Raw genomic sequence first — 277552 nt, 5'->3', positions numbered from 1 at the left:
TTGCAACAATTTAAAGAAAAAAAATCTGTGCAGACACTATTCCAAATCAGAATAAGGCCATCTATGTAGAGGAAGTTGATGTGCTGAACTGAGTTGCTCATATTTTTTGGACTCCATTTTCCATTATCCTCAGCTATGTATTCCAACAAAGGATTTGGAATGTATAACAGGGATCTTCAAACTTGGCAACTTTAAGACTTGTGGACTTCAACTCCCAGAATTCCTCAGCCAGCCAGGGCTGGCTGAGGAATTTTGGGAGTTGTCGCCCACAAGTCTTAAAGCTGCCAAGTTTCAAGACTCTTGACCTAAAACAAAGAAGGACATCAGATGAACCATTTGTTCTAATTTCTGCTAATAATGAAGTGGTTGATTGCAAAGCCTATGTTCCTATCTGCATAGAGCTACGAAGCAATTGGGGAAGTTGCTTAGTTTAACCTGTCTCACTCTATTGAACGCAGCATTGTGAGGAGCAGAAACATCCCCTTCCTAGGAACTAGTTCCTGAGATATCATTATAATATGTAATATAATTATTAAAAAACTATAGCACAATTCATGCACACATATTCCATTATAAACGCTGCAAATGGGTAGAGTCTCCCGTACGATGTAGGATGTTTTTTTTTCCCCCTCACTTCTACAAGGGATTTACTCGCATCTTAAAAATAACCTTGTGCAACATTACAATGTGATAGAACATAGATCTATAATGGCATATCACCCATGAAAAATGAACAATTCAATTCTGAATTTGTCATGATAGAAATACATACATCAAGCAGGCACAACATTCAGGAACCCTCTGAAGAATGATGACAGAGCCTCTTAAGCTTAAATTGCAGAATAATGAAGAGGCATATTTCAATAGAGATCATTAAAAAATGCCATCTTTGCACAGCACTCCTGTTAAGGTAGGCTGTTCATTATAGTAGAGAAGGGCATTAGAAAAAGCTGAATCTGCATATGTAGTAATTATTTTCTTGGCCAAGGATGATGCACAGTTGAAAAGATGCTGAAGCTCTAACTTAGGACGAGAGTTTCATCACACACATTAACAGGTTTTGACTTTTAAGACTGTTAGATTGCAGAATTAATGCCAAAGTTTGAAAGATAATTAAGAAGCATTATCAGAGCAGAAATGGTGCATTCCAATATCACCACATTAGCAATTGTTCCAGAAAGAAGCCATGAATTCCAGGGTTATAGCAGGGAAAGCAACCAGTATATTGCTTTCCCAGCAATGGACTAAGCCCAGAGGATACATGTGTGAATCTATCTTGCAAAGGAACAACGATCTTGTGTAAGACTTTGTTATATAAAGAATTAAAGACATTTATGTTGATGTTTTTGAACCACTCAGCAGTGCAGTCGTTTTGTTAGATGACATGTAAAAATAAGCAAATTGTAGTTTTCTACAGTTCTCTACAGAACACATCATCACTGTGCACGATGGGGCTTTGCAAAGGAAAATAAGAGAAGAAGATCCGAGTCCCAAGAAACTTAAAATACACTTTTAAAATAAAGTGTATAAATGAAAAAGATGCCTAGATGCGATCTTGTGTAAGACTTTGTTATATAAAGAATTAAAGACATTTATGTTGATGTTTTTGAACCACTCAGCAGTGCAGTCGTTTTGTTAGATGACATGTAAAAATAAGCAAATTGTAGTTTTCTACAGTTCTCTACAGAACACATCATCACTGTGCACGATGGGGCTTTGCAAAGGAAAATAAGAGAAGAAGATCCGAGTCCCAAGAAACTTAAAATACACTTTTAAAATAAAGTGTATAAATGAAAAAGATGCCTAGATGCATAAAAATGTAGAGGTAATTTTGTCCTTTCCCAAAGAGTTGGCATTTATATAAACCATGCACAACATAATGGGGAAGTTGGAGGAAACAACAATATACACCAAGGCATATTAACTTCCCTCTTTCAGTGACTTTTCAGGGATTTTCGTTCTAGAGTCCTCAAAGCACTTCACATCTGCCACCACAAGCCATGACTACATGTCCACCAAATGAAGTTGTAAGAACAGTCATAAAATACCATTTCAAACTCCAACTGGAGATTCACACTTTTCACGTCCCCCTTATATGTAAGCGCCTCGTGCGAAATGAGACCCGGCATAGCATGCAAAAAGTTAGGTGATCTATATATTTTTGTTCTGAAATATTCATGGAGAGATGTTGCCTAAGGTGTTGTCTAGGTTGTGGGGTTCGATAGAGAGTGATCAAAAGCGATATGTCATATTCATAAGATGAAGTAGTGTAGTCCTTTCCACCTGCGAATTCTTTTGTTTCATCCTTCTGCAGATATTCACACAAATCGTCCATATTCATTCTTTCTCGAATCCCATGAGTGCTTCTGTTGCTGGTATTGTCCCTTAACTGGCTTAGTCTGCGATATGTGTTTGTGTGTCTCTCTCTCACAAATACAAGAACAGACAAATGTGCAATCAGAAGGTGCATTCTACGGCATTTTTCAGAAATTTTTGAAACAATCATTTGATATGTGACCGGAAGGACCCTTTGGGTAGAAATGCTGATGTGGATGGAGTTGTATTAAACTGAACTTTTAAGGGGGGAAAAAGGACCCTGGAAGATTGGAAGGCCCAATGAAAAGTAAATAGAGAGGGGGGAAATGCTTTTAGACAAAAGGGATGATTCCTGTTATTGTCTCCCAGAAATCTGTTCTGAAGAAATGGAAGCTCCACACGCCCCAAATCAAAAATACATCCCAGGCTTAAAAGCTTTGATAGCAGGAAGGGCAAAACTTGCCATGAACGGAAACTGTGCGGGTGGGGGAGGACTGTGAGGAGGATTCAAAGAACCAATCCATCACTGATGTAGCTTTTCAGCAGTCATTGTGGAAAAAAATCAGTCATCTCTTTCAGACTACGATCAAAAGGCAGAGACACCGTGGACAGTTTTTGTGGAGCCAAGAGATAGAATTGGGCACCCACCATACATAGACAGGAAACATGAGATTTTGCAGCTAAGAATTCCCCAGGCCAGGATGGGGGAGTTACCTTGACAGGAATTGTTGATGGAATACTCTCAACACTTTTTATTTTAATTCAAGAGGATATTTCTGGGAGACATGCTACAAAAATTTTCCTTTGCAAACTGAAGCCCAGGTCACTTTCAGGAAGCCATGGCGAAGTGCTACAAGCTGTGAAAAGTGATATAAAAACGTTCTGATAAGCCATGGTGGCCTCCAGGCAGTGGTTGCAAAGTGGTTGCCAACAAATGTTCTTGCACGTTCTTTGAGAGCAACAACTTCTGATAAAGGCTCAGAGAAAGAGAGAGTGAGAGATAAGAAACCATTGGCACAGATTCTCGTGAAATAGAGGGAAGTGCAAATCTGAAAACGGTCTGCTGCAGCCACATGGCCGAAGGCAACACTGATATAACTCATCAAACTGAATTAATATATAATGATGCCACAAACATCTGCATATATGAGCATTCACTACGACCAGGAGAAGCTCAGCATTATACAAGCAGACAGAGGCATTTGACTCAGGTCTAGCATGCTGGTGAAGGAGGCTGTAATTTTTTCAGCTATTTTGATCAAGGGTGACTTGAAGCAATCTCAGCTGACTGCTTGTCTTACCCAATATTTCAGAAACACCAAAGTTAAATGGGCTCAAATTTTTGATGAGCCGGTTTTATTAGAAACATGGGAGATAATTTGGGTGAGGAATGTTAAATTCACGCAAGCTCAAAACTTACGGGAAAATTTTTATAAAATGTTTTATAGATGGCACCTTGATCCACAAAAGATGTCTCGTATGTATTCGAATTTGCAACCTCAATGTTGGAGATGTGGTTGTTTGGACGCAACGTATTATCATATTTGGTGGTCATGCAAAAGTATAAAAGCTTTTTGGATAAAGATATGGTGGAATATTCAAAAAAATTTTAAGAGAAGGATAAAATTTACTCCACAATTGTTTTTGTTAGGTATTATTGTTGATTGTAACGATAAAGAAATTATTTTAATGTTAAATCTAATTACAGCGGGAAGGTTGTTGATAGGACAATATTGGAAGCAGGAATTTTTGCCTACTTTGGAGGAATGGTTTTTTAAAGTTTCTTATTTATCTGAAATGGCAAAAATTTCTGCTTATTTGAAAGATCAATCGCAAGAGAAATACCTCTTGGTGTGGAAAAGATGGATAAACTTTATACAGTATAAATATGATATTAAAAGATATTATTTAGCTTTTGAATAATTTATGTTTAAAGTTTAAAGTTTAAGATAATAAGTATTTTTTATTATATATATATATTGGACTTTTTATTATAAATATATATATTGGATTTTTTAATGTAATTTTTGTTTTAGGTTTACTTAAGTTTAAATGTTTTGTATTTTTAGTTCTTGTTTATCCTGTATCTAGCTCTGGGAAGAGGGGGGGAGGGGTTTTTTTGGGGGGAGGGTTGGGAGGTAGTGGGAGAGGGATAGCATTGTAAAATTGTAAAATTTTTAATAAAAGAAAAAAGAAAAGAACACATACAACGATCGGTGCTGATCCACATTCAGCAGACCACCGAATATGTTGCTGAATATTTCAACAACTGGGTACCCTGCATTAGCATTTGAGAGGTAGCAGGAAGGCACCAAGGAAAATCTTAAGCAAGGAATAGCAAGTGTTTGGTGAACAGAATATAAGGAATGTGCATTGTATTGGCCTGCATTGTATTCCCTGAAAATTAATCTACTCCTTTGGGGATGTTGAAGATCATTGTCCCATTGCCCAATTTTGGAATCACTGAGGCAGAAAAGAGTTGAGCCTAGGTCTTGCCCACCTTCACAACAGGTATAAATGTACTTATAAATACACCCTTACAGATTTTTGCAATAACTAACATTTTATCCTCTATATACACAAATAATCAAGAGAAACATTTCTGGTAACTCTGCACAATGTTCAAGAATCCTCTCCCACTGCTGTGTAGTAACCAGAACAGATCAAGCGGGTCTTTGATGAAATGATAAAAAAGATGGCATTGTATCTGAAAAAGCAAGGAATCAAAAACCCAGCTGGCACAGATAGCCAGTGCTCTAGCGCTGTCAATGGTTATATCAGAGCAGGCCAGCTGCTAAGAAATCTTCATTTGAAGTGTTCAACGCAATGTTAATTCGAAATGCCACCGTCTGCTGCTGTAGGAGAAAAGACTACGCTGTTGTTGTTGTTTTTAAGAGCAAATAAGCAAAGGCTTCCATCGAGAGGCTTTCATAATTAAAAGATCTTGGAGGCAAAGATGACAAGCTTAGCTAAAACATATGTAACACAGCTGCAGTGTTTACTTGCAATGAATAGGCAAAGGTTGCACAACTATTCGTTTCAGCAACTATAGGGTGGTATATAACTCTTTGAGAAAGGAGTGCCACAGTAAATATGACTCTTTAATCATCTACTGTGGGGAGGGGAGAGTGATACAGTGCAAATCCTGGAATTACATAGAAAAAAAATTTGATAGGTGATTACAGTTTCTCTATTCTGCTCTTCAAAAAATGGACTGCTAGGTTGATAAATAAGGAAATGGAGGAAATTAACCAGTCCAGAGGTAAAACTGGCAGGCTTTAGTTAGGGTCAAGCTCTGTTCAAGATACCAAAGGTACAAGGACTGGCAATCAACCCAAATGGCCGCAATATTGCAGGTATATGGTAAAAAATAAACAATATGGAGAACCAACACAGGTAAACCTCAATGTACAACAGTTCATTTAGTGACCGTTCAAAGTTACTGAGAAAAGGGGCTTATGACTAATTTTTACACTTACGACCATTGCAAAATCCCCAAGATCACGTGATCAAAATTCGGAAGCTTGACAACCGGTTCATATTTATGACGGTTGCAGCGTCCCCCGGGGTCACGTGATCCCCTTTTGCAACCTTCTGACAAGCAAAGTCAATGGGGAAAGCCAGAGTCACTTAACAGCTGTCTGACTAACTTAACGACTGCAGTGATTCACTTAACAAAGGTGGAAAAGAAAGGTCGTAAAATGGGGCAAAGCTCACTTAACAAATGTCTCACTTAGCAACATAAATTTTGGGCTCAACTGTGGTCATAAATCGAGGGTTACCTGTATAACAGTGAGAAAGAAGATGAGAACTTAGTCTGAAGAGTAAGCTATTAGACCAAGATGTCTAATAGTCAGTTAGACTTAGAACAGGGGTCCCCAACCCCCGGTTCGTGGACCAGTACCGGTCCACAGCATGCCAACAAGCGGGCCACACAAACAAGCAAAGCTCCATCCTTGAGATGCAGGCAGAATTCAAAACCACACCCCCTCTGGTCCTCAGAAAAATCTTTCTCCATTTCACCAGTCACTGGTGCCCGAAAGGTTGGGGACTTCTGACTTAGAGGATAGCAATGATTTTGGGGTTAGCTGGCTGAATATCGAGAGAGAAAGAAACAATAAAAGTAGACACACATTTCTTATAAGGGATACATGCAGGAAAAACCCAGTACGACTACATAAAACCAATCACTGTAAGAAAGGATATGTTAGATTCTAGTTAAAGTGGCAGCTGTAAAGTCTACCCTGTTTTCCACGGTACCCAAGAATTGTTTCACAACAAAGCAATAAACTTCCTCAAATTTTAACTGCAACTTGTTCTCAGACACCATTCTTCTAAATTGGCTCCCACTAAAAGATCATTCAGTACATCTGTCTAAGAGGAAATGGGGCATGTAAATAATTACATAGAACATTCATTGCAGCTACAACTATATCTTTCTCCTGGATCTATATAAAATGGAATCCACACATACTCATTTATTGACTTCACCCGTAAGCAACTGCCAAACTCTGAGCAAATGAAGTAGTATTGGATGAGAATACAGAACTAGGAATTCAAGTCCAGAAACGTAGCAGAGATGAGTGGGACAGTTCACAGAACTGGCTGATCCTTCTCAACTGTGCAGAATCAATGAGCCAATGAAACTGACTTGGAAGCATTCAAGCTGTCACAATGGGCTGAGTTAATCCAGCTGCAGGCCTAATACACATGTCCATATGCAAACAAAACCAGCTTGTTAATGCTTTTAGTGGAGTGTTTGAAACTTCTTTGACGTTAATCTAGAAAGCGGTTTCAAATGAGAAAATGCTAGTTTCGACATAAAATCCAGGCTTTCAGCGCCTGAAAATTGCATAATTTAGACTTCACCTTGCAGTTCTGCTGTCCTGTTTGAATTTTTGGGATGGGGATAAAGGAAGCTAGAATAACTGCAGCAACAAGCAGACCCTTTGCTGCTGCACCTCCAAGAGATGAACAAATTAACCATCCTTAGATATTTCTAAAGGAAGTCAGTAACTTCAGACAGCCTTGCAAATGATGAAGGATGGTCTAAAATATAGTTCAACATCTAGAAGGCAAAATATTCCCTGCTCTCAGTATAAAAGAGCACTTAGCACATGCTCTTCACCCAGAAAACAAGTGCAGGGCAGAGCAGCTATGGGGATATTTTACAGATTTTACAAGTGCTAACTTGAGGGGTCCTTGGTGCTCTCTGAGCTTGCTTGTTTTCTTGCAGACATTTCATTACCCAAACTAGGTAACATCATCAGTGCTAGTCCTATCAATTGCTAACTTGCCTTTTGATTATTTTACTTGTAGTTTAAAGATACATTCATTAGCTACAAAGTTCCACTATCTTATCCAAAACCAAACGGAGAGATGCTGTAAATAACACATGTATTAAAAGCATTTCTGCTTGGTTGAATAGAACTTATTTTTGCTTAGGTATTATTAGAACTGCATATGAACACTTTGCACTCTTATTGATAAATCGCTTTTACTCCACTTGATTGAGATACTTTTGGAGCTACATTTTGAAGAGTTGGCTCTTTAATCATTTGCTCTCCATCATAACAAAAGAACAGTTAAAAAGCAACATACAACATAAGTAACCTTTCTTTCTTTTTCTTTCTATATAAAAGAAAGAACATACACTATTTATATTTGCGGTGAAGTTCCAGTATTTTGTTCAAGCTTTTCTTGTGATGTCAGTCTCTGTCTCTCGTCAAAGAGCAGCTATTTTGTATTTGGAATAAATACATCTGGGACAGTATGGGTATATTAGTAACCGCAATAATCATAGGTCCTAATTTTAGATTTGCATGTTATGATGATGGGAGAAAAGACAAATAATTAAAACAATCCTTCTAAAATTTATTTCAGCAGCTATACATGAAAAGGAGATCATGACTGGATTTAAAAAGCAAAACAAAAGTATTTGTATAAAAGATCATGATAAAATCCCAGAATAGCAAACTAGATTAAGAAATAAAAAAAAACCTAAACCACAGTAGAAAGACAGCTTTAACAACATTGTCAAGAAAAGAACATCATGGATATCAACAGATGAATTCTAATCAAAGACCTTACTTTTAAATATAGAATGAAGGGATATAATAATTCTGAGCCTACTGTCATAATGGGGCTGGATTCTGAAGGAATTTAATCAAAAGCAGGACAGTTGGGAAATTTTAAAAGGCAGTAACTGAAAGAGTAGCTGCCTCTTTTGAATGTCTTAGTATGTTACAAAGTCTAGCAAAATAATTTTATAGGTATTAGGAATTATAGGGAGAAAACATAACATTAAAAGACCAGGAACTACCTTGAATCACAAAGGGGAAAAAACTTTCAAATCACAATTTTGGTAAGTCATATATCAATTATCTTTCCACAATGACTATTGTACAATTTTCAAATATCTTCATATTTTTCTGCCAGGGTAAAGTATGTGTAACTACCAGGTTAGATGATTTCCAGCAAAATCATGAAAATCTTTCAACGGGGAAGTGAAATATTCCTATTCAGCAGTAATAGAAGGGACTCATTCTTCCAGAAGCAAACCTCAGTATAATGAGCATGTGATGGAATATATAAATGCATGATTGTAAATAAAATGAGTATGTGCTACTTTTTAGAGACCTGTATGCCACAAGAAATACTAATGGAAATGCCTAGATTGAAAATCTCCCCTTCAAAGTTAAAGCAATTCAAATTATTTTGTTTTGAATATTGTCTTGAATGCATTAGTAAAAAACCTGACTCTATGAGAGTATTCTTTAAATCAATGAATGAACCCTATTAATCACCAGATTTGAGGTGGAGTACCCACATTGCAAAAATCCTGGAGGTTGCTCAACAGTACTAAATAACAACTAGGTTTTATCTCTTTGTTGTTCATCATACAGTTTAATCTGATCACTCTCATTCTGCCAGCAACACAGTGGATTAAATGAGGTCAAATGAAACAATTATTTCCATTGTAGTTCAGAGGCCTGCCATGGTTCAAACATTGTCTCCCAAGACTTCATAAGGGGGGAGGGCTCAAAATAATTGGTGGGTCCCCAGTTAAGGACTCACATCCCTTGTTTATTATTCATAATGTAGTCTTGTTGCTGGATTAGCAGGTAATCTGGGTGCGTTTCAATTTCATGGTGGCTTCAATTTCAGTTTTCAGATTTGAAGGAAGGAGTGTCCCAGCCAAGCCCAGAGGAATTGAAGGAGATTCTGGAAGGCAGTAAGTGAAAAGCATCTGCAGGGCTGGACTCACCAACACAAACTATAGACTATGGATGTTTTTCTCTCTCTTTTCTTGGGACACCTAGCAACAAGCATAGTATAACACACCCTTTATTATCTTTGTAATTTGTTGTTAGTTGCAAAGTCGTGTCTGACCCATCGCGAGCCCATGGACAACGTTCCTCCAGGTCTTCCTGTCCTCTACCATCTTCTGGAGTCCATTTAAGTTCACACCTACTGCTTCAGTGACTCATCCAGCCACCTCATTCTCTGTCGTCCCCTTCTTCTATCACTCTCAATCTTTCCCAGCATTAGGCCCTTCTCCAGGGAGTCCTTCCTTCTCATTAGGTGGCCAAAGTATTTGAGTTTCAACTTCAGGATCTGGCCTTCTAAAGAGCAGTCGGGGTTGATCTCTTCTAGGACTGATCAGTTTGAACGCCTTGCAGTCCAAGGGACTCGCAGGAGTCTTCTCCTTTGTAATAGGCCTATGGAATGTACAGGGGTTTTTTTATGTGTGTATATATACACACACTATATACACTATATATAGTACACTATATATAAACTATGCTATACACTATATATACCTATATAGTATATATAGGTGTTTGTATAGTAGTGTATATAGTACACATACACACACACACACATGCCTATGAGGATTTTCCTGGGGCTCCATAAACTATGTATATAAAATACGCATATGTGCCTTTATAAATGTACATATTATAGCTGCCCAACTTCAAGAGACTCTGGGCACCAAACCAATCTAGAAGATTTGAGTGTGGGTGTGTTTGTGTGTAGTGTCTGTGTGCGTGAGAGAGAAAAACACCTTCTGGACTTTGTCCCAGGTCTAGAATTAATATATTTGGGTGGGGGGGGGAGTTTGGGGGTGTGTGATCCCGTTTTGTGTTTTGACTGTTTTTATCCATGTTTTGGATTTTAACAGCCACCCAGAATCTGCTGGAGAGGGCGGCCCTGGCAAATTTGAGGAACTGAATAAGTGACTAAATATGCTCTGCCCCGTATCGCGCGTGTTGTAATACATCCTTAAAAGGAAGGGGAAAACTCTTTTATTTTTATTTTTTTTCTTCCCCCCCCCCCAACCTGGTTCATTTCAGGGATTTAACTCCTCGGGGCGGGGGGCGAAAACAACCGCCTCCCCCCCCGCCCCTCTGAGGCGCGCCCTCGCTTCGCGGGCCAGCCGAGAGCGCGCGCGTGCCCCCTCCTTGAGTGCAGGGCCAAGCTCCGCCCCTTCGGGCAAACGTGAAAAGCCCCTCCTCTTTTTTCTCTCCCACCTCTCCTTCCTCGCACCGATTCCCTCCCTTTTCTGTTCAGGCGCCGCCGCCGCCGCCGCCCGCGCTGCATTATGGGACACAAACAAAGTGCTCGGCTCGTCGGCTCGGCGTGATAAGGCGAGGGCGGGGGAGGAGGAGGAGGAAAGCCCGAGCGCCTGGGCCCCGCGCGCGCAGCCCTCCAGCGGCCCCGCGCCGCCACCGTCCTTCTCCTTCCCCGCCCCCCCCCCCGCCTTCGCCCAGGCCGCGAGAGCGCCTGCGTTGCGGCGCGCGGGACTCGTTCTCCTCCTTCGCGGCCCCCCCCTCCTTTCCCTCCGCCCCCCCCCTTAGCAAAAGAAGCCGCGTCGGGGGCGGCCGCCATGGCCCTACGTGGGCCGAGCTGAGGAGCCGGGACGGGGCCCGGAGAGGGAGAAGCTGGGCTTTGCGCTTGTTTACCGACCGGCTTAACCTCCCTCGTCTCTCCCGCTCTCGGCCCGCGGGGACAGGAGGGCCTCGCCAAGAGCAGGTAATGAAGGCTGAGGGGGAGGAGGGAGAGAGAGAGGGGGGGGGAGCGTAGGCCCCGCCCCTCGGCCCCGCCCCTTCTCGGAGCATCCCGGCCTCGGCTCCCCCGTGGCGCTCAGTCCGCCCTGATGCCTGGGGTCCTCCCAGGGCACTGCGGGGATGCCTGTTTCTTAACACCCCCCCCCGCCCTGGGATTGCTCAGGTGCGGCTTTTGCAACATTGTTGCCATTAATTAACCTTTCATTAACCATTGGGGGAGTTCCTCCTATAGGAAGCCCCTCCCAAAGCGAGGAGGGGGGGGGTTCAGGAAGTTTCAAGGCCTCCATGGTGTCTGTGGCTCCCCCCCCCCAAGGCGGAGGTTAAGCTGCCAAAAGTAGGTCTGCCTCCCTGGCCTGGGGAGGTTTTCCCAATGATGCCTTTCAACGTATAATAAGCGATATATTTATTAGTGGTGCATGATATGGAGAGTTGACCATTGCGTCCTTGATTCTAAAGGACCGCCCTTTGGGTCAGAAAGCTGCCCCTTGAAGGTTTATGTCATGGCAGGGTTGCCTTGGTGTGCGCTGGAATTTGTAAAGCAGAGTAATAAAGGTGATGGTTTTGTGTGTGTGTGTGTGTGTCCTTGGGGATCTCTTTCAGACTTGCCCCTTTTTCAGGTGTGTCGTTTGTTTTTGCAGGGAAAATAATGGGTCACTGTACAGGTAGAAGACGCCATTGGTACCATTGGAAAAGAGTCCGTCCTTACATGTTTTGGCTGAATTTGATTTCTCCCTTCCCCAAACCTGTTGTTTTGGTCAGCAAGTAGGTCTTGCTCAGCCCTTCATTTTTGCTCTTCTGTTTACTGGTCAAGAATGTCCATTAATTTGCTTGGTTTTTCTGATGCCACATTTGTGTGTGTGGGGGGGGATTGTTATGGCCCCCTTGGTTGATTTTTGTTATGCTGACATGAGTCACCCTTGCTGGTCCAGAATGCAGGCCTTGTTCATTTTCGGTGATGACGGATCTGTAACCTGCTGAAATTTATGGGGCTCTTAGAATTTTTTAAGTTAAAACAAAACAAGGAGCTACCATCTTCCTCTTTCCAAGAATGATTTGTGGTTCAGAATAGTCTCTGTGTTATTGGAACATAAAAACAGGCACAGTCTAATGCTGTGTTTGAAGATGCACTAACCAGTTTAGTAAACAGTCAAAAATAATGAAGTAATGACTTGTCCCTACAAAAGGCAGCAGTTTACCAGTGCACTTCACTCTAGCCAAGAGGTTTGTCCAATAGTTCTGTTCTAATAGAGTAGACAGGATATAAATTAATATACTTATTTTCATACTAGTGAACAAAACAAGGAAAAAGATTTGTTGTCTCCTGTCATTTTATTTTGTGCCATGGATTCAGAATTCACAATCAGATAACCTGGAGTGGTAGAGCATCAGCAGAGAGAGTACTGTACACATGATTGCTTTAACTTCCCTCCTGATGAAATTTACCATGGGCAGAAATCACCATGACAGGCATTTTGTCAATAGAAAAACCACTTTGGCTGATGTCAAAAACTAAGCAGGGTCAGACTTGATTAGTATTTCAGTGGGAGACTTTCAGGTTCAGGCATTTTCAGCTGGACTGGGAAGATGAGAAAACATTGCTGGAGAGGAGAAGCATTTCTTTATCGTTTCCAAGGAAACTATTTGGGCATATCCATGCAGAATCATGGTTGGTTGTCCTTTTAACACTCTTATGGAAGTTAATTTGTAAGGGCACTCACAACCGTCTGAGTATATGCATCAGCCAAAAATGATATTTTCCCATGTGTTAAGCTAAAGCAGACAAACTATGCCACAACTTATTGCGTAAAAATCAGGCTCATACCCATCATCAGAGCATATCACGCTTTGCTTAAAATCTGACTATACTTTTGTTTTTATTATGATCTCGGAATAATGATTTGTTCCTACGAAGAGGCAACAGGTTACTTGTGCATTTCATTCTAGCAAAAGGCTTTGTCCAGTAGATCTGTTCTAATAGACAGGATATAAATGTACACACTTATTTGCATGCTTGCTGAACAAAACAAGAAAAAAATTGTCTGCTGTACTATTCATGTTTTTTTATATAGGCATTGATTCATCATTCACAGCCATAAGTATAAGGTGTTTTAAATTATTGTTGATTGAGGGTTATTTATTGAATGTGTATTCTGTTGAATCTGTTATACTCATAGTGGCTACAACATTTACAGCAAAAGGATAAAAAATAAACTTGTTTATGCTAAAGAGTCATGGATTTGTTAATCACAGCATATTAATCCTCTGTTGGTGATAGTCCAGGATCACCTGTTGCTTAATGTAATATTACTGTCAAAAAGAATACCCACATTAAAACTGTTCTTTATTTACTTTGTCTTTTTTCAAGGATGTCGTTTTTTTGAAGCAGAAGACAATTAAAGTAAACTGAATATTGTATGAATTGGCTAAAAGGGAGGGAAATTGTTTTCTCTTTAAAAGTACAATCCTTTGTAAGCAAAGACACATTTTAAAGTAATCAAATTAGCTAAGAATTCAGTGGGTGATCGATTCTAACTTCTAGCTGAAAGACCAAGGGCCGCGTGGCTTTAGAAGATAGAATAGTATTAGGCAGGTGAAAGTTTAATTGACTTTAATAGATTCAGAGTTTATATCCCTACTTTTTTGTTCTTGCTCTATGTTTTTAGCTTTACTTTCGAGCTTGCAAAATTTACTCAATATTGTATTTGATAAAAGTAATATGTCAAAATTGACAGGATTTGATTTAGTCTCTTACTCTGTAGATTAGAATAATCTGATATAATGAGTAAATATAGCATGGAATACTTTTGAATATTGGAATAGTTTTCTTTTTATAAATTATTTAATTTATGTATGGTAATGCACCTTGACAAAAAAAATTTGAAAGAGTCTCAATTCGTGTTTGGTTTACTCTGTAAGCTAAATGCTTTTCTTCTATATGAGAGAAGAACACTACTCTTATTCCAAGAAAGAAAAATGCTATATTTTTGTCCTTGCCACTACTTCATGGAATAGATTTGTCTAAAATATAGTTACGAGACAAAATTATGTCTAATCATAATTATTTTAAGGATTTGAATATCTGTCTTCCAGCCAAAATCCTTCTGGTTTAAAAATATGTTAAATGCAAGGAAGAAGAATAGGCAAAGAAATAAATGTGCTAGACAGCATATTGGCTAAAGGCAGGAAGCTGTAAACCAGGAAATTCTTAACTTTTTAAATCTCATTTTTCTTATATTCTCCCTAGGTGGCCTTAAGCAAGCCACACACTCGACCTCAAAATTCTTTCTATAATAGAGGAACTATATTGACTGCCTTTAGAGCAACCTTAGCCTTAAAGGCTTATTATGAGGGCCTGCCATTTCTATGCATGACTACCCCCTTCCAAGACATTAAAATGCAGTTGTTAACAGGGGGCTCCTTGAGAAGTTTTGAGCAGATTTTCTGGCAGCTGCTATGAAAGTACTCTATGGCTGACCATAGAGTTCTTTGAGAATGGTTGCTAAAACAGAATGTACTGTTAGCCTATTTTGAGATGGATTTATCATGGAATCTTAAGGTTTCGGGCATCTTTTTAGCATTTTAACATCAACAGCAGTAAAGAGGTAAAAGTAGACTGGAATAAATGATTAAGCTTCTTTCTCTCCACTCACTTGCCTTCACACCAACATATATAGTCCTTTACATCTGATTGTACAAACTTTACGGTGCGTGTGGGCAACTCTAACACCAGTTGTCCACATTAACTTCGAAGGATTCTTATAAGGGAGACAATTACATCATGCACATTAAGTTATACGGAACTCGTAATACGGAAATATTTAAAAGCATTTTTATCATACTACAAATGAAGTATAAATAACAGTTAAATAGTTGAGTTATTCTGAAGATCTGCCTTGTTCATAGTATATACTTAAAATTATTCTAGATATCCTTAGCAAGAATTCAAAAGATCAATTGTACTCTTTGTTCTTGATGATTAAATTAAATAGGTGGGTAGTTAGATATGCATTAAGTATTTGATTTAATTGGCTTACTGCTGTTAACTAAAATCTGACTTCTAGTGAAATCCAGTAGTAGGTATTTAGTACCCCAGAGTTTTGCATAGTGACAATAAAACTATATTTGCAGAGAGAGAGAATAAATGACAGAATAATACATTCCTATCCATTTCTGCAGAAAGTTTTTGTCCATATATGTACAGTGCAGAAGGTAGAAAGACAAACTGAACTAAACTGAAATAAATAATTACCTCTATCAGATAAGCTTCTTGCTTAGGCCAGGCAATTACTACAGCAAATCATTACTTAATAGTGCAGCTACTGATCTCTGCAAGAAACAATGGACTTTTCCTGAACATTTTTATTTATAATTATGATTTAATATACTGAAGCTATAGCAAATTCCTTGTTACCAATCTTGATATAGCTATGCAGGCTTTCTTGGTAATGTATAACAATTTTCAGTTATTTCTATTTAGATTACTATTGTTGTCTTCAAATAAAAGTAACCCCATTTGACCTTTAAACACCTTAAATATGTCACATTTAAAGTTTAATTTCTGGTGATTATCACTTGTATCTTTTTTCTTTCAATTTCTTCCCCTTCCTAGAGGCCACATACTTAAAGGTTAAAAAAAAAAAATTGGGTTACACAGCAACAGCAATAGGGAATTAGAGAATTTCGGCTTTTTATAAAGTACCAGATTTCTAGGCATTCTGGCCACTAAGAGCAATATCTAGCAAAATAGTCTTGAAGTAGCTACTATGTTTGTTTTATCCTCATAAACATAAACAGTATTCAGAAATTTATTTGTTCACAGATACATCTAAAATGGAAAATTGGTAGTCCCATATATAGAGCTTTATGCTAAATAAAGAAGCTTTCTATGTACTTTGAGGTAGTGTGAACCTAATAAAATTTGTTATGGATATGTGGAAATATATTGTGTTTTGGCATGACTAAGAGTTTCTGTGTTGGTTTTTTTACTGTTTTCATTTTTTTTTACTGTTTGTGATCTTATATTACATAAGATGCGTATACTTATATTGGATAAGATAGGCAGCTATACAAATCTTTTTAAAAATAATTTCATGATATGGGCACTTTGAGGGCTAGGAAGTCTGCTTCCTTCTAACCTTGAAGTTACATATAATTATTGAAAAGTTAGTTATTAATTCACGTAATCCTCTTATTTTCACTGGAATAAAATATGAAGATTTCTGAATCTGAATTACTTTTTATGTTTACAGATTTGACTAGAAAACTCATAAAAAGTATGGGCAGTTATAATTTGATTTCTCTTCAGAGAGATAAGTCAAATTGTTATTACGGTCATAGATTGGCTTAAGAGATGGTTACAGTATAGGATCTATTATTTTAATGGTAAACCATAGTTTGTTGATTGTAATTTTTTGTATCGGTAATAATAGATTGGCTCAAATATAAGCTAACACAAAATTAAACAAAAATTTTACCCATACAGTATATGTGAAGCCCTAAGTAGCTTTGCAGTTTGGGCTGAAATTTGTTAAGATTCTAGTGCAGGCAGAATACAGAATTTTTAGTGCCTGTTTCTAGATGTATGTAAAGTAAAACAGGATGATCTCTGGGCATTAATGAAGTAACCTTTTAAAATTCAGGAATGGCTGTATGTTGTTTTGCACAGCTTTGTGATAAACTCCTTCAGTAAATAGAAGTAGCTTCAGTAAATAAAAATGGTTCATTAGCATAGGGTAGAGCAAAAAAGAAAAAAGATTGGCTACTGCTGTGTGAACATATAAGCACAGCACCTAGATAAATTTGCTTATGTAATCATTATCTTCATGTATTGATCTTATCCCCCAGCAGCAGTTGCATGTTGGTTTTGAATTTAGAGCATTTTCAAAAGAGTTGAATTTATGCTGGCCTAACTGTTAATCCTGAATGGCATTTTTTTTTGTTTGTTTGAGATGAACTAGGGTATCTAAAAACATTTAGTATACAATTCCATTCATACAATTAACTCATTGTAAAGTTAAATCAGTGTAGAAAGGGCGAGAGCAGTACCAAATGCTTGTCTTGTTTAAACTTGAACAGAATTCCTGAAAGTCAGTTCCTTTTACAGAAGTAACTTATGTCAGTAGAAGTTAATGGATTAGCAAAAGCATACACACCTTGAACAATTAAGTTTAGCCAGACTGGGGGATGAGAGATGGATTGGTATGGGTCTTGGGAGAAGTATTGTTTGGGTCAAAAATTTAAAAGGGGCAACATTAATAGTTAGAAAGTTACTTCATGTTATTGCTAATGAAGTAACTTATTTGATGTGTGCTTTTCCTGAAATTCAGTATAATGTACAAATAAATGCAGAATGTTTCATTATTGTTTGACGTGAGTATTGGATGATAGATATACAATATTTGGCAAACTTTGTATTTATTGCAGTATGGACTTTTAAAATGAAAATGCAGTAATTGTTAATTGGAAATCAAGCACTGGGTCCCTGTAAGAAATATGTAGCAAAAATCTGCCTACTGTTATTCTTAATTCTAGTAATCTGACTGGCTGTCTTGGGCCAGTCATGCATTTTCAGTGGAATCTATCTCACCAGAATGTTGTGATGAAAAACAGGAGAAGGAAGGTACAGTTGTGTTATATATATATCACCTTGAGTTCCAAAATGAAAGGCAGGATTATGTAAATAAATATGCCTGGGATTTGCTTGCTAGACTTGCTGTGCTATGTATGTGATTACAACCTGCCTTTTACACTTTACTGTTTACTGTTTTGAGTATCCCAACCATATCTTACTATATTTGTGTATACACAGACATATTAAATTCATCTGACTTCAGTAGACTGTATACTATGCAGACATGTAACATATATAAGCAATCAAGCCCCACCCCAAGACTTTAAAAACATGATCAGTCATGCCTACTCATTGTCTTTCAGATAAGATCATCTTAAGAAAGTGACCTTAAATGCCCACTTTAGTATAAGGAGAAAGTTCTACTATATTTAGAAATGCATAAGTATTACTGAAAGCAGCAGCGGTATCAGATGGAGCAATTACATTCTTAACACTTGAAAATATTATTGACTCACCTCATGTGATTTTATTATGTCAAAAAAATGACTGCAAATACTTTTGACATAGTAATCTTCTGAAATTACTGAAGAGTAATTTTTCTCAGATTTGCACTCAAATTTGACCAATTATTTAATAGACAAGTGAACTCTGACAGGATTAATTATTCTTGAGTCTATGTTAGTTTGAATTCTAATCTACATGATTAATTAAGGATCTGAAGCTGTGGACTTAACAAGGTCTGAGCTTCTTACAATGTATGGTAATAAAAGTCTTTGTTTACCAAAATTGTGCAGAATATTATATATCAGTATTTAACTATTACAACTCAAGTTTCAAATAATTATGTGTTATATTTTTCTAAACTTTCCTGCAAGCACAGTTGTACACTATGAATAATGATTGAATCATAATTATGTTAAAATTCCTATTGCAGTGGAATAACCAGTAATTACCAAGAATAATTTGATTGCAGGAAATGTAAATTTTTATTTCATCTTCCTGTAAAAATCATAAAAGAGGCAAACCATAGGCTGGATTAGATTTGATTACAATATTTGCACTACTTGCAATCTCTTGAAAGTTTACTTACATAAGTTTTACCATTGTTTAAACCAGGGGTCTTCATACTTGGCATGCTGGCTGAGGAATTCTGGGAGTTGAAGTCCACGTCACAAAAGGGCCAAGTTTGAAGACCCCTGGTTTAAACTCACTCCAGTTTGGCCTAGTTTAGAGAGTACATCAAGCATTGACTCTGACATAGCATCAAAGGAAGATGGGGAAGGAGCGTTCACATCTTTAGTTAAGCAGGTTTTTGTTAATAAGGATAATTCATACAGCCTTTATTTTCCATTGACTCAAATACAATAATTCAGTCTTTTATGTCTTGTTTGAAATAATTGACAAACAGCAATATATTTTCACCTAACAAACACAGAAACATTATTTAAATAATGTTTTAAATAAGCACATATTAATGACATGTTATATGATAAATTCCCATATTTTAGCTTTTTTACATAATTACATAACTGAAAAAACTTTTCCCTTTTTTGTCTTTTCTAGGTCCATTTTGAATATTTGTCGCAGCAAGTATACAAGTAAAATGGGCGTCAAAACATTTACCCACAGTTCCCCAGCTCACAGCCAGGAGATGCTTGGAAAGCTGAACATGCTACGTAACGATGGACATTTCTGTGACATCACCATCCGTGTCCAAGATAAAATCTTCAGAGCACACAAGGTAGTCCTGGCAGCGTGCAGTGACTTCTTCCGTTCCAAATTGGTTGGTCAAGCAGAAGATGATGGCCAGAGCGTACTTGACTTGCATCATGTGACAGTGACTGGCTTTTTGCCTCTTCTGGAATACGCCTACACGGCAACATTGTCTATTAACACTGAAAACATTATTGATGTCTTGGCCGCTGCTAGCTATATGCAAATGTTCAGTGTTGCTAGCACCTGTTCTGAGTTTATGAAGTCAAGTATTTTATGGAACACCCCCAGCAGTCAGCAAGAAAAGGTGCTAGACACAGGCCAGGAAAACAGTGCAAACTGCAATTTTACATCACGGGATGGCAGTCTTTCTCCAGTTTCCTCAGAATGCAGTGTGGTAGAAAGAACCATTCCTGTCTGCCGAGAATCGCGTCGGAAGCGTAAAAGCTATATTGTAATGTCCCCAGAAAGTCCACTTAAATGTAACACCCAGACAAACTCCCCACAAGTTTTGACTACTTCAACTTCCTACGCAGAGAGTAGAAGTCATCCTGTGGACTCTTCCTTAGCTTTTCCTTGGACTTTCCCTTTTGGAATTGACCGAAGACTCCAGTCAGAAAAGGTGAAGCAAGTGGAAAATTCTCGGACTCTAGAAGTGCCTGGCCCATCTGAAGCCTCTAGAAGAATTTCTGATTATATGACGTGTGAGAGCACAAAAACCAGCTCACCCCTGGTGATTGAAGAAGATGTGCGTGTAAAAGTGGAAAGGTTGAGTGATGAAGAAGTACATGAGGAAGTATCTCAGCCTGTTAGCGCATCCCAAAGTTCTTTGAGTGATCAGCAGACAGTCCCTGGAAGTGAACAAGTTCAGGAGGACCTTTTGATCAGTCCGCAGTCATCTTCTATAGGTAGAATCACTTAAATCTATGTGTGTTTTCCTTGTTGCGTTAGAGTTTTTAGGTTCATTCTGAGTTTACAAGTGGTTCACAAGAAATACTGTATCTTGTAAAGGTTGTATAAAGATAACCATTTTCACTGTATTTCAGCCAAAATACTTTGTCAAATTCACATAGTCCAGAAGTATTGAATCGCCTTTCTTCCAACTTTAAACTTTATTTGCCATGCACAGAAATAATTACTTTGATTTGTGGTATATTAAACATCTTTCACGAGCTATTTTTAGATACTTGCTGTTGAAAAACAGTTAAAAGTAATAAACCATACTAATCTACACTAGAAGTTCTATTGAGTCAATGGGCCTTATTTCCTGGCAAGTGATTACACTTTGCACAGCAAGAGGAGAAAAGTTATTCCTTCTACTCTGAAACTTCCAAGAAGAAAACACCTAAAACAAAGAAGTTCAATTTCATTGCTGCTTTGAGGAAGCAGGAAATAGTTGTAGTAGCAATGCCTCAGTATAATTATATTGCTATTTTTTTACATCATATTTTGAGTAGCTGTTATGTTAACAATGGATATTGGCCACATTTCAGTTCAAATTAAATTGTTTTGCCTATTTTTTTTTTTTTTTTTTTGAGTGAGCAGTTGTGAATTTTTGAATAGAAGAACAACAAAGGTGAACGGTTTTTACTGTATTATTAGATACCATATATCTAAACTGCCAGAAATGTGAAAGTGCAGTTTGTCAATTAATAAGAAAGGCAAAATTTATTTTCCTGCAGCCCTTGGAAGAAAGCTAGTTTACCAGGCTAATGTAATCCAATCCATGCTGTTCAGCACATGGAAAGGGAGTTCAGGAAATAAATTTCCAGTGACATGTGGTTAGTCATACAGATTCATTATTGGAGCAGAATAACATAGACTTAATTGTGTGAAATAAGGACAAGGCTTTTTTAATGACTTGTCAAGGAAACAAATGGCTAAAATCAATTGCTAAGAGGGAAGGTGTGATTTTTAAGTTTAAGAAAACCTCCTCTTATAGAGTCTCCTGGAAAGCTATACAAGTGCCCTAGATACACATCAAGGATAAGGACATGTTGTGACAATGAAACTTGTGTTTGCCCTGCACACATTTCCCATTTTGCCCTGCAAGAATTGTTTATGTGCATGTGTTTTAATTGTGCTTCTTTTTAATCACTTGTCTTCCTTGGTTGTGGTATTTTTCTTCCTATTATAGCTGAATGAGAAGGAGTCGAATTAAATTATCATATGAAGAAAATACCTTCCAATTCTGATTCAGGTTGTCCTATGAATGTTCCAAAGAAACCTCAATGATCTGGAGCATAATTTAGTATTCAATTCTTTGCTATATTTTTCATACTCATTCAATTTCATGATGGTTTTCTTAGGAACTACTCTTATCACCAAGTCTATTTTGGAAGTTTTGAACATGAAGTGCTAGATTCTATAAATTGCCCTGCCTGAGGCAATTTCCCTAGAGCACCAATTATGCCCTCTCGTTGCCCTGCCTGATATTTTGCTTTAAAGGAATATTTTAATTAAAAAATGGAACACTAAGGTTTCTAAGCAAAAGGGCCAGTCTTGGCTTCATTTTTAATTTCTACAGGTGTCTGTGGTCTTGGAATGGACTTCTTAAACAATTATAGAAAACAAAATGATAGGTATTTGCTGCCCAGTTTGTATAGGTGCCTGTCTGGAAGGATGACAGATATAAAATGGAGTCTTGACTGGGTAGATCTGTTACCAGAGCATCTACAGCATTTCTCAAAATATCAAATGAACTTACCAGGCCAGAAATGTTGAGGACCACGTCTTGTATAATGATTATTTACATCGCTGCATCCTCATTCAGAGGTATATTGCAGTAATTTTTTAAGTATGATAGTCATTTCTAGAGTTGAAAAGGTGAGAAGATGCAAATAGAAATCCATTAAAGAGCAAATTTCTTTTGTTTCTGATTAAAACACTGATTTCCATCGTTGCTTTGTGATTTACAGTAAATCAGAAAGTGTTTGCCAAATAATTAAAACAATTTATATAAAATATAATGCACAATATTTTAATGCAGCACGTTTATAAAACCAAAACAATTTTGATGATTTCCATTTTGCTTTATTTATACATAATACGGGTAATACTTATAAATAATATTCTGATTTATTAAGTAAGTGATCTTTTATTCAGTAAATGATCCTTTAAAATCAGCACTTGGCATCACATTTTTTTTAAAAAAAAAAGTTGGCATATTAAGTAGAATTTCTTGTTGGGTGATTAAAAACATAATAGCCAGCTCCTTGAAGTTTTTTTCTCTTAAACCTCAGTGCCTTAATAAACTACAAGGGAGGAAATGATTGCAGAAGTGCATCTATGTGGCTCAATGTTCTATCATATCTTTTTAAAAGAAGTTAATTTGTTAAGCAAAGGTTTGGAACTATGTTCTCACAGTAAACAAAAACTTGCCAAAATGCTATTTATCAACAGAAACATTTTTAATTTCTAAGCAGTCAAGGATTATTTAATACACTGCTATTGTTGAATATATAATTTATATAATATCATAAAATTAATATGGTGTGCCAAAGTAAGGAAATCAGGCATATATTTCAAATGTATTTGCCCAAATATCTTTCCTTATCAAAACAGACCATCTCACTAAACATCTCAGACCCGCTATGTTTGTTACTATTTTTTTAAAAAATCCTCCATACGGTGAATGAACCATCATTAAAAATCCAAGACACTTGGCATTTTTATATTATATAGGTAGGGCAGTGAACAAAATGTTACTGTGCATCTTTCTTGATCAATTTGGCTGAATGTGCACAAAAAGAATGAAGGCTTTGGCCATACATAAGGATGCCAACTGAATTTTCTCATTTGCATGAAGTTCAAAGAGAGAGCAATGAGATTCCAGCTGCAAAGTTATCAGTACAGACCTGGGACAAACAAAATGTTTAATTTTCATGTTCCTTTGTTCATAATAATTCTGTATTATTTTGTCTGAAGATGCAGGAATTTAAAAGCGGTATGAGTTCCACTGTTGACAGTTTCCTGGGATATCCAATAGTTTTACACAAATTACTGGTTGCATTAAAAAAAGATCATTGATGAAAAGGACTCCTTTGCCAGCAGTATTTTATAGCTGCAGTAAGAATCTAGCATCCCAAGTTTACTTTTCCCCCACTTCTGATCCATTTAGGGATGCTCCACCATAAGGATTGGTTTATTTCTAATTTTTGTAGGACATCTGATGCAAAACAAATGTTTCAAATACTACACTTATTAGAGAGGAAAAGAGTGATTGGGTTTATTTTGCTCTACTACATAGATGCATGAACAGAAAAAAAAAATCACTCATCAGCTTGTCACTCAATGCATTGGGAATTTTAGCCACCACTAGGGTGCACTTTATCTTCATTATATTACATGAAATAGAATGCCTTTACCAGCATAACTACTAGATTGTCATTTGTTCAGATGTTTTAATTTGTCCGCCAGCATTTAGGACAGTGGTTCTCAACCTTTTTAATGCCGCGACCCTCCAACCGGTTGTAAGTCGAGGACTACTCAACCGGTCGTAAGTCGAGGACTACTCAACTGGTGCAGCACCATTTGCAGAATGGGGCTTTTGGCGGGCTCAATTCCTATTGGCTTTTGAAAGCCAATAGAATTAGACTCTATTCAAGAGAGTCTATTCTATTAGCTTTAAAAAGCCAATAGAATAAAAGGGAGTAGCACAGCTAAGGAAAAGGGGGAAAAGATGGTGGACTGCGTTGTTTGGCGACCCCCGTGAAATGGTCGTTCGACCCCAAATGGGGTCCCGACCCACAGGTTGAGAACCACTGATTTAGGAGAAGGTTAGACCTGTTGACTATATAGTCCCTTCCAACTCAAGTTTTATGATTTGAAAATATAACTCCATCTACATTCTCTTGCAGCATATTATGCTGGCATCTCATATACACATAATTAAAAATCATATGATAATGTCTGCTAAGACTTTATAAATACTGTTTTGAGTGCAACTGGAGATCTACCCATACTGTCTAGTCATCTTCAAGCATCTTTGACAGCAACCTTAATGTTTAAAATATAATACGCCAACATATGCCTTATGCTATAAGGTTTTTGATTCATGTAGCAACATCTAAGTGAACTTCAGAAAAGCTAAGCAAAGACAAAGTCCATGAATTGAGCCACCAGAAAATTCAAGATCCAAGGTTAGACTGAGAGGTTAAAAAAATCATGGAGGAGAGTATTGTTGGTAACAAATTAAATGGTCTTGACTATGTAGTGATCAGGATTCAAGTTTGGCTCAAGGAAGCCTTTTCTTTTTAAAAAATCTAATATGGTCTGCTGTAACCAGCAGTAGCTTCCCAGGGTCTGGCACAAGGATCCTTCCAATTGTGTGCTTTTGAGAATCCTTTAAATGAAGGCGCCTGAAACTGGAACCCACAATCATGTTTAGGAGACATTTGTCTCATTACTAAACAATGGGCCTTTCTTTCCCTCACTGTTTTCTAAAGCAGTAAGATATTGATGGAGAACAACAGCATATTACAGTTAAACAGAAGTCAGTGCCTTAAACTGATGCGAGTTTCTTTTTATAGATGTCAAACATTAAAACAATCTTACCAGCCCTAATGGTTTTTCATATTCAGGTCACAACAGCTTTCAATTTTTAAACACAAGTTATTTTAGCAATTCCAGACAATATAAGTAGCCTAATACTGATCGTGATCATAGTGACTCAGAAATAAATTCCAGTGAATTATGTGGGACTTATAGTTCTGTTTGTAGCCATGAGTTAATAACAAATCACTCAAGTCCTGATTCCTTACAAATAGCAGCAGAGCTGTCTCTCCTAGACAGGGTTAAGATATCATACACTCAGAATCCAAAATAATAATCTGCTTTGGAATATGGTTTCCAGTAAAGGACATGACAGTAAAAGGCCTCCTATGCTGTACTATATTGAGGGAGTCTTGAAGAGCTTACATTTTCTCTAATAATCTTAACCACATTTAACAAATCTTCCTCCTGCATCTTTTCACCGTTCCCGATGATAACAGTTTTGAAATGGCTTCAGTACAGATGAGTGGAAACACAATATTAATGAATGCTGCAGATCTTAACTGACAACAAATCCTTGTGTTTTCCATTATTTTTGCTTTAGACAGACTCTGCTTCAGTTAGGGCTCTTTGGGGTGTACTGAGATATAAGCAACACAAATCTGGCATCAATACTGGGGAAACGATATGAGGAGGAACATGAGCTTTACAGTTATTTGTTTCTGCTTCTGTGCATTGTAGTGTTTAGCCTGTTTTACGTCCTTCCCGGGCCATTATTTAAACAATAAACTAGCTTTGCAATCACAGTCCTGCCTCCACTTAATGTGTATCTAAGCCTGTTTCCAATTGAAAAATCTCCTGAATCCAAAGAGGCCAAATTTATTAAAATTTGCTCTTTATAATTTATGCAGATTGGTTTACATCATTATCCTATTAGGTGATAACAGAATTCTTAAATATGGCAGCGAGATATCTTGTGGTCCGTGAAAGAGTTGTGAGGACGATGTGAAAAGACATTGCTATAGTTCTAATTAAACTGTAACTTAATGTGTATGGTTTGTTTAACTGCCCCTAGGTTCAATAGATGAAGGTGTCACTGAAGGATTACCATCACTCCAGAGTACTTCTGGTGGGAATATTCATGTGGAAGATGATGACCGGTACGTATAAATATAGTACACAAAACATTCTGCAGAACCACCTTCTTCATTTTGTCTCTGTTAGGGTTCCTAGAATTTCAAGCCAGTAGAGTAGTTGGCCATACTACCAAGAGTTGCAATCCCATGACATAGGGACAGTGTGTCAGGCTGGAGGAAAGTGATGTATAATACCTGAACTAGATCTTTGTAGATAGATTGCTGTATTGAGTCATCTAAGATGGTGACAAACATGAGATCAAAGATATGAGGTTCATGAACACACTTCCAATGTTCAGTATCCACACCGCCTGTCACCAGGCTATTTTTTTTACATTTTAAATTCCTAAGCAGAACAAGGAATTTTCAAGCTGTGATACTATTTAGACAGAGTTTCCTAGGTCACTTTGAGTCAGTCACTGTTTCTGACAACCTAACTTCCAACAGAAAAGAATATTTGTGGGGTTGAACTGTCGGGTCTTTGATGGTCTCTGATTTTGTTGTTTTCTTGCAGGCATCGAAGAAAACAACTAAGTTCAGAGAGCATCAAGTACCCCATAACCTAACTTCCTTTTCATGTTCGTTTTTTACGCATACACCATGTGGATACGTTGGCTGGCAATAGAACAAATATATAGTTGCAGAGTGATTAAAGTGGGGATTTGCAGAACAGAATAAATCTGGGCATTTATGTGGTCCACATTAGGGAGATACTTTCAATCAAGTAGATACCTACGTTTTAAAAATAGGAGCGAATATCTACCAAAAAGATTCACAGGTGGAAGAAGTTTAACATATTAAAAACTTTGATGTGGCCAATAAGTGGCTTTAAAAAAAAGCAAAATTAAAAGCCTAACACACTTATGCAGCACCTGGATTGTTTAAAAAGCATTTCCTGGAATAGGTATGACTATATAACATTATGTGCCCAGAAAAGATTTCTGACTTTTCCAAATGTACACCAGTTTAATATCATTCTAGTATCAGCTGTTGAAATTATTATTATAACCAGTATTTTATACCAGGTTCATTGTGATGGTATTTTAATTGCAACTCTTTTATTTTCATAACCTGGTCCATCTCTTTCCTCAAGACTTTGTTTAAAATTACCTTTTTCAGTCATTCGGAATTCAGTCATTTAATATAGTTTAGTAGACTTAGTTTTTGTTGTATTGTTACCTCTTCACAACAAGGAGAAGTCACAACTGCCAGTTCTTTAATTGATGTTGGCTTCAAACACATTAAGTTTTTCCCAAGAACCTAGGATGTCATATGTATCGGTGTAGTATGTGGGTCCAAGCAGTGTTGCCTTTTGCAACTGATGGATGGAAAATTTGTCAATGCTCAGATTTTCTAAGTGCCATCCAAGATTTCATGGTACGGCATCCAGTGTACCAGTAACCCCTGGAACCGCCACTGCCACCATAATCTTTCAGCTGCATTTTTCAGATCTTGATACTTTGTGATCTCCAATTCTTTGTCTTTGATCCTAACATCATCATCATTGTCTTTTTGAAATGCATTTTGTTGTATTTTGTACATTGACCTTTTTCCTCTTGATCTGCTACTAAAAGAGTTACTATTTGCTTCTTCAGACTGGAGAATGTCCAATACCCTTACCAGCTCTATATTGCTCCTACAACCAGTAGCACAGAGAGACCTAGTCCAAATGGTCCTGACAGACCTTTTCAATGTCCAACTTGTGGGGTTCGATTCACCCGCATTCAGAACTTAAAACAGCACATGCTCATCCACTCAGGTAAGGATATCTGGTCGGTCCACTTCCCAAAGGTTTAATTTGAACAAGAGCCTATAGAGCAGGCATGTCAAACTCACGTGACGTCGCGCAACATCATGTGACTTTTCCCCCATTGCCGGCAATGGGGTGGGTGCTGTTTCGGCGTGACGCATCAGGCCCGCAGGCCAGCAGGTTGACATGCCTGCTACAGAGGGAGTCCTCATTTAGCAACTGCCTTGTTCAGCGACAGTTCACAGGTATAGCTTCACAGTTCTGTAAAGTCAGATTGTAAGTAGAGTTGCACTTTCACTTAGAGATCACTTTGCTTAACAACCAGGTTGCTGGTCCCAGTTGTGGTTGCTAAACGAAGACGACCTGAATGTTTTGAAGTAACCTATGGCTGTTAATAGCTCCTATTGCAAGAATGCAATTAAATGGAAGGAGACATCCGCTTTGATTTCTGGAAGTCTGAGAATTTAGACTGGAAAGCAGAATGTTTCACATGAGTTTTGTTCTAGAAATAAAAACATGGTAACAAATACATCAGACTTGGTTTTAGTCTTTATGTATCTCTCTTATTCTATTGAATCCTGGTTTCCTGCAATATAAGTATCAAAGCAAGAATATTCAATATTAGCATGTTCAATAAACATGCTTGGAAGTTCTTTGAAGTGTTTCATTAGTTGGAACCATGACATCAAGAAAGATGTAAGATTTTCTCCTTTTTAAAAAATATAACGGAGGATATGTTTTTAACCCAGAAAAGTTAATAATGTTGCAGATATATATACCATATCTCCCCTAGCAGGCCTTTGTATGTTCCTCAGATTTATATTACATCCTTTTATTAATAACCTTTTAGTGTATTTCTTGACTTTGCTTGATACGTCGCTCCATTTATGACAACTCTGAGTGGTTTACACCCCTGACCCAAGCTGGAATAAAATTAATAAAATCCATTAAACCAGAAATTACAACCAATATGATGCACCACTGCTGGGCATAATATGTTTTCATTTGTTCTTGTGCTGAACAGATGTGGTTTCACAGCTCTTCAGAAATGTAATAAGGGAACGGTCTTATTATCTTACTCAATATTCAGTTCAAAGATTTAAATACTTAGTCTTGGGGAAAAGGCATCCAATGCTCGAATATTTTGACCGAATTATCCTCTTGTTTTTAGACGTTTACACAGCCTCGGTGTAAATAGGCCGACGCGTTGCCATTAGGAGGGGCTGGAATTTTATTCCCGATGCTATTCCGTGGTGAAGATTTTCCGCTTATTCTTTCCCCAGGCATTAAACCATTTCAGTGCGACCGCTGTGGGAAAAAGTTCACCCGGGCTTACTCGCTTAAGATGCATCGCCTGAAGCACGAAGGTAAACGCTGTTTCCGGTGCCAGATATGTAGTGCCACTTTCACTTCCTTCGGGGAATATAAACACCACATGCGGGTTTCCCGGCACATTATCCGCAAGCCTCGGATTTACGAGTGCAAAACATGTGGCGCCATGTTCACCAACTCTGGAAATTTAATCGTTCATCTGAGGAGTCTGAACCATGAAGCGTCAGAGCTAGCAAACTACTTCCAGAGCAGGTGAGGTGCACCAAAAGAAAAAGAAACTGTTAGGGCAACTTTATTTTTTCCTAACCCCTCTTTTATATGAGTAGTCCTCGGCTTACGACCATTCGTTTCGCGACCAGTTACAACAGCATTGATAAAAGTGACTTACAATTGGTCCTCGTACTTAGGACCGTTGCAGCATCCCCAGGGCTACATGTCAAAATTTGGGCGCTTGACATTCAGCATGTATTTACAAGGGTCCTGGGGTCACGTGACCAACATTTGCAACCTTCCCAATTGACTTCTGACCCGCAAAGTCAAAGGGGAAAGCCAGATTTGCTTAATGACCGTGTGAATCAATTAATAGCTGCAATGATTTGCTTAACAAACCTGAAAAAGAGTCATAAAATCTGGTGTGACTTGCTTAGCAAAGAAAATTCTGGGCCCAAATATGATTGTAAGTCAAGGACTACCTGTTCTATTTCATGGCAACCTGTAGTATCTTTTTCTGTCAGGTCGCCAGGTTTATCACGGTCCCAGGCGGTACTCAAGTCTTGTCCAGCATGGCACCTTCAAGATGTGCTGGATTCCATTTTGTACAATCTACAGCCAACTTGGGTTAAGGCCAATTGGTCGGAAACTTAAGGAGCCCAGCACATTTAGAGAATACCATGTTGCAGTCGTGGCCCTGCCTTGTGTCAGTGTTTTGAAATATAACATTTATCTGTCAGTATAGATACGGATTTCGAGTAATCAAAAAAGTAAGCTGCTTTTCAATTGCTTTGCATTAATACTTAATTTTCTTGTCCAAGGTGAAAAAAATATATAGCTTTCCTGGCAATAATCTTCTTCCCTTGCTTTTCTTTTCACAATTGCGGTATAACTACATTCAAAAGCAATGAAGCAGCCAGAGTACGGCATGAAAAGCCTTACTTATCCTTAAATCCTTCTTGGTGGAGGAGAATGAGAGGCAACTAAGCTGAAACAGGTAGTTAGACCAGTTTTAGAAAGAAAGAGCCCAACCAACATTGACCTTCGTAGATGTTGGGTCCTTTGAAAGCAAAACCTCAAAACTGCTTCATTTTACCTGGACTGGGCTCAGTAGAACTGAAAGACCTGCCAATCGTAGAAAAGTTCCCTGCAGACACTTTTCTTTGCCTGCTTTAAATTTTACCAGCTTTGTGTTCAGTTGCCACCCTACCTTAAATTTATTCTTTTGTGACGGAGGCTTTTGGTTGGCTGGCCCAGAAGCTTTAAAGTCATTCATATATCCACCGTGTAAATCGAACAGGCATCAAATTGTTAGATTGTGTTTCTGTTTAGCTCAGGCAGTTCTCATTTCTCGGCAAAGTAGATACCCTTCGCTTAGCTGTAATGCTGCAGTTAGCGTCAACCTGTGTCTTGCTGACCAAATAACCTCTTCCTAACCTTTCGCCCCCTTTCCAGTGACTTCCTAGTACCAGACTACTTAAACCAAGAACATGAAGAGACTCTTGGCCAGTACGAGCTAGGAGAGCATGGATTTGAAAGCAGCTCTTCGGTCCAAATGCCGGTTATTTCGCAGGTCTCGTCGACCCAGAATTGTGAAAGCACTTTCCCATTGGGGCCTCTGGGTGGGCTGCTAGAAAAGGAGGAAGACCTGCCGGAGCAACCGAAAACCCTCTCAAGCGCCGAGGCCAGCCAAGAGGAGCTCCCGAAAGCCGCCGGGCTCTCGTCTATCACTATCGAATAAGTCAAAAAGTTTGGTTTCATTGGTTTTTTTTTTTTTTTTTTGTCTTCTTGGAAAGTGCCTGTGTTTTGGTCTTGTACATTTTAATTTAATTTTCAGGAAGGGTGGAGTGAATGTACCCCTTTCCACTTGATAAGCTATGCTGTTGGAAGCTCTAAACTGCAACAAGCATCACACTATTCTTCACACCTTCAATGGTCCCTTATACGGGAAGCATTTTAAAATGCAGAGGAAAGGGTCGGTCAGAATAAGACGGTTAAATTCAAAGAGCAGCCAAGCACACACCAAGTCTAAAATGAGGCCTAATAACTTTTGACGTTGGTTTGCCCATCCTAATTTTGCGGCACCTCTCGTTAAGGAAAACTGTATTGATGGGTGTTGAAGATTTGTTTGGACTACAGTTTCCAGTTAAATAACTAGTGTCGTAGATCAGGGGTCCTCAATCTTGGCAACTTTAAGACTTGTGGACTTCAACTCCCAGGCTGAGGAATTCTGGGAGTTGAAATCCACAAGTCTTAAAAAGTTGCCAAGGTTGAGGACCCTTGTCGTAGATGTTTGATTTTTTTTTTGTTCTTGCTGTTGTTATAAGGAATCACTTTTTAATCTTTCAGTTCTTTTGCATGCACATTTTTAAAACCGGATGATTCATTGGCTTTTGGCAAAACAGGTGGGGTGGGAGCTGTGCAGTTAGGCTCACCTGTGCTGGCCGTCTTCTCATGCAAATGGCCTTATCCAAAAACTTCATTTTCAGAAGTCGAGCCGTCAAGAAATCCTGATTCACATTTAGCAAGTTGGGATGCTAGAAAAGTAGAGTGAGAAATGAGTTTACAAAAGTCAAAAAACACCTTTGGCGCGTTAATGTGCTCTTTTCAAGTTAACGCCTGAATGTGTGCTATTTACTGCATTTTTATTAGCCTGGGGTTTTGTTTTGTTTTTTAGTAAAGCAAGCCATTTATTTTCCCTTAGAGGCAGAGTTTCAAATCAGTGAGAGTTGTTTACAAAAGACCTGTTTGCAATGATAAAATGTTCCTATTCTAAATTGTTTATATACCCTTGCCAAGCTGGTTTCATAAAAGCCATTATTCTGACTTCAAGCACAGGTCCAGCAAACAATCACCAAATTATTATTTTCCCCTAAAAGGATTCTAAAGGCAACAAAGGGCATTTACAGGCCAGCAATTTTGCTTTTGTTGCCAGCATCTTATTAGTTAAGTCTAAAAACGATATGTAATTTTTTATTCCCCTCTATTTGGGTTTGTTTAATCCATCTTTATTTTTTTAAGGATGAGATTTATGAGGGGAACGTAAATAATTTGAATTTCATGTTATCAGACTAAGAATATAATAGAATACAATAAATGGGACTGATACTTAACGCAGTGGTGAATGAGGTTTGTGGGAAGCTTTGGAAATAATAGTTTCAAAGAAATTTGTTTTTTTTTAATTAGCAAATCCACCAAATCCAAGGAGACTTACTTCCTGCACTTCTCTGCAACTTCTTAAAGGGCTTGATATAATTATTAACAAAGATTAAATTTAAAGTATTTTATGAGATAGGCGTAGATTTTTCTTCCAATGAATTTTAATAAAAAGATTAAGTCATTCTTCCAAATTGGTAAATAAAAAGTTTTTAGTAAGGGATATTTTCAGGATGGAATGTTTCAGAATATTTATTAAGTAAATTAAAACTCATATCAGGAAAGAAGACATTGGCTACACTATACATGCCGTGATTTTACTCACCTAGTAATTATTAAACTATTTCTTCCATATATGCAGCATAAATCTATTTAGTCACACATTTCATTGAGAGAGTTTTCTTAACATCTAAATTAAAATACACAGCTTTTTGAAGAGTGGGGGAATCACACTGACATATTAAATGGGTTCCAAGCAAAATAGATGAAACTAAAATAAATACAATAAATAATAAGAAAGAGGCTCTGAGGGTTGCAAATTGGTTACCTCAGATCTAAACAGAATAGGAAACAAATCCGTTTAATATAAGAGACTTTACAGTCAGTCTAGCAAGAATTGTGAGGTTATCTAACTTAGATCCACAGAGACCTTTTGTGACCTACACAGCACATTTTACCTTCTATAAGATCAGTAATGGAGAGCAATTTGCTAGTGTAGATTGTATATTTGGTATATGCTCAGGCACATGATGTATATTTAAAATATATTTCAAAAATCAACTGCTTTTTGAAAAATAACACCAAAGCAAGGTTGGCTTTCTGAAATGTCAAAAGTACATTTTACCTTACACAAAGGTAAACATTTATGTAATTCCTGTCCTACCAAGTTATATTATAGCACAAAAAAAATATGCATCCTGATACATTTTCAGGATTTTATAAAGCTTCGATCCAACTGGGGGTTAGTTCACTTTTCTCTCACCCTCAAAGAGAAACCTTTCCTTACATAAGTATTTCTGATCTGCAGAGCTACCTGTTGGTAAGCAAAGCCATTTTTTAAGTTTCTCCTCTTTGACTCAACATGTGAAGGTAGCCAGGATGACAGACATACTTTAGTTAGCAACGGTCAAAGGGAAGCACGCAACAAGGAAAGTATTCAGAGTCTAAAAGCAGAGGCGTATCAAGTCTTCAGCAACAACGCACACGTTTAACTTGAAAATGTAAACCCTGCTCTCTGCACAGCCTATTTTAAGTAAGCAAACTATTCCCAACTCACGGAGGACCCACGGGAGTGTTGAAGCCCTGAGTGTTTGGATGCTGGCCAGCCGTGGCAGCAAATTGTGTTCCTCTCCTTAGCAACACACTCGTAATCAATTTATTATGGGTGGTTTTCCCTTTCCTATTCCAATCTGAATTTTCAGGTAGAACCTTTGCATCCCATCTAGATACTGCTACTGTCTTCCTTGTAGAGAACATTTTATACAACAGCTTCCAAATGGCTGAGTAGTGAACTTAAGAAGCTGTCTGAATTTTCATGGAATAGAACTTGTCTTGATTTAAGCTTTTTTTCCCCAAGACACTAGTTTTTTTTTTCCTATTTGTGGACAGTGCCTATTAGTAACAAGTGATTACTAATAAAACAGGATCCATAATTTAGGCGACATGTTCCTTTAAAGTTGCTAAGGTATGTGCTTGTCTATTGTCTATAGTGTGGTGTTCCCAAAGTGAAAATATGCAATTCAAGTTTTTGTACCAATGAATTGGGAGAAAGATTTATATCCCCATGGAAAGCATCTGTTCCCAAATTTGGAAAGGGATTTATATTATTTAGTCCTATTTCTGACTTCTCCCATGGAACAAAAAGAGAATAGAAAAGAATGTGCTTATGGCAGACAATTCCATATTTTCTTCAAGCTGTTATAAAATATCCATTTTTGGATTGCAAATATTCTATCACCAGCTTCTTATAACTATGTTTTTTTTAAAAAAAAAATCAGTTAATCTCTTTCCTCAGAGTGACCAATCTTACGCTCCCAGTTCTAATGCAAATACAACAGTTAATGTCTTTAAGAATAGTTCCAGTTTGGGCACTTATCATTTGTCTGGAAAGTGTAAATGTGAATCTTTTTTTTTTTAAGTAACCAGTGCTGGTGTAGCAAAATATATAAATATATATATTATATTTTATAAAACTATAGTCCCTAGGCCCCAGGTCCCCAAAGAGATTAAAATTGTATTTTTTTAATAATGCAAAATTTTGAATAAGGGCGTTGGCCTGTTTGTTTGCTTTTCTTTTGTGGGGAGAGGGTTACTGATTTTTTTTTTCTCACCAGCCTGAAGATGGCAGAGGGCTAAATCTGAATCCTGGCATCTTAAAGTCTATAGAACATGGCCACCAGGAGTATTTGAATGGCATTAAAGGCAAACAAGCTTTTTCTTTTCTTGCTTGCTGATTTTCTGCTGAGGACAAGCCTTACTTTTCGGATTCTAATAAAGGCAAAATGAAATATTGTTCAGTCACTAATCTCCAGACCACGTTTTTTAAAAATCCTGCTTAGGTCCTAACCATACTTTGCAAGTTATCATTGGCTGGCAAGTAGGCAGGCTGATCAAAGAATACAATTGGTATGTTAAAAGATGCAATTATTTTTAAAAATGCAAAATGCATTCTTTTAAAAGTTGGCTCTTTTTCTTTGAATTCTCCATATTTGTATCAGTGTATTCCAGCTGCTTTTTCTGGAGTGTTTGGGGACCTCTGAAATGGATGGCACTGTTGTTTGATTTGCTCTATAATGCTGCATGTTGCTGGTTTTCTGACTATAGCCCAGTGGTTCTCAACCTTTTTAATGCCGCGACCCCCAACCGGTCGTAAGTCAAGGACTACTCAACTGGTGCAGCACCGTTTGCAGAATGGGACTTTTGGCGGGCTCAGGAGGGCAGAGACAGCCTGGACAATTCCTATTGGCTTTTGAAAGCCAATAGAATTAGACTCTATTCAAGAGAGTCTATTCTATTGGCTTTCAAAAGCCAATAGAATAAAAGGGAGTAGCACAGCTAAGGAAAAGGGGGGGGGGAAATGGCGGACTGCATTGTTTGGCGACCCCCGTGAAATGGTCGTTCGACCCCAAATGGGTCCCGACCCACAGGTTGATAACCACTGCCCTAGAGAGTGTATTTCCTGGCCCAACATCTGCAGGTCTGTCTTGTCTCTGGGCTGTTACAAAAACTGTAAAGGGGGGGAGATAAAGCTGTCGTTAGAAGACTGGATCAATTCCTAAAGGGCCATTCTAGCATGAGACTTTGCCTACCTTCCCCTTTAACTGTGCCAGTCCTTGGTCACCAGCCACATCTCATTCAGAAAAGTCCCCCCTCCCCGCTGACCGCAGCTAAGCTTCTTAGCATGTTGATTGACTTAATGGGAAGACAAATGTTTTGGTTTTTTTTTTAAATGTTGAAATACACTTTACATTTTATATACTATATCCGGCTATTAGTATTTTTAAGGAACCCATAGTTCTTGGTGGCTATATATATATATATAATATATATATTTTTGTGACTTTTTGTAAACTAAAGTGCCGTTTCACTGTTACAATCATTTTTAGAGTTCTTGTAATCAATGTGAATATCATGGTTTTTTCAAGATTTGTTCTGAGCCTGTAGTGTTTGCTTTTGTGATTCTCTGTGTAATGTATATATTATGTATAGTTACCTTGTACTGAAATATTAGCTTGTTTGATATAAGATGAATATGTATTGGGTACCTTTTTTTGCTAGCCTGGTTGTTTAAACTTTAAAAAAAAAGCCTTCAAAAATTTTTAAAAAGCGATTGGTCCCATTATAAGACAAAATTGAGCAGGAAGAAAAACTAGTTTTGAGTGATAGAAACACAATGCTAAGATTTTTCATTAAAACATTAATGTTTTACGGAGTAAGTATTTCTGTCCTGCAGTATTATTTCTTCGTCATGTCACAGCTGATTTTCAGGAACAAAAAAAGGAGTACTTACTTTAATTCTTGTATTTGCAAGGAGATTTATGGCATTAAAGCCAGCCCTTCATTGTGCTAAGTCAGTGTTTCTCAACCTTGGCAACTTTAAGATGTGCGGATTTCATCTCCCAGAATTCCCCAGCCAGCATATTGTTGCCAAGGTTGAGAAACACTGAACTGCTGGCTGGGCAAGTTTTCAGGGTGAATAGGAAGTGAAATTACATATCTAAGATAGACCTAAAAAAGCAAAATATGTGTTCTGCTTCCTCTACAGGTGGCTTGAAAACCTTCAATAGAGTTCTTGAGCCAAGGGCTCCATTTGAATTGTCAGATTATCCAAATTATCATCTCTATATGGTACTTAGTCCCCTAAGAGCCACAAAGAGCCACTTTGATGTAGTGGCTGAAGTATCAGAGACTAGAAACACAGAGACTTTGAGTTTTAGTCCCAGCTTTGTCACGAAGCCACCTGGGTGACTTTGGACCAATCACCAGGAGACAGTGAGTTCTAGTCCCATCTTGGGTATGAAAGCTGGCTGGGTGACCGCCCAACCTATCTCACAAGTGGTGTTTATTGTGGGGAAAATAGGAGGAGAGAGACATATTAGGCATGTTTGTCACCTTGAGTTTATTTCTAAACACTAATAAAGGTGAGATGAAAGTCAAGCAAACAAATCTACATTTAGCCTTTCTAAGTGAACTCATCATGGCAATACTGTCAAAATGGGGCCTTTCACCCCGTCCCAAAGTGTGAGAGCTCCAATCAGTGACCCTTGGTCTCATTTAATTAGTCCAGATTTTAAACACACAGAAAGCCGAATTTGGAAAGGCCCTTCTGCAAACTGGTTGATTCCCAGCCAGACCCTTTTGCTGCTGCTGCTGCTGCTTTCGTGAGCTGCTCTGGACAAGAGATGAGCTTGTTCTGTTCTGAGATTCCAGAGCTGCCTGTAAATCATCCCTGGGATACCTTTCTCCCCCTGGGCCTCTCTCCCCCGCCACCCCAAGATTTAATAACAGTCCAGTATTCTGTGAGCCCATCGAAAGCACATGCCCTCCACATGCAGCCAAGATGCTTGAAAGCTTGTCAACAAGAACAATCATCAGACTTAAGCAGCTGATTTAGACAAGCACAAAAGCACAGCCCGGCCACGAAGTGCTTTTAATGCCGCGCAGACACACACACACCTTCCAATAACTTGGCAAACCTTCCCCAGCATCACCTTCATCTAAACGTTTGCCTTTTATAGTCTTGGAGGAGACTCTTCTTGTCTCTCTCTCTCTCTCCCTCCTCACTTTCCCCTCCTATCCCAAAATGCAGGAGCTGACTGCCATCCAACTGATTCCTTGTCCTTAGCTATTCGCAGTTGAGAAGAGTCGACCTGGAAAACATGCCTGTCTCCTCAGCTGTAGAGAACAGCTGATGCAGCACACATACAAACACACACACACACACCCTTCCTGGTTCATGATTAGACTTGGAAAGAGAAACCTACTTGGCAAATTCAGGAAATTAAATGCTGCCACCTGGATATTTATAAATATTTTACAGGCCTTCGCCTTAGGTAAAAGATGTAAAAGTCTTCCTGAAACTCAAGGATCTTGTCAAGAAGTCTTTGGCTGTAACTCATGTGCCATGCTGTGCCTTCTCTTTCCATTCATTTCCCCCATGGCGGATGCCAAGAGTTGGTCAACATGGCCTTTTGTTGAGACCAGATATTGGGAAAGTTATTTTTAATATGAGACCTTGCAATTCTGCTTTGGTCATTGTGGTCCTAATATCAGCAGTTTGGGGCATTGATCAGAGCACTACAGAACATGGATCTTGCTCATCTCCAAGCCTGCTTAGAAAAACCAAGCCCAATGGAGAAACAGCTGGGGGGGGAGAAACCTGGGATAAGATGTTTACCTCATCTGGGTAATTTGCACTAGACCCCAGGAGCTAATTTTGAGACTGTTCGCTCACTGAAGGATCACTGAAAATGGCAAGTATCCTACATTTCTGATCCGGTGCCAAATGGAGAGCTGATCTCTTCTTTGCAAGGCCACTTCACCTTATGCTAAGGGTTTGAGCTGGATGACTAACTGTTTATAAAGCAGCAATCATGCTAATGGGCGATGCCAAAGGAGTGCAGAATTGTACGCAGTTGCAAAGAGAGGCTCATGGCTGAACATCCCCACACCGGCACGCGCACGCACAGCTTTCCGACTTGCACACATTCTCCCACACGCTCTCTCTCTCACACACAAGCTTCTCAATTTATTATTGCTGTCCAAGTGGAAAAAACAGCTGGTCTGGTTTACTCCTATACAGCAGAAGATTTAAAGAGAAAACCTGGAAGACGCTTTCTGGCTGCAGTTAGGCAGGAGGGAAAGTCTTTTGAACATGATGGTCCTAAATCTCCGAGCCAGATCTGCTCTTGGCCATGATAAAGACGATAAACATCAGCCCAGGAGATGCTGAGCAGAGTGTTCAGCCCTCCAGCCTGTTCTGGGTTAAAAAAAGATGCACTTCATTCCAGAAGTGTTGACATGTCACAAACATACACACTGACCTCAGAGTGCGGCCATGTCAGCCAAGGTCTATTAGCTTTTTTATTTCATTTAGCAACTAAATTATGGTGCTACTCAAATCCCCACTTCCACGTTACTGCAACAGGCTGAGCTTCTGCTGTGCTATTCCTGTGCACAGCCAGCTCTGCCACTTAGGAAAAATGGGGCAGTTCTCTCAAGGAGATGCTCTGTGATGGGGAAGGAGCAGGAGAAGAAACACTTCTGGTCCTTTCCCTGTTTTCCCTGAACTTCAGGTAGTGTCAGAATCCAATTATATTTCATCTCCCAATTCTGCCTTCTCTGGATTCTATCATACGATGAAGGGAAGGGGGTGAACAAAGGGGCTTTATGGCCCTCACTTCCTTCGGTACGCTTCAAAGGAACTGGATGCGTATATCACCAAAAGGACTAACCATAAGGATGGGGCTATTACCTTTCATGTAGTTCTTTCTGAAGACTCCATCCAGCCGCCAGTAAGGAAAAGGGGGTGGGAGCGTAATGCCTGAGGCTGTCGCTGGAAGAAGGGGGTGATTGGGTGGGGCTACTGGGGAACCCCTTAAAACCTCGAATGGGAGAGCTTGGACCCCCAAGTCCTGTCTAGAATGCCTGCAACCATTTCCTCTTAATAAAGGATGCCTGTTGGAAGAACTATTCCAAGAGTTCTGTCTTCTTAAGATGCAAAGTGGGGTGGGTCCTTACAGGTAGTCTGCCTTGCATCTTTAAAAAGGAAGATGCTGAGAAGGATTAAAGTAAGATTAAAGTAACAAGGAGAAGGACCAGGGATGCCGTGATAGCAGCCTTCCAATATTTGAGAGTCTCTCCCGAAGGTGCTTTTTCAAAAGGCAACTGGACTTTTGTTTTTCCTGGAAGACATTTTGCTTCTCATCCAAGACGCTTCTTCAGTTCTGAACTGTCAGAACTGAAGACGCTTCTTGGATGAGAAGCAAAATATCTTCAAGAAAAAACACGTCCAGTTGCTTTTTGAAAAAGCACCTTTGGGACAACTATGACTTGGATGACTGAGAATCTCCATAAACATTTGAAAATCTGTCACAAAGCAAAAGGGACAACCTGTTCTCCAAAGCAGCTGAGGTCAAGACAAGAAGAAATGGATGGAAGCTAATCGAAGAGAGAACCAACCTAGAACTAAGAAGAATTTTTTCTGATGATGAGAAGAATTAATCAGCAGAATGGCTTGCTTCAGAAGTTAAGAAGAGATTGGGCTGTCATTTGCCTGGAATGGTATAAGATCCTCTGCTTGAGAACAAGGGTTGGACTAGAAAAAGACCTCAAAGGTACGCTCCAACTCTTGTTATTCTGTATTTCCTTACCTCCGGCAGCAAAATCCAAATGACTCCATCATTTGAATGGTCTCATTTGGCAACTTCCATACCTGCAGAGTCTTTGCTGCTCTCTGGGCTTGGTTATTTTCTTGCAGACGTTTCATTATCCAACTAGGTAACATCATCAGTGTGCAGCACTGGTGGTATTACCTAGCTGGGAAATGAAATATCTGCCAGAAAACAACCAAGCCCAGAGAGAACCAGGGACCCCACAATTCAACCCTGAGCTACAAATCTTCTCTTCTATTGGACCTTCTATATCAAAGAACCCAACTGGACTTCATGTCAGTGAGAGCCCCTCTACCCATCCAAAGGTAAATCCCACAGATAAATATATATTTAAAAAGAAGACAGAAAAAGAACAGTCCATGCAGCAGTGTACCTTATTCTAAGGCAAGTGTCTATAGGACACAGAGCCCTCTGAGTCAATATTTCTCTTTGTTGCATACCATTTTGTGTTCTTTTTGGAGGGGCAGCCAAAGAATCACGAGAAGTTTCCTTCTCCAGTTCCAAGTGGAGATTGGCTAAATAATGGCTGAAAATTCTGAGATTTCTGCTTCTTAGCACAATAACAGAGTTGGAAGGGACCTTGGAGGTCTTCTAGTCCAACCCCCTGCTCAAGCAGGACACCCAATACCATTTCAGGCAAATGGCTGTCCAGTCTCTTTTTAAAAACCTCCATCAAAGTCTGGCCCTTGCCGTAGTGATGGTAAATCAAAACACCTGATTGGGATAAGACTGGTCCTAATTAAAACCAACTGTACATTTCAGATTTAGGTCTAGCCTTTGGCTTATTAGGACTCTTTTCTGATGCACTATATCCACCTGCATGCATCTCAAACAAACAAACAAAAAATGTTGACTGTATTTTTGAAGGAAGCTTCCCCTAAAACCTCTGTACATTTTATGGGGGTGGAGGGACTGGTGGAGGGGAAAGAGGGTAATAGAAAGAGAAATCTCAATGCAAGGTGAATGAATGAAGCACTTAAAGAAAAATGTCCTAGGTTTGTTACCTCAACCGAACACACACAAATTGGACCCCCACCTCCCCTTGTTATTATGTTCTCTCCCGGGTTTTCACCCACCACCACTCCCTTCTCTCAAATTACAGGGTGGGCTGCTTTGTCTGTGATTTTTGAGTTCTGCTTCCTTGTCAGCAGATGCTTACTGGCAGACGGGTGCCAAAACAGCCTCCCCGTGGCTATTAAAACCATCTGCTCATTCCAGATGTTCTGTCCTCTCACAGTTTGTTAAAATCTCCAGAAAGTGGTCTCTGTTCTGGATGGGTTGGATACTTGTTGACTGAAGCCACGGCCTGGGAAAAAGAGAAACGGAGGAAGAAAGGGTCTGATCCACGACTCAAAGTTGAAAAATGGCTGTAGCAAGGACTAGAGAAAAATGGAGAGCATATAAATGGAGCAAAGCTCTCCCTTCCTATTTACCTCTGCAGCTTTGCTTCTAACAAGTATTTTGGCAGAAACCCATCAGTTTTCCTGAATGTCTTGGCTTGAATGCAAGACTCAACAGATGAGATGCCCAACAACTCAATCCTCAACAAGGCACTGGGTGCTTGAATCTAAAGAAACCCCGTCTAGATTAAGATCCTTAATCTAAGATCCATGGTATAGATCCATAGATAAATTTCAGGCAGTCCATGAATTTGGGTAGAAAAAATTATGATTATGTTTTCCCTCATCTCCACCTGAAATGTAGCTTTTCATTCACTAATGAAGGTATGCAACCAAGTAATTTATGATGTCTAGATTCCAAAAATGTTAAATTCAATAAATCCTGCTGATAAATCACATTCTCTAAAACAGAAAAACCAGAATATATTTGGTTTTGCGAAAGACTTCCCCCCCCCCCAAACACATAATCAATAATGGTCAACCCAGTTTGCATTTCAATAATGCAATAATGGTCAACCCAGTTTGCATTTCATAATCAATAATGGTCAACCCAGTTTGCATTTTTGTACCTAAGTATCCATGCGTGCTGCTAATCTTACAATTCTCAAAATGTTAGTGGCTAAAATATAATGGATATTATATTACATTTTGGTTATGTTTAATGTTTTAATAACTGTATTAGAACCTAAATGATTTCCTTTGTAACACAGTCTGCATCTCTGTGTTTTATCTGATTCATTTAAATACATTTTTCTATGAAAGGGAGGAGAAGATGACATTAAAAGGTTAAAAACCCTGCTGTAGAGCATGGAAGTACAATTGTAATATTGTTCATAAGCATACTTATTCCACTGTAGGGATCCAAGTCCAGGGTCAGCTCTTGCATCATAGATTGTCCTCTTATATAAGTCACGTTCACTGAAATTGCTAAAAATATATATCTTATCTCCTAATAATTAGTCCAGATTACCCTTTTTCATAGGATAACTTGCGTAGAAAAGAAAGCTTTAGCATGTATGCTGAATAATCTGGGAAAAGAGAGAGGGGATAGAAAAGCAAACAGAAATTACTAAATTTGTAACTTCCAAAAATACAGAATACGGAGCGAGAATGGAAAACCTGAACAATTAAGGGATGGGAGACTGCAGAAAATGTAATGTTATCTAGGATAGTCACTTCTTGGTCCAACTGAGAAGACAGTTCTAAAGAGCTGCAGAAGCAGAAGTCATATCCACCTAGAGTTAAGAATTCAATTCTTTCAGTTGAAATGGGATTGCCTTCAAATGTCTCCACATTTACTCCCCCAAATCACTCAGACTAGAAAGATTTGAAAACCAATGAATAAAGAATATGCTATTGGACACAGCATAGTAACTTGTTTTGGGTGGTCTTTGACAGGAGGAGAGAGTACTTAGCAAGAGAAAGGAAAGGAATGAAATAAATGTGTCTTTGCTTTTACGGAGCTTAGAATGACCAAGCTTGCAAACTGATTCCCTTTTAGCTTTGCTGGCTAGGGATCACATGAGACAATGTCCCAGACATCTGAAGGTCCCCTCCAGGCGAAGGGAAGGTTGGAGTCCATCACCAAGCTGTCCACTGTCTCACATCCAACTTCCAGCCCAGCAGCCCAGCCTCCTTCAAAATGTGATTATGAGGATCATTTAGGCTTTACACAGCTTGGTTCGGATTTGCCACAGCATTCCTGTGAACAAACATCCAGGGAGAGCATCTGACCATTGGCTGCCATTTGGTGGTTTATTCCTGTTGGAAGTCAGCTGCCCAACAGCCGAGTTGGCAGTGAGGTGGCAAGTCCCAAGGAGCACACAAGGATCTCTCCTTTTCCACACACCCATCTCTGGACTAGTCCTTTGTCAAACCCACCAAATTAAACTAGACTGAGAAGAGGCCGAGGCATTTTCAGTGTAAGCATGAGCATGTGGATGTCATTGTCTATTGTGGGAGGTCAGCCCCCCAGAGAAGGAAATATTAAAAGGGCAGAAAAATATATTTCCTCAAAGGATCTTAAAGAGGCAGGAAAGCATGCCCAGTTTTCTTAATAGCCCCAGGTCTCCCTTCCCCAAACAGAAACCAGCTCTATAGAAATGCAGATGCAAATCATTCAGGAAAGTTGGAGCTAGAAGCTTAGGAAGACAAAAGACACCTAAAATCTACATACCCCACCTAAAGTCTAAGACAGGACATAATAGGATTAACTCACAGGTGCCAAAGGGACACAAGTCAAAATACATGACACAGGAAATATAAAGCCTCAAACAGGAACAGGAAATAAGCTTCAAACAAAAGGCTCCAGAGGGTATAAAAACCCACTCCCTACATGTGTTCACCCCTTTTTTTCTGCCAGAGCCATCTTTCTGTCTGGCTCTCCTCTTCAATAAATTGCAACCTTCTTTCTAAAGTAGTCGCCATGTTGTTTATCCCTGGTTTGGACTGAACCATGATGAAGACTTTTCTTTCAACACTTTTATGAGGTTGTGATTCTGCTTTGCAGACCTTTCCTCACAAAAAACAACCAGCAGATAGAGTGTGGTCCAACGGGGAAATGTGACCAGGAATCTTAGCTATATGCATGTCCCATACTGAATGAAATTTCTTTTTCTAGGGGGGGAAACAACAACAACACAACAATAAGGTCTATGGAGATTCTCAATCATCCAGGTCATGGTTGTCCCAAAGGGGTTGTTTTCAAAAGGCATCTGGATCTCCTTGGTTTCCCTGCTCATCTAAGTTCTGAACTGAAGAAGCTTCTTGAATGAGGAACGAAATGTTTTCAAAGAAAACAAAACCAGAAAAATCCAGTTGCCTTTTGGAAAAAGCACCTTTGGGACAACAGTGTCAGCAAGGCTTTCAAGAGTTCTGCAAGGCACCATGCCAAGCAAGGGAAACCATGAACTGAAGCAAACTGCGGCTGTCTATAAGTTCACATGCCCAGAAAATGCCCCCTCAGTTAGACAGTTCAATTACAATACTGTTGAGTCTCAACCAGCTAAGGGGATTAAAATATTACTTCCCCCTTTTCTTTTCTCTTTCAGCGAAGAGAGAGAAAGCTGTAATGCAAATCTCTCTCACACTGCAATCCATCCATTTAGTCTGTTTCCCACATTTTAACCATTACATCACTACCCCAGGAGGCTTTGGTTTCAAGCTGAGAGTACTGCAGAGAGACCATCTGGGAAACCTCACAGTCAGTAACAATGGCTAGTTTCTAAGCAGGTCTTCCTGACCTTTTTGGATGTCTGGCCCCCTTAGGGATCTTGAGAACCTGCTGCAAAATGGAGGCTAAAGTGGAGTTCCCGTTCAGCGAATGGCTGCCCTAGGGAAGAGAGGCAATTGGGATAATAATGGATTGTTTCCTGTTGTGGGGTCTTTGGTGCTTTCCGAGCTTAGTGGGTTTTTTTTTTTTTTTGCAGATCTTTCATTACCCAAATGAGGTAACATCATCCGTTAGCACTGATCAGCCAGCAACTAGCACTAGCTAAAGAATTCTGGGAGTTGAAGACCAGAGGTATTAAAGTTGCCAAGGTTGGACACCACTACCTTATACCAACACACTAGCCCAATCCAGACGCTTTCCAGACATGATAATTTTAGGCCATCCTAGCTGGGGATGATGGGAAGTTTTAGCCCAGTTCTGGGGCGCTCCTTTCCCCAAGTCAAGCCATTCTTTCAGCACTCCTCCAACTCACCCTGTTGCCTACACACTTCCAAAACACCACACATCTTCCACTTTTCTGTTACTGCATGTTTAGCCTTTCCTGAAGTGTCAGCAACTGATCACCTCTCCCAGCGTCAAGTTCATGAAAGGGAGGGGCTGGTTTTGTTCCCCCAACCCACCCCCATCATTTTTAAAGTGTTAAAAAATCCTAGCAACTAAAATTGATTTAAAATGTGCAAAATGAAACAGCCCACCATCAGCTTCCTGACAGGCACAAAGCCAGAAAAATTTGCCAGAGTCCACATGGGTTTGAAAATTAATGTCTTCTGCATACTAGACTCAAAAACCTTTTCTTTCTTTCTTCCTTCCTTCCTTCCTTCCTACCATCCTATCTTTCTTTCTTTCCTTGTGGCAGGACACATGCCAACCATGATTTCATTGCCAGGGCAGGCTGTGTCAAACTGGCGGAATTAAAACATACAGGAAATCAACTTTGCAATTCAGTCAAAAAGAGAGAGAGAGAGAGAGAGAGAATGCAGCAGTACAAAACCAAGATTCAATTGCAATGGAGAAAGACGGATCTTTAGAACTTCAGGGGTTAGATGACCACCTTTGAAACAATCACATTTGCCTATGTCTCAGGTAACACCCTTTCAGTCCCTACTGTTCTGTGTGATACTGAAAGCAATTTAATCCTTGTTTTTCTGGATCCGTTCCAGTGAAAACTATTTGCTTGCAACTGGACATACTTCTTGTCTTTATTTCTCTTGGCAAGATGATGCCTCCATGCTCAAAGCCAACAGGACATCTGACTTATAGCTTGCAATATGTATGCCACTCCTTTCTACTCCATAAGGACCCTTGAAAACATACAATTTTGATGGATTCTTTCTACGTGAAAAAGAAAATACCCTTTCTTGTTTCTTTCCATACAGTACAATGCCATTCTGGCAAACATCTCTAAAGCATCTAATGCAGCTTTTTCCAAGTTGGTGCCTACCCCAATGTATCAGATACTAAGTTCCAGAATTCTCAACCAGAAAGGAAATTAATTTCCAGCCCAGGTTGGGAAGGATTGATCTAAATCAGTGGTTCTCAACCTGTGGGTCAGGACCCCATTTGGGGTCGAAAGACCATTTCATGGGGGTCGCCAAACAACGCAGTCCGCCATTTTTTCCCCCTTTTCCTTAGCTGTGCTACTCCCTTTTATTCTATTGGCTTTTGAAAGCCAATAGAATAGACTCTCTTGAATAGAGTCTAATTCTATTGGCTTTCAAAAGCCAATAGGAATTGTCCAGGCTGTCTCTGCCCTGCTGAGCCCGCCAAAAGTCCCATTCTGCAAACAGTGCTGCACCAGTTGAGTAGTCCTCGACTTACGACCGGTTGGGGGTCGCGGCATTAAAAAGGTTGAGAACCACTGATTCTAAATTCACCAGCACTACTCAATTTACCTTCTGTAAAGCTATTAACTTTGCTGTCTAAATTTACCTAACCGAACCAATTCATGTAACTAAACACTCAAAAATAAAGAGTCTTAACATAGATAAATAATCCCACCTCACATTCACCTGCTAGAATGAAACTAATAAGGCATCTTGGTAAATCAAGACCTTTTTAATCAAAGTGTTTGGAAGAAGAATTTCTCCTTTTTTGTTTCCTTCCTTGTAAATCACTCTCAGCTACTCTGGAAGGAAAAGTACTATATAGCCATACAGTAAATAAACCATATAAACTAAATTAATATAGACACTATTTGATATAGACCAGTATAAACTAAATTGATATAAACCAGTATAAACTAAATTGATATAGACAGTATTTGATATAGACCAGTATAAACTAAATTAATATAAACCAGTATAAACTAAATTGATATAGCCAGTATAGACAGTAAATAAACCAGTATAAACTAAATTGATGTAGACAGTAAGGTTCCTGCTTTAATTTATTACATTGCCTGCTAAAAGGATCAGCTATCTGATGGATAGGAAGGACCCTGAAAAAGGATATTTTTTCAAAATTTCCCCCAAACCTAGTGTTAATCACAATATGGATGAACCAGATAAATTAGGCAACTAGATTGAGAAGGATATTTTTTTAATTAAAGTGAATTCTGTCACTTCCTAAGTTATTTTTACTTTGCAGGTCTTAAAGTTTGACTTTGCCTGGTCCTATTAGCTATGTTTTATTTGCTAATTCCAGAAAAGAGGTATATTTTTTTAAAAAATTTCCTCCCAGACAAAATCAGTTGGCTAATTCATATATGTACAAACCAAGATCTTCCATGCTCTTTTATTTATGGTATAAAAGTGTGGAATAACAATTCCCATGAGGACATCATGAAATTCAAATAGAAAGCCTAAGCCCTAAGGGTAAGCAATTCTACCAGAAACAATTAAGTGAAGGAGACAAAATAAAGCTGAAACAGGTTCTGAAAAATTAGAATCATATGAAATGACGCACCTAGTCCAACAAAAATTCGGAGCCCTTCCAAGCTGCTAAAATATTGCTTTAAAGCCTTAAAAGAAGTTATTTTAAATTATCACAGTACATAAGTTCAATTCAGGCTCCATCAAAAGAACACTGGTCTGGATGGAGATTAAAAATTAATCTCACAACCCTCTTGATCAGTGGTTCTCAACCTTTTTAATGCCGCGACCCCCAACCAGTTGTAAGTCGAGGACTACTCAACCGGTCGTAAGTCGAGGACTACTCAACTGGTGCAGCACCGTTTGCAGAATGGGACTTTTGGCGGGCTCAGCAGGGCAGAGACAGCCTGGACAATTCCTATTGGCTTTTGAAAGCCAATAGAATTAGACTCTGTTCAAGAGAGTCTATTCTATTGGCTTTCAAAAGCCAATAGAATAAAAGGGAGTAGCACAGCTAAGGAAAAGGGAGGAAAAAATGGTGGACTGCGTTGTTTGGCGACCCCGTGAAATGGTCGTTCGACCCCAAATGGGGTCCCGACCCACAGGTTGAGAACCACTGCTCTTGATCATCAGGGGGTCTTCAAACTTGCCCCTTTTATAACTTGTGGACTTCAACTCCCAGAATTCCTCATCCAACTTTGCTTTGGGGAGATGGCACAGAACTGAAACAACTTGGGTGCTTCCAGAAGTAGACGTCCTTTCATTTTGATTCCTCTCCAACCATTGCTGGCTCTCTTTTTTGACTGTAATTGCTAAGGAGATGTCCATTTGGAAGCACCTTTGGAAAATGCAAAATGTTATTACTGTTTCAATAATATTTTAGTAGTTGCCTCCTGTTCATCCCCAAATGGTAATACACTCAAGATGCTGAGAGTTTTTATTATTTATTTAGTTCAAATCATAGGGCTCTCTATCTCAGATTCATGATTCTGGGCAGCTAACAGCAGTTTAAAATGCCTACAACACAAACCATAAAAATTAATCAGTGGAACGGCTTGCCTCCAGAAGTTGTGGGTGCTCTGACACTGGAAGTTTTTAAGAAGAGATTGGACAACCATCTGTCTGAAATGGTATACTGTTTCCTACTTGAGCAGGGACCTTGGAGCTCATCTAATCCAACCCCCTGCTCAAGCAGAAGACCCTATATCCATTCCAGACAAATGGCTGTCCAGTCTTTTCTTTAAAACCTCCAGTGTTGGAACACCCATAACATCTGAAGGCAAGTCGTTCCACTAATTAATTATTCTCACTGTCAGAAAATTTCTCCTGAATTCCAGGTTGCTTCTCTCCTTGATTAGTTTCCATCCATTGCTTCTTGTCCTGCCTTCAGATGCTTTGGAGAATAGGTTGACCCCCTATAAATATATATATTTACACATACATATACATACGTACATACATACATACATACATACATACATACATACGTCCATTTTCTTCTTTGAGAAACCCTAATTGGAGGCATCTAAAAATGAATCAAGGGAACAGCACCAGAAAGAGAGTTGGCCTGAGTTCTCCACTTAACTAGTACAATGTGAATTTTGACATCCACATATTTGCAGCAAATTCTTTAGTTACATCATTAAAAGCTCTGCAACATGCATCCAAAAATTTGGTGATAATAGCAGCTGCGAAGAACAGCCAAACAATAGGCAGAACCAGCTGTTTTTGCTTCCCAGACATTGGGTCAGAAGTTAGGGCCATGAATTAAGAAAACGTTGCCAATAGTACAACAAAAACTCAGAAGTCCTCAGTAGTCTCAAGCTACTTCCAAGATTATGATGAAGAAGAAGAAGAAAAAGAAAAAAAAAAACAAACAGGATATAGGACACCAGGAAGCCACTGCATATTTCAGTGATGAGAAAGCAGCGCAGAGAGGGAGCCTTAAAGTTTGTGGAATTGCATAAAAAGAGTTTGTCCAGATCAGATTCATTCACTGGTAAAGGTGAAAACTAAGGTCTCCATCAGAAGATAGATAGAGATGACAAGCAAGCACGCATGAAGACAAACTGAAAGCAAACTAGATAATCAAAGTCCAAACTAGCTTGAAAGCATGAATGAGTGAAAAGAAATCAATGGGATAAGGAAAGTGAATACTTACAGAAGCTATCTTGCCATATTTAGAACTCCGAATAACAGATTGGAAATGACTTTGGAGGTCTTCTAGTTCAACTTCCTGATAAAGCAGGAGACCTTATACCAGTGGTGGCGAACCTGTGGCACGGGTGCCAGAGGTGGCACTCAGAGCGCTCTCTGTGGGCACATGTGCCATCGCCCCAGTCCTAGGCCTTCATCTGGGTTTTATAAAACCTTTTTGCTTTATGCCTCTGCTGCCGTGTGCAAAGAAAAAAAAAGGTTCAATCAATCAGTCAGTTTCAACTTCTTGTAGGAAAAAAAAAGATCTTGCAAAGTTGGAATTGATTGATTAAACTTTTTAGTCCCAACCAATCTGCTGTTACCATCGCAGCCACGCCCATCCAATGGGTCACACCCAACCAATGGGCCACACCCACCCGGCACCCGACAATGCATAAGTGGGTTTTGGGTTGCAGTTTGGGCACTCGGTCTCTAAAAGGTTCGCCATCACTGCCTTATACCATTTCAGACAAACGGTTGTCCAATCTTTTCTTAAAAACCTCCAGTGATGGAGCATCCACAACTTCTGAAGGCAAGCTGTTCCACGGGTTAATTGTTCTCACTGCCAAGAATTTTCTCCTTAGTTCTAGGTTGCTTCTCTCCTTGACTCCCTCTTCTTTGGGGCAGCCCCTCAAATATTGGGACACTGCTATCATGTCACCCCCTAGTCCTTCTTTTTGTTGAACTAGACATATCCGGTTCTTGCAACTTCATATGTTTTCACCTCCAGCCCCTTAATCATCTTTGTTGCTCTTCTCTGCATTCTTTCTAGAGTCTCAACATCTTTTTTATACCATGGTGACCAAAACTGGATGCAGTGTGGTCTCAGAAAGGTCTTATAAAGCGGTACTAACACTTCTCATGAACTTGGTTCTATCCCTCTGTTAAATGGAGCCTAGGATTGCATTTATCTAAATTGTTCAACAAGAGTTGCCAGCATGCAGACACACATAACTCCAATAACAGGTGAAGAGTAATTCCAGGATGAACGATAGAATGAGAGAGAAATTGGGATTTAAATATAAGAAAACTTTGGGAAAGAAAATCGAATGTGTGATTTTTGTTGCAAGAAGAGGGAGTCGAGAAGAACTTGTTTGGAGATTCTAGCACAAGTGCACAACTATTGTGTACTCTTGACCAAAAACAGTACATGCGTCTTATTGGAATGGTTGTCCTCTTCTTCCAAGCATTGAGCTTTCAGAATAATGGAGTTGGAAGGGACATCAGAGGTCTTCTAGTTCACCTCCCTGCTCAAGAAGGAGACCCTACACAATTCCAGACAAGTGTCTGTCCAGTCTCTTCTTAAAAGAATCCTTCTTCTTAGAAGGATGTGCATGGAATGATGAGTTAGCAAGGGAGATCATCTAACCAGCCACATCAGCCAAATCAATCTTGACAATGACAGATGTGACAGCCAGATTGCACCCCCAACTAGTCATACCTCACAAAGAAGTACAATTTTCACTCTAGTGTTGACTGCAGCCATGCTGGATGGCCCTTAAGAAATGACTTATTGTTTATTAATGAAAGATGGTGGGAGAAAGAAGAAGGCATGCAAAGAATTTAACAAGCTCTGGCTAAGCACATTTGCTCAAAGCCAAGAGTGATGTTATTTCATGGGTATCCATCCACTTTACAACAGGATAGTCTCCCAGGGAGGACTGCAAATGTTTGGTCGAGGTTTTAAGCCAACAAAGCCCTCCCCCTTCATCTACTTGTTTCCCCTATTTTATTCCTACAGTGAAACAGATGCATATCTATTCCAAAAAGAGGCACATGCATGTAGAAATAAATATTAATGTATGAAAGCATTAACTATTCACCTGAGGCTCAGTCAGTTGTCTTTGATTAAATTCATAATATTGCCTTTTTATTTATTATATGAGTGCCAGTGATGGTCTAGAGGAGGATTTAACAGGTGGAAAGTTGCAACTGTCCCATGTCAATTCCAGCAATTGCTTTAATTAAACCATTCCTGAGATTGTCCCAAAAGTGCTCTTTCAAAAGGCAACTTGAAGACTTTTCGCTCCTTGTCCAAGAAGCTTCTTCAGTTTTGCTTCTTGGATGAGAAGCAAAACATCTTCAAGGAAAACCAAAGTCCAGTTGCCTTTGGAGAAAGCACCTTTGGGACAACCATGACCTGGATGATGGAGAATCTCCGTAGGCATTCCTGAGGCTGGTTCCTTTATTTTTTGCTTCTTGTTTGATCACCTTCTCAATGTACCTGATGATTAGTCAGACTCATTGGGTTTGCTGGGAACTGATGGTCATAGGTCCTTCTTCTTTGCCTAATTCTTCCATCTCAGTCTTTAATCTAATAGCTAATAATATACCACATTCCCATTGTCTGCATACAGCTATATGAGTGAGCCCCCCTTTCCATGTCACAAAGCAAACATGAAGCATGGAGACCAGCTGGCTATTTTACATCTCAAGGCACTCCTGATATTTTACTAGAACATCCAACAACTTAGCATCCCTTTTGACAGTCAAAGAGGAAGCTCAAGACTGCCAAGTTATCACCAAGAGACACGTAATCTTGAAACTTGAAGTTCTCACTTACAAAGGAAATAAACCTCATGAAATGAAGCAAATTCTTCTGGTAGTTTTTTTGTAGCTTGGAAACTAGCATATATTTTTCTGCAGGAGAAGTCTTCAAGGACCATAGAGGGCAGTGATGGCGAACCTTTAAGAGACCGAGTGCCCAAACTGCAACCCCAACCCCATTTATGCATCGTCGAGTGGGTGTGGCCCATTGGGTGGGTGTGGCCCATTGGGTGGGCGTGGCTGCAGCGGTAACAGCAGACTGGGTGGGACTAAAAAGTTCAATCAATCAATTCCAACCTTGCAAGATCTTTTTTTCCCCGCAAGGTTGAAATTGACTGATTGAACTTTTTTTTTTTTTTTGTACACGGCGCTGGAAGCCTAAAGTGAAAAGGTTTTATAAAACCCAGCTGAAGGCCTAGGACTGGGGCGACGGCGCGCGTGCCCACAGAGAGGGCTCTGAGTGCCACCTCTGGCACCCGTGCCATCGGTTCGCCACCACTGATCTAGGGATAGCAATTAGTTACAGGAGAAGGTAGAACTGGGATTGTTTTAATGGTTCTTTATTTGTAGGAGTTCACATTAAAACAAAAAACTCAGCAAGGGTGTGCAGTTAGCCTTGAGGGTATAGCCATCCAAAGGAGGAGAAATAAATATGCTTTGCTACTAAACATTTTGTAATGTGATCCTGAGATGAAGGAGACATATGCAATTCAACAGCTAATTCAATTTATTTATTTATTTATTTACTTACTTATTTATTATTATTATTTTGCAGGAAGTGTGAACTCATAACTTGGGCCCCTCCCTAAATTTCAGAGCAGGTGAAGTTTGGAGCTGTTTTCCAGCTCATCCCTCAATCAACCTTGCACAGCAGGTCCTCATCCTGCTGTATTGATCAGGACGATGAGATTGCATTTAAAAAATTCTTTATATTCCTGATTTTTGCAGCTGCCTCTTTTCCATCCCAAAGCATCTGCTGTTTATCATTTATAAGCCCTGTTATTGATCCTCTGGCTTGCATGGAGCAAGTCCTAATGTCATGGAAATTCAAGTTGGAAAAGACTATGGAGATGGAAAAGGCCAAGGTCCTGTGTTGTTAAAATGTGCACCCTCCTCCCACGCCACAGATTTGTTCCTTCCTTTTAGATTTTCCTGTACTTCATCCAAGATTAATTTAATTATGCCCCAAAGCTTTTACCTTTTCCTTCAAAAGGCAATTTCCACACACAGTCAGAACTTCCCTGTGGAACAGCCAACTCCACAGCAACTAACACAGTCCTAGAATGTTCCGTTTTTAAAGTATCTCTACAGCATGAAGATATATGGGTAGGGGAGAATTATAGCTTGTACCTTCCATTTTTGTTTAAAAGTGATCCAGAAAAACACTATAGCATTTTAAGTGCAGCCGCATTCAAAAAGCAGAAACTTCAGCATATCTCACATTGCCACCTTAACATGTTCAAATAAGCAAATAGCTGATTCCTCAGAGGGGAAGTTATGAAGCTTCATAATTCTCTTTCACAGCTTCCTTAAACCTAGAAACCTGGGTTAAAACAGCCCTCTCCTCCCCACAAAATATTCCTAAGAGATGATTGGGTTCTACTGGAACCTCTTCAGCAAAAGAAACTTCACAACACTCAACGTTAACTTCTGCTCCATTCCCAAATGGCTGATACGGTTAAGATGTGAGCATCGTTGAAGAAACCCTGTTACTTCCTAATCAACTACAGAAGACATGCCAAATTTGCGACGTCACGTGACATCGCGCAACGTATCAGGACTGTTTTGCCATTGCTGGCAATGGGATGGACATGGCTTCTGCCTGACACATCCGGCCCGCAGCTTGGCAGTTTGACACCCCTGATCTACAGGTAGATCCAGAGTTGAAGTCACAATGGACCTTTCCAGGCCTACTTATGACCCGGATTTGAAGTTCTGATGGATGACCACCCCAACTAAATATTGGGCTCTTGGCAACCAGTCCACTTTTATGGCCATGCACAGTGCCCAAGTCACATGATCATTATTTATGATGGGGGGGTTGTCAGAAACCAGCATTCACTTCCTGTTTCTAGCCAAAAAACATCCTTAGAGGGCAACGGATTCACTTAGAGACTGCAGCTTCACTTAACAATCATGGCATTTGCTTTACAACTTCAATGATTTAATAACCACTGCAAAAAAAAAGTTGTAATATTGGGCATGGCCACACATGGCTTAACAACTGGCATAATTCTGGGCTCAGTTACGGTCTAAGACTGCCTATATACACCCCAGTATCCCTTCTCATTAGCTACACAGCCTGCAATAAGTAGGAACTACATTGAATAATCCCAAAGGTGTTTTTTTTCCCCAAAAGGCAACTGGACTTCCTTTGTTTTTCCTTGAAGATGTTTTGCTTGTCATCCAAGAAGCTTCATCAGTTCTGTCACGTTTGGGACAACCATGACCTGGATGACTGAGAATCTCCATAGACATTTACACTGAAGAGTGAAGTCTATTTACGTTCAGGTGAATCAGCTTTTAACCCAGGTCAAAGACAGGGATGAAGAACTGAGACGATTCCAAGTTGTGGCCATTTCTCCCCAAGGAAACAATAATCTTGGCACAAAGAAACATTTGGGCTGTTGAACCTCTCCTGCCCTTGTTGGTCTGTGCCAGGAAAGAGTGTAAAGGCAAATCATTTGAGATCTTTTAATATACTAGGTTGTTTCACTGAGAGAGAAAAAATAATAATGGCATAGCCAATGTACAGGAACAAAGGGTCTCCTTCCATCAATTATCAGGAATGGAGAAATAGAATAAAACTTTTCCTTCTGGTCTACGCTCCCTCCCATAGAAAGCTGAACCTAATGCGGATGGATCAACTGTTCCTTAAAATAAGTGTCTCCATTTCCACAAAACCAAATGAGTCAAGTTCTCAAACTCCCCTCCAGGAATGTTTGATAGCATAATTTTCACAGCTGTAATCACAAATTTGGCAGAAGCCCCTTGCATTTGGGGACTGTGTCATCTGCCAGAGCTTTACACACTGACGTCTTTTGAGTATATCTTGATGCGCCTGATAGCTTCTCTTCTCCAGAGGGAGAAACGCTATGCTTATGATGAAATATTCCTCTTCCTTACTAACGGCACGTATTTTAGCTTCTTTGGGAGGTTTTTTTTCCCCACCATCTTGAGCATTAACAATAATGCTCCGGCTGACTTTATCTGGTTCCTAAGAAGAAGCCTGTAGAAATATGGCAACTTTCTTTGGAAATTCTCCGTTGAACTTTGGCTCTGCCACATGTCCAAAGTTACACTTAAGAGTGAGACTTACCAGGAAGTATCTAGTCCAGTGGTTCTCAACCTGTGGGTCGGGACCCCATTTGGGGTTGAACGACCATTTCACGGGGGTCGCCAAACAACGCGGTCCGCCATTTTTTCCCCCTTTTCCTTAGCTGTGCTACTCCCTTTTATTCTATTGGCTTTTGAAAGCCAATAGAATAGACTCTCTTGAATAGAGTCTAATTCTATTGGCTTTCAAAAGCCAATAGGAATTGTCCAGGCTGTCTCTGCCCTGCTGAGCCCGCCAAAAGTCCCATTCTGCAAACGGTGCTGCACCAGTTGAGTAGTCCTCGACTTACGACCGGTTGAGTAGTCCTTGACTTACGACCGGTTGGGGGTCATGGCATTAAAAAGGTTGAGAACCACTGATCTAGTCAAGGTCAAACAGATGAAGAGAAAATTTAGACTACTAAAGTCTTATAAAGTCAAACTTTTCCTTTCCTAGTGATTCCCATCTATCTTTCCTGATGCCCTCCAGATCTATTGGAGCAACTCTGCAACTCTTTGTCAGCATGGACAATAACCATACGTTACTTGTATGTGTGTGTTTGTATGGTTGCGCATGCATGCGCGCATGTCTACATGCACACTCATATGCACAGCCCATCTTCAGGATTATTCATTGATTTGATTTATTTAATGAATTTAAACCCTGCCTTTTGCTTGGAAGGTTGAGTTAAAAAGATGTATCTGGAACTTTTTCTGGGCAAGGAAATTACTGGAGTCAGTTTCTGCAATCAAGTGAGCACTTTGTCAACAGCATCTGCCTCTTTGCCCCATTTTGTTTCCGTTTGTACCTTTGTTATAGCCCTTAGGGGGATTAGTTACATTTACAGGTAGTCCTTGACTTATAACCATTTGTTTAGTGATCATTTGAAATAACAACGGCACTGAGAAAAAGTGACTAATGGCCATTTTTCACACTCAAGACGAGCATCCCCGGGGTCACGTGACCAAAATTCAAACATTTGGCAACTGGCATGTATTTATGACAGTTGCATCATTCTGGGGTCACGTGGCCTTTAATCCAGCAGAGTCAATGGGGAAGTCAGATTCACTTAACAATTGCAGTGATTACTAACTCATCAACTGCAGTGATTCACTTAACAACTGTGACAAGAAAGGTCATAAAATGAGGCAAAACTCACTTAACAACTGTCTTGTTTAGCAACGGAAATGTGGGGCTCAGTTGTGGTCCTAAGTCAAGGACTATCTGTATACTGTCCAGCAAATGGTTCTAGTTGATAGCGTCCTGCTTTGGGCAGCAACTTCTTTGAGCAAAATCCCTGACAGTCCAAACAAGGTTAGATCTACCTTGGCAGAATCTATATCAGATCACACACACTGATTCATTAGCAGAGAGTGGGACCCATCGCCAGTCCTTTCACTTGGAGATACAAGGCATTCAGTCAAGACAACCTGCGTCGAAAATGTGTACAGATCAACTGAGAAAAAGCTGGAAGGCGGATGAGTAATGTGTTCATCAGGAGCTTGTAAAGATTCTCAAACTTGGCTCTAAAACCTTCCCATTGTAGATTTAATTGGAAGCTTTTGGAAGACCCTCAGCAGAAAATGAGATATTTGAGAGATCTTCAAATATCATGATTGTGGAAAGATTTTTGTGAAAAGACAAAACAACATTTAGACCATATCCTCTTCTTGTCCAACACATCCTTTAATCTGTCTTTCATTCCCAAGCAACGATAGGAGATGACCAGGCTCTTGTGTTATTCTTGAACTATGAAACATTCTCTCCAGAATTGCACCCAACACAGACATTTTTGATCTGGACAAAGGTAAAACACCAAGTTTTTTGAGCTTTGATTTTTAAAATTAATCTATTGTTGTTGATGCTTCCATGTGGCTGTTTCTATTTTTTTAATGACAATGACTATTTTATCTTTGATTTGTTGAATACTACCTTACCGAGGTAGAAACCCAAACCAAAATAAAGGATGCTTTTTGCACACTGCAGCTGCTCAGATTTATTTTGGACCGTTGATATATTATAAGACCCATTGTAGGGGAGTGTATTTTTAACTAAACATAGACAACCTATTTTCAGTTGTACATGTTTATTATTACTCTAGAATTTAGGAGTTAGCCTTTAATTTGATGCCTTCATCCCCAACACCATGAATAACGTTGTTGGGGGAGACGATATTTCAGAATCCAGGCACATCATGAACTTCACAGAAACATGTTAACCTTTTTTTAAATTTTCTTAAAGCAGCACAAGTTCTAGTACCACTTTATAAAGTGGTACTTAGTAAGACCACACCTAGAATACTGTATCCAATTCTGGTCACCACAATCCAAAAAAGATGTTGAGACTCTGGAAAGAGTGCAGAGAAGAGCAACAGAAATGAGTAGGGGACCGGAGGCTAAAAGATATGAAGAACGGTTACAAGAATTGGGTATGTCTAATCCACAGGTCGGCAACTTGCAGCTCCAGAGCCACATGTGGCTCTTTGAGCCTTCCCCTGTGGCTCCCAGCCTCCTCTGCCATTTGCAGAGAGAGACAGAGACAGAGAGAGGCACTTGCGCTTCCCTGCTTCTCTCTCTGTCTCTCTCCGTGTTTGTGTTTGTTTGTGTGTGTAAAAAAGAGAGTGGACTCACGGTGTTCTCCAAGGAGCTGAAAAGCTTACTGGGCGAGGTTCCTCCCTTTGCTGCGTCTCTGCAGGAAGCAGGAAACAAGAAGCAGGAAGGATAGGAGAGAACTGGCTAGCCCAGCTGTGCTGACTCAGGAATTCTGGGAGTTGAAGTCCATGAGTCATAAAAGAGCCGAGGTTGCCTACCCCTGAGCTTGCTGGAGAACAGCTTGAAGCCAGCTTGCCTGGTGAGCAGAAGATAGGAGAGAGGGAGAGAGGGGGTGGGGAAGAGAGAGACAGGAAAGAAAGAGAGAAAGAAAGAGTGGGGAAGAGGACTGGCAGACCAAGGGCAGAAAGAGAGGCAAGACTAGAAACAGTGGTTGGAAACTAACCAAGGAGAGAAGCAATCTAGAACAAGGGAGAAACTTCCTAACGGTGGGAGCAATTATTCATTGGAACAACTTCCCTTCAGCAGTTGTGGGTGCTCCATCACTGAAGGCTTTCAAAAAGAGATTGGCCAACCATTTGGCTGAAATGATGTTCAATAGGGTCTCCTGCTCCAGAAGGGGGTTGGACTAGAAGACCTTCAAGATCCCTTCCAACTCTATTATTCTATGCTCTATGTTCTTGAGAAAAATATCACCCCACACAAAGTCACAGAGAGAGGGGGGGAGGAAGGGAAAGATTTCTGAGCTCTAACATGCAGTAAACCAAGCAGAAATGAAATACCACGCTTCTATCTGAACATTTGGAAACATTTTTCACAGAACTCAGAGGTGGACTTGGCGCTAAGCTAAAATAGACAAGAACTTGGATTCTTGGATTTTCTGTTTCCTAGATGAACTCAGAATCCAATTGCCTAGAATTCCCACCCACTGCTTTGGAAAATGCAGAGATGCCCTTTTGATGAAACAGGCTGATCATCCTCATAAACCTTCCATCATAATAGATGTGCTAATTGTTGCCACCAAATAATAAATGCCGTGAAAACTTTTGCTTTGGAAAGCACCTTAATTTCTTTAGTTCCTCTTGGAGTTGTTATGTTTTGTTGTGTTTCGGTCTCAAAGACACAAACCAGAAACAAAAGATTAGTTTTTAGCTGTCCAGTCCCCTCACTTCTAACTATGTTTAACATGTACTGAGTCCTGACAGCCTAGAAATTAGATTTACTTCCATTTCAGCTTGATAATAAGTTATTGGCAAGGATATTTGATGTCTTGTATGGAATGATACCTAACCAAGTTGTGGGAATATGGTCCAATCTCTTGAATAACCTTGTATCTTAAAGGAAAATCTGACACAGAAGTTCATTCACAGGGTGAACCATTTTTAGATTACAATTTAAGACACGAAATCATATCACACCCAACATTTAGATTACACACCGTCTTAAGATTTCTTAAATTATAAGCTTTCGAAGAAGTATTAGGTCTTCTCAAGAACCTGAAAATCATTGTGGAACTCTGAGCAGTTGAAGCATAAAACGAGACGTATTTAAGCTACAATAAATTCTACCTGTATCACTACAAGCAGGGCTTTTTTTTCTCATAGAATGCCCAGAACGGAGTTCCAGCACCTTTTTTGGATGGAACCTTGTAGGGTAGGCAAGGCAGGTTGTATGATGTGTGTGAGTTCCGGCACCTTTTTTTTTTTTTAGAAAAAAAGCACTGAATAGAAGAATGGGTAGAAGTTATTGTAGTTTACTATCTCATTTCAGGATTCAATTCCTCAGAGTTCCATAATGATTTCCAGGCTCTTAAGAAGACACAATATATTCAGTTATGTATAATCAATGAATTATATTCTGAAAGGTTTATAATTCCTATGGTACTTGTAAATCCTTTTTCCACTTCTTCAGCATCTTCCTACCTTCTACGGCAATGGCCCCCAACCTTTGGGGCACCAGGGACTGGTTCTGTAGACAGAGGTTTTTCCATGGACTGGAAGGGGCATGGTTTTGCATGCTACCTGCATCCCACGGATGAGGCATCCCACGGATGCACAGACCAGACCACGAGTTGGGGACCTGTGTTCTACGGAGTTTTTTTTATACTTTCTCCTCAGATTCTACTCTAGATAGCCATAGTCTATGTAAGACCCAACAGGATAAGGAATGAACTAATTAGCTCTTTTCTTGTGGTTTTTTCCACCGAACACAAGTATTCCTTTATCTTTGGGTACATCGTGCAGCTCAGAAGGGCTTGGTAGAATTTCCAGATGTCTTACCAACTTGCTGTCAGGATGTACTAAAGATAATCTCAGCACTGCCTCTTCCTCCGATTCCAACAGTTTTGGTAGCAGTGAAGAGTCTTCCAATCACAACCTTTCCAGAATAATGGATCCGAAAAGTTCAGCCAATTGCTCTGAAACAGCCAACCAATCTGAAAAGGTCTGAAACCATTCCCAGCATGAGCTCCTTGGAATAGAGTGGCTTTGAAGATTGCTCTAGATTTGTCCTTCCCTTGGCTGAATGACCTAGCATTTCAGAATCTTCTCCAGCCAATTCCTTATTGCTCAGGACGGCCATGCAGCATCAGAAGTGAAGACAACCAATTAAATCCATCTAAGCCAGCATTTTTTTGTAGAACTATTTGTTCTTGGTCTGGACTGCTATCTGACAATAATATTTAAATGACAGTTATGTGGAATGAAGATGGACTGTTTCAGCCAACAAACCTTCCTACCTATTTGGCCTCTATCCATTCAGTTGTGTCAGAATGTTGTGTGCCTCACAAAAATAAAGGCCTCCTTCAAAATTTTGAACGTGGAAGGGACTGTAAAATCTGTTCTGAATTTCTTCTTCATGAAGGGTGCTTGTTGACGCATTAAGATGGAGATGAAGAAGAATGGCCTGCTGCTTGAAATCGATGGGAGCTGGAGTCCAGCATTACCTGGAGGGCACCAAACCTGAGCCAACTCTCGCACTCCAGATGTTTAGCATCTGGCAGGCAGAAGGCCAAAACTCCTGTGATAACCTATAAAATAGTGACATCTAGTGGATGGAAGAAGGTGTCACTAGATTCTGTGGAAGCCTGGTGAACAAAAAAAACCCATACGCAAACGTGAGTTTAATGATTGTATTGCTAACACTGAGAACATTCACTAGAGCACGGGTCTTCAAACTTGGCCCTTTTATGACGTGGACTTCAACTCCCAGAATTCCTCAGCCAGGCACACGTGCCTGGCTGAGGAATTCTGGGAGTTGAAGTCCACAAGTCATAAAAGAGCCAAGTTTGAAGACCCCTGCACTAGAGTGATAGGGAATGGGAGAAGATTTAATATGGCCAATGATTACATTTATGTAAAAGACAAAGTTTGGTAATGAGCTGCAGGGTTGTTTGGATTTCCTAACTTTTCTTGGAACACAATACTGCGGCTCCTCAGAGAAGAAAGAATGATCTGAACTTGCTCAGAAGAACTGTTTATTTATCTAGAGTCTTTCTTTCATCTTTGTTCCTCTAAACGAAGGGAAAGGGCAACGCTGTTATGATGGTGCGTTTCAAGGAAGAAAGCCATAGATAGAACTTCAAGCCATAAAAGGCAATTGAGTCACATTTAACCTGACCCGTGCAACATCTCGGTTCACGTCCTGTGTGAAATTGTGGATTACATAACGATGACTTATTGAATAAACCATCATTGCCTGGATTGCATAACAGGTTAAGGAAAAAACAAAAAACAAACTAGCTCTGTCAAAAAAAAACCCTGATATCTAACTTTTATGTTCTTAATGCCCCAAATTCATATTCGGAGGTTGCTTGTTTTGATGGCTTGATTATAAATCTTAGCTGTATCCAGCAATCAATGATCCCTTAGGGAGGTAACAGGAATAAAAATGGTTTTTGAACAGGGTTTGCAACGGGTGAATGAGGGGGGAAAAAATCCGAATCTCAGCTGAGTATTAACTCAGGAAAGGGAAAAGCAAAAAGAAAAAGAAAACAGATGGGCAGATGGATATTAGGCACTTAGAATAGAGAATAACAGAGCTGAAAGGGACCTTAAAGGTCTTCTAGTCTAACTCCCTGCTGAAGAAGACCTTATACCAGAGGTCAGCAACCTCTTGGGCACCAGGGACTGGTTCCGTGGAGAGAGGTTTTCTGTTGACTGGAGGTTGCGTGGTTTTGTGTGCTGTCTGCACCCCGCAGATGGGGCTTTGCTTGTTTGTGCGGACCGGTTGCTGGCATGGCGTGGCTCGGTACTGATCCACAGACTGGGGGTTGGGGATCCCTGCCTTATGCCATTCCAGACAATTGGTTGTCTAGTCTCTTCTTGAAAACCTCCCGAGATGAAACTTCTGAAAGCAAACTGTTCTACATTAATTGTTCTCACTGCCAGGAAATTTCTCCTGAGTTCTAGATTGGATTTCTCATCCATGACTTTCCATCTGTTATTTTTTTTATCCTGCCGTCAGGTACTTTGGAGAATAGATTGACCTCCTCCTTTCTATGACCTCCCCCCCAGATATTGGAAGACTGCTATCATATCACCCCTAGTCCTTCTCTTCGTTAGACCAGACATTCCCAGTTAAAGACTGTAGTTTATTGTCACCCCTTTCTGGCCTACTGTGCAAAAGAGGGGTGGGGAACGATATTTCTTACAGAATGATTTGCAGCATCAGAGCATGCAATGATCATGCACAGACCTGGCCTGTTTGACCAACACCCCAGCGGAGAGCTCTACCTGTAATCTCCTGGCTGTCCAGAGGCAGAACTAATCTCTTTAGATTTAATACTTTAATTCCACTCTTGGTCCCAAGAGCCTCTCTCCCTTCCCTAGCATGTTTGCCTGGGTGCTGGCAGACAGATCAATGAGCAAGATGGATCTGCAGAGGGAGAGATTTGATCTGCAGCCTAAGCAACAGATCTGGATTTTCAGCTTTGTCAACCAGAGAACTTGGATTTGTTGTGTGTGGAAAGAATGCAGAGAAAGAAATATTTGGGGGAATATTAAAAAGGCAGGATATATTTCCCCAAAGGAATAATGCAGAAGATCTTAAAAAAGAAACCAGCCTCAGCCTCTCTCTCCCAAGCAGAAACTAGGCAGAGGGCAGCTTTTAGAAATGCAGATGTAATAATCCATTCAGAAAGATTGGAGCCAGGAAGCTATTAGGAAGACAAAGACACCTAAAATCTACATACCCCCACCCAAATTCTAAGGACAAGAGACGTAATAGGATTAACCCACCAATACCAAAAGGGCACACTTAGACTCAGGTCAAAGTGCATGACACAGGAAATAAAAAGCCTCAAACGGGAGCAGGAAACTACCTCAAGAACCCCAGAAGGTATAAAAACGCACCACTCCCTGCTCCAAGTTTTTCCAGAGCCATCTTTCTGTCTGGCTCTCCTCTTCAATAAACTACAACCTTCTTTCTAAAGCAGTCTCCATTTTGATTATTCCCGGCTTGGACTGGACCCTGGTGAAGATTTTTCCTTCAACAATTGCGTTGCCTCAAAGCAACATATTTCTCCCCTCCCCTCCCCACCCAAGGTTCATGTCTTCAGCCGTATTGCACAGCTTAGTTGTCTGTGCCCAGGCAACACACTTCCCATGGACTTGCAGATGGTGCACAGGATTCGGGGAACCCCCCCCCCAAAATGAATTTGGGGTTTGCTCAGAGCACTGACTGACAGATAGTCCCATTTTTTGTGCATCCCTTCTTCCGTTCCTCAAAGTTTGCCATTTAAAATTCGATCTGGTGCTAATGCAAAATACGGAGAACAGAATAATAGAGTTGGAAGGGACCTTGGAGGTCTTCTAGTCCAATCCCCTGCTCAAGCAGGAGATCCTATACCATTTCAGACAAGTGGCTGCCAAATTTCTTCTTGAACCTCTCCAGCAATGGAGTATCCACAATTTCTGAAGGCAAGCCAATTGCACTGGTTAATTGTTCTCACTGTTAGGAAATTTCTTCTTAGTTTCTAGGTTGCTTCTCTCCTTGATTAGTTTCTATCATTTCTTATCTTGCCTTCTGGTGATTTGGAAAATAGGTTGACCCCCTCTTCTTTGTGGTAGCCCCTCAAATATTGGAAGAGTAAAGGACAACATAGAGAATAAGAATGAAAAAAAAAACAGAGTGTTTTGGAAAGAACAGAACAGAATAAAATAGAATAGAATAGAATATATGGTTATGAAATAATAGAATAGAATAGAATAGAATAGAATACCTTTGATTTACAACAACACATTCATTTAGTGACTGTTAGAAGTTATAACAGCACTGGAAAAAGTTACTTATGGCCATTTTTCACACTTACAACCATTATAACATCCCCATGGTCATGTGATCAAAATTCAGCCACTTGGCAACTGACTCATATTTATGCCAGTTGCATAAAGGTGGTCATGTGATCAGGCAAGCAAAGTCAATGGGGAAGCCAGTTTCACTTAACCACCATGTTACTAACTTAACTGCAATGATTCACTTAACAGTTGTGGCCAGAAAGGTCATAAAAACAGGGCAAAATCCACTTAACAAATGTCTCGCTTAGCAACATAAATCTGGAGTTCAATTGTGGTCGTAGGTTGAGGACTGCCTGTACGACGATTGTGAGCGATCATCCAAGGGAGTGAAAAGTCTAGCATGAAATGGCTGTTTCTGGTCTCCATCGGAAGTCAAAACATGTCGTTCTTTTGGTCTGAGCCTTTTAGCCTTACCCACTTCCTTTCTCAAAGTCCCGTTTTGGGTTCCTGCTAAGCAGGTAATAACATCTAGGCTGGGATCCAAAGCGAATCTGGACTGGGCTCTGGTTTGGATTTGGAAACAGCAGAACCCTCAAGGGCTGTAGGCACGACTAGGAAGTCAGGGAACATCCCGAAAGGTCAATTCACCGGTGAATCTTTTTGCAGGGAAATTCATCTCACAACCTGGAACGTTTTTCTTCTCATTTCAAACACACCAACACCAACTGTGGCCTATTTTACGCTTGAATAGTCTGTTGCCGGACAGTTATTTTGCTCCTCTGACTTTAACTGGTTTTTCAATCAGTGCGAGGTCTCTGCATGGTTACTTCCTTGGCTACTTCCAGCGGCTCTCTTATTCTGCAGCTCAGCAGGAGGAGAGGAAGCCGAGTGTAAAATGAACACACTGAACATTTCTGCACTAGCAATTTATAGCCTTGCCCGGCCAGCTTTGTGGCAGCACAAAACTAATCTTCCTTAATGATATATATATGCACAGCAAAAGCTGGAAGACAGTATACATTATTAGTGTGGAAATACTCATTAAAAAGCAAACAACCATAAATATATACAGCCCCAGCTTCAGTCCTCTGAACCTGCCAGGGTTTTGAGCAAAATTGAAACACTTGTGTTATTTATCCCAATGCCCCAAGTGCAAAAACACAGCAGAGGGCATAGTGAACAACAGAAGATACACATCTTGAGTTTTTTTGTCCACAACTTGAAAGAGATTCCCTTTGGTGTTCTTATAATCATGCTAATCTGTTAAAAAATGGAACAGAATATCTATCTAACCATGTATGCATGCATCTTTATTTATCATCTATCAATTTATATCTATCTATCCATCCATCCAACTATCCGTCTATTTTCTATTTATCCATCCATCCATTTTCTATCCATCCATTTTCTGTCTAAATCTACCTATATCAATATCTATTATCTATCTACCAACTGTCCATCTATTTTACAGCCATCCATCCATCAATTTTCCATCTATCCATCCATTCATCTCCATACATACAAATACACACATGGTATCTGAGCTTTTAATATGCACTCTGATCTAAAGAATCCACCACATGAATTGAACAAAGATTAATCAAGTTCTCTTTCTTGTTCCAAAAATGTATCTATGTTTATGTATTCCAGGACACATCAGACTAGAAAAACTTCAGGAATGTTCTTGTAAATCTGAAAGTTGATCTGGAGGACGCCAAATACACGGGAAAGATATATAACCCATTATTTGGAATGGGTATGGAGGAAATATACCGGCTTCAGAAGAGCTGGACCCACACACAGCCGAAGCATCCATTGCTCCAGACCCTTCATCATCCTTGTTGTTCTTCTCTGCACAATTCCCAGGGCCTCAGCATCATCTTTGTATTGTAGTGACCAAAATTGTACGCAGTATTCCACGTGGCTTCACTAGTACGGTATAAAGTGGCATTACAGATAGTCCCCAACTTACAATATTTCTTTTAATAACTGAAGTTACAACATTACTGAAAAAAGTGCCTTATGATCACTTTTCACACTTATGTCCGTTGCAGCATCCCTGGGGTCACGTGATCAAAATTCACACGCTTGGCAACAGATTCATATTTATGACAGTTGCAGTCAATGGGGAAGCCATTGACTCACTTGAATGTGTTACAAACAACTGCAGTGATTCACTTAACAACTTTGGCAAGAAATATGGTAAAATGGAGCAAAATTCACTTAACAACTGTCTCACTTTACAACAAAAATTGGGGGCTCAGTTGGGATCATAAATCAATGACTTCCTGCATCAATTCTTGTGATCTTGATGCTATCCCTCTGTTTTGAGGTCCTTGTTGCTTATACTACTCAGGCCAGCTTTTCATCCAAAAGAAAATATTTCAACCCCACAGAACATGACTAATTAAAATGAAACATCCATTAAAAAACAAGTTTAATAACAGATTAAGAATCATCGGACATTTCCACTTCATTTGGTTTTTGAATAAAAAATAAAAAGGGGGGTAGAAATATTGGTAGGAATTATGTTTGGTATAGTTTTTTCTTGTATTTAGGCTATTTACAGCATTTTTTTTAAAAAAAGATATAATCTTTATATATATACAAACACAGTAAGAAGTAAAATTGAGCTGATTAACTTCAAACAATTTTGAAAAGCTTTCTTTTAACATGAAATAAAACAGTTAAATCTGCATTGGTCCTTTTCTATAGCTTTGTGCTTTAAAGAACAGGACACAGTCCTATTTCCCAGATCGTTAAATAGCCCTTTCTATTCAAATATCCTAAAACAAACAACAACAAAAAAGACCTCTTCCCACTTTTGTCCTGTGTCTGAGGAACAACTTCTTCAAGAACATATGTCATTTTCCCTGGTCTACATTTTGGACCAACAGAGGTGCAGAACAACACTAAGTTTTACACTAAGAACAGAACAACACTAAGTAAAGAACTCATTACTTGTCCATCAGTTGTAAAAGCAACAGTTGTAAAAAATAACAGATCACACAGTGAAATACAACAGTTTTGTCCATTGGCTTGCAGAAAATTTTTTCCTCCATCCATCTAACTCTACTTAGTAGTGTTTATTTTCTAAATAATCTCACGGTCATCTTTCTTTCACTCAAAGGCTTACACAGAGGCACTTAGTCTACTCAAAGAAGGCTCACAGTCTGTTGATGCAATCAGCAACACCAAAGCAAACCAGCATTTGACACCACAGGATAGAAGCCTGGACTACAACCAGCTTGGCTAATAGCTAGGAAGAAGAAGAGGAATGTGAATACAAGACTTTCACAGGACCCCCAGTTTGGAAAACAAGCATTACCTTTAACCATCAACCTATACAGAATCTCAGGGGTCCTAAGAAGAAAGAAATGTTGTAGAGTACCACAGATTAAACAAGGCTGTACATTAAGGCACATTGTGGTAATGCCAATCTGCCCCAAAACGGGGCAGAAAAACGAAACCATCCACCCATACAAACACACATATACACATTCACACATGCACACACAATTATTTTCTCTAGATCTCTCTACATCTATCTCATTCTAATGAGGTAAAAAGGTGCAGAGGAACTGGATTAAAAGTGCAGTATCTCAGACATATCTGCTCCGTTATCAACATTTTTTCCAAGATGGGCTTTTTAATGGGCATTGACGACTAGGCATTGCAATTCCCAGCCAGCTTATTGTGGTGTCCAAGAAATCTGAGGGGCACTAAGTGGGGAAAGGGGTCCTAAAACCTTCTGGGCAAGACAGGATTTGGGGAAGGTGACTTGGAGCAAGAACTGCAAGGGTCTGCAAATCTCAGAACGTCTTCCAAGAAGTTCAGGAGACCAAGTCTCCAGAACATCTGAAACTTGCAGCCTTTTACAAGAACCAAGAAGTGCTTCTAAGAGATAAGGTCTTGTGGAAGGATGGCTCGGGAGATGAAGTGGCACTTAGATACAAGGCACGGGCTTTTCAAAACTCAGGCAAACAAGATAGGTGGAATCCAACACACTTGTTGAAGTTCTCCCCTCATTCTTGGTCCATCTACCATATTCCACCCCTGATGGAAAGAATCGTAATTTTCACTGTTGGAAAAGTCCAGAATCCACTGTTTTGTTTTTATGAAAGGAAGAGGCTAGTGGATTGCAAGTCCCAAATATTTCAACTGGATTTTTACACGCAGACACAGAAGAACAAAAGGCAACTCCCCAATTGTCGCTTTTTGTCCTCAAAGGTATTTGAGAGATTTGCAGAACAACCTAATAGTCCACAGAACCGTTGTAGAGCTTGTTTCTCCCTACAAAGGAAGCTAAAGTCAGAACTTTTATCCCAGTGACTCAAATGAACAGAAATATGGTTTCAAAAAATATCAAGGAGGGAATCTCAATCTAAATTATGCTAGCGTGTGAGATGTAAGAAACAAATGAGGATGGGAAAGAAAAAAATCAGAGGGGGGGGGATTTCCTGGCTGTCCCGCCTCCTGTTTTTCTTCCCAAGGTCTTTGCATCTTTGATTAGCGTCTTATAAAAAGGAGGTGAAGTCAGAGACGGGAAATATTCCCGTAAAAAACAGCAAGGATGATGCTTCTTACGTTGCAGACCCAATATGATTTTCAGTGCTTACCTCGTCAGTTTGACAAGGTTGTATTTTATAGACAATTCTGCACCGATATTGTGAAGTTCACTCAGGGGGATAGGGGGGGAAAAAAGAAGAAGTTATTGAATCAAAGAAACCGCTGCCTTACCTCTGCTGAAAATAAATATTCAGAATATCACTGGCCAGGAGCAAAAGATAGCTTTTTGTATCTCTCTGCTCCCTTCTAGTGGTCAACAAAGTTTTGCAGCGATATTATAGCCCCCTAAATCAATCCAGGTAGCAAATCTGGAAATTGTCATAATTCCCTTTCCTTAAGAGTTCCAGGGCTTTGCACATGTGATAGCAAAGATAGCAACCTTTAGGGGAAACGTTATAGGCCGTAGGATAATCGCAGCTGGCATTGTGTTGGACACAACACAGAAAACAACAGGGCACCAAGCCCAGAGACCTGCAATTTGTTTTCTAAACAGGCAGCTTAGTCTTCTGTTCCTCCCAGTGCCATCTGTTTGGCGCTTGGGAAAAGAGGAGCCGGTATAATCCTATCTCAAATTGGTTCCAACCTTCCCTTGCACACCTGTGCCGAAGTCAGATCTGTGATGGAGCTCCAGGCCGGTCAAAAATCAGTTCATATTTAAATGAAGACACTGCGGTGATCTCGGGAGACAGAAGCAAGGCAAGAAGCAATTGAAGGGCTCCTAGTTGAAGGGCAACGGTCCACATACAATTAATCCAGATGGGTCAAACCAACCTTCCCCATCCAGACCCAGAAGAACGAGAACAAAAGGAGAGAAGGAGTGAATGTTCTAAGACAGGGTTCCCTTCACATCATGCGGGAAAGTCTTCTTCAATGGCCAGGTTCACCGACCTGGGCGAGGGGGCAGATGTGTGAACAATCCTAGTGGCAGAAACTACCTACACCCCTGTTTTCTCCTTGATCCATGTTCGTAACTTGGTGACCCGGGTGTAGACACCTGGTTTGCTCCGTCGAGCGCAACCATCTCCCCAGCTGACTACCCCAGCCAGGAACATCCTATTGTTAACTTCCACGCTAACAAGCGGTCCTCCAGAATCTCCCTAAAAGGAAATGAGGAAGCAGTTAATGAAGAACAGATTCTCTGCTGCTCCCTTCCCTCATTTCATACTTCAAGGAGTTTTCTAAGGAGTTGTCAGGATTTGGATCAATCCTTGTATAGGCTGGTCCTTCTAGAGCAGGAGTGTCTTACCTTGCCAACCTTAAGTCTTGTGAACTTCGACTCCCAGAATTCTCAAGCCCGCATGGCTGGCTGGGGAATTCTGGGAGCTGAAGTCCACAGGTCTTAAAGTTGCCAAGGTTGGACACCCCTGTTCTAGAGGGAGATAAAACAATAGAAGAAGAAGGAGCAGAGTGATGTGGGCTGAGTGGCTCCTTTGTTGCCAAGTACCTACAACAGAGGTCCCCAACCTTTTGGGCACCAGGGACCAGTTCCATGGAGGGAGGTTTTTCCACGGACCGGAGGGGGCATGGTTTTGTGTGCTGCCTGCATCCCACAGGTGGGACCTTGTGTGGACTGGTTGCTGGCATGCCATGGCCCGGTAATGATCCACAGACTGGGGGTTGAGGACCCCTGATCCACAATGATGGTGATGCTGCTAAACAACTCTCTGCCATCTGAATGGAGTGACTGGAGCTGCTTACTAATTGCCATTGAGCACCATTTAAAGGTTCTTGAAGTTCTTCACGTCTTTAGAAGAAATTGCAAAGTTTCTCACCTGGCAAGCATCGACTCCTCCACTCAGGACTCCCACGCACATCATTTGTGCAGTGAGTTGATTGGCCAGTAGGGATTCACACATCGTCTGATTGATCACCCGGATTTCTGCTTTCTGCAAAATACTGGAAGGAGAACCTACCAAAACCCAGAATGGTTTATGTGAGATTTAGGGAAGTCACCTAATCCAAATTGGCAAGCTGGCATGTATTTACAACAGTTGCAGCATCACAGGATCAGAGGATCACCATTTGGGCCCTTTTAAGTCAGCTTCTGAGAAGCAAAATCAACGAGGAAAAGCCAACATTCGCTTAACAACCGTAGAAAAAAGGTCATGAACATTGGCACAGTTCATTTAATGACTGCACTGCTTAGCCATGGAAATTCCAAATCCTAACTGTGATTGTAAGTCGAGGACCACCTGTGGCAGGACTCTAGGCATTCGGAGAAACAGTATTATGTGTGACAACAAACGGGTTTTCAACAAGTTTTAGAATGTTGATTTATTTGGCGTAGCCTCCGTTGATACATCTTTGGTCTTTGCTCTTTATGACTGGCTTGCATTGCAATGGATGGAAACTAACCAAGGAGAGAAGTAACCTAGAAGTAAGCAGAAATTTCCTGATGATGAGAACAATGAATCAGTGGAACGGCTGGCTTGCCTTCAGAAGTTGTGGGTGCTCCATCACTGGAGGTTTTCAAGAAGAGATTGGACAACCCTTTATCTAAAGCGGTATAGGGTCTCCTGCCTGAGTAGAGGGTTGGACTAGAAGCCCTCCAAGATCCCTTCCATTATTCTATGTTCTATGCTCATGAATCGAGGAAGAAGCAGATAATATTTTGCAACCTGTGCCAGTAGCACAGCCATGATTACCTTCTGACATTTTAATGATAATGATAATAATAATAACAATAATAATAATGTTGGAAGGGACCTGGGAGGTCATCTAGTCCACCCCCTGCTCAGGCAGGAAACCCTATACCATTTTGGACAAATGGCTGTCCAGTCTCTTCTTAAAAACTTCCCGTGTTGGAGCATTCACAGCTTCTGGAGGCAGGTTGTTCCACTGGTTAATTGTTCTCACTGACAGGTAGTTTCTCCTTAGTTCTAGGTTGCTTCTCTCCTTGATTAGTTTCCACCCGTTGCTTCTTGTCCTGCCTTCAGGCGCTTTGGAGAATAGCTTGACTCCCTCTTTTTTGTGGCAGCCCCTGAGATATTGGAACACTGCTATCATGTCCCCCCTCGTCCTTCTCTTCATTAAACTAGATATACCCAATTCCAGCAATAATAAGACTGACCTTCATTACATGGGATTTCTAGCTTGACCTAAGTTGAAGGGCCGACGACAAACTCTCACCTTCCCATTTCTTGACTCACCCAGTTCTTGAGTCCTTCCCCAACCGGTCACCCAGATGGCTTTTCCTGTAGGGAATTCGTGGGTGGCATCGGGCAAACAGATAGGTATGATCTCTTTGGAAAAAGTGACGGGGCTGGCCAGCTCCATCACAGCAATGTCATAGTCGAAAGAGAAGTCATTGAAGAGCGAATGGCTGATGATTTGCTTGATAGCCCTTTTCTGAACGTGGCTATTTGACCTGGCCTCCTGATTCAGAAGACCCATGAAGGCTGTCCATAGGGAGGGATCACTGTATCTGCAGGCACAGTAATGTATCTTGGTTAGCAAGGGCGAGACTAGCAAGAACGTCTATGGCAGGGGTGGGGAACCTGGGCTCTTTTATGACTTGTGGACTTCAACTCCCAGAATTCCTGAGCCAGCCATGCATGGCTGGCTCAGGAATTCTGGGAGTTGAAGTCCACAAGTCATAAAAGAGCCCAGGTTTCCCACCCCTGGTCTTTGGAGATTCTCCATCATCCAGGTCATGGTTGTCCCAAAGATGCTTCTTCACGAGGCAACTGGACTGCCTTGTTTTTTCTTTGAAGACATTTCGCTTCTCATCCAAGAAGCTTCTTCAGCTCTGATCAGGGGTAGGCAACCTTGGCTCTTTTATGACTCGTGGACTTCAACTCCCAGAATTCCTGAGCCAGCATGGCTCAGCTTGGAAACCTCTCCCTTTCCTCTCAGCATGGCTGGCTCAGGAATTCTGGGAGTTGAAGTCCACGAGTCATAAAAGAGCCAAGGTTGCCTACCCCTGCAGTAGATGATCCTTCCATTCCCCACTATCCAATCAGAGCTGAAGAAGCTTCTTGGATGAAGCGAAATGTCTTCAAAGAAAAAAACAAGAAAGACCGGATGCCTCGTGAAAAAGCATCTTTGCGATGACAGCAAGAACATTTTTCAATACTTTTGACTTACAACCACTTGTTTAGTTTCAAGTTACAACAGCACTGAAAAACCTATGACCTGTTTTCGCATGTACAACCGTTGCAGCATCCCCATGGTCACATGATCTAAACGTGGATGCTTGGCAACTGGCATGAGGACTACCTGCATAAGGTTTGAAAGCTTGGGGCTTGGCTAGTGCATGGATCTTGAGATCATGAGAAATTCAGCAAAGATTGGATGATTCCTGCTTATCTTACCTTAGTGTCTGACTCTGATAAGAAAGCCAATATTGTCTTCTGCTTTCTCATACCAAAATGGGATTCCTGGCATGGGATCAGGATACTTGATCAACCATCCCATCCCAATTCCATTGACCAGCCCCCAACCAGTCAAGCAGACAGGGCATGCTGTCTATCCCATTGGTCAAAAGCAGGGCTCTCCAAACTTGGCAACTTTATGACTTATGGACTTCAACTCCCAGAATTCCCTAGCCAGCATGGTGGGATCTTGGAGAGGGTCTTCTCAGCTGCTATCCACACCCTATGGAACATCTTACTCCAGACAAGGTGAGCCCCCCACTCTTTTGGATCCTGTACTTTAAAAATTCCAAAAATATTTGGAAGAAGTTGGAATGGAAGTAACCCCCAACCCAGGGGTCTTCAAACTTGGCAACTTTAAGACTTCAACTTAAAGTTGGCTGGCTGAGGAATTCTGGGAGTTGAAGTCCACACGTCTTAAAGTTGCCAAGTTTGAAGACCCCTCCCCCAGTCTTTCCACATAAGGCCAAAATAAGTACCTCTGGTTAATAATGACCATTTTGCTCATCAACACTGCTTGTAACATCCCCAAACAGATCAATTTAAAAAAAAAAAATTCTGAAACATGATAAAAATCTCTACCTACCTGATGTAGTTCTTTTCAACAAAGCAATGGGCAGCAGTGACCAGCCACTTGTTGGATATCAAGGAAGCCCCACAGACATGACCCTCGCCCTGGACATGCAGGCTGACCTGCCAGGGCCATTCGCCCAAATCCGAATCCTCTCCACCTACAATCCGGGACTGTTTGCTATACGCACGGAGACCACAGTCTAAAAGGAACAGATTTCAGACACACACCCAAAAAAGCTTCAATCAGTTGGTCTCTTCAGTTAAGGAAGATGCCTGGGCATCATTCAAGACGTTCAACAAGAGTTTCCCACAATCCTTTGCAGGGGGAAAGTATTTCCCAATATTCTGACATCCTTTTTAACCTCATGGCAAGAACTGAACTTCATTTTCATCCATTCTCCTCTGCATTAAGGGTTGTGAAAAATATTTGGAAGATGTTGGAATGGAAGTAACCCCCCAATCTCTCCACATAATGGCCAAATAAGAACCTCTGGCTAACAATGATCATTATGCCCATCAGCACTGCTTGTAATGTCCCCAGACACATCAAGACTAATGCTATAATATTCAGAGTCACGTAGTCTTGACCTCTAGGTAGGACAGAAAGAACAAATATGGCCATCTAGGCCCAAGTAAGTTGTCCTACTTACTCAACTAAAAACCACCAAATGCAAACCATAATAACAACAGCAACAACAACAAGAACAACAACAATAATAACAATAATAATAGTCAATGGTTTCTAAGTTTCCAACCCTTTCACCACAAGCTAACTTAATTTTCCAAGACTGCTACATTTGTGAATTTATTCACTTCTCAGATTATCCACTTTCTCATATCGCTAGGATTAGAACTCACTGCAATTATCTTCATCTGATTTGTCACTGCAGTCTGTCGTCCCATCACATTCTGGATTCCTTTTGCTCACACACTGATTGTTGCGGCATTTGTACGTATATGCTTGACAGGAAACGTTGGCCACTTTGAGTGAAGCAGAGAGAAAGAAAATGTAATGTCAGAAGAGGAGGACACCAGGTGATGATGGAGACCATTGTGTTTGGTCAAAGAGCCCAGGGAGCATCACCCAACGTAAAATGGAGCCCGGAAGTATTTGAATCTTTTCCAGAGCACTTCAATACCATGGAGAACTTGGCTACTTCCTTTCTAGAAAGTAGAACACACCATTTTTCTGACTGCCCTCAGCATGTCTACTTCCATGAGGGTAATTTTTTAAGAAAAATTACACAATACCCTCCAGAACATAGATGTTTTTTTGGGGGAGTCAGGCGGCTCATAAACCTTCCTTGAGAATTCCAAAGAAAAACACACAGTTTTCAAATACAAACTATGCCAGAATCCTATTATTAAAAGTCATTAAAAAGAATTACGCAGTAGGGAAGGGAAACCAAAGCTACAGAAATGAGGTTAATTAAGGGTTCCGTGGCAATTGAACGGCGTTCATATGAAAAGGTCTGAAAGAGTAAAAATGTGTCGGTTTGGTTTGGAAACAGGGATCAAAACGGCAATGGTGTTGAGAAGTTTCAGAGAAAGAGAACAGGCAATGTTGATGTGCTAGCCTTGAAGAACTAATCAATTGCAATGTCCTGGTCAAATTGAGAATGGGCAGTTTTGAAGAGCTTAGATGAGGGGTCTCCAAACTTGGCAACTTTAAGACTTGTGGACTTCAAGTCTTAGAGGCTTTGAGTCTTCAAACATTCTTGGAGATGATCACTTCCTATTGTTTTTTTTGTTTTAATTAACATGTTGAAAGAAAAGTGATGACCCAATGATCAGGGTTGGTGCTTTCACAAAGCTGAAGAAAGCTTATTCAATTTGTTTCCTTCTGCCAATGTCCCACTCCTGAATGTTGGGGAAATTAGGGACAAACCAAGTTTGTAGGGATAACTTATTACTCCCTAGGACTTCATCTTTATATGCCGAAACAGCAAAGAAGGTTAGATGAAAACAATAGCAGGTATGTTAGGGATTAAAATGCCTTCTTGATCCAATGTTGAATGGGTTCAACTGTTTGAACCAGGGGCTAACCACTTCTTCATAAGGAAAGCAGTGGTATGAACACAACCTGTGGACATCAGTTACCCCCATCTCCACTGCTCCCCAAGACCTGACCACAATGGACAAGACAACACTGCTTAGAAGCCACCATTTTCCCGGATTCCCCCTCCCCGGGTCAGACTTTTATCACTTCTCTTACAGCCTTTACCGGAGCTGCACTTTCCCTCGTCGCTGCCATCTTTGCAGTCAGCTTTTCCGTCGCATTTCTTCTGTGCTGGGATGCAATCACCGTTACTGCACTTGAAGCTCTCAGGAGGACATTCTGAGAAGGAAGGGAGAAATTGCAAGTTTCCATTGCTAGAGAAGAAGTCATTCCCACCAGCCACTATCTGTCATGGTAGGTCTGCTTTCACACTGGAGCTGATTTTTTGCAAGACTCCCTCAAAAACTACATCACACCTAAAAGGTCCCAATCATCCTACTAAGAGAAAACAGAATTTGTTGTCGGCCCTTCAAGTTAGGTCAAGCTAGAAATCCCATGTAATGAAGGTCAGTCTTATTATTGCTGGAATTGGGTATGTCTAGTTTAACGAAGAGAAGGATGAGGGGGGACATGATAGCAGTGTCCAATATCTCAGGGGCTGCCCCAAAGAAGAGGGAGTCAAGCTATTCTCCAAAGCACCTGAAGGCAGGACAAGAAGCAACGGGTGGAAACTAATCAAGGAGAGAAGCAACCTAGAACTAAGGAGAAACTTCCTGACAGTGAGAACAATTAATCAGTGGAACAGCCTGCCTCCAGAAGCAGTAAATGCTCCAACACTGGAAGTTTTTAAGAAGAGACTGGACAGCCATTTGTCCGAAATGGTGTAGGGTTTCCTGCCTGAGCAGGGGGTTGGACTAGATGACCTCCAAGATCACTTCCAACTTTACTATTATTGTTGTTGTTGTTGTTGTTGTTATTATTATTATTATTACTATTATTATTATTATTAAGCTGTCGTATTTTATCTGGCAGGTCTGAATGCGTATCCTCCCTCCTTCCCTGGATTTTTGTGAGAACCTGGAAGAGACTTGTCTGAGATGTTTCTGTCCTGGATTATACCTTATTTTACCCGACCATTTCACTTTATTTATATAAAACATTTATATAGCTGCCCATCCTTCAGCCAATTGTGGCAGCTCCCAATCAAAAAATTAAAAGACATATAAAATCATGTTTAAAACTACAAAACACATCCAGTTATAATGTAAAACATTAAAACAAATAAATAATAATAAAATAAAATAATAATAAAATAAAATAAATAAAATGCGTTATAACTTCAGTCCCAACTAAGGTCAAGATAAGACATTAGTTGAGCTTGGAAAATGCGGAGGAGCTCACCCAAGGTGAGAGATGAGTTTAGTTTGTGAGGTTTAAAATCTAATCTTTACATTTTCATGGAGATCCAATTGTCCTTGGAGTTACCATCACCATGGCAACGGTTCTTCCTTCTATCCCTCAAGGCCATTCCATCTTTCCTCCACTCTTTCCAGCTTTAAGCTTTTTAGACTGTATAAACCCAGTTCATGATTTAACACGCTGTGAAAAACTTTAAATTGTGGTTTAGTTTAGAAACCCCGGCTGGACAACTAAGAGGTTTGAACTCCTAGTTCCCATTAAGAGCAGTCAGTTCTTCATGTTCTAAATTTCTTCATCTCATGAAAATGACTCACCGCACTGCAGTTCATCGCTGTTGTCCCCACAGTCATTCACCGTGTCACAAACCCAGTACTTTGGCTTGCACCACTTATTATGGCATCGGAATTGTTTCGCAGTGCAAGCTGAAGAAGAAAAAGAAGAAGACTATCTGCTATGCAGTTATGGAAAGGCCTCCATCAGCTGTGGACCCCGTGGGCGATGCAGCCCACTGAAAAAGTAAACAAGCCTTGTGAGCACCCTCCGCACCCCCAAACAGGGCTAAACAGGGGGAACCTACTGCAGTTTTTCTCATCACTGGCATCTGGGCAGTCAAACCACCCATCACAACGCCTTTCATTGCTGACACAACGGCCACTTTTGCAGGTGAATTGCCCTGGGCAAGCTATAAGTCAACAAAGAGGAGGGGGAAGAGAAAACAAATAAATATATTAATATTGTACGTAGGTGAAAGCATCGAAGTATTCTGTTGCCTCAATGTTCCAAACTTTCCTAACTGAGAAGGTGCCTCGTATCACCATCTATCTCCCTAATTAATCTCACATTTGACATCTCCACTTACGGTCATTGGAGTCAAAGGACAAATACTCTGCCGAAAAGCCACTGTCCACGTGTGACTCATCTGAGTGGAAACGAACTGTAATTTTGTTGGTTTTACTCATTACCACAAATCCCTTGCTGGGCTGACAATACCTAAAGGACCACAAGAAGATAAAAATCAACCACAGGCCATTCATTCATTCATTCATTCATTCATCAATTCATTCATTCATTCATGATGAGATGCATACATAAATCTATGAGATCACTCTCACACATACACATGCATGCACACATACATAATAAAATGACAAGGTCTTCTAATTCTTTCAGTTGTGCAAAATACAAAGCTAGTCAGGTCATCACGTCAATTAAAAAACAGGATCCATGAACACCGGCTGGCAGTAGAATGCCACGATCCCAAATCCTTAATCACTACCCACACCGACACCAAACAACACCAGTTCGATTGGAGCAACACTAAAATCATTGGCCACGTTACCCCCCGCCACGCTCGTGAGTTCATCGAAGCCTGGCAGTCCACAAGCAATTCCATCCACAGACACATCGACCAATAACCAGCCTACGAGCCCCTCAGAATCCAAATCATGAGCCGAGGTGGCGCAGCAGTTAGGGTGCAGTACTGCAGGCCACTTTAGCTGACTGGGTTCAGCAGGTCAGTGGTTCAAATCTCACCGGCTCAAGATTGACTCAGCCTTCCATCCTTCCGGGGTAGGTAAAATGAGGACCCAGATTGTTGGGGGCAATGTAAATATATATACACATTGCTTACTGGTGTACACCGCTTAGAGAGTGCTCGCACTTAAAGCGGTATATAAGTCTCATAAATAAATAAATAAATCAACCACACAGCCAACCAGAGACAACACCAGCCCTCAACCAACCCACACAAGCCCCACTCCCACCAGCAATTCACCTCCCAAGGACCCTGACCGGATGTAACCTCCTCATCACAAGACCCATCACAAGCCTCCCACTGATGACTCACACCTGACCCATCCCAAGACCCATCCCAAGACCCTCAATCGACACACCCACACCTGAAGCCCTCATAAACAGAAAAACGCGGACATCCCCTAAACTCCGCTGAAGATGTTACCTAGCCTGGTAACGAAACGTTTGGAAACCAACCCACAAGCTCGGAGAACGAACCTTCACCCTCATCTGAGAGTGCTAGGGATTTTTTTTTTTTTAATCAGCAAGGACCTTTCATTTATGATATTTCTATCCTAAAAGAGGGCAAGGGAATACCTTAAAGGCCCTAAGTCAGGGGTAGGCAACCTTGGCTCTTTTATGACTCGTGGACTTCAACTCCCAGAATTCCTGAGCCAACATGGCTCAGCTTGGAAACCTCTCCCTTTCCCCTCAGCATGGCTGGCTCAGGAATTCTGGGAGTTGAAGCCCACCAATCATAAAAGAGCCAAGGTTGCCTACCCCTGCCCTAAGTGGATAAGACAGTCACAGCTACAACCACACAAGAACTGGTAATACGGGTTTACAAATGCCTGGCTCTTACCTGACACCGTTGATTTCCACATAATCTTTGGGGCAGGAGTTGGATGAGTCACCAGGATCCTCAAGGTAGAATTCATTGAAGCGTATCTTCACATTTTTGTTATTAGGCACCTGAGAATGAGATTTAAAGTTGGCAGGGGTGGGCAGAGGAAAGAAGGAATACACATTGATTTCACTCCCAAGCTAGTTGCCTTTTCCAACATTTTCTTAAAATATAACTAGGAACATTTTAAATAGCCCTGTTGCCTAACAGAACATACAAAGAAATCTAGCAATCTGGATCACCCTAGATCGCCCTATTCATCATAAAGTACAAACATATGGAATCTAAAAATAGAACTTGAGCTGATTGATATTTCTGTTGGAGAAGAGGAATACTTAATTCATGCAATCATTATGCCACAGAGTCACTGTAGGACAATGATTTAGGGGTTGGACAAGATAGTGGTCAACTCAATAGTAAAAACATAGCATCAAGGCATGCAATACTCATTGTTAACTAACGTTGCATGACTATGAACTGGTCACTACATTGCTTCAAGGTACAATAACAAATTAGGAGATACCATCATCTGAACTATATTAATCTTCAAAAGGAAGAGTGGGTTATAGATGCAGTAAATAAATACAGAGGTTGAATCTGGATCCACACACACAGAACTTAGTTAGGATCACCTGCTACATTAAATCATGGTTTGGTTTAGTCATGTTTGTTGACTAAGCCAGTTGGGATCAGTTCACACGTCATATTAAATCCAAACCCAATGAACCACATTATGGATTAGTGCACCATGAGTGGTTCCCTTGCTTCACTATCACAAATTCTTTTAAAAAGCCATATAAAATCAACTTGAGGGTTAGAAATGCACATTAAAATAGTAACAATAAGAAAGAAAGCTCTGGCTTTCCGCCCCACGCTCCATGGTTGAGTTGACATGACTTTGTCTTTTCAGACGTTTAAGAATAGATCACAGAGAAGCTCTTTTAACTCTTAACACCAGATCTGCCGGTTAGAAGTGCTCTCCCCTTGTCTATGCTCTACGCCCCAAAAGAAAAACAGAGTTAGTGCTTTGAAATTCTTACCTCTATATTCCATACACAATCCAAATCTGGAGGGTAGTGGGCTGGATAATAAGGAGTGGTGAAGTTTCCTGAGATACCCTTCAAAACTCCACCGCAAGCTACAATTTGGGGGGGGGAGGGAGAAAACAACATCTTATGAACCTTGTTTGTGGCTGGAAAAGAGGCATTTGTGCAGAACAGCCATTATTAATAAGAGGATGCCAATTGTTAATGGCCTGATTCAAAAGCATGGATATAACCCAGGAGACCAATTATGGCTACCTGTACACACCTGTCCATCAGCTCAATCCCATGCAATTTCAGCTCATTTCTCATTAGGAAGCATCATTAGAGTATCTGGAAGTGTGTGTGTGGGGGCAGTAGGGTGTTATTTATCACAACATTTATCACAACAACTCCTGAGTGAGGGGAAAAACCGGGCCCATGGTGCCTTATTATCCTCAAGACTTTCTCCCTCTCTAGCCTACTCATTTTTCACTCATCTTTATCTTCGACTAGACTGAATCATTTACTTAATTGGGAGTGGACATTTTTTTTCTGTACGAATGACTTAATAATGAGTACAATGATGGGGAATGCCTGCTATTTCTTGAAGGAAATGTGGCTAAAGTATAGCCAGGGTCAACAGTGGCTAAGATCATCTTTTTTTCTTGGACTTCTGGCCTGTACCTTTCTCATGTCTTCTTCCCTTTCTCTTAAGGAGGAAACTGTCAGGAAAAGGAGCGAATTCATTGTCAGGCCACACATCCTGCCAACCCATGAGCTTCTTTTTATCGCCCCCAAATAGAAAGAATGACTTTTTCTTACATGTCATCTTTGGCATCTGGAAGAATTCTGCTTTGAACCCAGGATATCTTCCGTTTGCATCTGTACTTAGCATCACCAGGAGGACGTTTTGAGAGGAGATGAAAGTTAGGTTGTATGAAAAATCAAAGCTCCCACATAACCTGTAAGAAAGGAAGGGAGAGAGGGAGAAGAGAGAAAGGAGAAGAGAGGGAGGGAGGGAGGGAGAAGAGAGAAGGGAGGGAGAAAAGGGAGAAAGGAGAAGGGAGGGAGGGAGAAGGGAGAAGAGAGAAAGGAAAAGAGAGGGAGGGAGGGAGAAGAGAGAAGGGAGAAAGGAGGGAGGGAGAAGGGAGAAAGGAGAAGGGAGGGAGAAGAGAGAAGGGAGGGAGAAGAGAGAAGGGAGAAAGGAGGGAGGGAGAAGGGAGAAAGGAGAAGGGAGGGAGGGAGAAGGGAGAAAGGAGAAGGGAGGGAGGGAGAAGAGAGAAGGGAGAAAGGAGAAGAGAGGGAGGGAGAAGAGAGAAGGGAGGGAGAAGGAGAAACAATTAGTGACAAAGCAATGCATATTTGGCAATCTCTTTCCCCAGCAATGTAGCTATCAGTGCAACCCAGAAGATGCCATGAAAACCTGAAGTCAAGTCTATCTCAGTTTCCTGCTAACTAGGCCCTCAACAGCCCATCTGTATTTCCTCCCATGAGAGCATGTCATGTTGTAGCCAGTGTACTTACTTCACCAACGCGCGTTCTTCCACTGGGCTCAAGGTGTTATACACCTTGACAAAGTCCTCTCCTTGGTTGCAAGACTCAACGTCAAATGTAGTGAAGGTCAGGCTAATGACCGCGTTGGCATCGGCTCTCAGTGCCCAGATGCAGCGCATGTTGGATGGGTAAGGGCTGTTTGGGAATCCTGGCGTGGTAAAGCTGGTCACTTTCCCTTCTTTGGCATGCAACGCATATTTGCAGCTGTCTAGCCAGGTGAGAGAAACAACATCAGAAGAGAAAGTTCTCAAGAGAATGGCAAGAAAGCATTTCTGATGCAGTAAAAGAATTCAGATGGGCAAATTAAAACTGGAAGGCTCCAAAAGATGTAAGAGATGGACAATAACTCTTAGCAATAGCACTTAGACTTATATACCACTTCATAGTGCTTTACAGCACTCTCTGAGCTGTTTACAGAGTCAGCAGATTTGCCCCCAACAATCTGGGCCCTCATTTTACCGAGCTCAAAAGGATGGAAGGCTGAGTCAACCTTGAGCCGGTCAGGATCAAACTCCAGACTGTGGGCAGAGTTAGCCTGCAATACTGCATTCTAACACTGCGCCAACACGGCTCCAACACATTCTGAATAAATTGTGCTACCAGGTTAAGACAGTTTTAGCTTACCACTCATTTTTTAAAAAAAAAAAACCTGTATCACATGGTTGTAAAATTTTATTTTATTGTGTTACCATTTGCTCTTTATCACCTTACTGTTGCAACACTTCACCTTGTCGAGTCATTACTTTGAATGTTTTAATACAGTCAAATAGCTTTTCAGTGACAGCTTTTAATGAATTTGTACATCACCCCAAATAGTGCAATTACTGAGTAGTTAATGACAAATATGCAAAGCAAGGAATGTGTCTGTCATGGTTCCGACTAATGAAACACTTCAAAGAACTTCCAGGCATCTTATCCTAAAAAGTCTTTTTTATTTGTGTCAAAATGTCCCCACGGTGATCTGAAATTTCCACCCACAGAGCAGTTATTTTTGCTAGCATTTCCCCTCCCTTATTCTGTTGTTATGATTTACGTTCTCCAATTAGTTTGAAGGGCAAAGGTTCTCTTCTGTCCTCTTTCAGCAGACTTTTCCCCTCCTCCCTCATTCTCCTCTGAATTAACTCTAAAAGTACCAGACAGTTCAGCATATTTTGTCAAAGCAAGAATATTCAATATTAGTAGCATTGACAGTGTCCTCTGAGTGATTTTTAAGGCCTGCCTAGGCAAAATTTCATGTTCCTTCGCTTGTTTGGTGAAGAACGATATACTTCTCTGAGAGATTATAATGTCATGTTTAATGAATATGGCTGTCAAATCTTGACAACAGTTTGAGCAACAAAGATCTCACAAAAGGAAGGGCGTACACATTCTCCTAACCTGTTGAGGGCATAGAGGCATATGTTTTGTTTGCTAAGAACCAGGCCAGAAAATGAAAGAAAAGGGAGACCTTTCCTAGAATAAAAGCACTAACATTGCACTTTTTGTTGAACTGCAGATAGCAGAGATGTCTAAGTCTTGATCAAAATTTAATGTAAATACGTTGGAAAACACCATTTCAGAAGCAAAGAGAAAACCGCAATCTGCCTGAAAGTCCCTCATTAGCCATGAGGGCTGGGGTGGGGTGAATGGTCTCAGTCAACATTATCTTGCTTCTAATGTGTCCAGTTTCAAGAAAGTATTTTAAGTCATTCTTCCACCTTATTCCTTTTGCATCAGTCTTGGTTCTAGTCACAATGCTTTCGTTCAGGTTTTGTAATAACTTTTTGAATGCTTGTCTGTTCGGCAGATGGAAACTAATCAAGGAGAAAAGCAACCTAGAACTAAGGAGAAATTTCCTAACGGTGAGAACAATCAGTCAGTGGAACAGCTTGCCTTCAGAAGTTATGGGTGCCCCATGACTGGAGGCTTCAAGAGGAGAGTGGACAGCTACTTGTCTGAAATATATATGGTCTCCTGCTAGAGCAGGGAGTTGGACTAGATCAGTGGTTCTCAACCTGTGGGTCGGGACCCCATTTGGGGTCGAACGACCATTTCACGGGGGTCGCCAAACAACGCAGTCCGCCATTTTTTTCGCCTTTTCCTTAGCTGTGCTACTCCCTTTTATTCTATTGGCTTTTGAAAGCCAATAGAATAGACTCTCTTGAATAGAGTCTAATTCTATTGGCTTTCAAAAGCCAATAGGAATTGTCCAGGCTGTCTCTGCCCTGCTGAGCCCGCCAAAAGTCCCATTCTGCAAACGGTGCTGCACCAGTTGAGTAGTCCTCGACTCACGACCGGTTGGGGGGTCACGGCATTAAAAAGGTTGAGAACCACTGGACTAGATGACCTCCAAGTCCCTTGGGGAGTTGGAAGGGACTTGGAAGTCATCTAACCCAACTCCCTTCCAACTCTGTTGTTCTATGTTCTATGTCCAACTGAATTCAACAGCCTTTATCCCACATAAGTAACGATAGGATTGCAGCTTCAATATGCTTTTTCCTACCAATATCAATATTCCAATTTACCCCAAACAATAACAATCTCCAATTATTCAAATATCCCATAATTTATTATTATTGCAACTAAAAACAACAACAAAATAAAAATCAAATTTTACTTACTGACTCGGGCTGCTTTAATGATATCCTCATCAGTAGCTGCAAGTTAAAACATAATGAGGTATTTAATTTTGCACCTTCAACGTAAGGCAATCGCAGACAACCTGAATTCATAAAAGGGAAACTACCAACACAATTGTTTTGGGTGAAATACAGCCAAAAGCTTTTCACAGAAATGGATGCTCAAAATTGGACTAAGTGCAACCAATATCTTGATTGTGGGACTTTCCTAAAAATCATCCAAGGTTGCTTTCCATTAACAGACACTGATGTCTTTAATAGATGAGATCAATCTAGTAAATGAGCTAGTCAAAAACATTTTGAAAGCCTGAGACAAATTTATATGGTTTCTTTTTCTTTTTATAACTCTTTAATCCCCTTATTCGGGGTGGAGTTGGGGGTGATTGAATGGAGTTGAGCATTTACTGGCTGGATGCCCTTCCTGACACCTACACAGAGTTCACAACAGATATTTTCTCTTTGGTCCCTGGTAGAGAAACATCTGCCACTGCCTAGGACTGAACTCTCAACCTTCCAAGTGGGAAGCAAATATCTTCACCTTTAGGCCGTTGCACCGCTGGACAAATGTATATGATATTGTGTGCAAAATTCATTATTATGGGATGGAACTTTCTGGGGATTGCAAGAACATTCCAAGTTCTTGTGGACTTCTTTTCAACCACGTCAGGCTGGTGCTGTAGAAGGAATGATGGGATTTATACATCTTATAGGAAATCCTTGACTTATAATCATAATGGAGCCTGCCCATCACGGTTGTAATTATGACAGCCATAAAATGGGCCAGTTGTATGACCAACTCCGTTTTATGACTTTTTTTGCAGGAGTCATTAAGTGAACGTCACAGCTGTTAAACGAATCCACAGTTTGCTATGGGTGCGGATATGCCGAAAACCAGAAACAAAACCATGGTAAAAAGAAAAAAACAGACATATGACTTCAGGATGCTACAAATGGTCATAAATGCAGCCTGGTTGCCAAGTGCCAGAAATTCAGTCATGTGGCCTGGGGAGCAACTATCTCAATTTTGAATCTGGGTTGTAAATAGCCACCCGGTAGGTCCATCATAACTGCAAAAGGTCACTAAACAAGCAATCGTAAGTCAAGGGCCTTACGATTAAAAAGCTTGCAATGAGATCTTATCTGCTGCACTGGAAGTTACAAGATTATACTGGAGACAATTAGTAGCGAGTCATGTTGTACACCAGATATGTCAAACACAAGGCCCGGGGGCTGGATGCGGCCCGCGAAGTGGTTTCATGTGGCCCGCGAAGCCTTCCTGGAAACAGTGAGGGAACGGTCCCCACTGCCTTGGCCCTGGCCCAGGCCGGACAACCGGGAGCCAATGTCCAATTTTGTGGTGGCCATCTATGCTGAAACACATTCAGTCTTAGCTCCACAAGGCCGTCTAGAAACAGTGAGGAACCAGCCCCTGCCATGTTGGCTCCGCCCCCTGGGTCATGCTGGGTGTCACCCTTTGTAAGCTATGAAGAAATGGACCATGCCTTGGCACTTGCCCTGGTCCCACCCACTTCTGCCAGAGACCCTCAGATCTGTCCCACTCCTGCCCAGGCCCCCATAGGCATCCTTGATGCGAACAATGTAGAGCTGGCCATGCCCACCCAGTAGGCCACACCCAACCTGGCTAAACCCCCCCGCCCCCCAAGGGCAACCACAATGCTGACGCAGCCCTCAATGAAATTGAGTTTGACACCCCTGTTGTACACGTATCTCTGTTCTTTAGCATCTTTTATGACCTCTGACCATCCCTTGGCAACCCAAAGCAACTGCCTCTCCCTTCCTCATGATGGCGCTGGCTCTTAAGATTAATCTCTCCTTTGCCATGCGTTTGCTGAGCATTCCCCAGCCAGTCAGGCCCAACTCTACTTATGCAAAATAGAAAAAAAATGGTTGAGTTTCAAGTCCTCCAGATTGACATTAGAAATGGGAATATTAGATTAGTTACCACATTCTGGTAGAGAGAAGTTCCCTCAGGATGGGCTCAATCTGAGTCCAAAAGTTTGGAAGACTAAATTTCTGGTCCCAGTGACTGACCCAGACTGGATCCTGCAATATTATCCTGGGACATATCTTCATAAGTATTAGATTTATTCTGCTATTTTTTTCTACTAAGGTTGCCTTTTAAACATTTTCTTTGCTTTGACACACCCCAAAGTTCAACCTTCCCTGGGGTCTAGTGCAAATATTCCACCAAGCTAGACAGATGAGGGAATCTGTGTAGGAAAAGGCAAACAAAAAAAAAAAGAGAGAGAGAGACTTACGAAAAGCAACAAGAGACTCAATTCGAAGTTGCGGCTTGCGCGCTTTTCCCATCCCCTCTAGTTTTAAAATCTGGAAATTTGCCATGGCGTTATCAAGAGTATCGATCTTGTAATGAGGCACACTGAACGTGGACAAGAAGTAAGCAATAACACTGCCTTCACTGTGAGAAGGGGAAAAAAAAACGACAGATAGGTTAGAATCCAGCCTAAATAATTGGGGTTGCCGAAAAAAAATAGTAGCTGTAATACAGTGGTTCTCAACCTTTTTAATGCCGTGACCCCCCAACTGGTCGTAAGTCAAGGACTACTCAACCGGTCGTAAGTCGACGACTACTCAACTGGTGCAGCACCGTTTGCAGAATGGGACTTTTGGCGGGCTCAGCAGGGCAGAGACAGCCTGGACAATTCCTATTGGCTTTTGAAAGCCAATAGAATTAAACTCTGTTCAAGAGAGTCTATTCTATTGGCTTTCAAAAGCCAATAGAATAAAAGGGAATAGCACAGCTAAGGAAAAGGGGGGGAAAAATGGCGGACTGCGTTGTTTGGCGACCCTCGTGAAATGGTCGTTCGACCCCAAACGGGGGCCCGACCCACAGGTTGAGAATCACTGCTGTAATAGAACATTCCACTATGATCAATGGCTTCAAGGTCTAAAAAAAAAATTTTTCAAACTTGGCAACATATGTAATATTCTTTTCTCCTCCTCCTATTTTCCTTTCAACCATCCTATGAGAATGGGTTGGGCTGAGAGAGAGTGACTTTCATGGCTAAGGCAGGACTACAATTCACATCTCCTAGTGAATGACCCAAAGTCACCCAGCTGACCAGCTTTCATGCCTAAAGGCGGGACTAGAACTCACCATCTCCTGATGATTGGCCCCAAATCACCCAAAACCACCCAGCTGGCTTTCATGTCTAAGTAAAACTAAAACTCATGGTCACTCAGCCATCTTTTGTGCCTAAGGTGGGACTAGAACTCACAGCCTCCTGGGGATTGGCCCAAAGTACCCATCCACCTTTCATGCCTAAATAGGGATTACAACTTATTGTTTCCTGGCTTCTAGCCTGATATCATAACCATTAGACCAAAGTGCTCTGATGTTTCATGAGTTACGTACCTGAATGCTTGTATTTTTGACTCTTTGTGGAAAGGACCAACGTCCGAATTATTTGCATAGATGTCCAAGAGCTAAAGATAAAAAATGGCTGCATTGAAAACAAGTACAAGAGTGGATACATTTCTATTAAATTCAGCTTAAAAATCAGTCTAACTATTCCATCCGGGCTCATTTTTCTCACAGCCTGTACCGTTATTTGTCAATGTCTTACTTATTCATCTGTTGGGATTCTAGCTTCTTTGTTTTATTGCAGGATCCTTAATGCCTTTGTTAACAGTCTTTGTTTTCCTGAACAAACGATGGGATTGGACTACAGTCATTCAGAGCTGTGGTGGCGCAGTGGTTAGAATGCAGTATTGCAGGCTAATTCACTGCTCACTGTCAAGAGTTCGATCCTGACTGGCTCAAGGTTGACTCAGCTTTTCATCCTTCCAAAATCGGTAAAATGAGGACCCAGATGATTGGGGGCAATAGGCTGATTCTGTAAACTGCTTAGAGAGGGTTGTAAAGCACTGTGAAGCGATATATAAGTCTAAGTGTTATTGCTATTGCTAAATTGGGATGGCTGGATCCATGTCAACATGCTAAGCCAAAATCCAATAAACCACATTACATGATTTGTGTCATGTATGAACCCCACCAGGTAACTTGAGTGGTTTAGTGTCTGTTGCATGAAATTGGGCCTTACAACCATGTTGCTTAGTTGATGGAGTTCCAGGTCCCAATTATGGTTGGTGAGCAAGGACTGACTGTAATGCCAGCTAGACATCAGCAGAAGACCCCTCCTTGCAGGACAATTGATGAGTTCAACCTTCCTCGCAAGCAAGTAATTTCTTGCGATCAGGAGACTTTAAATAGTGTCCATTTTCTCTTCAGTGTCATCTCAAATAGGCCTGACCTGTAACTTCCAGAATTCCAAAGACTGCACAGCTAAAAATTCTGGGAATTAACATTGCAATACATTTGGAGCCAATAGGTGGTGAGAGAAGCTGCTTTAATCTAAACCCATGACATCCAACACAAAGGATCCGTTGCTGCCGTTGGTCATACTGCTTTTAGTTCTTACCATCTTCTTTGCAGTCTTCGCCATTTTGGCGAATTCAGGAGAACTGGATCTCTCATAAGCATCGATGAACTGAGTGCCTATCAATCTCATGCGGCCGTTGTATGACTTGTGCTCAAGGACGGCCCTGTCTGAAAGCAGCCAAGGGAGGACAGAGGTCAGAATCAGCAAAAAATGTGGGACAGGATACTTTCTGCTAGCAACCCAGAGTGTCTGGAACAAACAAGTTATTTGGAAAGTGTCATCCCCTCCACCCTTTCACCTTGTTCTTCTTGAGTATTGCAACTGAAACCCATCTGGAAGACAAACGTAAAATCTCGCCCTAAATATATGCATCAGGATTAGAATCTCAGTAGTTCTATTTTATAGATGACTAAACCCACAGAGGAAGCCGATTTATTTAGATGTAAAGCTGGTTAAATCGGTCGTAGGATATTAAGTAGTGTATTAGTTGTTCTACCTTAACATATTATCATTCATAACTATTTTTAGTTTGGAGTGCAAGGCGAACCCCGCACAACTTACATTTGAAGTGCCAAACCAGCAGCCCAACCAGCAGAGAAAGGAGCAGGCAGGTGGATACTATGATGACCACCACCACCCAACGTTTTGGACCACGCTTCTCAAGCTTCTTGGAGTTCATGGTGGGGAGGAATTCCACCCCTTCCTCAAGGCCCTTCATGTCCTAGAGTAAGACAAGTTTAGATGATCAGGCTGCATTCCAAGCACATCCAAAATCCCTGTCCCCAAGTACCCCGTGGATATTTTCTCATCCAAATGAATTACAGCAGGGTCAACATTGGACTCTTCTCCCCTGTCAAATGTTGCACGATCCGTTTCTGCTTGAAGTGACCCCAGTTCCAACTGATAGCGGAATATTTCTGCAGACTGATAATAGAACAAGGCCTCAGTGCAAAGCAGCCTCATCTTATTCAGTTTTCTCCAGCTTCTGAGTCCAATTTCTCAAAATTTGTTGTCCAAGACAATTCTCTGAGCTTGACTGCTTCCTTGCAGATGTTTCATTACCCAGCTAGATAACATCGTCGTGCTAGCACTGATGTTGCCTAGCTGGGTAATGAAATGTCTGCAAGAAAACAGCCAAGCTCAGACAGCACCAAGGACCCCATATTGTTCCCCCTCCTCCTCCTCCTCCTCCCCCAAACCTCACACTCTTCTATCACTGATAATGTTACCTGGTTGTGTAATGAAATGTCTGTAAGAAAACAACCAAGCTCAGACAACATCAAGGACCCCATATTGTTCCTCCTCCTCCTCCTCCTTCCCCCCAAATCTCCCTCCCCCCTTCTATCAGTGATAATGTTACTTAGTTGGGTAATGAAATGTCTGTAAGAAAACAACCAAGATCAGAGAGCATCAAGGACCCCACAATCTCTTCTTCCTCCTCCCATTATTCTCCACTCCATAAACCCTTCTAACACTGATGATGTTACCTAGCTGGATAATGAAATGTCTGCAAGAAAACGACCAAGCTCAGAAAGCACCAAGGACCCCACAGTTCGATTCTGAGCTGCAAATGCTCACTTCTGTTGGTACTGAGATCATTCTTTCTGTCTTGGTTTAGGACGGACTCTGCCTACTAAGTTTGCACCAACAAGGCATCCTTTCCATCCATAAAGACTTAGCCCTGCCATCCTTAAGGCAATCAGTCATAGCAGGTAGAGGCACCAGGTGTGAACAATGGCCTAGCCCTAGAAGGACACCATGCTGGATTCAGGACAGGCTGATCTAGTCTAACATTTGGGTCCCTTGATTGTTGAGGCTCTTAAAGCAAGACAAAAACCCAAGCGGGATTCAACAGGGTTCAATGCTTTATTTATTCTCTCTTACTTTCTTCCTTACTCTCAATCTCTTACTTCTAATTAGGTTTTGCTCTGTTGGATTTTGCTCGCTCATATTTTTTTTTTCCCTTTCTCTTTCTTTGCTTTAAGCCCCTGGGATTAATCGACTTGAGTTTAAATTGCTCTGCGCCACACTGCCAACCAGCTCTCAGTCACATTTGTGGCTGTAAAAAGCAAAGCAGGCGAGCAGACAGATGGATAGACACAACACCATTTCTTTCTCTCCACCCCACAGAATGACATGCGACGCTTTTGCACATTTATTTAAGTGCTCAAGGGGAGCAGGACTGGTCAACCCTGGTCAAGAGACACCTCTGCTCCTCAGCCCGTCCACCTGCTCCCCCCCCAAACAAAATCAAGAATTTTCACCACTTGCCAGCAACCCTCTGAATTATAATGCCTACCAACCCTTCTCTCAGCAACAGTACACATGCAAAGGTTATCTCAATATTTGATTCCAACACAGACTGCAGAGGAACATAATTGCTACTGCGCAACAGCTTCTTCTTATTGACATGTTATAAAAATGCAGGAGCAAATAAAAGCCCATGGATTACTGGAAGACTTAAAAAGAGATGCCGGAATAACCTTTTGACACCCATGCAGGAAAATATTGCGCATTTCAGGTCTAAACTCAAAACTTTCCCATCAAAAAAAAAAAAAACAACACACGAAAAAATCACAACTCTGTAGCTCTGTATCTGAAAATGAAAAGCGCAGGGGGAGAACAACAGCTAGCCACGTTACATTCAGGTCAAGTGGCAGAATTTGAACTGGAGACTCGGATTTTTCTTCAACAATCACACTCAATCTGAAGAGACCACAATCCAAACCGCTTAACCAAGAATCAAACACGGAGAAATTCCTTAAAGCCGGCCCTTTGTCAACCTTTTCCAGTTTCTGTGACCTTGGGCCAGTCTGTCTCAGCCCAGGCCACCTCACAAGATTGTTGTTATGGAGTAAAATAGGAGGGAGGGAGAGAGAGGAAGGAAGGAAGATGTGGTGGAAATGTTCACGACCTTTAGTTCTTTGTAAAAATAATAAAGGCAGGACGGAAATAAATAGATAAATAAAAATGTGTTGGACTACAATTACCGTGATGTGGGTTGGGAAATGCTGTTCTAGCACACAGAAACTCTGAATACACAGTTGGAGAACATGCACACTCATTCCCAGAAACTGCAGGGACATTTGAGTATTGCTTGCACACTCACCGAGGAGTTTCAGGAACAGTCTTTTCTCTCTGGCCCAACCCAACACCGCTCTTACATCTGAGAGTCGATCCAGCCAAAACAGGTTGTCTCAACTGGGCCACACCTGTGTTACACTCCTGGCAGCAAGAACTCCAAGGTGATAGAAACCCCGCTATAAAACTTTCTTCAGTCTCAGGAAGGAAAAGGAGAGGCATTTATTTCCTTTTGTTCTCAGGGCACCAACCCACCTTGAACTAACAACCTGCTTCTTCCTGTAACCTTTTGTAGGAGGATAGCATCCCCCCCCTTTGGGAAAGAAATATTTTGGGAATATTAAAAGGCAGAATATTATATTTCCCCAAAGGCTCTTAAAGGCAGAAAAGCAGGCCTCGTTTTCTTAATAGCCCCAGGCAGAGGCCAGGTCTGTAGAAATGCATATTATAATCCTATTCAGAAAAATTGGAGCCAGGAAGCTAGAAGCTGATGAGATTAGAAAGACAAAGACCCCTAAAATCTACATACCCCACCCAAACTCTAAAGACATGACCTTTAGGACATAATAGGATTAACCCCCTACCATCAGAATACCAAAAGAAGATGCTCTGAACCTCAGATCAAAGTACATGACACAGGAAATACAAAACCACAGGAGACAACTCCAAACCCAAAAGGCCAAGAAGGGATAAAAACCCACCACTCCCAGCAATATGTGGTCAGTTTTCCCAGAGCCAAATTTCTGTCTGGAGCTGCTCTTCGCTAAACTACAACCTTCTTTCTAAAGCAGTCTCCATTTTGTTTATTCCCGGCTCGGACTGGACCCTGATGAAGATTTTTCTTTCAATGTTTTCAATAATGGAAACTCTAAGGGGAGTAAACTACCTTCCCAAAGAAAATAGAAATGACAGTGAGGGAAGGGTAGGATGGATCCCAGAAAATACCTCCTTACTTTCCATCTCAGACAGGTGGATGCTACCTTAGAGGCAAACAAACCAGGGATGGGAGATAATTTGTCTCACCAGTTACATTCAACCACCAGTGTCTTTTCTTTTGACCTGATAAAGGTGGGTGGACGTGACTCGTTAACTCTACCTGTCAGGGAAATAATCTAGTAACTGAGGAAGGGGTCAAATCTCCTACTGCATAGCCAGATCACTCCATTTCTCAGTGACTTGAATTTTCTCACAGCTGCTTGAAATCTTCCTCCGAACACACATTTTCCCTGTGTTTTGAGCCCATTAAATTCCACTCCAAACTGCAATCGGTTATAAAAAGTAATTTGTTCACGTTTCATTCATTGCTAACCAATCTCAAACATTCTAGCCACATATGGAGCTATAGAAGACAATAGGAGCTATATTTATTTTTGTTGATTTGTTTACTTGAATCCTGCCTTGATTATTTTTATAAATAACTCAAAGCGGTGAACGTATCCATCACACCTTCCTACTTCTAGTTTCCTGACAACATCAATCCTGTGAGGTGGATTGGGATGAGAATGACTGACCCAAAGTCACCCAGCCATCTTTCGTGGTTAAGGCAAGCCTAGAACTCTCGGCTCCTGGTGAAAGTCTGATTTTCATAGCTAAGGTAGGGCTTAAATATGTGTATATATTCAGGTTTATGTGTATCCATTTCTGGGGGGTTTGTTCTAGATTTCTACTCTCCCCCACTGGTATTATGGTCATTTTCTTCAAAGTCATGGAAGGCAACTGGCCCTTGTTGACCTAATAGTTCTCACAATCTCTACAGAAAGATGGTATAAAAACAACAATTGTAGCCAGATGCTTTTCTAGAGTTTTCATCTCTGACCGCAGCTGACAAAACTAATTATTTAAACAGAAAGTATAGCCAAAGTTGATTATTTTCCTTCAAGCATGATCATGCTCATCACCTTATTGGTTAGAATTATATCCCACTCTTCTTCCATAAACCCCTTCAAGGGAGTAACAACCAAAACAACTACCTTTTAAAGTTGATGAAGCTGAGAGAGAAAGACTGGCCCAAAATTGCCCAGTCAGTCTTCATAACTGAGGATGGAATTGAAGATTTTAACCATTACTTTGCAATAATTCAAGCTCAGGGAATAACTCTGCTTCCTTGCCTCAGTCCAGAATCGAAGATACGTAATTGCCTTGTTATCCTAAAATTGGAAAAATCCTTGTGGCTCCATTACTGGGAGCTACAAAAACAATAAAAAGGAAACCAGTTTGATCCAGTGGTGAAGGTACCAGATTAGAAACCTGCAGAGTGTGAATTCTAGTCCTACCTTAGGCATGTAAGCCAGCCAGCTGGGTGACTTTGGGTCATTCACTAGGAGACTGTGAGTTCTAGTCCCATTTTAGGCATGAAAACCAGGTGACAACTTCGGGCCAATCACTCTTCCTCAGCCCGACCCACCTTACAGGATTTTCATTCTGGGGAAGACAGGAGGAAGGAGGTACCGTATATTCTGGCGTATAAGGCGACCCGGCGTGTAAGACGACCCCCTTCTTTGGCGCTGAGTCACATGCCTAGAAAGTCATCTTATATGCCGGAAACTACTGTTATTTCCGGCATATAAGACGACTCGGCGTATAAGACGACCCCCGACTTCGGTGCCAATTTTAAAGCTTGCGAAAGTCGTCTTATACACCAGAAAGTACAGTATGTTCCCTGCCTTATTTATAAAAATGTAAAAAACAGGATATAGGTAGTCCTTCACATCCAGCTCAGCCGTTAGTGACTTCATGAACATATCCATTTACTGAATCCAAACCACTGAATTGGTTTTCTAATCTCTTCCATTTTTAGAAGTGTTCTTGTATTTCTGATCATCTTCTTTCACAAATAAGATGTCTAATTAGTTTTTATACTCATTAAAAAAATCTAAAAAGAAGCTAGTCTCTAGCAACTTGAAGAGACATAAATGTCCTACTTTGATCTTGGTCATCAGATGGATGCAGGAAACCCAGCCAGAAGACTGTTACTAATCTAACTAAAGAATTAAATTAATATTAGAAATACATTTTACCCTGTACCTTCAAATAAATTCCTATAAATTATAAAATACTGGGACTAATGAATCTTTCCTCCACACTTATTTTAATCTTCATTCATCAGCTAGGTATTCAAGATTCTTTGTTCAAAATATCTTAATTTATTTATACAATGTATAGGCCTCCCATCTTACCTCAAGGTAACTCTGATGAATAAAATCTAATGGAAAAAAAACAACTCAGAATACTGTATGTGCGTTTTTGATCTCCCAAAAAACTAGTAAGATTGGTTTCAGCTACGAGAGAACAGTTTTGCAAAGCTACTCAGGAAACCAACCACTTGTAATCATTTACTGAAGCTGACTTCCTTCTTCAAGACCGAGTCTTGCCACATGGCTGTTGTGTAACTTGCAGTCTGGTTTCATTTGATCAGCTTGGCCATATCTTCATTTGATGACTCAACACTTGATTTAAACACAGTGAAAACATGTGGAAGTTAGACCATATATGGATTAGTTGGTCAGCAAAGCAAAATTGATAGACTTAGAAGGTTTCATCAGGCACTAGATCCTTTTCTTCCTCTTTACTCATCTTCATGAGGATGTCAAGGATAGCTGAGAACATTCAGACACCCACACAAGTTTAAAAATACATAGCTACTACCATCCACCACAGGGGTCCTCAAACTTGGCTCTTTTATGACTTGTGGACTTCTACTCCCAGAATTCCGCAGTCAGCGTGTCTGGCTGAGGAATTCTGTTGAAGTCCACAAGTCATAAAAGGGCCAAGTTTGAAAACCCCTGATCCACCAAAATCTAACCAGAAACACTAAATTGTAGACAATGTGGTTTGAACTCTGCTATAACAGTAAATAAATCCCGGTTTCTAAATAGGATATGAAAAATCACATCAATGATCAGAACAATGTTTTTCAATTTCAACAACTTTAAGCTGTTTGAACTTCAGTCCCAGTATTCTCCAGTCACAATGGCTGGCTGGGGAATTTTGGCAGCTGAAGTCCAAACAACTTAAAATTGCTGAGGTTCAGAGACACTGGTCTAGAAAATATTGGAGAAAGAAAATAATGTTGCAAAACACCTTTACAAACAATTATCCCTTAACTAGAGGATTTCGGCCATGATAATACTAACATGTACTGTATTTTAACGTTTTAACAACAAAGCTGCAATGCATGTTATCACGGTGGACATCCATATACTTAGATTTATGCAGCTGTCCATCATAGAAAAAGCATAACTAAAGAAAGCTGAACAAAATACATGCATGCACATGTGCCAACAGATTTCAGAATATCTTTTCACTGGCAGTCATGGAAAGGTAGAACATATTTGTGGGTTTAACTTAGAATAGATTCTAAAGGAGAAACAGAATACCACTTACAGATTGATCAAAATTCCAGAAATGTATTTATTTTTAAGTGGTGCACTTTCCCCCTTTCACCTGGAAGTGTCAACAGAAATATAGTTTGCAACACCAAGCAAGAATATTAATCACTCAACTCTCCAATAAAGATAAAACCACCATAGTTGGAAAGGTCAACCTTAAGCCACATCTACTTTTCAGGTGAGTTTGCTTCCTGCACTTCCAAATACTTAGCCAACTGTGAATCTTGAAATAGAGAGTAATAATAATGGCAAACACATATAAAGTGAGAAGGTCCTTTTGGGGGAATATAAGGGATGTCCTAGTTTGGGCAACCTTAACTGACCAATCACAAGCTAGCCTCAGAAAAACAATATGCCACATTCACAAAACACATTCTTGGGTCTTATTCAAATGCAGTTGCTTTGCATTTAAACAGGAGAGGAAGGAGGAAGAAACAAAAGCATGCAGGACATTTCAGGCTGACCTGACAGGTGAGAAGCAGGTGAAAAGCAGAAGTTCAAGATTTTACTCCCACAAAAGCCACAGGGGATAATTAGCAAGAAGATCAACCAGGGCAAAAGGAAAACCAACCTTAGGAGAAAGCTAGTTTCAGGTCTAGCCACTGCCCATTCATCCTAAAGAAGTGATGCTTGATGTACGTCATCAACCACTTTGGGCATCCAAGCGTGAGTATTCCTATGAGCTCATCTCAATGGCATGTACTCATTGCAGAAACATAAAATGCCACCCTCCAATAGAAATTCCCAGTTAAGGAAGATACAACCTCAGTTACAATTAATATCCAAACATCCAGGAAGAGAAAAAGAGAAACTGTTATGAGTCTCTAGCAGGAAGACATTTGAAAATCAAACAATTGATCACGGTGTACATTTCCAACGTTAACAGTGTTTGTGTCAAAAATAGGGGGAAGCGCCTACAGAAAAAGACATCAGTGCCCAATTGTCTAATCCACAATTTAAACCTCACAAGGTCACACAACAGACTTTGTCGTTTGCTTTCAGCCTTTCTCTAGCTGCAAATCATGAAAAGTAATTTAGCTGCCATAAAAAAATGACTGTTGGAAGATGATTCTGGTTAATCTTTACCAGGGCTGGTCAAGACACAGAGAAAATATGAGAAAGAGAGATCCGAAACAGGAAATCTTATTTCTGTCATGAATTCCCTTTTAAGTTTTCGCTGTAACTGCACATAAGCCAACTGCGACTTAACTAGCACGGTGGAGGTTTAATTCAGAATAAACCCTGGATAAGTACAAGAGTCCCTCAAACCCTCATTTTAATTTTTCCTCTTTTTAAATAACAGCAGTTATTTATGACTGTTTCCCAAACTCATTTGGTAAGACAGATATTGATTCTGCCAATTACTTCCTATTTTTTTTGTAACCCTATGCAATCCTAGTTTGCATTAACAGAAGGATAAAATCAAGGTCACGTGAAATATTAGTACCACTTTATAAAGCCTTTGTAAGACCAGACTTGGAATACTGCATCCAGTTTTGGCCACCACAATATAAAAAAGATATTGAGACTTTGGGAAAAATGCAGAGAAGAGCAACTAAGATTATTAAAGGCTGGAGACTAAAACATATGAAGAACGGTTGCAGGATTTGGGTTTGGCTGGTCTAGAGAAAAGAAGGACTAGGGGAGACATGATAGCAATCTTCCAATATTTGACGGGCTGCCACAAAGAAGAGGGGGTCAACCTATTTTCCAAAGCACCAGGAGGCAAGACAAGAAACAATGGATGGAAACTAATCAAAGAGAGAACCAACCTAGAATTAAGGAGAAATTTCCCGACCGTGAGAACAATTAATCAGTGGAATGGCTTGCCTTCAAAAGTTGTGGGTGCTCTAACACTGGAGGCTTTTAAGATGAGACTAGACAGCCACTTGTCTGAAATGGTATAGAGTCTCCGGCCTGAGCAAGGGGTTGGACTAGAAGACCTTCAAGGTCCCTTCCAACTCTGTTATTTTTTACATATTGACACAGATGACTATATTATTGACTTGGGGATTGTCAACAGATATAAAACAGCTACAACAACCTGGCAGGTAGAACAAAACCAGTTGATCCAATTACATAGCTGCAATCCTAAATTTATCCCTGAAAATCTTTCAGTAAAGAATCAAAACCCAATTTTTGCTTCCTGGTGAGTGTATCTATGTCATATTCACCTTGTTCAGTGTGGTCTTCAAAAATCTTATGTCTCATTTATTTACAGTAGATTCTGGTCCAACAAGTTCTAATTTCCAGATCTGTATTAGAAGCAATACACAAAGCCCACATCAAATCCCCTTGTCTAATCTTAAAGCAATTTATTTAACAGAGAAATCCCACAGATTTTCAATGGCACTTTATTACCAAGCAAATAAGGAAATTTAAATGCAAGTTCTTTTAAAAAAAAAAGTCTAGGAATACTACACTAAAAACGGGGGAATTTTAAAAATGTGGAAAGTTTACAGGAAATGTTCAAATGAAACATTATGTTCTCTCTCCATTGCCTGATTCAAGAAAGATAAAAAGGGTTTGCTAATACCTTATTCATTCAAATCCAAACCCTCTTTATTTCAAAATTCATTGCTTTATTTAAAATGGTTCTATTTATTCCGGACTGCAACCGACCGAATTTACTTGCAAAGCTTGTAGAGAACACTTTTTATCCATAGATGGTTCCAAAATTCAAACACACAACATTGCAAAGAAGATTAAACTAAGAGTGACAGCTTTTGCATTATCCAGCATCTGAGTAAGAGTTTCATATCCTTCACCAATAGCAACAGGTTCTCTCCTTTTGCAAATAAACTTGCAAAGCCCAATTTTTCTCTGCAATCACAATAACTCAACATTAGACATACAATCTAAAAAATCACAGTTGGTGAGACCCTGAAGCACACCAATTATATGAGCTACTTGTTTATATTCTGGGTGTGCATTTGACAGGGAGCAATTCAGTTTGAGCTACACTCTCTCGGGCTGTCCAGATGAGGTAGATCAAAGAAAATTTAGGTCAAGTTTCTCCTATCTCCAGCTCTCTCAGATGTTGCTCCTAGCTGGAGGCAAGATTTAAAAAAAAACGACTGTGTGTAGATAGCTCAACACCATGACGGATGAGAATTTTGGATCTGAGAGACCTGGATTCAAAGCTCTGTTCCACTCATGGCGCCTATGGTCCAAGTGCTCAGCCTTCCATCCTTCCAAGGTCAGTAAAATGAGGACCCAGATTGTTGGGGGCAAGATGCTGATTCTGTAAACCACTTAGGGAGGGCTGTAAAGCATTGTGAAGCGGTATATAAGTCTAACTGCTACTGGTATTGCCCTCTCAGTCTAATCTTGTCTTTTGCAACTTCAAGTTGCATGGACTTCCTCTCCTAGAATTCCGCCCAGGATTCCCTGGAGAGACAGAATTCTGGGAATGGAAGTCCACTCAATTTAAAATTGCAGAGGTTGAGAAACACTGGTCTAATTTCTAGGAAATTGATGTAGAATTTGAATGTGGAACACCCTTTCATGATCTCTCACTCCTGGCCATGCTGTTTGGGGCTGCAGAGACTTGCTGGTTCAGCAACTAAAAGACTATAGGTCTCCTCTTCCATGAAACAGGAAGACACAATATATAGAAAACCCAAGTGTAAGAACTCATCTTATTTTTAGTAAATACTATATTGGTTAGCTCCCCTCAGTGCCCAAATAGTGCTCCCTTTCCTCTCTTCCTGATCAGTATTTTGATGTTATAAAAAATTCTTTATGCACACACTTAACTGCACAAATCTTCAAAAGTTGGGACCTTTTCATCTATAAGACCACTTTTTCATTAAAAGAGAGAGAGAGAGAAAGATGGAGGGAGGGAGGGAAAGAGAGAGAAAAGAAAGAAAGAAAGAAAGAAAGAAAGAAAGAAAGAAAGAAAGAAAGAAAGAAAGAAAGAAAGAAAGAAAGAAAGAAAGAAAATCATCTGTCTGAAGATGGAGCACTCGGGGTGATTTTGCTTAGGAGGCAAAACAGGTCTCACAAATCCTATCAATAAATATGGAGACATGTTCTTCAGACACCATTAAAATTGAAAAATCCAATCATACATGGCCAGTAAAGAATATTCTATTCTTCTATCCAAATTGCAAGGGTGGAGTTCCACCGACAAAGTATAAGCAGTGTTTTCTAACCCGATTCTTATTTACTGATATTTTGTACTGATTTTTAAAAGTGACAGACTCTTAATCTTGTTCCTCAATTGATTTGCAGATTAAAGTTCTTACCGCAATATATATATATATACATACTCCACTGGATAGCTTGACAGTTTTAGTCAGAAAGAATTCTGAATGGAAATTTGCAAAAATCAAATGCCTAAGGCATCCCTACCAAAGTAGAAAATTAGTTAGACCCTGCTATGAATTAATCTTTCATCTTTCATAAAAAAAATTTTGCAAGATTTCTTTTCCATCTCTGCTCATCATAGCAAGGAGCGTTCTGATTTGGTTTAGTTTTTCAGCATAAGTCAAGCCTCAGATTCAGTTAAGTGAATTGTAAACGTTTTCCCCAAAATAGTGCATTTAAAAACATTTTAACCACAGTAAATCGATTAATGGTTTTCTGGCTTTAGCAACATCTCCATATAAACATGCATCCAATGAATCAGGCTGTACAGATATACAAGCTAATTCCCTTGTTGCATTTGCCAAGATAGACCAAACAAATGATGAAAGCAGTCAGGAATGAAACAGGAACAAAGGAAAGGATCTGTTTAAAGAGAAAGATTTTATATCCTTCTATGAAGAGAGAAAAAAGGCCAGTTCTACATATGATTCTTAGGTCTGAGTCACATACTACATAGAACTCACATTGGACAAAACACGCATAAGTGCAAATCACTTCAATTAAATTTGCTGCTGCAAGCTCCCTTTAAGGAGCGTGGTGCTTATTTGGACAGCAAACAAAAGCTATTGGTAGCAATTCCATATTTATTAGAGAGGAAGGTCTTTCTTGTATTGTAAGAAGGAAGGAAGGGAGGAAAGAAGGAAGGAAGGGAGGAAGGAAGGAAGGAAGGAAGGGAATGGGAAGGAAGGGAGGGAAGGAGGGAGGGAGGGAGGGAAGAGGGAATTAGCATTCGAACTATTGCATAGGAACTTATTGTCACAAGAAAAAGGACTATGTATAATGACTGTATACTATATACAGACTGTGTATAATGTATAGAGATTGTGGATATAGACTATGGATAACTACCTATTATACAAAAATAACTTTTTAGGAAAAAGGTTCTTGCTTTTCCTGTTACTTGTAGAATCAAAATAACATTTTTTATTTACCTTTATTATTGCATGGTATTTTTTAATCTGCCATTATTTCATGACAGCCATGCAGAGAAATGGGCAGAAACTAGAGATGCTGGGATAACTTTCCACGGGATTTCCAGCCTACATAGACAATGGATAATTCATCAAGAACCCACACAATCAGATAGGAATGGCTGATCTAATCTAGGAGTTCCGAGATGGCTTTGTGTATCGATAATACCTAACCAATTTTGCTGGGCTTGGAATCTAAACATGGTTCAAGCAGTTAGTTCTTGCAAGAGAGAACATTAGGAAGTCTCCACACCTTGTCTCTCAGAAGACGACAACGGTAAACCACTTATCTATGCTGCCAAGAAGACTTCATTGTTCACCAGAAACATGTTCTTCCCCACAGAAGAATTTAAGAAGGTACAAAGAAAATGTAGGTCAACGTGAACACCTAGAACATTTAAAAAAAAAAAACCTAAAAACCAACACTTTCTTTTTTTAAGGTCCACTAATGCAGAGATTTGTTTTGCATGCTACATCTCCCAGCCATTTTTAATTGTTAAAAGTTTGAAACTAGATTAGTGTTAATTAAGGAAAACCTACACTTTTCTTCTAAACTTAAGGAAGCCTTTTTGCTAGCCTCACCCACCAAGGCGCAAATGTTCAACTTCCACTCTAGTACTCCAACTGGAAAATCTGCTTACAATGAAACAAGGAACTCTCTGACCTTAACAAAAGGCAATCAGTTCGTTTTTTGAGCAACTTCAGAACAATACCAGAAAGAAAGACAAAAATTCACATCTTGAATTTACAGTCAGCGCACTTCTCAGATCAAGTCTATGTCACATTGAACTCAGCTCCCGGTGCATCCATGTTGTTTTCCTGCAACAAGGAAATGGCTTGCTGTCGCTTCTTCTAGGATGTTCTTCTAGGATGTTCTCAGTTTAGCCTACAGTCTGGGGATTTCAGAGCAACCTCCCATTTGGACAGGAACCTAACTAGATCCTGGTTCGGTTTCTGAGCCCAGACAAGTATTGCCAGTTACTCAGGATGGGGAAAAAGAAGATAAACTTTCCAGTGGCCATCCAATGTCATTCCAGTTTTGACCATGGAGCACGAGGCAACTCTTTGCTTGACTGCATTGGTGAGAAGGGCTCATTACCTTAAGATTAAATCTTTGAGGAAACTCAAAGCTGAGGTTTATCCACCCCACCCAGTACATTGAATTGTCTCTGTTTTGGAACAGGAACAACTTTTTTAAAATCTTTCTCCACCAACGGGTTAAAACAGGAATAAGAAAGTGACCTATTAGAATAGGTTATTTGCATTTGCAGTGGAAGAAGAACAAGGCTATGTATTTCCTAACAGGAACCCTAAATAATCTGTAGCCAACCTTCAATCTCAAAACAATCCCACCATTAAATGAGATAACTCTGGAAATATCCCAGGAGTAGGCATCCTTCAGGCTGCCCATACTGCAATATAACTCTAATTTCCAAAACAAATTCCAGAGCTCAAAATTATTTTCAGTTTCAGGACACCTTTTTTTGCCCTCTGCTGAAGGCTTTAACCACCAACATGTCATCATCCCCATCATCATTGCTCAATTTCAGAGTATTTTAGGTCACTATGAATACTTTCACTTCACTTCTAGATGGAAAACCTTGAGAAACCCGGATGAGCACAGTTCCCACCCCCAAGTTCTGTTTCAGCAGATGTAGGCCACCGCTGTCTCTCCAGAAATCTACCATTCAATGTCCCTGCTGTCAATCCATCGGATGATGGCCTAGGCCCTAGGCCTCAAACCAACCTCAATGAGTATTGGAGTTGTTAGTTAAGAGTGTTTGGTATTATGATAGATTTACTTAGGCATTTATTATTATTTTTATCTTTGTGTGTTATTACTTATCCATCTGCTTTATCTCTCTTTTTGGTTTTTAACACAATCTCGAACCATGGTCGAGCCCAAACTTTCTGTTGCTAAGTGAGATATTATGCCCCATTTTTCGACCCTTTTTGCCACAGTTGTTAAGCAGATCACTGCCGTCGTTCAGTTAGCGACGCTGTTGTTCAGTGAATCTGGCTCCCCCATTGACTTGGCTTGTCAGAAAGTTGCAAAAAAAGGATCACACGCCCTTGAAATCTGCAACCGACATTTTGATGACATGATCAGTTCTGTTCTAACTTTGAACGGTCACTAAATAAACTGTTGTAAGTCGAGGATAGCTGTTATTAACTTTTTTACTCCCCTCTTTCTATGCTGGTTTATCCCAGAGATTTGATCTGCTGTCCTTTCCATTTTCCTACCTTTCTTCTCAAAGAATCTGAGGCCACAATTCACCTTTGCACACCTTTCTGCCCCTGCAGATCAGCTGAACACCTGAGCAGCACAGCTTCCCGGATCTTCCTTCCTTCCTTTCTTTCTTTCTTTCTTTCTTTCTTTCTTTCTTTCTTTCTTTCTTCTTCTTCTTCTTCTTTCTTCTTCTTCTTCCTCTTCTTCTTCTTCCTCTTCCTCTTCTTCTTCTTTTTCTTCTTCTTTCTCTCTCTCTCTCTCTCTCTCTCTCTCTCTCTCTCTCTCTCTCTCTCTTTCTTTCTTTCAACCAAAAGCCTAAATCCCTCTGGAATTCAGTCCCTCCAAACGCCAGATCGACAAAGAAGGACCAGGCCAAGCCTGCCTGAGATCCGCTTAGATTTTTCTTCCGGGCTCGGATCCCTCTTGGGGGCAGGATTGCTTCCCAGCCCCAAAGACCCGCCAGCCCAACAAAGAGACGGCAGAGAAAAACTTGCGGATCAAACTCCGGGTAGGATCCATCCCGGTTTAGCCTTTCGGAGATCGTTCGCTTTCCAACTGTTAAGGAGGGGGGGGGGATCTCTCTCTCTCACATACACACACACACACACACACACACAAAATCCCGATTTTTTTTTTAAAGCCACCCTTCTCAGGACCCCCTCCCTCCCCCCCTGCCAACAAAAGCCACCAGGAAGTAAGCGCTCACCTCCGTCTTGCTGCTGTATTTCAGGCCCGCCTGCGAGACCTTCGTTTTGGCCCCCGAAGGTGGGCGATAAATGTTCATCCTGCCTTGACTTTTAGGGAGCCTTCATGTACCGGTCAATCGCTTTCTCCCTCCTCCCGAGGAGGGCGACGGGAGGGGAGGCGAGGGGGGCGAACGATGCGGGACGGGAATCCAACCGAAAAAGAAAAGGGGGAAAATAAAAATCGACTCCCGACGACCGGCGCCGAGTTTGCCCCCAACTTTGTTCGGCTTCCAGACGCAACTGGAGTTTGCTCTCTACACAGGAAAGGGGAGAAAACCAGACGGGCGTTGATCCAAACACATCCGGTGCTCGCGCTGGGACTCCGAAAAGGAGCTTTGCTTTTTCTTTCTTTCTTTCTTTCTTTCTTTCTTTCTTTCTTTCTTTCTTTCTTTCTTTCTTTCTTTCTTTCTTTCTTTCTTTCTTCTTTCTCTCTCTCTTTCTTTCCTTCTTTCTTTCTTTCTTTCCCTTTCTTTCTTCTTTCTTTCTCTTTCTCTCTCTCTCTAGTTCTTTCTTTCTTTCGGGGGTCTCTTTTTTTTTTCTTCGTCTCTTTCTCTCGCCTGCTTGAACTGGGTCGCGGGCGGGCAGGCTCGCTCTCTGCCTCTCTCGGGGCCTCGCGCGGCTTCCTGGGTCGCCCTTTGCGCGCACAGGTGACTCGGGGCGGGGCGGCTGGAAGCGCTGCTGCTCGCCCGCCCATCCGCCCGCCCGCGCGCGGGAATTACCTGGCGGCCTGGCGCCCCGCCCACTTCTGCTGGCAGGTGAGGGGGCGGGGTGTGTGTGTGAAATGGATCGGAAGAGAGCTGGAAGGGACCTTGGAGGTCTCCAAGTCCAACCCCCTGCTCAAGCAGGAGGGCCTTACAGAATCAAAGAATAAGAAGAGTTGGAATGTCTTCTGGTCCATCTCCCTGCTCAAGGAGAACCTCAATCAATCAGAACAGAGCTGGAAGGGACCTTGGAGGTCTTCTGGTCCATCTCCCTGCTCAAGGAGAACCTCAACCAATCAGAACAGAGCTGGAAGGGACCTTGGAGGTCTTCTGGTCCATCTCCCTGCTCAAGGAGAACCTCAACCAATCAGAACAGAGCTGGAAGGGACCTTGGAGGTCTTCTGGTCCATCTCCCTGCTCAAGGAGAACCTCAATCAATCAGAACAGAGCTGGAAGGGACCTTGGAGGTCTCTGGTCCATCTCCCTGCTCAAGGGACCAATTGAAGGAGGTCTTCTGGTCCATCTCCCTGCTCAAGGAGAACCTCAATCAATCAGAACAGAGCTGGAAGGGACCTTGGAGGTCTTCTGGTCCATCTCCCTGCTCAAGGAGAACCTCAACCAATCAGAACAGAGCTGGAAGGGACCTTGGAGGTCTTCTGGTCCATCTCCCTGCTCAAGGAGAACCTCAATCAATCAGAACAGAGCTGGAAGGGACCTTGGAGGTCTCCAAGTCCAACCCCCTGCTCAAGCAGGAGGGCCTTACAGAATCAAAGAATAAGAAGAGTTGGAATGTCTTCTGGTCCATCTCCCTGCTCAAGGAGAACCTCAATCAATCAGAACAGAGCTGGAAGGGACCTTGGAGGTCTTCTGGTCCATCTCCCTGCTCAAGGAGAACCTCAATCAATCAGAACAGAGCTGGAAGGGACCTTGGAGGTCTTCTGGTCCATCTCCCTGCTCATCAACCAATCAGAACAGAGCTGGAAGGGACCTTGGAGGTCTTCTAGTCCATCTCCCTGCTCAAGGAGAACCTCAATCAATCAGAACAGAGCTGGAAGGGACCTTGGAGGTCTTCTGGTCCATCTCCCTGCTCAAGGAGAACCTCAACCAATCAGAACAGAGCTGGAAGGGACCTTGGAGGTCTTCTGGTCCATCTCCCTGCTCAAGGAGAACCTCAACCAATCAGAACAGAGCTGGAAGGGACCTTGGAGGTCTTCTGGTCCATCTCCCTGCTCAAGGAGAACCTCAATCAATCAGAACAGAGCTGGAAGGGACCTTGGAGGTCTCCAAGTCCAACCCCCTGCTCAAGCAGGAGGGCCTTACAGAATCAAAGAATAAGAAGAGTTGGAATGTCTTCTGGTCCATCTCCCTGCTCAAGAAGAACCTCAATCAATCAGAACAGAGCTGGAAGGGACCTTGGAGGTCTTCTGGTCCATCTCCCTGCTCAAGGAGAACCTCAACCAATCACAACAGAGCTGGAAGGGACCTTGGAGGTCTTCTAGTCCAACCCAGGTTCCTGGCTGAGGAATTCTGGGAGTTGAAGTCCACAAGTCATAAAAGGGCCACGTTTGAAGACCCGTGCCCTCTACCATTCCAGACAAGTGGCTGTCCAGCCTCTTCTTAAAAGCCTCCAGTGATGGAGCCTCCACAACTTCTGAAGGCAAGCCATTCCACTGGTTAATGTTCCTGTTAGGAAGTTTTTCCTTAGTTCTAGGTTGGGTCTCTCCTTGAGTAACAGAAGGCGAGAGCCCCAAGGGATGAAGGGAGGAAGATGACAGGTTGGGGTTCCTGGCAGAAGGGACTTACTGGGCTGCCCAAGAGAGCTGCTCCGGAGTAGCCACTCCTAGACTGAGTCACAAAGTGAATGCAAGTATTTGGAAAAGCAGGTCACTTTAGAAATAAGCTAATAGGATTATGTATCATTGTGATTGAGAGGAATCACACATTTCTAGTAAGGTTACTGATTTATTTGGGTGGCAATGGTTTGCAGGGAGCAACGATCTAAAGCATAGGCTTGTGTACATCCATCCAAAAGTGAACATTCATTCATTGGATTCACACAATGAAATAAACTACCATGGGGTTGGGTTGCGTCTTGGTCGACTTTAACCCTAGACTATTGTATGCCTTGACATACTGTGGGAATCCAGCCAACTGTAGTTTATTTAGTAAACTGGTGAATGAGATCCCTGTTATTATTGGAGTAGGCTAACGCAATGTACTTCCAAAGGGAAATGATAGGAAAATACACGACTGGAGACAACATAGGTGGTTTTAAGCACTGGCCTTAGTAGAGCAAACAGTTGCAACCTTGAACTTTCGTTCAGATAAGAAACACTTTGGATGAGCAGGAAATGGGTGCTTTTTCTGAAACTCGACTGGCCTCCAGAATTGAAGGTATCAATTCCACCCTGGGCATTGAGAACTTGAGAAGTTGCAATCCTAGCATTTCTGCAAGGGACAGTGCCCTTTTGAGCAGACTGTCTAGTGTGAAAAGACCAGAGGAATTAAGTAAATAAGCCAGTAATTAAAAATTTGTCAGGCAGTGCTGACAAATCACAAAGTTGCCTAGAAAACAATCTAAAATATATATAGTATTGCTTCTTTAGAAAAATGAAATTAAAATATTAATTCACATTGCTGAAATTCACTTGCAGATTTGGTTTTAAAAGGTACCTCTTCTTTGTTATCATATGGATTTTAAACATTTTCGGACATTCAACAAGCTGATGTGCTACTTTAAAAGTTTTTGTGCCTGAATTAGATTTGGGCCAGATACTCTCTCAGGTAATTTATATAATAGACTATGGGGGGAAATAGGAGTGTGTGAGTGAATGAAGTTCCTGAATGAAAAGCAAGATATACTAAATATATAAAAAATAATTTCAGCATCATAATTGAGGCATAATTAATGGAAAGTCAGTCACAGGAGTGGATTGTGTTTCCTAGCAATTTTACAGAATCACTGATAGGTGTATTTACTGCAAGCTGTCCAGTGAGTCCATCAGGATGTCTTACATTATCTTTAGATCATCCCAAGAACATAGGAACACATTGCTACCTGGAGGGTTTAAAATCCAATGAGAAAAATATCCAGCCAAGAGAACAGAAGGAAGTGCTGGTTGATGAGCAGAAGAGCAAGCCAGTCAACCAGACAAAAACAGAGGCCTAGAAAAGCTTGAAAAGGAGAAATTATAATGAGAAGTTGACCCTCGTGGCTATCAGGGCAAAACTTCCAGGCAATGTCCTGAAGTCCTGCTTTGCATCTCAAGCAAGAGAAATCCCAACTGCTGCAAATTGGTTTATCTTTTGTGGACGTTAAGATATCCTGATGTGTGTACTGTATGGGGTGTACGTAGGGAATGAGATGGTCCATTAAAGGACAATAGAAGTCCGCTCATCCCTTTGTTTCAAAGTCTGTGCACTCTTTCTGCATTTATTAGAGGTCTTTATGCTCTGAAAATTCTTTCCAAGAAGTGCTTTGGATCTTGTGTGAAAGCAGCTTCTCTCAGCTGCTCATTAAACAATGCATGCACGCCTTTTCTGACTTCAGGGCAAGGATGCTTTAAGAGTTGCCTCAAGCAAATTATGTTAATGATTCATGAAAACAATGGCGTCTTTTTTTCTCCTGGGTCTTGCAAGTGATTGAAGGCAAGCATGCTCACCAGAACTGCTCTGGCCTCCTCTAAGATCCAAAATACCTGTTCTGTGCATTTTACTATATTGTTTGAATTAAAGATACTGAAAATGGCAGATATCTGCCATATTCTACAATTCTCATTATTAGTTATCCAAGTGCCAGTTTCAAAATCCAGTGTATTATGTTTTTCCAACTTTTCTGATGTCAGATCAACTGCACCCCAAAGTAAAAGCTAGTTTCTGTTTCCTATTTATAGCAATAAAGTACAGTAAACTTGATTAACATCTGACTTCAATGTCAGATGATATTATAAAGGCTAGCAACTCTCTGACTTTAAAAAACAAGACAATACAAAACTGTGAGCCTGGCATTCAATAATGATCATGGTTCACAGATGTGGTATTTTTCCTTTACCGTAAATATTCGAGATGAAATAGATATTCATTTCCGTGCTTCGTATCATTTTTGAAGGATGATGTAACAAAAGAAGTTAAGATAATATAGCGGAGCTGATATCAGACGTTTTGTTCATAAAGTCTGGTAATCTTTATTCAAAAAGCAATAAAAATCAACAGGCTCAACCTCCACTAAAGTGAGCAAGTTTAAGTGGTCACCAAGCTCTGGGTTGAGATTGGCTTCCCCTATGATTTCAAGAAGCGATTTTCCTGTCCCATTAAGGCCACCATTTTCAAAATGGGACAGAGGGAACTAAAGAAGAATTTGACTCTCGACTTTATTCACAACTAGCTCATCAATGTTATGAGATTTTTCTTGTGCAACCTGGTGCAGGCGAGATAAGCACCAGAAATGGCCTCAGATCTCAAAGAAACAGTCATAAAATACACAGAACCGACAAAAGCATTGGGAACAAAAAAACAAAAATCCAGACTGCAGAAAGTCCACTCCCGTGTCCAACACTTTCAACATTCCCTTTCTTCTTGTCTGATTCAGGAACCCTTACAGAAACGTACTTTCCCACCAACACAGGCCAATAATTGGAAGGGACTCCTCAGCATCCAAAATTCAAAGGGGATTTCACTAGCCTGCTAACACTAGCTGTGCACGTATCGGCGACTCAGCCTGTTCAGAACCCAAGAGAACATCGGAGCTGCTGCTTCTAGTATATTGGGAACCAACCTGCACATCGCCAAGACAAGGCATCCCTCAGGTGAAAATGGCACAAAAGAACTAGAGTTTGTTGAATATATATATATATCTTTGGTTGTTCGGGTTTTCTTCCGCGTAAAATTGGAAGTGTCTTGGCGACGTTTCGACGAAGTCCCATTCGTCATCTTCAGGCTGGTGTTTTCAGCTTCGTGCTTCGAGGAGATTGCTCCTCGAAGCACGAAGCTGAAAACACCAGCCTGAAGATGACGAATGGGACTTCGTCGAAACGTCACCAAGACACTTCCAACTTTATGCGGGAGAAAACCCGAACAACCAAAGACCTAAACACACACACACACACACACACATTTGTGCTGACACTTTCATGGCTGATCCTGTGTCTGTTTTGGAGATGGGGCTGCTGTGACAACTACGGTGGACACCGCTTTTGTAGAGCCAGAGACGGTTCCTTGCTGGAGATGGGAAGCTGGAACGGTTTGAATCCGCACCTGTGGAGAACAGGACAATGAGATCAGAAATCTCCCCTACACCGCAGAAAATGTCAGTGCTAGTGGGGAAAACTCTGCTCCACCAAATTTCCTACTGAAAGCTTGCCTTACCCATGCCCCTCAAATCCTCAACCTCCGATCGAAGCACTAAGTGCGCAAATAAATGAATCGCACACAAAATAACTTCAACCATCGAGACGATGGTGATCTTTCAAAGCCAAGCCATGAAGACAGCAAATGGGGCTCCTTACCTGGGCAGCCTGGCCTTGTTGCTGCAGCTGCTGCAGCTGCTGGGCAGTCAGGAAGCTCACTGGTTTGTTCCCAGCAATCAGTTTCGTTCCAGCTGGCATCGTGGTAAGGATGATGTTTCGCCCCAAGCCGCTAATGCTGCGGGGGGAGAAAAAGAAGCCATCCAGAAGGCAGGAGGGGATTGGAAGCAGAAAGGGATCAACTCTTTTGCACTAGGCTGGGATTTTCGCCTTGGCTATTGCAGCCTCCAGATTCCCAACAGTTTACAAGAATGTTAGGAAGGATTCAATTTAACAGGAACGTCTCCCAAATTTTACCTAGCGGAAGCTGTTGTTTTACCAAACTAGTAGCATCTCTAGCAGGGAAGGAGCTGGTGTTCATGTGCCTTAGGAAGAAACATCACTTTCACCCTAGTAATGCCTCTACTTTAAAATTTGTGTTTCCAGGATCTCAGCTGAATTTTGCACATTTCACTATGAGAGTCCATTTGGTTGGGGGGGGGAGGGGGGAGGTTAAGCCACCAGGCTAAAAACCAGGAAACTTAAGTATGACAACTGGCTGGGTGGCGTTTGGCCAACCGTTCTTAGCCCACCGCTCAGGCAACAGCCAGTGAGTCAATTCCTGTCACAACCAGTTGATCAAAAAAAGTGTACCTTGCATCTGTGGGAAAAATGCTAGAAAAAAGAATAATTCTGCCCATTTCACTACAAAGGGGACTGCTTTAAGGGGAAATGCAGTTACCATGTGGCTAAAGGGATAGCCAGGAAATCCCCTTTGTACTTTAAAGAGCTTGTGAAAAAATAATAACTGCAGTAATTAATTTTTCACTCTGAAAATGTTATGTTGTGTGGAGCTGAGGATTACATTCCAATAACTACAGGAGCAGGAGAGAAGTTGACAAATTTAAAGGGAAAAAAATGGGGACAGCCAAATAAAGTAAAACATTATGCAACATTCACTATTATTCAGATTTTTTTTTTTTAAAAAAAAAGCACCAAACTGAACGCTACTTAACCCATTCTACAGGCAGAGATTTTTTTCCAGCGGCTAAAAAAATTCAGCACGTTTCAGAACGTTCAATCTTCTTTTTGTGTGTGTTGGATTTCCAGTGGCCTAATTACAGCCCTAAGAAATTCGTTTCTGAAGATTCCCAATTCCTCCTGCATTACTCACTTGGCCCCAAGGCTGCCTTTGAGGAGAGGCGCAGTCACGACGTTCTTGCCTTTCACGGGCTGGCTGATGACCGAGAGGGGCACGGTGATCCGGGCAGGCAGTTTCCCCTAGGCGAATAAATCATAGGCAGAAATGATTTGTGCCATTTCATCTGCCCTAGACACATTCAAAGGAAAGTGATGTCCTCTCCCCCTGAAAGCCCCCTCCCCAAACTGTCTGCAAAAAACAACAACCCCATCAAACCATCGCAATACGTATAACTCTTCCAGGCAGCACTTCTAAACGGTTCCCAATGGCGGAAGACACCAGAACAATGATGAAGTGCATTATCTCCAATGCTGAGACTTTTGCCTCTGAGAGAGTCTCTGGAAAAATCAACCTTACTTACTGGCTGGGAGGCGGATACCACTGTGGTGGTCACGGGGACCTGCCGCACAGTAGAGGTCCCTGCTCCTATAGATATGGGTGTTCCTGCTGCTGACACCACAGCGACCGCCTTGGAGACCGAAGCCGTCATGGTGGGCAAAGAAACAGCCGAGGTGTGCACAGTTCCAGGTATGCTGACCGCAGAAGGCATCTGCTTGGCATGAGTGGCCACTGTAATCGTCTGGCCAGGCTTGGGAGGCATCACCCCCATGCCCTGCACAATCCTTATGGTGGCCGCTGGTTTGGCTTCCGAGGATGCCATCGTGGTCAAGGCTTTGCCCTTCTGGTCTGCCATGGACATGCCTAGAGCAGGCATCAGTCGGAAGGCGGAACCGGCAGACTCCACTGTCTTCAAGTCGGGTGTGACTTTGACCACGGTTGGTCCGGCGGGACTGGCTGAAGCGGAGGTGGGGGTGCTGATCTTGGCGGGAGAGTCCGAGGATTGGATGGGGCTTGACGTCACACGCAAAGTGGCGCAGATGCCCTTCCCTGCAGGGCTGCTTCCAGCAGCAGCAGCCGTGCTGAAGAGGTCTTGAGTCAGCTTGACAGTAGTGACTTGAGATTTGGCCAAGGTGGCCATCATGTCCGGTGTGATGCGGAGAACTGTCTGCCCCTTGGCATCTGTGGTGATGGAGGATGGAGGCAGACGCAGAACATCCTTGCCTTGAATACGGAAGTTGGATGTTGTAAGTGGGAGGCTGCTCCCTGTCTGGCTTTTCATGCCGAGCTGTCCAGTAATAGACACCTGCAAAGCAAAAGAGGTATCGATTGGGACTTCTGTTTAAGAAACATCGGTTATGTATGTGTAGCCATACCAATAGCAACAGCACTTAGACTTATATACCGCTTCACACTGCTTTACAGCCCTCTCTAAGCGGTTTACAGAGTCAGCATATTGCCCCTCAAGAATCTGGGTCCTCATTTTATCAACCTCGGAAGGATGGAAGGCTGAGTCAACCTTGAGCTGGTCAGAATCAAACTGCCGAACTGCAGGCAGTCAGCAGTCAGAAGTAGCCTGCAGTATTGCATTCTAACCACTGCCCCACTACGGCTCTATGCTGGTCATATTGCATGTAGCCATACCAACTAAACAGGGCTGGTAGGCCAAACTGGTCATTAAGAGCTGAAAGAAAGTGAAAGTGTCTTTCAGTGATTAAAACCTTTGCTCAGAGGTCTTTAAAAAAAAACAGGCAAATTAACGAGTAACAGGCCCATCTCTACTGTACAAGGCTGGGAAGTTTCTTGATATCTATTTCCTGGTTTATTAAGCAGCTGCCAGAGGTCTGAATTTCCTCTTCCATCCTACCATCTCCTTCCTTTTGAGCTTTGTCTATGAGAAGGACATGGAGTTATGTGTCTTATTTGCTCGGTATTTGAATCAATTTAAGAACTTAATAAATCAAGCATGGCTGTGAATTTCCCAGGGGCACATGGTTAGCAGTAAAATACCTACAATAATTTCTTTGCAGAGTGCAGCTCCTCACCTGTTTAATGATATTTTGGCCAGCAATGTTCTGGAGGACAGTGGTGGATGAAGAGGAAGACGATAAAGAGGAGGAGGAGGAGGAGGAGGAGGAGGAAGAAGAAGAAGGAGAGAATGGAGTAGTGGAAGGGTTGGATGCTGTAGTGTTTGAAGAACTAGTTGCTGGCTTGGGGGTGGGAATAGGCGTTGCAGGAATTCCTGTCCCAGTGACACTGGCTGCTCCAGTTACAGCAACAGTTGTCCTCTGCACTTGGACTGGGCTGGTCTGAGCTTTGACTGGAACAGTCATGACGGCCTAAGAGGAAGAAGTCATTATCGTAACAATTGTATAGCATCTAAATGTTGTTCCTTTCAGTTTTAGCTTGCTCCACGTGACCAAAAATTTCAAGGTAGCCATCATTCTTATCCGAAATATGGGCATTCTTGTCAGGAGCCCTTTCTAGTCCAATATACACTTGAAACAATTCCTCTGATTCATGACTTACTTGAAAAAACAAGTAGCACATCTAAGAGCTAACTGGAGTCCATGACTCACTTCCATCATTTTTTCCCCCCAATTCAGCTAGTGTAACTGAATTCAGACAGATACACTCACACCGATACTCGGTATTCTTTTTTTAGCACCGCTGATGATGCACTATTGAAAATACAAAATGTTCACATTCTATAAAGGAAGTTATTCCTCATAGTTGTCCCTCTACTTTGGAGGATCCTCTTGCTGGAAACAACATTTAAATTGTTCAGAGGCTGAAGCTCTCCCCTATGGATGATCCTGACCAGTGTTTCTGAAGCTTAGCAACTTTAAGACGGGTGGACTTTGATTCCTAGAATTCCCCAGCCAGTCTCACTGGCTGGCTGGGGAATTCTAAGAATTAAAGTGTACACATCTTAAAATTGCCAGGGTTAAGAATCACAGTCTAGACATTCAAAAAAACCATGTGATTTAAGAATCAGTCCCATTTCTCTACCAAAGGGAATGGAAAGAGAAGTCTATCCGTGAAAAACATAGGTTAAAAAGGCTAAAATGAGATGGGATTCCACCCAACAGAAGTTAAGAACCCTTCTGTCTCCAGAGAACTTGCTAGTCCCAAGCAAAAGTATTTTGCTTTTCTAATCAAGAAGATCCACCAAAGATTTCATGAAAAGGAACGTTGCTATGGTGTCATTTAGGGGCTTAAGTTTTTACACAGGACGCGCCTATATTTGTTCCTCTTTCTGCCGGCACTAGTAAAGGGGTAATTTATTTAGATACCTTACTTTTGATGCATTGAATTATGCTGTGTACAACTGCTACTCAAAGATGTAAAATTACAGAGGTGAATCTATGTTCAATAGTGATCACCTGGGAGGAAGATTACTAACACCTGTGTTCATTCACACGTGTTACTCACCTGAGAGAATACTTTGCTTTGCACAGAAGTGGAAGGAACCCGGATCTGAGGTATGGATGCTAGAGAGAGCTGCTGTTGTGCTACCACCTGGGCGGGCTGAGACAGAGGGGGAAGGCTAGACGGAGCTGTAACTACTCGGACTTGAGGAAGACCTGAGGAAGTAGTGTGGCTAGCTGTCCGTGGGGTAGACAACTGAGTTCCCGGCTGTGCCTGAGTGCTCTGTGGGGTCGAGAGCAACGTACCAAGCTGGGGCATGGTAGGAGAAGATACCAAAAGGATGCTATGCAACAATGAAACAAACAAAAAATCCTGATGAGTATACAAAAAAAAAAGACAACCTTTCTTCTAAAACACAGAGTTTCAACTGGATCAAGTGCTTAAAACAGAGTGGCACAATACAGGTCATTCCTTTCTCAAAAAAACAAAGCAAAAACAATAATTCAAAGAACAGTTTATAACCTGAAAGACTACTCCAAAGACATTTCCGCAGATTGCTCGGAAAGCCTGCCAATATTTCTGCATTCTTTAAACAAACCAAACCACTCAACAACAGTTTCCAAATACTTCCTATTCTTACGCCACCTGCTATGTTCTGGAGAAATCACTTGTGGAAGAGTGTAACCAAGAAATCTGGCACCGTTGGTTATATCCCCCCCCCCCTTTTTTTTTTAACAGGCTGAAACCATTTATCATAATCCCTGCCCCTGCTTTATCTTTATTTTACCTGGGGATATTTCCAATCCACTCCCAACTTTTTATTAAGAGGAACAAGAGAAATTACCTCTGGTTGGATTTTGCTGGCTCTGCTGCAACACAAGACAAAGTCTTGCTAACCACAGAGACAGGAGGGGGCGAAATGGGAATGGCTGGCAAAGGGAGCGAGGCAGGTGTCGCTGGAGTTACAGGGGTTGGCGGCATGCTGGAGTCACTAACGCTCAGCTGGCTGGGCTCTGAAGTGCTGGCGGTCCCCACTTTCGCCGAACTCTCCTTGGTGCTTGATTTCTACAATGTCAACAAAGGACCTTACTTCCATGGAACGAACACACACACACACACACACACACACACACACACACACACACACACTGCATTTACCTCTGACAATCTGGACAAGTTCAGAGTGGGGAAGAAAACAACCCAGACCTTCTAAAAATGGTCTCCATTTCAAGGATACTGCAAACACTTTGTATTCAAAATGCCTGCCGTGCAGTCCCGGATAATTTCAGATGGAATTGAGAAGACCAAGAAAGCTGCTGCTGATCATTATAGGCACAGCTCCACTAGACCAGTGGTTCTCAACCTGTGGGTCGGGACCCCATTTGGGGTCGAACGACCATTTCACGGGGGTCGCCAAACAACGCAGTCCGCCATTTTTTCCCCCTTTTCCTTAGCTGTGCTACTCCCTTTTATTCTATTGGCTTTTGAAAGCCAATAGAATAGACTCTCTTGAATAGAGTCTAATTCTATTGGCTTTCAAAAGCCAATAGGAATTGTCCAGGCTGTCTCTGCCCTGCTGAGCCCGCCAAAAGTCCCATTCTGCAAACGGTGCTGCACCAGTTGAGTAGTCCTCGACTTACGACCGGTTGAGTAGTCCTCGACTTACGACCGGTTGGGGGTCGCGGCATTAAAAAGGTTGAGAACCACTGCGCTAGATGGACCGTTGAGCAGACTCAGTCTTTATGAGCTGCCTAATGCCCAGGTTTAAGAGGAAGAATGAAAAACAAGCAGCAGGTCTCTATGCAGTGGAAAGGCAACAATTCCTGAAAGCAATTGCAACTTTCTATCCTTAGCCTACTGTTTATCATATACAGAATGTTTTTCGCTGGCTGTCTTGCAGATAATATTCAACTGCAATTTACCACATTATTCATGAGAGAATAAGATATAATAATCCTGTTTATGTCCCCACCCATTCATACAAATCTAAAACTTCCATTTTTATTGCCCACCTCTTGTCCTAAGTAGCTCGGGAGTAACTCAGAAAGTCTTGTGTTTACTTTTACTTAAATGCAACTCCTTGGACCAGAAACTGAGGTTGATACTAACTATGATGGGAATGTTCTTCCATGACTTTATCTATGTCTCCAATCAAAGTCCGCAAGGGAACACAGACTCGCTGGAACTCTCTTCTCCTGCAGACTCATTTTCCCGAAATTAGAATTGGTCCAACACAGGTGTCCCCAACCTCTGGTCCACACAAGCAAACAAAGCCCCCCATCTGTGAGATGCAGACAGCACACAAAACCACGTACCCTCTGGTCCACGGAAAAACCTCTCTCCACAGAATCGGTCCCTGGTCCAACACTTTTTAAGAATAGAAACGTATTTGTTTCTCGCCAGAATCAGTACATGATATGGCCAAAGAAACTTCAATCTCTACCCAAGGTAGGGCAGTAAATAATTCTTCTGAAATTCTTTGCGCCAAAAACTACACTAGGCAACTTACTGTCTTTGCAGGAGGCTTCGGCTTCTGCTGAAGTGCTTTCTTGGCCTTTGCTGCAGCTGCCTGGGCCTGATGAATCCGCTCTGGAAGGGAGGAGCAGGAGCAGTTCTCAAAGAGATGCTGAGAGGGAGAGACATGCACACCTAGGCAGCCCTTTCCTTAAAAAATACATGTATGGTTCCAAAAATTCTCCTCTGCTGGGTGACATAATTTGTCAGCCTAGAACAGGTGAGTCGTACATGGAAATTACTAGGGTTCTAAAGACACATTTATGATATCCTCTGAAACCCTGTTCCTGTAGGCAGCTTTAACGCCTTTCACTTTAAATTATGAATATGAGGAAGCAATGGCTATTCAGAGAGAACAAGAGGAATATTGTGGGTATCCTCTCAGTAATGGCAAAATTTATAGTAAAGATTGCAAAACATGTTAGGTAGGTAGGTAGGAACGAGACACTTTCTATATGAAGAGCAGCAGCTAGCTTTTCCTCCCCCCCCCCTTCATTTCTGTAACGCAATGAGTGTTACATAAGAGGACGGTGCAGGCCTGACTTCATGTTTGCAACAAACTGACATTACAATAAACTAAACACAGTTAGGTCCCTCCAGCCAATACTTACCAAACTCCTCTTCACTCCTGTCTCGGTGGAGATATATCCACAGTTTGCGACCAATATCGTATTTTACACAGGGGTCTTTCTCATAGTGCAATCGATCTAAAGCACCACTCACCACAGTGTTAACCTAAGAAAAGGATTCACCATGAAATCAGAGGTGCAAAGGACTTAGTGAATTTAGAAGCCAGCTATAAGAGACTATAGGGAAAGAATGTTTTTGAGGCATGAGAAATATACACCCCCAAGTAGGAACTGGATACCCAAACCATTCCAAGCTGAGAAGCAAGATGGATGAAAAACACATATAAAGCTCTTTGGATATTCAGATCTACAGAAAGATCTGTAGATCTAAAGTTAAGGTCTACATCTTTTATTGCAGCTTTAATTCTAAGATAACCCAGTTGCAGTAGCAGATCCTATCCCTGCACATTATCAGTTTGCGGAGAAATAATCAAAAATTTATAAAAACGTATTTTGTGACTCCATTAGCTAATCTGCAAATCTCTTCACATTCTATTAAATTACGGTCTTAAAAAATGATCGCAATGTGTTGCTACTTTCAGTTGAAATAAACACAGATATTTATGGGGATTCTGAGACACCAGTAATGTGGCTTAAACATTATCCCGCTTACCTGAGCACTGGTGACATCAGGAGCAAGAAACTGGGAGTCCTTCAGAAGCTCGCAAATTTCAGCACGAGTCCCCTCTCCATTTGGAAGACGGGCTGCAGCATCTCGAACTGAGATGATAGCAAAAAAAAAAAGATCAGTCAGGATCCTGATAAGAATCCTCTGCAACTTTGTGAAAGCTATGAAGCTACTCTGCATTGTCAAACGATACATTCACCTTGCTATCTCCTCTGTGTGTGTGGTTTTGTAGCCCAGCTCTTTTATTTGCCAACTTCAAAAATTAAACTTGGAATCATAATGTAGTGAGGATCTTTTTAGCCCACCTTTCAATAAATAATTTTCAAGATGGCTTTATAACATAGTTTAAAACTAAAAACAAATTAAATTCTATCCTGCTATGTTATCAATCGTGTCCTCCTACTGCAAAATTCAATGGAGACATGGAATCTCTCTCTGTGTCTCTCTTTCTCTCTCTCTCTCTCTCTCTCTCACACACGCACACACACACACACCAATAACTTACCAAGAGACAATATGGTGACATATGCAGGTCGATCAGATCGCAACAAAGAATGTTCCCGGGGTTTGTTTAGAGATGTTTCCTTATCAAACACTCCTTTCACAGGACCCACCACTGATTCAAAGCCATGCATACAGAAAGTGAACGCTTTGTGAGGTTGGCTGTATCGATAACGCTCCTGCAGACATAAAAGGATGAAGGACACCCGAATAAGAGATTCCCAGAAGAAGACAGCAGAGCAATATAGGTTAACATGTACGGTTAATGGTAAATATTGATCATATTTAAATACAAATGGAGGCATATGGAGGGAGAAGTCTCTCTGCCACAAAAGCTACGCTCTCAGATGGATTTGCAGAACTTCCAGGTGTAATGTTTACTTGATAAATGTAATGAACAACAGATAAAGAGTGATGGGGGGGGGGAATGAAGTACCATATGAAAGAGAAGAAAGTACTGGCAGTATGACATTTTGCTTCTGAACCCAAAAAATTATACCATCTATTTTATCTGAAGCTCTAACATGAAAATACCTCATTTGTTTTCACTGAAAATTCTAAGACTCGGCTGACAGCAATCCGCAGGATTTAAACATGTGCATTTAGCATTTCCCTACTAGGCAATATGTGCGATGCAAATGATGAACAATAAACATTCAAAATGTTGATCCCATTAACCGGAATAAAATGAACTGAGGCAGAGCAATGGCCCAGGGGTTTTTAAACTGGGGGTAATTTGAGCATATTCCGGAGGTAATGAGCAATTTATAATTGCTGGTTTGTGACTCAAAGACCTGTTTTGGACTGTTGCTATCAAGATGCTTGTGCAAAGCAACAGAGACCAGTTTTACTGTAGGGGTAACAATGTTGTTGGAGACTGGGGGATGGGGTGGAAAGCACTTAAGAACCATTGCAACCGTAGCTGAGGCTGCATCTTTGCTATCCTTACCTGTTCCTGGAAAACACGTTTCTCTTCTCCAGTGCTAGGCCGGACTATATAGTCTGTCCTTCTGAAACAGACAACAGTGTGAGACTCAACGAGTCATAATGACTACAGGTAGTCTAGGATTACAGTTATAAGTCATGCAGGTTGTTAAGCGGGTCACCATCATGCCCAATTTCACAACCTTTATTGTGGCAGTCGTTAAGTGAATCATTGTGGTTATTAAATAAACAAATCCATTGTCCTCGATGGACATTTTTTTTTTTGCAGGAAACGGGAAGTAAACGCAAAAAAAAAATAATTGTAAATCACAATCACATAACTGCAATAGGCCATAAATGTGGGACAGTTGCTGAGTGCCCAAAATGCAATTATATGGCTATTAGGAGGTTGGGGGGAGGCCCTGGAACTTTGCATTTGGGTCATAACTAGATCTTAACTTCAAATGGTCACTAAGCAACTGGTTGTATGTTGAGAATGACCTGTACAGAGAAACTGTAACAATGACAAGGAAGGAAAATATTTTTTTAATCTTTTCTTGGCAGCTGAGCTGGCTACCTGGTTAAAACTAATACGAATCAAAAAAGTTGATGAAAGTCAGAGAAAATAATTGGAAACATATGCGAGCCAATTTTAGGAAAGCTAGAAACCAGTTTTTGAGCATTATGAACACAGGAATGCCTATCGCATTTTTAAGTACCTCTGATAAGAGGGACACGTGACTGATTAATAAATGCAAAGGATATAATTCAAAATTATTCTTAGTGTAATGGACATCTGCATTCCATGTACGCTAGTGAATGAACCTAATTTTAGAAAATCATTAATCATCAAACGGAAAAGATAATCACTAATAATATTGTTCTAGCTCAGTGATGGCAAACCTTTTAGAGTCCAAGTGCCTAAAAACTGGCCCCATCCCCGCTCTGCCCATTCCCTGCCCGCAGGGCCACTCACCGCCTTCAGGGCCCGCTGCAGATCACCCAGGCAGCCCAGCAGCGCTATGGCGGTCACATCCTCTGCCTGCACCCTGCAGCATCAGCTGTGCACAATGGGGCGTGAGGGCAGAGTCTTGTCTATGCTGCCTGGCTGCCATGTCCTTGGCTGCGCTGCTTCACGTGGGCCACGCTTGGGGGCGACTCTCCTCCAAGGGGGCTGCTGGGGAGGAGGAGGTCGCGAGGCGAGGCGAAGCTGGGGCAATGGCATGTGTGCCCACAGAGAGGGCTCCAAGTGCCACCTCTGGCACCCGGCCATAGATTCGCCACCACTGTTCTAGCTCTTTGAATTGTTTAAAATTTATCTTTACTTTTGCATGCAAAATGCAGCTAAGAATTACTCATTAGTAGCAGGATAAGCATGAACCTTCCAGGACTGCATTTAGTGCTGACTACTAAGACTGATTTTAAGGTTTAGGCAAAGTTCAACTTTTTTTAAAAAAAAAAGGCTTCTGAAATCCATAAATACTCACACTCGGGGGACTGGTGTGGTAGCATCTGAACTATCTTCGTTGTCCTGACAAAGAGAAAGAAATACTATGAAACACGATGGATTAGCCAGTGGGACCTGTACCAGTTGAAATAAATATTGGTCTCACCTTGAAGAAAGCTTGGTCTTTCGTCTCCAACCAAAGTTGGAAGAGAGCTGCTAGCTCCTTCTCATGGTCTTGGGAAGAGCCTAGAGAAAAAAAACAAGCCACACAGATTATCATCTACCACTAATACTAACACTACAACAGCCACACTATAGATGCTGAGATACCCCACCCTCCATCACTTGATCCTTCTGCTATAAAGATTGCAAAAGTGTGGAAATAATATTAACATTTATTTACACCACAACAGAAATTAGGAAAGATAAGAAAGTAAATGTATACAGATCTATCTAGGTGACAAGATTTAATAAGAATGGTGGAGAAGACAGCTTAGCAACTTTACCTATCAGTTTCCAATGTTGAGTTTTTTCCTTGAATTCAACAAAAGGAGAAAAGCTGGAAGAAGCATCTGTAACAAAAACATTTTACTAGGTTTTGGCACAACTCTAATGTATTTTTATATCATTCAGACTGTAGCACTGGATTAAAGTTCAATCTACAGAAAAAGCCAAGTTTGATCAATGCTCATTAGTGCTTTTCGATAAACTGTCACACATGCTCTATCCAAAAACTTTGTAACTGAATCTATGGACTTCTATCCCAGTATGAACTGTAGCTAGAAGCATCACTATACTTGGGAAATCTGTATTTTCCACTGCAAAGCAATCCACAAGAAGAATTCTATTTAAAATCTGGCATGAAAATGGTAGTGCAACACAAAATTGCAAACATGTAGCACAACTCTTACAGGCATAAGACTTTTTTTATTTGTGAAAGATTTTCTTTAATAGTTAAAGCCACACAGATTTGACAATATGAAACACCCAGATAAAAAATATTGTTTACTATTTTTTATCATGTGGAATAAAGTTTTTGAAGACATTTCTTTAGGATCAAAAGGTTGTTTTAACTGAATGAATTGGAGAGAAAGACAGATATGATCTCAACAAAGTATTCATTCTGAAAGCTGCTACCCTTTGACATTAAGTGGCTTGTATAAAAAAAAATCCAATAACAAGGACAGATTGGATATAAGCAAATTCCAACCAAAGTGTATAGCTTAAATTTTTGTTGAGTACCAAGTAACTGCTAATTGTCAGCTTTAATGGAATCACTTGTTTTGGATGGTAACCAAAAAAAAAGTGTCTCACCTCTGCTGACTCCAGTGAGATATTGCAAGGCAGGTAAAACCAGTTCTGACCAGTTGGGGGCAAAGGAGAACCAGCTGTTTAATGTGCTGGCAGGAGAAGACTGCCAGTCCATCACTTTATCTTCAAGCTGAAGGAAACAAGATGACAGGTAAAATTTATACTAATTATACAAACTGTGAATGGCCTGACATTCAATGTGAAGCTCAGAGTCATCCATGGCTAACTCAACTGCCAAACAAATAAAACTAGAGAGACCCTGACCTCCACATAGGGATATTTATTATTTATTAATTCAATTTTTGGCAATGCCTGACTCCACTTGGGCAAGTGGAAATCACAGGGCTGAAAACTGTTCATGGGCGAGGAAAAGAGGAAAGGCAACCAACACAAAATGTGTCCCCTGAATTTGGAAGGCTGGTCTTATAGAATTCTAGCCTGAGAAATTCCAATTCCAGAAAGGCATCCTGAGATGCGAAAACAAGCTCTTACCATTGAGAGACTAGCAGGACCCTCTAACAACAGGATCTCGAGAAGTAGAGAAAAGAAGCTGGAAGAGATTTCATTCACTCCAAGACATGGCTTGATGTCTTCAAGAGGCCTTGAAAAGAAGGTAGGTTAACTCAGGTATTATGGCAATCACGCTTGATATATCATTCTGTCGTCAAAGCATTTTCACATACATTATTCCAGATACCCTAATACAAGATATATCAACAATGTAATCTGGGAGAACTGTTAAGAGGTTATCTAATAAATTTGTGACTGACCCAATTATGCATCTGAATAGTCTTCTCTTACTTAACCCTTCTCCCCAGCCTACTAAGGTGCTTTTTCAGTCATAATCTGTAGCTTTAAAACAAGAGAAATGTGTGTTATGCTTCCTCATCTGAATATACAGATGTATTTGCGAATAACTGTCTCCTCTGTTATTGGACTTGTATGTTGTAAACTGACTTAATCTGTCTCTGTGCCTTACCATTATTTATTTGACATGTTTGCAGCTTACAACAGATTAATTGATGCATGGGATATTCAGTATGAAACTTTGCTACTGAGAGCAAAATGTTTTCATGTTGATTAATGTCAATGTGGCTAGAACTAGTTTCATTACAACTATAATTTATCTTACATTTTGGGGAGTTACACATACTTACTCTTCTTTAACAGATGGGAGGGATGGGGGATCCCACAGGGGAGGAATGGGGGAGGGATTTTGAGAAACAGGATGGATTCCTTCTGAGTTGCCAAGAGATTCAGAGAAATCTTCAGCCTCAGATTTAATCACTTTTAGCTTCTTTTTCTTTTTCTCCTCCTTTTCCTTCACCTTCTTTTTGAGGACAGCAAGGTCAAACAAGGCTTTTTTAAACAAGAGCAAAAAAAAGATTTACTTAGTTACAAAACAGTTTTTAAAAACAATCTATAATTTAGAAACATGAGTATTACTACTATGCACCAAGAATTAAAAAAGCCCTTTACATTACTAATATAACTATTTAAATGCTTTATACAGGAAGCAGATTCTTAGTTCAGTGGCACTTATCCCAAAATAAATATGCAAATAGTTGTAGCTGTAATTGTACAGTATACAACAAGTGTGATTGTACACATTTATTTGGTTACAGACATACCGAGATTCTGCTTTTTTGCTTGAAGATAGATAGCCTTTAATTCTCATGGATCTTTTTGCAACAATGCAAAAAGTTTCACTTGAATCACAAGTTTGCTGCATTTGATTCACTGACCTGCCAAAGATCCTTTCCTGCCAGCATTCACACGTGTCATGATGTCATTCAGAGTCAAGTCCCCTGTCATCAAATCAGGGTGATTCTATGCAGAAGAGGAGAGCAAACAAAAATCAAGTTTAACTCAAAAAGAAACCAGCAAGAAGAAAAACACCCTAGCACAGTGATCCTCAACCTTTCTAATGCCGTGACCCCATAATACAGTTCCCCATGTTGTGGGGACCCCCAAGTGGGTGTGGCCACCAATAAGAGGGAGTAGGACAGCTAGGGAAAAGGGAAAAAAATGGCGGACAGCATGGTTTGGCGACCCCCGTGAAATGGTCATTCGACCCCAAATGGGGTCCCGACCCACAGGTTGAGAACCACTGCCCTGGCAGCTTTCGATGGGATAAGACAAATGCCCAACTCTTGTAAGAGCCATACAAAGACCTGGGATCTCCGTTCAGTACTCTACAGAAAAAAGCATAGCCCCTCGAAGTTTTGGTCCTCAAACCAAATTTAGGTTGCAGCCCTCTATATATTTCTGTGCAAATAAACTCACTCAACACAGTTAAGATGTTTGAGTGCATATTAGCATGAGAGAAAGGAAGTCGGGCCTGTTAGAGCCTCCTTTGCTACTTTAAATGGCGCTAATCACTAAGTATTAAAGAGCTACCGTCTCACTGCAATTTAACTTACTGGCTGCCGCTTGCGCTTTTCATGGTGTGTCTTCAGCATCATCTTCAAGCTATTCTCACCGAAATCAAGTTTATCTGGTGGCAAACAAGCCCAATATTATTAAAATGATGATGTGAATATATTTACATAAAATTATATCACAATGAATATAATTTATATATTCTATTCTATTTTCTAATTGTATTCATATTCTATTCTATTTTGTAATTCTATTCTATTCCATTCCATTCCATTCCATATTTTCTATTCTATTCTATTTCTATTTCTACAGGTAGTACTCGACTTACAACCACAATTGAGCCCAAAATTTCTGTTGTTAAGTGAGACCTTTGTAACATGAGTTTTGCCCCGTTTTACAATCTTTTTTGCCACAGTTGTTAAGTGAATCACTGCAGTTGTTAATTTAGTAACAAGGTTGCTAAGGGAATCTGGCTTCCCCATTGACTTTGTTGGTCAGGTGGTCACAAAAAGTGATCACATGACCCTGGGACACTGCGACCGTCATAAATATGAACCAGTTGTCAAGCATCTGAATTTCTATCACATGACCAGGGGAATGCTGCAAAGGTTATAACTGTGAAAAACAGTTATAAGTCACTTTTTTCAGTGCCACTGTAACTTTGAACGGTCACTAAATGAACAATTGTTAAGTGGAGGACTACCTGTATTCTATTCAATGTGTAACATTTACATTATTCTTTTAGACCTCTACCTTCTTTAACCATTCTTCTTCAAAATGACTCATAATTATTGCCTACATCACAGGTCGGCAACCTGCGGCTCCGGAGCCTTCCCTGGTGGCTCCCAGCCTCCTCTGCCTTTGCAGAGAGAGACAGAGACAGAGAGAGGCAATTGCGCGTCCCTGCTTCCCTCTCTCTCTCTCTCTCTCTCTCTCTCTCTGTGTGTGTGTGTGTGTGTGTGTGTGTGTGTGTGTGTAAAAGATTGCACTCACAGTGTTCTCTGAGGAGCTGAAAAGCTTTCTGGACGGAGCTCCTCCCTTTGCTGCGTCTCTGCAGGAAGCAGGAAGGGCAGGAGAGAGCTAGCTAGCCCAGCTAGGCTGACTCAGGAAATCTGGGAGTTGAAGTCCATGAGTCATAAAAGAGACGAGGTTGCTTACCCTCAGCTTGTTGGACAACAGCTTGAAGCTTGCCAGGTGAGCAGCAGATAGGAGAGAGAAAGAGAGAGAGAGGGAGGGAGAGGAAAGAGAGAGAAAAAAAAGAGAGTGGGGGAAGAGGAATGGCAGGCAGACTAAGGGCAGATAGAGAGGGAGGGAGGGAGAGACAGACAGAGAGAGAGAGAGAGAGAGAGAGAGAGAGAGAGAGAGAGATCCTTTTGACATCTAAAATGAAGATAACACTGCATATATCCTTTTTTTACCTGTATGTGTATGTATGTGTATATATATATATATATGTGTGTGTGTGTGTACACATACATACATACACACACACACATATATACACACACACAAACACACACACACACAAACACACACACATCTATAATAAAGGTAAAAAAGGATATATGCAGTGTTATCTTCATTTTAGCTATCAAAAGGATTTTGTGGCTCCCGGTGTTTTGTTTTTGGTGGGAAACGGGTCCAAGTGGCTCTTTGAGTGTTTTGGGTTGCCTACCCCTGGCCTACATATTTGGATTCAATTGTCCATTGTCTCTCACAGGTAAGAAAAGATGCTTTTACAAACCAGCTTTAAAAAAAAAAAAAATCTAGAAAAACTAGTTTTCCCAATAAAAATAAATATCTTGCAAAATTTTATTGTGAAGAAATTTTTCACGATGATTTAAAATACAACACCTGCTGTTTTCATGTCTTGGGTTGATAATGTGGGTATCACTCTGAGAGGAACAGCAGGACTTGAACAATGGGCTGGAGAACCTGGAATCCAGGAACTCAAATCTGAAATACAGAACAGTCATGTTTTTAGAGGGATGCTGGGTGCACAACTGTTTTCCTAACCTGTAGACATAATCCGCTATCTAAGTAACTTGACAATTTCACTTCTTTAATCAGAAAAGCGAGAACCATATAAAAACCTTTAAAAGACCAGAAGGAAACAAGGACTGTTAAGTTAAATCTATTTCTAAACTCTCATTCTAAAGAAACAATGTTATTTTAGGATGTTGATGGCAACAATAGAAAGAGTAACATTCTTCAAAATAAATAATGGTCTGTAATCATAACTTTGGTTGAAAGACACGTTGAGAGAAATAGCCTAGATAATATCTGGGCACATTTCCTAAGCAGAACAGGAAATTTAAGCGGACAGTACTGCGGAGTATAACATATTTAGAACCTTGACCAAAAAGCACTTTCTGTTTTAAACACATGAAAAACATTATATTACACTTCAGCAAACAAACGTCCCTGAATACATCAAACGTTGCTGACTACTCAACTTTAAAATCTTGTTTAACATGGTACAGAGTAATTCTTATCTCAACCTAGAACGTTGCAAATATGCTGTCACTTCAGTTTCCTACTGCTAAGTATACTGGCTCAAATTGTGGGCTCTGAAGTCCAAATACTCTGATTAATTATGTAATAGCATATTACAAATTTCTACTTCCATGTTCTTTTACCAGTCTATATTTTTAGACGATACTATGTTAGCAAGGAGTTTCTAGAACAGTGTTTCTCGCCCATGGAAGCTTTAAGATGGATGGACTTTAACTCCCAGAATTCCCAAGCTAGCCGTGGTGGCTGAGGAATTCTGGGGGTTGAAGTCCCCCTCATCTTAAATTGTCTTAAATTATTCTGTACCTGAAGGTTTCAATTAATCCACCAAATCCACACTAGTACCTTCTTCATCTGAGGATAGGGTGGTGTCCCCACATTCTTCTTTAACTTCCCTGAGGATTTTAAGGTATCGACGATGTGTTCGCCTATCTCGTTCTTCAGCAGCGTAAGCAGCTGCTGAGTATTTTCTCTTCACGGCCAGATCCGATCCCCCCTTCCTAGCGAGTTCTAACAGATGCTGAAACAGACACCGTGAAAAAGGCAATTTCAGATGCTATAGCTCTCTGAAATCTGCAGATCTGGTTTTACTGTTCATGAGATCTAGAGTTCTACAAAGGCAACAGGTGATCAAGACTACCTACAGAGACAGTTTAATATCTACACGATGCCCCACCATTGTGTCTTCCAATACTTACATTCCGGGAGGCAAGAATCTGTTTCAGCAATCGATAAAAATACTGCTGCTGGGAACTGAGATAGCGCTTATACTGGGACTTGAAGCAAAGCTGTCTGTACTTCACCACTTCAGGATTGAAATGTCCATCTGTAAGAAGAACGTTCATGTTATTCCTTTATTTTGCTTAATCCTAGCAACCGGCAGAGGAAGGATTAGGTTACTAAGAACACTGGCAATTGTTAAGGATCCCAAGCATGCTTCGAAATTTCTGTATATGTAAATAAGGATAAAAGTGATTCAAGGTTCCTCCGAATCAGATCTCCCATCCTACAGAAGAGCCAGATTCAATAGCACGGATGTTATTGGAAAGGGCTGGTCTATTTGGGAGACAGTCTTGTTTTCTCGGATTTTAAAGAAAGAGATAGGAACACTCCCATTCTCATCATGAAAATCACACCAAATTTCCAGGAATGTATCAAACAATTCTGTTGCTGAAATTTGGACATTTATTATTATATGTCTGCAATATGACTTTAAGAGATACAAACTGACTGCTCACTGTCAATGTAAGAATCAACATATGGGACTGGGTAGCTCCAAGTCTAAATCCACAACTCTTTCAGCCAACCAGCACAGTCAGGGTATTTATAGTGTACGATAAAAAAAAAAAAAAAAATCAAAATAGCTGCAGTGACAATGTGACTGAAACACCAACTTTTTTTATGTGGGTCACAGAGTGTTTCTAATGGAAATAAAATCAAGTGAGAACTCTCATATAAGCCATCTTGATCTCTCAGTATAAAGGTGAAACACAAATAACAAACAACGTGTATCATCTGGACTTAAGAGTACCTGGGAACACTTTAAACATTAAGTAGTATGTTCAACCTCATGCAACAGTTCATAGAAAGGTTATTATAGGAAACTAGTATTTTCATATTTTAGTTAATAACAACTCATCATCCTGTATCTTCAATGATTCTGAAGCTAGATTTATTTATCTTCTGTATTTATATAGCTGTCCCATATAAGACTGGTTCATAAGCAGGTGTAATTTTAACATGCAGTATAAAACAAGACAAGCCATTAAAGCTAAGAACAAAGTCGAGTTCTAAAAATATATCTGTTAAACTGTCACTGACCTCGGAAGAGTTTTTGGGCAATATGAAGTGGGTTTCCAAATCTGAAGTTCTCTCCATTAAATAGGGACAGGATAAGATTGTTCTGGTATTCGTGATTGTTTTCCGGGAAGCGGGGCAAAAACTTTTTTAAATGTTCTCGCTGTGAATCCACCAACACATCCTGCCAGGTTGAAAGACTGACAACTTCAAAAAAGATCTCAGGCTGCACAAAATATAACAGATAGAATAAAATATCAGAAAAGATTTCTCATTTAAAAAAAAATATAAGCTGCTTATTTCTCTTAGCAGCTCTGGACAGCTTGCAAAGATACAACAAAATGTTCATTAAAACAGGACAAATATAAACTAGAACAGGAGTGGTAGATATAATGGTAAAATACATGGGAAAATCTGTTTTGAACTCATTCCTAAGCAGTAGTTAGGAGAAGCCTGCTTCAGTTACAGTTTGTTCCACTGGAGAAAACAGAATTGGTTTGTCTAACATATCTATGGCAAAACACACAAAGGAGGAGGGGGGAGGAGGTAAGATAGGAGATTTGGTCATTAGGCTGGGCCTCTTAATTTTGGCAGAAAGAAAGGTAGTACTGTATGTAAAATCCAGATTCAAACAATTTCCCCTTCTAAAACCAAGAGGATTTTCTAAAGAACCTTTGGAAGCACAGTTATTCATTTGGTAAAAATAAAAGAAAAAGCTATCACATTACTTTTTTGAATGATCAATTCAACAGCAGTGTATTTGCATTCTGGATGTTATGCACAGGTAACAGGTTTCCATTTTTACTCTATTTTTTTTTAGAGGTATCAAAAGAGTCACTCAAAAGTCAAAGAATTATACTAAATAGACACTTGGCCTCTTTTACTCAAGCAATTATTCTAACGTCTGATCCATTTCCCTGAATTTACAAGTGATTCTAAGAAAAATGAAACACAACTTAGACAAGAAAGTGATACTCGTTCAATAAGTGATCCTGATCCAGTTACTGATACACAAAACTGTTTGAATATTTCCTGACTAAATTACAGAATATGTCCTGATTACTCTTTCTGATTTAATATTTATGAAGATAACGATAATTGTTCAGTTCATATGTTTGTTTTATTACTTGGATGTCTACTCACATCTTCCAAAAGATCTTCAGGAAGGCTAATGCGTATGGATCCCAGCATGCAATCCTCCATAATTTGGGTGCCATGTCCTTCCCCAGTTGGCCCCAGTTCCAATGGATCAGTGAGCATATGATCCAGGGAGTCCATTATTCATACACCAGTGAACCACTTGAAAAAAAGAAACTTATTATAATTCAAAAGTTATTTTTGCAATTCAACCTACCAAAATAGGGGGGGAGATATACTGTGTATTCCTTGCTGCAGTGCATTATATCTGATGAATTCATTATCCATCTCCTATTGCAAAGTTTTTCCTTTTATTCTAAGCCCCCTGGAAAAAGATTGTGTCACAGAAAATGCTATGCTGGCTCTTTAAATGGGCCAGAGATAGAACAATTGTTTTCTTCTATCTTCCCAGCCAGACTAAAAAAAGTTCAGCTATTCCTCATGGCTACCCTGAGATGGAATATCTTAAAAACTGGAACAATTCTTACTCCACTTGTCTGCCAAACAAACAGGAACCCCAAATTAATAGCCAAGGAAAGGACAATCAAATTAACCTGAAGTACAAAATGTTTACTACTTCTTTCTGGACTTAAAGAATTGATCTTCTTCCTTTGCCTTTTCTTGATACTCCCCAATGCTTACAGATCTCTCTATCTCTTTTTAGATGAGATGACTTTCCAAATAAACAAAATAAAAATGTGTTAAATAAGAATGAAAAAGCAAACAATGAGAATGCCTTGAGGGTTTTCCAGTGTCTTTGTTCGCTTTACTCCACTGGTAGGAGAGACAAGCAAGAGAGAAAACAGCAAAATGCCAAGCACCCCACTGATCCAAGATTATATGAACATAATTATTTAAATTGGAATACATCTTCAAAAGTTAATTTTATGCATGTGTCATATATTTAATATCAAAGCTGCAGTGCTTATTTTGAAACAAATATACAAATGACTGAAAACAGATATCTTACCTTGGAATTTTTATTCGACGTACACTACAACCCATGAACATTAGTTAGACAGGGAAGAAAAAGGCTCATAGCTGCCATCTGAAATACATTGATGCTGGGAAAAAAAAATTAGCATTCATTAGCAACATTCTCCTCTAAAGCTTTTTCTTTTATTGCCTGAATCATGTCAATGCAATTCTATTTCAAATGAACATTTCATGTACTTTTTGCAAAAATACTCTTTTGTCAAAACAAGAATTCACTTGATTCTGAAAAACAATTATCAGCCCCTTAAAAATAAGATGTCTGTAACTTCACTCATATTGTAAAAGGAAGAGTTCCATCAATGACCATATATTTCAGTGGGGACAATTTTATGATAAACCATCTTGCGGGAGGAAAAAAAACCCCACTAACGCCTCAAAGAAAGAAAGATTATTCTTTGTATCTTTTTAAATATTTTTCTTCTTCTTCTCTCCTCCTCCTCCTCCTTCTGATCTGTTTTTGCTCTTTCTCTGTTGTTGTTGTTAATTGCGAAGTCATGTCCGACCCATCGCAACCCCATGGACAACGTTCCTCCAGGTCTTCCTGTCCTCTACCATCTTCTGGAGTCCATTTAAGTTCACACCTACTGCTTCAGGGACTCCATCCAGCCACCTCATTCTCTGTCGTCCCCTTCTTCTATTGCCCTCCATCTTTCCCAGCATTAGGCCTTTCTCCATTGGGTCCTTCCTTCTCATTAGGTGGCCAGAGTATTTGAGTTTCAACTTCAGGATCTGGCCTTCTAAAGAGCAGTCGGGGTTGATCTCTTCTAGGACTGATCGGTTTGAACGCCTTGCAGTCCAAGGGACTCACAGGAGTCTTCTCCAGCACCAGAGTTCAAAGGCCTCCATTCTTTGGCACTCAGCCTTTCTTATGGTGCAACTTTCACAGCCATACATTGCAACTGGGAAAACCATGGCCTGGATTATACGCACTTTTGTTGGCAGGATGATGTCTCTGCTTTTTAGTAAGCTGTCTAGATTTGCCATAGCTTTCCTCCCCAGGAGCAAGTGTCCTCTTCCTCTTCTTTTTCCCTTCTTCTCCTTCTTCTTCCTTTCTCCTTCTTCTTCTTGCCTTCTTCCTATTTGCTCCTTCTTCCTGTTCTTGTTCTTCCTCTTCTTACCTTTTTATCCTCCTCTTTTTCCGACCCACCAAAACTCAAGGCGAGGAGGGGGGTCTTCGTGCAGGGACCACCCCCCCAAAACAAATGACTTAAGTCAGGGGTTCTCAACCTTGGCAACTTTAAGACTTGTGGACTTCAACTCCCAGAATTCCTCAGCCACTGGCTGAGGAATTCTGGGAGTTGAAGTCCACAAGTCTTAAAGTTGCCAAGGTTGAGAACCCCTGACTTAAGTACAGTATTTTTCAACCACTGCTGAGGGAAACCTAGACACCCAGGGGACAATGAATGGCGATAATAACAAGAACAACATGAATATCCCAAAGATATTTTTTCACGAGGCCACTGGACTTTCTTGTCTTCCTCGTGAAAAAGCATCTTTTGGGACAACTTATGACCTGGATGACTGAGAATCTCCACAGATAACATGAAGGAGAAATCAGTCAGGGGGGGGGAACTTTTGTACGTGTGAAACCGGGGGGGGGGGGCGCCGAGGGGAAATCTTCGCCCCCCCCTTTCCACACAACTCACCCCACCCTGGTCAACCCCCCCCCCCCAAATCCCACCTCTCCTCCCGCTACCCTGGTTACCTCAGCAGCCCTCCGGCGGCCGCGCGACCTTCCTCCGCCGCATTCCGCTTCCAGGTCGCCGCGGCAGAGACGGCGGCAGCGTCCACGCGCGGAAGGCGTGGACAGAGGGCGGGATGCGCATGCGCGCTCGAGGCCCGGAGGCCTTCCAGCCGCAGTCGCCTTCCCCGCTGCGGAAACGCCTCTCTTCTTCGAGAGGACCGGCATGCGCGCATGCGCGACCTGCTGACTGCTCGGGTTGGCTTCCGCCCGCGCGCGCCTGCGTGCGTCTCCCCTGCGCAGGCGCGGGCGCGGCTTTCTCGCGCTGGGCTTTGCGGAGCTTTGCTGCAGAAAGAGACGCCCGGGCAGTTGCAAGCTAATAAAGCAGGCTGACTTTGCACGATGCGTGTCTTAAGGTCAATCCTCATCCAAGACTTGCGGGTTGGGCAACGGTTGGCTTGCCTTTAATAAAAACTACAGTGGGACTCTGATCAAGGGGGAACTGATGTGATGGTCTTGGGTGCAGTAGTTGTTCCTGCACCATTGGGAGACTCTGCGAATTCATAGAGACCTAACTAACATTTAGTGCAGGGGGTTCCCAGCCGGGGGTGCGAGATGATATTCCAGGGGGTGCGAAAACTTGGGTTTTCAAAATTATAGTGTACATGCTGAGAAATGTTAAATTTACACAAGCCCAGAACTTAAGGGAGAATTTTTATAAGATGTTTTATAGATGGCACCTTGATCCACAAAAAATGTCTCTTATGTACCCTGACTTGCAGCCTGAGTGTTGGAGATGTGGCTGTTTGGACGCCACTTATTATCATACCTGGTGGTCGTGTAAAAATATAAAAGCTTTTTGGATTAAGATATGGTGGAATATTCAAAGAATTTTTAGAAGGAGGGTAAAATTTACTCCGCAATTATTTTTGTTAGGTATTGTTACTGATTGTGATGCTAAGGAGGTTATATTAATGTTAAATTTGATTACAGCCGCAAGGCTGTTAGTAGGGCAATATTGGAAGAAGGAATCTTTGCCTACTTTGCAAGAGTGGTTTTTTAAAGTTTTTTATCTGGCAGAAATGGCAAAGATTTCAGCTTTTTTAAAGGGGCAATCGCAAGAGAAATTTCTTGCTGTATGGGAAAAATGGATAAATTTTATACAACATAAATTGGATATAAAAAAATATTATTTAGCCTTTTTGTAACTTGTATATAATTTTTGATATTTTATAGATTGTTTTCTCTTTTTTTTTCCTTTTCCTATTTCTTTTTCTCTTTCTTTCTTTTTTCTTTTTTTCTCTTTTTAAGTATTTTTTTTTCCTTAACGTTTATGTCATATATATTTTATTATTAACTATTTTATAAGTTGTAAAAATTTGTTTAGGTTTCTTAAAATTTTAATTAAGCCTATATTCAGCTCTGGGAAGCTCGGGGGGGGGATGGAGGGGGTGGTTTGGGAGGGGTTGGGTGAGGGTTGTTTTGTTTTGTTTTTCTTGTTTGTTGTTGTTTTTTGTTGTTATTTGTAAAAACTTTTAAAAATTTTCAATAAAAAAAAATTATAGTGTATATGCATAATTCGTTGCCGTTTCAAGCTTTTGTAAAGGGGTGTGAGAATATATCAGAAGCGTTCTGGGGGTGCGGGATATAGAAAAGGTTGGGCACCACTGATTTAGTGGATGCACTCGCCGATGCGATATTCCCAAGAAAGGTACATAAAGCTGGCTACAAAGAGTAAAAGGGATATCGCCAATGGATACAGGGGTTCTCAACCTTGGCAACTTTAAGACTTGTGGACTTGAACTCCCAGAATTCCTCAGCCAGCTTCCACAAGTCTTAAAGTCTTAAAGCTTTGCTGGCTGAGGAATTCTGGGAGTTGAAGTCCACAAGTCTTAAAGTTGCCAAGGTTGAGAACCCCTGGCATTAGGAGAGCATAGCTATGCTTAGGAGGGTGCTGGCTTTTTCAGCCTGCAGAATGGAAACGTAAAGAAGGTTCGAAAACGCCCTCCTGAAAGGATTTTATTGTGCTTATGATTTTAGTATGTTTAAGTTTGACATTAGCATTTATTTTATATATAGTAACCATTTTATATTGATAATTATAGTGTTATCATGTAATCATTGTTTTGTTATTTTGTAATCATTATTTTGTAGTTAATTGCTTGATCAGATGCTTTATATATATATTGGAAAAGTAAGGGCTTCATGCTTTAAGTATCGGTGATTGCTTATATGAAAAGAGCACAGTAAGGGAGGGGATGAGATGGCTGGATGGAGTCACTGAAGCAGTAGGTGTGAACTTAAATGGACTCCAGAAGATGGTAGAGGACAGGAAGACCTGGAGGAATATTGTCCATGGGATCGCGATGGGTCGGACACGACTTCGCAATTAACAACAACAAGGGGAGGGGGAAAGGAGTTACGGATGGAGCCTGGGTTGCTGTGTATGAGTCATCATCTAGGAATTGTTTTTTTGTGCCATCTTATGCCTGGTACCAACACCTGATCGCTTTGTGCTGAAAAGGTATAAAAGGTTGTTGCCTTCATCTCTCTACCAGCCACGAAGAGAGATGGGTTCACCCAACTCTGTTTCGATCAAAATAAAAGTTGTTTGCTTGCTGAAACCTCAGCTCAGGAGTTTCTTTGGCTCTTTTAAATTCCTGAGTAATGCTGGGGCAATTGTGAGGTTAAGTGGAAAACCTTACACTCCTAAGCAAACCCATTCGCTCCGAATTCATTGGCGAGGTCCATTTTGCTCTCTGAATTCATGGGGATGTAACCCTAACGCTAAGTGGATTTTCCCCCTAATGGGATTTTTCCATGTACTTTACCAGGAAATGCAGATAAGCCAGGCTCGAAAAGTGAGCGCCGTCCTAAACATACCCATTCGCTCTGAATCCATTGGCGAGGTCAATTTTGCTCTCTACATTCATGGGGTTGTAACCCTAGCCGTAAGTGCGTTTCCCCCCAATGGGATTTTCCCATGTATTTTACCAGGAAACGCAGATAAGACAGGCTAGAAATCAATGAGGAACAATTGTCTCTCCCACTCGATTTGTGGGCATGGAAAGCTGAGCGGAGGGAGACACAGAGGTTGGCAAGGTAGTTTGTGAGGAAGCCATTCCGACCCTCTTCATAAGGAACACCTGGGGAAGGGTGATTTAGCTGGACACTGGAGAAAGGCAGAGTTGTCGGGAGCACCTGCTTGCTTTGGCATGCACCTTCCCGGCTTCTGTGGACCTCAGGTGGTTCATTGCTGGAGGTTTTTAAGAAGAGACTAGACAGTCACTGGTCTGAAATGGTATAGGGTCTTCTACTTGAGCAGGGGGTTGGACTAGAAGACCTCCAAGGTCCCTTCCAGCTCTGATTGAACTTTTGACTTTGTTTGTGGACTTATGGAGTTGGCTTTCTGCCTTCAGAATTTTGGACGGTGGGTTGGTTTCTGGAACCCTGGACTTGGGTTGGGGGCATTGTGACTTCTCCCTTGTCTCATGGCCCAGCTTGAACCTGGTTTGTGGAACCAGGGGATTCAGACTGTGGGGAACTGTGGGCAAGGAATTTGGGGTGTTGCTTAACTAGCACCATTGGTGGGTCATTTTGCGCTATGTTAGTGGTGCTACGTAATAAAAAAATCTTTACTTGACATCTGCCTTGGCATCATGACTCAGGTAAGAACAACAATCTTGTCAGTGTTGCTTTGGTGTCAACTACAACAGTTTTTACTTTCTGGAAATGCCAGAGGCAAGAATTTTGGAAACAGATTGGGTGCATTTATTTTAAATATGTTTTACTTATTATTGTTTAATTTGCACTAGTATCCACTTCTTGGTAAATAGGCAGTAAAATCTGAACCCTTTAAGTTACTGAAACTTTCCCAGTTACTAATTACAAAGCATTCAAGTGATTTCAGTAATGCTAACTGTCTCTGTAGAGTGGATGAACTAATAATAATAAAAGCCCTTAGCTACAAAATAAGCCAGAATTATTGCCACTTTTAAGGAAGGTCTATTTTTTTCCTTCCTACTCCAGTTTGTTGCAGGATGATGTGTCACTTGATATTGTCAAGCACATTTTGGAGCAATCATTTTGACTATGTATGTCTGCAGGGTGTCTATTCCTATTTAAGTGAATTTCCTCCTTAGAATGATAAAGCTGCTCTGTGCCATACACCATTTATTGCACCACAAAGGTTGGTGAAAATACATTTACTTCTTGGAATAATCTACTGTATTTCACAATAGCATCCAAGAAGAAATGCCAGGAGATTAATAAACATTTAGCATATATCCTTCGGTAAGAAAACTGAACTCTTGATCTCCTTAGCAAAGCAACAGGAAAAATTATTTTTTTTCCAGTTGGTTTTAAATAAATGCATGTTGTAGGTTTGAACAGGACCAGGACTCCAAAAAACTACCTCCAAGAAAAGTCTGCCATTTGTCCAACAGTGAAGTCTATTCTCCCCCTTCATTATGTTTCCTGCAGCACAAGCCACAATAAAATGAGTGTGAAGTCTGCAGTCTTGTCTATCTGAACAATAAATCTTATTTACATAAATTATTGGTGGCTTTGTTATAGTCATATGTTGAGATAATTTACAATCAAGACCACTCATTTCCCTAATGCAAAAAGAGCACTCAGTTCATGAAACAGGCCATAGAAATTTTTTATCTGGCTTATAGCGAAGGAAGGAAGGAAGGAAGGAAGGAAGGAAGGAAGGAAGGAAGGAAGGAAGGAAGGAAGGAAGGAAGGAAGGAAGGAAGGAAGGAAAAGATCTGAAGCTGAAGCACAGCAACATTTCCAGAAAGGAAAGTGGCCAGGGCTTATTTTCCAAAACTATTTTCCAACTGAAGAGTCTCCTTGTGGTAGCAACGGAATTAGGACAAGCATAATAAGCAAGTTTTGGCTTGTTCTGCATTCACCTTCTCGTTCCCATGGCTAACCAACACTGTGAAAGCCACCACGCACGTTAAACCATCTCTGAGCCTTTTTATTGGTTTTGAGGAGAAAACGAAGGATCCCTGTTTCATAAAGACAACACAATCAAAGGCATAAAGGCTCAGACTCTGTGTTTTTATACTCCTCTGATTTGATTGGGCTTCTGGAGGCTCCAAGATCGTTTCCTTCACACTTGTTCGGACTGAGTGTTTGGGCAGTGCAGACGGTGTGTAAACACGGGGTATTCCAACAATACCAACAACCTAATTAATAATTTAACTGCTTCTGCACAGCTTCACAGTTTCACTGTCTTCTCTGTCGAACAAAAGTCAGGAAATAATGGCTTGTAATTGAGTCTTAGTTCCAGGCTATCTGTTTATTTTAATTCTCCGTTTCAAGCTGCATGTTCTCTCTCTTCTTTCACAGGCAAACGTGGGGGTGGGGGAAATATAATAAAGCCGAAAGAAATGTAAGCAACTGAAATGTACATGAGATAGATTCTGCCAATGGTTGTGTGCTCAGCAAACTTTGCTTCCGCTGCTGAAAAACTGTCCACAGTTGGGGGGGGGGGAGAATCAATTGGGGAAGAGGTCCAGAAGAAAGTAGTATCCTGAAATATTTTGCTTGGGTTTCACTGAGATCTGAAGCGCTGCGAAGCCTCAGCGTATAAGGTACAACTTCAAGGTGTACAAAATATACTTTGTCAAAGAGCTGTGAGGTGTCTTCAATATTCAGGATGAAGATTTCAAATGTCGCTCATGCCCACTAGATGTCCTTCTTGGCTGCAAGCCCACTTCACGGCTTTTCGATGTGCAAGTCGCCCACTCCGTTGGTGTTGCTGGTGGCCGTAATGATGTACTGTGTCGTTTGCTGCTCACTGGCCGTTTGCGAGTCCAAAGAGTCAGAATGGGTGGGCGGCTGAGATAAATCTACTTCCACACTGCTAGAAAGAGACAGGTTTGGCTTGACATCAAGCTCGGACTGACTTTCCGCGATCACATAATGTGTCTAGAGGGAAAGAAACCCAGAAAGAAACCCACATAAATTCACTCTTGTTATACAGATGTTATTTCCTTTTTTAAAAAAGCCTTCCGTTAGTACAGTACTTACAACCATTCATTTAGGGACTTTTTGGAGTTACAACAGAACTGGAAAAAGTGACTTATGGCTGTTTTTCATACTTACGAACATTCCAGCATCCCCAGGATCACTTGAGCGAATCTCAGAGTCTTGGCAACTGACTCATACTTATGACGGTGATGCAGTGCCCCGGGGTCACGGGATCCCCTTTTGGGATCTTCCCCAAGTCAATGGGGAAGCTAGATTCGCTTAACAACGGTGTTACTAGCTTAATAACTGCAGTGATTCCCTTAACAACTGTGGCAAGAAAGGTCATAAAATGGGGCAAAACTCCATAATTGTCTCGCTTAGCAACCGAATTTTGGGCTCAATTGCGGTCGTAAATCGAGGACTGCCTGTATGCCATAACAACGAATATGCTCGTTTATCAACTATTACTCCAAATAATTCAGTAAAGCAGCTGCTTTGAAATAACTTCTTTGACTATCTCTGATGAAAACATGCGTCATTTGGAGCAGAAGACATGTTGCTGATACTTTATTTGTTAAATTTTATATGCCACCCTTTTCACTGTCAGCAACTCATATTAATAATCATACACGTATTTCGAAATATCCATATTCAAAAGCCTTGACATATTTCACCTTTTCAGTGATGGTGGCTCTTTCCTTTCTTACCTGGGCAACTGTTTTGACTTGCCCTGTGCTCACCGTTGTGACAGGAGGGCCCACAGTTGTCTCTGCAATCACGTACTGGCCCTGAGGGATAGTCATCATCTGAATCTCGGAAGCTGGGGGGGGGGGAAGATGAGAGAATCCCGTTCTTTATCTCTAACGAGACATGATTGACATACTAAAAGCAGGGGCGTTCAACCTTAGCAACTTTAAGACCCGTAGACTTCAACTTCCGGGATAGAGAGCATGGAATAAGGTATCGCTTATCAAAGCCTTTATCAGCATAACCAAATGCGAAATTGCCCCATGAATCAGGTGAGTAAAAATGCAAGGGTTGAGTCCAAAGCTGGAAAAGGGAAATCTTGCATAAAGTATCAAGGGACTTGGGAGAGTCTGTTTCCCTTCAGATAGCTTCAACAATACTTTTATCAAATCGTAGCTCAGAAATTGGGAATGAGGGGTAGTCCAGGGGTCCCCAACCCCCAGTCCGTGGACCAGTACGGAGCCACGGCATGCCAGCAACCGGTCCACACAAACAAGGAAAGCCCCATCCACAGGATACAGGCAGCACACAAAACCACACTCCCTCCGGTCCGCGGAAAAACCTCTCTCCATGGAACTGGTCCCTGGTGCCCAAAAGGATGGGGACCTCTGATTTTCCAGGGAAGCAAAACAGCGTCACGCAGCGTATTTGGTACGTACGATAGGTGCGAAACGAGTTCCATGTGTTGGGAAGGTAGGCTTGCTGGACTGAAGAACCCGGCTGCGACTGATTTTGGGAGGAGGGAGTTGTCTGTATCTGGGAAGGGCTGAGTTCCTGCTGAGTTGGCTGGGAAGAAGGGCTTAAGGGCTGACTGACCACCTGGAGAAACAACGGAAAAGGCATTCCAGGAACTTCAGATTGAAAGTTACTTGTTATTGATCTGAAAGTCTCCTCTTGTACTCATACCCAGAGCTTTTAACCAATAAACTATAACGTCCTAATTCATTCATTTACTTCCTGCTCTTCTGTTGAAAAGAATGATTGAAAAATAAAATTACAAAGCTCCAAATAGCCATTTCATTTCTAATCAAAATAACTTCAAGTACCAAAGCCTTTCAGCACACACAAGAACATCTAAATAGTTGGCTGGAATATGTCTAAATAAGAAATTTAGAATTTAGGGTCAAAGTTCTACATTTACTGAAATGTAGAAATAACATTCTTTCATCGCACTGAGCCATGGTTGTGCAGTGGTTAGAATGTAGTATTGCAGTTAATTCTGCCGACTGCCAGCAGTTCGATCCTGACCGGCTCAAGGTTGACTCAGTTTTCCATCCTTCCCAGGTAGGTAAAATGAGAGAGGGCTGTAAAGCACTAACTGTATTGCTATTACTATCTCCAAAATAAAACTTTGTGCGCAGAACTTTGGGCTATTCCACTGGTACCTTTAGGGACCATCTTATCTGCTGCCTTGAGCTGTTTGTGCACCTTAGAGTAGCATGCACATAATTTTAAACAACTGCATGACTTACCTGTGAAGAGGATGCGGCTGCAGAGGTTGGTTCGGTGACCTGGATATGCTGTACCTGGATAGCATGCTGGGTGTATGACTGAGGGTCATGTAGCTGACCGACGTCTACTGTGGAATGCTGGGTCTGATGAGGTGAGGTAGCCTGGGGATCAGGAGAAAAACGTAGCGTCCAAGTTGACTTTAGAATTGTGTTCTCGGTGGTACAAGTCTTACAAGTCAAACAGTATAATTCTTTCTGCAAAATTCTGTTCTCTTGGGATGAATTGCCAAAAAAGATCAAGAAGAATCAGTCTGGTGCAACACTTGCTTTCCAAGTAACCCACATAACAGAGATAAACTGTCACTCAACGGCAGGTGACAGTTTTACATTCTCAAAGGCAGTGGTGGCAAGCCTATGGCACGGATGCCAGAGGCGGCACTCAGAGCCCTCTCTGTGGGCATGCGCACCATCGCCCCAGTCCTAGGCCTTCAGCTGGGTTTTATAAAATCTTTTCGCTTTAGGTCTCCACCACCATGTGCAAAAAAAAATATAAAGGGTTCAATCAATCAGTCAATTTCAACTTCTCGCAGGAAAAAAAGATCTTGCAAAGTTGGAATTGATGGATTGAACTTTTTAGTCCCACCCAGTCTGCCGTTGGCCACATCCAGCCAATGGGCCACACCCAGCCAATGAGCCACACCCACCCAGCATCCGATGATTCATAAGTGGGTTTTGGGTTGCAGTTTCAGCACTCGGTCTCTAAGAGGTTCGCCATCATTGCTCAAAGGCTTGGCTTCAACTTGGGCACCTCTTGCTAAGGAAATCTTAATTAATGGGACACCTTTTGTAATACAGATTGCCGCTTAGCAACTGCCCTGTTATGCCATGGTTGGATTTAATCTAATCTTGTTCTGCCCCATCCAGATCCTGGTTCAACACTGTGATGGCCTCCCTGGGAATAACGGCTACTCCTTTGTTATCTAGCTCAGTTTTATATAATCTCTGCTTTCCGAGATGCTCAGCGCCATTGCTAGTCCTCTGCCTTCTAGGAAATCTACGCACAACTCAAACACAACTTACCTGAGCCACCTGCACAACCTGCAACTGTATGTGTTGGGGCTGTTGCAAGCCAGCTGTGGATTGTGATACAGGAATATACTGAATACGTGGGAAATCACCCTGCGGGGTTCGGTAGTCGGTGGTTAGAGTCTGTGACAGTTCTGTCATGGCTTCAGTCAGCAAATCTGATGTCTTTAGAAGGAGGAAACAGACAAAGGAAGATCATTATATAGTTTAAATTGTGGATATGCGTCTTAGCATCTCTAGATTTTGGAAGAAAAAAACAAACAACCCTAAGCCATAACCTTTTGGACTTTTCTGGCTGTTTTACTCTATTGCAGTGTTTCTCAACCTTGACCATTTTAAGGCATGTGGACTTCAACTCCCAGAATTCCACAGGAATTCTGGGAGTTGAAGTCCACATGACTTAAAATTGTCAAGGTTGAGAAACACTGCTCTATTGGGTCTTCCGAATATCCTAGAATTCTTACCACAACGGTCTCCCCCGAAGTGCTGTCAGAAGTTAGGACAGCAGGAGTGGCCCTAATTACTGCGGTTGTGAGCGGCACATGTATTGTGTTTGTTGGGATCTGAGGATATTCCGGGTGCTTCTTGCGAATGTGTTGCACCATCTTGGTCTGCGCAAGAAGGAGAAAGAAGGAATGTTAGGAAGATGAAAAGAATATCAGCTTGGATTGCAGGCCTCTTCCTCGGCCAGGCCAAAATATAGCCAGCAGTCCATGTATGGAGCACAACCTAACTTATTGCTTCTCTTATCCTGGCATGAAGTCTTGACTTCCCAGTTCAGAACAACAAACTTGGAAAATTGTTTTACAAAGGCTGAGCTTTAAGGGGTTCAGGCATCGTCTTGCCAGGACTAAATGAGTCTATGCAGTCCAAACAGCTACAGAGAGGCTGCTGAGAATGCATATGCTTATATAATATGGGCATTCGCTGGAAGTCCCCTCAATAGATCTGGTTTGTTTTTTTTAATTAGACTACAGCTGAGCATATACTAAGCAATGTCCTTTTTGAAGCATTGCTGTCATTTCCCTCCACCCATCTCTTTCTCTCTGTCTCTGTCTCTCTCTGTCTCTCTCTGTCTCTCTCTCCATCCATCAATCTATCTATCTCTATTTATAAATGACTCCAATTCTAATGTTCTCTTGGCAGCAAACAGCAAAACACAGGAAAAACAAAGACAGACAGTAAACAGTTGATAGAATCAAGAAAGACAGTGCTAAAACATTTCGTCTAGGTCCAAAGTCTTAATGAGATATTACAATTTTTCACCTGCTTGCAAAACTCAAGAGGACCACTGGGAAAAATATATTTCAAGATATGGGGCTATCCCAGAGCAGGACTATCATCTAGTCGTGCCTTGTTTACTTCTTAAAGGGGGAGGGGGGAATTTCTACAGAAATAAAAGAAAATAGCTAGGGTGAAATAGGTACATGAAAATAGGGAGTCAAGCTATTCTCCAAAGTGCCTGAAGAAGCAACAGATGGAATGTTGCTGAAGCAAGAAGCAACGGATGGAAACTAACCAAAGGGAGAAGCAACCTAGAACTAAGGAGAAATTTCCTGACAGTTAGGAACAATTAACCAGTGGAACCAACTGCCTCCAGAAACTGTGAATGATCTAAGACTGGAAGCTTTTAAGAAGAGACTGGACAGCCATTTGTCTGATATGGTATAGGGCAGGGGTAGGCAACCTTGGCTCTTTTGTGACTCGTGGACTTCAACTCCCAGAATTTCTGGGCCAGCCATGAGTCCATGAGTCATAAAAGAGCCAAGGTTGCCTACCCCTGGTATAGGGTTTCCTGCCTGAGCAGGGGGTTGGACTAGATGACCTCCAAGATCCCTTTCAACAACAACAACAACAACAACATATTATTATTGTTGTTGTTGTTGTTGTTGTTATTATTATTATATCTGGGTATTAGGCATATATCCGCAGTACCTTACTGCTATACTGCTTGGAACAATGAGGACAACAAACAGGCGGTGTGGCGATTGTTCCAGTCAGCTGGGTGTGCGTACTCAGCATTGGATCTGGTTCTCCTGGGCCTGCTGGACGCAACTTTCGGATACTGGGAGGAAGTTCTGCACCTGGGTGGTTTTTCAAAATGTGGGCTTTCCGCTTGCTGGCACTCTTATAAACCTAGGAGAGAAAGACGAATGAATGACCCCAAGCACTGCCTTTGAAAGAGTCCGGTATTAGCCACTCAGCCAACTGCATGGAGAGGCTTGGATAACAATTTCTGCTTCCACCAACTCAGAAACAGATTTGTGCTTTGCTTGTCCCTGTGTTTACACAGATAGATGCCTTAGGAAGTTACAAAGCAGTGAGAAAATAATGAGTTTTGGAGCTGTATTTCTTGTAATAACACAAGGCCTCACATCTGTTCTCTGCCTGAATTAATACAGAGATTAGATCAGGCTAGTTCTGGTTTATTTCCGTGGCTGTGCCACAACTGCTTTGTGAAAGAGGCCACTTATAGAGTTCCAGCATCCTTCTTTTTCTCTTGTCACGACAAACAAGGATAGTTCGACGGACATTAACTGTCTCAGAAGAAATGTCAACCAATTACAACCTCTGGTGAAGGCAGCTGCCTTTTTATTAACAGCCCCTTTAGATACAAGTGGGTGCATCTGGGCAGCATCTGATAAGGACCCCACAATATTTAATCCACTTATTTGCATCCTAGTCTAGAAATGGAAAGGAAGGGAAAAACTTGTTAACCTATGTAAACTTTGGGAAATATACTCTTGCAATAAAGAGTTTATTTAGGGGCTTGCTGGATTAGAGTGCTTCTTGTGACAATAGTGTACAGGGATCTTATTTCACTTTTTATGATTGTTAGATTGCAAACTGAGTATCTCAGACAAACTAAGGGAAATGCTGTTACTAGCCTTAGCCAGAGAGTGTCTTCAGAGTTAAAAGATAGTACAGGTTTTAATGTCTGACAGTGATGGCAAACCATTTAGAGAATGAGTGCCCAAACTGCAACCCAAAACCCACTTATGCATCGTTGGGTTCCGGGTGGGTATGGCCCATTGGGTGGACGTGACTGCGGTGGTAACGGCAGACTGGGTGGGACTAAAAAGTTCTATCAATCAATTCCAACTTTGCATGATCTTTTTTTTTTTTCCCACGAGAAGTTGAAATTGACTGATTGAATCTTTTTTTGTGTGTTTTTTTTCACATGGCAGCAGAGGCCTAAAGCAAAAAGGGTTTATAAAACCCAGCTGAATGCCTAGGACTGGGGCAACGGCGCACGTGCCCACAGAGAGGGCTCTGAGTGCCGCCCCTGGCATCCGTGCCATAGGTTCGCCACCACTGGTCTATGAGGTTTCAATATAACATAAAAGGTGTTTCATGAATAAGGGTATTTATGAAAAAAGAAAATCACATTTATTCTCTTTACTGTTCTTTGACTAAATTGCAGAAAGATTTGAGAGATGTATTTCACTATGGAATTTTATTATAGAACCATTCCTGGCATTTGCTTCTATAGAAAAGTCTGTATTCCATTCTACTGGTTATTTATTTGAGGGATCAAGATTAATTGTTTTAAAAGTGTATGAATCACAGTCACTGTTCAGGAGACAAATGTTGGTCTTCTCATTCTCCTTACTAGCTGACATGTACCCTTCAGTAGGATAGCTTTATTAGCTATCAGTTTAGCAGCCCAAGATTTTTGATATTTTTTTTAAAAAATCACATTTTTAGAGATTGCAAATGGAAAACCAAAGGGACAATACAGTATGCCTTATATGACGCAGTTCCCTCTCATTCTATACAGCAGTTCTTCAATCTTCAAAGCACTCTATCTTCTAATAAAAGTGCAATTTGGATCCCCAGAGGTAAAATACATGCTTTCAGCCGAGACCTACATTTATCTTCTTTTAGAAGGTTTTTTTGTGTGTGTGTACGTGTGTGTGTGCGCACACCTCCAACAAATTCTCTTTTTGAGTCCTCTGAGCAAATAATGAATCGATCTGAAGGGGGAAAATCCCCAGATCAGTTACATTTAATTCCATGTATACAGCCAAGATAGAGGTGGGTTCATTTCATACCTTATCACAGTACTGACAAAAATAATCTCTATTAGGCTTGATGATAGGCAGTGTTAGCTCTGGCACTTCTTCTATTTTCATTTCAGGATGTCTCTTTGATAAATGATTCACCTAAGATGAAAAAGAGAAGGACTTTTTTAAAAAAATAGTATTATAGAGTCACAAAATGAACCATGTTTGTGTGACACAACAAAGACACGGAACTCCTATATTTGCTTCCTTGTGACAATAAAGCGTAGAGATCGAGCAATCCTAAAACAAGAAGACCCAGAGGACCCACCTATGGAGGAGTGTGGTCCATCTACTGCAAAAATGCCGATTCCCACTCAACGGTTAATATAGTACTGAACATCAAGAAGTCCTTAAATCAGCGGTTCTCAACCTATGGATCGCGACCCCATTTGGGGTCGATCGACCATTTCACGGGGGTCGCCAAGCAAGGCTGTCTGCCATTTTTTTCCCCTTTTCTGGCGGGTGCCTTACCTCCCTTGGGCTGGGCCAGCTGGTGGCCCAGCCGGTGGTCGGCCTGCTCCGTCTCCGCCGCTTGCCAGCTACGCCTCGGCCGGCGCAGGGGGCGGCACCACGCATGCGTGGCACTCCCAGGCAGGGAAAGTCCTCGACTTACGACTGGTTGGGTAGTCCTCGACTTACAACCGGTTTAGTCCTTGACTTACGACCGGTTGGGGGTCACGGCATTAAAAAAGGTTGAGAACCCCTGCCTTAAATGGAGTCTATTCTGAAATGCGCTTTGCAAATTCGGAGGTGCCCATGTTGAAAAAAACTATCAAATTTAAGACTAGGGAATATATAAATGCACTGGAATAAATACTAATGTTTTTTAAAAGCCAACAGTATAAGAGAGAGAGAAAAATTTCCCTTTTAAAAAGGACAAAGGAAAAACATCTCTACCCTGTTCATGGACCTCATGTTAAGCTACCCACTTCACATCTGTCATATCCCCCTTCAGTTGTCTGCAAAACTAAAATACCAACAGAACAGCGTGGACCCTGAGCATTAAATGATTTATGGCTAAACATATAATCCTTTATTGGATAGGCACAATCAGGATTTTTCCAGGCCTCTGCTAATTGGTTTGCTTGACGAATAGGATGACCTCAGGGCTGTTTTCAGCCTTTTGTGAACCTATTCACATCGTACTACTAATAATCATTTTTAAGTCAAGTAGCTGCTTGTTTCTTAGGCAAAGAGAGCCCAATGTTAATAAATCATGTGGTGCCTGGATAGGGTATAGTACTAGGATCTCAAGATCCCAAGTTCCAATCCATGGTCAGACGTAAATCCTCCTCTTAAATCTAATCATTTCCACAGGGTGTTTGTGAGAATACTACTGAAGAAGCTCCAATGTTCCTACGAGAGACGGGAGGACAAGTCCCATAAATTCACAGAAGCAATATTTAAGAGAAACAATGTTTTTGTAAGAATGTAATTTTGCTTGATATTCCTATAATCCTTGCTCCAAATATGGGATGACCAGCTTAGGCATGGTGGGACAAGATGGTTTTCTGCTGACAGCAGAGGACAATAATGGTCCATTTTCAAGAGCCTCTTGAACCCCAAAAGGAAGGGGTTCCTGGAAGAGCCGAGGTGGCGCAGCAGTTAGAGTGCAGTATTGCAGGCCACTTTAGCTGACTGTGTTCAGCAGGTCAGCAGTTCAAATCTCACCGGCTCAAGGTTGACTCAGCCTTCCATCCTTCCGGGGTAGGTAAAATGAGTACCCAGATTGTTGGGGGCAATGTAAATATATATATACATTGCTTACTGGTGTACACCGCTTAGAGAGTGCTTGCACTTAAAGCGGTATATAAGTCTCATAAATAAATAAATAAACTTGATTCTGGATGCAGTCTTAACATTGGAGATTGTCCACCCTTACTCTTAATTTAAAAAAAAAAAAACGTCAAGCTCACACAGAATGCCTTTATGAAATGGTGCCTAATTAGTGGAGAAGGAGTGATGCTTCAGTGTTTAAGACACTGAGCTGGCCAGCTGAAAAGCTGCCAGCCCTGGTTTGAGACCAGAGCATCAGGCAATGGGGTGAGCTCCTGTTTCTTGCTCCAGCTCCTATCCACGTAGCAGTTTGAAAGCAAGCAAATACGAGTAGATAAATAGGTACCACTTTGGTGGGAAGGTAACAGCGTTCCATGTGCCTCGGCATAGAATCATGCTGCTCATATGACTATGGAAAGGGTCTTCGAACAACGCTAAGAAACAGAGATGAGCACGGTGCCCTAGAGTTGGACGCAATTTTCACCTTTAATTAGTGGAGATTCATAGGCTAGGATTTTGAGGAGTCTGGAATATCTAACTAACCAGCATGCCTCGTCTTCGGAAACCCATCATGCACAGGCGACACTTGAACATGAAACTCTCATAATCCGTAGAGGCGATCCGGGGCTTGAAGGCTTTGGAGCGACTAATCCGGTCGGCTTTCTTGGCTTCCCTTTCTGGATTGTGCATTCTCTGCATGTGTTCTCGCAACTTGTCTTTCCTCTGGGGGTGGGGGATGGGAGAAGAATCAAAATAATCAGGAAGAAGAAGGAGTAGAGACAAACGTGAAATGTGTGGTCACATAGAAAATGTAAAAGTTGACCTCTAAAGCTGATTACTCACGAATAAAAGCAAGAAACTATATTTATTAAAACTTCCATTGAATTTGTTCGGTGACAGATACACAATTTAATCAACTGATCTGCAAGGCTCACAAAAATATTAAAGAAAGGGACTCTTTATGACCGGAATCCTTCCAGTAGTAAAGACATTTAAGATAAAAAGTATATTTAGATTCATGTTAAGCATCAAGAAATATAAGTTGAGATGATTATGACTTTGGGGGATACATTCAAATCTTTAATTAAAATTGATAGCAAATGGTTCCTTTGCAAATTTCAGTTCACTGCTAATAAATCTCTAATGTAGAAAAGATCAACCTTTTGGCACTTCAGATATTCCAGAAATACAATTTCTAGAATTCCGCATCGTTGTCCATGCTTCACAAGGCTGTTGGTCATTGAAATTTCCCATCTCTGGTCTAATCTCAGAGTAAGAATCCTAACAGTGCAACAACACAAACAAGTCTGGGATTGTGCCTTCCACTGGAGACTTCATACAATGTTGACTCACTCATCTGCAGTGTATTTTAAATTTGACTTTTGCTCACAATTTGCTGAACCAAAGCACAACCCACACACATGCATCAGGCAAGATGGTGCGTACCATTTGTGCCAAATTCAGCACGAGTTTAGGTGTTGACAGATGGTTTCTTTTCTAAAAAGAGAGCCTTGACAGCCATGTCAACCTATTACTGCTTCCTGCATAAGAACCCGTAGCAGGGGTGGCCAACTCTCAGAACTTTACAACCTGTAGGCTTCAGTTCCCAGAATTCCGCAGCCGGCATTCTGGGAGTTGAAGTCCGCAGGTTGTAAAGTTGCCACAGCTGCCTTATCCCTGATCTTAGGATGTACTACCTTAAACTGTTTGCCGCAGGTGGAGCACAGGAAGTCCTTGCGATCTGAATGCCGCAACATGTGAAGCCGCAGTTTGTCAGGCCGACAGAAAGCCTTATCGCATTCTGTGCACTGGTAAATCTTTTCTGAATGGAAGCTGCGCACGTGCTTTTTCACCTGGTGGGGACAGTCAAACAGGAAAATCCATTTCAAAACTTATGCGTACAATTTTACTCATGGTGAAATGATCTCATTAGAGCAGGGGTCTTCAGACTTGGCCCTTGTATGACTTGTGGACTTCAACTCCCAGAATTCCTCAGCCAGCGTGCCTGGCTGAGGAATTCTGGGTGTTGAAGTTCACAAGTCATACAAGGGCCAAGTTTGAAGACCCCTGCATTAGAGGGAAAAGAATGTGCAACCTACAAACTGTGATCTTATTGCGGATTCCAGCATTAAAGGAACAAATAGCACAAAATAGCGCCCATAAATGACGTTATTGTTGATGCTCCACCAAACTCACCTGGATAAAATCCGGAAAGCGTTTTTTGCAGGTAGGACAAGTGAAGTAGCCATCGTTAATGTGGATTGCCACATGATCTTTCAGCAGGTCTAAACGGTCAAAGGACTCTGGGCAGAAAATACAAGAGTAGGTCTTCTGGTCCAGGTGGAACTTCATATGACTTTCCAGGGCACTGCTATTCATGAAGCCCTTGTTGCAGATATCGCAGGTCAAAGGACAATTCCCTTCCCGTCCGTGGAACCTTAAATGTTGGTCTAATTTGTCCTTGTCACGGAACGCCTTTCCGCAGTGCAGGCATTTGAACGGGCGGAATGACTTCCGGATGAATAAGTGCTGAAGAGCTGCATTCTGAAACGATAGGTTCAAGAATGGATCAGGTTAACTAGCCAGGATACTGAGGAGATTACTTTGCAGCAAACATTTGTAAAGCCTACCATCTATCTGTGGTATAAAGAGAAGAGAATAGAATCAATAGATTTTCCCAAAAGATACAATGTGCAACATCCAAAAATAATTGCAAGATGAATATACTACATGACTGAGCAATTGGACACTAGTTATTAAAAAAAAGGGGAAAACCCCACTTTAAATTATGAAGGAAGAGCATGTTGGGCAACTGTCTGGACACTTATCATTGTTTCACTTTATGAAAAAGGAAGCTTCCCCTCAAATGTGCAAAAAATGTGCTCAAACTTATGGAGCTATGTTACTTACTCAGAACAGGAAAGCAAAACAAAAGACTGTACAGGATCACTTATGGAAGTATTCATTCATTCATTCATTCATTCATTTTATTAAATTTTTATGCCACCCATCTTGCTGTCAAATATTAGAAAGTAACAATGATTCTAACATTACCTTCATATATTCTTCATATGTAATTTCATTCATTTTTTTTTCTTTTTTTCACATACATAAAACTAAAATATTCCACATTTTTTTTTCTCATTTCCACCTAGATTAACCAATTTCAGTAGAATTGTTTCTTTTTAGACTGGGATGGGAGCAATCCACATCTGGTGTTGCGGTCTTAATTTCAAATGTCCTGCATGCTTTGGTAATTAAACGGGGATGTTTGATGTCAGCAAATAATTGTGTGGCAGCCATTTCTCCACAGTTTTACAGGAAATCTCCAATTACAGGACATCAACTCAGCAGAGGATGGAAAAGACAGCAAGGATTTTGTACACCCCTACAGAATAGGAGAAAGCCCTAAAGAAATTTTGCACTCCAAACTACCATTTCTCTTCTCTTATTAGACACGGCTTGTTTCCCAAGCATGAAATATTTATTCCTATTCAGACTTTAAGAGAAAGAAATCCAGGCAAGGTAGAAGTTGTAATTGCAATTAAAAAAATAAAATTGACTATTAGTACGGATCCCACCACCCACATCGTGCAACAAGCAGTGGGCAGTTTTCTTATTGGAAATGCTTTCATTTAGCCAAGTTTGCACTGCAGAAGCCTGGATGAGGAAAGGTTTAAGCTGTTGGGGGGAGGGGGGAAGAGGGGGGGATTGGCTGGAGTTTGGAAAGGCATATCAGATGCTTGGAGCTGTCAAGCTGTGAGAGCTTGAAAAACATCTATTAAATAGCAACAAGGGCACAGTAGGTAGCAGCACCTATCTGCCCTTAGCTGATTTTATTTCCTCCTGCCCAAATATAAAAGCTTACCAGAACTGCCTTAATCTCAAAATCCATGCCCATTCAGAAAATGTAGTGGATTAATCAAGGTCATAGTAAATCTTTGGCCATGTCTTCTAATAATGACATACGTACAGATGGTGCTGCCAACGAACACTTAATACACATCACCTCATCCAGCTGTTCGGAACATGCCTGCCTGCCAGCCTGCACAGACCAAGGTTCCCGGGAAAGGATCACTAAATATTGTGAATCTCATCAATTTCAATTGGTGCCCAGTTTCCCCAGCATGAAAGGTTTTGCCACCTTCCAAAATAATTCATAAAAGAGCAGCATGAGTTTCCAAAGAGGCAAAAACTCCAATGCTGATTTTTCCCTAATTTGGCACTCAGAAAAATTCAATTTCATGCCTAGATACTGGGAGTTGAAGTCCACACATCTTCAAGTTCCCAAGATTGAGAGAAACAAATGCAACCTAAATGCCAGGTCAGCCAGTGGTTGAGTCCTTCGCTTACCCGTATACGCTTTGCTCGCCGCATGTCGTCTGCTGTCATCACGCTTGGGGTAGCCACCACTGTCTGCTCATGTGGCTGAAGCTGCAGTGAGTGGCTTTCAGGCAGCTGATCCAAGGAGGACGATGTCTCTGGGACCACTGGGGTCTGCTCAGGTTGGTCTAGTCCATTTAGGGTGGCTTCTCCAGCTTCATCAAACTGCCCTTTACTGGCAAAAGGCAGCAAGTCCTGCAATTATAAACCAAGGATATTGTAGATGACCAGACTGAGCCTGAGGTAGGGAGAGGGTCAAACGTGTCATCAGTCTCAAATCCCTTTGTGCCCACAAGAGATCTAAGTCCCGCCCACCTTGAATTCCTTTGACTCTTATCTACTGCCAATTTGCTTTGACCATTAGTAGATCAGATTCTTGTAGAGAACCTAAGCTTTGCAATAAATCTTTATAACCATTTGGACTGTCTGGATTTTCTAATTTCCCTGGGTGCTTGACAGATACAGCCTTGATATACACCAACATCATTTGAAGGCCTTTCTTTGCTGCTGTCTATGCGCTGTGTGCTTATCAGAGTTACCATTTTTTTCAGTTCTGCCTCTGATGATGCAATTGCAACTCCCACATTCAATGCTTAAAAGCAAAAATGTTGGTTTGTTCTCTGAAGGAAAAGTGGAAAAGGAGGACTTCTTGGAATAGGTTAGAAACAGGAGAGGGACCCCTCCCAACCAAAAAGTGATTGACAATCATGATGGTATGAGCTAATAAGGATACTACAATATTCTTCAACCTGGCAGTCAGAAAATCCAGTTCCATGTTCTGGCCTGCTATCCAGCTTCAGGGTTTACTGCATTCAGATGGGTTGCTCATTGCTGATAGAGGCCACTAACTAGCCAGCTGCCTTATCAGACAGATTGCCTGCTAGCCTCATGCCCTACAATCTACAAAAGGTGGCTTTTTTCCTCCATAAACCATACTTCATTCATTATTTTTTTTCTTAAACATTGTAAGACACATCCAGTGAGAAAGCCACAGACGACTACATGGGGAGGAAACCCTTATTTTTCTGCTCTTCTTTCTTATTTTGGTAAGGAGAGGTTAGAAAGTTTTTCCCCAAAAAACTGTGTGTGTTTTTAATGCCACCAAAATGTAGATGATATAATTTGGGGGGGGGGGTTCTGGAGTCCTCAAAAATGGTGCCGAGGAGCCGTTCCAGCTGTTGAAGACTCTACTTGCAGAATTGCCAATATGTGAAATTTCAAGAGATCCAGCTGAACAGCTCAGGTCCTCATTTCTGCAAAACTCATTCACTCACTCCCTACAAGTATACCTGGCTCTCTTCTGCACACTTCCCCCCATTTTCATTGGTTACTTCCAAACGCATGAACTTTGGAGGACGGCCAGGTCGCCTTCCTGGACCAAACCTTCGCTTCCCTCGTCCGCGACCTCTGCCTCTTGCTCTAGAAAACACAGAGATTTCTGGATTAGGTTAGAAGACTTTGATGTGCATTGTCATTCTTTGTGAACATCAACTTAAGAAAAGGAGCAGGGACTGCAGCCCTCCACTGTTAGACTCCCACTTACCATCATCCCTAATCAGCAAGTTTTGGAATGGTGAACACTGTAGTCTAAACACATCAAGATAACTGTAGGCTTCCTGTCCTTTTTAAGCTATAAAACTTAAAAACAATAACCAAGGAGAGACAATATCCTCTGGTGGAAACAGGGATGATGATATAGGAAGGGTCTGGGTCAACTAGCATCTTGTTCTTTTAATCAGAGTCTTCACTGCATGGATGATTTCTTTTGAGATGCCCATCCATCTTTGGTGGATGTCCCTCTACCTTCTCTTGTGTTGTCCATCCATCTTTCTTATAGAATCTCATGTACAGATGGGCTCTCAGCTTTTTGTAGCGGGTGGAAGGGTGGGGGGAATCTAAAGAGGACTTGGAGCTAAAGGCTGATGATGCTGAATGCCACCTTGGTCCTCCAAGCCTATGAAATACAAAAATGCTGCCCTGTCTCCTAAACAGCACTGAAGGACTCCCTTCTTAAGGAAACAGATATGCACCTGAGCAAACAACAGTTAACCTTAAGTAACTACTTTAACCCTCTCTTTGTTGGAAAACCTGGCTCTTCCTGTTTCTCTTGGACAGAAATGTCTATGGAACGCTTCAGTTGGGTGAACGGTAGACTCCTTAAAATACCTGCTGAAGAAGTCCAGCTTTTCATCGTGAGAGTTGAGATGTTGCTGGAGCTGCTCTGAGCTCATGAACCGTCGATTGCACTCATAACATGGCCAGTTTTTCTCTTGTTCTCGAAGAACTGTGTTTTCAAGATAAGCCAAGCAATAGTAAATGTTGAGAAACCCCCAAGCTTTTCACATTTTGTTCAGTTATTCACTTTGCCCTTCCAATTTAATGGTAGAAATTGGAGTGACTGGAAGAAATCCACAATTTCAGGCTATCTTTTATCTTCTAATAAAAAGCAGTCTCAGAAGGAGAAATAGGATGATATGCCAGGCAGTGGGCCCGAGAAAAAGCATATACAGATTTACACAATAGGTTTTGTTTTTTATTCCTTTATTCCTCCTTCCAACCAATGAGCTGTCTCAATGGATTGAGCTTTTCCAGAAACGCTGCATTTGAAGTAAGTGATACAAACCTACAGCATTTCTTTTGCAACAAGCCAAGCGTATAAATGGCATCTGCTATCAAAAGAACAAATATCTTGCAACTCTAAAATTCTATTTAAACTGTAAGATGTTTGGATACCTTTCCTCTCTTCTTCCGATACATCATGGATTTTCTGATTGACAAATTCTGCATAGGAGGCAGCATACCACACCTAAAAACAGATATAAAATTGAAAGGAAATTCATAGATTTTTTTTTTTTAAAGCTAAATAGAATTAACTGAATCCTGCCCATCTTCCGCAAATTGTAGACTGGGGAGGCAGTCCAGAGTCACAGAATCAATTTTGAATAAAACCACGATTCAGTTATAGGCTTTCTCAGCTCAACTCTTCCATTCTATTCACGGAGCCAAAACTGATCCACAACTTCTAGAACGTTATTATTTTACCCAGGCCCTTTTATGCTTTAATGAAAGAGGGGAAAAATAGATTCAAGTATTGCATCTTCATAAGCAAGTGTGAATTTCTGCCCACTTATCAAATAGGCCTTTTATGTAAGTTAATCTGTAAGATTATGATTCATAGAAGGGTTTTTAACATCGTATTTCCCATTCGGGGCGACCGAGAGCTGGTATAAATGGCTTGACTGCAAAGTATACAAACTCTCTTTTACTGATTGCCACAACAAATCAGAGGCACACATTTTTCAAGTATCACACTTGTAATGGGAAATGGAGAAAGTGCTATTTTGCTCAGTGTCACTTTGACAGGGACTGACTCTGGATCACAGATCCTGCCTTCTCACGTTGAAATTTGCATTTTTTTCCCCTCTGTTCTCAAAAATACAGTAGGACAGAAAAAGCAGCAGACGCTCCAGGGAACAGGAAGAGTCAGATGGTGGCACTCGTCTTGTGAATGCCTCCAGGTTGTTGTTCTTGTTGTTTTAATCTTAAGCTTACGGCTTTTCCCCCCAACTGTTCTATCTAACGTCCATTGGATTTGCTTCTAATAAAAGATAAAAATAAGTCAGTGATGACTGATTTTTCCGCTTGCGGTACCAGATCATCACCCACACAAGCCAAGCTGTAAACCTCAGAGATACGCTGACTGGAATGAATGATACCTTATTAACTAATTATTCACCCAGAAAAGATGGGGCAAAAATCCCCTATTTGAGGCCAGGTAGGACAAACAGCCAGCCAACAGACCTGAAAGAGGGAATTTAAAAAAATAAAAATAAAATAAACCAAGCTGCTTCAGTGCATGTTCATCTTAGAGCTTTTATCAGGAGCGCAGGATTAAATTAATAACTGCAGTGATTCAATTAACAACCACTGTAAAAAAACAGTCATAACATTACTTAACAACCGCTTTGCTTGGTCTAAACGGAAATTCCAGTCTCCATTGTGGTCATTCATTGAGAACTATCTGTGCTATAAAGCAGTATTTTTCAAAGTTAACAATTTTGAAAAAGATGGCTACAAAAAGAAGCTAGAAGGAAGAATGTGAGATGCAGAGAACGGGGATAGTAATATTTTTACAAACTTTGGGCAGGGGGGAAGGAATACCAACCAGATTTGTGTAAAAGAAGTTCTATTAAGATAGTCACCTCATACCTTGAGTTCTTGTTTAGGCTCAACATTTTTAATTGTAGTGTAGTAAATATGGTGACCGTATTGATAGGCTACTAGGTTTTGTTCCAGGTGATTCTGGGCAGGGCGCACAAACATCATCCAGTTGCAAAGAGCTTCGCTGGACAACTCAAACCAAAGGTCCTCTTGTAGATCCCGGTCTTTCCTGTCACCTTTGTCAAGGGACACCTTGAGCAAAAGTAAAAAAAGAAACAGGCATGTGACCCATCTTAATTTCAGGACTGTGTACTCGCTGCATCCAGCATGAACATTTTTTATACTGCATTTAGAAAATTAGGAAAGCAGTATTAATAGACCAGATAAGCCGTGAAACTGATGAATAGCAGCAAATGGGTTAATATTTTTTAGCCTACTAATTGATCAACACAATAAAAAACTAGGTCATTAGAAACTACTTATGTAACAAGCAATGTGAATTCACACTTGGGAGAGAAAGAGAGACAAACAGACAGAGAGAGAGAGAGACAGAGAGAGAGAGAAAAACAGAGAGACACAGAGAGAGACAGAGAGAGAGAGAGAGAGAGAGACAGAGACAGAGACACAGTGACAGAGAGCGAGAGAAAAAGACAAAGAGAGACAGAGAGAAAGAGAAAAACAGAGACAGACACAAAGAGAGAGAGAGAGACAAAGAGAGAGAGAGAGAGAGAGACAGAGTGTGTGAGACAGAAAAAGACAGAGAGACAGAGAGAGACAGAGAGACAGAGAGAGAGACAGACAGAGAGAGAGAGAAAGAGAGAGACAGAGAGATTCAGAGAAAGATAGAGAGACAGAGAAAGAAACAGACAGACAGACAGAAAGAGAGAGACAGAGAGAAAGAGATAGAGAGACAGACAGACAGTGACAGAGAGAGAAAGAGACAGACAGAAAGAGAGAGACAGAGAGACAAAGAGAGAGACACAGAGAGAGACAGAGATATAGAGAGAGGGACAGAGAGAGAGACAGAGAGAGAGAGAGAGAGAGAGAGAGAGACAGAAAGAGAAAGACAGAGAGATAGAAAGAGAGAGAGAGAAAGAGAGAGAGAGACAGAGAGAGAGATTTACTGACACAGGCTTTTGAGAATAAGTTGTGAGCTACTGGAATCTGAAACCAGCTATTTAACACTCAGCACCATTACTGATATTTCCAAAATCTCATGAAGGAAGATAGACCAAGCTTAGTCTGTAAAACAAATATTTGAGACAATTTAACAGATATCTTCCTTTGCTCTAGCTCTGGGGTCCCCAACCCCAGGTCCGTGAACTGCTACCGGTCCGCAGCATGCAAGCAACCGGTTCGCACAAACAAGCAAAGCCCCATCCATGGGATGCGGGCAGTACACAAAACCGCACACTCTCTGATCCGTGGAAAAAGGTTGGGGACCTCTGCTCTAGATGATGGAAATTGAACTAAGAGGTTCAGATTGCTAGAAAGGAGATGTTAAATGCACATGAAACAGAACTTCCTGACAGTACACGCTATTCAACAGTGGAACAGAAACAACCTGAACGTAGATTTTTTTTTTTAAGAATTAGAAGAGTAGTAGACCTTGCATTAGTAAAGGGTGGGACTAGAACTTCCTTCAGCTACTTTTATAACCTGGTTTATGCATTGTATTCAGCCTTTATTTCCTTAATATTTATTTCTTGGATATTAATTGGCTAGATTAGACAACACATGAAGCCATTGTCAACGCTGCTAACATCGGATGTTTTTGCTTTGACAACAGTTGGAAATGCAACCATTTTCTTCTTATGTTTTACATTTAGAGTTAGAGCTAGAGTTAGATGATGCTGGGGGGAGGAATGTGCATGAGAGTTTAGCTAGACATAACAGTACTGGACTTAGTGTGTGAACCAAGGTTATTGAAATAAGAGATGATAAGAATTGGCCAGCTGGAGAACTGGAGGGAAAGTCTACATTTCAAACTAATTGGAGAATGTGATTTATGACTGTTAATTGGTGGAGGGAATTGTGCTTTGATACTATGTGCTCAGGGGAGGAGAATCTAGTTTTTGGCTTTGATTATATTAGTGCCGATGCTATGCTTCTCTAATAAAGATTCTTTAAGGTAAGCAATGCCTCGGAAGTTCTTTGAAGAGTTTCATCTGTCGGAACCATGACAGCCATAAGTTATAGCTTATAAGCCACAATAGTCAGTTTAATGTACTACATTTATCCCAATCACATTATGGCTTTATACACAGTAATGTGCAAACTAAGTCTGAGTCCATGAATAATTTTAAATGGATAGAAAGACAGATAAATGCCCACAGCCTGTTTTTTGTTGCTTTTGACCATTAGGAATTGTTTCATTAAAATGTGATTCCTGGGCCCAGGATGCAAAGATGCTTGGGACATTATATGAATATGTATGTCTTACATCTACATTAGCTGTCTCAACATCAGATTATATTTCCATGATTTGTGAGCCCGTGGGATCCCTTTCAGGTGAAATGTGGTTTCTGAAAAGATATATGAAGGAAAATAGAAGATAGGCGATTACCTTTAGATGAATGTAGCAGTCCTTCAGCTCTGATAACCTAACCAGAGGTCCTTCCACAGGGCCAAATTGTGTGCGCTTGGGAATGCGTCGCTTGGAGAAGACTCCTCCCAAAAATCGGTCTATGTAAAGCACCAAGGGAAGGCTGGCTCTGGCTCTCGTCAAAACTGGTCTGTTAGGGATGGGATGCAAGGGCCCGTGCTTTGGACAAACTGAGGGATGTGCGTTATTGCATTCCTCGCACCCTGAAGGACACAGAGGGAAGGGACACGATGTTAGCCCACAGGTAAGAAAAATAAATTTTAATAACAGACTTGGAAGGGACCTTGGAGGTCTTCTAAGTCAAGCAGGAAACCCTCTACAATTTCAGACAAATGGTTGTCCAATCTTTTCTTAAAAACCTCCAGTGTTGGAGCACCCACAACTTCTGGAGCTAAGTCATTGCACGCTGATGAATCGTTCTCACTGTCAGGAAATTCCTCCTTAGTTTTAGGTGGCTTCTCTCCTTGATTAGTTTCCATCCGTTGCTTCTTGTCCTGCCTTCAGGTGCTTTGAAGAATAGGGTGACCCCTGTTCTTTGTGGCAGCCCCTTTCTATCGAACCTAGAAACTCTGAAACAAATGTTTGGAGGAAATAACTTTCATATCTTTAACTAGCTGCAGGTTCCTTGTTCTAAAGGGCATCCATTGTTTTCAAGAGTTCCTTGCTCTGGGATATCACCAATTCTAACTGTGAGACGGGCGGCACATAAATTTGATAAATAAGTAAATGATCAGTAACTCAGAGAGGATAATTGGAACTGTTTTTTTTTTTTTTTTTGCTCTCTGCTTTCTATATACACTTCTTATATGCATTCACATGGCAGTTCTCTTCAATACAGCGTAAGGATAAAGGTAATCAAAATGATATATTAAATCTGCATGCCACCAACGGTTTCATAACTTCTGGAAGGTTACAAGCCTTTGACTTACAGAGGTCGTTTGGGTCAAAAGGACGAGGTGGATCTGGGTCCCATTCCTCCATGTCTGTGTCTTCCCCTTCTTCCTCTTCTTCCTCCTCCTCTTCCTCTTCTTCTTCCTCCTCTTCTTCCTCGTCCTCCTCTTCCTCCTCATCCCCCTCCTCCTCATTTTGCTCTTTTGCTTCCATACCACCCAATGGGTTGTGCAATGTTTCTAGAGGGCCAGGATCATCCACAGCCTCCATGGGAGGCAATGCTTGGCTATGAACTGGTATTGACACCTAAAAAACATGGAGGGGGAGAGGGGGAAAAAAAACCAGAAATAGTCAGCATGGAAAAACAATGCAAGATGTATTTTCTTCTAAAACCTAACATGGATAACAGAGAACCAGAAAACAAGAGGGAAAGAAGTGTCGGAAAAAAGGATAAGTGGCCCCATCTAGTTTTGGCTCTGATATTCCCACAGCCATCTGTAGCACAAAATGCACCCCTTAACGAATTACTGCTGCAGGAAGGTGGACTTTAACAGGTGGTCTACTCCTGCTTGCAGCCAGGTCAAGAGCTAACCAAAAGAGTGCTATTTTCTCTTCATTTCCATCTGCCTGATCTTCTCAGCAAGACCATCCTGCTCAGCTTGTGCGATTCAGGATAAGCAGCATCCACGTTTCAATGGAAACCGAATCAAAATGGAAAAAGTGCACACAGTCCAACTGCTAAAGTCAACTACAGCTGGTCCTCGACTCACAGCAGTTTATTTAGTGATTATTCTAAGTTACAACGGTGCAGAGAAGGGGGAAAAAAAAGAGGGCCTTTTTCACGCCGATGACCGTTGCAGCATCCCTGTGGACAGATGATCAAAATTTGGGTTGCTTGGCAACTGGCATCCTTTTATGATGGCTGCAGCGTCCCCGGGTCAAGTGATCATCTTTTGTGTCCTTCAGACAAGCAAACTCAATGGGAAGGGCAGATTCACTTAACAGCCGCGTTGCTAACTTAACGTTACTCACTTAACAACTGTGGCAAGAAAGGGTTTAAAATGGGCCAAAACTCGCTTAACAATTGTCTTGCTTAACAACATAAATTTTGAGCTCAATGGTGGTTGTTAAATCCAGGACTACCTGTACATACAGGTAGCCTCTTTAAAAGAATGTTCATTTAATATGCAGGTTTGACTGATTCGTACCCTATTTAGATTTAGATTTAGATAACCTTTTTTGTCATTTTTTTCCTGTGGGCACTACGGCACACATTAAAAATGAAATTTAGCTGCTTACTCTCAAAGTGTACACATACATGACACACACCTAAACATACTGTATACAACATATGTATAGACCTGTACTCTTACATATATGTAACAAATAAATATTAAACACTGTCCATCTTGAATATATAACAGAAGGAGGAAGCTTGAGAGTTTGCAAGGTTAATGCTGTATGGAATGAAACTATGGCTGAATCTGGATGTTCTGCTACGGATACCACGAAGCCCCCTCCTCCCAGAAAGGAACAAGGAAAACAGGTCGTGGAGAGGATGTGTAGTGTCGCAGAAAATTTTGCAGACCCTGCTCAAGCAATGTTTCTGTGCTACGTCCTGGATGGGAGGGAGGGAGCTGCCAATGATCTTTTCAGCCATCCTTACCACTCTCTGCACCGCCTTCCTGTCTGAAGCAGGGATGCTTCCAAACCAGACTATGATGCTGTATTTATGGATTCAAAGGCCTCTCCTTAGACAGGCTTGTCAACACGGTGGTCCTGAACTCCTTCCTGCCCACCAGGAGTAGGCAAGTTGGCTCCTCCCCAGTTATTTCATGTTGAACATAGCCCATTGTCCAGAATGATAGACATTGTTGTTTTAAACATCTGTTCTTATTCTAACGTCTGTTTTTGTCTGCGCAGTAACTACAGCCAACAAGACTTTTACCACAGAGCACTCAGGACAAATAAATGTCAAAATTTTGGAATGGCCTAATCTCAACAATGGCTTTGGGCTAATTACCCACAGTGAGAATACATTAAGGACTTGAGTTTACAAGACCTGCTTGTGTTTAGCCTCATGAAGAGGATTTACTATTGAGAAAGTATTTAGCACGGCAGTAATAAGATGAGCTGCAAAAAGAATGCAGAAAGCATTAAATCAGAAAGGGGTTTTAGCAACTTGGTGTGTCTCATATTTATTTAATCTTAAAAGGAAGCCACTCAGCTTCTCCATTCCAATTATTATTCGTTTGCTATTAAAATATACCTTACAACAATCCTGCCTATAATTTTCTCATTCCATACAGCAAAAAAAAAAAAAAAAAAATACTCGATGCAATTAAAGTAGTTAAGAAACAAGTTAATTAATGTTTGAACTTTTAACAACCAAAAGCAACCTCATAATCGCTAAAAGCCTAATCGTAAAGAACACTTGCACATTTTACATTTTGCAAAAGTACTTTTAAAAGATAACAGATCAGGCTGAAGCCAGTATTGTGTGAAACCGTCCAATAAGAGCTTAAAGAACAAGCTTCAGCAAAGTACTCAGAAAGTATTTTTAGTTTGATAAAATGACACATCAAGGAACTTTTCAAGTTAGTCTAGACCAGGGGTGTCAAACTCAATTTCATTGAGGGCCGCATCAGCATGGCAGTTGCCCTTGGGGGAGGGGCGGTGGTGTGGCCAGGGTGGGTGCAGCCTACTGGGTGGGTGTAGATGGAATGGGTGTGGCCTACTGGGTGGGCATGGCCAGCTCTACATCGTTCACATCAAGGGTGCCTGTGGGGGCCTGGGCAGGAGTGGGACAGATCTGAGGGTCTTTGGCAGAAGGGGATGGGACCGGGGCAAGTGCCAAGGCACGGTCCACTGGAGGAGCCTCACTGTTCCTCTCAGGCCATGCGGGAGGGCTGGATGGTGGTGTGAGTTGCCTGGAGCCCTGGGCAGCAGAGGTCAAATGCCCAGCCTGGCCCTCGGCACCAAGCCCAGCCCTACTTCCCCAAGGGGGCACCCAGCTACACTTATCTCCTCCTCAAGGTATGCTTGCTCTCCTTAGCCAGGTTGCTCATGATGGGTACGAGGGCAAAGTCAGAGGGAGGCCCGTTCCATCTCCATGGCAGGAGACCCGGCTTTGTAGCCAAAGCTTCCTTAGCAATAGGATGGGAGACCCCCAGGGTAGGCCAGGAGGAGGGGGCAAGGGGATGGTGAAAGGGCAGCAGGGCAGGACTAAGGTAGGAGTTCCATCAGACCTTCCATCTCCTTCTTTCCTCCTTTCCTTCGTTCCTTCCTAAGTACAGAGTGGTGGGAAAATATTTGAGATGAGGGAGGGAGAAAAACAGGCAAGAAACGCAGGTGGGGAGATGTCACCCTTCATGAGGAATGAAGAAATGCACCATCACCTGGAAGTAGCCAGCACGTGGCCCTCACCTACTTCACATATCTGGCTTGGTGGGCTCTGGGGGAGGGGATGCCATGAGCAGCGTGAGAGTCAACATTACCTGTGCAATGCCGCCCAGCCCCCAGCCTGCCCCTCTCCTCACACGCCAAGAGGTTGAGCCGGGCGGTGCGAAGCTCGGCAGCTTTGCATCTTGCTGCCTGCTGAAACTGGCCAGACTGGGGGCTAGGCAGCATTGCACTTCTCATCAGACTCGTGCCCCCCGGCTCAGTTCTTGGCACGGTGAGGAGAGCGCCCTGCTGCCTGCTGAAACCGGGCAGGCTGAGGGCTGGGCGGCATCGCACTTCTTTTTGGATTCGTGCCACCCGTCTCAGCCTCTTGGCGCTGTAAGGAGAGCGCCCCGCTGCCTGCCGAAACCCCTCCCCCGGAGCCCATCAAGCCGGATAGGTGAAGTAGGCGAGGGCCATTTGTTGGCCATTTCTAGGCGATGGTGCATTTCTTCATTCCTCACAAAGGGTGACACCTCCCCAGCATGCACCCAGGGGGTAGGGGCAACGTGGCAGGGGCTGGTCCCTTGCTGTTTCCAGACGGCCTTGTGGAGCTAAGACTGAATGCATTTCAGCATAGATGGCCACCACAAAATTGTACATTGGCCCCCGGCCAGCCTGGGCCAGGGCCAAGGCAGCGGGGACCGTTCCCTCACTGTTTCCAGGATGGCTTCGCAGGCCACATGAAATCACTTCGCAGGCCGCGTCCAGCCCCCGGGCCTTGTGTTTGACATGTCTGTTCTAGACGTGCACTTGAGCCCGAGCATGGCTGGCTGAAGCAACAATAAAAGATGCCCAAATGTTGCTTTTTTAAAACTTCATATTTTGCAAGATGGTTCACCTTGCAAGAATACTAAATAACCCCCAGAAGCTTAATTTCTATTTCTGAGACTTTCAATTGGGGTGGGTGGGTGGGAACACCGCTGCAAGTCATACAGACTTGCAAAATTGAATAAGGGATAATTTCTTGTCCTTAATGAAATTAGTTTTAGTGGAGAGGCCAACCCAAGATGAAGCTAGCATTAACAAATGGCACGTTGCCAATTCCGGCATACTACACACACCACTCTTTCAACCCTCTGGGAAGGTAACCAGAGTGGACAAGCCCTGGCAGAGCTTTCACACTGAGAATTCAATCTCAAAGACTAATTACTTGACCTTATTCTAAAGGAAATTACACACTAGTGACTAGTCCATGCCTTGATGAATAATAATGGGCAGCTCAGATGAGGCAAGACAAATGCAAACAATCTACAGCCCGGCCAGCAGTAAGACGCCCTGGAAGATGGAGCTTAGCAGTACTTGGAGAACAATATAGGTAGTGCTCAAGTTACGACCACAAATTTATGTCGCTAAGTTTTTGTTAAGTGGAAATATATATTTGTTGAGTGAATCTGGCTTCCCCATTGACTTTGCTTGTCAGAAGGTGGCAAAAGGGAATCGGTGACTTTGTGACCGTCCTAAATAGGAGTCAGTTGCCAAGCATCTAAATCAGTGGTTCTCAACCTTTTTAATGCCGCGACCCCCAACCGGTCGTAAGTCAAGGACTACTCAACCGGTCGTAAGTTGAGGACTACTCAACTGGTGCAGCACCGTTTGCAGAATGGGACTTTTGGCGGGCTCAGCAGGGCAGAGACAGCATGGACAATTCCTATTGGCTTTTGAAAGCCAATAGAATTAGACTCTATTCAAGAGAGTCTATTCTATTGGCTTTCAAAAGCCAATAGTATAAAAGGGAGGAGCACAGCTAAGGAAAAGGGGGAAAAAATGGCGGACTGCGTTGTTTGGCGACCCCCGTGAAATGGTCGTTCGACCCCAAATGGGGTCCCGACCCACAGGTTGAGAACCACTGATCTAAATTTTGATCATGTGACCACGGGGATGCCACAACAGTTGTAAGTGTGAAAAATGGCTATAAGTCACTTTTTTCAGCACCGTTGTAACTTTGAATGGTCATTAAACAGTCGTAAGTCGAGGACTAGCTGTATCCTGGGCACGTATGGCTGGAAGCTAGCACTATAAGGGACATATTTGCTAGTTCGGACATGCAAGGCTTTGAAGCCCTTCACGGTCAAGGCTGGTTTCTGGATTCTGGTTTCTTCAGTTTGGTTTCTAACATGGTTTAAGGCACTGCTCTACAAGGTATTAATGAACAAGATAACAGCAACTAAAAATAGCAAAGGGAGAAGTCATCAGGAAGAAAAGGGAGAGAATTCATTGCTCCACTTATGAATTCAGCCAGAATTCAGCTGTTAACCAATTTATATGCAAGGCACAACAATGTAATGCTTGCTGCTACAGGCTGTCAAGATGCAAGCAAACGAAGTCTTAGTCCTCTTTTGTTTCATCCTTTTTACCTATGGTGGGAGGATCAAGAGACAAGGGACACAATAGAGATTATCCCTCAGAAGAAATATATCTTGTAACATCTGCAAGGCAACAGCTGTACTCATAATATGGGAACTATTTGAAAACAGATGGAAAATCTTTCTCTGAAAATGTCTGGTTGATCAACACTGCTGACATCTAGGCTATGTTTCGAGAAAGGGGTAAGGAAATGGCAAAAATACATTCCAATGCTTAAGAATGACAGGCAGGTTAGTCTGTCCAGTCCACAGATTAGGAGACAATATACGGCAAAACAACTATTATTCTTTCTAGTTTTGTGTTGGTGGATGGGACCGGTGTTCCCCACCTTTCCAGCTTCGGATTAACAGCCTAGCTACATATTACACTCACCATATGGAAAGCATCCACGTTTTTGAGAACTCAGAAGGCTTCTTCCCAACAGCTGACAGTGGTGGAAAGTTGAAGGTGCCCCATTTGAAGTCATACTAAAAAGGAAAGAGACATTCTAAGTTATCTCAGTCATCTAATTTCCTCCAGCAGTTGGAGCACGGGGACTATTAGATGAATGAGATTAGCAACAACCATGAAAGTCACAAGATTGCGAGATCTCTTTCTATCTCAGTATGACTGTGGCAAGGTAGAGACATGCTAAGCCAAAATGATGAACCCGGTTTTGGTTTAACGCAGGGTATGAATCCATTCCTAATAGTTTGTAAACCATAGTTTATAATTTAGTGTATGGTTGTGAAATTCTCCCCAAAAAAACAACCCACAATTTAATGTGATACATGAACAAGGCCTGCAACCAACACCAACCAGTTTCTTTGTCTGGAAGAAGCCTTCAAAAACTGCTATCTTTGCAATCGATTGAGGACAGCCCAAGGATAAGAACCGTCAATCTTTAAACCATCATATTGTTAATTTGGAGGAGCATGCAAACACAGCTAAACATCTTCAAACTACTTATGGTCAAATGCAGAATACTGAAGTGAGAGCCAATTCATTTCATCAGCCACTAATACAGCTGTCAAGTTATTTGTGAACTCTACAACAACCCCCCCCCCAAAGCCTAGGGAGGAATCTTAACCTGCATCTATGTTCCTTTCACAGGAACTGCTTTCTCCTTAGGGGGGGTCCGACTGTCAACTCTACAATGAATCTGGCTGCAACCATCTTTGTCGTTCTAGGTTGCCACAGAAGAGGGAGGGAGGATGAAGTATTTTTGCTAGTCTAAACATGAATAGATCCCATGGGAACTAAGGTCATTCCTACATCATAGTGGAGAAGGAGGGACGTCCTACAAGAAAGGACGCCAAGTAGTTCTATTGGAGAATGTGATTTATAGCTAACTAGAAGGGTGGGACCTATTACCCTAAGTTACTCTGAACCTTTGGGGGGGTTAGATATGATTTCACCTTCGACCATACCAACATCATGTATCCAATAAACATGTTCTTTGAGGAAATCTCGTACCTCGATGTTCTGATTTATTTGGTTCCATCAGTTGGAACCTTGACATTATTCTCATTAATAATTCTTCATATAATTGTTCTCCATGTGGCTTAAAAACTAAAAGCGTCCCATATTTTGCCATTTCAGTCTTCTGATTTTGAGAGAGACAAGGAATTAAATAAGAAGCTACTGCTTTTCTCAAATATATTCTTTTCTCTTTTTGCATTATCCAGCCTTTACATCCCATGGCTCTCAATTTCATGCTCCTTCCAGTCAATTTCACACTACTGAGCACATCAAGCAAAAAAAAAAATCTACTTTATACTAGTCACATCAGGAAATAATTGGATTTATTAGCCTTTATATTATATTCCAAATAAAAAGTGAGATAAGGGTTCAGCCCATATATAAAAAAAACTATCTTTCAAGTGCCATACAAGAATTAATAAAAATATTTTTTTAATATTTAGTAATTTGTGCTTATAATTTAAATCAAAGATCGTGGTTTCAGAAGGGGAAGCCTGGATTAAGGAATATAAATAAATATAAATAACCTTTGAACTAAATTTTCAGTAATAAAGGACTTCCACTAAAGAACTTTCCATTGATCTTTTAATGCTATTAGTGAGAGAGATTAAAGGAAATTTTGTTTAATTTTAATTTCCACAACAACATATAAGTTTCTTATGACAAGTGAAGTTGATATGATTGAACCAGCATGATTTATGTTATGCATCCTGCATTAATTTCATTTCCATTCTGTAATTGGCATTAGGTGCCTTGAGTGCTTTATAGATTGAAGGGTGGACAATAAATAAATAGATGAAGCAGGCCATGATTAACACTGATTAGACTGGCATGAATGAGAGACAATGGCTACATTCATACAACTTTAGTAATCTACTATTTATTTAATCATAATTTTTTCAATCCGGCATAACACACTGACCCTTAAACAAAGAAAAGTGGCTGGGTGACAAATTAAATGGCCACCTGTAGCTTAGCACATTGTTCAAACCTAGCCAATACTATTGTGGTGATAATCACAAGTGATAAAACTTCTTAGCACAGATGATGTTACCTAGTTGGATAATGAAACGTCCACAAGAAAACCACCAAGCTCAGAGCACCAAGGACTCCACAGTTCTTCTCCTCCTCCTCCTCCTCCTCCTCCTCCTCCTCCTCCTCCTCCTCCTCCTCCTCCTCCTCCTCCTCCTCCGCCTCCTCCTCCTCCCTGCAAACCCCACTTCTCTCTAGCATTGATGATGTTACCTAGTCTAGGTAATATCTGCAAGAAAACAACCATGCTCAGAGAGCACCAAGGACCCTCATTTAAACCCTGAGCTGCAAATATTCTCCTTTGTTGATGAAATCGGATGAAGGCTAACACATTTCATCCTTGTTTGGGGCAGGCCTTCCTCTTCAATGGCTGCTTATAATCAAGGCTGCAAATAGCCAGCACAGCTCTTTCTAATATTTTCTACTTTTCTCTTAAATAAGCATGTACCACACTATCCTGATTGTGCTTTGCCTTCATTCCTTTGATATATCATTTAGGAATACATAAATTTCAATCCATAATCAAAAATATGGACCCCCTAGCCTGTATATACCATTTATGACTGTGAAACAACATAGCTGGGAAAGTACACCAAGCATGGTTTCTGGAACTCTTCCTATCCCATCTACCAATGGTGACCATAGGACAGGGGTAAGCAACCTTGGCTCTTTGATGACTTGTGGACTTCAACTGCCAGAATTCCTGAGCCAGCTGTGCTGGCTCAGGAATTCTGGGAGTTGAAGTCCACAAGTCATGAAAGAGCCAAGGTTGCCTACACCTGCCATAGGAAGAACTGGTACTGTCTTCCATGCAACAAGGTAACATGGTGTGTGTATATCGTGTATCAGTTTCTCCTTTCCCCTCTCTTGCAGCTGTGTGTGCACGTAGAACCCCAGGGTCAGCTATATAAATTCCACTTTATAACAATAGCATTTAGTTTTATATAACTGCCCCATAACGCTTTACAGCACAGCACCCCACTGGGAAGTTTACCATGTAAGCATTATGTGCATATTGCTCCCAACATTTTACCGACCTCAGAAGGCTGAGTCAAGCTTGAGCCCTCTGAGGATCGAACTCCAGGCAGTGAGCAGAATTTACCTGCAGTAATGCATTCTAACCACTGCACCACCAGGGCTCCTTGTGCCATAATAAGAAATGCTGAGATTAGAACAAAAGAGTTGCCAACATTAGGAATTTGCACTGCCTATCAAACTAAGCCTTTTCCAGTATGTTTATCTCAGCTCACTCCAGTCAGATCTCAAACTTAATTGTTCTTTTGTTGGCTTTTCCTGCCACATCAAATGAAAATAGATGAATTCAGCCTGAGGAAGAACCAGAAATGAGTGTGTGTGTGTGTGTGTGTGTGTGTGTGCGTGCACGCGTGCTTGCAGTGTATGTGCGTGTGTGTATTTATTAGCAACATTTGTGTTCAAGAAACTTAAAGGATGCATTTATAAATCAAGAAAATGGTTAAACCTTACCTGCTGCGTATCAGCATCTTGCTGAACATAGGTCACTTGAGATGGGTCTGTAAAAAGAGTCTTAAAAAATAAGTTAAGAAGGATTAAAATAATTTCAATATTCTTTGGATATTGGAAGTTTATAAAAAAAGTATTGTTGCTAAGAGACTGATACTGGATGAATGCCTATTTCAATTTTTTGATCATGCCATGTACCTTTGCCACTATGGTAAACTCTTAATATTCTATACATTTATATGAAAATACATTTTGTTTCAGCCTTTAAACCTCAACTGGGGTTTCAAAAGTGTGAGAGAACGTTAGACAGCAGCTTTTATCTAGAAAGCACTAATGCATCTTTCAAAGCATAGCTATAAATATTTGAAATTTAAGACTGAAGGCAATCCCATCACATTGAAAAGGAACACCTGCATAGCGATTTAGCCAAGGCATATAAAATGATGACATTCAAAAATGAATTTTGTTTAAAAAACAAGCTGATCCACAGTCTGATGTTTTATGAATAGCACATAATGCATTTAATTTTTTTTTAATGGTAAAAGTTGCTAGATTTGTACAGTCTTTTTAAACAAGGACATTCCCTAAACGCTTATTAAGATAGGTTTCTCTGAAAGACAGTTTGTCAGCCATCCCATTATCATACAAATGCATTGGTATATTCTACAGCCGGGCTCTCCAAACTTGGCAACTGTAAGACTTGTGGACTTCAACTCCCAGAATTCCCCAGCCAGCCATGTGGACTTCAACTCTAATTCTGAGAGTTGAAGTCCACAAGTCTTAAGCTGCCAAATTCGAAGATCCCTGCCCTACAGTAATGTGTTTCCCAGTTCATAAGAGCCAACTGAAAAGCCTAACAAGGCTGTCTTATGTCCTATATATGTAAATAGGGTAGGGGCCTAGTTTAGTGGTGGAACAGCCACTTTGAATGAAAAATATTCAAGGCCTAGAAAGAATTTGCAGCAGAAATCCTGGAAAGCACAAAGCAGACACCAGCTGCATTCAGAAAATGCTGACTTACAGATTCATCTGAACTCGTTTCAATCCAGAATGTTGGTTAAATTAATAATTCAATGTATTGTTGGGTTAATTCCATAAACAATGCTTAAACATGGATGTTGAATTTTAATCAGTATTTAATCCAATCCTACTACTCAGTTTATGATAGCTAGTTTCCTCTTTTTCTCTCAATAAATCTGAATCATTAAGTATATTACTCTTGTCATGCATAGCACACAAAACATGCCTAGAGGATGCACAGCAATCCAAGATAAAAGGGCATTTAAAAGCCACAATGTAAATGTAAGCTAACACAATGTTGGAAACAACTATGCTTTTGGTGAACTCATCACTAGCGGTTCTCCCAATTTGATGCACCACTAATGACTCGGGAAACAGTATGCTACGAGCCCTCCCTTTGTCTGCCAATGCCATGATGGCTGAAATTAATTTTTCCTGCAGCTTCACAAAAGCAAAATGGACAAGCTGCCTATTCAAAAGCTACTAACTGTTTTTATTTACAACATCTTCGCCGTTATTTGGAGTGAAGAGGAAGGATTATGTACAGCTAAGAGCTCTTAGGATCCAGAAAGCTGTGTAGGTAGCTGGCCCTCGTCCTAAATGACATTATATCTCTCAGCAGTCATGAATAAGCAGAATACCAGTGGGGAAGGGGGGGGGAGGAAATCACTTGCCTGAGTGGCTTCCACAGGATGGATGTAAACTAATGTGTGCTCTGAAGTATCTACAGAAGTATAAGATGTGCCATCAGCTGTGTAGACCACTTGTTGGGAAGGACGATCTTGGTCATCACTGTACACAATCTGTGCCACTGTTCCATTTTCAGGGACAAAGTGCACCTGGAAGAGAATGGGAAGGAAGAAAATATTTGTAAGAAGAGGTAGAGATAGATAGATGGATAGATAGATAGATAGGTAGGTAGATAGGTAGATAGGTAAATAGACAGATATTATTTCATCTCTAGTTATCAACTATAGAAAACCCCATTTCTGCCTTCTCTGGATTCTGTCATACGATGAAGGGAAGGGGGTGAACAAAGGGGCTTTATGGCCCTCACTTCCTTCGGTACGCTTCAAAGGAACTGGATGTGTATATCACCAAAAGGACTAACCATAAGAATGGGGCTATTACCTTTCATGTAGTTCTCTCTGAAGTCTCCATCCAGCCGCCAGTAAGGAAAAGGGGTGGGAGCGTAATGCCTGAGACTGTCGCTGGAAGAAGGGGGTGATTGGGTGGGGCTACTGGGAAACCCCTTAAAACCTTGAATGGGAGAGTTTGGACCCCAAGTCCTATCTAGAACGCCTGCAACCATTTTCTCTTAATAAAGGATGCCTGTTGGAAGAATTATTCCAAGAGTTCTGTCTTCTTAAGGCGCAAAGTGGGGTGGGTCCTTACAGATAGATAGATAGACAGATAGATAGATAGGTGGAGAGAGAGAGAGAGAGAGAGAGAGAGAGAGAAAGAGAGAGAGAGAGAGAGAGAGAGAAGAAGCAGTTTGGTGCGGTAGTTAAGATGCTGGCCTAGAATGCAGGAGACTGTGAGTTCTAGTCCCAACTCAGGCATGAAAGCCAGCTCAGTGACTTTGGGCCTTTCACCAGGAGATGGTGAATTCTAGTCCCGTCTTAAGCATGAAAACTGGCTGGTTGACTTTGGGCCAATCGCCAGGAGACAGTGAATTCTAGTCCCACCTTAGACATGAAAACTGGCTGGGTGATTTTGAGCCAGTCACTCTCTCTCAGCCCAACTCACCACCTTACGACTATTGTTGTCGTGGGGAAAAAAATACGAGGAAGAAGGAATAATATATATATATGTTTGCTGCCTTGGGTTACTTATAAAGTAATAAAGGCAGGATAAAAATGTAATAAATAAATAATATGTAAAAGTGTACGGGACACAGCTATCCAAGTCGAACAGATAAATAGGGCAAACATAATCCAATGCCTTTGAATGGGAAAGTCCAACCTACAGAGTTCCTTTTTAAGGAACCAGAGCAGGGGGGAAATGTAGGGTCCAGTCCAAAACTCTCAGCTGTTTCTGACATTTTTTAGCTAAGCTGAGAAATCGCCGTGATTCAAATACGGCAATCAAAGCCCTTTCTTAAGGAAATCTGCATATTAGGAAATTTCACAGCATCATGAAGCTTTGCATCAATTGTTGAACTTCCCCCCCCCCCAAAAAATAATCAAACTGTGATGCACATCCAATGAAAATCCATCTCCCACCTTCCTCAAGAAAAAAAAATCAATTTAAAATAAGTGTTAAACTAGTTCAGAAAAACCCAATTCACAGATAAGACTCATAAAGTTCAATAAGGAAAGAATTCTCTAATCACTTTTGGTTACCTGAGTAGTGTTCTGGTCCTGCTCAACTGATTCAGACCACACTTGAGCAGTTTCCGCTTTCAAATCCATGTCATCTTGGCTATGGGACTCCATCCTGGGGTAGTTAATGATGCAACTAAGCTTGTCTGCAGAGATTCATAAGTAGGTTGTACCTTAAATCAACGTACTATAATCTGTAACAGAGCAATGACAGAAAAGAAAATTGTCAAAGTACCAGTACATTTAGCATTCAACCTGAAGCTGTGATGCTTCCTTATTACCATGTATGTATAAGGAAGAATCTCTGCAGGGTCCAATCTGAGTCAGTCACCAAGACCAGCGGTTTAGCCTTCCAAGCTTTTGGACTTGTGCCCATCCTCAGGGAACTTCTCTCTAGCAGAGTGTTATAGAGAATTTGCCCAAGGACGGGCTCCAACACAAGTCTGAAAGCTCGAAAGTCAAAATCTCTGGTCTGATTCAGATTGGATCCTGCAACGTTATCCTGGACCCAAAGATGCTTTTTCACGAGGCAACCGGATATTCTTGTTTTTCTTTGAAGACGTTTTGCTTCTCATCCAAGAAACGGAAGAAGCTTCTTGGATGAGAAGCGAAACATCTTCGAAGAAAAACAAGAAAGTCCAGCTGCCTGGTGAAAAAGCATCTTTGCGATAGCTATGACCTGGATGACTGAGAATCTCCATAGACCAATGGTTCTCAACCTTTTTAATGCCGTGACCCCCAACCGGTCGCAAATCGAGGACTACTGAACCGGTCGTAAGTCGAGGACTACTCAACTGGTGCAGCACCGTTTGCAGAATGGGACTTTTGGCGGGCTCAGCAGGGCAGAGACAGCCTGGACAATTCCTATTGGCTTTTGAAAGCCAATTGAATTAGACTCTATTCAAGAGAGTCTACTCTATTGGCTTTCAAAAGCAAATAGAATAAAAGGGAGTAGCACAGCTAAGGAAAAGGGAGAAAAAATGGTGGACTGCGTTGTTTGGCGACCCCCGTGAAATGGTCGTTCGACCCCAAATGGGGTCCCGACCCACAGGTTGAGAACCACTGCCATAGACATTAACCTGGGACATGTATATTCACCTTCATTTGTGGAAGAATCTCTGTCACACACACAGACACCAATAAGAATCAAGCTCCTTGATTAATACAGGAGAGGTTAACCTTTTTTTTTTTATAGATACTATTAAGATCAATAGGAGACGATAACTGGGCTCATTCCTTCTGCTGGAAAGTTATTTTGCTAACTAAGATTTGAAATCTAAATCAACACTGACCGGATTCAAACATCATGCTAAGGAATAATGCCTGCTTGGTTTACAATATTACTTTGTGAGAATATAGCTATAACAAACTGAACCCATACTATAAACGTGTAAAATCGCTTTGTATAGATATTTGTACCTTATAGGTAGTCAGAATAGAGCTGGAAGGGACTTTGGAGGTCTTCTAGTCCAACCTCCTGCTCAAGCAGGAGACCCTATACCATTTCAGACATGTGACTGTCCAGTTCCTTTTAAAAAACCTCCAGCACCCATAACTTCTGAAGGTAAAGCATTCTACTGGTTAATTGTTCTCACTCTTAAGACATTTCTCCTTATTTTCAGGATGGTTCTCTCCTTGGTTAGTTTCCACCCATTGTTTCTTGTCTTGCCTTTGGTGCTTTGGAAAATAAATTGACCCCCTCTTCTTTGTGGCAGCCCCTCAAATATTGGATCACTGCTATCATGTCCCCCCCGAGTCCTTCTTTTCTCTAGACTGGCCAGTCCCAAATCCTGCAACCGCTTTTCATATATTTTTGTCTCCAGGCCTTTAATCTTCTTGGTTGCTCTTCTCTGCACTTTTTCCAAAGTCTCAACATCTTTTTTATAATATGGCGACTAAAAATGGATGCAGTAATCCAGGAGTGGCCCTACTAAGGTTTTATAGAGCGGTACTAATACTTCATATAATTTTGATTCTATGCCTCTGTTTATACAATCAATGGACAGGGAAGGACATTGTAGGTTTTCATGAGAAATGGCAAAGCACAAGAGGAAATGATCAGAGATTTTGCAAATGCTTTCCAAAACTGTTTTCATTATGTCACTTGGTTTCCCCAAAACAGCAGCATTATGAAGCCAAATCAATGCAGGTTTGGAGAGGAAAACGTTGATGGTGATCAGAACAGATCAGCAATAAAGCATCAGCATTTCATTAAAATACTGCATTTGCTGTGGGTTTCTGAAAATTCCAGAATATTGCTGCTCCCTCCCCGAGTCGGCAGAAACAGGAATAGTGTCTTTTCAAGACCATTAGTGCTTCTTTTCCCTCGCATAAATCCTAGAGTGTGCAGTCATTTGACAGCTACCATCAGCAGAACGCAAAATACCTGCAGCAGTATGCTAGTGTCAGTTGGTGTTATGTCAGAAGAAGCGCATGCAAGCGGCAATGTGAGCGAGATGGGAAGCCATAGTCAATTCTCTGGGTCTCTGCAGGATGCTCAAGACTAGCTGGAGGTAGCCGTGTGGCTGTGAGGAGAACAAGGCAGCTTGAAAATATATTATGCCATTAAGAAGGGCTCAAAAGGCAAACGGGCTGGAGGATATGAATGCTTCACATCCACGCTGTGGAGAGGAGAGAAACTCACACCTGACACAAGGCAATATAAACCCTCCTCCACCCCAGAGAAAGCACATCTTCTTCCTTTGTGTGGAGAAGCATGTTCCAAATTCAATGCCATGGTGCCCTTGAAGCTACATCCAGCATGGTTTAGAGCAGAGGTCCCCAACAATTTGGCTACCAGGGACTGGTTCTGTGGAGAATGGTTTTTCCGTGGACGCCGAGAGTGTGTGGTTTTGTGTGCTGCCTGCATCCCATGGATGGGGCTTTGCTTGTTTATGTGGCCTGGTTGCTGGCATGCCGCGGAGCAGTATCGGTCCACCGACCGGGGGTTGGGGACCCCTGGTTTAGAGGAATCCTTCTTACAAGGAATTTGAGCTGGTGTTTGGACCTTAAATTCAAGGGTGGTAGATCCAAACCAGTGATGGTGAACTTGGTGTCAAAGGTGAAACACCATGCTTTTGGATGCCACCCCTACGTAACTTTGTGCCCAGTCCTTGCTTTGATGACCTTCATAGGTCTGTAAAGCGAAGGAAAGCTGAAGTGAGTTCATAAACACAGTTGCCGTGTCACTTAGCAAGCGCTTTGCTTAATGACCAAGCCGCTGGGGCCAATTAGGGTTGCTAAACAAGGATCACCTCTGTAGGAAATCGGGGACAGAATAACACATTTGGAATAGAATAAGCAACAGAAGATTGATCCATTTTGCAAAAAAAAATAAATATTACGATCTGAATATCTCCATTTGCCTCATTAAGTAGAACCGTTTCTTTTTCTTAGTAAGTTTACCATATTTAAAACACCCAGCTGTGGATCCATTTATGATTAGTAACCGCATCCCAAGATAGTTGGGCATTGGTTGAAACCCAGAGTGCCAAAGAGCAGGGACAAAGATTATGGCTCTTTATAACAAATCCAGGAATGACTCTTTTATGTTCTTCTGTTGTGCTGAAGCTGGAATATTTTCTCTCACCGGGAGCCAGGTGCAACAATGGCATATTTTATTGTAGGCTGATTTCGTAGGTGGAATTATATCGTGGGTTGTCGTTTGGCCCAGGGGGTTCACTGGGTTTAGAGGCAGCTTGCAAAAGGCACATCCCATGTTTTATTTCATTGTTGGGTTACTGTATGTAGGGGAGAGCCTTTGGCAAGAGAATGTCTCATAGCAGGGAAGAGAAAGCAAGCAAGAAATCTCTATTGTATATACCAGGGGCCTTCAAACTTCGCAACTTTAAGACTTGTGGACTTCAACTCCCAGAATTTTTAAATATGCCTGTAGAAATGCATACGATCCATGAACAGTGGACCTGAACCTCACGTGGTTTTTTTTTTTTTTTTAAATATGCTGCTATGCAAAATGCTTGGGTTATTCTCAAACTAAATTCCTGTCCTCGTGGTAGACATTAGGTTTGTGCAAATGCTGGTATTTGCAGAGAGCCTTGGAGGAAGAAAATGAGGTAAGGAAAAAAAAGGAGATGTGCTAAAATGTTACAGCGTTTGGCTTCGATATTGTGGCAGAATTGTTCGAAATGCAGGCACAAAGGGCAGTGCCTGGATCAGCCTGGAAACACTAGGAAATGCATGATGAGACAGCTCCCTCCCAGAGGCTATTTTAAATTTAGCTGTTGTATTCAGCATCTCACAAGGTGCTTCTGATCATGATGGAAGTGGTTTCTTTCTTTTAGTTTGGTACTGTACTGAAATTGTGCAAAATCATTTGGGAAGGGCAGTTCCAAAATATTTGAATGGATCTATTTAATACTACATGTAAAAAAAATGTGAAATCCTCAATTGCAGCTTGGTTTCTATTGGGGCACATGACTATCCTTAATGTTTGTTTGGCAGTCCTGCAAGTCTGGGATACGGAACAGATCCTCCAAAATAGCACAAAGAGGACAGGCAACAATGGATAGATAGTAAGAGTTATGGGGTGGACGAGTTTGCACAGAATACAAAGCCGATTTCCACAAATGGTCATTCAATTGGAATTTTGAAAGCTTTGCAAAGATGTTGTGTTTTGTGATGCCCCTCGATACATTTCTCATCACGACTTGGCCTGATTAAATAACTCATTCTGGTTTAATATTATGCACAAACCAGCCATGAGAGCGGGTGTGTGTGTGTGTGTGTGTGTGTGTGTGTGTGTGTGTGTGTGGCCAACCTTGGCCATTTTAAGACTTGTGGATTTCATCTCCCAGAAGGCCCGTCAGAATAGCCAGCTAGGGAATCTGGGAGTTGAAGTCCAAGGCCTTAAAGCTGCCAAGATTGGACACCCACTGCTCTAGACTTTAAGAAATGATGGCTTTAAAAAACCTGATTATTATTTCTAAAATAGACCTATCCATTGCGGTACAGGGGCATTTATGAACCAGTATGAATTGATTGAAAAAACATAGCTGGTTGTGTGAAAGGGACACTGCCCAGGAATGCCCTATGCCAGGGGTCTCCAACCTTGGCAACTAAGTTTTGTGGACTTCAACTCTAGAATTCCTCAGCCAGCCAAGCTGGCTGAGGAATTCTGAGAGTTGAGTCCACAAGTCTTACAGTTGCCAAGGTTGGGGACCTCTGCCCTATGCTAGGTTCTGAAGCAACCAACTTCAAAATAATGCCACTTTCTCTTCAGAGATAAAAGTTAACATCCAGGCTGTTGCAACTAAAATACAGTGCAGGTTAGTCCTTGACTTACAACAGTTCACTTAGTGGCCATTCGGAATTACAACAGCACTGAACAAAGTGACTTAACGACCATTTTTCATACTTGTGACTGTTGCAGCATCCCCGGGGTCACGTGATTTACATTCGGATGCTTGACAACTGGTTCCTATTTATGACGGTCACCGCATCCCGGGGTCACCTGACCCCCTTTTGCGACCTTCTGACAAAGTCAATGGCGAAAGCCAGATTCACTTAAGAACTGCGTGACTAATTTAACAATTGCAGGGATTCACTTAACAACTGTGTCAAGAGAAGTTGTAAAATGGGGCAAAACTCACTTAACAGATTTCTCACTTAGCAACGTAAATTCTGGGCTCAGTTGCGGCTGTTAAATCGAGGACTACTTGTAATCAAATATAGAGTCATTGTTCTGAGGTGCCATCAAAACCAACCATGAAAAAAGCCCACTATTTTATTGTCACCAGCGCGAAAGCAACTGCTGGTTATAAAACAAGGTACTCAGCAATTCAAAACACAAACACACACAAAACCACTCTCTTCTAATCCAGTGAAGTGATACATGATTAGGTTATGTTCTCTTCAATTGCACTACTTACTGTGTCCGTAAACCCTTAATTAGTTTCAGGCAAGCTCATGATTGTGAAGGACTCTAACATGGCTCAGGTTATTAAAATTTCTAGAGCTGGCAATAATGAATAAAGAATTTGTCTCAAATGCTTTCAATTATTCCGGAATTACTGTGTTGGCTAACTATCTTATTTGCACAATTTTTGCCAAAGGGGGGGAAAAAAGGTATTATTAGATTTTAAATCTGCTCTTTGCAGAGCTACACACGTTTGTTCCATTCACGTAAGGCAGGGGTGTCAAGCTCGCAACGTCTCGTGAAGTGTTGCGACGTATCGCAACTTTTTTTGCCATTGCCGGCAATGAGGTTGGTGCGGTTTCACTATGATGCGTCTGGCCCATGGGCTGGCAGTTTGACACCCCTGATGTAAGAGGTGACTCTACCTACCTTTCCCATAGTTTCTGTTACCTTGGAACAAACTGTTGGTTTGATTAGCTCAGAATAGAGATACTTGATTCATCTCATCCCACGTAAATGGTGGGTGGTTTGAGCAAATGGCTTTTGTCGCTTCCATCTGTGGCAAATGCATTATTTGATAAATGAATTTACTGTGATCAGTATGATTTTGGATTTGGCTATTTTGAGTTTTTGTCTCCTACGTTTTGAGGTTCTCTTAGGTTAGGCTACTGTGGTTCTACTCTTTCCTGGTTTGGTAATTTCCATCAATGGTGTTAAGAGTAGAGCCCAGCTCAATGGACACTTACTTGCCATGCGTCCACTTCCTCCTGTTCAACTATGACGTAAAAGGACACTTACGACCATAATAGAGCCTGCCCATCAACTCCAAATCGTGACCATTGTAAAATTTTACCTTTTTTTGCGGCAGTCATTAAGCAGACCTGCTATGGAAGAGGTTCGGCTGCAAACTGGAAATGCTGGTTTTCTGCAAAACCATGATAAAACATGGCTGTGCAGCCACAAGATGCTGCAAACAGCATAAATGCAGCTGTGTTGCTGAGCACCTGAAGTTCAGTCGGGATGGGGTGAGGAAGAGACTGTGGGAACCTCAAATCCAAGTTGTACTGAGCCCCAAGGTAGGTCCTTCATTTACTAAGCCAGGGCTTTTCAACCTTTTCACCCATTGTATCACTTTTAGGATATGGCAATATCCGAGTACCACCAGTCACCTAGCGAGGTGTCAAAAACTTGATGACCCCCCCCAAAAAAAGGAAAAAAGTGATGAAGTACAGGTAGTCCCCGACTTACAACAGTTCGCTTAGTGACTGTTTGAAGTTACTGTGGCACTGAAAAAAGTGCCCCCCCAAGCCACAGCCGAGCAAGACACCTGCCTGCCCACCCGGTGGCACTCTTCCTCCTGTCCGAGGTTTTCATTGTTGTGAGCATTTCTGTTGAGGATTGGCAGAGGGGGTGGCATGTGTGTGGGTGTTTGATTTTTACTCCCCCCGTCTGCTGGGTGGTTGCAGCAGGTTTTGATCACTTCACATGACTCTGGGACACTGTGACTGTCATAAATACGAATCAGTTGCCAAACATCTGAATGTAAATCACAAGACCCTGGAGATGCTGCAACATTCCAGCTGATGGGCGCTTCTTCTGGGCTCATCAGAAGCATCAGGATCAGCGCTGAGCTCCCGCTGGAGCCTGGCGCTGATCCTGATGTTTCCACTGAGCCCTGACAGTCCCAAAGAAGCACCGATCAGCTGGAAAGTGGCACTGATCCTGGCGCTTCCGCTGAGCCCTGCAGCTCCAGCCATCTCTCGCTCAGGCTTGTGCAGTGCTGCCACTGGTTCAGCTCATTCTTCTCCCCCGCTACCACTTTTCTAGGATGGTTGCGTACCACCTGCCAGGTGCCAATGTACCACAGGCTTTTCAACCAGTGGTATGGGTACCACCTGTGGTACATTGGCACCTGGCAGGTGGTACCCATACCACTGGTTGAAAAGCCTTGTGCTAAGCAATCAGTCATAAGTTGAGGATCACCTGTAATCATCCAGGCTGTAGATGCCACGGAAGCATTGATGCCTTGTGTAAAAGCAATTAGGATCTGGATGATAGAAAGCAATCTAAAGCTGAACCCAAGCGAGATGGGGCCGTCGTTTCAAAAAAAAAAAAATCTCTGCCATTTAACTATGGACAGGACTGCACTCCCCCCTTTGAAGCAGGTCTGTAACTCGGGCGTCATTTTGGACTCACTGCTACCCCTAGATAAGTAGGAGGAGGCTGGGCCAGTGGACCTTCACCCAACTTTGGCTGATGTGCTTCCTGTAGCCTTATGTGGACTGGGAGACCATGGCAAGTGTCATACATTAATCTCCAGGTGATTCAACAATACTGTACTGCAGGCTACAAAGAGCTGCCTTTGAAAACATCCGGGAGCTGCAATTGAGATAAAACACAACGTCTTGTTTGCTGGCGAATAAGAGGTTGTCATAGCTACGTAACTCTGTGCTAGTAGCTGTGATGGGTTTCTGAATCTAATTCAAAAGAGAGCCTAACCTGTCATATCTGGCACGGCACCTCAGGACAATTTTCCCCATGTGGAATGGTTTTGTTTGGTGACAAAATTTCTTAAGCCCCCCCCCCCCCCACCAAGAGGTTAAGAGGGCAGGAGCTTTTGCACAAGTTGCTGTTGTGGAGGCCTTATGTCATGCAAAAGCCTTTCCTTCAGCTCAGCTCAGCCCCCTACCCAGCTTTCTATGACCTTTCAGAAGCTAATAATTTTTCCAGAATATCTAGATGATGGAGGACTATCAACGGTATGGCTGCAGCACATTATTATTATTGCATTGCTGTCTTTGTTTTGGTAGTTCTAATCGTTGCACACTGCTAACAATCTATGCAAATTTCAGCAATACATTAATATATAAGTAAACTGCTATATAGAACTTTCCTCTTGGGCGTGGACAGCAGTTATTTGTTCCATTCACTTTAACACCAAGAAACTGTGGGATTATGGAACGGATTTTTTTAAAATGTTAAGTTCCCTTAATATTTATAGCACTATAGTGAAAAGGCAAGATATGCAATATTTTCAAACTGAAAAAAAATGGTTAGGACATGGAAACATTTGCTGATCAAACGGTAAAGTTAATCTATATGTTTAAAAAAATGCAAAGAGCTTTTATTTTCCTAGTTGCCGTCTAAATATTGATTTCTGATAAAGCAGGGGCAGAAAGCTCCAGTCACATGGCTCAAAAGCAAATACCCACAAGTCCCAATGTCAAACTTAAAATCTTTTTTTCTCAGAAGAGGCTCGAAAGAAGCCTCATTAAAAATGACTTAGCGCAGCCTTCGAAAGCTCGGTCCCCATGATTTTGGGGGAGATTTCCAACACCATCCAATTTGGCCACTGGGATTCGTGAGGGTGGAAAGACCCAAGCGGGGCTATTTCCCAGTGCCTTTTTAGACATGTAGATAACCTTTATTGTCATTTTTTACTGGGGGCACATTAAAAATGAAGTTCTGTTCCTTGCTCTCCGAAGTGTTAACAAATACGTTAACGCACATATAGACCTGCTATATATACATCTATAAATATTATTAATCACTGTCCAGCTTGAATACATAGCGGAAAGGGGAAGCTGGGAGAGTTCACAAGGTTGTTACTGTATGGAAACTAAACTGTGGCTGAATCTGGAGCTTCTGCTTCGGATGCAAAGCGATGGAAATTCCGCAATTTACAGAGCCGGAGGTGCACCTGAAAAGCTTTAAGGCAGGTAGGCGGTTGGGCTCCCTGCAAGGTGGGGATCTTATTGCCATGCAAGCCAGTTGTGAGTTACACAACCACAATATATTTCTATTTCTATTGTGGCTCACAGGCCACGCATGCACTAAGCCAGTTGTGAGTTACACAACCACAATATATTTCTATTGTGGCTCACAGGCCACGCATGCACTAAGCCAGTTGTGAGGTACACAACCACAATATATTTCTATTTCTATTGTGGCTCACAGGCCACGCGTGCACTAAGCCAGTTGTGAGTTACACAACCACAATATATTTCTATTTCTATTGTGGCTCACAGGCCACGCGTGCACTAAGCCAACGGCCACTCCTGCTGTAAAGAAACACGGCCTTAACCCCACGCCCAGCGCTTTTGCACGGGGAAGGAGCAGCGCCCATGCCCGGCCCTTGTGCAAAGGGCCCCAGCTGAGCCCGGCCATTGCTCCTCTCGCCCTTAACCCGTTTGCATCGGGCTCGCCCTGCCACGGCCCGCATATTAACACGTGGAAACGCAACCTCGGGCAAGGGAGGCGCCGCGAGCCCGCGCCCCAAACGGTCAATCCCGGCCGCCCCAACCACTCTGGGCCACGGGAGGGGGGGGGAGGCAGGCCGAGGCGGGTTGCGGCGTTGCCGCAGGGGAAGGAAAGCCGACAGCCGGGCGAAGGGCGAAGGGCGCCGGCGTGGAAGGAGGACGAGTAGCCCTGGGCAGGGGGAAGGCCCACAGCGCTGGGAGGGGGCATTAAAATGGCTTCAACAATCCCCCCCCGTCCAGTGAGGTGCCGGGGTCCGGACTATACCAAGCAGGGAGGGGGAGGGCCAGCTGGGGCAGCTCTTTTTCCCCCGTCTGGGGCGGATGGGGTATCCCGATTAGGGCAGGGAGGGGGAAGCGGACTGTACCTCTCCGGCAGGGAGGGGGGTATGGCAGCGCCCTACACCACTTTCCCCACCCGCGGGAGCAAACGGTTTGTCCCGATCCCGGCGCCATCTTGGGTGCGACTATAACAACAACCCCCCAAAACCCTTCATGGGGCCTTTCCGAAACCCTGAGCCAAACTCGTTCTCCGGGCCGGTCCGTCGTTTTACCTGAAGGGGTTCGGTGACGGTTTCGAGTCCAGGCCGGTTCCTAGGGCCTCACCACAGACCATCCCCGCCCACCTGTCCTCACCTCACAATGGTAGCTGCAGAACGGGGGGGGGGGGGAGAAAGACCGCCCATGACTCATTACAATAATCTGCCTAGCAACAGCTGCCAAAGCTATGAGATGATTGGTCGACACTCATGCTCGTTTAAAGGAGGTATTCCAAAAATATTTCCATGCAAGCCAAATTAACAGCGTTCAGCAGAGACTTTAGAGAAAAAAAATAGAGGGCGGAGGGAAGGGACACTCTGCCCTGGTTTTGGGCCTCCGTTGCTCGAGGACCAAATTCGGCCAATCACAGCACAGCTCTCATCCAGTCGTCGCATTGCACTGGCGCCATCCACCAATCCCGAGCGTCCTCTCTTCTGGCAGGCTGAATAAATGTGAAATAATCTAGCGACCCCTGTCGGCAAAACGGAAGAGCGTCAGGACGCGCGCCTCGCTCTAATGTCCGCCAGACGTACTGGACTACAGTTCCCAGGATGCCTAGCGTGGACACCTCCGTCGCGAAGTCTCTTAGGCGGGGCGATCCGAGATGGGATGCAAAACCTCAGAGTGCCGCTAGGTGGCGGTAAAGAGGTACAAAAATCGCTCTTTGGTGCCTTCTATCGCTCGCCCGGATTTTATTTCTACATGGAGGAAGAGGGTAATCCAAATGCACGCTTTAACCCCCATGCTATTTCCTGCAATTATTCACCCAGAGCACCCAATAAATTATTGGTGCTGTCTGAGCTAGGTTTTTTTTTTTCCTTGCAGACATTACATTATCCAAGCTAGGAAACATCATCGGTTCTAATTCAAGTTATCAGAGAGATGCCTATGGATATTTGCGAGGCACCATATGAAGGAATGAGCCCATTGCAACCACACTGATCCTACCAATTAAAATGCAAACGTAAGGCCTTCCAACTTTTGCATCTGGATCCTGAAATTCAGAATTGCACTGGTCTTGGCGGTGCTGAGGATAGCCATGCTGGTTTGTGGGCGGCTTGTGCTGTTCATCCATCTTTGCAGGCTTTTGCTTTCAGGAATGCTCAAAGGAAAGGGAGGAGGAGGAGGAATTGGATCTGGGCCAACCCTCCCCCCCTCCCAGCAGCTTCAGTACCCATTTGCAGGACCATATGGAAAGAGGGTGATCTCAGCTATAAAAAATCTTTCCTAATACAAATCCAGATTGTTGCTGTTTGTGTCCGCATAGAACCAGGCCTGTGTTAATAACGAGGGCAGTGCTAATTTTTCTGGAATTCTTATCACTGAGCTGGTTCAAAGAAAAGCACCTAACCCTTCCTGCACTGAACTATTTGGGGGGGGGGGAGGGGAGAGTTAAACAGCACATTTAATTCTCCCCTAGATAGAAAGGAGGAATAGTGCCAGCAAGCCAGAAGAGGAAGATTATTTTAGGATAAAAATAATTATTTTTCATAATAGCTCAAATAAATACTGTAGAAGCAAACAGGGAGAGCGAGAGAGGCTGGCCCTTAAAACAAGAGACAAATGAAAGGCAGCTGGGAAAAACACAGGAAGGAAATCAATTCTTCAGTTTAGAAAAATAACCAGAGTTTTAAGCAAACATTTCATGTCCAGTTTGGGACTAGAGCAAGGGTGTCCAACCTTGGCAACTTTCAAGATCTGTGGACTGGCTGGTAAATTGTGGAAGTTGAAGTCCACAGGTCTTAAAATCGCCAAGGGTGGAAACCCCCTGAATTGGAGCAAGCAGTTGCTAACGTTTTCCCCATCATGCCTCTCTTTTAACACTCCTGCCCTAAAAATGCAAAATGAGCAATGAAAACAATACCATGTAACTTCAGGAAAAGTGGATTTATTGTAGGAATGGAAGGGAAAGGTTTTTCCTGCCTCTGTCTGCACCTTCCACAGGGAGATACACCTCGGAGTCTGGGAAGCCTTGAGCTAGGCTAGAGGATCCCGAGTTGCTGGTGGTCTTGCTTAAACAGCAAGGGTGGGACCTTTGACTAACATCAGACCAGAATAACTGGCTTCCATCACCACTACTCTATCCCAGGAGCAAATACTAGAAGTGGGGGACAAAATCATCTCCTCGCAGCAATGTCCTCTTTGGCAGACCTAAAGGGGTAATCAGCTTTTTTCAGTGCCGTTGTAAGTTGAGATAGTTGCAAGGTGAGGACTATCTGTAATGAAAAATGTCAATTGGAAGGCAACAATTTATTATTTTATCCAATAGGCTAAATCCCCAATGAATCTCCTTCTCAGGTCCTACTAATCCTGCTTTCCTTTTTTTTTTGGAGGGGGGGGGGTTTGTCTAAATGGATTTGCTGGAGGAAACCTGCTCCAGATACCTTGGGTGTTGAAAAACAGTGGTCTCTGTGGCAAAACCTCTGTCTTTCCAGTTTTTCCTTTACAAAAGAAAGCAAGTCTGGCAGTGTTCCATTTAATAGCTCACTAAAACATAGTTTCATTAAATTCCTTTCAGCGTATTACCTTTCAGAGTAGCTGCATTGATTCTCCGTTCCCTTCAACCTTTTCACCGCAAATTTCTCATTATTGTCCTGGATTCTGTTCGTGAGAGTTTGCTCTTTATATGGTAATAAAGAGCACGTTCTGTTTCATTTAACTTGTACATAAAAGAGAATCCACTCTCTACATTTCTACTCTGTTGAAAGAAAAATCTTCATCAGGGTCCAGCCCAAGCTGGGAATAAGCAAAATGGAGACTGCTTTAGAGAGAAGGTTGGAGTTTATTGAAGAGCAGAGCCAGACAGCAATGTGGCCCTGGAAAAACTGACCACATGTAGTAGGGAGTGGTGGGTTTTTATACCTTATTGGGCTTTTGTTTGGAGTTGTTCCTATGGCATGAACTTTGACCTGAGTCTGAGTGTGTCTTTCGGGTGGTGGGTTAATCCTATTATGTCACAAAAGTCATATCCTGCTTCCCTGATGGCTATGTCTTGTGTTGGACTTTTTTTGGTGTGAAACCGGGAACTGATTTCAGGGAGTCCTCATTTTATGACCACTGGTGGGACCAGAATTTCCATTGTTAAGTAAGGCGGTTGTTGAATCACACCCAATTATTTTATGGTTTGTTTGGGTTTTTTTGCCACGGTTGTTAAGTGAACCATTGCAGTTTTCAGTAAATGAACATGGTCATTAAGCAAATAATAAAACATGTTGAGTTTTGCTTGGCTTGGAAGTAGACACACTTAATCCTAAATAATAATAATAATAATAATCAGAGAACTTCTTGGATTATTGAAAGAATGACAGGGTGGGGGCGGCAGTCTAAGCCATGTGTTTTCTGAGTTGTGCCTTTTGAAGTGGCCATCCCATTTTCTGCAAGCACCCTTGAACAGGCCTTCAGATTTCAAAAGTACCCATCAACCCAAACAGTTGCTAATTCCTCCATTAGAAGGGCTTATTGAAAACCATCTAAGACTGGTCTCTTGTGATGTTCTCTGCAGTGGGAAATTCATTTGGACTATAGCTCAACCTTCTTTTTTCCCCCAAAGAACATTAGGACAAGGGCTATAAAAGCAAATGAAGCTTTTCTCCTAGATCAGCCTCAAATTTTCATTCAAGTACTTATCTTTCCTCTTGGCAAGGAATATTAATTATATTAGCATTATTAATCAGAAAACATCATTAAGGCAGTTACGGCTGAATGTCTGGTTTAATAGTCCTCAGCTAATTCACTCAAAACTCTTACCTTGCTTAAACCAAAGTACTTCTGAATCTCTCTCTCTCTCTCTCTCTCTCTCTCTCTCTCTCTGTGTGTGTGTGTGTGTGTGTGTGTGTGTGTGTCATCAGAAAGAATACTGTTTCTTCCAATTCCTTTTGCCTATGCTATACACATGTATGCAGATGATGGAGCAGCTATTTGCATCTGACCTTTTTGGGGGGAGAAAAATACTCAAGAAACGTGGGCAGAGCTGAAACCACTAACATCCGTTGCTTCCTACTGCACAGACAATACAGGCGAATATTTTGACTTCTAGTTCACAAGCAGGGCTGCAAGGTGGGTGGATTGATTAATCGGTTCAGTTAGCTAATTAAAAATCTTCTCAGCAGCTAAATATTTTGACTTCTAGTTCAAAAGCCAGGTTGCAAGGGGGGGGGTAGATTGATTAATCGGCACGGTGAGTAAATTAACAATGTTTTCAACAGCTAAAAAGGAATGAGTGAGTCAAATGGTACCATTCGTGTATATGTACACACACACACACACACACACACACACACACACACACACACATATGGCTGTGAAAGTTGGACCATAAGAAAGGCTGAGCAGCAAAGAATGGAGGCCTTTGACCTATGGTGCTGGAGAAGACTCCTGTGAGTCCCCTGGACTGCAAGGCGTTCAAACCGGTCAGTCCTAGAAGAGATCAACCCCGACTGCTCTTTAGAAGGCCAGATCCTGAAGTTGAAACTCAAATACTTCGGCCACCTAATGAGAAGGAAAGACTCACTGGAGAAAGGCCTAATGCTGGGAAAGATTGAGGGCAATAGAAGAAGGGGACGACAGAGAATGAGATGGCTGGATGGAGTCACTGAAGCAGTAGGTGTGAACTTAAATGGACTCCAGAAGATGGTAGAGGACAGGAAGACCTGGAGGAACGTTGTCCATGGGGTCGCGATGGGTTGGACACGACTTCGCAACTAACAGCAACATGTATATCTATGTGTATATGTATATGTATATGCAGTGCTTTTTTTCTAAAAAAAAAAAAGGTGACAGAAACACATGTCATACTAATGTGGAATAATAAACAATCACTAGAATAATGATGTGTCTGCATAATTACTGGAATAATGCTGTTAGTAGTATGTAACTAACCTAATGTGCATTGCACTTGGATACAATGTATGTAGCAAACTCTCTCCATTGTAATACACAATGTATTACAATGTGTATTTCAATGTGTTTTTCTTTGTTCCTGAGAAAAGGAAGTATAAAACTGAAGTCTGAACCCGCCCTCGGGGTTCAGAATTGCTGGTTGCTACTGCTTCTGAACCTGCGCAATAAATCTCTCTGCTAAAACCCTCTGGAATTCGTAAGAGTCCTTTCGTTTTCCACAAGAATACAACCCGCCTTGCCTGCCCTACAAGGTTCCATCCAAAAAAGGGGCCAGAACTCCGTTCTGGGCGTTCTATGAGAAAAAAAGCCCTGTGTATATGTATATGTATATTGGCAGACTTCAGGAGCAGAAGAAAACAACTATTGCCACACTTATCATTCTGGATTGTTGATAGTTTGACGAAATATTAATTACTCCACTAAAGCTTCTCTATGTAATTCGGGAAGCCTTAGCCAACAGAAGACTAAGTCAAAATCATGGAAGGCTGAACATGAGATCCATTAAAACCCAGGTGGGCAGAAGCACAAACCACCAATAAGGGCAGAGGTTACAAACAATGAAGATTGAAGACCTGAACATGAGACCTTCCTTGGCACGAAAAGCTAGCTAGTTCTTGGGCAATTAAAGGCTGCGGGGGGGGGGAGGGGGAGGATCAGAGAGGAGGAAAACGAAATGGGACATCTTGGATAGGGTTCTAGAAGATGGTTCCAAAGGTGCTTTTCCAAAAGGCAAACTGGACATTCTTAGTTTGTTTTTTCCTTGAAAACCTTTTGCTTCTCATCCAAGAAGCTTCTTTAGTTCTTCAGTTTTCAAGGGAAAAAAAACTTTAAGAAAGTTCAGTTTGCTTTTTGGAAAAGCACCTTTAGGACAACTATTTATTTATTTATTTATTTATTTATGAGACTTATACACCGCTTTAAGTGCAAGCACTCTCTAAGCGGTGTACACCAGTAAGCAATGTATATATATATATACACACATACATACATTGCCCCCAACAATCTGGGTCCTCATTTTACCTACCCCGGAAGGATGGAAGGCTGAGTCCACCTTGAGCCGGTGAGATTTGAACCGCTGACCTGCTGAACACAGTCAGCTAAAGTGGCCTGCAGTACTGCACTCTAACTGCTGCGCCACCTCGGCTGACTTAGATGATTGAGAATCTCCATCGCCATTGGCCCTGGAAGATGTTGGGCAACTTCAACAGGAGCCTTCCACTCTGCATTTGTGTTGCGTGCCCAAATTGTGTTGCAAAAAATGGATACAAAAGGAATGAGACACTCTATGAATGCCCAGACAGTTGTCAAGGATCGTTTTTTTCTTTTTTCAATATCTGTCCTATCTAAAGAGCCAACCTTGATTTAAGAAGGCTTTTTTGAACCTTCAAAGCAGAGTTGCCTGAGATGTGTGTGCCCCAGAAAGCAAAAGATATGTCCTTCAGAATCTCTTAGGAGGGGCTTTACAAATCCCAGCTTTAGATCTCACTAGGGGGCTTCCATTTATTATTATATTGAGATTATAGTACTTTACTGCTCGGCTGTTCTTTGTATTTAGTCAACCCTGCTTCCCCCCCCCAACCCCCAAGAAGGCTGCTATAGACAGGGGTGGAATTCCTGCAGCGCCAAGGAGAGAAGGAAACCAAATCAGAATTAAGAAAATCATTCTGACATTTTCTCGTGGTTGAGAGCTCTTTGAAGCTACAGAACGGGGTAACTTTAGGGAGAAAGGAATTATCAGCCGCTTGTCGTCTAACTTGACAAGGTGGGACCTAGCTTCTCCCCAAAGCTTTAAGTGTGATGTGCAAAACACACACGGGTTTGATCTCAGTGGGGCTTCCTTTCCGTTAGATCTGCACAGGTAAATCTTCCATGGATACATGCACATGATCAGTAAGATACCACATAGCGCATTATTTCACAGCCAGCCACCGCAGAGCTGTATTTTTAAAACCTGGGTTTTAAATGCTGTCGTTTTTATCTATTGTATTTTCAGCTCTTCTGTTTTTTTTTTTAATTCAGTAGAGGCCAAGGGATTTGCAGAATAAGTCCACCCAGAAAGCTGAATGGAATCAAAACCACTGAAAGCCTCCTAAGAAAAACCTTTGGGTTTTCCTTTGATTAAATTCATATTGAATCAGAATGACCACCAACGCTTGGAGAGATGGCAAGACAAGGGGCGGTTGGCCTAATACCCGTTTGAGAGTGAATCTTTTGCAAATCCCAAAACACCCACCCTTTGACAGGTGCAGAAAACAGCTTGCCTCCATGTAATCTTCTGCTTGAAGTACGCGGACCGCCAACCATTATTTCTTTCTTAAATTTATATGCCATCCCTCTCATTGTTGAGTTACTCTGGGTGGCTTACCACATCGTAAAAAAGGGAATACAAAGCATTGAAATGTTAAAACGCTAAAAGTTAATAAAAATTGGGTAAGCAAGTAGCCCTCCACGTACAACAGTTAATTTCGTGACTGTTCAAACTTATAACGGCACTGAAAAAAAGTGACGTTCGGCCATTTTTCACACTTAACGACCGTTGCAGCATCCCCAGGGTCACGTGATCAAAATTCGGATGCTTGGCAACTGACTCATACTTATGACGGTTGCAAGTGTCCTGGGGTCTCCTTTTGCAACCTCCTGACCAGCACAGTCAAGGGAGAAGCCAGATCCACTTAACAGCCGTGGTACTAACTTAACAATCGCAGTGATTCATTTAACAACGGTGGCAAAAAAGATAGTAAAGTGGGGCAAAGTTCGGTTAACAATAACAATAACAACAACAACAACGATGATGATAATAAAGTTGGAAGGGACCTTGGAGGTCATCTAGTCCAACCCCCTGCTCAGACAAGAAACCCTATAACATTTCAGACAAATGGCTGTGCAGTCTCTTCTTAAAAACTTCCAGTGTCTCGCTTAGCAACAGAAATGTTGGACTCAATTATGGTTGTAAGTTGAAGTCTACTTGTACACAAACCTTGTGGTTTTTTCATCACTTTCTGTTATGACCTTGGATTATTCCTATGCCCAGTTTTTTCCTTTGCGGTTCAAGAGCTATTAAATAGTTGCCCTGAACTCGGTAACCTTAGTTCGCCAGCAGCCTTCAGAAATCATTTACAAGTGCTTAAACTGACGCCCCTTAGAAAAGTTTACTCTTCCTACCTAGCAAAATGTTTTTACTTTTATCCATGGCAAACACGACAAGCACAAATGCACCCACAATTATTATTTTTTAAAATGTATATGTGTCATGCTACATCACATTAAGCTAAGATTTGTAAACACTTCTGTGAAGAAGAGTGGTGTGATTTGCACTTAGTTCTAAGCCACAATGTATGAATTCACACCTCATGCTAAATTAAGAAAGTGAATAACGGCCTATAAAAAGTATACTATTTATGAATGAGGCCAGGAGGTAGGAAGTGAGGCTCTATTAAAATTAAATATAGATATATGCAATGACTGGGTCTCATATTCTAAATTACAGTTTGTTTAATCATTGTTCATTGAATGATTAGCTGAATTCAAGATATTTTGGTCGAGTGTTATGATTAGGTCATTTGTAGCTCGATAAATGGATCCTGGTTAAAAGTGGAAGCTAGCTAATCCAATCATTAATATAGAATGTGGTCCTTGATTTACGACCCCAAATTTTTGTTGCTAAGTGATACATTCGTTAAGTGAATTTTGCCCCATTTTATGACTTTTCTTGCCACAGTTGTTAAGTGAAACATTGCAGTTGTTAAACTAGTGACACTGTTGCTAAGTCAGTGGTTCTCAACGTTTGTGTGACGGCGACCCCGTCACACAAACGTTCTGCGCATGCGCGGCGCCGTGTGCATGGGGGCGCCACCGCGCATGTGGGTGCTGCCACCATGTGCGGCGCCCATGCGCGGGTGCTGCCACCATGTGCGGCGCCCATGCGCGGGGCTGCCACCATGTGCGGCGCCCCCATGCGCGGCGGTGCACCCATGCCCGGCGCCCATGAGGGGGGCCATGCGTGGCGCACATGCGGGGGTGTCGCCCCCATGTGCGCCGCACATGCGCGGCGCCCCCATGTGCGCCGCGCATGCGAGGCGCCACCCCATGCGCGGCGAGTGCGTGAGGCACCACTCCCATGCGCTGCCACATGCGCAGCGGCGCCCCATGCGCTGCCACATGCACGGTGGCACCCCACGCGCAGCACGCATGCGCGGCGGTGCCCCCATGCGCGGCCCCATGCGCAGCCCCATGCGCGGCGGCACCCCATGTGCGGCACGCATGCACGGCAGCACCCCCATGCACGGCACGCAAGTGCGGTGTCACCCCCATGCGTGGCACACATGCGCAGCGGCGCCTCCATGCGCCGTGGTGCCCATGCGCCGTGGCACGCCACGTGCGCCCCATGTATGGCGGCGCACCCATGCGCGGCGCCCAAGCAGGGGGCGCCGTCCCCATGCGCAGCGCACATGCGGGGGTGTCGCCCCCATGCGCGGCGCCATGCTAGGCGCCACCCCATGCGCAGCATGCGTGTGAGGCACCACCCCCATGCGCGGCACACATGCACAGTGGCGCCCCATGCGCTGCCCCATGCGCCGCGGCACCCCGCGTGTGGCACGCATGCGCTGCGTCACCCCCATGCGTGGCACGCATACGCCTCATCGCCCCATGCGGGGCGTGCATACGCGGCACCGACCCCATGCGCGGCGCGCATGCATGAGTCAGTTGCCAAATGTTTGAATTTTGATTACATGACCAAGGGGATGCTGCAATGGTTGTAAGCAGTGGTGGGATTCAAATATGGGAACAACCGGTTCTCTGTGTGGATGCCGTTTCCAGAAGTCCGTTCTGGGCCTGGGCAACAAAAAATTAGCTACTGGTTCTGCCGAAGTGGTGCAAACTGACTGAATCCCACCACCGGTTATACGTTTGAAAAACAGTCATAACTCACTTTTTTCAGTGCTGTTGTAACTTTGGACGATCGCTAAACAAACTCTTGTTAAGTCGAGGACTACCTGTATTAGACGTATGTGGGGTTCTGACGTGCCGAATCTATTTCGTATTGTTTGCCTGACAGAAATCAATCTTTCATAAATGGCGCCCAAAGAATACTTTGCAAAAAGCCATAAAATTTTTGATACTCAGCAACTAAAAGGGCCCAGGTGAATCATTTCATTTGCACAACAGATGTGGAATTCATCACATTTTTAAAGCGGTTTTAATAGATTGTTATGAAACCCGATATTAGGGCCCTAAGAAAATCTCTGCAACCACGTGTTATGGAGCTCAGCTGGATGGCGTAAAAAGAACTGAATCCTTTTTCAAAAGTAAGATAGACTAAACTTGATTAACCCTGTATCTTAAAAAAAAAAAAAATCAGGAAAATTTTCTTAGCAGCGGGAGTGAATTTCTGAATTTTGAATTATCCTGGTTAGTCTGGAGGAGAAAGATCTAAGAAGATCTGAAAAAGGTAAGAAGAAATTGATGGATAAGACTCATGTCCCATCTCACTGGTCATTCTGCTTCCAAAATAACCAGAAAGATATCTATAAACTCAGGACATTCCCACATTCATTTTCCAACAATTGTTTTTTCGGGGAACCTCTTTGCAGAGGAAGATATTTGTAAAAAAACAGCACGGCTGATGTTGGCCCAATATTAGTTTGTATGGTTTATGGCTTGAGATATCTCGGTCAGGGAACCTCTAACCTTCATGCCTAGTAATTATTAATAGCCCCCTTTTTTGAGCATACTTCCATCCTGTTCCCATTCTGAGTTGCAGTTTCAAGACATCTAGGACAGGGTTTCTCAACCTCAGTAACTTCAAGAGGTGTGGACTCCAACTCCCAGTATCTTCACTGGGAGAATTCTGGGAACTGGAGTCCACATCTGTTAAAGTTGCTGAGGTTGAGAAACATTGATTTAGGACAGGGGTAGGCAACCTTGGCTCTTTTATGACTCGTGGACTTCAACTCCCAGAATTCCTGAACCAGCATGGCTCAGCTTGGAAACTTCCCCCTTTCCCCTCAGCATGGCTGGCTCAGGAATTCTGGGAGTTGAAGTCCACGAGTCATAAAAGAGCCAAGGTTGCCTACCTCTGATCTAGGGCGTCAACCGGCTACGGAAGAAGGGTTGAGCCGTTGACCAAGAATCCTTTTTAGGGCAACCTTACCCCCAATCACGTGCTCGGTCTAATATCCTATTAAATTCCCTGCTTCAAAAATGGAGCTGTCTCAAAAAAAAAAAAAAAAAAAAAAAAAAAATGGAGCTGTCTCACCTCTTCTTTCTTCTAAAAGAGGTCACCAGCTTCACTTTCCAACTTGCTCCCAGTTACATATTTCATATCACCGCTCAGATGGAAGGCCAACTATGCAGTAGCAACAATTAGCTGTGCTTAGGGCCTTTCCCAGCTACAAAAGGCTTAGCACCCAGAAAGAAGAAAACCACCACTCTCTTTAACAGAATGCATTTTCCGCATAAGTACTGTATGTGGGTGTGTTGTGGTTTGCTTTGGGAAAGCTGAAATGATTCATCCCACCTAACCTTTTTGAGGAACTTTCCCATAACCAGAGGGCAAAAAGCATTGTGTGCATGTATGTGTGTGTGTCTGTGTGTCTTCCACGCCCTATACCTATAAGCAAAAGCTCCCTGCTGTCTGCAGCTTTCGTTCTGGAGATGTATATATAAGTGTACATGCACATCCATCATGTTATTACTTGTCAAGGGAGCGGCATTAGGCAAAGCCCAGAAAAGGAACAAAAATTGTAAGACTAAGAAAAGTTTAATTTATAGCAGATAGTTATTTTTATGTCTCTGCATACTTTTCTATCTTTCCAAAGCCTCCTTGCTTCAATCACCTGCTCCATTACTTCATTCACTGGCTTTTCTTTTTTAAAATCTTTTTGGTTTTGAGGATCTCTTTAATTCCACCTAGCCACAAATTCATTGATCTTTTTGTGTTCATCCATCCAATATATATTCACGTTAAAAACAAAAGTTGTTCCTCTTTTTACAGATCCATCCTTCCTTCCTTCCTTCCTTCCTTATTTGGCATTCATACTTTCTCTCCCTGATAGGGATAGAAATCCCTGATGGGAATAAAATCAATTTATCTATTTGAGCTTTGCCCTTAATTTTTCTTGCTAATACCTGATGTAAGTTTGGGTTTCTACAAAAGATCTACTCTGTGCCCTGGGTGAGACTCTGACAGTTAACCTATACATGGATGACTCAATTTTCAGAGTTTACATTTACTGAAACTCAAACTGGTCACAAGCCGCTGGATTTACACAATGCCCTAAGACTAAGTTATGGTTGGTTGGGCAACTCAACCTATGTGCTTCTGTAATTTATGATTCAGTAAGTTAAACAAACGTAGCCTCTCTGACCCATTTTTTTCAGCTTTTTCTTCCCCATTTTAATGGACCAACTTTATTGATATCATGCCTTCTGTGTACATGGTTGTATGAATCTATGCACAAAACTGGGATCCACTGGAAAGCTCTGGGTGATCTGTAGTAGGAGAGCGAGGGTTGGTTTCCCAGATATCAAAGTGGCTTTGTTCACACATTATGCAAAGCTGTGACTTAGTTTGCTGACTATACTATAATTGGTTAGAATTATAGTTGGTAAACCATGGTTTACCAATATGTTGCTGAAGATTCTATTCATTTAGATAGAATTGTCTGCAAGTTGAATCATGGCAATTGAACTTCATTTCTTGTTGGTTCAAAATGTTTCACTCTTTTTCCAAGTAGCTTCATGAGGTCCTCCTAACCATCTCACTCTGACTGAAGAAGCCACATGGATAAGCTGTGAAACGTTTCCAACCAAAAGGAAAAGAAGCCCAGTTGGCATGACCCAACTTCCAAACATGGTTTACCAACTACAGAAGATTCACACAACACTGGAAGCCATCAAAAAAAGAAAAAAAAGAAACCATTTTGCCTTCGTAGGTTGTATGAATTCAGCAATGCTCCCCTGAAGATTATAGTCTTGAAATGAAGAAATGGAGTGGAAGAGATTGGACTATCCCATCTCTACTCTGTTCTTCTGACATAGAAAATAAATTTTTGGTTTTAGTGCCTTCCATTTTACATTCCTATTTTTCAGCCTCAGACCCCAGCAGAGCTTCTAACAAAAACAAAACAAATCTGCTCATTCCTAACACAATAGGATACTACCCCCCCCCCCCCCAGTAGCTTACAAGTTAAATTTAACTTGCTTGGAATATAGAGATTGAAAGAAAGAGGAGTGTGATGGTAACAAAGGAAAAGCTATTTTTTTCATGCATTCATATGCAAAGAGCCCTTCATTCCCTATAACTTTATATTTCCTGATTATATTATTATAGTGTAACAAATAGAACAAAAGAAAGCTGTCTCTTTTGCAGAGGAAAGGCTGGACAGGACTTTGCTGGCTAAGTGCTATTTTCGTGCTGCATACCTTATGGCCCACTTCCAAGGCCAGACCCTGGCAGGGTTTCAATGGAAAGCCAGCCCTGCAAGAGACACAACACACACATATGCACGCTATCCACGCGCCCTCCTTTCTATCTCTTAGTGCTTTTGGGGAAAAAAAATTACTTCCAATTTTGCTGCTGAAGCCATGGCTGGAAATAAGAATGCAGCGGCTGGGTCTAAAAGCGTCTGCTTGCTGAGACAGAACCATCATAATCCATCAGTCTAAGAGAGAACGTAAGCCACCATTAGACTTTTAAAAAAATATATTTTAATTAAAATACCTGTCTGGCATTCCTAGCTTGAAAGCCAGATGAATGGCACATTACGGAGAAGTGGAGAAGCTATAAAACGGAAAGGAAGCAGACGAAGGGACGTCTCCACTGAAGCTTTTCTCCCACCCATCTTCCCTTCACTCAGCTACTGCCTGAAAGATGGTGTTCCAAAGCAGCTGGCCAGCATCCTTTATTCCAGTAGAAATTTTGCAGGATCTTGACTATAAGCCAAAGTACCATTGTCAGAAGTTCTAGATAGATTCCATAGGCTTTAACTATAGGTTGTTAAACAAATAACTGCAATTAGGAGAAGTGGTTGTTAGAGGAATCCGGGTTTCTCCTATTGATTTTGGTTGTTGGAACCCAGCTGGCAAGGCTGAAAATGGAGATCACCTGACCAGGATGCAACTGTCATAAACACAGTTGCCAAGTGCCTGAATTTGGGCCAATCACCAGGAGATTGTGCGAGTTCTAGTTCCACATCAGGCATGAAAGCTGACTGGGTGACCTTAGGCCAGTGATGGCGAACCTTTTAGAGACTGAGTGCCCAAACTGCAACCCAAAACCCACTTATGTATGGTCAGGTGCTGGGTGGGTATGGCCCATTGACTGGGTGTGGCCCATTGGATGGGCGTGGCTGCGGTGGTAATGGCAGATTGGGTGGGACTAAAAAGTTCAATCAATCAATTCCAACTTTGCAAGATCTTTTTTTTTCCCGTGAGAAGTTGAAATTGACTGATTGATTGAACCTTTTTTTTTTTTGTACATGGCGGCGGTGGCCTAAAGCGAAAAGGTTTTATAAAACACAGCTGAAGGCCTAGGATTGGGGCAATGGCGCGCGTGCCCACATAGACGGCTCTGAGTGCTGCCTCTGGCACCCGTGCCATAGGTTCACCACCACTGCCTTAGGCCACTCACCAGGAAATTGTGAGTTCTAGTTCCACATCAAGTATGAAAGCTGACTGGGTGACCTTGGGCCAATCACCAGGAGACAGTGAGTTCTAGTGCTGCCTTAGGCATGAAAGCTGGCTGGGTGATTTTGGGCCATTCAGTCTCAGCCTAGGAAGAAACAAGCAAGGGCAAACCACTTCTAAAATCTTACCAAGAAAACTGCAGGGATTTCTCCAGGCATTCTCCAGAAACCAACATTGCCTCAAAAGCACCAAACCCACCCCCTCCAAAACACCAGGAAGGTAATAGGTAATGAAGGCTGGTATATGGAATATAAATTAGTTCCTATGGCTAGAATACACTAGCAGTGAGCTTGTTCATACAGCACATTCAGCTGTGATGGTCTATGAGTGTATAATAAAATGGATCTGCCGAGCCATGGCTTCATAAAAGTCCAAATAAACCACAATGCTTAGGCTTATACAGATAGTCCTTGACGTACAACAATTTGTTTAGTGACCATTCAAAGTCACAAGGTCCCTGAAAAAAGTGACCTATGACCGGTTTCTCACACTTACGACCGTTTGCAGCACCTCTTGTGGTTACGTGATGCTTGGCAACTGACTCATATTCACAACAGTTGCTGTGTCCCAAGGTCACACGATCCCCTTTTGCAACCTTCTGACAAGCAAAGTCAGCCAGATTCACTTAACAACTGAATGACTAAGTTAAAAACCGCAGTGATTCACTGAACAGCGGTGGCAGGAATGGTCGTAAAACGGGGCAACATTTCCTTAACAAATGTCTTGCTTTGCAACAGAAATCAACGACTCCCTGTAGAGCAGTGGTTCTCAACCTGTGGGTCGGGACTCCATTTGGGGTCGAACGACCATTTCACGGGGGTCGCCAAACAACGCAGTCCGCCATTTTCCCCCCTTTTCCTTAGCTGTGCTACTCCCTTTTATTCTATTGGCTTTTGAAAGCCAATAGAATAGACTCTCTTGAATAGAGTCTAATTCTATTGGTTTTCAAAAGCCAGTAAGAATTGTCCAGGCTGTTTCTGCCCTGCTGAGCCTGCCAAAAGTCCCATTCTGCAAACGGTGCTGCACCAGTTGAGTAGTCCTCGACTTACGACCGGTTGGGGGTCGTGGCATTAAAAAGGTTGAGAACCACTGCTGTAGAGTGTTTTAAGCTCAGGCAAGGCAGGATAAAGCTTAGTAAAATGCATATATCAAGCAAATACTCTGTATCCTGCTCAGATATAAAGCGGTCATTAGAAAACCCTTGGGGAAAAGGCTTGACCTTTGCAAGATTTCAGCCGAAAATTCCAACCTAGTACTCCCTTGCAGCAGTCTCCATAAATTAACATTTTTATCTGTGTCCCATGCCTCCCGTCTCCTCCTCTGCTTATCTTATTTCCTCCCTTCCTGATAATAATAATAATAATAATAATAATAATAATAATAATAATAATAATAATAATAATAATAATAATAAAAGGTTCCAGGGATGTGCTCAGCCCTGATCTTCATTCTCCCTGCGTCCCAAACTGCTTTGCAATTCCTGATGTCAATGTTGGCTCAGGCTAGGAACTATTTAACCCACCTGGATTATTATAAATGATATCATTTTCCATTTCGATAGTCGGGTGGGAACGCCGCATTAAAGCGCTCCTAACGCTGTGAAGGCTGACATGGCTGCTTCCTTTCCACTGAAAGGTTTTCAAGATAAGGGTGGCTATCTGAGCTTTCTCTCCCCGCCCCCCCACCAGGCATAGACATTTGGGATAAAATGTGGCCATAGAATGACAAAAAGCTCCTGCATATTTTTCTGTTGCCAGGGGCTTCAGGTTTCTTTTCAAATGGAGTTTTCCTTTCTAGATGCCTGCAGGGAACACCTGCCCTCTGCAAAGAACTTTTACGGTAACCAAACTGCGGAACCAGTAGAAATTGCCCATTCAGAGGGAGGAGGGCTTCATTCAATATTTTCAGAAATCCGCCCCCCCCCCCTCTCTGTAGTCAAGAGGCAGAGCACAAGAAAGTCTTGTCGGGGTGGCCAACCTGGTGACTTTAAGACCTGTGGACTACGACTCCCAGAATCCCCCAGCCAGCATTGGCTGGTTGGGGATTTGTAGGAGTTGAAGTCCGTAAGACTTACAATTGCCAAAGTTGGGATACCCCTGCCGTAATGCATCCCTGGTCTAAACCCTAAGAGCAACACAACCGCTGCATGTGCCCATCACACTCACTGTTCCAAAGGTGTTTTTTCAAAAGGCAACTGGACTTTGGTTTTTTCTCCCTTCAAAACGTTTCGCAATGGAGACCAAATTTTCCATTGCTAAAGCAAGGCGGCCGTTAAGTGAGCCGTACACAATTATATGACTTTTTTTTTTTTTGGGCCACTGCTATGTCACTGCAGTGGTTCGGCCAGCGGTTCTCAACCTATGGGTCGCAACCCCATTTGGGGGCGATCCGCCATTTTTCGCGGTGCCGTGCACGTGCGCCGCGGATGGGGGCGGCACCGTGCACGTGCGCCGCGCATGGGGGGAGCCCTGCACATGCGCGCTGCGCATGGGGCGGCGCCGTGCATGCGCGCTGCGCGTGGGGGGCCATTGCGCATGCGTGTCGTGCATGGGGGCGCCGCCACGCATGCACGCCGCGCGTGGGGGGCCCGCCCCCATGCGCGCGGCCCGGTGCATGCGCAGAATGTTTGTGTGACGGGGGTCGCCGTCACACAAACGTTGAGAAGCACTAGGTTAGGCAAATACAATTTCCCTCCCTTGTCAAAAGCCAGCAGGGAACGTTGCAAAGCGGCAATCACAGAAGCCCAGGACACTGCAAATGTTGTAAATACATGTTGGCTGCCAAGGGTCCTAATTTTGATCACATGACCATGGGGAGGCTGCAACAGTCATTAAGCTGGAGGTGATAAGTCGAAGACAACCTGTAAGCAGAAAGCCAAGAATGGAGCAAGGAAAAAAAAAACCACACCTTTTTTTTATATTACATTGAAATGAAGCCAATTAAATACAATTGACAGGACGGGGCTATGCATTTAAAAACTGTCCTTGTTTGTCCTCTTAAAATCTACCCATTGTTGGAACCTTTGAAGGAACTCAGCGCAGATCCAAGTTGTGAACTCCTTGCTGGCTTGCAGGTTGTGCGAACCCACTAGTTGTGGTTGACTCAAATAAGAGTTAAAAAAAAAAAGAAAATGAAAATAAAGATCATCCCTTTCTTCCCTGTTTGTTAATGAATGCCTTTGCTTCCAGAGGTTGTCAATGCCCAGCTCCAGTTTTGCAGCTTGGACTCTGAAATGCAAACTCTTGGGTCAAGAGGCTTCCCTATCAAGCCAGGTATCCTTCCTGGAACTTTGGCCATGAAGATGATAAAGACCACCAAGCATTAAAACACTTGAGCCCTGTTGCAGGTGAGGTTATTGATCAGCTGAGCAAAAGGTTGTCTTTGAAATTCCACTGGAGGGAAAAAAAATCTATAAGTAACTGTATTACAAATTGCAGGGAAAAACTGCATTTTGGATCAGTCCCTAAGCAACAGCATTATAATTCTTTTATAGAAGGGCTTGTTTCGTTAAAAAAAAAATCCTATGTACTATTCACTGAGAACAAAAAACTAGAATTTCTCTGAAATACGGGACTCAGTGGTCCAACATTCTCATAAGAATATTCTCATGCCTGTAGCAGATGCCCTGAAAAATCTGAAGTGAGAGAAAAAATATTTCAGGAGTGCCCCAAAAAGTTGACTTTTTTACTAAATTTTTGTTAAGTTAGGAAGCTCTGCAATGGCTGCATTTACATTTGTTGGTAGTGTCCCATGGTTACGTGACCTCATTTTAGGACATGTTTGCCGAAAACCAGCACTTACCATCCTGTTTGCTTAACAACCAGCACAAAAAAAGATCATAAAATTGGGTCAGTCATGTAACTGACCCATTTTATGACCATTATGGCATATGACCATGTTGGGTGGGTTTCCCTACTCGTATGTAACAGACTACCCGTCTCTTCATGTGAATTGGGGCAACATCTGTGTTAAGCACTTTGATAAATCTTTATCTATGTTGTCTTGGTGACAAATCTTTCTTCTTTCCGTCAAGGCTGTCCTTTATGTTCTCTTTCTATAGACATCGGTTGGCAATGATCGAATTAAGACAGTAGGAAGCAGAAAATGCACTAGATTGGAAATACAGATTTACAGCCACACCTGAGTCCTGAACCCTAAACTTTTAGAAACTCATCTCATTTTTTTCTGAGAAGAATAAAATCATCCAGGTTGCAAGAATACAACAAGAATATAAGAGCCGAGGTGGCGCAGCAGTTAGAGTGCAGTACTGCAGGCCACTTTAGCTGACTGTGTTCAGCAGGTCAGCGGTTCAAATCTCACCGGCTCAAGGTTGACTCAGCCTTCCATCCTTCCGGGTAGGTAAAATGAGGACCCAGATTGTTGGGGGCAATGTAAATATATATATACATTGCTTACTGGTGTACACCGCTTAGAGAGTGCTTGCACTTAAAGCGGTATATAAGTCTCATAAATAAATAAATAAACACTAAATTAGGGCTCAGCCAAGAAAGATAGCACCCTCTTACATCTGCCTTTTTAATGGGCTTCTGAATTATTGCAACCTTACATCAAACAAAAGGGTTTAGGTCCCCGTAATTTCTCTTGCAACCTTGCAATTCCCTCCAGCCGCCCTAAGTCGTTTTGATAGGAGATTGGGGGGGGGGCAAATAAATTTAATAAATAAATCAAGTGGTCTGTTTGCAAAGCAAACCATAAACTTCCCACAGCCCAGCCATTGGGATTGCATTGCCATTTGGCAATGGCCTAATGCAAGAAAAGAATTATTATTCATTATTCATGACTGGTGTTGATATTTTTTATATTACATATAATTTTAACCCAAAATGGAATATGAATAACTTTAATATTAATAAATAATATTATTTAATGTACCGTTGGAGGGACTGAAGGACCAGGTTAGGAACAGTCCTCCATCGATCTATGCGGTCTTCTTAGCCCATAATCCATCAATAATCAATTAAATCAAAGCTTCAGCTCCCGCTTGGACCCGTCCTCCTGCGGGGAGGCGGGCGTAGAATGCCAAACTCCGCTAAAGTCCACCTGATTGGTCCCTCTGAAGGAGGGCTGGCGTAATGAAGATAAAAAAAAAAAAAAAGAAAGAAAGACTCTCATTCTTCGGTGGCTTCTTGGTTGCGCGCACTGTCTGTCTTCTTAGCTCCCGCCTCCGCAGAGCGCGCTTAGCCAACCCAGCGACGTGCTGGCGGCGAGGGGGCGGGGCGTCTGCCCGGCTCCTCCCCTCCGATGACGAAAGCGCGGCTGGTGGCGCCGCCGCGGTCTCCGCGCGGCAGTTCCTCCTGGGCGGCGGCGCGCGATGAAGGTGTCCGGGACGGCGCGGACGGGCGGCGCTCTCCCGGCGGCGGCGATGGGGCGCTGCGGCGGGTCGCTTCTGTGGCTGCTGCTCCTGTGTCTCGGCAGCCCCGCGGCCACGCTGGCCGGCTACATCGAGGTAGGCGCGGGGGGAACCCGTGCGGGCGGCGGGCGGACCTCCCCTCTCTGCCCGGATGGGCTGCTCGACGCCTCCGGTCCCGACCTGGAGGGCGCGTCCATCACCCGCGGGGAAAGGGGAGCGCGAAAGGGCGCTACGCTTGTTGCTTCCTCTCCGTGGACTGTCCAACTTGGGGAGGGGGTCCTTTCCTTGTATGGGGCGGGAGGATGGCCATGGCTGCACGGGGACGAGGAGCTTCCCCCCCCCCTTGCTGGCGCTGAGCGAGGGTCTCCCCTCTTTCTGGGCGCCCCGGTGGATGGCAGTGAGACGCCCGTGCCGGTATTTGGTCCCGTCGTGGGTCCCGGTGCAAGAAGCTTTCCAGGCTCTCTGTGTTTGAAAACTAGGTTTGCCTATACATACATACATACATACATACATACATACATACATACATACATACATAAACACACAAACACACAAACACACAAACACACACACACCAGCTGCTCTTTCCTGATTCTGCAGTGAATCCCCACCTGCAGTCTCTTTTTCTTTGCTTTTTTTGCAACCCACCGGCCTCCTGGAATACACAGACACACACAATCACACTTCGGGGGTTGCATATGTGTATGTATCCGGAGGCCAATGGGTTGCTATATACATACATACATACATACATACATGCAGTCCACCTGCCTCCTGACTTTTATATACATAAACATATACATATCATTTTAGCCATTATCTAATCAATGCAAGATGAAGGCCTCCTCCTACATGTTTTCAACCAATAGGGCCCATACATATACGTGTGTGTGTGTGTGTGTGTGTGTGTGTGTGTGTGTGTATGGCCCATACATATACATGTTTGTGTGTGTGTGTGTGTGTGTATACACTCAGGAGATGCTGTTAAACATCTCTGCGTATGGGTATGGGTGTGTATATGGGACATTTTCCCCCCTGCCCCACTACAAAGGTGACTTTATGTCCCCTTCTCAGGCCGTTCAAAAGAATCTGAGAGAAGAAGAAGCATGAAAAAGTCTCTCTTTTCGCTCCTTCTTTCCATCCTGCTAGTTTTACCAGGCTCTCAGGATGACAGATAAGTGTGAAGGAAAGGTGGGAGGTCCGGATGCTGCACAGCGATAGATTCCCTTCTGGGATTTCACAGGATAGTGCTGGTGAAGAAAAATGCAGTTCCAATGAATGAACCTTTGTAAGATGAATCGTGTCTGTGTTTGATGTATTGGGGCAGATTTGGGGAAGAAGGGAAGTTACCTGTTTCTGTAACGTTTATAATGTCCTTTCTGACCCAGACCGAACAATGCTGCAGCATCCATCCTTCTCCTGAATCTTCTTGAAAAAATGTACTTTTCCACTTTCCTGGAGTCAGAATATTTGCATTTTATTGATCTGCTGGGACTCCCCCCCCCCCTTGCTCTCTGTGTTTACACAAATCTGATCTGTTTATTGCTCTTTTTTTTAACCAAATGTTTTGCGTTTATTCAAAGTTGTTGCAATAATTTTAGTAAAATAAACCGGCCAAATTCAATTACTGGATTGCACTTAAAACTACTGCTGTGGTTGTTCAATAGAAACCTTGTAACGAACAGCAAGCTGGCTCCAGGTTTTGTTTTTTTTTCCTCCCCTCTGGCCATTTTATAACTGGATTTTGCCTGTGTTTGTGAAATCAGTTTAGGGTTTTCTCTCCTTAACAATATTCCCATGGGTCTGTTTTCTTTTGAGATGTATGGAAAAGACATGGCATTGTGTAATTTAAAGCAAAGATTGCTTAAATCCTTTCTGGGATAAAACTAATTGGGTGGCTGAATGCAGTTTGTTTTTTATAAAGCTTTTAAAGAAGTGGTAGAGCTTAATCAGCTATGTTTCGGTGGTATTTGAAGCATTTGCTATCCAGAGATTGGTTACAGAGTCTTTTGTTTTACCTTGTATGTGCGGACATATTTATGAGGACTGACCTCTGCATTCTTGGCACAGGAACAAGAAATCTGGTTTCAGATCAGTCTAGAAGCTTGCATTAGGAAACAGCTCGCATGGAGAAGCATCTGTTTCATCAACCTGATGTTATCTAGTGAACAGAGCTTGACTGTTTCCCAGTATCAGCTGCCTATTGCATTGGCTTTCAGACTTCAGATTTATTAGAGAGTATAATTAAGGCATACCAATATGATTACTCTTAACTGAGAGGATGCTTGGCCTCCCTTAAATCAAATCTGCCTTAAAGCTTATGGAAGACATTCCTCTGTGGTAAAATGGCTTTCAGTCCCAACCTGCATAAGGCTAAATAAAAAGAAATAACAGTCATATTCTCCAAATGAAACACCTCTGTTAAAATGGAAGCACTTGCTATTAACAGTTCTCCAAAGCATGCAGAAATAACTTTCCAATGATGTGTGTCTCCTCATACCTTGCAGGATTAATTTTCATACCATGCTTAGGGGATCCTGCTAAGATGCATTAGATCTGTGTAGAATATTTGAACTGAAGATGGGATCCTCTTCATGTTTTGTTCTTTAAAGATTCTGGTACATACGCCAGCACTCGGATAATTTTGCATAAATTAATTGCAGCCCCTTGCAGACTAATTCTTCATGCCATACTTGAAATATTCTTAGGAGACCCTGCTTATGATTATTACCTTATGCAGTAATAGATCTCTGTGGGATCTTTGAATTGAAGGTAGGACCCTCTTCCCGTCCTTGGAGATTCTGTGGCACGTTGCACATCCTTATAATTTTAGGACCATTTCCCCCCCCCCTGGAACTTGCTGGAGAATGGTTTGATTTCCTCTGCATTTGTTTGCAGCATAGTGGTGATTCGTTGGTCACTTGAAGATCACTCTCAAAAAATTGTCCAGCCAGCAACATGATGAGAATGGGATGCAGGATTCTAGCAAAAGCCCCTATTGGGTTGCTTGGCACGGGTAACGTGCCAGTGGAAAGCTGTCATGTTACTTCCTGGTGGGGAGATCAAATCTCTGCACCTGTTAAAGCCTTCTGACGGTATGGCATTTCCCGTCTTTGAGCAAACGCAAGCTCAGCTGCTTATGGGTATCCTGTCTGAATGCCGTCTCGCGATTATGAACTGATGGCACGACCTCTATTTCCTTCCTGGGCAGCTTTGATTTAAAAAGAAACTAAAGCCGAGCTTGCTTTCATAGGATTTAATAAAGGGTGCTGTATTTTTCTCCCCATTAGAGCTCTCCATTGATTCACTCATTTGGCATAAATGTATTAGGTAGATTTTTTTTTCTTTCACCTGGTTTTCTCAGCTAAGAAGTCTCCAGCACCAAGTCAGACACTAATCTGTTTAACATTAACACGTCTGTTTCTACTTCATCCTGTCTGTGTAAGCACATGTATGTGAAGCTTAATCCTGCATAAATATTCATAGCGCACGTTCCTGGTTTTGCTGTTCCGTTTTATGAATATTAATAGGACTCCCTCATTTTTTTATTAGAATGTTTCTGTTTCAAATGCAAGACACCAGCACGGTTTACAAGGCCTTATGCATTTATGGTATTTATAGCCTGTTTTCTCTGACATCAGAACAGAGTCTATTTTTCTCCTTCCCATTGGACCTTTGAAACATTTTTGCAAAATATAGTAGACTGAGCTGAGTTTCGTGGCAAATTGAGATTCTGATGGTCACAACTGGACCCTTTGACCACCATAAACAGTTTTAAAAATGTGATAGCAGAGAGCTAGGATGCAGTAAAATGTGCCGTTTTCCAAGAGTTTCTGGGCTATAACTCACAGCTACCTCCCAGTTGGCTTTGCTAGCTGGGGCTTATGGGAGATGTATATTAGTAGCAAGTAAAAGTGTGATTAACTTTATCTCTGCTTCCTTCTGCATTGCTGCTGCCCAAGAAAAGCATCGCTGTTGCAAGCTGAAATACAGGAATAGATCAAATCAACCAAACTGGATGTTTACCAGCCGGGCTATTAATACAGTTTAGAGCTGTCACGAAATGGAGATTAGCTCCCTCGAGACAGATCATTTATACTTGGAGTGCTTTGAAGAGGTTAAATTCAAATTATTGACCAAGAATTGCTTTTTTTAATTTGGGGGTGCATTGTTTTCTGTACACGGCTTACCCAACCGCCTGCCTCATTTCTTGGAATATTTGTGTCCTGAAATCTGAAAGATGGCATCCAAGCAAAAGAAGACCTTCCAAATTAAGGATAGCAGTTTGGGTATCATTTATGTGTGGAAATAGCTCCACATTGTTTACCTTGACAGCACCACTACTAGGCCTCCCTTGTAGTTACGTTTCCAGTATGAGAGAGAGCAAGCTGGTTATATTAACTTCTGAGCAATGGGATGTACGTGCTGGCATGCAGTGGTCCCAGTTTGGAGTGGGACTCAAGCAGGGAATTAGCTTGGACTCTCTATGTAAACACAAGAGCCTTACCTGGTCTTTCCTAAGTGAAAGCTACCAAGACATCTAGGGAGATTCCTGTACTATAGGCAGAGAATAATAAAGTACAAGTAATTCTTGACAGTTCATTTAGTGACAGTTCCAAGTTACAATGACACTGGAAAAAGTGACCTCTGGCCCATTTTTCACACTTATGACCGGTGCAGCATCCCCATGGTCACATGATCAAAATTCAGATGCTTATCAATTGACTCATATTTACGACAGTCGCAGGATCCCGGGGTCCTGTGATCCCCTTTTGCAATTGGGCAAGCAAAGTCAGTGGGGAAGCCAGATTTACTTAACAACCATGCTACTAACTTAACAACTGCAGGGACTCACTTAACAATTGTGGCAAGAAAGGTGGTGAAATGGGGCAAAATTCAACAAAGTGTCTCACTTAGCAACATAAATTTTGGGCTCAATTGTGATCATAAATTGAGGGTGCCTCTAGCTAGTTTGAACTCTGCATGTGTAGGGTCTGGTCATTCATTCCTGACACTGTCCTTTAGAATTATATCTTAACCTTAATGGAAATTGTTGTTAATTATTAGTATTTAAAAGTGCTACTAGTTGTGTTGACCGTCTGTTGGCATGATTGACATATTAGCTTCCTGACAAGGTGTTGCTTTTTTGAAAGATGCTGGACAGATAAAAACAGCAGAAGGTGGGTGGGCCATCAAAAATCTGATGCGTAGGTTAATCAGAAATTTCAATTTGTTTATGGCCCTTAACTACGTGCTTTCAGCATTCAACCTCTTTTATAACACACAGCTCATTATGTTCAATTGCTCAATAAGTTTTGAGCCAGTAACTTTACCCTTGAAGTATTACAAGTGACGTACATCTTTTGTGTATCGCTTCATTAGCTCCCTTTTCACTGCACACATTTAGGTTTAGTTCCCATTCCTTAAGATATTCTCTTTTTACTTCCTCGGGTGGTGATCCAGAATGGTCCCAGACAGTTTCCTAAAATATATATTTTTCTTACTTGTCTACTTTCCCGCACTTCATTTGAGTTTCCATGGCATTATAAAATGTAAGCCAGTCTGCAGTGCTTCAGTACTTGCCTTATCCTGCCATAAATTGTTTGAATTTTTAACAATGAGCCTAAGGTTCTCCCCGATAAAAGCTTGAATTTGGACCCAGGCCAACATTTTCTGATGCTCCATTCCAGTCTTCAGAAGTTTAAAAGAAAAGTTGAAACAAACAACCTTTTATTCATGTAGTGGACAGCATTAACATAAACTGATTCAGTTCCTCAACAGGCTTTTAATTGTTTAATTTAACATCTACCACCTGATTTTGATACAGCTGTGACGCAAGAGGCCACAGACGTAAAATGTCTTCGTGATTTGTTCCCTCGTTCTGCGCTTTGCTGCAAGTGAACAATTCACTATGAAGAAGGCCAGTGTTTTGCATTCTTTGAGGGATTGGTGAAGAAATATTCTTCATATTTTGGTGTCTTATTACAAGGTGACATTGTTTTGTAAGATCATAGTGGAAGATAAAAGTAACTACGAAGTTAATATCACAATAGAAAATGAGCCCTTATACCGGTAGCTGCTGATCTGTTCCATTCCTCACCTGATGATTTCTCTCCCTGCCCCCCTCTCTCTTACATACACACACACACACACACACACACACACACACACACCCCTTCTAAACAAAAGTATCCAGGACTGCCAAATAATTTCTAGACTACCCTTTTCTGAGGCCCTAGTAATCTTCTTCGTAGTCTTTTGTGTCTGCTTTGGGCTGAAGTACAGCCTGAAAGCTAATTCCTTTCCACCAGATTTGCTCACCCCTCTGAAACGCTTGCCGTTGCAGCAATCAAGTTTTATTTTTCTGCACGTCATTGTTTCTCCTTCGCTCCGCTTAGCCTTTGCAGAGCCAGATCCTGTTGAGAGCAGCAGTTGCCAGCCTGGCTGCAGTCTTAGTGAGATTCTATGAGCCAAAAAAATTCCCCAATAATAGTGTTTCTCCATTTCTCTTGCAAGCTGTGAAGGTTTATCCTCCACCTAGGAATCGGAGGTGGCCCGTCATATCAGCATCCTTCTATCTGGTGCTTACCAGAGGTAACTGATTAGAGCAAGGGTGTCCAGTCTTGGCAAGACCTGTGGACTCCAGCTCCCAGGTGCCTGACTGAGCAATTCTGGAAGTTGAAGTCCACAAGTCTTATGAATTGCTAAATCTGAACACCCATGGATTAGAGTGTTTTTCATCTTTTCAAGCTATTGGGAAGTGTAGAAGTTGGAGTGTAACACAGCTGGATAAAACTAGGCCCAGTTTGTTGGGTCTTTTGTGGGCATGAATTTGCGTAAATTTATATTGATGTGGACATTTGAATCTATTTATGTACAGGTAGTCAGTCCTTATGACTATAATTGAGCTTGCAACTTTGGTCCTAACTCATTACAGTCATAAAGCGTGCCCTATTTTAGAATCTGTTTGGAGTGCCTGTTAGGTGAACCCATTACACACACTATGGACCATTTAAGAAAGCATGACATGTGGAAAACGAATCTATCAAATTGCAAAGTAATATGACGAATTAGATGGTTTGTTAAAGCAGCATTTGCAAACCACTTCTGTGTTATTGCTAAGACGATACATAATCATGGATATGTCACCAGCAGTTGAGGCTGACTCAGAGAGCTTTTATCTTTAGTTTTTGGGTCCCTGAGTTAATGTAAAATACTATTCCTTGCTCCAAGTTGTTCATCATAGGAATGATTTTCCAGATTATGTGTAGAATAGTGTATTTGATTGTGAATTATTATTATTTTCCTTTGTTACACAGTGGTGAGATTATGCATCATGATAAGCCATATAATACAATTCGTTAGATTTTGGTTTAGCACTGCTATGCGGACCCAACTACTATGATATATCAATAGCTCGATAGCTCAAAGTGATTAAACATTTAAAGAAAATGCTACACTTTTGAACATTGTTGATCGCTAGAGCTTGCTTACAGCTGTGGTTTTGATAAGAACGATTGCAGTTTACAATCTTGTCTAGGGAGATCAAGGGAGGAAAGATTGTGTGTGCCACATTTCACAACAGATTTGACTTGGAGAGGAAGTGGGAGGAGACGCTTAAGTTAAATAAACTAGGATTGCCCTGATTTACAAAGAAAACCCACAAAGATTCCTCTGTTGAGGACAAAACATTAACTAGGCACCCAGCAGTATCTCTCCCTTTTTCTCTTTCTAAAGAAATGTCTGCAGTCCCAATATAATATGTGTTGTTCTTCTCACCCTTGGCTACATCCGGTTCTGTACTTGTTTGTGTCTATGTTTCATTATTATTTGGTTTCACTGATTGACATCTTACGCTGATCACTATAACATTTCATTTATAATGAAGTCATTCTATTCAATCCTTGCAGCATCGTTGGGTATAACAGAACATAACTGCAGATAGCAAAGTAAAATTAGGTTAGACGCAATCCCCAGAGAGTATTCAGACTCCTATTTAAACAGGAGTTTTAATGGCTGATCCACAGCAACTAATGTCTGTGTGGCCCAAAACAATTAGAGGCACTCCTCATGTAAACAGAAATATTTCAAAACCATATTCATAAAGTATTTAACCAACCTTTCATGCCATTGTCCAGTAGAAAAGAGTGGCTGAAATTACATCTATGCATTTCATCCACATATTTGTGTGGCCAATGCCATTTTCCTTAGGGAATTAGAAATTTAATAATTTACAATCCAACATGATTTTTGCAAAAATCCTGTGAAATAAAATGAATGTAGGGCAGTTAATTAAGTTAAAATCTTTACCCTCCACTTTTTTAAAAAAATTGTGTTGTATCCTGTTAGGGTAATAGTTCTTGATAGTGCTATCGATACTTGTTTGAAATATGCCCTGCTCTGCTTGACGCTAAAGTTAGATATTTCGTCAATTCAGTAGAATCTATAAATATAGGAAGGCAAAAGCAAAGTCATGTCTTGCCATGCATATCTTATGTTCTGATATTCCTAGAAAGAATGTTCTGAATTTGCTTTAAATACTTGATAGATCTTTTTGCTGGGTATTTTAAACAGAAAATATAGTAAAGAAATATGGTACTGTATTTTCCGGCGTATAAGGCGACCCGGCTTATAAGACGACCCCCGACTTCGGCGACGAGTTGCATGCCTAGAAAGTCATCTTATATGCCGGAAACTATCGTTATTTCCGGGTATAAGACGACTCAGCTTATAAGACAACCCCCGACTTCAGCGCCGATTTCAATGCTTTCGAAAGTCGTCTTATACGCCGGAAAGTACGGTACTTAATTCTACAGATAACAACGGCAGCAAGAATAGCATACGCACAGTTCTGGAAAAATGAGAATATACCATCAGAGGAAGAAGTGATAAGAAAAATCCTGAACTGTGCTGAGATGGGCAAATTAACAAAAGAGATAAAAGAAAAGGAAGACACAGAGTACTATCTAATATGGAACAAGCGGTATGACTGGTTGGAGACTAGAAATAATAGAGGAGAATAAATGTGGAAAGGTCAAAAGTGAAAATGTGTGTATAATAATGTATAGTAATAACAATATGTATTATTCTTAGTATGAAGTATATAGTATGAAGGAAGAAAAATGCAAATAAGAAACAACGGGGCAACAAGGACAAATATTCTAAAGAAGAATAAGGGGGGGAAATGTAAATAATAGAAGATTACCGTTACGTATATACTCCTCCCCTTTTTTACTGTTAAAAAAAGGGGAGGAGTATATACTGTGTGTGTGTGTGTGTGTGTGTTATGTTTTGTTTAGATTTGTTTTGTTGGTTTAAAAATAAAAAATTAAATTTAAAAAAAACCTTGATAGCAATAGCATTTAGCTTTATATACTGCTTCGTGGTGCTTTACAGCCCTCTCTAAGCCGTTTACAGTGTCAGCCTATTGTCCCCCCAACAATATGGGTCCTCGTTTTACCGACCTCAGAAGGATGGAAAACCGAGTCAACCTTGAGCCGGTCAGGATCAAACTCTTGGCAGTGAGCAGAGTTAGCCTAAAATACTGCATTCCAAATGCTGCACCACCTGGGCTCTTAGTATGTGACTCTTTGTCTCCAATGAATGATTTTACAAAGCAGAGCTCTGTCTATTATATTGTTTTGTCATAGCCAAAGTAAACATTCACATTTAATCCCATAACTTATTGCCAGGGTTTTAACTCCTGTTATTTTTAAATGTACGAACATGGGAAACACACGCCGTGTCCTTGTCATCTTTTGATCCAGTGTGGTCAAGTGTAAATATATTAGCATTGAAATGTGCTTGATATACTGCTATTCTTCTGCTTAAAACCATTTGTTCCGGGGCCGTTCAAAATCACAACAGCACTGAAAAAAAAAAAAAAAAGACTTGCAACCAGCCCTCACACTTGCAAGCATCATAACATCCCCACAGTCATGTGATCAGAATTTGGGTGCTTGGCAACCAGCACGTTCAGGTAGTGCTCCACTTACAACAATTTGTTTAGTGACTGTTGGAAGTTATAATGGTATTGAAAAAAGTGACGTAGACCATTTTTTACCCTTATGACCATTGCAGCATCCCTGTGGTCATGTGATTTACATTTGGATGCTTGACAACTGGTTCATATTTATGACGGTTGCAGCGTCCCTGATCCCCTTTTGCGAGCTTCTGACAAGCAAAGTCAATGGGAAAGCCAGATTCACTTAACAACCATGTTACTAACTTAACGACTTCAGTGTTTCACTTGACAATTGTGGCAAGAAAAGTCATAAAATGGGGCAAAACTCATTTAAATGTCTCACTTAGCAACTGAAATTTTGGGCTCCATTGTGGTCGTAAGTCAAGGACTACCTGTATGCACTCCTCACTTTACCACCAGATCTTCATCGTTTTGTACAAGAATGATCTTTAAAAAATTGTTGGTCAGTTTTCGAAGCGTTGGTCCAGGTATGCTAGCATTCATTACTGTGCCAATCAATGTTTTCTGGAGCTAACTAGTTAGAGTCCACTCATTGGTTCATTTCTCTTTCAGACTGGGGAAAAAAGATAACAGCCATTTTTTTTAAAAAAAATCCATTTTTTAAACTTTTCATATTGTGGAAAGAGATAGGTGGTAGAGAGGAAGGTCAGGTAGCAAGGTTGCAGCATGTTTCTTGATTATTCTTTCTGGCTTGGCCAAAGTCGAGGAGGGTATATATAAATTTAGGCTGTTCAAACCGATCAGTCCTAGAAGAGATCAACCCCGACTGCTCCTTAGAAGGCCAGATCCTGAAGTTGAAACTCAAGTACTTTGGCCACCTAATGAGAAGGAAGGATTCACTGGAGAAGAGCCTAATGCTGGGAAAGATTGAGGGCAATAGAAGAAGGGGATGACAGAGAATGAGATGGCTGGATGGAGTCACTGAAGCAGTAGGTGTGAATTTAAATGGACTTCAGAAGATGGTAGAGGACAGGAAGACCTGGAGGAACGTTGTCCATGGGGTCGCGATGGGTCGGACACGACTTCGCAATTAACAACAAAAAACATTGCTTCTAGAATTGTCCTGTCAGCAAGTGCATGGGGGATAAATGGATGTGCCAGTCAGCAGTTTTGCACCCTGCCTGTATTGCTGGGTCTTAGAAAAGGTGGCCCTGTTTTGCCACGGGAATTCGTCCTTATGTGCCAAAGCACCTCTTTGAATCTAAAACCCTACATAGTTCTAATAACTGGGAAGAAGATCATCCGTCTATAAGACAGAGGCGGGGAACTGTGGCCCTTTTATGACTTGTGGACTCCAACCATGCTGGCTCAGGAATTCTGGGAGTTAAAGTCCACAAGTCATTAAAAAGGCCACAGTTCCCCGCCTCTGTCCTAAGGCCTGTGCACCTCCAGGCACAGCAGTTGCTCAGTCCAATTAAGCCAATTGACATAACTTGTTACTTGAACGGTTAGAATAGCTTTGGAGAACCTGTTCAGTCCCTCCTCATGAAATAGATATCTTAGTCTGACTTCTTTCTTGCAGTCTTTGTGTGACTTCAGCCAGATTAGTTGGGAAAGTCTTTACGCTCCCGGGATATGTGCGTGTGTGTGTGTCTACACTACAGCCAGGGAAGTCGGTTGGCATAACTTCTCAAAATGTTATTTTTTTTAAAAAAAAAAAATACAAGCAGAGGATGACCAAAATTAACATAAATCTGGTACAGTAAGGATTCCTTGTGGGCAAAAACTAGGCCAGTAGCAGGAAACTGTAGGAAGCCTGCTCTGGTAATTGGGACATACTATCAGCAGACAAGCCTGATGTTAGGCTGGCTGACCTGTTTTTTTGCCAGCAAGCAAAGGAAAAAGTGAGGGCTTTTTTATTTGTTGACATCATGACTAGGTTTGTAAAAAAGGATACAAGGATATTATTGAATGATACAGTTTGCCATGCTGTGTTCTGTTTTGCTAGAGCTCCCCTACTCATACCAGTGAAGGGTTTCTAGAGATCAGTGTTTCTCAATCTCAGAAACTTTAAGCTGTGTGGACTTCAACTCCCAGAATTCCTTAGCCAGCCATGCTGCCTAGAGAATTCTGGGAGTTTAAGCTGCCAAGGTTGAGAAACACTGCTATAGATCATTGCAGGAAGAATAACACAATATATTGCGACCTAGAGGGACAAACGACCTCGTTTTTCAAAAATGAATTTGCACATGTTGTTTATATCATAGTCCAGGGGTCCCCAACCCCTGACCATGGCCTGTTTGGAACTGGGCCGTTCGAATGGTAGCTGGCGTGCACACGTGCAAGCAGCAGGCCAGCACGTGTGCACATGTTCGTGTGCACATGTTCACACGACTCAACTTGCACGAGTTGAGCTATGTGTGTGTGCGTGCACCAGCCGGGTGCTCACACAAGTTGAGCTGTGCACATCTGCGCTGGCCCGGTTCCCTTTTTCTCCCCTCCTCCAGCCAAGCCGCAAAAGTTGGGGTCCTCTGTCATAGTCTATTGAATTAAACCACAGTTGTTGACTATGTGCTGAAGTTCCATTTACAAGCTACAGTGGACAGGCTTATACAACATGCTGAGGCAAAAACAAGCAAGCCACACTAAGGTTTAAATAATATGTAAATCCAGTTTATTGTGCCTTAGTTTAAAAAGTATTGTTTAGCGCAACATAGGAATCTAAACATAATACTATATTTCTACTTGGATCAGGAAATAGCGAGGATTATCTCTGTTTTTCTGGAGAGTTAAGCTTAGACTTTATGCTAGTGTTAAGCACACTGTAAAGTGCTTACATAAATTACTAAGACCATTTTATTGTACAACTGCTTTAAAATGGTCACACAAGTGTTTACTGAAGACCCTTAAACTGCTTTTAAGCAACCAAACAAAACCAATACAGCTTGTAAAAATGAACTCCCTTTTGCCAAGGTGAGTAAATTCCCTAATTCTGTAACCTCGTTAAAGCAGTTTTCACAGCAGAAATTGACATTAGTTTTTGGAGAATCTATCCTTTCAGTATCACAACAATCCTAACAGCCTTAGATAGAGCTTCTCATTACATAATTCAAAGAATTGTTTCTGGATTAGCTGTTTAATGTCAAAAATAAAGCTGAGTGGCCTAAAACTTTTAAGACTTGTTTCTCCCAAGTCCTGGAGTTGATGAATACATTTGTGTTGAGGAGGAAGAATGTGTGGAACAACAACAACAATTCTTTCCACAATGACATAAAATGATTAAAAGCCTAGTATAACTATGTATACATTGTTAAAATATGCTAAATTAGATGTTCAGCCATATAGGGAGGCATGGAGAACATCAGTGATAGTTCGTTCATTCTGGCATCTATGGGGTCATTTTGGTATCATAATTTTATAGATCTAAAATTATGGTTAATTGAACAAAGATGATTATTTTGTGTTCTATGAACATCTGCCTCTTTTTAGTGACAAATTGATGAATTTAGCTTAATTGACAGAGAAGCGCTGCTCAGAAGCCATATGACGTATTCATGAGTTTTAAGGCCTCTATTTTGAACAAAAATGATTTCACATAATAATTTGGTCTCTGGAAGGCTTATCCTTTTTGTAGATAATCATGCTCTCCTGAAAGTTTCATGGCCTCTGTCTGGAACAGGAGGACAATAAAAGTGGAAATGGTTCACTTCTCTGCCATATTTCAGCATTTTCTCCTGGTATTTAATTTTGTGAGATGTTCAACAGACAGAGGCTGTTCAATGGCTTGTAAATCAGCAAAACAATACTAATCTACCAGGATTAGGATAAGTGGAGATGAATTTTACTTGATTCCCGAGGGCTCACTTTAGTATTCTTGTTCCCTATAGGTTCAAGTTCTCACGGACACCCTCTCTAAATGAAAGAATTTAGACCTGAAATATGGAATCTCCAATCATGATTACTCAACTTTCCTGAGCAGTTAAGAGCTGTGGGAGGGTTCTTAGGCTGAAGGATTGTTGAATGTTTTGTGACGTGATTAGTCAAATTAGTTTGATTTAATGAACAATGTAACCACTGTAATTTCTTTCACGAATTAGTTGTTCACGATTCCCCATAGGAAGGCACGATGAAGCTGAATGTTAACAATCTACAATGACCTTGATTGAATATTCAGATTTTGTAAGTTAATTCAGAAGTAAACATTGGCTTCAAGAGTTCAAAGTAAATGACACTTCCAATTCCTTGTTCCAAATGTCAAGTACAAAAAAAGAAGAAATAAGAAGAAGAAAAACAGAGCTGGAAGCTGCTGTAAATTTTTAAGGAACTGATTATCAATGGTTATATACTGAGATGCTTTAGTTTAAGAGGCAATTAAAGAAACCAAAACACAATATCTGAATAATTTGGAGTGTTAAATCAGATTTATAGTGGCATAAGCTTTCATGGACTATACCAAGGAAACTTGGCCCTTTTATGACTTGTGGACTTCAACTCCCAGAATTCCTCAGCCAGGACTATACCTCTCCTCCCCAGTTACATGTTGATTCTTCCCAATGTGTATATGTACAGACAATTTTATATCTCAAAGGTTTATTTTAAAATGATAGTAATTGTCAGTAGTTGAACAAATCTATTAAATTATTATATATATTATACATTACACATATTATCCAACCTACGACTATAATTGAACCTAGAATTATGGTCATATATAGGTCATCACATAATCGTTAAGCAGGTCATCATATAACTCAATTTTACAACTTTTTTCGGGTGGTGGTCTTTAAGCAAAACATTGTAGTTGTCCATAATGGGTGGGGGTTTTATGCCAGAAACTGGAATAAAGGCCATTTTGCAGCCAAACCCCCCCCAAAAAGAAGATCGCAGTCATGTGACTGTAGGATGCCGCAAACGGTCATAACTGCAGATCGGTTGCTGATACCCAAAATGTGATCACATGACTGGGGTAGGCAACCCTCAGGACATTGAATCTGGTTTGTAAGTACCCTTTTTTGAATCCGTCCTTACTTCGGTTGCTAAGCAACCGATTGTAAGTCAAGGACTACCTATAATGTAGGGCGGCTGTACTAAAAGGAAGCAAAATCTGACATTAATACTGTCCTGTATATTAGCAGATCTTAATCTGCTTGTATAGCGGAAAAAAACCTGCCAGAGTTTCACATTGTGACGTACACCTATCAAAATGAAGCCTACAAGAAACATTCAGTTCTGTGACAGTGAGCTTTCATTCATAAAAATAAATAAATAAATGTCAGACTGTTGTGCTTAGCTGAGATTTTCTCTCGAGCATGGTTTTAAACCACATCCAATTCACTCTCACCGCCCAAGGCTTTAATTTTGGAATTAATGGTTTTCTTCGGCGGATCCCGCTGCCTTCAAACTTTCAAAAGAGTGGTCATAAATGAACCCATGGCGTTAGTCTTACTCTAGAAACCAAAAGCAGGAAGGGACTTAAAGCAATCTCAGGATGATTCATCTGAGGTTTGCCATTTAAATTCAGAAACAAATACTGGCCCAGTGTTATCTGTCCTTTCCAGATCTGATTGCTAATAATAACTCTTCCTTCTTGGACACCCGCCCCTGTATCGTATTGTAATTTTCAGCAATGTGGGATGGGGTTTTGTTTTTGTTTTTTGTTTTTTAAAAACAAAAGCAATGAAACTTGGATGAACTGTTCATTTGCAGAGCCATTGCTTGCTGTGTCAGGCATTAATCAGCCTTCCTGAGTTCAGGGTAGTTATCTGTTAAATAATAATAAAAAATAAAACAGGAAGAATAGCTAGGAAACCACCACCCACCCCTCTGAAAAAAAAATATTAGGGATCTGTCAAAAGTGCAAGTGAAGCTTGTTTATCGGAAATTACCAAGCAAGATTCTACAAGTAAGCTACTCATCTGTTCATACCTCACTAAAAGGGGTTGCTTTTAGAAGGATTTGGCAGATGAACTGAAACCATAAATCTATTAGTTTTTTTTTTAAAGTCCTGTGAATGACATAATAGCAATAGCACTTAGACCAGGGGTGTTAAACTGCCAGCGTCACCAGGAAACCACGCCCACCCCATTGCCGGCAATGGGGAAAAAACTGTGATACGTTGCAGAACATCATGTGACGTCACAAGTTTGACATGTCTGACTTAGACTTATATACCACTTAATAGTGCTTTACAATCCTCTGTAAATGGTTTACAGAGTCAGCATATTGCCTCCAACAATCTGGATCCTTATTTTACTGACCTTGGAAGGATGGAAGGCTGTGTCAGCCCTGAGCCGGTCAGGATCGAACTCCTGGCTGTGGACAGAGTCAGCTTGCAATACTGCATTCTAACCACGGCGCAACCACTGTAAACATTTACAGGGATTATTTTCTTCTCTACACTACTAGGGTAGAGATGGATCATGGAAGTATGGGAATCAGATTTTTCGAAGAGATGGAACAGGAGAATCTAATGGAGAAATATATGTGGGACTGCTTTTTTGGGAGAGACAAAATCATCACCTTAACCAAAAAATCTGAATTACATCACTATAATAAAGACATTGTTTGAGCTTCAGTTTATTTAAATACCGTAAATGCCGGCGTACAAGGCGACCCGGCGTATAAGACGACCCCCGTCTTTATAGCCGGGCCGCATTCCTAGAACGTCGTCTTATACGCCGGAAACTACCAGTATTTCCGGCGTATAAGACGACTCGGCGTATAAGACGACCCCCGTCTTTGGCGCCGATTTCAGCGCTCGCGGAAGTCGCCTTATACGCCGGCATTTAGGGTAGATCGAGGCTGCAGGAATATATTTAAGTGAGATCTGAAAATTGTTCGATTTTAGAAGAGTTTTAACTGAGTTAAAATTCGTGACTTATTCTCTAAAAGGTCTTCAATAAAATTTAATAATTCAAGGGCATTTCTTAATACAAAATTTAACTCAGGTTGGGTTTAGTTTGCTTTCTGCTTCATAAAAATGACTTAATGTAATTAATTGGGCAAGAATGGCTAAAATTAGTTTTGTTGTCTGAACTATCAGTAAATGCGGACTATAAACGGATAAATCAAAATCTGTTCTCATCTTGGCTTTGCCTGCTTATAGGCACTCATAGTGCGGGTTTTAATATTTTATAGTCCCTCCTCTTTGGAGCCTTGGTGGCATTATTGCTGTTGATTTGGGCCCTGATTCTATGTTCAGAAAGCCTATTCTACAGTCATTAACTTGCTATCAGTTAAAGCAGGGGTCTTCAAATTTGGCCCTTTTATGACTTGTGGACTTCAACTCCCAGAATTCCTCAGCCAGTGTGGAATTCTGGGAGTTGAAGTCCACAAATCATAAAAGGGCCAAGTTTGAAGACCCCTGAGTTAAAGGGTCTTGTCTGTGTTGGCACCCATGTGCGGGAATGCAGCGCCCTCTAGAGATGACTAGCTGATATTTCTCTTAATAGCATTTTAGCCACAGATTGCTGCTGCTTTTGTGTCGGAAGTGCTTCCGGGTTGAAAGGATTAACTGGGGATATCACTGTTGCCTGGGTGATGCCCAGTTGGGGATTCCTTTCATGTCCCCATTAACGATTCCATTGAAGTGTAGGTAACCCCCTTTGTATTTCAGAACCCCTTTTCTGTTGTACTATTTTAGGTCTATTGTTTTGTATTACATTCTCTTATTTGGGATGCCAACATGCTCTATTGTTATATTGCATTTCTAAAAATTTTTTTTGCTGTGAATACCCAGAGAGTTTGCTGCAAGCCAGCTCATAAATAATGTAAATAAATAATGACATAGATACATTTTTCTCAATATAATTCTGGTATTTAACCAATTAGACGATATCAAATTTTGAGTGTTTGCTTTGATTGTCTCTCTTTTTTGGGGAGCAGGGCAATTTCTGGATGAACTTGCATCCAAGTCCTATTGGAAACATGACAGCTGAGAAAGAAAACATTGCAATCTCATAAGCATATTACTGTTCATATGGTAAACTACCTTTAAGTATAGCATTCTTTACAAATAGCCTTTGCTCTACCACCATTTGTTTAATGAACATGTGAAAGACACTGAAATGACTAATTTTCACACTTACCGACCGTTGTCCCATGATCAAAATTTGGACTCTTGGCAACTAGTATGTATTTATGACAGTTGCACCATCTGGGGGCCATGTGATCATCGTTTGCAACCTTCCCAGCTGGCCTCCAACAAACAAAGTCAAAGGAAAATCAGATTCACTTAACAACTGGGCAAATTTAACCTTGGCAAAAAAAAAAAAAAAAGATCATAAAATTGGGCACATCTTACTAAACTGCGTGGAGTTTAGCAATGGAGGTTCTGCTCCCATCCATAATCATAAATTGAGGACAGCCTTGCTATTGAAAGAAGTTAAAATCAAAGCACAAATGATGACTGCACTAAAAAAAATAGTTTTAAGATTTACATTTAGCTTTATTGGTTATGGGCATATAAAAATAATAAAACATGCATCTATGAATACAGTGGACAGGCTAAAACTGTAAGAATATTTTGTAAGACAAAAATGAACAAAACATAATTGACAGTTACTCTGGTTGAATACCTCAACCCCTGCTTTTGAATTGACCATTCTCAACTTTGCATGCTTCCACTATAAATGGCATTATGATGTAGGTTTCTATTAATTTCCTTATCTCACAGAACAGCCCTGTATCCTATTCCATTGGAAATTACTCTTTTATCTCTTTATAGCTGCCACCAAAAATTAACAGCTGATTCAATCATTTTTAGTATCACTGTCAAATAGGTTGCACATCCTTCATTTTTCAGAGTGTGATAAATAATCTTGATCTTACAGTCCTGCAAGAATTGTAAGAAAAGAGCGTATGAATTATACTTCTTCTCTCTAAGGACAGAACCAATTATATGAAATGCACTTAACATATCCAGTCAAAACGAAGTAGATCTGGTTGTAGAAAAGAGATAGCCAGTTCTTCAATATAATTAGCTAGTTTTTCGTAATAGGCAGTGATAAAAATCCTTCTCTGCTTTCTCCAGTGTGTGTCATGTATGTGTCGTGTGTGTCATGTATGTGTTTCACTTTGTGATCAGGCAACTAAATTTCATTTTTGATGTGTGCCGTTGTGCCCACAGTAAAAAAAATGACAATAAAGGTTATCTCATCTCATCTCATCTTAAGAGAGGAACTCTTTGGGACAGAAGGAATTCCAAAGATGTTATGTAGAAAGACGGAATGAAGATTAGAAAAATCATATAGTTGGGGAGTTCAGTCTGCTTTTTTCATATTCTTAGAATATTACAGAATAACAAAGTTGGAAGGGACTTGGAGGTCTTCTAATCCATCCCTCTATTCAAGTAGGAGACCTTATATCATTCCGGACAAATGGCTGTCCAATCTCTTCCATGATGGAGCACCCACAACTTCTAAAGGCAAGCCATTCCAGTGATTAATTATTCTAATTGTCAGGAAATTTCTCATTTCTAGATTGATTCTCTCCTTGATTGGTTTCTATGCATTGCTTCTTGTTCTTCCTTCAAGTGCTTTGGAGAATAGGTTGATGCCCTCTTCTTTGTGGCAGCCCATCAGATATTGGAATCCTGGTATCTTGACATCCCTAGTCTTTTCATTAAAGTAGACATACCCAATTTCTGCAATTGTTCTTCATATGTTTTAGCCTCCAGTCCCCTAATCATCTTTGTTTAATTCTGGGCAAAAAGTAAAATATTTGCTTTAGCAAAATAATAACTTCATTTCTTTGGTCCAAGAAAAGTCCAAAATAATTCATTTGCAATGAACTATTTCTTCATGGCAGTTGGTTTAGTAACAGTAATAACAAGAAGCTTAATGGAAATAATGTGTTTCTAGAACCAGTAAATCATTGAAAATTTTGTCCCAGCACCAAAAATTAACAGCCTGCTGTAAAACAAGTCCCTTGAAAGGGAAATGTTGAAAATACAATTCTCAGAAATATAACACTGAGATTCTAGCTCATAAATTGTGAGAAATTTAATTGTAGGTTTTAGGAAGGCAATACTTCTGATGCATTTGTTGTGTTCAAACACAGATGGAATAACAGTAAATTAAACGATGCCATTTATGTTCATCTTGGGCATTGCACATACACCTTCATTATGGATGCTCCTTTACTCCACAGCTCTTTTCATTTTTCTTTTTTTGGGGGGGGATCCAGCAATGGGTGGGGGACCCATGAATCTGTTTGCTCTCTTTAGGTAATTAAAGCATCTTGAGGATGAGTGACTAAGTTAGCTGATTCGCTTGTGAATAAAGTGTCACTATGGCAACAGGTCTCCAGTGATATGCAAACTCTTTGAACAATCTGAGGAAGAATGGTACCTTTCCTTTCGTTTCTGTGGTGATGAGCTGAAGAGAGGCCCAAAATAAACACTACAACTCTAATGTTTAAACATGCAGCATCTTCGTTCAAAAGTATGTTTGAACAAGGCTTATATTGGTTCGGAATATATTTTGGAGGAGCAGCAAATAGGCCTATTGACTCCTTCGCTTCCTGTTTTTCATTTTACCATGTAGGTAGCACCTTCAAAGAAGTGGCATTCTAATGTAGAAAAATGACTCCTTGGAATAGAACATATAAACACTTTGCATGCTATAATTCAAAGTCCAGGACTATTTTTGCACAATGCACCATAGGAGTACCAAGGTTAACATTCTGAACACACCCTGTCTCCTGTTTCTGTTGGCACCGAATGCTGTTCCACCCACTCTTTCTAAAACATTTTATTTGCTTGCTAACATGCTGTTAAGACTGTAGGTGCTTGTGCTCTTTGGTATCTGGATTATTCCAGATTGTTCTAGGCCTGTACAGCAGTAGACCAATTCATAGAAAGATCCAGCTAATGGGCTTTGAAGGCAGAAGTCAGGAGGTCTTTTTTGCTGTTACATTATAGGTGCAGCTTTTCAAAACTATATTGGAGTATCCATGCAGTGGAGAAACTGAGGCCCAGAAGAACAGTCTTCATTTATTATTTTTTTTTGACATTGGATTCCTTTTAATCCATAATCCTTAAGGCAACAGAAAAGACACCTTTTAGAGCAGGGGTCTTCAAACCTGACCCTTTTATGACTTGTGGACTTCAACTCCCAGAATTCCTCAGCCAGCGTGCCTGAAGACACCTGTTTTAGAGAGTCTATGGAGATTCTCAGTCATCCAGGTCATGGTTGTCCCAAAGGAGGCAAGTGAACTTTCTTGTGTTTCTTTTGAAGATGTTTCGCTTCTCATCCAAGAAGCTTCTTCAGCTATGACTAGATGGTGAGGAGTGGAAGGACTTCAGTTGGAGATTGTGCTTGTGCATCAGTTTGAGATTCAGGCAGCACAGACTCATCCCCAACAGCCTGTGTGCCTGTTTTCAACAGTGAAGGGAGCCAGGGCAGAAAACATCCTGCAGCCAAGAAGGCTCCACACACATTGACACTTCTCAGGTGACCCTGAGGACACAGGTAAACCTCCAAAATGGTTTCAACGACTCTCTAAAGCAGGCATGCATGTCAAACTCGTGATGTCGCATGACATATTGCAACTTTCCCCCCAGTGCCGCAATGGGGTGGGTGTATGCCTGCTCGAAAGGAATGCAAATGACCTGCTGTCTGCAAGGAATATAACTCCTTCTACTCCCCACCATCTAGTCAGAGCTGAAGAAACTTCTTGGATGAGAAGTGAAATTCTTCAAAAGAAACACAAGAAAGTCCAGTGGGCTCCTGAAAAAAGCATCTTTGGGACGTCTTCTAGAGTTGAGGTTTTTCAGGCATTAAAATAGGGCTCTTCTTAGTCAAGAGTAGTGAAAAAGATAGATGGAAGTTTGCTTGGGTCCAGGGTTGTCGTCCATCCTTTGTGAGGCTTCTTTGTGTGGTCATTGTAAAACACAATCGGAAGTTGCAGAGCTCAGTCAGTTAGGGAAGGCAATAATAAGCCTATGGCATGCTTCCTGTGCAATGCACATTGTTCTGATGTAACTCCCATGCCTGGGTGGATTTCTTCCTGAGCCTAAAAGCTAGCTTGTTTATGAATTAAAGTGGAAAACTGCTTCAGCAGTTCCCCTAATATACTCCTGAGCAGCATGCCAAGAGAAATTTATTTCTCTGTACCTTTGAGGTTTCTTCACTTCCTTCTTTTCCTTCAAGGCAATCTGGGACTGTTTTTCTTGAAATGTTAATTCAAGGATATTCTTGGTGGTGTGGGTGAAAAGCAGCTTTCTTCTAATTTAAGGAAATTCGTAGGCAGCCTGAGAAGATTTAGCTTCTGAGAGTACAGAGCAATTAAAAAAAAACCAACAACCCACTAAAGATTTTAGATTTATCGGCTAAACTGAGATTGATAGTTGGCTTACACGTCCTACATGCACATGGATCCCCACATCTGGCGAGCGAATCAAACCTTTAGGGGCCAATACGAAAAGGTCAATCTCGTCTTTTGTGTATGTCTGTGGGTTGCAAAGGGCAGGTGCAAAAGACTCAACGGATAAATAGATCATACTGAAATCAAATAAACAACATTTTCGTATGCATGAATGAGCAATAGATTGCTTTTCTCATTTTTAGAGATGAAATAGAATCTTGGGATAAACACTAGTTTGTGTTTGCTAGCAGTTCCATCAGGGGGCTCCAAGGGCCCTGAAAATGGAAACCTAGATGGAAAATCCTCTCACAATGGTTTTACAATTACTATTCCCCTTGCATTAAACCACCAAGTTCAGCAGACTCAAGTAATTAAAAAAGAGCCCCTTTGGTCTACTATTTAAGGCACCAGGCTAGAAAGCAAGAGACTATGAGTTCCAAGTCCCACCTTAGCCATGAAAGCCAGTTGGGTGACTTTGGGCCAGCCACTTTCTCATTTGTAAGAAAACAACCAAGCTCAGAAAGTACCAAGGAATCCACATATCTGTAACAGACACACGCTTGCACACATACACTTACTCAGGGGTCTTCAAACTTGGCCCTTTTATGACTTGTGGACTTCAACTCCCACGTGCCTGGCTGAGGAATTCTGGGAGTTGAAGTCCACAAGTCATAAAAGGGCCAAGTTTGAAGACCCCTGCAATAAACACCTACATACACTAGTACATATTTGGAAGCTTAGGTGGTACTTGACAAGATTGATATTTTTTTAATGTGGGCCGGGTCCAAACCTCTGTCATCTGTGGGGCACTTCTTCCTGGTCCCAGTTCAAATACATTTGATACTAGCGATTAGCTCTGCTTTTTGTTTCAGAACCTATGCTACGAAATGAACTGTCCTTTAGAGATGAATCCAGCCTCTCATTACCATTTAGAAGAAGTTCAAAAATGTATTTATTTCCCTCGGCGTTTTAATGCTACTGTTCGACTATGGTGAATTTGGGGGCTTTTGTGTTTTTGTTTTATCGTTGTCATTTTTAAATGCTGATTTTGATGGAAGGTTCAGCCGTATTGTCATCTGCAGGGAGCCATTAAGGGAGGGGGCAGTGTATAAATCTGTCAAATAGAGCTTCTGGATAAATAAATAAATACACTGGATGCTCAGTTTGGTGGCGCAGATGGTGGCTTTGATGCAGATGGTGGTTGCATGCTTAGTGCTTTTAGTAGCCCAATGGTCAGATTTAGCAGTCAGTACTGTACCCAGATCTAAATCTGATTGTGGTGCGTAAGCATCAAGGACGAGTGCATTAACCCTCAAGTGTTAAAGATGGAAGAAATCGCAGAGCTCATGTTGAATTGCAAGAGGTTGGCTATGAAATGTGAAATCCTTTTTTCCCTGAGTTTCAGAGGTGGCATTTGAGCTGGTCCTTGCTTTACAATGGCAGCTCTGTTTAGGCATCCAAGACAAAGTTGGTTGTGAATAAAAGAAGATTTCTTTTCCCGTTTAGGCACTGGCAGCCAATGGTGGCATTGGGTTTGCTGTGGCCGAGCCTCAGATCGCCATGTTCTGTGGAAAGCTGAATATGCATGTGAATATCCAGACTGGGAAGTGGGAGACCGATCCTTCCGGGACAAAAAGCTGCTTTGGAAGGAAGGAAGAGATTCTACAGTATTGTCAGGAGGTAAATGAACGTGCTGTGCAATTGGTTTCAGCCAACATCAAAGCTTGTGACTCAACTCCTCCTATCTGGTCTTCTCCGCAGTGTGATTCTGAAATTGCCACTTGAGAACCCTTTCATATGAAAATACATATAGGAGAAGACTAGGCTGAGCCCGAGGGAGGGGTGAAACGTGTCATCAGTCACGGGTTCCTTTGCGCCCACAAGAGATTTAAATCCCGCCCACCTTAAATTCCATTGACTCTTATCTACCGCCAATTGGCTTTGGGCCATTTGTAGTTCAGATAGTTGTAGAGAGCTTAAGCTTGCAATAAATCTTTATATCCATTTGAACTGCCTGGATCTTCTGATTTCCCTGGTGCTTGACAGCATGCATGCAGTGGGACATTCTGTGTCAACCTTGGCTAGTGAGTTCCTCCTTTTAGTGAAAGTTCAAAAGCACTGGTGGCTTTATATTTAGCTCTTCTGAAGCATTTGGCAGGACATTTGTTAGGATACAGATCTTAACTGCCCTAGCTTTGTGGGCTACTTAGAGGTAGTTCCTAAATAAGCAAAACAAACAAAAAAACAGAAAACCCAAGCCACAGTTGTTTATGTCTTCTAACATTCAGGGCTTAAAATTAGTGGGCAGATAATGATGGCATTTTGCTCCATGTGTTTAACTGGGTTGTTCTCCAGGCATATTTGGATAGCCAGGCCAAGCCCAACAAGATACTGCTCTGATAATGTCAGGCACAAAAGACCAGGTCCACATATGAAGGTCCAGTTAAATTGATTTATTGCTAAACAGTCTATGCATAGGAATCTTCTCAAATAACGGTTAACACTTGGAGTTAGACAAGGGCTCGTGGAATTCAAGATTGGACTTAGTCTGCTTGTGACTACATAGGAATTCTAGGCTGCTTCCTTTTTTAACTCCACCCCCAGGTTCTGCCACTCCTCCTCCTACATCTAGATGAAGTTACTGACTGGGCAACCGTGAAGCTTTCTTAAGGCTCTTCCTTTTACTGCTTCCTTTCTTCTTGGCAGGAATCTCTCAGTTTTTTATGTATTGCCTTGTTTTATTTCATTTCATGTTTTACTCTTAAAAATAGATTTATCCAGACCTTCAGATTACCAACGTGGTAGAAGCCAATGAACAAGTTAACATTAAAAACTGGTGTAAGAAGGGGAAGAAACAATGCAAGGGCCATACCCATATTGTTGTACCCTTCAAATGTCTTGGTAAGTATTTATTTATCTTGATTTATATGGCTGCCCATCTCACTGTTGCAACGCTGACTGGCTAACAAGAATTAAACTGTACAGTATAAATGCAATATATATTTGAGAAAAAAATAAATAAATAATACAATGTTCTCAACCAACTAATACAGAGTGGTTCCTGAAAGCACGAGGTGTACCTGCTTGATTTACCATTCAGGCTTCTTTTTACTTATTTTCATTGCCAAGATTTGTATATGTAATCCTTGTACCAGCATGATTAGTGCATACTGATCTTCATTGTGGTGTTTCTTTTAACAGAGTTTTGTAAATATTTAAGTGCAACATCAGTACTACATCGAATTGGTTTAATTTGTGCCAACATTGGCAACTGGAATTAACTGCAGTATTGATTTAACTCAATGTAGCTGAATATTGCCTCCCACAGAGATAAACCAGAAAAGCCTAAAATTGTGTAGTCTGTTGCATTCTTATTCATGATCTTAAATAAATAAATAAATAAATAGGATGAAAATGTAAGCTTTTGTGTCCTTTATGTCAAAGATACTTTTTCTGAGAAAAGGATTATCTCCATTTACGATCTCCATTTACAACATGTTTACTTACAGTTTTCCACCATGCCTGTAGTTTAATGGCCTTGGCAGATGTTTTATGACCACTACATTTGCTTAGCGACTGCTGCAAAAGAACAATAGTAAAATCAGTCATGACTTACGATCACGATGGGCAGGTTCCATTTATAGTCGTAAGCCGAGGACCACCTGTATATCAAGATTGCCTTGTAGAAGCTGTGGGGGATGCAATTTGTCTCCTCAGCTTTCCTAAGCTGTGTGTGTGTGTGTGTGTGTGTGTGTGTGTGTGTGTGTGTGTGTGTGAGAGAGAGAGAGAGAGAGAGAGAGAGAGAGAGAGTGCATTCCCACAAGCATAATTGCCCAATACTTGATTAGATGGCTCGAATTATCAACCTCAAAACCTTCTCTATCTTTTGCAAGAGTGTTTCCTGTAAGGAAACAAACCTCGTGCGCCATATATTATGCAGAAGGAACACCAACTGAAGAAATGCTGTTCTTAGGTGTATTGGCAATATCTAAGAAGAATGGCTGTGCTGTGGTTTTGGAGATTTGAATGCTGTGTTGATGCTCCTAGCAACCCTCAGAAAGGAACAAAATGTTGCTTCTGAATAGTTTGCAGGTCTAAGGTTTTTCATGTATCCGAATAGAAAAAGTCTGGGCATTTGTTTCCCTGTTCTTTTGGGAAACAATTGCTTGCTGTTTTCAAAGAGAAACATTATTGCAATGGTTTCTAGCTTGCCTAAACACATATAAAGCTTTCTTTCTTTCTTTCTTTCTTTCTTTCTTTCTTTCTTTCTTTCTCTCTCTCTCTCTCTCTCTCTCTCTCTCTCTCTCTCTCTCTCTCTCTCTCTCTCTCTTTCTCTCTTTCTTTCTTTCTTTCAGGCATAACTTTTCAAAGGGGGGAAGGGCCAGTTTTCCTAATTTAGTGAATGAATGTACGTGGGTCCTGTTGTGCTTACGTTAGACAGCTTATCCTATTTAAAGATCAGGATTATAAAGCCTGATTGGAAATATTTATTTATTTTCTTTCAAGATTGGTAAAAAGCCCAGCTGAAAATATTTTCAAGAAGGGGGAAAAAAACGGGTTGAAAATCCAAAATACTATGCCCAAACTAAAACGCGCAGTTGAGTTATAGAAATAAATGACAAGGTTTTGCCTTTTAATATTCTGAGGAGTGTTCTGAAATAACAAGGGTACATTTGCTGCGATGTTAACAGTATCTTGAGCATGAGAGTGGAAGTTGAGGTCAGTATATGTGGTGGAAACCATGTTTGACATGCGTTCTCGTAATTATTTATTTTGCAGTGGGCGAATTTGTCAGTGATGTCCTCTTGGTTCCTGAAAAATGCCGCTTCTTCCACCGGGAGCGGATGGATGTATGCAAAAGTCACCAATATTGGCACACCGTAGCAAAGGAGGTAGGCTTCAGGACCACAAGCACGCCTACATTTCCCCAGAAGAGACACAGCATGTGGCAAAGCTTGAAATTCAGAGCTAGAAATGTTGTCCTTTTCCTTGGAAAGAAACCAGCATTAGGTCTGAAAGATGACTTAAAATAGCATGAAGCCTTTTCAAATGTGAACACAGGTTCAAATGGCCTCCTCTGGCCCCGTTAAAAAGCAAAAGTTGCTTATTCAGCTATAAATGTTACGTTTGCTTATACCAAGAGTAGGCAACCTTGGCTCTTTTATGACTCGTGGACTTCAACTCCCAGAATAGGAGCATAGCTGGCTCAGGAATTCTGGGAATTGAAGTCCACGAGTCATAAAAGAGCCAAGGTTGCCTACCCCTGGCTTATATAGAGCCAGTACGGTTCTCTTCCCATGAGATTCCTTGGTTGGAAGACCAACTGAAGGTTAAATTTGGTGACACAGTTTTATCTCTCCTTTGGGGGAGAAAGAAATAACTCACTAATTTGGAATTTTTATATGGTAACCTTATTTTTCCAGATTTCTACAGCTGCTTTCCAAAACTATATTTCCAAAATTATTGATTTATTCCCTCCCTCCCTCCCTCCCTCCCTCCCTCCTTCCCTCTCATTGGGATTTTTGAGAAAGCAAACTTCATAAAAATTATGGAAAACTTAAATACATTCTTGAATGCCAGTAACCTGTACAAATTCTGCTGCTGTGTAGCTTGGTTTCCAAAAATCTAGACTCTATAAAAAAAAAAGAGTTCTCAACCTTTTTAATGCCGCGACCCCAAACCAGTCGTAAGTCGAGGACTAAACCGGTCATAAGTCAAGGACTAAACCGGTCGTAAGTTGAGGACTACCCAACCGGTCGTAAGTCGAGGACTTTCCCTGCCCGGGAGCGCCGCGCATGCGTGGTGCCGCCCCCTGCGCCGGCTGAGGCGTAGCTGGCAAGTGGCAGAGACGGAGCAGGCCGACCACCGGCTGGGCCACCAGCTGGCCTAGCCCAAGGGAGGTAAGGCACCTGCCGGAAAAGGGGAAAAAATGGCGGACAGCCTTGCTTGGCGACACCCGTGAAATGGTCGATCGACCCCAAATGGGGTCGCGACCCATAGGTTGAGAACCGCTGCTCTAAAAGATGAGATTTTCCTTCCTTCCTTCCTTCCTTGCACCATGAACAATGAATAGTTCTGAACGAATTTGCTCGGCTACACAGGCACATTAACGACTGTTTGCAAAATCCCATGATCACATGACTATATGATGTTTTTTCTGAAAATTGGCCCTCCCTCCCTCCTTCCAGAGCAGGCTCCTTGAGCACCTCTTAGTTAATTCCCATTCTTTAGCCAGATCTTTTCACCTTCCTGTGTAGCATCTGATAATTGACCGACCTAAGAAGTCCACATTTGAAAGTGATCTGGGGAAATGATTCTCATTTTTGGCTTTACTGCTTCTTTTAGGCCTGCTTAACGGAGGGTATGATCCTGCACAGTTATGGGATGCTGCTGCCTTGTGGTGTAGACCAGTTCCATGGCACAGAATATGTGTGTTGCCCTCAGGCCAAAATTGTAGATGAAGCACTCTCTAAAGAGGAGGAGGAAGACGAGGAAGATGAGGAGGAGGAAGATGACAACAATGGTAACAAAAGGTAGCAACGAAGAAGGTCAAATCTCTGTTTTATCAACATGGTTTTTCCATGCTGGGTGGCGCAGAAAAGAGGGGTTGAGTTTAATTTTTTTAAAAATGGCACGGTTCATTTGCCACTTTTTCCCCTAGAATGAGGCAACTGGAGTCTCCTAAATCAGGAGTATGATGTCTGGAGGACCATGACCAGCTTCTTTTTTCGAAAGACCCCATTTAGGAAATACACAGTCCAGTCCATTTTATGAGGGAAAAAAAAAGGCTCTCAGAATCTGTTGCCTCTGGTATTTCCTGGTAACTCTTGGGAGCATGTTAAAGAAACTGAACTGCATGCTACCTATTTGTTAGTCCAGTCCAAGCCGGGAATAAACAACATGGCAACTGCTTTAGAAAGAAGGTTGTAGTTTATTGAAGAGGAGAGCCAGACGGAAAGATGGCTCTGGAAGAAAAGAGAGAGCACATGTAGTAGGGAGTGGGTTTTTATACCCTCTTGGGCTTTCGTTTGGAGTGGTTTCCTGTTCCTGTTTGAGGCTTTGTATTTCCTGTGTCATGTACTTTGGTCTGAGTCTGAGTGTGCCCCTTTGGCATCTGTGGGTTAATCCTATTATGTCCTGTCTTAGAGTTTGGGTGGGGTATGTAGATTTTAGGTGTCTTTGTCTTCCTAAGCTTCTAGCTGGAGGGCTCCAACCTTCCTGAATGGATTATTACATCTGCATTTCTACAGAGCTGGTTTCTGCTTGGGGGAGGGAGACTTGGGGCTATTAAGAAAAACTGAGCATGCTTTTCTGCCTCTTTAAGATCCTTTGAGGAAATATAATATTCTGCCCTTTTAATATTTCCTTCTCTGGGGTGGGGGGCTGACTTCCCACAATATCATGGTTTAAAAGATCACTGATTCTAACTTTTAATATAGAAGTTATCAAGCCAACCTTTGATCTATATTCAAGATCTCTGTCCTTGTTTCGCAGTGCATTTAAACATTTGGGAGAAAAAATGTTGTTTTTTCACATTCAGTTTCTCCTTTTGCCTCTCCTAGTGAATTGCCCACTGAAGCAGACAGAGATGACTTCACGGTAGGAGTCATGGAGATAAATGACGACGATGAGGAAGAACAAGAAGAAAATGAAGAAGAAGTTGTAGTGGACCAGGATTATTATTATGATAGCTACAAAGACTACAACGAAGAGCCTCCATCCCCACCAAGCAAGGAAAAAACTTTCTCCCAGAAGGAAATCATGAATGATGTCAAAGGTAATCTGTCCCATTGCTTCTTCAATCTGATTCTGTCAGTCGCAACAATTATCCCTTGATCCTGGCGATCCATAAGTTGCCTTTCCGTTTTCCTTTTTGGAATGTTTAATTTTCAAGTAGGTCAGCAGATTAAAAATCTTGGCACACTGTTTAGTGAAGATCTCTCTTTCCTGCTTTGGAGGCAGGTGACTTAATAGTTTCCCAAAGTACGCATTGTCAATTTAGGATAAGCCCCCTTTCCTAAGGCAGCATAAAAATATACTTGTGCAGCCCCATTTTTGCAGAAATGTTACAGATTGGTTCTCTGAATAGCTGTTACCAAAGTGAGAAGCTGCTCATATTTTCTCCGTAAAAGGAACACTAGGAAGCAAACAGATTCAATCAATGATACACTTTTAAAACTAATCTAGCAGGTAGCCATTGTGCTTCCCAAAGAAATACATTAAATAGAATAAATGCTGCTGCTTTTCAATAGCTGCTTTTGTTAAATAACATTTCTGCAAGAACAAAGTCATGCTAAACTGCAACTTAACAGGTTGGCAGTTCTTTTATAGGGAAAACTCCTTTTGTTGTGTTTGTCCATTTTCAAAACCTGCAGGTAGCTTCAGCTGTTGAATGAAGCCGAAGTTATACATTTGTGGGGCCAATTAGGATGCACTTGTTGCAGTGTGTAGTCTCCTAACGAGTTACTCTTTGTCCCTTGTGCTACTGAAGCATTCTTTGTTCGAAACAGCAATTCATTAACTAGAGTTTAACCTGCAAAAGCTGTGTTTTGCTGACTTAAATAGCCGTTTTAATAAATGTTTCCTAAAGCTCTTTGAATGCAGTTGAGTTAACACATTGTGACTGCTTCTGGTGCTTAAAATAGTCCTTCTGGTTTCTCGGTATCATTCTAAAGAAATGATTGCTGGCAGATAGAGGTGGTAAATATCTCCAGAGAGTTTGGGAAACAAAAACCCTAGGTTTCAGAAAGTTGGATGGTCGAAGTGATCCCCAACTCGTTCCTAGTTATGAATACAACAGAAATAATTGTCAGGCAGTTTGTCCTTCTGCATAAAAATGCTTTGTGTGGGAACCGAATGGCTACGTTGAAGCAGTGGGGCTGTCTGGCCTCCGAGATGCTCCGCTATCTACTCTTCCACCCTAACTTTTTAAGAAGTAAAGCAGGTCAGACCTATTGAGAAGTAGAGCTAAGCGAAAACCTATCCAGAAGAGATCTTCAGAGCTCCAGGTGACTGTCCACCAAGATTGACCTAAAACCACCATTGATGTTGACCTAGCTTAGCAAAGCTGTGCTTGCCACCAGCTGATGCTTTCACCATCTCCACACAGCTGTCTGCTCCCAGGAGGCGATGACAGGTCCCTGCCGGGCTGTGATGCCTCGTTGGTACTTCGACATGTACAAGAAAAAGTGCATTCGCTTTATATATGGAGGCTGCGGAGGCAACCGAAACAATTTTGAGTCAGAGGAGTATTGCATGGCTGTGTGTAAAAAGATGAGTAAGTTCGGCCTCGCATTGGTCCTCTTGGAGCAAACTGTTGTCCTGTCTGTCTTCTCCTCCTTGACCAGGTCAAAGGAAGAGTCTGTGTAGCTTTGTCCTATAGATCCTGGTGTCTCTTCCACAGTAGTTCCTCCCTTGTCTTTGTGCTGCTTTAGGCTCAACTCTGCTCCTGCAGCCAGAGAAGTCTGCCTTGTCTCCCTCTCCTTCTCTGCACTGGCTTAGCAATCCTCTGCTGGATTCCACGGGAGAAGGTTGAGGGTTGGGCTTGGAGGGCTAACCTGCTGTCCCCCCTTACTCCCTTTTCTTGATGCCTCTTCCTGGCATCTGTGCATCTCTTCCACCATTTTCTTCACTTTTACTGTGCAGTAAAGCTCTTCCCTAGTGCTCTTTCTGCAAACTCAAAGGTTCTGTTTCATATTTCTGATACCTGAAATATGGTCCACAGCCTGATGATTCTGTGTGATTTGTCTGAGGTTTTCTCACCATTTTTACTGACTTTTAGCCTAGTGTTGCTTGTTGTTGTTATCATTACCTGTAAGGTTCATATCCTGCTTAAGCCTAAGGATTGGAAGCGGCATACCTTGGGACGTCAGCAAAAAAAAATCAAAGCAAAATGATATATCTGATATGTAACACAAAATAAGTTTAATGGAAGCAAACTCCATTCACAGCGATCCATCTCTGAAGGCTTCCCGAGTCATTATCTTCAGAAAGGCCATGTTCATTTCCAGCACTTCCATTTTAGACTTCCTTCCTTCCTTCCTTCCTTCCTTCCTTCCTTCCTTCCTTCCTTCCTTCCTTCCTTCCTTCCTTCCTTCCTTCCTTCCTTCCTTCCTTCCTTCCTTCTCTCTGTCCCTATTCCTTCCTTCCCTCCCTCCCTCCCTTCTATGGCTTGGCACTCTGTCTGTACATCCCTAATCCTGTATACAAAATAGGTTCTGCACAAATGCTTTTGATTGGAGAGAACTGATAGCAGTGATGAAATTAAAAACTGTGGCTGTTTTGGAGAAAAAAGTCCTTCTGTCCCCAAAGGATTTGGGGCAGAATTTGGACCTTCTGCATCAAAGCTTTCATCTTGACACATTGAACCACTACAAACAAATCTAATTTGTGCTCCTGATCACAGAGAGAGAACCCTACTTTTTATGATCAGGGAATGTCATTTTCCTCTTAACCCTTTTTCATATTTGGACTGAAAATATTGTGGGTTCAAGCACCAACTCAGGATTACCAGTTGAGCCCCTCACCCAGATTAATGTCCAAAAAGTACCCCGTGCCTTATTGTGAATACAGTGCTCAAATGCTTCCTCTGCCTGAAATCAGATCAATTTGAACGAAATTAGTTGACCTACCCCCCCAAAAAAAGTGCAGATTAATCCGTGGCGTTCTGGATTTGTATTGAATCTCTTCTTCCATTAAATTCTAATCCATTACATGGATAGCTAGTCATGATTTCCTTTTTTCCCCTTCTCTAAAACGTTTTAAGTAGCCCACCCTTTTTGCTACATCTCTGCAAGGCAACCAAACAAATAGCACTAGCCACTGCTGTTTGCATCCAGATGGCCTAAACTAGGGGTGGGGAACTATGGCCCCTTCATGACTTGTGGACTTCAACTCCCAGAATTCCTGAGCCAGCATGGGGGAACTATGGCCCCTTCATGACTTGTGGACTTCAACTCCCAGAATTCCTGAGCCAGCCATGCTGGCTCAGGAATTCTGGGAGTTGAAGTCCACAAATCATAAAAGAGCCAAGGTTCCCCACCCCTGGCCTAAACACAGCAGGCAAGACCTTTGATCGTGATGCTCAAGTAGGCTTGCATGGCAGACAGGGGCCTCTCGGAGAGCTGGAATCCAAAGAGTGTTGTGGTTCTTAATGCTAATTACTCTGAATTTCAGAGTAATTGAGCATGCTTGCCTCCACACCTTCCCCGAAGGATGGTACGGATTGGCCAGTTGTCCTTAAAAAAAACCAAACTTGTTCTGCCTTCTTTTGCCTTGCTTCACCACCCTGTTTGTGTCCGTGTCCGTGTTAATCCATCACCCTGCAAGGCTGTTGGGAACAATGAAGCCTGAAATGCAAAACTTCCTGAGGATTGAACTGTCAGACAAATCCAGCCATTTCCTTTCCTTTTGCAGGCGGGGTGGGTGGATGGGTGGGTCACTTTATCCCCATGTGCTGTAGTCCTTAGCGGTGCCCATCTGGAGAAGCAGGACAGCTGCATTCTCAGCAGTCCTTTACCGTTAACTGATCTGTCTTCAGGACTGACCACTGCTGGAGAATGGGAAAGAGCTGGGATACAAACACACACACACACACACACACACACACACACACACACACACACACACAGGCAGTGTGTTAGCTTGCAACTTAAAGTGCTTCAGAAAACTGACAGTCGGGCTGAGTTCCAAAGAGGGAGGTTTAGGTTTTTCTCAGATGAGTAGGAAGTCTGTGTTTTCTTGGCCCTGTCAACCAAGCTAAACCAGAAGCAACCCTTTAAATCGGAACGAGTGATATAGCGAGTCCTCGCTTTTGTCATCTTCTAGTTCCCCCAACCCCTCTGCCTACCGATGACGTTGATGTCTACTTTGAAACACCCCCCGATGACAACGAACATGCCCGTTTCCAGAAAGCCAAAGAACAGCTGGAGATTCGACATCGTAACCGCATGGATCGGGTGAGTCTTCCCTAAACTGTGGGGCTTCCTAAACTTACCCTGAGACTCTTTGGCCACCTCAATCCTGCTGCATTCCTGCCATCGATTTCATTCGTGGGTTTTTTAGTTGAGCCAAGTTTAAAAAAAAAACAAAAAAACTTTTTGGGGCGGGTGGGGTGGAACTTTTTTTGTTCTTCAGCAGTAAAAGCCAGAAACTTCCTGGCTTTTGACTGGTTGTCAGCTTTTAAACTGGAAACATTTATCCGTCTTAGGCGTTCTGGCCCGGTTTTATGGAAGGTGCTGCTGTAGAAATTGTATGGAAAAGGGTATTTGAATACCAAAATGGAGTTGCCACACACTACCCGGTCCTTATTCAAGCAGACCTACGTGACCCAGGTTTCTGATCTTTCCAAACTCTTTAGGTAAAGAAGGAATGGGAAGAAGCAGAGATTCAAGCCAAGAACCTTCCAAAGACAGAGAGGCAGGCCCTGATGCAGGTCAGTCACCATCTCTCAGGAAAGAATGAGGCTGTTTTTTTCCTAGATTTGAACCAGAGTTTATAAACTGTAACAGTTTAAACAATTTTGTGGAAATTGTTTACAATCAAACTAAGGCTAGGTAACTCCATTTTCACTGAATGGGTGTTGGACCCAGGATATGTTGTCTCATTAAGCCAATCTTTCCCCACCGTGGCAATTTTAAGATGTATGGACTTCAACTCCCAAGCATTGAATTTATATTTATATTTTACGTACAGTATTTATGTCCGAGCATGCACAATCTTAAGGTAACTCAGGAGTCAATACAGTAATCAGTGGTTTGTAATAAATGGTGGTTTATATTACACTAGCTACAAATATACACTAGGAACAAAACACATACACATGGTGAAACAGCAAACTCCAATACACAGCAGTTACAGCAGGAAGTGGTCGAGAGAGAGAGAGAGAGATTCCAGCAAGGCCTTCCCTTTTATACTCAAGCTCTTAAAGGGATACAGACTCCTGCTGAGTCATTCCTAACATTGCATCATTCATCTCACTTTATACAAGCTGGTTAGTTTCTAAATCATTAGCTTGACAAATACTATATATATACCGTTAGGAATATCTATTATCTTTGCCAATTTTTGTCCTTGCGTTCATTTGTTGTGTGTACTTCATCTGGAATAAGACTGCAGATGTATCTGAACTGAAATGTCCATCCAAAGGGTTCACAACCATATCTTCCAGACACAACTTGAGAAGGAGCAAAAGGTGAATTCTGTCGTTTTATAGGCAATATGCAATCGATGGATCGCAGCCATTTAGGGTGAAAGCAGCTGAGCTCTTTGTCGCCAACTAATAAAGAGTCTTTCCCTGTCATCCTTCTCCAGCGATTCCAGACGATGGCCAAGTCCCTTGAGAAGGAAGCTGCTAGTGAAAAACAGCAACTTGTGGAAACCCACCTGGCCCGCGTAGAAACCATGTTGGATGATCGCCATCGGGTCGCCCTGGAAAATTACCTTGTGGCTCTGCAGTCCGACCCCCCACGGGTACCGTACCCCATAGGATGTGCCCCTGTCAGAAGTGGGGAAATGATTGGGAATGGAGGAAGGGAATTATTACTAGAGATGTCTGTGGAGTTTCTCAATCATCCAGGTCATGGTTGTCTCAAAGGTGCTTTTTCCAAAAGGCATCTGATTCTCTTGGGGTTTTTTTCCTTTGAAAACATTTCACTTCTCATCCAAGAAGCTCCTTCAGTTCTAACTAACTGTTGGGGAATGGAAGGATGTATATTCTTTGCAGTCATCCAATCATTAGCTGACACTGAGAGTCGGTTGTTAGCATTTTGAGACTAGTTGAGACTATTTGGGGGTTTATCTGTATCCTCAGAGTCACCTAAATCAGAGTGCAAACAGGTGTGTGGGGGAAAAAAGCACCTTTGGGATATTATTGGACATTCTACAAAGGGAGCCTTTGAGCCTTAGACAATGGTATTACTTTGCAATTGAGCAAGAAGTGCTAAATTTAACTCGAGGTATGACCAAACGCCCTTAGTTTAGCTTAGGACTGCCTATGTCGTTTTGTCTGGCTTGCTGTGACTTCCTCTTAATTGAAGAGGAAGGAATGATAGTCTCCTACAGAGACACTATATATATGTATGTATGTATGTATGTACTAAAAATAACGTTAAAAATCGAATAACGATTCCTGGGTATATACATAACGATAAAAAAGGTGTTCACCAGGAGATAAAAACAATACAGTTTTAATAGATAAAACCAAGCTTTCGATGGCTAGGAATCTATCTATCTATCTATCTATCTATCTATCTATCTATCTATCTATCTATCTATCTATCTATCTATCTATCTATCTATGAATGATTCGGCTCATCCATCTGATTTGCCTTCTGCAGCCCCACCGTATCCTCCAAGCCTTGAAACGGTACATCCGTGCTGAAAACAAAGACAGGCTCCACACAATCCATCACTACCAGCATGTTTTGACTGTGGATCCGGAAAAGGCTGCTCAGATGAAATCACAGGTACAAAGAAATTCCTCTGATGCATTTTAGCTATTTTTTTTTTTTAAAAAAAAATATTTCAAATATTTCAGACATCCTTTTTAAAGCAGCCTGATGGTAGCCTAGAGGTGAAGCCTCCCTAGTTTAATCCTAGGCAGCAGCAGATGTTTCTCTATCAGGGCACAAAGAGAAAATATTTACTGTGAACTCCGCATAGGCGTCAGGAAGGGCATCCAGCCAGTAAACTCTCAGCTCCATTCAGTCACCCCGACTCCACCTTGATTAAAAGATCGTAAAAAGGAGGAAAAAAAAATCAAATATCCTCTTTACCAACCCCAGAATATTGTCTGTCTGAAAAAAGGGTGACCCTTCTTCTAGAACGTCCATGTTGTAGTTCTTTAACGTGCAAATGTGCAGATTTGAAAATGGCTGAGATACCATAATGAAACGCAGCTTAGTGCACAACGGATGTGCAGTAAAGCTACCCTCTGGGCTAGCAAGCAGTAATTAAGCGGGTCAGGCCCAATTTTACAATCTTTTTTGCCACTGTTGTTAAGTGAATCATAAATTAAGCGATGGTTATAAGCTTTAGGATCTGCTGTAAGTCACTTTTTTTCAGGATTGTTGTAACCTAGTCATTAGACGAATGGCTGTAAGTCAAGGACTACTATTGCCACCGCCACCATCACCATCACCATCATGGCTGTATAAAACGTGAATGTGTGGCGCCCCCTTCAGGCCAGTTATAGAGATAAAATAAATTCAAGATGGGAAGGCTGAGTGAGCCTCTGGCTCAGGAGAAAACAGGAATCTGGTTTGTGTGGTCAGGAAACCACACCTAAGGTCTATATCCCTGCAAATCTCTCAGTGCCAATAGGCTGTTATTGCCTCTGGCCTGAATGTTCCTTGAAAACAGCACTCTGCTTTTGGGTCCTTCTATTATGTGGTAAAGTTAAACGTTACTCTGTGTGTAATCAAAGCTTGAGCCCAGTTCCCAGATCAATGGTTGGAAATAAAAGCATATTTTTAGAATGTTTTCTTTCTCTTCCCTGAAAGACTAATTATTGCTTAGTCTGGAAGAGATGTGCTCTTAAAGCCAGATCTCAACTGGGCAAACAAAATATTTCAGGATAATATCTTAAAAAGGGGCTGGGAATCAGGTTTATGAATTCCCACATGAACCTGTGTATCATGCTGTCTCTAGAACCGAGTTCTTAAAAAAATGGAAGTGTTGTTGTAAGCAGAGAGCTAGTAATCTCAGCAATGGGTCACACAGACACACACATGCATAGAAACACAAAGACACATTAGCCACCTTAGGGTAGATAAAAATGAATGAATGAAAATTAAAATACAGCACCTTCAGAGCTGATGAAATATTAAGAACACATACTAAATCAGGAGTCCTGTCCCACTGCAACAAATCAAGTTGAATCTCTTACCTTTGTTGGCTTAAAAATTGACCTTGGACTTTAGTATGATTCAGATTAATGAACTATAAAGCTGTATTATAGAATTCTCTATGGGAGAATTATGTTTTTATGTCAAAGTTATAATGTGGGTTCTATAACTATGAAGATTGATTGATTGATTGATATAATTTTGATGGCTATCCATCTCAATCAATGACTTTGGGTGGTGAACATCATAAAAACATTAAACCATAAAAGAATTCAGTTACAGAATATGTATACGTGGTCTCCAAGTAAAATTGTTGCCATAGATGTTAATGTAGACTATAAATGGGGCCTTAACACACTTATTGTTTGAATCTAAATAGTGCAGATGCACAAATAGTTTGAACTTTGCCCTCTGTTGAAAGGTGATGACACACCTCCGTGTAATAGAGGAGAGGATGAATCAAAGTTTGTCCCTGCTGTACAAAGTACCATATGTGGCTGAAGAAATCCAGAGTGAGATTGGTGAGTATTTTTGACCTTTGGAGTCCTTGGCACTGGTGTCTTGATTGGGGTTTGGTTTCCTGGAATTTGGACCTACCAACTCAAGCAAACAAGCTAAAAGTAAACATAGCCTAAATCACACTCCTACCAACACTGACAAGGCAAGATAAACAGAGCACACACCCCACTCCCTTCTAGCACTGATAACATTACCTAATTGGGTAATGAAATGCCTGCAAGAAAACAACCAAGCTCAGAGAGCACCAAGGACCCCACAGTTCTACCCTGAGCTATAAATATTCTCTTTTATTGGGATTTTTTTACATGTTTGCCTCCATTCTCCTCTTGACATGATTCTTTTCACTAGATTAGCTGGGGCCCAGTTTGCTCTTGAGATCTTGTCACTTCCCCAGCCCAGTCAAGCCTTTGCGTGTTGTTTTTAGTGAAAGAAAAGCAATAGTCTTAATTGATTGGAAAGGATAACAAATGCAAGAAGTTGAATTACATTTCTTGGAAGCAACATCTTAGAAAGAAAGGTGTTCAATGAAAGGGAAGGGGAGGGAGGGTATAGCTATGATTTTTTTCCTGGAGCTATGGGTGCTCCATTACTGGAAGTTTTATTTAAATCTATTTAAATGTATTTATAGCTATTTAACTGAAACCCATTTGGAATCATCTGTTAAAACTAAGTGAATCTATGATGGTATGGTGATTCCTGTCCTATACAGAGGTTTCATTAGACCTCAGAGGTCCCTTTCAATCCCACAGTTCTGTAGTTACCTGGCACCACCAAGATTTCCCCCTTGATTCTCTCTTGCAGATGAGCTTCTTCAAGAACAACAAACCGACATGGACCAGTTTACTTCTTCCATTTCTGAATCCCTGGTGGGTGTTCACGTGACCTCCGACAAAAGTGAAGAGTCTCCCTTCTTTGATGCTAAACCTTTCCGTCCATTCCAGGTGAAAACTTTCCCAGCTTCTTCCAAAGGTGAAGGTATGTCAAAACTACAGCACTGTACTCCTATCTGGCCTGAACCAGTCAACGCCAAGCTACTTAATAGAGTAAACTTGGTCTCACCTTCGTTCTGGACCTTTTGCCAGAGCTTTTCAAAGTAATTTGAGGTGAAGGACCACTTGGTGACTGAGATGTTTTGAGTTTTATCATTCTGGCTTGATTCACACAATTTGGTTATTCTCGTGCTATCCCTATTTTGTACTATGTCTAGCCAGCCTTCCCATCTTCGCACCCTAAAACTCACGGTGAGAATTCAGTTTTGTCTGCTGATAGTTATATATATATATATATATATATATATATATATATATATATATATATATATATATATATATATATATATATATATATATATATATTCCTAGTTTCCTGGGGTTCGTAAGTTGGGATGGCAGAAAAGGAGTCTGAACCTGCCTTTAATCTCTGATGTAAATGTTGTCCAGAATCTAAATCAGAAATCGCACACAAGCCTTTTTTTTTTTTTTTCGTTTTCTCCCCACTTAATCTCCTTTCTCTCTGCTATTTCTTTTGTTTTTGTTCTTGTTTTTCCCTCCTGCTATAGATTCTCAGCCGGATTTGTACCATCCAGTGAAAAAAGGTTGGTTTCACCCTGATCCCTTTTAAATGCTCTCTATCATACCCTTCCCCTTTTGAGTGGATTTTAATCCCTTTTAATTTTATGTTTCATAACTTCAACTTCATTCCCCCCCCCTTCCTCCTATTTGTACAGCCAAGGTTGCATTAGCTGCCGTAGGAGTCAGTTTGGTGGCCCCTGAACCATTAGTGATCACACATTATAACCACAGTAAAATTCATTAGGCTGATGATATATCAGTAATTAAATAATGATTAGAGCCTTCTGAAGTTTTGAAGCAGCTATGTGGGATCAGGTTATAGATGTCAGCCGAATTGGCTTTGAGCAGATATATGCAGTTTCAAGATTAAAATGCTGATTTTATTACAGCAGCGTTTCCTCTCTTCTTTTCAACCGGATAAACTTTGTTAGAATAATGTTTTGTGAGGAGGATTTCAACTGGGCTGATATTTAGAACTCCTGAAGGAAAAAAAATTCTGTAGGCCTGGACAATTAGGATTATGTAAATCAACTAACTTGGAATGGATATGGGCAAATGTATAAGAAACATTAGATGGGATTATAGAAGTAATGTAGACTATTGTCAATTTTAGAATAAGAGTTCGATCTATTTTTTTTAATCTAGATTTTCTCTCTACCAAAGAGAATCAGAAGCCATTCCTTTTAATTTTTCTCTGCTTTTTTCCTTCTTCTTCGCCTTTTTTATCTTTTCTTTTTTCTTTGCGCGTCTATTTTGCTTTTTGTCTCTTTCCTACTTTTTTCTTCGCTTATCTACTTTTCATTCATGTTTTTGAAATTTAATATAATAATACTTTTTAAAAAGAAGAAGAAGAAGAAGCATTAGATGTAATTGAAAGAACCATGCTGGAGTTTGTGGAGCAAGATTTTCAACCTGTCAGAGAGGATAATTAATATTCTATCCTTAAAAAGCTCTTCAGGAAGTTCACTGTTATTTGTCAAAACATTTGTTCTCTAGATAAAGGGAAAAAAACACAGCCTATTAAGGGATCTTTAGAATTAGATGTGTGCCAGGTTTCCCGCACTCATTGTTCTGCATGGATTACAGCTCCTATGATTCCCAACCAGTGAACGAATTATAGTTAGTACAATTAGTATTAGCAAATGTAGTGAACGGGATAGGTACAAAAATGCTGACCTGAAGTTTCCAATTCTTATGACGGTGCTGTAAGTGGCAATGTTTTCTTAGTTCTCTTCTTGATTTTACTGGATTCTGTTGGAATCCCACGTCGGGTGTGTGTGTGTGTGTTTTCATAACAAAAGATATAACAAAGCTATGGAGAAATTGAATCTTCTAAATATGATTTGTGTCCCCGGTCAGAAATTATTGAGTTGATTTTCATGGAGAATCTGCCAGACAGTGTTGTATAGTCGTTTTGATTCTAACAGCCCGGGATGTAAAAAATTGTAAACTTATAGAACACAGGGGCAGCTCACTTGGCTCCTAAGAAGTCTATAAGATTAAAAATCAGCGTCAGTTGCCTCATTATTTGCTTCTGGATTAATTAGAAAATGCCAAATTATTAAGACAAATGCCGTGTTCTTTTCCTCCGAAACTTGCCTATTTCTCTCTTGGAAAAACTGGAAGTAATTCCATCCAACTGGCTGGTAACAACAAGGATATTATCTAGCTCACTTTAGCTAAACTGGTAGAGCTGGGGCATATTCCTTCTTTGCTCCCCCCCCCCTCTGATTTTCTTTATAGCTTACTGCTGTTTCTTTCTTGGCCTGCATGGTTTCTAAGAGCATTCCCTCTGAGCGCCAGTCCAATTAGGGCTGGTAAGCTGGTTTAATGGTACCCATTTAAAGTCTTTGCAAAACAAGCAGATAAAGCATAAAGCTGAATACCAAGGATTGATTGTTAGTTGATGACCTAGGTTTTTTTTTTTTTTTTTTTTGAAGCTGGGAATCATTTGAAGAAAAAAATGTGGTTTATGGCAGCCTTGGAAAGCAAGCTGGGCACTTCCGAATACGTTTGGAATTTGAAGGAGTCTTTTTAGAGACTTTAGAGAGATTTTAAAGGGCTAAGCAGAAAAAGCAGATGTCCTTGAGATTGCTTTGGAACTTTAAAATAATTAAAGAGAAAGACAGCATTATGTCTAATAGATATTGATTGATGCCTTCCAGTCAGTGTTGACTCAAACTATCTGGAGAAACAGACACACACATACACAAAGACTCTGCATTAGATGGAGCAAGACTTTTTTAATGTTCAGGGCTGGCAAGTGAAAGTCTTGGATGGTTTGAAGATAGCCCCAACTTCTTATGCTATTCATCTTGAATTCATTAAGGAGGTTTGGTTCCTCCACAACCACATAGGGGGCTTCAGTTGTGCATAATTGACTGATAGCTGGAACTTCATTCTCTCCTATGAAACTGATTCAGGATTTTATTCAGGCATCCGAGAGAAACAAATTAAACTTCTCCAGTAAGCAACATTTTTGTGATGGCTTCCATGCTTGTTCTTCAGATAGGCCGATATGCAGGGTGCCTAAACTGCTGGTGCCAGTCCTGTTGTGAATATAGCAAACGACAACACTAAAAGGTTGTGCAGGTGGCCCTTAAGACCGTAACGGAGTCCAGAATTAAATTGTTGCGGTCGTTAAGTGGAGCACTGTAGGAGAAAGAGTGGCAGAACCTGGGGCAGAGTTTAAAAAAAGGGATCAGCCTAGACTCCCTACATAGCCACAAGTGAACTAAGTCCACCTTCTCTTGAATTCTGTTAATCCTTATCCAAATCCAAGCAGGTACTAATCTTCAGAGGAGGCTATTCCTGTGCATAGCACTAGCAATAAATCAGTGTAATAAAACATGTCAGACAGTCACTGCCTGATCATGACTAATTTTACAATCTTCTTTGACGTGATCCTTAAGCAAACGCGGCAGTTGTTAAGTCAAGACAGCCGTCTTTAAGCAAATCCGTTTTATCCAGTGGGTGTTTTTTTGCCAGAAACCAACAAAAACATCAAAAAATCACAATAACGTGATTGTGGGACTCTGAAAACGGCTGTAGAGGTGAGCGTGTTGCCTAAAATGCAGTCATGTGACCAGGAGGATTGCAGTGGTTAGAATTTTGAAATAAGGACGTAAGCATCCTTTGAAGAGTCCTTTGTCACTTCAAACAATTGCTAGGGGACTGGTTGTACAGTTGCCAAGTGACCGGTTGTAAAATGAAGACTCTCTGTATCCTGGTTCCATAAGCGAGTCCTACCTAGAGGAGAAAGTACAGCATTTACAGAACATCATTTTGGACTGTTACTAGTTAGTAAGAAACTGCGTGTATCCTTGAACCCTCTGGGTAGTCCCTCATTTTCATGGTGCAATCTGCTCAACAATCCACTATCCATTGTCCATTCTTTGTTTCTCTGATATAACATTTGGTATCCCTGTGACGTGCATTAAGAAAAAAGGAACTTGCCATTCATGTGGGCGCATAGTCCATTGAATGATTTTTGCTTTTGCTGGATTTCATATTTATTTTATTTATTTCACACCTAATTTCTTTCTGTGCAGGATCTGGCCTGGTCGATCTCGATGGGCTGATTGGAGCAGAAGAGAAAGTAATTAACAGCAAGAGCAAGCTGGATGAGAACGTGGTAAGCCCTTTTGCACTGAGATGCGTGCAAGGAAAAACATGTATCCGAAACAGCAGCTCTCTAAACCTTTTCAGAATTTTGCTAAACACACGAAATTGTGTCGCTGGACATCAGAAAGATGCTCACTGAAAATAACTTAGATCCGTGGTGGTGAACCTATGGCACGTGTACCACAGGTGGCACGCAGAGCCTTCTCTATGGGCACACGCGCTGTCACCCCGGTCCTAGGCCTTCACCTGGGTTTTATAAAACCTTTTTACTTTAGGCCTCCACCGCTGTGTGCAAAGAAAAAAAAAGGTCCAATAAATCAATTTCAACTTCTTGCGGGGGAAAAAAGATCTCTCAAAGTTGGAATTGATTGATTGAACTTTTTAGTCCCACCCAGTCTGCCATTACTACCACAGCCACGCCCACCCAATGGGCCACGCCCACCCGGCACCCAATGATACATAAATGGGTTTTGGGTTGCAGTTTGGGCACTCAGTCTCTAAAAGGTTCGTCCTCACTAACTTAGGTGCTTGCAGAAGTAGCAGTCACTGATGGAACTCAGTACAAATGTAAAGTATTATGGCGCCTTCCGTTGTGAGCACCTCATAAAATTTTCTCATGATTCTTTTTCAGGTTATTGATGAAACACTTGATGTAAAGGAAATGGTTTTCAATCCTGAGCGAGTTGGTGGACTGGTGGATGATATACCAGTATGTATATTGCCATCAACATAGATTTACCGTTAGAGGGAACCACAAAAAGCCAAAACAGTGCTAGGCTGCATTAACAGAGGCATAGAATCAAGATCATGTGAAGTATTAATACTATTTTACACTGCCTCGGTAAGGCCACACTTGGAATACTGCATCCAGTTTTGGTCACCACGATGTAAAAAAGATGTTGAGACTCTAGAAAGAGTGCAGAGAAGAGCAACAAAGACAATCATGGGACTGGAAGCTATAAGGGACGGTTGCTGGAATTGGGTATGTCTAGTCTAATGAAGAGAAGGACTAGGGGTGACATGATAGCAGTCTTCCAGTCTCTGAGGGGCTGCCCCAAAGAAGAGGGAGTCAAGCTATTCTCCAAAGCCCCTGAAGGCAGGACGAGAAGCAACGGAAGAAACTGACCAAAGAGAGAAGCAACCTAAAACTAAGAAGAAACTTCCTGACAGTTAGAACAATTAACCAGTGGAACAACCTGCCTCCAGAAGTGGTGAATGCTTCAAAACTGGAAGTTTTTAAGAAGAGACTGGATAGCCATTTGTCTGAAATGGTATAGGGTTTCCTGCCTGAGCAGGGGGTTGGACTAGATGACCTCCAATGACCCTTCCAACTTTATTATTATTGTTGTTGTTATTATATGCGGCAAGAAAAGCTGTAAAATGGGGCAAAACTCACTTAGCAAATGCTGTATCACATGCAGTATTTGTTGCAGTAGTAAAAGAGGACTCCCAAGCTTGCCTACTGGGGTAGGTCTCCATGCTTCAATCTTTCCATGCTATGTTCTTCCTCTTGCAGAAACCTGACCGTTCTCTTCGTGATGACTTCAGCTTCAGCAGCAGTGCTCTCATTGGCCTTCTGGTGATAGCAGTTGCCATAGCTACAGTTATAGTCATAAGCTTGGTGATGTTGAGGAAGAGGCAGTATGGAACCATCAGCCATGGAATTGTAGAGGTGAGAGGGGCCTAGAGACGCATCACGTGAACATGGAGGTAGAGCAGAGCAAGGCTGGTGGAGAAAATGAATCGAATCATTGCTGGAGAATTGTATGATTCAAGGCACTTCTTTTCAAAGCTTGGGGATGAGAAATGAATTTTCAAAAGGAAAACACTAAGAATATTTTGATTCACACATCCGGAGCCTGTTGGAAAGTCTGAGCAACAGGAATCAGTCTAGAAATGGGATAAATCATTACTATGAGTCATTTCTTTAACTTGTCCAGCATCTGTATGCAAAGAGCAGGTAAACCAACATTAGAGTTATACTTTCTTTGAGGTTATGGATGCTGAAGCTCTTGTGAGTTAATCTCCAGAGAACTTGGTTGGTTTTTTGCAGATGTTTCATTACCCAATTAGGAGAGTGCTCTGAAGAAGTCACCTAGTAAGGTAATGAATGTCTACAACAGGGGTTCTCAACCTTGGCAACTTTAAGACTTGTGGACTTCAACTCCCAGAATTCCTCAGCCAGCTTTGGGAGTTGGTCCACAAGTCTTAAAGTTGCCATGGTTGAGAACCCCTGGTCTACAAGGTAGTCACCAAGCCCAGAGGACTCCAAGGACTCTACCGTTCAACCCTGAGCTACGAATATTCTTTTGCATTGATGCCAATTCAAAGACTTTTAGTTACTCAAAATGATCTCTTGACTGATTGATAACTTTTTGTTTTTCTCCTAAAGGTTGACCCAATGCTAAGTCCAGAGGAAAGGCATCTGAACAAGATGCAGAACCATGGCTATGAAAATCCAACATACAAATATCTGGAGCAGATGCAAATTTAAAGAGTGTTGAAACGGTTGTATCCCTGACCAGCAGATGTGTAGGGGAGAAAGGGCCAAAATAGTCCATTGTTTTGGATCAACTACTGACCAACTGTTGCTTGAAGAGGACTTCATCTTACATTCAAAGTTCCTGGGTCATTTAAGACTTAATTACTACTGTAGAATTTCAGTTTCCATTCTTTTAAATGGGCGAGGAAATGGTAATATAACAATATATGATATATAAAGCGTAAATGGGAAAATGGATCTATTGCAGATATTTGAGGTGTAATTTTTTTTCCCTTTTTTTAAGAAACCTAATGAGGAGAGATCCCAATGCTGTTGTATTGTCTGATAACAAGCTCTCAATATACATGAGAAATTTTGTTTTATTTCTGATTCTCTGCTTGCATATTCCAGGGTATTTGTACCGACCACATTGTATAAACAAATAATTTAGTGGCTCTTTGGTCATTTTGACTTGCAGGATTGTAAGATTCCTTCCTTCCTTCCTTCCTTCCTTCCTTCCTTCCTTCCTTCCTTCCTTCCTTCCTTCCTTCCTTCCTTCCTTCCTTCCTTCCTTCCTTCCTTCCTCTTTCTTTCTTTCTTTCTTTCTTCTTTCCCTTCCTCCCTCCCTCCCTCCCTCCCTCCCTCCCTCCCTCCCTCCCTCCATAAAACTTCATAAAAATTATGGAAAACTTAAAATACATTCTTGAATGCCAGTGACCTGTACAAAATTCTGCTGCTGTGTAGCTTGGTTTCCAAAAATCTAGACTCTCTAAAAGATGAGGAAGGAAATCGCTCTCTCGTTTTAGGGTCTTTGTAGTGGAATTATTTGGTCAGGATTTGAGCGGATTAGGATTGTGCACTCGCCTTGCTTTCTGAATTCAGTCCTGCTATATAGTTGGAAGCTCTTAAGTTAGGATTCAGCCCTTCCACAGCATAACCTCTCCTTTTAGCCTTGCCTAATGTAAGCAGATCTTTCTTGCTAATGTGTGCCCTTCTCCCCTCCATTCAGAATAACTCATGATCATTACAGGTTTGGAAGGCTGATAAGTTGGCTGAGGCTGAGGCATGTATACTTAAACAGCGCCATTATCCTGCCTTGAGAAAGGCAGGCATTTGGAGAAGCAGAAGAAGAATGAATCTGCAACGTTGCTCGTCATTGTTTAGGGGGTTACGCACCACAGGGAGGAATTACATTTGAGATACAGAGGAGAGGAGAGAATCATCAGGCACCGACACGTGGAGAAAGAATTGTTCCATTGACCATCATGTCTTTGTAATGCCTGTATAGTTGGTGTTAATCCTCACAGCATTTTTTTTTTAAAAAAAATATCCTTGAAGTTCTGATAAACCTGTGTCGTATTTCCCCCCCCCTCTATTTTCTGTGAATTTTCTTTTAACTTACGCCCCTTATAATTTCTCTTCCCACTATGCACAGATCTACTTAACCTGCAAACTCCCTAGTGTGGTCTATGGGGAATGTAGAAAAAGTTGGAAACTCATCAATAAACTCTTTAACTTCCAGTTTCTGATTTCAGTAACTATCCCTGTGTGCCTTAGGGCAGGGCTTTTCAACCAGTGGTACGGGTACCACCTGTGGTACATTGGCACCTGGTAGGTGGTACGCGACCATCCTAGAAAAGTGGTAGCAGGGGAGGGGAATGAGCTGAACCGGTGGCAGCACTGCACAAGCCTGAGCGAGAGACGGCTGGAGCTGCAGGGCTGTCAGGGCTCAGTGGAAGCACCAGTATCAGCGCTTCTTTGGGGCTGTCAGGGCTCACTGGAAGCATCAGGATCAGCGCCAGGGTCCAGCTGGAGCTCGGTGCTGATCCTGGTGCTTCTGCTAAGCCCAGAAGAAGCACCAATCAGCTGGAATGTTGCAGCATCTCCAGGGTCTTGTGATTTACATTCAGATGCTTGGCAACCGATTCATATTTATGACGGTCACAGTGTCACAGGGTCATGTGAAGTGACCAAAACCTGCTGCAACCACCCAGCAGACGGGGGAATAAAAACCAAACATCCCCCACCCCACCCCCGCTGCCAATCCTCAACAGAAATATTCACAACAATGAAAATCTCGGACAGGAGGAAGAGCGCCGCTGGGCGGGCAGGCAGGTGTCTTGCTCAGCTGTGGCTTGGGGGGCTCTTTTTTCAGTGCCACTGTAACTTCAAACAGTCACTAAGTGACCTGTTGTAAGTTGAGGACTACCTGTATTTCATCACTTTTTTCCTTTTGGGGGGGGTCATCAAGTTTTAGACACCTTGCGAGGCGACTGGTGGTACTCGGATATTGCCATATCTTAAAAGTGGTACAATGGGTGAAAAGGTTGAAAAGCCCTGCCTTAGGGTCACTCCTGGTCAAACCGGCACTCCAGGAAAACTCCCTTTCCCCTAAAAGGCAAGGAAGATGAGTTTTGTTGGGGCTGTTTTATCATGAGTCTCTGCCTTGGCAAGTGTCAGGACTGTGATCACGTGCCCAGGGAACTGGGAGCCGGAGAAAATGAACACACATAAATAAAGGGGTTTTAAGCTTTCTTATTAGCTCAAGTAAATAGATTTAAAAGTGAAACCTGGAAGGGATGCCTACCAAGCATGTTGATACCCAAACCTCTTACAAGCTGCTAGGAGCTCCTTAAGGGGACCCATTTTCTACAGGTCCTAACACTAGTTTTGGGGCAGAAGCTCCCAACTAACGGGAGCAACCTTGCCGTTTTTATCAAAACCTGGAGCCAGGACTTAGTGGCCTGGTTCTATGGTCACGGGACTACAAGAGCTCCCCTTGACTGGGTGGCCCATGCTTGGGATGGGAATTGAAAGTCGTGAGAAAAGCTTTGAAGCAACATAAAAAACCCCTCCCTCTTTACTCAATATTCTTTAATACTGTTAATACCACTTTACAATGCCTTGGTAAGGCCACACTTGGAATACTGCATCCTATTTTGGTCACCACAGTGTAAAAACGATGTTGAGACTCTAGAAATAGAGCACAGAGAAAAGCAACAAAGATGACCAGAGGACTGGAGACTAAAACATATAAGGAACGCCTGCTGGAATTGGGTATGTCTAGTCTAATGAAGAGAAGGACGAGGGGTGACATGCTAGCAATCTTCCAATATCTCGGGTTGCCCCAAAGAAGAGGGAGTCAGGCTATTCTCCAAAGCCCCTGAAGGCAGGACGAGAAGCAACAGATGGAAACTGACCTAGAACAGAAGCAGCCTAGAACACTAAGGAGAAACTTCCTGACAGTTAGAACAATTAACCAGTGGAACAACCTGCCTCCAGAAGCGGTGAATGCTCCGACACTGGAAGATGTGAAGAAGAGACTGGACAGCCATTTGTCTGAAATGGTATAGAGTTTCCTACCTGAGCAAGGAGTTGGACTAGATGACCTCAAAGGACCGTTCCAACTTTATTATTATTATTATCATCATTATTATTAAAAAACCAAGCAGATTAGCTCAGAATGATGGGAGCTAGCAAGCGTGCCTTTTCAGTTTGCAGCCCCTGCCCTATGGAATTATCTACCTGTTGAAGTTTGATTCAGCAGCTATACCAGGGATGGGCATCTGTGGCCCCTTTATGACCTGTGGACTCCAGAACTCCTGACCCAGCTCCTGAGCTACACTCACTATCTATAGATGATGAGGAAAGGTCCATTTGGAACAAACTGGTCTATTCAACATCCATGGAACACTTTTCAGGAGATCCCTTGCTCCTGCCTTCCAATTCTGAATAAAAGAGGAAATTGAAGACAGAATTTCTGCTACTAGATGCCAAGGGGGCATGATGGCTTGGTGGTTAAGGATGCTGAGCTTGTCTGCTGGAAAGCTGACAGCCCAGGTTCGAGACCCAAGTGCTGCAAGATGGGGTGAGCTCCCGTTACTTGCCTTATCTCCTGCCCACTTAACAGTTCGAAAGCATGCAAATGCAAGTACATAAATAGGTACCACTGAAATGGGAAGGTAACAACTGTTCAGTGTTCCAGCTGCTTCGACAGTGTTCCGGCTGCTGGCCACATGACCACAGAAATGTTTTTGGACAACACTGGCTCCCTTGGCTAAGAAACAGAGAACACTCCCCCCTAGAGTTAGACACCAATTTTTTACCCTTTACTAGATGCAAACAAAGCCATGGAGATCAACGGCTATTGGGCTGATACAACTTCTGGAGACCATCTGCTGGACGACTAGTGGGCTTCTTGAACAGTTAGTTGGACACTATTGGACTGTTTGGGCTGATTTAGGAGGGCACCGCTTACGTTCTTACGTTCTCAAGGAAAAGCCAAAGTGAGCAAATGCAAAGTCATAAATTTAGTGAATAACATGCCTCCATGCAGAACCTTCTAAAGGTTCTGAAGAGCTTGGAGGCAAAATAATACATTTAAGCACTCCCCATCCTATCTGAGCATCGGATTATTACTTTCTGTCCTTGAAAATAGCAACGTGGGAGGGGGAAATGGGTCTCTGAAATGCCGAAACAACAAGTAGGGAAGGTAACCATAGAGATCATTGCGTCAGTGCCATCTTGAGTTGATGCAATAATATTTGTACAGGCAAATGTTATTAGGCAAAGCAAAACATAGCATGGGACAAATACTCTGAAGTTCTTGTGGATGATCCTTTAATGCAGGGGTCTGCAACCTTGACAGTCAGCTATGCTGGCTAAGGAATTCTGGGAGCTGAGTCTTGTCAAGGTTGCAGACCCCAGCTTTAATGTATCAGAAACTGCTGGAATGTGACCTGGGGGATTGTCCTGTTTCCCCGTCTTGGCTCTGTCATCTGTTGCTGCCACCAGACCTGCTTTTTCCCTCTGTTTGTGACTCACTTTGGAATGCTTGATGTGGAATAAAAGCCACCTAATTTGTCCAACCTCATGCATTGGTAGGACTGATTTTGATTTGATTTGTTGATGGCCCATCTCCCTGTCAGATGAGACTGGGCAGCCCAACCAGTAAGACCATAAAGTATTCTAATAACAGTAAAGATTACAATTAAAAAAAGAAGGGGAGGAAGGATGCAGGGAAGGTGGGGGATCTTAATGCATCAACCACTCCTGAAATCCAGGAAAAGCTTCCTTAGCTCGACAGAAGACTTTGAAGAATTCGAAAGCAGAGAGGATCCATGGAAAGCTACAAAGAACACAACTCTGGATGGAACCAACGGAGGAGCCGGCATCTGGATCTGACGAAAGCTGGGAAGTATGGAAATTGTTGAATAGACTGCACACGGGTACAAGATCCAGAACAAATGGGGTTATCCGGTGGCTTCTGCTCTTTGAGATTGTGCTGACATGCAGACAACAACACATATGCATGCATGCCTTTTGTGACCCCATCAGTGTACATTTGAGGACCTCATGGCTGTGTGACAGAACACAATTCATGTTGTTATTTTCTGGGGAAGATCTGCTTAATATGTACATATTTTAATCTTGTATTTTATGTTTTAAGTTTTATGTCGTGTAGTATGCCTTGTTTTAATTGTGATGCTTCTGACGCAAATAAACCACCCCTTATTTACATGTTTGGAGCTTGTTGCTGCTGTCCCTTTGAGGCTGAAAGATGGGTTGGTTTAAACACAAATCACAATTTCCCTCTCCATTCTCGTTTTTCCTGAATTTTAAACCATTGGCTTATTTCTTTGTTGCGTTAATATGTCCAAAGCATTTTGAAGCAGTGCTGGAGGCAACCTGGCTTCACACCAAAGAAATCACAAGCTCTCCTAAGAAATTACAATCCACTAGGTCAATGTAATCATTTCCCTAAAGAATAAAATTCTAATTCTGTGCCTCCTGGCTTTGTGTTTTAAGAAACCTTTCACCCGCTTTCAACTTTTTTTTTTTTTTTGGCTATTATCCCGCATTGCAAATGATGCTTTCCTCCCAAGAAAGTTTGCTTTATGAATTTAATCAAGCTTCTTTGAACAGCTTCAAAGGAAGGCCACATCTAAAGGGAAGAGAGAAGGATTCTGTTTTTCGGATGGTGATAATTGTGGATCAGCACTAAAGCGGAAAGATAGACAGATGCACGTAGATTGTTCTGCATCACTTTATTTTATTATTGATCGCATGGCCACAGGATAACGGAGTGACTAACTGATGATTAAGAAGATAAAAATAATTCCATTTGTAAAGCACCAAGATCCAAGTTCAATCTCTCAAACTGATTAGATAAATATTTCTGGAAGAAGGAAATTACTAAGGTTGAATGCCTATAGGGAAATAAAGTTCAACTGTCAGTACTATCAGTACGTGTGTGTGTGTGTGTGTGTGTGTGTGTGTGTGTGTGTGTGAGAGAGAGAGAGAGAGAGAGAGAGAGAGAGAGAGAGATCCTGAAGATCACAAAATGAATTAATTCATCCATGGGAATTGGTTCGCTGGAAAAAGCATCTAGCCAGTAAGAGACATAGTACATTTTCCCTGCAGTATCAGTGCTAAAAGCTTTCATGCTACAATTATGATTGAATAATCAGCAGGCCCAGCAATATCTAAAGAACTTGGTCAGTTACCATCATATTTTTTTAAAAAAAATTGGATGAGAGGCGCATTTGTAGATATTTAAATGGGGTTGATAAAAGTGATTTAGAATATCTTGCGTGCTTTTATTAATACTGAAAAATATCCCTTTTTTGAGTAATTTCTTTTTTTAAAAAAAACAAATTTTACTGGTTTTCCAGTTTTACATTTAAGTATTTGGAAAGCAGCGTGGTGACTGGGTAATCAGTGGTTCAATAACAAAATCTTTAGTATATATCTCAGGTTACGTCATCAAAAATTCCTTCTCTATTTCCCTTAACATTTGCTATATCATATTTAGGCTAGTAAATTTCTAATTATAACAAACTTAGTTAAAACATTTATCAATATATTTTTTGCTTATACCTATCCATGTCCTGTTTTTAAGTTTTACCTAATTTTTAATTACAATATTCCAATTTAACCTTTAATATCCATAGTATTTAAGTTTTGGGTAATCCAAATTTCCTTTATTTCACTACATAAAAGTTATCATATCTAGAATTCACATATTACTTACTTAAATATATTCTTATCTTATTTCATAAACATGTTCTATTTCTCATCCTAATACATCACTTACTAATAGAGTATCCTTTATTGTCTCAAGTCCATCATCTGTATATTATCTGGGCTAAACAATAGTTCAAAGCTAATTCCTAATAGTTTTCATTTCCCTTATAAATCTAAATCCTAAATATTAAGCCTATTAAGCCCTTATTTTTTATCATTCTTTTAACAGTAATATTTAAGTCCAATAATCATATTTCCCTTCATCTGAAAATCTCCCTTTAGCCCACTAGTTGAGATTTTAGGATCCTTTATCATAAATCAAAAGATCCCATTGTTTAAAAATCTAACTCTAGTTTTCTTTTTGTGCCAACCAGGCTTCCATATCAATGCCTTCAAATCATCAGATGGATCTCCCTTCATTCTTGTACATATTACTTGAACCAAGGGAGACTATCTAGTTATCAATTTTCCAGAGAGGCTGGCCCATTTGTAGTCATTAAATTGTTGTCCTGGTGGCTCCTTCAATTCAGTTTCATCTTCTTGTTCCTAAGGTTTCTTCTGGTTTAGATGGAAAGTCACGTCCAGTTTTATGGTTATTATTTGATCGTCTAGGTCAGACATGTCAAACACAAGGCCCGGGGGCCAGATGTGGCCCGTGAAGTGGTTTCATGTGGCCCGCGAAGCCATCCTGGAAACAGTGAGGGAATGGCCCATGCTGCCTTGGCCCTGGCCCAGGCCAGCCAGAAACCAATGTACAATTTTGTGGTGGCCATCTTGGCACTTGCCCTAGTGAACCATGCCTTGGCACTTGCCCCAGTCCCACCCCCTTCTGCCGGAGACCCTCAAATCTGTCCCACTCCTGCCCAGGCCCCCATAGGCACCCTTGACGCGAATGATGTAGAACTGGCCACGCCCACCCAGTAGGCTGCACCCACTCTGGTCACACACACACCCCCCCAGGGCAACGGCAATGCTGATGCGGCCCTCAGTGAAATTGAGTTTGCACCCCTGGTCTAGGTTTTCAATATTCTGTACTTGTTGATCTTTAACAGCCTCCATCTTGGTGTTGCTTTGTTCCACTTCTGTTGCTTTTGGGGTTGTAGATTCTTTAATTGCGATCAGGGTTTGTATGTCAAAATTTTCAGTAGATTGTATTTGTTGATCTTTAAAGTCCTCTGTCTTGATATTAATTTCTTCCACTTCTGTTGGTTTTTGGATTGTAGGTTCTTTTGTTGAAATCAGATTTTCATTTTGTAGGTTTAAGCTGGAGCCTTTGTCTTTCAGTCTGGATTTAATTATCTCAGTAGCTTCAATAATTTTTTCAAGTATAAGTTTATAATTTGTTATAAACCTGTTGCTGGTCTTCCTCCATTTCTAACATAGTTATAGATAGTCCTTTAGTGAAGACTATTTCTTATATGAAAATCAGTAAATGTTCACCCCCATAGTTCCTAAAAACCAATTTCACTGTCCAGTTGTTCTCCCAGCTTATTATCTCTTTTAGATAATATCAAATCTGGGCTGTAAGCAGGTCTTTAACAAGAGTATTTACTTGCTATACCAAGCTTCACCACAAGATGTCCCCAAAAGCATTTAAAATCTTTTTCGAAACCAGAGCTGGGTTTTTATCCAGTTTTTCTTTTTCATCTTTTTTACAAGTAGATAAGGTGACAGGTCCCCATGAAAGTAGGAATTTTGGGGTCCCCAGATATCAAGGTAATATAAATCCAGTTACTTAATTGTATTTTTCAGAGCTTTATTTTCCCTAAGTAGTCAGACGCCGCCATTTTAGAGGGTGGGAAGAAGACATTCCCTTCCCTCTGTCCTGATGGGGAAAGCGTTTCAGAAGGCTTTTAACAGGAAAATACTTGGGATACAGGAAGGTAAAGTCTCACCCAGTTCTTCTGCAATGTTTTCGAAGTGCTTGGTTGTAATTTTGGCCTCGGCAGGTAGCGGCTTAATGATGGGCCATGTGAATGGCCGATGTTTTCCTTGTCAGACCTTCTGCGATCAATCGGGAGGTCCTCTTCATGCTCGTCGCCTCTCCAAGGCGACTTTCGATCCCTTTCAGGGTCCCCCGGCGGGAGAAAACCGGACGGCAGTGGGAGCGATCGTCCCACTGTCTGCCAGCGCTGTGATCACGAACCGGAAGCTCCCTTTTTTGAGTAATTTCTAGTCCTCACCTCCAGGAACACCTATGATGGATCCAACTTATTGAGTACATAGCTTTGCCAAGCCCTTCCATCCTCTTCAGGTAAAATAGTGACACAGTTAAATCACTGACTCCTTCACACATGACACCATGTTATGAAGTGGCCTGTTTGATTTTTATGTGAATTGGAAACCAGTCATTAAAATTTGGAAACCATGGCTTACAAATTTGTGTTATGGGTGAAACAAGCCCTAGCTAAGACAGGTCTATGTTACCTGTATGAGTGGCTAGGACAAGTTCTTTGTGCAGAATGCCCAGCAAACAAATTTCATGGTGTCTAGACATAAACAATAGGAAAGGAGACTAGATAACTTCAATCCAATATCTCTAGATCTTCCAGAGTATGCCAGAGAGATTTGGGAGACATGTTTTTCATGTGTTCACCCTTGCCCCATTAATGTTGACCAGTTCTTTCTGCCACCACTATGTTTTGCTAGCAGAATATTTCTTCCATTATCTGGGTTGGGGACGAGTTTGTTGGGCTGTGAGGTTTATATTGCTTCTTTTGACCTCGCCAGATCAATTTCACATGTTTCAGATATGTTGAAAAAGACAAGAGAAACCCAGAATTCTAGACATTTGTCTTCCTGTTCTCTTGGAAAATTAGAATTACAAACAGTTCAACATAACCTTAGCCTGAAGCAGATTTCTACTGGTTGGAATGACTACTCACACTTATTTACCTTGTTTTACCTCAAAGCAAACTTAATTAACAAACTGCATGAAATAATCAAGGAGGCCATATTATTATTTTAAACTTGGATTGATTTATTCTATGCCTTGGATAACAATAGCTGCAGTTTCTGATTCCAGAGTGTTTAGAATGCTGAAATCAAAAGCTTTAGAACATGATCCTACAGAGTGCAAAATACTATATAATATCAGCAACACTCCTGAGTACAGCAAAAGAGTACAGCAAAAGAATTACAGCACTGAAACAGAACAATAACAACAACAACATTTGTTCATTTTTTGAAAGAAATCCCTTGATTTGGAAAGGTGCAAAACATGGCATATCGGCATGTGTACTTGAGGAGTTTTTCATAGGAGGATTGACAGGATAGTTTCGTGCGGCCAACGTAACTATCAGATCAGTTGAATTCCATTTGTTCTTTATCTCCGTTTCGTTCTGTCTTCGCCATCAAGGCATGAAGAGAGCAGCAATAAGGAGCTCCCATTTTACAGCATGGGAATTGGTTAGGCTGAAGTCTGAATCTAACACTTTGCACTGCAGTTTCCATAGTTGCTCTGCCTACTTTTCTGGGACTGACATAATATTCTGATTGTGTTTTTAAAAGTTCATGAGGTTGGCTATTGAAATGTCTAGGCCAGGAGTAGGCTTGCTCAGGAATTCTGGGAGTTGAAGTCCACGAGTCATAAAAGAGCCAAGATTGCCTATCCCTGGTCTAGGCCCCCTTCCTTTTCAGTTTGCTTGTATGGTGGTAAATAAATGCATACATTAGGAAATGCCTAAAACCTCCTTTCGCCAATAAAGGAAAATTCAAAACTTGGAGAGCACTTCAACTTTGGAATTTCTTATCATTTGGAGAAGCCGGGGTAGTCACTGCCAACCTCATCCTTCTCAAGATATGGCAATCAAGCATGCCCTTACAGTCAAAGCTCAATCATTTGATATAGTATCTACGGACCCAATGTCCAGATGGTGCAAAATTAGAAGGCTTATTCACGATAAGGTTGGGAATTCTTTCTATATAACTGAAGAAAAGATAGATTAAAATATGTTACAATAAGCAAATCCTAATTAAGTTTTGTGGCTTCTTTCACTGTCGATAAAACAAATTGCTGCATTAAAAAGTGCACTGTTGGATAAAGGTTGAACATCTGGCAATTAGAAGCATTATCAATTCTGTTTCCAGGGACTAAGGCAAGTCAGAAGATATGACATGAAAATGTAAAGGAAGTGCAGCCATCTTGATTTATACTTAGACAAAGACTTCTTGCTCTTTCCAGAAGCTATACATATTTGGAATGTTAAGATTATTTCATTTTCAAGTTTCTGGATATAAATAGAAGCAACTGAACAATTCATCCTGGCTTATTCTTCATCCGATTCATTTAAGAGGGGATCATGAGCATTCTTTTGCTTCCTTAGGCTAAGTCCAATCCCAATTTGTCTGTTGCTCCTTTTATAATTCTTGAAGTAGCTATGGACAATGATAATGATAATTCAATTAGTCCCACCATAGTTCTGTCCAGCTGATTGCTTATGAGGTCATTTGGGGGGGGTAGGAAACTGGGAGGAGCTTTCAACATTCAAAAACCTTCTGCAAACAACCAGGGTAATTGTTCTAGAGGAATGAGACACTATTCTCTCCCCACTATATGAGTAAGAAGGGGGGAAGGGGTATATCAGAAAGGGAAATAACAGGAAGAAAAGGAAAAAGAGAGGAAATGTAAGAGAGAGAGAGAGTGATCCACTCATTTCTCATTCAAGTTCACACCTCAGTGGGACTCTACCCATAGTTTCTCTTTGAAAGATTGTGGCCCTTGATAAACAGGTTCCCCATTCATATGTTATACCTGACACTTGAGAAATCTACTTTGAAGGGAGTTCTGGAGTTGCCTAATGGGATGCTGGAAACATAGGAACTGAGTAGGTACATTCTGGAAGGAAATATCCTCTTCTGGAAGGAAATATCCTCTTATTGAACGTCTCAGACTATGAGGAAACCTTGTCTGATTTTAAAAAAGGAAGCTGTGTCCGACCTGACTTTAAATGGTTCCCACTGAAGGAGTGAAAAGGCAGGTCTCATGGGGAAACCTGCTTCATAAGTCAAGTCCTGCTCAAAAGTAAGAATTTTGCAAGAGCGTCTTCAAAGACCCGCAGCTTTTTAACTCTTAAGGTGATCAGACGTATTTTGATCTTTGCTGTGTTACATCCCCACATAATTAATAGTCTGTCAGGCAATGTAGGGAACTAGTGGGTCCCAACTGGTTAACTCTACAGAAGGCTCGATCCATGCCATGTTCTGCAGCAGGGGTGTCCAACGTTGGCAACTTTAAGACTTATGGACTTCCAACTCCCAAAGTTCCTCAAGCAACCATGGGAGTTGAAGTCCACAATTCTGGGAGTTGAAGTACACAATCTGGGAGTTGCTCAACAAGTCTTAAAGTTGCCTATGTTGGACACCCTGTTCTACAGAGTATGGCTTTGGCGTAGACTGTTGAATGAACTTGAAACCCTTGATTTATTTGATAACCAAGGATTAAGCAAACCAATAAGTGTTTGCAACTTGGTTTCTTTCTTGATCTAAACAATTTGTTCCTGGTCTCTACATGATCGCAACAACTTGTTGTATTGAGGCACCATGCTGTCATTGGACAATCACCAGAGGAAGCAAAGTTTCCTGTATTCCTTCACATACTCTTTTATTCCATTGCAAGTCTCAGCATACCCATTTATTCAAGGACATAATGTTGATAAGGAACATATTATTTCAGAAAACTTACCAATGAACCAGGAAATAATTCATTGCCGTAATGAGGATTGCAAGGGCATAATGCCAGCAAAAGCACATGGTGATGAACATTGTGTTGCTGTGGTCATTCAGATCCCATTCTGGTCCTCCCCATGGTGGATACAACACAAAACCTATCTGGGATTTTTTTAAAAAAAGAGCACTGATGATGTCCTATGCAATTAATAGGCAAGTTGCAAAGATTCTGGGTAAAGCACAAATGCAAAAATTCATTTTAGAAGCTGTCCAGCATAAAAATGATTCATCTACACCTTACTTATGTGTTTTACCCAGTGGTGGGATTCAGCTGGTTCACACCACTTTAGCAGAACCGGTAGCTAATTTTTTTGTTGCCCGGGCCCAGAATGGACTTCCAGAAGCGGCATCCACACAGAGAACCGGTTGTTCATATATTTGAATCTCACCACTGGTTTTACCCCATACTCCTCCTTTCCTACCAATGTCCAGGTTCTTGTGATATTCTAATAAAGAGATTTGAGGGCAGTGAGGCAGTGGTTAAACAGAACTATGATTACATTACTACTCAGAACTTTGTATTACCTAATTTATGATGCCAACAGATAAGATATATATCCTCCCTGGTTTCTGCTGACAGGAGTAAGGAGGAACCTGTGGCTCAAAAGGTGAATACAGTTGCCTAACATCCAAGCTGCCCAGGTTCGAATCCCAGAGGGGTATGACTAGCTGATGAGAGCTAAAGAGCTTGAAATAGCTATACTAGTCTCCCACTAACTCTTTGTATGGCTGATGAGAGCTAATCAACTCGAAATAGCTATCCCAGTCCCCCTTAATTCTTTGTTAGCAATCCAAAAAAACACTCAACACACACACACACACACAGAGACACACACACACACACACACACATGCTTGAGGACATGGCACTGGACTTCCTCTTCAGATCTGCTCTAAGCTGCCCCACACTTATAGAGTAGATTTCAAGGGATTCCCATGAGTTGCCTTGAATTTTAGCTTCTCCATCATGACCAACAGCCAAGCTAATTTAATAAGAAAACTGAAAAGAGAGCCCACCTGCCAAAGCCAGGTTCCTTGCAAGAGAGCCAGGCTGACTGCAAATAAGTCCAAAATCAAGTTGTCATGCACAAAGACTTGTACGAAGCAAGTGGCAACGCCAGCAAAGATGGCCGTCAGGAGCATGGAATGGATGTGTTGATCAAGCATTGGCCGGTGACTGGTATGATATTGGAAGAGGAAGCCTATTAAAATGCAGAAGTTGTTCAAAACTGCTATTGTTTTCAAGAAAGACCTTTGTACCTTAACATTTTTCGTACTAATTTCACTAAACATTACAATTTGCAATAAAAAATAATAATACACATAAAGGAGAATAAAAAGAGAAGTGCAGAAAAAAAATTGGAAAAGGAAGAAAATAAAAATGCTGCAACTAAAAAGAAAAGACTTTCTCCTTAATCACAAGTATCACCATTTTAATAGATCACCTTCTCTTAAAATAGAACAACTGGTCTCTTCTTCCCGTATCTTCCCATATCTCATCTGTCACCTATGAACAAATCCATAAAAACCTCAGCCTCAAACCTGAACATATTCAGTTTATTAAATATCATCAGAGATAACCTATCTATTATAGTCTTGATCAAATAAACCAACTTTCTCTGTAAGCAAAACAGCCTGCCATGTTTTTTTTTTTTAAAAAAAGCATGAATATATCTCTAGCTTTTAATAACAGTGGAAGCCGTTTTTGTGGACAGTTTAGCAAGACAGTAAAAAAAGGACAAACCAAAAATGAAGCAACTGTCAATAAACTGAGTTGCATTACAGGTTTATCCTGTTCTACACAAAATGTGATCCTCAGGGCAAAGTTTAGGGTATACATGCCCTCCAACCACAGGAGAATGACCTGGAATTTTGGAAAGAATGTGGGACAGGGCACTCCTGTTTATGCCATCCCTGTATATCCTATGCATTGACGATGATTTCAGTTAATTCCAATTTAGCTTGGATCAACTCCAATGGGGCAGTGCACCTTTAGCTCTCCTCCCCTCCCAGAAGACTTTGAGTGAAATTTAAATAAGCAACATTAAACTGTGAGAGAGCCAATGTGGCCAAGCCTGCAGGACAGAAACCAGGAGGCTCTGAGTTCTAATCCTGAGGTAGAAACAAAGCCAGCTGGGCAACCTTCAGACAGATACTCTCTTTCAGCCCTCAGAAAAAGAAAGCAAGACCAAACTATTTCTCTCAAATACCTGACTCAAAGGTATTCAATTTTTTTTTAAAAAAAGGTGTGGCTACAAGACAAATTAGTCTCATATCTGGATTAGCTTCTGTTGTTTTATTCAAGAGAACCACAGAGGTGAGATTTTCAGCGTGCATCAAAATAATCAAGGAATACCACATTATTTTCAGATAATCAGATATTTTCAGATAATCAGCCATTTTAGGAAAGAGCAGACGCTGGCTTTAGCCAGTGAGGCATTAATTGCTCTTTGGAGATAAACAAGTTACAGGGATGAAACCTGGGCAATGTAAGACATAGCCAACATTTTCTTGAGCTGAGCTGAGTTAGAATTGGTTCTATCCGTGGGATCTGTAGCTTGCCTGGGAATTGTTTAACTCCCTTCCCATAAATTAGGAAGTCCTATAGGAAGAACTGTGTGTTTTGCATCAAACCAGCATCAGTAGCTTTTAGTGATGGCATTCTGGTCCTTACAACCAATTCATGTTGCTTGTGTCCAGTGTTCAGTGACAGATGTGTAAAAAAAAAGAATGCAGGAAATAACAAAGTGTGAAACAGTTTATAGATGCTTAAGAAAGGCTTGGCTTCCCAAAGTAAATACCTGTGGTTTCTGATTTTCTGCCCCTGAGACTAATGGGATCGGCCTGTGTGAGTTGGCAAACCACATCTTAGTGGTAACCGTTAAAACAGTGGTTCTCAACCTGTGGGTCGGGACCCCATTTGGGGTCGAATGACCGTTTCACAGGGGTCGCCAAACAACGCAGTCCACCATTTTTTTCCCCTTTTCCCTAGCTGTCCTACTCCCTCTTATCGGTGGCCACACCCACTTGGGGGTCACCACAACATGGGGAACTGTATTATGGGGTCACGGCATTAGAAGGGTTGAGAACCACTGCGTTAAAAGACCGTTAAAAGGGAAGTAGCAGCCCTGGTTTCAGCCATCTGCTACATACAATGCAATTCTTATGGATCAGGTGCAACTTCCTTGCACAATGAAAGTGTCTGAACATCCTGCCTTTTTTATATAAATCTGTCTCCCACTCATCTTGGCTTTCCTGCTTCTTCCGCTTTATTTCAACTCATAATGAAGTTCAGATGGATGTTCCAGAAGGATGGATAAGATGTATAACCAAAACCAACATCGGTAACAACTCTCAGGCTCACCAATAACGAGATAAGCTCACAATGACTGAAACAGAATTTTGAAAACCAATTCTGCAGCATCCTTACAATAAAGTGGAATAATGGAAGCCTCACTAATAAAGGAAATACATTTTGAGGTAGTGTTTTGGAAGAGTACTGCATAAAGCACCAGTTTTATTGCTCTCCTGGGGCTCTGCTGCAGGGCAAAAAACAAACAAACAAACAAAGGCAATGCCTTGAGTCTTCAGACACTAATCCATGAAGCTAATGGCCAAATAAAACTATAAGAATAATGAAAAGTCATTAGCCTGCAACATAGGCAGAAGCTAGAGGTAAAATAAAACTACAAACAAAAAATATTTAACAAGCAAAAAACATTGAGCCAGATACAGAATTCTGAATAACGGAGCTGGAAGAGACCTTGGAGGTCTTCTAGTCCAACCCCTGGTTCAAGCTTGTAATCCTATACCAGGAGGCCCCAACCTGTGGGCCACGGCTCACTAATGGGTCGTGATGGGTTTGCAACTCGGCCATATAATGGCCAGCGAGCACATGTGCATGTACATCCTCACTTGCAAGAGCAGCAGGTGAGCACGTGCTTGTGTGCTCCATTTGTGTGAGTAGCAGGCACGCGTGCATGCCGCTCGTAGAAATGGAGCTATGCACGTGTGCTTGCTGGCTGCTTGCACAAACCATCCAGTTTCCCCCCCCCCCCACTACCAGCCAGTCCACAAAGCTGGAAACGTTGGGGAACTCTGTCGTATATCATTTCAGAGGAAATGGTTGTGCAATCTGGAGCACTCTCACTAAATCCACTGATGGTGGTGCAGTGGTTAAGAATGCAGTATTGCAGGGAAACTCTGCCCACAGACTGGAGTTCGATCCTGATGGAGCTCAAGGTTAATTTAGCCTTCCATCCTTTTGAGGTTGGTAAAATAAGGACCCAGATTGTTGGGGGCAAGATGCTGACTCTGTAAACTGCTTAGAGAGGGCTGTAAAGCACTGTAAAGCGGTATATAAGTCTAAATGCTCTTGCTATTGATATTACCAGAGAGGAGGGAGACATCCAAGCTGAGAGAACAGGACAGTTCCTCTGCAGTCACTGAGAAGGTCTTATCTGAGACTCCTGCTTTGTGAGATACATAGAGAGTCTTCTTTAAGGAGTAAACATATAGACACAAATGATTTCCAAGTGATAGGAAACTCCTGTAAACCTTGCTCCTTGAGTGCAACAAAAATGGTACCTAGAACTTCCCAAATACCTGACAAAGATGCTTCCCATGTATTTACTGTCTCTTGGTTTGTGCCTACCTTCCACAAAAAGTGCAATACCAAGCATGAAGCGGTCCAGCCCAACAGGCATTAAGGTTGAGGAATAGGTGACTATATCTGCTGCTCCAGAAATCAAAAAGAATAAATACATGGTGGAATGTTGCCAGTTCATCAACTTCACCCAACTTCGAGGTTGCCCACTGTAGAGATAGAGGTGAGGTCCATCAGGGACAAACTGCTCAGCAAGAATCCCTGTTCAACAGAGACCAAAGTTGATCTGTTAGGGAAAGTTTATCTGAAGGGAAAGTAACACGGTAAATACCAGTGATGTCTGCAGGGTATAGTTAAAAAAAAGTTGAAAAACAGGTAGAGCTTCCATCAACTTTGCTGGCACTACCTGGACTTTTTTTAAAGCACTCCATGAATACCCCCAGCAAAACTAAAGTAGCATTGTATGTAGCAGGAAGTGTTGTGATTTTTCCACTGATAGCCAATACTTTTCTTCTGTTTGATTGCAAAACTTTGTATCCTTTTAGCTAAAACGAAAGCAAGCCTAACCATATAATATATTTTCTTTTGACTTCAAAATGTTAACATGATATAATTTTAAAAACCAACAATAATGACCAGGGGGAAAGGGGGGGGAGAGAAATCCATAAACCGCAGCAAATAACTCCAAGTGCATTGCAGGTGATAAATTTAAGTGGATCTTGAGACAACAGTGCAGTTAAGGATATAATTTGCCTGTTTAATAGGCTAGATATATTCATTAAAACAATTTGATGGTTACCAAAGAATTAAGTGGCAGAATTTATAACATTATTAATTCAACTTGGGATCAAAACTGCATATGGCAAAAGCCCACTTCCTTTGTACAAGTCTTATTTAATTCCTACTTAGTGGTAAATTTAATATCTAATTAGAAATAAACCCTACACAGTTTGACCTCACTGGTTGTGAAATCCAGGATGGTTGATTTTGCACTGTGAAGAGTTATGCAAATAACCTCACTTTTAGTTTGCCCTCCAGATTTTTTTTGATGTAGGTCAGGGGGGTCTCCAACCTTGGCAACTTTAAGACTTGTGAACCTCAATTCTCAGAGTTCCTCAGCCAGAATTCCTGAGAGTTGAAGTCCACAAGTCTTAAAGTTGCCACACAGAGGAGGGTGTGTGTGTCAACTTATTTTCCAAAGCAGCAGAGAGCAGGACAAGAAACAATAGATGGAAACTAATCAAGGAGACTGCTCTTTAGAAGGCCAGATCCCGAAGTTGAAACTCAAATACTTTGGCCACCTAATGAGAAGGAAGGACTCACTGGAGAAGGGCCTAATGCTGGGAAAGATTGAGGGCAATAGAAGAAGGGGACGACAGAGAATGAGATGGCTGGATGGAGTCACTGAAGCAGTAGGTGTGAACTTAAATGGACTCCAGAAGATGGTAGAGGACAGGAAGACCTGGAGGAATGTTGTCCATAGGGTCGCGATGGGTTGGACACGACTTCGCAATTAACAACAACAACAACAACAACAGATCAAGGAGAGAAGCAACCTGGAATTGAGGAGAAACTTCCTAACAGTGAGAACAATTACTCACTGGAACAGCTTGCTTCATGTGGGTGCTTCATCACTGGAGGTTTTTAAGAAGAGACTGGATAGTCACTTGTCTGAAATAATATAGGGTCTCCTGCTTGATCAGGGGGTTGGACTAGAAGACCCCCAAGGTCCCTTCGATTCTGATTCTAAAGTTGCCAAGGTTGGAGATGTAGGTGATTAGTTTGCTTAAAAGGCACACATTCAAAGCAAGGAGAGCGATAAGCAGCTACCCTCAAATTTCTTAAGTCATATTCTGAGTCTTACCTATCAATGTTAAGCCCACTTTGACTGCCCCTTCAATGACCTCCACTTGTTTGAAGTTCCACTGTATGTGACCGTTCTTCTTCGGTGTCCTGCTGATATGTTTTATCGAGTATTTCACTGACCACCAGAGGCCAAACAATAGAAAGAAACTCCCTGGAAGAATGTGGCCCTTAAGATTTGCCATTCTGGTCCCCTCAGCTCCTGGAGCAAAGAATATCCTGATGTTAGAATCATTCAGAGAAGTGTAAATTGGGACCCCAGTACGCTGACTCCAGTACAACTGAGACTGTGAGTCCAGTACAACAATTTATGAAGAAATAATAGCTTCTGGAAAGAACAGGGACTGGAATAACTGGTTTCTGTTTGGAATTAATTCTTCACTTTCAGGTTTGAAGTTCTGAACTTATTACCATCTCAGTTTGCAATTCCTCTACCAGTTTGAAATGTGTCTTTTCTTTTCTTCTTCTTTTTGAGTCAGACCAGGTCAAGAATCCAAGGAATCTCCCATATTTTGGAAGTCTATATCAATATAGACTTTGGAAAGCCCTTCCACAATCTTTACTGCCCCCTGTTGAATTTGTTCTGAGTCTTGAGTTCTTTTAACTATACCCAATTTAGGGGATCCAAAGATCCAATAATACAAGTCTCCAGACAATACACACAAGCAAGCATTCACAGCTATTACTCACCACTCCACTTTCCCCCACTGCCACTCCTACTAATACTACTCTTACTCCTATTACTCTTTCCAGCTACTTCAAGCTGTTTTATTTCCAAACACTTCCTTTCTTCTTTTCCTTTCTTCCTTCCTTCCTTCCTTCCTTCCTTCCTTCCTTCCTTCCTTCCTTCCTTCCTTTCTTTCTTTCTTTCTTTCTTTCTTTCTTTCTTTCTTTCTTTCTTTCTTTCTTTCTCTATTTCTCTATTTCTTTCTTTTTTCTTTCTCTTTTTCTTTTTTCTTTCTCTCTTTTCTATTTTTCTTTCTTTTTTCTTTCTTTCTTTTTCTCTCTTTCTTTCTCTCTCTTTTCTTTCTTTTTTCTTTCTCTCTGTCTCTTTCTTTCTCTTTTTCTTTTTTTCCCTTTCTTTCTTTCTTTCTTTCTTTCTTTCTTTCTTTCTTTCTTTCTTTCTTTTTCCCCTCTTTCTTTCTTTCTTTCTTTCTTTCTTTCTTTCTTTCTTTCTTTTTTTCTTTCTTTCTTTCTTTCCAGCAGAACAGGCCCTGCCATTTACTAAACAACCTACTTTCTCACAGTCTTCCACCATTCTGTCAAGGCCAGAGCAAAATTCCTCTACATATGACTGTTTTACCACTGATTCCTTAGGAAATCCTCTCTGTATCACAGAAAGGCAAGCTTCTGGTCATGACATCCACCAGTCTTTGCTTATGTGCAAAAGAATACAATGCTCCTCTCAAAGTCCACGTAGAGATTTCTTTCAAAGCAAATATATTTATGTTTTCAGCTTTTAACCTTGCATCAAACTAATCGTAAGAAACTTGCTCCTATTTTTTTTATTTTCGTAGGCAACAAAGTCACTTAAAACATAAGATGTATTTATACAATGTCCTTCTTCCTTATCTTTAATTTCTATTTTATCTTTTATTCATTCTGTTCCACATGAACCATATCCAATTGATTGTCCAGTAATTTTTCAATTCCCTCAAAATTTGGTTCCAGGGATTATAACAAATATTTAAAATAGAAATTCCATCGCTAAGGATATAAGGTGTTTGTTTTTCATCATATTGAATACCACAATCTAGGCCAAAAAGAATAATCAAAGTTTATGATTTCTCAGTGAAAGTAAAGAGGAAGGTCATACATAGAGAGCTCTTCTGATATTTGTTGTTACATCCAAACGAATCAGCACCACGCTTAAGTAAAAACACAGAAATATTCACACAAAAGGCTAAAGGAAATTTGTTAAAGGGAACAAAAGGAGAAATTTCCTGACAGTGAAAACAGCTTGACTTCCAATGTACCACCTTGGACAATCTCTTAATAATTTACTTTTTATTGACACCGCTGATACGGTCTAAGTAGTTTTGTGACTGCAATTCAATTGTTCAGATTAGCAACAGTGTACAATTTCTGTGGGCATGGCAACAATCTCTGTTCAGGCTGTAGTTAGATGCACTTCCCTTTTAATTTTGAAATAAATCCTTTTGGATATTCTTCCCCAAAATAATGGCTTGGAGACTGAGGATAAGAGGTTCTTGCGTTAGGAAAATGTTTGTAGTAAGACGAATACACAATTTAATCCTTTTAGGCCTGGGTACGATCTCCAGTCTTTCAAAAATTAAGTTCAATATTTCTGTGAGATCAGCTTTGGTCAAGATGAATTCCTACGACCATTTCCAGTTCTATAATATTTGAATCTAAGATAGAGGGGTCTCATAAGATCTGACAGAAAGCATTTGAGAGTATCTGACAACATTATTAAAAGTGAGCTAAGATGGTCTCAGGAGGTTTCTAGTGATGGACTGAGGTAACCTGTTGCTTCTCCTAGTCAAGGAGAGTAGGAGAATCAGACCTGCCTGTCTTGGAGTTGATTCTGAAAAAGAGTCACAGATCGGACTTTGCTCTATAGAAAAAGGCTTGGTGTCATCAACTTCCCCAGTCATCTGCTGTCAAGATGGGACTGGGCGATCTGGTAAAGATTTTAACGCAGCCTATCTGGCTCTATTGGCCTGAGAAAGACTGTGCTGTTGAGGATGTAATCATTTCTCTCTAAGAAAGAATACAAAATAAGATTTTTTTCAGCTGCATGGGAACTGCTGAAACTTCTTTTAAGTGAGGTGTAGGCATACAATCCGCCTTGCCTACCCTACAAGGTTCCATCCAAACCTGGCATTTATCTGACATAATATATATATATTAGTAGTGAAAATAAAAACGTGATTCCTGGGTGAATTCATAACCAATAAAAACGTGAGATGATATTTAACTAGTTCAACCCATGTTCACCTCAAAGTCAAAGGTCTCAGCAGAACTTGCTTAAATTAGCACAAATGTTTATCTCTTTTCAGGTTTATCAATAAAATTGTTTCAAGAAAAATCATATATATATATATGATATATATATGAATAATATCTTTATTTGTTTATGAATTCCAAGGGTTAGGAGGAGGGTTAGAATTGGAGAAGGAGAAGGAGAAGGAGAAGGAGAAAGAGGAGATGAAGAAGGATAATAATAATAATAATAATAATAATAAGAAAATAGTTTTTACCTAGTTCAAGTGGTTTAATTCCTACTTCTAGCTGTTGTAGAACTCAAAGTCTACCTCTTTGCTCAGCAGAAAGACTGCTAGTGGCAAAGCTTTGGAGTCTTTGACGAAGAACAGCGTATAACATGATTCATGCCACACCCACTATAGAAACGAAAGGACATACTTTAACTGCCATGGTAGATTTCAAAGTCTATCTGTTCAGAGTTGCTGGTGGCAAATTTGTTTAAAATCAAGGTGAAGGAGCAACAGGATAACAAGCACTCTGGGCCACACTTTCTGGAAAGAGAGAGAAAGAGAGAGAACAAGAGACAGGTGGATTAGAACATCAGATCTCTCTTATGAAAAAGCTATCACCAAAGTATGAATGGATTTCTTGCTAATTTTACAATCAGGGGTAAAGGAACCTGCATACATTTCCTTTCTTCTATTCAGCCAGCTCTTATCAGCCATAATTTTCTTTCAGGTTCATATGCCTGGGTGAAGATGCCTAGTCATCTCGGTTTAATAATCCCAGGATAAGAATCAGCTAACTTCCTTCTTCTCATTGGGTGTTCGCTTGTTTCCCATACAGTTTCATTTCACAAGTATTCCAACTTGGGTTACCAAATCCCCAAAGTTTTGCAGGGAAACTGTTCAACGAACCAGCACTGAGTCACCAGATTTGTATCTGGAAACGTTGCAGGATGTTTCCTTTCCTTTGTGGGAGTGGCAGTTTAGAGGTTGACTATGGGCTCAGTCACTGTCAATATTTAGTAACTTAGAACTAAGGAGAAACTTCCTGACAGTTAGAACAATTAACCAGTGGAACAACCTGCCTCCAGAAGCAGTGAATGCTCCAACACTGGAAGTTTTTAAGAAGAGACTGGACAGCCATTTGTCTGAAATGGTGTAGGGTTTCCTTTCTGAGCAGGGGGTTGGTCTCAATGACCTCCAAGGTTCCTTCCAACTTTTATTACTATTACTATTATTATCATCATCATTATTATTATTATTTTGCAAAGGTTGCTAGGAATTACAGTTTGAAGTAGTTGCAGCCACATAAAAAGACTGTAGTAAAGAGCCATTGTCTTCTATTTCCACCTCCTTGGCTAGGCTTTTTGAAAATTATGGAAACTGTAATCCAACACATTAGTAGGGCAACTTTTCAGGGGTTGCAAAATTCTAGATAACCTTTAGATGGCAAAAGAGACATACAAAAGCTAAACTTTCCCAGCCATCTAGTGATTCTCTAGAATTTTGCATCCAAAAATATGGTAGTCCTAATCTCTGAAGGGGTTTTCATGGCAAAGATACTGGAGTGGGTTGCCATTTCCTTCTCCACTGGAGAAGAGCCTAATGCTAGGAAAGATGGAGGGCAATAGAAGAAGGGGACGACAGAGAATGAGGTGGCTGGATGGAGTCACTGAAGCAATAGGCGTGAGCTTAAATGGACTCCAGAAGATGGTAAAGAACAGGAAGACCTAGAGGAACGTTGTCCATGGGGTCACGATGGGTCGGACACGACTTCACAACTAACAATAATCTCTGAAGGACATTATATAAGGGAAGACTGCCTTATATGTGTGGAGATGATTCCTTAAGGAATAAAACACACATCCCCTCAGCTCCCTCTAAATGGTCCATCACTGGTTTAGCTTGGGAAATTATGTCTCCATTCCTAAAATACTACATACTATTCCATCCATAAAAACTGTTTCCATTCAGGAAAATATACAATTGAGTGAATGGCTAAAAGCCCAAACTGGCTATACAAAGAACTGAAATAGACAGAAACTAATCCCCCAGGCAAAACAAAATTAAAAAGATAAAAACACCTATACCCATACTTCCTCCAGACACAAGAACCATCAACTCCCTTTTTGCATCTATCTTTACACAAAAAGAAAAAGCAGTCCAATTTATCAAAAACAGTTCCGTAAAAAACAGATTAGGAATACAAATTAAAATAGGCAAGGAAATGGTAAGTGAACCCCTGTCCACTCTAGATGAGTTCAAATCACCAGGACCAGATGGATTACACCTGAAGGTTCTGAAGGAATTGGCAAATGTGATCTCAGAACCACTGAACTATATTTTTCAAAGATCCTGGAGCATCAGGGAGCTACCAGATGATTGGAAAAGAGCTGATGTAGTTCCCATCTTCAAAAAAGAAAAAAAAATGGATCTGGGAAACTACAGACCTATCAGCCTGTCATCAATAACTGGAAAGGTTCAGGAAAAGATAATCAAGCAATGAATCTCCCAACACCTAAAGGGAAACAAAATTATAACCAAAAGCCAACATGGGTTTGTCAAAAACAGATCACGCCAAACAAATCTTATTGGATTCTTTGACAAAGTAACAAAATTAGTGGACCAGAGAAATTAATTTCTATTCTATTCTATTCTATTCTATTCTATTCTATTCTATTCTATTCTATTCTATTCTATTCTATTCTATTCTATTCTATTCTACTCTATCTACTCTACTCTACTCTACTCTATTCTACTCTACTCTACTCTACTCTACTCTACTCTACTCTACTCTACTCTACTCTACTCTATTCTATTCTATTCTATTCTATTCTATTCTATTCTATTCTATTCTATTCTATTCTATTCTATTTGCTGTGGATATAATTTACTTGGATTTCAATAAGGCATTTGATAAAGTGGACCACAACCTACTACTTCATATGATAGAAAAATGTGGATTAGACAGCTTCATCACCAGATGGATTCATAAGTGGCTGGCCAGCCACACTCAACATGTAGTCCTCAATGGAACTGCATCTACATGGAGGGCAGTATGCATTCAAGTACCCCAAGGCAAAGGGGAGACCCCAGATGCTTTCTGGGACCATCTTTTAGAGGCAGGGGTTGCCTATACCCACTTAGACATTAACAACCTCAAAGACCAGTGGATTTTGGCTTCTTCATTTGTCGATCAATCTGCCAGGAAAAAGTTCCATAGGATTGTTTCCAACTGATCATCTTTGTAAATTCCAGTGTTGTGCAGGATAGTCAACTTTGTGTTTGACTAGAAGAGAAAGCTGAAGGAAGAAGATAAGGAAAGAAAGGAGGCAGAAAAGGAAAGAGAAGGAAAGGAGAAGGAGGGCAGAAAGGAAAGAG

The 277552-nt window shown here is 41.5% G+C and overlaps 6 protein-coding genes across 15 annotated transcripts; 2 read left to right on the top strand and 4 right to left on the bottom strand.

Moving 5' to 3' along the window:
• The first annotated feature begins 10857 nt into the window (after positions 1-10857).
• On the top strand, positions 10858-32705 carry ZBTB44 (zinc finger and BTB domain containing 44). 2 transcript variants are annotated; one of them, XM_039334532.1, is made up of 6 exons: positions 10858-11352; positions 19522-20579; positions 26240-26324; positions 27896-28059; positions 29334-29634; positions 31048-32705. In XM_039334532.1, exons 2-6 carry the CDS (start codon positions 19562-19564, stop codon positions 31331-31333), a joined length of 1854 nt encoding a protein of 617 aa, XP_039190466.1. In that variant the 5' UTR covers positions 10858-11352; positions 19522-19561; the 3' UTR covers positions 31334-32705. The 2 variants fall into 2 exon arrangements, with proteins under 2 accessions (XP_039190466.1, XP_039190467.1); XM_039334533.1 differs by having other exon boundaries at positions 10946-11352; positions 29334-29417; positions 31048-31193.
• Positions 32706-66540: 33835 nt separating this feature from the next.
• ST14 (ST14 transmembrane serine protease matriptase) lies at positions 66541-106337 on the bottom strand. 2 transcript variants are annotated; one of them, XM_039334530.1, is made up of 19 exons: positions 105644-106337; positions 90458-90617; positions 89936-90063; positions 88870-88940; positions 87752-87912; positions 85455-85490; positions 82825-83062; positions 82123-82262; positions 81316-81413; positions 80234-80343; positions 78719-78849; positions 78437-78541; positions 78174-78281; positions 76657-76779; positions 75300-75422; positions 74455-74641; positions 72645-72919; positions 71268-71404; positions 66541-70592 (listed from the first exon to the last, which is right to left on the bottom strand). In XM_039334530.1, the coding sequence occupies exons 1-19, from the start codon at positions 105719-105721 to the stop codon at positions 70431-70433; spliced, it is 2571 nt and encodes an 856-aa protein (XP_039190464.1). In that variant the 5' UTR covers positions 105722-106337; the 3' UTR covers positions 66541-70430. The 2 variants fall into 2 exon arrangements, with proteins under 2 accessions (XP_039190464.1, XP_039190465.1); XM_039334531.1 differs by having other exon boundaries at positions 76666-76779; positions 105644-106336.
• A 5048-nt stretch (positions 106338-111385) lies between these two features.
• On the bottom strand, positions 111386-134948 carry NFRKB (nuclear factor related to kappaB binding protein). Of its 3 annotated transcripts, none has more exons than XM_039334528.1 (27): positions 134782-134948; positions 133051-133144; positions 132087-132242; positions 130968-131169; positions 129845-129972; positions 129492-129666; positions 128487-128588; positions 126674-126747; positions 125996-126080; positions 125408-125609; positions 124743-124851; positions 124254-124380; positions 123446-123511; positions 123106-123185; positions 122980-123023; positions 121518-121575; positions 120573-120747; positions 120053-120159; positions 119422-119545; positions 118806-118885; positions 117141-117361; positions 116360-116639; positions 114970-115263; positions 113448-114230; positions 113060-113166; positions 111889-112024; positions 111386-111637 (listed from the first exon to the last, which is right to left on the bottom strand). In XM_039334528.1, exons 3-27 carry the CDS (start codon positions 132219-132221, stop codon positions 111512-111514), a joined length of 4020 nt encoding a protein of 1339 aa, XP_039190462.1. In that variant the 5' UTR covers positions 132222-132242; positions 133051-133144; positions 134782-134948; the 3' UTR covers positions 111386-111511. The 3 variants fall into 3 exon arrangements, with proteins under 3 accessions (XP_039190462.1, XP_039190461.1, XP_039190463.1); XM_039334527.1 differs by having other exon boundaries at positions 121518-121578; positions 134782-134947; XM_039334529.1 differs by lacking the exons at positions 129492-129666; positions 130968-131169; positions 132087-132242; positions 133051-133144; positions 134782-134948 and having other exon boundaries at positions 121518-121578; positions 129845-129970.
• A 4775-nt stretch (positions 134949-139723) lies between these two features.
• PRDM10 (PR/SET domain 10) lies at positions 139724-185840 on the bottom strand. 3 transcript variants are annotated; one of them, XM_039334524.1, is made up of 22 exons: positions 185722-185840; positions 175058-175230; positions 173387-173551; positions 171696-171755; positions 161948-162215; positions 160980-161221; positions 158462-158665; positions 156986-157058; positions 156419-156536; positions 155542-155671; positions 154223-154447; positions 152066-152413; positions 151567-151722; positions 150413-150592; positions 148082-148192; positions 145962-146162; positions 144491-144637; positions 144021-144191; positions 142962-143102; positions 142149-142308; positions 141450-141562; positions 139724-140700 (listed from the first exon to the last, which is right to left on the bottom strand). In XM_039334524.1, the coding sequence occupies exons 2-22, from the start codon at positions 175148-175150 to the stop codon at positions 140488-140490; spliced, it is 3519 nt and encodes a 1172-aa protein (XP_039190458.1). In that variant the 5' UTR covers positions 175151-175230; positions 185722-185840; the 3' UTR covers positions 139724-140487. The 3 variants fall into 3 exon arrangements, with proteins under 3 accessions (XP_039190458.1, XP_039190459.1, XP_039190460.1); XM_039334525.1 differs by having other exon boundaries at positions 141483-141562; XM_039334526.1 differs by lacking the exons at positions 171696-171755; positions 173387-173551; positions 175058-175230; positions 185722-185840 and adding an exon at positions 168090-168184.
• A 19752-nt stretch (positions 185841-205592) lies between these two features.
• Positions 205593-252449, top strand: APLP2 (amyloid beta precursor like protein 2). Of its 4 annotated transcripts, XM_039334519.1 has the most exons (18): positions 205593-205760; positions 229462-229635; positions 230727-230856; positions 232735-232847; positions 234301-234488; positions 235518-235732; positions 237065-237232; positions 239782-239912; positions 240314-240388; positions 241267-241425; positions 242292-242420; positions 244222-244321; positions 245121-245294; positions 245878-245913; positions 249442-249524; positions 250146-250223; positions 251031-251186; positions 251907-252449. In XM_039334519.1, the coding sequence occupies exons 1-18, from the start codon at positions 205626-205628 to the stop codon at positions 252006-252008; spliced, it is 2346 nt and encodes a 781-aa protein (XP_039190453.1). In that variant the 5' UTR covers positions 205593-205625; the 3' UTR covers positions 252009-252449. The 4 variants fall into 4 exon arrangements, with proteins under 4 accessions (XP_039190453.1, XP_039190456.1, XP_039190455.1 ...); XM_039334522.1 differs by lacking the exon at positions 237065-237232; XM_039334521.1 differs by lacking the exon at positions 245878-245913.
• Positions 252450-261978: 9529 nt separating this feature from the next.
• On the bottom strand, positions 261979-275015 carry TMEM45B (transmembrane protein 45B). Its single transcript, XM_039334518.1, has 7 exons — positions 274854-275015; positions 274442-274717; positions 271219-271419; positions 269403-269615; positions 265766-265950; positions 264706-264851; positions 261979-263399 (listed from the first exon to the last, which is right to left on the bottom strand). Exons 3-7 carry the CDS (start codon positions 271400-271402, stop codon positions 263291-263293), a joined length of 837 nt encoding a protein of 278 aa, XP_039190452.1. The 5' UTR covers positions 271403-271419; positions 274442-274717; positions 274854-275015; the 3' UTR covers positions 261979-263290.
• Between the last annotated feature and the right edge of the window lie 2537 nt (positions 275016-277552).

Source organism: Crotalus tigris, unplaced genomic scaffold, assembly GCF_016545835.1.
Source record: "Crotalus tigris isolate CLP2741 ecotype Arizona unplaced genomic scaffold, ASM1654583v1 scf7180000017631.5181431, whole genome shotgun sequence".
Taxonomy (NCBI): domain Eukaryota; kingdom Metazoa; phylum Chordata; class Lepidosauria; order Squamata; family Viperidae; genus Crotalus; species Crotalus tigris.
This window is presented reverse-complemented; position numbering and strand designations above follow the sequence as displayed.

Coding starts and splice junctions, on each gene's coding strand:
- ZBTB44 (XM_039334532.1), top strand. CDS start 19,562: ATGGGCGTCAAAACATTTACCCACAGTTCCCCAGCTCACAGCCAGGAG. Junction 20,580..26,239: donor TCCGCAGTCATCTTCTATAG/GTAGAATCACTT, acceptor AACTGCCCCTAG/GTTCAATAGATGAAGGTGTC. Junction 28,060..29,333: donor GCACATGCTCATCCACTCAG/GTAAGGATATCT, acceptor TTCTTTCCCCAG/GCATTAAACCATTTCAGTGC.
- ST14 (XM_039334530.1), bottom strand. CDS start 105,721: ATGAACATTTATCGCCCACCTTCGGGGGCCAAAACGAAGGTCTCGCAG. Junction 90,064..90,457: donor GCTGGTTTGGCACTTCAAAT/GTAAGTTGTGCG, acceptor GGCTGCTTTCAG/ACAGGGCCGTCCTTGAGCAC. Junction 70,593..71,267: donor GAGGAGTCGATGCTTGCCAG/GTGAGAAACTTT, acceptor ATTTCCTTTTAG/GGAGATTCTGGAGGACCGCT.
- NFRKB (XM_039334527.1), bottom strand. CDS start 132,221: ATGGACTCCCTGGATCATATGCTCACTGATCCATTGGAACTGGGGCCA. Junction 119,546..120,052: donor CTGATGTCACCAGTGCTCAG/GTAAGCGGGATA, acceptor TCCTTTTCTTAG/GTTAACACTGTGGTGAGTGG. Junction 113,167..113,447: donor TGGTATCCGCCTCCCAGCCA/GTAAGTAAGGTT, acceptor TTATTCGCCTAG/GGGAAACTGCCTGCCCGGAT.
- PRDM10 (XM_039334524.1), bottom strand. CDS start 175,150: ATGGAGTCCCATAGCCAAGATGACATGGATTTGAAAGCGGAAACTGCT. Junction 161,222..161,947: donor TTTTGACCCAAACGACCTCT/GTAAGTCAAAGG, acceptor TGTGTCCTTCAG/GGTGCGAGGAATGCAATAAC. Junction 150,593..151,566: donor CCTGCGGCAAACAGTTTAAG/GTAGTACATCCT, acceptor CCCCACCCCCAG/AGGAAAGACAAGTTGCGAGA.
- APLP2 (XM_039334519.1), top strand. CDS start 205,626: ATGAAGGTGTCCGGGACGGCGCGGACGGGCGGCGCTCTCCCGGCGGCG. Junction 230,857..232,734: donor TGTACCCTTCAAATGTCTTG/GTAAGTATTTAT, acceptor TTTATTTTGCAG/TGGGCGAATTTGTCAGTGAT. Junction 235,733..237,064: donor AATCATGAATGATGTCAAAG/GTAATCTGTCCC, acceptor ATCTCCACACAG/CTGTCTGCTCCCAGGAGGCG.
- TMEM45B (XM_039334518.1), bottom strand. CDS start 271,402: ATGGCAAATCTTAAGGGCCACATTCTTCCAGGGAGTTTCTTTCTATTG. Junction 269,616..271,218: donor AGTGGGCTTAACATTGATAG/GTAAGACTCAGA, acceptor TCTGTTGAACAG/GGATTCTTGCTGAGCAGTTT. Junction 264,852..265,765: donor AAGGAACCTGGCTTTGGCAG/GTGGGCTCTCTT, acceptor AAAAAATCCCAG/ATAGGTTTTGTGTTGTATCC.